The sequence below is a fragment of the Heterodontus francisci genome, chromosome 31, assembly GCF_036365525.1.
Source record: "Heterodontus francisci isolate sHetFra1 chromosome 31, sHetFra1.hap1, whole genome shotgun sequence".
Classification (NCBI taxonomy): domain Eukaryota; kingdom Metazoa; phylum Chordata; class Chondrichthyes; order Heterodontiformes; family Heterodontidae; genus Heterodontus; species Heterodontus francisci.
The window spans coordinates 36,537,152-36,825,509 of record NC_090401.1 but is presented as its reverse complement, the minus strand read 5'-3'; the positions used below and the strand labels follow the sequence as shown (position 1 = coordinate 36,825,509).

Sequence of the window (288,358 nt, the reverse complement as noted above, 5' to 3'; positions counted from 1 at the left end):
AAAAAGAAAGCAAAAATGGAGCAGGAAAATATAAACTAAACCAAGAAACTCCATAACACCATGAAGCTGGTGGTGTCAGCTTCTACTGCACCTAGATTACAACTCCCGGACATACTTCTAAACAAAGAAAGAGTTTGTCACTTGATGCCGTGACAATATGTCTTGTCAAAAAAAGCACTGGACAGATTTCTGATCCATTAACGAGTAGTGTGGTACAGGCTTAGTACCAAGGCATAAAAGAGATTAAAAAAAAGACTAAGTGGGTCAAACGCACAGTTCTAAATGGCAAAGACGGTGGAACTGATGTTGCAAATGCCATTTAAATCTAAGCAAAAAAAGAAAAAACAACAATAAAAATAGCATTTTTGTCATAGTTTATGCACACCAATTCATTTTAGGAATGCTTTAGAGCTTTCTATAGAGGGAACATTGATCACATTTGTCTGAGCTGGATTGAAGCTCAGAGCGAAGGGAATGAGTGCAAGAGAGAGCAGGTTTTTATTTCCGCTGTCTAGACTGTGGCCAGCACAGCATAGCATTATTTTGAACTGCATGAAGGAGGCAGCTGACTCTCTGACTGGTATGATGGAAAAGGATGGAATGACGCTGTACAACTTTGTTAACAGCTTGGAGCATTTACACAAGTTTTCCTTATGTTGCTGCATCATTTCACCACAGGGTGAAAGCAATCATGGCAGTTAAGTGAAATTCACACTTGCACTTCAATGACTGTCATGGATACATTTCCAACCTCAAAGAGGAGAGAGAAATCCAGACATAGCGATCAGACACCAGTAGAAGAGACTATACCAACAGCAAAAAATAAGACTTTTAAATTCTTTGGTCCCGGCCACATAAATTTCATCTCCCTAAACAAACCGAAAGCAGAATGCAAACATCTTGTTGTTACAGCACGCCCAATATGGGCAAGTTGCCAGGGTATTAAATGAAGGACAGTGTGGTAGCAGAAGAGTCGATTTTCATAAAGACTGGATTAGAGGGAACAATCTAACCTCCATTATCTTTCAATTATCTGTTCTGAAGGTGCATCAACATCAGCAGTGCACAAGTTAATGGTTCAGATCCATTTACCTTCTCAGACAGAGGAGGAAATGCAACTGCGATAGTTATGGACCCAACCAAGAAAAAGGGGAGCGGGGTGGGCAGGAAGGCAACTGAAATCTTAATGATGTCACCTCTGTAAATGAGCACTCCTGTAACAGGGCAGGAGGAACAACTTCAGATTTTCTCCCTCCCCACCTCGAGTGGAATAACTGTTACTACTCTGCACCTTGTAGTCCAACTGAAAAATAACATAACTCGTTACACTTATGGTTAAACAAATGTTAATCTAAAAGTAGAAAATGGAATACTCACTCCAATCTACCAGCCATAGCTCTACATTACACTCAGACTGGGATAAATTATTGGGTCAGTGCAAAAAGAGATTTTATATACCTCCCATTGTAAGTAAATTTCTTCCTTTTTAGATCTCCTCTAATGCATGTGCCATTCTATTGTGAAGAAAGGCAGTGAAACAATATGGTCTGATCTCTGACAATGCCACTCTACAACATCCACTTAAGGAGCATGAAAACGGTCAGGGTAATTTCATCTCTGATTTTCTTTTCTTGGGAAAGTGACTAAATTCTATTGAGTTCTGATGACGGGTCACTGACCTGAAAGGTTAACTCTGCTTCTCTCTCCACTGATGCTGCCAGACTTGCTGAGCATTTCCAAAATTTCTTGTTTTTATTTCAGATTTCCAGCATCTGCAGTATTTTGCTTTTAGTTTAGCTTAAATTTTATTGTATCCTCTTGGTGGCATGATGTTTCTCTCTCTAGGCAAGCAGGCTTTTTAACTCAAAAGATTTACTTACAAAAATAATGACATAATTAAAGGCCCATGTAAGTTTCTTTGCTGCACTTAGCAAAGAATATTGTAGCATTGAAATAAGTTGTAGTTTCTTATCACTTTGGGTGTTTTGAAATATTTTTATTTACCCTGTTCAAAAAATAAGTGTCCAAGTTGTTAAGTTTCTGACTCCTAGGGCTAAATTTTACCGTGGGCTTCCTTCCTCCCCCCACATCGGAGGATCACCTTGCCATTAGCAAAATGCCAGCAGCTCCATAAAATGCCTTTTAAGTATGAAAATCAGCTGCCCACTCCAAGGAGATGGGCAGCTGATCCACCTCACAGTTCACCGCTGGGAAAATTCCTTGGCAGCGGGACTGCGTCGGAAAGCTGTCCCAATGAAGCTATCCGCTATTTTACCAGCCCCCACCTCCCGTTGCCGCCACCCGAGGGCCAGTATAATTCTGATCCCAGTTACAGGATCAATACAAAAAAACTGTTTGCTTTAATTGGTTCCATTTTGGTAATTCTCTTCCGGGCTGGTGGATGGAACACTAAGTTTGAAGCAAACTGCTTGGTTAAGAAGGGATAAAGAGGATGGAAAGCAGACTCATCATCATGTCCTCATGCTAGACAATCACATAACAGGATGAATGGTGGTCATGGAATAATTCATGGGACAGACTGTCCCATCATACTAGATACAGAATGAAGCCCTGGTGGGGTGAGCCATCTTGCATGGAGGGAAAAAAACAAGTTGCAAATTTTACTTTTTTACAAAACATAGGGAGGAAGTAATTAAAAACCAAACCCTTTAAACAGTTACACTACATTGGTTTACATTTTAATTGTTTTAATTACAGGTTGTAGATAAGGGATGCTAAAATGTGCATGGTCTCATTAAAAATTATACAGAGCACTCATCTGCAAATTACTTATGATTTCCCAAAGCAATTATAGAAATTCCTTCTTTTCACCTGAATGTAATCCTTTGGGGACAATGATTACTGCACCAAAATAAAAATAAGACCCATTAACCAACAATATTCTGCTATAGCCAACGGTCCTGATGGTGTAGGCTATACTATAAAACTGAGATCTATTAGAGATAGAATTCCATCATGAGGTAGAAAGCTGGGAGACTAAGCTATCAAAATAGAGGGAATGATCTTGCAAAAGTGTAAAAGTAGCAAGTGAGTCTTCACTAGTTTTACAGTGGATTTTATATAAGGCATGAATGGAATTCACATTTATAGATATTAAGGGAGCATCATTTTCATGCACAAATTGTTGGCAAACATCTTTTGATTTGTTTCCAAAACCTGATGCACTGACGAGAGTAATGTTGAAAAATGTCATCATTAAGTCATTGTAACAAAATGATAATTGACTTTTCTGTCTCTCTCTCCCCAAAAATAAGATTTGTGAAACACTGGCTGGAATTTTACGCCATACCAACGAGCTGGATGCTGGCGGGGAGGGCAGCGTAAAATGGAGCGGGAGGCTCTGGGAGGCCTTCCTGACCCGCTCCCGCCTCTGCCTCACTTTACCAAGGGCAGGAAGGGGGGCGAAAAATGGGTTGTCCGCCCCAGGCCAATCAAGGCCCTTAAGTTGCCAATTAACGGCACTTAAGGACTTTTCCCACCTCCACGCGGATTTTACGCATGGCAAGCGGGCGTCTTGGAGCTGGGAAAGGCTGTCCGGTAAAAGCTGGCGACCTCTCAGCGCCCGGGGGTGAGCCATGACAATTGGGCACAGGGTGCCCGATTGAGGGCTGCCCGGCTTCCACAACCACCCCAGGACCCAAGACACCCCCCCCCCCTTTCCTCCCAAACAACAACCCTTGCCTCATTGGGGCCCGACCGATTACCCTCGGCAAGGCATCTGAAACTTACCTTGACTCCTGGCTCCATGTCCTAGGCTGGGCTGCAGTCCCAGCAGTGGCCACCGCTTCTGCTGGGACTAAGAGCTGCCGGCCTGCTGATTGACCGGCAGCTCAATGGGGCGGGAATTCCTCCCTCAAGCGGGTGGAAGTCCCGCCTTGGAACAATTAAAGCCTGGGGATCCGTAAGATGCGGGACGGATCCCCAGGCTAGGCGGAAGCAGGATCGCCAACAACTTTTACATTAGTGGCCAGCTCCTGTTCGCCCAACGTAAAATCCAGCCCACTATTTTAAAGAATACGATTCCCCTTTAAAAGTGAAGCAATCATGTAGTTAATAAATCTTTTTTAGATTTGTTTTCACAACATCTTGCAATTTCCCTTGTAATGCGGGGTCCCTGCTAAATATCAATAAAACATATTATAACATTTCCAATAAATGTTATACTTGTATTATGATGGGACAATAACATGTATAGAATGGGAGGCAATATATCAGAAGTGGATCAGATATACATTCATATATTTATACAGATATACATTTATTCACATTCCACAGTGTAGCTAGTACACACCTCAATAATGGCAACTGATGGCATTGTAAAACCTGCCAGAACAAAGCCCATGAAAAATGTGCCGTTAATGGGGAAGTCCCACCACCATGGCCAAAAGCAGGAGGTGACACTACTTCAGCCGGCAGCGGGACCCAGGGTGGCATATTGCCAGTGATAGGCAATTAAGAGAGCACGGGTGGGGCAACCTGCCCCAAAGAGCTGCCAGCCCAATTAGAAAGTCAACAGCGCCACTGCTAGCCATTGCTGAAGCTGCAGCTCCAGGGGGAGGGTGCCTCAGTGGCTGGGTGTCCTCGAAGACAGGTAAGTTGGGTTGGGTGGGTGACAGGGCTAGGCAGGCAGGCCCTGCCAATCGGGGATGGGGGGGGTAGGGGGGTGGGGGGGTCGCTGAGTGCCGGTGGCATCATCGCTGCGAGGGCCGACATTGCTCCTGGTGGACCCTCCACAGGCTATGGAGTGCCCATAAAGGAAGGCCTCCCCGAATCTGCTAGGAAGCTGCCAGGTTTCATCCGATGGTCTCCCCAAGAGGTGGTAGGCCCTCCCAACATGCTCACGGAAGTGGGAAGTGCCATTAATTGGCCACTTAATTGGCTCAAATGGCCTCCTGGCCATCCAAACCGCCAACATTCCTGCCACTGACAATATGGCATGGCAGCTGGATGACATCAGTCTCTCCTCCCACACCCCTTCCCCCACCATTCTGCCAGCCCTCCTACCTCCCAGCCCATCCCCAAAGGGCCCTGAAAATTCTGGTTCATTTATCATTATGAGCACAGAGAAAATAGAATCCAACAACCTTATTGAATGGAAAATGGGTAAATTCATAAAGCATTTCTGGTGTTTAAATGGTTGTTTGGCATGTTGACATTTTCACACAGCAACTGTATACTGAAGAGCGACAAACAAAAGTATTATTTTCCATTTTAGAATGACTAACTGCAACAACATTTCCCCATTAAAAGGCAGAATAATTCGAGGTGAGATGTTATCAGTTTCTAAGTAGAGGAGTGAACAACCTAAAACACTATCCTTTCACCTCCTGGTACTAGCTCTCTCTCTCTTCTTCCTCCTTATTGCCGAGGGTGGACATAGATTTGCAAGTACAAAAATAAATCTGGCATATTTGGGATAAAACGTAAGTTGCAAAATATTATTCGGACATTTTAGAATATATGGCCATAGACAAACAAAATATAGAAGAGGTTGTGATGGGAGTAGTGCAACTGCAATCAGATCCTGAGAAAAGCAGGAACAGTCTGCATTGAAGCACTACTATATTGACTGGTTAAGGAAATTTGTTCTATATCAGCTGTCGTATCAGCTGCAGCTGAAGTTTTCATAGAGCATTTGTATAACCACCTGACGCCCCTTATTTACGCTCACAAAAAGTTCAGTTGCTATGGGGAAAACCGCTCTTCCTATGATCCAAAAGTTATACCCTTATGTGCACTGTAAAATGGATGTAATGTTCCATAGGATTAAAACTTACTTTTATGCTGCAACAATTCATGGCTTGCAGTCTTGCCCATTTTGAAAGGCATAAAACATTGTGTTGTCATTCAGGCTAAAAGAGGTTGTCACATTTATTTACAAGATTTATAATTACACAGAAGGCACACAAACAATAATCAGCAGTGTAATCCGTGACTTACACAATACTTTAAGCAATATGGTATCCAAAGTTTTAGAGTTCCTTTAGTCTTTTAATTAAGACGTCAGTGAACAAAACTGCAACAAAATTTTGTCCAAAAGGCATTTTTATTCTTTTTGTTATGGTACCTTTGGTAAAACCAGGTTTGATTAAGGAAATATTCAATGTGGGACCTGTACACTTCATTATGCTGATGTATCCATTCCCAGAGACAAACTGGCTGCAAAGAGACCAATATTGTAAAGCTATTTGGATTGATATCACCAAAAGCATATACTGATCGCTGTGTGTTTTCTTCTGCAAATTGTCCGTTAGACAAATGAATTTGGATCTTATACCTTGTGGATGAGCCAGAGAATAGTCCATGGAACTGCAGGCATTTTGTCTTTAAGCAAATGTGTGATAGCTGTTTTTTTTGACTTTGAAAGATCCACTTTGATTTCCACAGATCCTAGTTAAAACTTAAAGGGTGTCGAACTCAGGGATTATCTCTCCATTTTATCTGTTATTTTGTGACAAACCAAGAAAAAAGCTCAAATAAAATGATTTTGAAGGAATGCTATCTCAAGTCCAGTATTAATAGAAATACTGGTGAAAGATTGCACCTGTTTATCATTTTCTGTATTCAAGGAAGAATAGATATATAAACTGGTATCTTCATGTTCCTTATCTGTTACTTTTAATACATCTGTTTGGTAGTTTATGAGCTGAACCATGATCCACCATTTCCCAAAATCTGAGAGAACATGCATGCATTCAGGACATGTCCAGTAAACTAAATATAGATCTGGGTTTCTGTTCAATCCAAGGATATGTTATATTAGCAGAGTGTATTTATAAAGACACACTCTGGTACAAATTGTAAGGAATAAGGGCTGCAGGGATCAAGGAAATGGTCTTTGATATTGAGCATTAAATGTACTTAGAAAAAAAGTGCAGTAATAAAGTAGGCATTTCTTCACTCCATGGTGTCCAGTCTCACCACCATGGTATAGAAGCACATGATTGAAGCAGAGGAACTTACAGAATTGGGAAACATAGAAACATAGAAAATAGGAGCAGGAGTAGGCCATTCAGCCCTTCGAGCCTGCTCCGCCATTCATTATGATCATGGCTGATCATCCAACTCAGTAACCTGTTCCTGCTTTCGCCCCATATCCTTTGATCCTTTTAAACCCAAGAGCTATATCTAACTCCTTCCTGAAAACGTACAATATTTTGGCCTCAACTGCTTTCTGTGGTAGCGAATTCCACAGGCTCACCACTCTCTGGGTGAAGAAATTTCTCCTTGTCTCAGTCCTGAAAGGTTTACTCCATATCTTTAGACTATGACCTCTGGTTCTGAACTCCCCCACCATCGGGGACATCTTTCCTGCATCTACCCTGTCAAATCATGTTAGAATTTTATAGGTTTCTATGAGATTCCCCGCTCCCCCCCCCGACTGTTCTGAACTCCAGCGAATATAATCCTAACTGATTCAGTCTCTCCTCATACGTCAGTCCTGCCATCCCGGGAATCAGTCTGGTAAACCTTCGCTGCACTCCCTCTATAGCAAGAACATCCTTCCTCAGATAAGGAGAACAAACTGCACACAATATTCCAGGTGTGGCCTCACCAAGGCCCTGTATAATTGCAGCAAGACATCCCTGCTCCTGTATGCGAATCCTCTCACTATGAAGGCCAACATACCATTTGCCTTTTTTACCGCCTGTTGGACCTGCATGCTTACCTTCAGTGACTGGTGTAAGAGAACACCCAAGTCTCGCTGCATATTCCCCTCTCTCAGTTTATAGCCATTCAGATAATAATCTGCCTTTTTGTTTTTGCTACCGAAGTGGATAACCTCACATTTATCCACATTATACTGCATCTGCCATGCAGTAGCCCACTCACTCAACTTGTTCAAATCACCCTGAAGCCTCTTTGCATCCTCCTCACAACTCACCCTCCCACCCAGTTTTGTGTCATCTGCAAATTTGGAGATATTACATTTAGTTCCCTCATCTAAATCATTAATATATATTGTGAATAGCTGGGGTCCCAGCACCGATCCATGCGGTACCCCACTAGTCACTGCCTGCCATTCGGAAAAAGATCCATTTATCCCTACTCTTTGTTTCCTGTCTGCCAACCAATTTTCTATCCATCGTAATACACTACCCCAATCCCACGCGCTTTAATTTTACACGCTAATCTCTTATGTGGGACTTTGTCGAAAGCCTTCTGAAAGTCCAAATAAACCACATCCACTGGCTCCCCCTCATCAACTCGACTAGTTACATTCTCGAAGAATTCTAGTAGATTTGTCAAGCATGATTTCCCTTTCATAAATCCATGCTGACTCTGCCCAATTCGACCACTGTTCTCTAAGTGCTCCGCTATAAAATCTTTGATAATGGACTAAAATTTTCCCCACTACCGACGTCAGGCTGACTGGTCTACTTTCTCTCTACCTCCCTTTTTAAATAGTGGGGTTACATTAGCTACCCTTCAATCTGTAGAAACTGTTCCAGAGTCTATAGAATCTTGGAAGATGACCACCAATGCATCCACTATTTCTAGGGCCACTTCCTTAAGTACTCTGGGATGCAGACCATCAGGCCCTGGGATTTATTGGCCTTCAATCTCATCAATTTCCCCAATATCATTTCTCTACTAATACTGTTTCCTTCAGTTCCTCTCTATCACTAAGCCCTGTGTTCCCCAACATTTCTGGTATGATATTTGTGTCCTCCTTTGTGAAGACAGAACCAAAGTATGCATTTAGTTGGTCAGCCATTTTTGTTCCCCATAATAAATTCCCCTGTTTCTGACTGTAAGGGACCTACATTTCTCTTCACCAATCTTTTTCTTTTCACACACCTATAGAAACTTTTACAGTCAATTTTTATGTTCCCTGCAAGCTTGCTCTCCTACTCTATTTTCCCCTTCTTAATCAATCCCTTGGTCCTCCATTGCTGAATTCTAAACTGCTCCCAATCCTCAGGTCTGTTGTTTTTTCTGGCAGATTTATATGCCTGTTCCTTGGATCTAATGCTATCTCCAATTTCCCTTGTAAGCCATGGTTTGGCTATCTTCCCTATTTTACTTTTGCGCCAGACAGGGATAAACAATTCCAGCAGCACTTATGCAACTCTAATTAGGCTTTTGACATTCTAAATCAAAGCAGTTCTTTCCTACTAAGCAGGCAATCATATTATTAATCAAACCTTCCATTCAGATAGGTCTTAGACTTTGGAAATTTTGATTGGTTTTGATACCTGACTTGCATACCAAATAGCTTGGCTATCTACAAACAGATAGTGTTCTACTGATATGATGACTGCAAGCTTGCATGCATTGCCATCTCAAAAACGTGACAGAATTGCTGATGCAAGCAACATGTAAATATAGGCCATCAGCAGCAGTGCAGGGAATCGTCTGGCCACTTCCCCTGAAACCCATACCTACCTGTAGACACATTTGCATATTGTCTCACTGCCCCACACCAAAGCAAATCGATAATTTTCATCAGGTAACTAAAAGGATCCCAATCACAATATTTGCTCCTTTCTAATATGAAAATAATATTAACATAAATGTTGGAATATAAAGAATGGGAACCATCTTCCATTGAAATTTGTATTTTTGGCATTTCAAATGTGCCCTTTACAACTTTCACAGGACCAAATATTATATTTTATATTAAAATGTATGATCATGTTTACAAAAAAGGATGGGCGAGTTCAAGAATGTTTTGTAAGAAAAGACACCCGCTTAAAATGAGAAGATGTATTGAGCGGAGTACTCCAGGGATCCGTTTCCCTATTGTTTCTGATTGATGTATATTACCTGGATTCAGAAATGCAATGTAAATTGGTCAAATTTACAGATGATACTAATTTCAGGAAAAGGGGAGAGACTGATGAAGCAACCAAGGAATTACAGAAAGATCTAGACAATATATAGGAGTGGGAAGATCAATGCCAGATGAAACTCAATAGACAGATTACAAGAAAAAAATGGGGGACGCATTTAAATGAATTGCTTTGAATGAGCTGGGAGCAAGGCTGAGAGAGCCCTGGGAGTGATAATGGATTCAACACTGAACAAGACCAGTCATTGCACCGCAGAAATTAACAAAGCAAATATAATGCTGAGCTACAATGCCACATCATTGAGTTTAAGTCTGAGGTTGCCGCACTCATGCGATATAATGCTCTGCTGATGTTGCACCTTGAATATTGCATTCAGTTCTGGTCACCAAGCCACAAGGGAAACATCCAAGCCATGGGAATGGTGCATAAAGGACAACTAGCCTGATCCTTATTGTCAATGGGGACATCTTGCTTGGAAGAAATCCTGTCTCCATCGTGTCAACTACAACCTCAATCAAAAAGCTGTAATGGCAACATCCATATAAATGACTGTGAGTTTGAATTTCCCAGCATCTCGATACCCTACCATTTGTCCATCCTGATCTGCTGGCTGAGAGTGAAAGCATTGATAGGTTAAATTAAAACACAGTTGGGACTGCACAATCAGTACATTAGCTTACATTTAGTACATTTAGTAGTGTATCCATGAATGAGTTCGCCCTCCATTCTGTATGCTCCTCCGATTCTTCTCACAGGTTTGTACATTATTTTTACAGGTGCCACAGGACTAACAATATATTCCTCTCTCGACAGTCACAATATGCATTCAGCATTGAAAGGGTTACTGAGCAAAGGGGGAAAAAAAAACAAGCTGTGAAAAATTCCCAGACAATTCTCCAAAAAAAGAGAAAAAATTTGGAAAAGCTGTCTAGTTGCAGCGGCTCAGACATCGCTGTGACTGGCAGGCTCCCTGGGGAGACGTCTGTGCATTTTACTAATTAACATCATGTTGTCTGTGAGGCTGAGGGGGCCTGCTCTCAGGGCAGAGAGACCCCCACGTCCGAGGAAGTGCTCATTTGCAGGCGGAATTGTCAGGAAGAAAACGCAAAGGGGAATGAGAGGGAAGTTTCGTTCTGAGGTCCTGAAACATATTTTTTGAATTAGAGAAGAATTAGAGAAGAGGATGTTGGCAGTTCCTGTGTAAAGATAATAACGTCTGTTATTAGTGGAGAGCTTAACTCATGCAGGGAAAGAAAAATGTTTTTTTTTAATAGCTTGGAAGTCTAAGGGTGGGGGAAGGAGGGAAGGGGTAACACAGTGTATTACAACACTCTCCTTTCACCTTTGGGATCTAGGTTTGTATGTAGTCCAAGGGACTGGGTGGTGCAGTTAGTTACAAATCTAACCATTATCCCCTGGGGGCCTAGATTTGAATCCTGAGAGCTAAGGTCCATTCTCTTGTGTATCAGTGTGATTTACAGCATGTGGTTCATTTCATTTTCATTGCACCACATTCTATAGCGTGCGACTGTGGGTTGACATTGTGTGTGTAGGTAATGAACCCTTTCAGTGCATTACAAGCCAAACTTATAATTCCATTCAGAACTATTAAAGTGAATGGCAATTTTGTGTTCCACAATGAATATTCTTTTCAGGCAGTGCAAAGAATGGCTGCATTAATATTGTAATGAGGGGCAGGTTTTAATGATGAGCTATGTACAGTGAATGCAGTCTTTTCAAACCAGACATGCCTCATCTGCTGAAACCAAATACATTAATATGCATAAAAATTGTTGGCTTGTTAGAATAGGATTATTGCTTTGTCTAGAAAAATTGCACCGTATGTTGGCCAAACCCCCACTCTGCTCCGGTCCCCAGAGGCCGACTTTGCTCCACTCCCGATCTTCACGGTACTCTGATTTACAAGCCTTTATGACTGTCCCCAGATCTTGAATCTTCTGTCTTCCAGCCTATGCCATACAGCAGTCACTGAAACAAAACTCTGCTGAACCAACTAACTCATTCATGTTGTGGTAGAGTGAGTCATCACTCAGGATTTACAGCTGTTGCGCTTACTTTATAGATTGGTCTGACACGCACTTTTTGGTGATTTACAGCCATTCCTTCAATAACCCATCTGAAACATTGAGAGGATTTGGAATGTCAGATCTAAGGAAATGATAGATTATCATTGCCAGTGAAGTTAATGCCCACATTTAATTTCCATGGCACTAGCACCTTTCAGAGGAGAAATGTTTGGTCACAATCATTTTTCAATCATTTGTAAAGTGACCAATACTTTGCCGAGGAGGATCACTCACTGTACCAGTTGCACAAAACACTTGCCTCTCCAATCGCAATACAGAATAAAACCAGTTCCCTTTGCCATTCCCAGGTGATTTGTGATTCAGAAATATTATCATGGTCCAATGACATTTATTCTTGGTAGAACACTTCTGGAAGGAATTCTCTCACCTTGTTGATGAAACACTAACCTGTGGAATTCTGAATCTGTATTCTGTTTATTTATATTGATATTTTCCCTTTCTCATGTAACAGAGGTAAGTTGTGAAGATGTGTTATGATCACAGTGCCGAATAACCAACCAACAATGATAAGAATGGCCAAAGAACATGGCTGGGCTTTCACACTTCAGTATTCCTTGTGCACATTGGGAACACACATTTGAACATTGTCCAATTCAAGGCAGTGCTGGAATAAGCATTTTTCAGGTCCTAGGCACTAAGAACATTCGGGGTCCCTCTGAAGCCCCTCCGCCACACAACCACTCATTAAAATAGTAAAATACATGATGAAATAGGCCTGCCAAATTTCACAAAATGATATAATAAAGCAAATCCTGTCACAATATATTACGTTTACCAGAGGAACATCAGAATAGGAGTCGGCCATTTAGCCCCTCGAGCCTGTTCTACCATTCAATGAGACAATGGCTGATCTGCGACCTAACTCAATATAATCACCTTTATTCCATATCCCTTAATACCATCGGATAACAAAAATCTAACCACCTCAGCTTTAAAATTTACAATTGATGCAGCATCAACTGCTGTTTGCAGAAGTGAGTTCCAAACTTCTACCTCCCTGTGGGCTGGATTTTATAGAGGCCTCGATGTCGTGATCTGTAACGGGGGGGCATGAAGATTCCCCCGGATGAGGCCCGCCACGGACCTCGACGCCGGCAGGGCCTGTCCCGATATTGCCGGCGGTAGGGATGCCTCATGGTGGCCACCCCCCCCACCCCCACCACTTGGTGATGGGACCATAATTTAAATATTCAAATAAATTTACTTACCTGCATTGATTACTTTCCCATCGCCTCTTGAAGTGTCGCCGCGATCTTCATCCCGGCAACCAGCACTGCCGTGCTTTCAGATCCCCAGTCCGGGGAAACGAGGCGCAAAACTGGTGGGGAGGGGTTAGGAGGTAAGTTTCTTAGTGCGGGGGCAGGCGATGTGGGGGGGGGACAGGGTCAAATGAACATCATGGGGGTAAAGGGTCTGTGGGAAGAGTCATAGTTGAAAGTTTGTACAGTTTGTGGGGGGAGGTCAGATTGTGAAGGTAAGTGGTTTGGGGGGGAGAGGGCAAATAATTAATTTAATTGATATTGGGGAGTGGGAGAGGGGCAAAAGAAATGTATTTATTTTCTTTCATTCAATGTTTCTTTAAATATTTAAATTTCCCAGTAGGGCTCACAGCCCTTTAAAAATGGAGTCAGTGCCTGCACAGGCAGCTGACGCCATTGCTGGGGACGGACAGTCTGCCCCCTCCACATGATGGGGGGAGCTACCCGCCCCGGCTGTTTAAGTGGGCTGCTGCGCTTGGAATCGCGGCGGCTCTTTGGCGTGCGGCCCGCGTGGGGGGTGGAGGTGGGGCCGCCATTATTTTTGGCTTATAGAATTCAGCCATTTATGTGTAGAAGTGTTTCCTATTTCACTCCTGAAAGGTCTGACTTTAATTTTTTGACTATGTCCCCTAATCCTAGATTCCCCAACCAGCAGAAATAGTTTCTCAATATGTCCCTTATCCATTCCCTTTAATATCTTGAAAACATTGATCAAGTCACTCTCTACCTTATAAATTGCAGGTAATGCAACCCTAGTTTGTGTAAATCTTCCTCATAATTTAACCTTTGGATTCCAGGTTTCATTCTGGTAAACCTATGCTGTACTTCCAAGGCCAATATATTCCTAAGGTTTGGGCCCCAAACTATAGTACTTCAGGTGTAGTCTAACCAGGGCTTTGTATAGCTGAAGCATGACTTCTCCCCCTTGTATGAAACTGATCCTGTGGTTGTATGCAGTTTTTCTGTATTATAATTAGTTTCACTGGGGCCCCCATATTTGATTGAGGCCCCTCACCATAGGATCGGTAGGCCTGTGCATTAATCCGGCCCTGCACACAGCTTCTGATTTTCTGTCCATTGGTCAGAAAGCATTAGGCTGGGGGTGCACAATTTCCTGGCAGAGGAAATGGAAAATCGCAGCCCAAATATTTTCCATTGAAAAGGATTTGATACAGACGGTTAGATTCGACAATACGGGTTTGTGAAAAGTTTGTTGCTTGCTCTATTTTGCACATCATAACGAGAAGTGAGTTAGAGCACTTCCTTCACTTGATGAATCCAGGTTTAATCCAGCTCATAAGAAAGCAGTGCAGGAATGGCCAAATGTGGATCCTGCAGGTTGTATGATGTTTATATCTGTTGAAGTCTATCTTGCACTGCTAAGTGAAAAGGTATCGTATATTACAGTTAGTACAGTAACTTATTGAGCAGGTAATGTAAATCACTTGTGAGTGCAATTTTCTCTTTTTTGGGAAAAGGGCCATAAAGTTTATTTTTCATGGAATTTAACAACTGTCAATCAAAGTGGTGGCTGCGTAGAATGTTTTTGCAGGTAATTTTGTGAGACACAATTTCAATAGTGAGAACAACAGAAAACTGTCTGATCACAACAAATCTCAGATAGACACTAAACTGGTCAATGAAAGGTTTGGTGACCCAGCTTTGCTCTGCATAGAAACTGTATAATGGTTCTGGATGTGTGTTGATTTACCCACAAAGCCCCGCATTTAGTAAGGATTCCGGTTTTGAGAATGGACCTACTTTTAAATGGCAAATCTGCCACTTTGGGAAACTTTTATCAAAAATAAACACAGCTCAATGTAATCTGACATTTCACATACTTTTAAATTGACAATCAATGGCGCTGGATTTCTCAAAGATATTTTTATTCGCTCTTGGGATGTGAATGCTAGTATTTATTGCCCATCCCTCTCTGCACTTGACAAGGTGATAGTGGTCTGCCTTCCTGAAGCACTTCTGATAGCAGTTTAATAAAACTGCATGGCTTACTAGACCACTTCAGACAGCAGATAAGAGTCAACCCTGTTGTTGTGGGACTTTAGTCACAGGTAGGCCAGACTGGGTAAGGATGGCAACTTTTCTTTCCTAAAGGACATTAATGAAGTAGTTGAGGTTTTTTTTAACAACAATTCGACAGCTCCATTGTCACATTTACTGATACTATCTTTTGATGTCCTTTTTTTGTAAATTGAATTTAAGTTCTCAAACTGCCATGGTGCAATTTGAACTGAAATTCTCTGGATTATTTGTCCAGACCTCTGGATTGCTAGTCCAGTAACATAGCCACTGCATCACTTACCCAGTAAACTTTATGTTAAAGTTATAGGCTTTGGCTTCCAGTATAGATGCACTCTCTACTTTGACATACAGCTCAGTAAATAAACTAAATTAAGTACATTGTTATGTATCAAAGTAACGATTATAATATCAAAATCTCTGGAAATGTTTCTGAATGTAAGATGTGGTATATCACACAACAGCAGCTACTAAAATAATGGGGTGTCCTTTTAGGTACTTAGAACTGAAGTATGTTTGTTTAACCTTATGGGTAAAATGAGTATAAGGTCAGAAGTGGATTTTCCTTGTGTAGACTTAGTTAATTGTTTCAAAACAAATTACTGTCTTACCGTGTAACTACTGCTGTGACTGCACACTGCACACATTGTCACTAAAGTGCAGTTAGAAATGGAAGAAACACACATGGATTTCTATTAAATATGCATTGATGCACTAACAGTACTGCCTGCACCTTTAGCAAGCTAATGAGGGAAAATATCCCTAAAATAGATTGGAAAGAGTCCAAGAATGATATTTCTTTCTTCAGTTAACCAATTATTGTGTGCTGTTTCTCACAATCCCAGTGCGCAAAGTTAAGAGCAGGAAAGAGAATAGAAAAACCTTATTTGTTAATTGATTCTGAGTCATGGCTGTTCAGAAAATGTACAATTTTTAAACAGTTTAAATGTACATTTTTATTTGCTCGTTCTGGGCTGAATTTTGCAAATTTGATGGCAGGCAGGTCGGAATATTGGGTCCCTACCTCACACACCCAATTTTTTGAGGGAAAATTTTGAGGCAAGCAAAGTGGACATTATGCGTGGAATATTTATGTAGATAAGGTCCCACAGAGAATTTAATCATTTTGCTCAAGGTTCTGCCTCCAGAGCATGCCACACCCATGTTAAATGCGCACTAGCGGCTGGACTTAACGTAGAGGCAGTGGCCCCACCCACTGGCTGGAATGTCAGGGGCGAGCCTGCTTCCACTGGCCCGGGAAGCCACAGCGCAATTTTACATGGCCCAGTCAATTAGTTGCCTGAGGTCATGGCTTCCACCCCCATGAGGCAGGATGTCTTTCCTCCAAGAGCTGCCGGCCAATCAAAGGTCCAGCAGCAGTTCAGGACCAGCAGTGCCACCAGCGATGGAGGCCCGGTGTTCAGGTAAGTGGGGTGGGCTCACCGGGGCCAGTCAGGCAGTGGGGGTGGACGGTGATTGGGAGGCCAGAGGGGAGGAAAATCAAGTCTTTTCCACTGGGGGGAGGGGGGGGGCTCCATGGGGCAGAGGGTACATGAGCAGAAGGTCCCCCCCACCCGCTCCCACCGAGCCAGCAGTTAGGCCGCCATACTATACCTGGTGGCCTCGCAATGTGATGTGGCTACCCCCGGCCACTGGTAAAATGGAAAGAGGCCCTTAAGTGGCCATTAATTAGCTACTTTAGCGCTCAATTGACCCTGCTGCTGGTTAAATGCCAGCAGAGGTGGGTAGATGATGGGCACGGCACCCCCTGCCATCCCACCTGATTTTACAACTCCCCACCCACATCCATCCTGCTTGTGGGGTGGGGTGGGGGGGGGAGGGGTAGGCATAAAATTCCGGCCTAGGTTGCTCAATAGGTTTGGCCTGATTTGAAGAGTTTCTTCAAGAAAGACAGGTGTTATTTTGGTTGCTATTGACGTCAAGTTTTTTTAACAGCAAGCATCTTCTGCTTGAATATTTAACACCTTGCTTAATTTATTTCCCTCCAGGTTTGGCAATACCTCAAACATTAAGTCCCATCAATGCCCAGCTGTTATAGTTCATGTCGCCTCGGATACTTCTGAGGAAACCTGTATTTGCTGAGTGTGCAACACTACAGCGACTGATCTATGCCATCTTCTGCTTACTCACACACTGGGCTGGATTTTATAGAGACCTCGATGTCAGGATCCGTGGCAGGGCGACCCACCCCTCGGTGACGGGGCCATAATTTAAATATTTAAATAAGTTTATTTACCTGCATTAATAACTTCCCCGTCACCTCCTGAAGTGCCACCGCGATATTCATCCTGGCTGCCAGAACTGCCGCGCCTTCAGATTCCCATCCGGGGAAACGAGGTGCAACACTGTTGGGGAAGGTGGAGGAGGTAAATTTCACAGTGCGGTGGTGGGGGTGGGGAGAAATGAGGTCAAATGAATGTCACTGGTGTAGGGAATGGTGGGAAGGGTTATAGTTGAAAGTGTGTACAATTTGCGAGATTGTGAAGGTAAGTGTTTTTGGAGGGGAAAGGGCGAATAATTAATTTAATTGGAATTGGGGGGTGGGAAAGGGGCAAAAGAAATGTATTTATTTTCTTTCATTCTATGTTTCTTTAAATATTTAAATTTACCAGTAGGGCTAACAGCCCTTTAAAAATGGCGTCAGCGCCTGCGCAAAGGCAGCTGACTCGATTGCCGGGCACAGACGGACAGCCCGCCCACTCCAAGTGATTGGGTGGGGGCCCACCTGGCTATTTAAATGAGCCTTGGCGTGCAGCCTGTATGGGTGGGCCGCCATTGTTTTCGCCCGCCACCAATTTCTGACAGCTTTTCCTGTAGCCATGAAGGTCACAAAGACATTAAGCTTCTATGCAATGGGATCTTTCTTGAGTACAAAAGGAGATATCTGCCAGTGAAGCTAAACTGCATTTCATAACTTGTATAAAAACAAGTAATTGGCGCCATGTTTGCCAGGGGAAACATCTTTATCATTTTCCTTGTAGAAAGGAGGCAAAACTGGAGAGCCTTTACTATCTGGCAGGTTTCCTAAGAAGTAGAATGCATGTGGACATCAGCCCAAATGCATACAATGACTGAAAGTGGTTACATTCCATTTAAGTTCTGGTGGTTTTTGTAATGAGTTCTTTATGTTGTCTGATGCAACATAAATGAGATGCAATTTGTTGAAGATCTCTAACAGGTTTATTAACAGCTGAACTATTACAGTACAGAGCAAACTATTTACAGAACCTTCTTCTGGCTGTTACAGTTACAGAGCGATGCTGGCTTGTAGTCACATGACTGCATCCTGGTACTTAGCTCATTAGCATACTGAGATCTTAAAGGGACATCACTCTTAAAGAGATTACACAACATTTTTAGACCAAGAAACATGAGGAAGCAGGCATGTTGCGTTATTCTTCAGCATAATCGGAACTGCATTATTTGAAGTTGTGAGGGAAGGATGACCTCGTGGCTGATAATTCCGATTAGAAGCTTTCACACAGCAGCAGAGAGCTGATCCAATGAGGCCTCATTGTATCGAGCACACAATAGGGATGCAGATCAATGATTTCTACTACTCTACATTATGCTATTGATGACATGGTGCACAATCTTGCCATTTCAAAGAAACGGAAGCATGGATAAGGACAAGGTCTGCCACCTGTCACCAGCCCATGACTTACAAAATGTAGTTGTGTATGTGCAGAAGGAATCTTACAAGCTGACTCCTGAAAATGTGTACTACAATTTTACTAATGGATAGTCAGTTCTAAACTCTTAAATTCTCTTGAATTGAGGCAGCGTTTTTGAACTTATTTTGATAGCTAGGTACTATTCCAATGTTTGTTGTGCTGGCTGATTGAATGGGTGCAATCAATCTTTTGTGCTGTACCCGAGTCATTTTCTAAGTTGAAACAGTTGCTATGCAAGGACCCTTTAAGACTTTACTCTAGTCTCAGGAATGCTGCCTTGGGTTATATGTGACCCGTTCCAGTACACCAGCAATTCAGTCAATTCTTTCTCAGCCTTTTATTAGACCTTTCTGGTTCTTTCTCAGTTTTTCATTAATATTCATTAAACTCACCACGGATTACTCTAATGCATAATTAGTTTCTTTAGAAAACAATAAAGACACTAGTGTCATGTCTTTGCATTCAAAGATTTAAGAAGAGAAACTATTACATGCCACACACGTGTAATATTTGGTCAAAATTTAATGACATTGCATCTGTCTTTGATGCAAACCCCAGTAATGACACTTGAAAACAAAATCCCCCTTCACACTTTTATGTTAAAAAGTTACCTTCACACCTGGCTCGAGGCTGCCTGTTAACAGCTCTAGTGGATACAGTTTGCTATTTATGAGCTTAACCCTTTGACTCCATAAAAAGAGCCTTCCTGTTGTGTAGTACGCCACACTTCTAACTTCTAACAACATTGTTATCATCATTATAAAAGGTTGTTTTCTGATGACTGTGTTTGAACATTCTACTTTCATCCTAGGACATGCGTTCAACTCAATGGCAGCCAAACTGGTACACGACTCCATTAAGTAATGGAGTGCTCAGTGCAAGGATTGCTGGAAATAATGTGGGGTAAATTTCCTTGCCATTTTCAGCATGCATACTATGTTGGAACAACACAGGAAATTTCTAAGCAAGGAAATTTGGGTGGAACTGGTTTCTGCCACTTGTGCATTTTAAAAATTCTTTACTGAGTTTCCTGGTGCTCTGCCTTCCAAGGTCCCAATGGCCTCATATCTAAAGTGAGAGCCAATGGCTCAAATAAGGGGTGGAATGGGTACATAATATTCCTGGCTACGATGTATTAAGGAAGATAGGGAAGGGAAAGTAAGAAGGGGGAGGGTGAACAGTATTGATCCAAGACATTGTTACAGCATGAGAAAGGGATGATGAACTTGAGGGTTCAAAGGCTGAATATATTTGGTTAGAATTAAGGAACAATAGAGGGGCTATTATGTTGATGAGTGTGTGCTCAGGGCCACCAAATAGTAGGAAGGAGATAGAGGAGCATATTCGCAGAAAAATTTCAGAAAGATGCAAGAACTTTAGGGTGGTGATAATGGGGGACTTCAATTATCCTAATATATTCTGGGAAAATAATAGTGTGAAGGGCAAAGAGGGTGAGGAATTCCTGAGATATTTACAAAAGACCACTCTTGATCAGCATGTTTCCAACCCAACAAGGCAGGAAACGGTGCTGGATCTAGTTCTAGAGAATGAAGTGGGGCAAGTGGAGCATGTTTCAGTGGGAGAACATTTGGGAAATTCTTCTTCTTTCTTTCTTTTGGGCCTCCTTATCTCGAGAGACAATGGATACGCGCCTGGAGGTGGTCAGTGGAGTGACCTCTCCATGGCGCTTGCCTGGGCAAATTTATGGAGGTTGAGAGTTGCCCAGTCGTCAAAACCCCCCTCTCGGCCTTTCTGGTGGGGTCCAAAGGAGTGCAGGACACGACGTTTGGCACCAGTATGGCTGCAGGAACTGCCGGAAACATGCCAAAGGTGACACATGACCGCCTACGGGAAATAGTGATCACAATATCATTAGGTTTAGAGCAGTTATGGAAAAGAACAAGGAAAAATCAAATGTGAAAATATTCAACTGAAGGAGAACTAATTTCAGTCAGTTGAAAAGGGCTCTGGCCCAGGTGGACTGGAATCAAAGACTGACAGGTAAAACAGTAAATGAGCAATGGGAAGCTCTCAAGGAGGGGAGAGTTTGAGTACAGGCTCGACACATTCTCATGAGGGGGAAATGAAGAGCATCCAAAGCTAGAGCTTCCTGGATGACGAATGATTTAGAGATTAAAATGAAACAGTAAAAGGAGACTTATGATAAATGTGGAGTTCATAATTCAGTAGAAGACCAAACTGAATACGAAAAGTACAGGGGAGATTGGAAAAAGGAAATAAGAGGGGTAAAGAGAGTATATGAGAATAGATTCGCAGGTAACATAAAGTCTTCTATAAACATACATAGATCATCTCCTGTCCAAGAAGAAATATGACCCTTGCTATGTAATATGCATCTATATATCTTTTAAACTAATAATTTATATTTGGCAGAAACTCGGAGTGCTTCCAAATGCCATTTTGCCTCATGCAGTCGAGTATATGGTTCACAATTCAAGTGTTTACATTTATTATTAATTTACATGCAAGTTTCTTTTCTACTTTTTCTTCGTGCTAATTTTCTCCTTTTTCCAACATTTGGGTGAGTCGGTGGAAGGGGAGAAGATTGTGGGGGGCGGGGTGGTGGTGGTTCTCATTTACATATAGGTAGACCAAGCATGCATTCAGCTGGGTTTTAAAGACTGATTATAGATCTTGTGGTCTCCAAAGCTGGTATCTGGAGTGGCTGAATCTGGACCCATAACCAGAGTATATGAGGAGCCTTTTGGGTTGAAACGCCTCCGATATCATCTGGTATGCAAGGGTGAAATTTGTGGAGATTGTGTGGGGTGCAGTGTGTGTGATGTATGATTGTGGCCATTATGTGCTTTGTTGCAGGTGGTAGAAACCTGAATGTTGCAATGCACCTTTCCCTCAATCAAATTATACAATTGTTTCATGAAATGCTTATGGGGAAATACATTCTTCAGAATTCAAATTTAAAAAATTGGTGCATATTACAATTTTGAAAATGCTTAGAGAATGCTGTCCAAGACTGGGAGGCAAAATTATTCGGAATTGATTTGTCAAAGCAAACTGTTAACGTTTGAAAAGTATAGTGTGTCATGTAATAATCTGAGGCATGTGGTGACGGGTATTTGAAAAGATGTTCAGCCCCTCAACGGAATGTAAGACTAGGGAATATTTTAATGGAATTGATAACCAGCCCTTAGGACTACAGGAGAATTCCTACATTCTTGCTAAATATTACATGTTTAGCATTTTTTAGGCTATTGACAAAATATCGTTAACCTTCCAAATGCTGAAGGGGTTTCTCATATCCTTAATACACAATTCAAAGTGGTAGGCATTATACTATTGCAGACATGTCGCCTGGCAACTGCACCTGATACTCTGGAACAGAGGTGTTCACATTTTTTTTTCCCTTCAATGTTCTGGTAGAATAAACACAATGGGGAAGATTTTCCTCTTCTGCATTTCAGCAGGGCAGTTGATACAGAGGCAATTGGGGGTGGAAGGGATAATGGTGCCTGCCTGACTTCTCTCTATGCAATTCGCCCAGGTGAGTATTTACAACCAAGCTGAAAAAGAGGAAAATCTGCTCCAATATTTTGTGATAATAGTAAGTTTTTGCCCTTTCAATCATGTAAAAGACAGTTGTAACTCAGTTACATCTGTAACCCTCATGAGTTGCAGGTGGTTCATACAGTCAAAAAAGCCCCAACAATGTCTTGGTGGGTGCATGCTGAAGGTTATTGAGTTATATAGACCAGGTTCAATCTCCAGTGCTGAGTTAGATGATCCCAGCTTGGGAAGTGGAACGGCTGCGCCAAGCAGCTGGGCTACAGAAGAGAGAAATCAACCAGGGTTCTGTTTGTTGATCACAAGACAGTATGGACATTAGGTGAGGACAAGATCAGCTTTTGTTGTGATGGCGTCCGTGGTTCAATAGCCTATCAATTTTCACTGTCCAGGTTTACATATGAAGAATGACTAATTAGTCAAGGTACTTAAGGGCCCGCGGAATCTTATCCCAGGAGGGGACAACATCATGAGGAGATGAAAAGAAAACAGGAAATCTGCCCCTTAAAGGTAAATTGGCTTTCCAATGACTCAGTGGATACTCAATCATATAGAGCAATGAGGCCTCATGTTCACTCTCTCATCTGTGTAGAGTGGGCTAATTTCTGCTCAGGTGGTGGTAAGGTTGCTACAAAAACCTTGAGAGCCCGTGAATTAGGAAAGGTCAGAAATCAAACAAGGCTTGTGCCCTTGACCTGGTGATCCCGGTGAAAAGTGCTTGTGTCTGGATATCATTTATGTCTCTGGACAGCGGAAGATTAAACCCTACATTAGGCCATGCAGTTGAGGCTATAAACTACAAAACAGTTTGATTAAAAATACAAATGCAACAACAGCAGAAGGTCCATACTGAAGATTTCATTTAAAAAAAGAACTTACTTCTTCTGGGTAACAAATAAAAAATGCACAATATTTTGCTAATGCAAATCCTGTGCCAGCATCTGTAATGTGAATTTTCATGAAGTGGGAGGACATGAATGATCAGAATTGCCAAAAAGCTAGCAGCACCCTGCTTGAGATGTTGGTTGCAATTGGACAGGGGCCGAAAACGGGCGTGAGGATTTCGATGTGGGATTACTCTGCACCCATTGCTTCTGACGCAGGCAGCATGCAAACTTTGAGCTGCCTGCTAGTTAAATGATTGTAGTGTGTAGCCAGCACTAAATGTGCCGTTGAGTGGCTGCATGCCTGAGCAGCGAGAGAAATATTATGTAAGGCTAACAAGAGTTAAAGCTAGACTGCACTACTTAAAACTAACCTTCATCTCTTCAAGGGAAGCTGCATTGTGGCTGAAGCAGGTGCTGAAAGCCATTCTACAATTGATCCTGGCTTGGGCAAGACGCAAGAATGGCACAATATGGCAGAGAATAGACTCCAAGATTCTTCAATGATGCACTGGAGGTTTTGATGAAAGAGGTGGAAAGAAGGAGTGATTGTCATCTATCCACAGGGGATCAGGAGGCTCTCCAGACAAACTTTACAAATGTAGTGGGACCAGATAGTCATGGTAATCAGTGTTAGGAGTCGAGCCCCGACGACCAGGATGCAAATCCCCGCAGGAAGTTCAGTGACCTCACGAGTAGTCAAGGTTAGTTATTGCATCTTCAAATGATATATCCCACCAACTGCACCACTAGCCTCAGACGCTGCACAATTCACCACACCCGCATCACTCGGCTATCAACAACCTCTATCAATCAGGACTCATACCTGGTATGCATATGCTTCACCGCAACCTCACACGCTTAGCCCTGTTGCAAGCCATGGCTGAGGCTGTGGCCAGCGGCTGAAACCATTGAAGATGATGTTTTCCTCATACCCAATCCTCCTTTTCACATCCCACTTCCTCCTCAGCCCACAATCTCCTGATTTACATGCTGCAGATGGTGTAAGCATGCACCTCTTGCTTTCCACCTCTCCCTCACCACAACCCTGCCCCAGTACCTTTCTCCTTTCAGATACCTGAAACTACAACCTGGCCAGGCAGTGGTGGAAGAGCAAGAAGACAGTGATGATGAAGACACACTGTCACTGTTTCTCACACTCATTGCCAGCAGCTTGCATATTTTAGAGGATAGCTTAGAGACAGGATCAGCACATGATGAAACACTGGGCATAACTGGGCTCCAATCATCACAGGGGGATAAAGCACAGTTGCCATCTTGCCCAAGGGCGAGGTCACACACAAGTTCTGTTGCAGAGGACTCAGATGAAGACTTTGATGGGATGGCCTACAGTAAATGCTACTGGATATGCACACTGAAATTCCTCATGCATTGGCCAGCCTGTCGGAAAGCCTGTAGTCAGTGTCAAGGAGTATGGAGGAGTCCGGCATCAACTTGGCAGAGGGCTTTGCACAGAGCTTGGAGCCCATCCTTTCCAGCATGGGATTGCCTCCCAACCATGACAGCCAATGCCTCAGCTTCCATTCTAGCATAAGCAGAAGGCCCCCAACATCTCGCTGAAGTTATGGAAGCTCAACTTTCTGCCATGGATCAGACTGCTTTCATGTGAGCTGAGCTTGCTCCCACACAAGCACAGATTGCTGCCATCATGGCTGTGGATAGCAGTGTTCAAAAGAGCTGGCAGGATGTCACAGCAGTCCAGCAACCCAACAGACTACTAGGAATGGTGAGGTGCCACCCCAGGGAGGTGGCTCCATGGAACATGAATCTTCTGTCCTCTCTCAGGATGACAGCATTCATACTCCCACCACTCTGCCAGTGTCCTTGCTGTGGCCTGTCAGCCAACCAACGCAGACTGCTGCTGTGCATGCAGAGATGGTGTAGTCTGAAGCTGGGCCTTCAGTACCCAGAGCTGCTTGAGGTCATCCTGCAAAATTATCTGCAGTCTCCCCCATTGGAGGTCAGCAGACTTCCAGCAGCCATAGTGCAGCCACTGGGGTAGCAGTTTGTAAGAGCACTAGGACAGGCATAGGCACAATGAAGTTAGGCACGAAATGAATATACAAGGATGATTAGTTGATGTTTATATGCAATATGGCATGGTTTGATTTATAAATTTAGATTGCAATGTTTATTTTGTGGTGGCTTTTATTTTTGCATTCGGACCAAGCGAACACTATGATGGTCAGTGACAGAGGGAAGGTATGATTTGGGACTGTTGGTGAATCAGGAATTATGGTTGTTTTTACTCTTATCACAGTCAAATGAGTGATCATAGGCAGCCCAGCTAGAAAGGGGCTGTTTTGGATGCCTCCTCCATTACTCCTCCTCCTCCTCTTCCTCCTCCTCCACAGTTAGTCGCTGAACTGCAGGTGGCAAACGTTGTGCCATCATGATGGCGAGATTGTACAGCATACAGCAGACCACCATGAATCTTGCCATGTGTTCTGCCCAGTACTGCAGGTCTAGGCAGCAGAAGCATTGCTCTATCATAACTCATGTGGCAGCATGGCTTTCATTATATTCCTGCTGCCCATATGTGTGTGGGTTGCGCACTAGAGTCATGAGCTATGTTGTCAAAGGATAGTAGCCCAGGAATTACCCTTTGATTTGTCATGGTGGCTCAAAAGCAGATGGCACAGTGGAGTGCTGCAGAATGAAGGCAACTATTTCAGGATATCAGGTATTGAAATACGAACATACGAATTAGGAGCAGAAGTAGGCCACTCAGCCCTTCGAGCTTGCTCCGTCATTCAATAAGTTCATGGCTTTAGAGGCCTACTACCTGACGACATGTGTCGGGTTCGGGTCGGGTCGGGCCCATCTTCAGGGTCCAGCTTTTGGGCTCGGGTCGGGCCGGGTCCAGCTGAGTCCAGGTCGAGTCGGGTCAGGTTGGGCCGGACACACACAGTAAGTGCTCTGCTGGTAGGTATTGAAATTAAAAAAACTTACCTGAGCTGGGAGTCCAGGAAGAAACTGAGTCTGCGCAATGAGCGAATGACGTCACTGTGATGTCATCACGCATGCGCTGCAGCTTCTTGCAGGTTCGGTGTCAGGAAGGTAAGTAAACTGATGGTCGGGTCGGGCTCGGGTAAGGTTGAGTGGGTGCGGGTTGGGTTGGGTCTGGGCTAAATCGGAGGGACTCAGGCCGGGTCGGGCTTGGGTCCGCTGTGGTTGGTCGGGTTGGGGTCGGGTTCCTTTTTCCCGACCTGAGCAGGCCTCTAAATGGCTTACTGATTACTCCACATTTCCACCTACCCCCGATAACCTTCCCCCCACTTGCTTATCAAGAATCTATCTACATCTGCCTTAAAAATATTCAAAGACTCTGCTCCGCCTTTTGAGGAAGAGAGTTCCAAAGACTCACGACCCTCTGAGAGAAAAAGTTTCTCCTCATCTCTGCCTTAAATAGGCAACCCCATATTTTTAAACAGTGACCCCTAGTTCCAGATTCTCCCACAAGGGGAAACATCATTTCCACATGCACCCTGTTAAGACCCCTCAGGATCTTATGTTTCAATCAAGTGGCCTCTTACTCTTCTAAATTCCAGCAGATACAAGCCTAGCCTGTCCTACCTTTCCTCGTAAAACAGCTCACCCATTCCAGGTATTAGTCTAGTAAACCTTCTCTGTACTGCCTCCAACACATTTATATCCTTCCTTAAATAAGAAGACCAGTACTTTTTTAAAAATTCATTCATGGGATGTGGGCATCACTGGCTAGGCCAGCATTTATTGCCCCATCCCTAATTGCCCTTTAGAAGGTGGTGGTGAGCTGCCTTCTTGAACCGCTGCAGTCCATGTGAGGTAGGTACACCAACAGTGCTGTTAGGAAGGGAGTTCCAGGATTTTGACCCAGCGACAGTGAAGGAATGGCAATATAGTTCCAAAGAACTACATTTGTTCTAAAGAACAAAGAACAGTACATTCGGCCCTCCAAGCCTGCGCCGATCTTGATGCCTGCCTAAACTAAAACCTTCTGCACTTCCGGGGCCCATATCCCTCTATTCCCATCCTATTCATGTATTTGTCAAGATGCCTCTTAAACGTTGCTATCGTACCTGCTTCCACCACCTCCCCCGGCAGCAAGTTCCAGGCACTCACCACCCTCTGTGTAAAGAATTTGCCTCGCACATCCCCTCTAAACTTTGCCCCTCGCACCTTCAACCTATGCCCCCTAGTAACTGACTCTTCCACCCTGGGAAAAAGCTTCTGACCATCAACTCTGTCCATGCCACTTATAACTTTGTAAACCTCTATCATATCTCCCCTCCACCTCGGTTGTTCCAGCGAAAACAATCCGAGTTTATCCAACCTCTCCTCATAGCTAATGCCCTCCAGACCAGGCAACATCCTGGTAAACCTCTTCTGTACCCTCTCCAAAGCCTCCACGTCCTTCTGGTAGTGTGGCGACCAGAATTGCACGCAATATTCTAAGTGTGGCCTAACTAAATTTCTGTACAGCTGCAGCATGATTTGCCAATTTTTATACTCTATGCCCCGACCGATGAAGGCAAGCATGCCGTATGCCTTCTTGACTACCTTATCCACCTGCGTTGCCACTTTCAGTGACCTGTGGACCGGTACGCCCAGATCGCTCTGCCTGTCAATACTCCTAAGGGTTCTGCCATTTACTGTATACTTCGCTGCATTAGACCTTCCAAAATGCATTACCTCACATTTGTCTGGATTAAACTCCATCTGCCATTTCTTCGCCCAACTCTCCAACCGATCTATATCCTGCTGGATCCTCTGACAATCGTCATTACTATCCGCAACTCCACCAACCGTTGTGTCGTCCGCAAACTTACTAATCAGACCAGCTAGATTTTCCTCCAAATCATTTATATGTACTACAAACAGCAAAGGTCCCAGCACTGATCCCTGCGGAGCACCACTAGTCACATCCCTCCATTCAGAAAAGCACCCTTCCACTGTTACCCTCTGTCTTCCATGACTGAGCCAGTTCTGTATCCATCTTGCCAGCCCACCTCTGATCCCGTGTGTCTTCATCTTTTGTATCAGTCTGCCATGAGGGACCTTGTCAAAGGCTTTACTGAAGTCAATATAGATAACATCCACTGCCCTTCCTTCATCAATCATCTTTGTCACTTCCTCAAAAAACTCAATCAAATTAGTGAGACACGACCTCCCCTTCACAAAACCATGCTGCCTCTTGCTGATAAGCTCGTTTGTTTCCAAATGGGAGTAAATCCTGTCCCGAAGAATCCTCTCTAATAATTTCCCTCTTACTGACGTAAGGCTCACCGGCCTATAATTTCCTGGATTATCCTTGCTACCCTTCTTAAACAAAGGAACAACGTTCACTATTCTCCAAGCCTCTGGGACCTCACCTGTAGCCAATGAGGATGCAAAGATTTCTGTCAAGGCCCCAGCAATTTCTTCCCTTGCCTCCCTCAGTATTCAGGGGTAGATCCCATCAGGCCCTGGGGACTTATCTACTTTAATGCTTTGCAAGACACCCAACACCTCCTCCTTTTTGATAATGAGATGACTAAGACTATCTACACTCCCTTCCCTAGGCTCATCATCCACCAAGTCCTTCTCTTTGGTGAATACTGATGCAAAGTACTCATTTAGTACCTCGCCCATTTCTTCTGGCTCCACTCATAGATTCCCTTCTCTGTCCTTGAGTGGGCCAACCCTTTCCCTAGTTACCCTCTTGCTCTTTATATACGTATAAAAAGCCTTGGGATTTTCCTTAATCCTGTTTGCCAATGACTTTTCATGACCCCTTTTAGCCCTCCTGACTCCTTGCTTAAGTTCCTTCCTACTGTCTTTATATTCCTCAAGGGATTCGTCTGTTCCTAGCCTTGCAGCCCTTACGAATGCTTCCTTTTTCTTTTTGACTAGGCTCACAACATCCCGCGTTATCCAAGGTTCCCGAAACTTGCAAACTTATCCTTCTTCCTCACAGGAACGTGCTGGTCCTGGATTCTAATCAACAGACGTTTGAAAGACTCCCACATGTCAGATGTTGATTTACCCTCAAACAGCCGCCCCCAATCTAAATTCTTCAGTTCCTGCCTAATATTGTTATAATTAGCCTTCCCCCAATTTAGCACCTTCACCCGAGGACTACTCTTCTCCTTATCCACAAGTACCTTAAAACTTATGGAATTATGGTCACTATTCTCGAAATTCTCCCCGACCGAAACTTTGACCACCTGGCTGGGCTCATTCCCCAATACCAGGTCCAGTATGGCCCCATCCCTGGTTGGACTATCTACATATTGTTTCAAGAAGCCCTCCTGGATGCTCCTTACAAATTCTGCCCCATCCGAGCCCCTAGCACTAAGTGAGTCCATGTCAATATAGGGGAAGTTAAAATCACCCACCACTACAACCCTGTTACCTTTACATCTTTCCAAAATCTGTCTACATATCAGCTCCTCTACCTCCCGCTGGCTGTTGGGAGGCCTGTAGAAAACCCCCAACATCGTGACTGCACCCTTCCTATTCCTGAGCTCCACCCATATTGCCTCGCTGCACGACCCCTCCGAGGTGTCGTCCCGCAGTACAGCTGTGATATTCTCCTTAACCAGTAATGCAACTCCTCCACCCCTTTTACATACCCCTCTATCCCGCCTGAAGCTTCTAAATCCTGGAACATTTAGCTGCCAATCCTGTCCTTCCCTCAACCAAGTCTCTGTAACAGCCACAACATCATATTTCCAAGTACTAATCCAAGCTCTAAGTTCATCTGCCTGACCTGTTATACTTCTCGCATTGAAACAAATGCACTTCAGAACACCAGTCCCGTTGTGCTCTGCAACATCTCCCTGCTTGCTCTTCCTCTTAGTCTTACTGGCCTTATTTACTAGTTCCCCCTCATTTATTTCACTTGCTGTCCTACTGCTCTGGTTCCCACCCCCCTGCCATACTAGTTTAAACCCTCCCAAGTGACGCTAGCAAACTTCGCAGCCAAGATATTTGTGCCCCTCCAGTTTAGATGCAACCCGTCCTTCTTGTACAGGTCCCATCTGTCCCTGAAGACATCCCAATGGTCCAGATATCTGAAACCCTCCCTTCTACACCAGCTGTTCATCCACGCGTTTAGCTGCACTATCTTCCTATTTCTCGCCTCACTGGCACGTGGCACGGGGAGTAATCCCGAGATTACAACCCTAGAGGTCCTGTCTTTTAACTTTCGACCTAACTCCCTAAACTCCCCCTGCAGGACCTTGTCACTCTTCCTGCCTATGTCATTGGTACCAATGTGTACCACAACCTCTGGCTGTTCACCCTCCCCCTTCAGAATGCCCTCTGTCCGTTCAGAGACATCCTTGACCCTGGCACCAGGGAGGCAACATACTATTCTGGAGTCTCTTTCACGTCCACAGAAGCGCCTATCTGTGCCCCTGACTATAGAGTCCCCTATAACTACTGCTCTTCTGCGCTTTGTCCCTCCCTGCTGAACAACAGTGCCAGCCATGGTGCCACTGCTCTGGCTGCTGCTGTTTTCCCCTGAGAGGCCATCTCCCCCAACAGTATCCAAAACGGTATACTTGTTAGAGAGGGGGATAGCCACAGGGGATTCCTGCACTGACTGCCTGCCCCTTCTAGCGGTCTCCCATCTATCTGCCTGCACCTTGGGTGTAACCACTTCTCTAAAACTCCTGTCTATGACGCTTTCTGCCACCTGCATGCTCCTAAGTGCATCCAGTTGCCGCTGCAACCGATCCATGCGGTCTGTGAGGAGCTGCAACTGGGTGCACTTCCTGCAGATGCAGTCGTCCGGAACGCTGGAAGCGTCATGGACCTCCCACATCTCACAGGTGAAGCACTCCACCCCTCTAACTGACATTTCTAGCACTAATTAATAAATTAATTTAAATTAAATAAATATTTATTAAATCCTTACTAAATTGTTATAATTAACTATATGGTCTCTAGTGCTAGATTCCTACTATAAATATTAAATGCTAACGAAATACAGTAATATCCTCCCTCTGGTTTTGTTACTCTACTTATTAATTAGTTAATTAGAGTTTTAATCAATTTTTATCAATGTTTTATCTTCAAATTCAGTAAAAAAAATTCCCTACCAGCCAATCAGGTCACAGCTTTCCTGTGACGTCACTTTCAGCTTTTTTACCAGAGGTAAGTTTTTTAAACTTACCAGTCCGGAACTCCGCCCTCCGAGTCTTCTCCCAGTCAGCTGTGCTCTTTGGAAGCTCTTGGCTCCCCTCACTCTGAGGACAGGTAGGAAATGAAAGGAACTCCTCGCTCCCTCCTTACTGAACTTCCTCAGTTACCAAACTTCCACTGTAGCACTCTAATGCAACCCAAGTCAGCACTCTAGTACAAACAAAGTCAGCACTGTAAGATGGCTCACTTTTATACTGACTGACTCTAGCCCCCTGAAAACTGGTTTAAGACAGTTCTCTAATTAACAAGGTGCAGCTGCAAGCAGAGCCTGAGTGAACCCTGTTTAAAGCTGGTCTAAAACTCATCTTCTCCAACCCTAACAGCAACTGTTAAGTTAATCTGCGAAATAAAAGACATTAGATTTCAGATAAAATTAACCCTTAATTATCCTCAGTTACCAAACTTCCACTGTAGCACTCTAATGCAACCCAAGTCAGCACTCCAGTGCAAACAACAACTACAACCATCTTCCTTTGCATTAGGTATGACTCCAACCAGTGGAGCGTTTTCCTCCTGATTCCCATTGACTCTAGTTTTGCTAGGATGCCTTGATGCCATATTTGGTCAAATGCTGCCTTGATGGCAAGGTCAGTCACTCTCACCTGACCTCTTGAGTTCAGCTCTTTTGTCCATTTTTGAACCAAGGCTGTAATGAGAACAGGAGCTGTGGCCCTGGCGGCAGCCAAACTGAGCGTCACTGAGCAGGTTATTGCTAAGCAAGTGCTGCTTGATGGCACCGTTGAAGACACCTTTCATCACTTTACTGATGATTGAGAGTAGACTGATGGGGTGGTAATTTGCCGGATTGGACTTGTCCTACTTTTTGTGTACAGGACATAGCTGGGCAATGTTCCACATTGCAGGGTAGATGCCAGTGTGGTAGCTGTACTAGAACAACTTGGCTAGGGGCGCGGCAAGTTCTGGAGCACAGGTCTTCTGTACTATTGCTGGAATATTGTCAGGGCCCATAGCCTTTGCAGTATCCAGTGCCTTCAGTCGTTTCTTGCTATCATACAGAGTGAATCGAATTGGCTGAAGTCTGGCATCTGTGATGCTGGGGACTTCAGGAGGAGGCCAAGATGGATCATCAACTCAGCACTTCCGGCTGAAGATTGTTGCAAATGCTTCAGCCTTATCTTTTGCACTGATGTGCTGCGCTCCCCCATCATTGAGGATGGGGATATTTGTGGAGCCACCTCCTCCAGTTAGTTGTTTAATTGTACACAGTACTCCAGATGTGGTCTCACCAATGCCCTGTATAACTGAAGCATAACCTCCCTACTTTTGCATTCAATTCCCCTTGCGATAACAATAACATTCTATTAGCTTTCCTAATTACATGTTGTACCTGCATACTAACCTTTTTGTGATTCATGCACTATAAACCCAGATCTCTCTGCATCTCAGAGCTCTGCAAGCTCTCACCATTTAGATAATATGCTTTTTTAAAATTCTTCCTGCCAAAGTGGACAATTTCCCTCTTTCCCACGTTCTACTCCATTTGCCATGTCTTTGCCCACTCACTTAACCTATTGATATCTGTTTGTAGCTCCCTTATGTCCTCTTCACAAGTTACTTTCCTACCTATCTTTGTGTCATCAGCAAATTTAGCAACCATACCTTCGGTCCCTTCATCTAAGACATTTATATAAATTGTAAGAAGTTGAGGCCCCTGCACAGATCCCTGTGGCACACCACTTGTTACATCTTGCCAACCAGAAAATGACCCGTGTATGCCTACTCTCTGTTTCCTGTTAGCTAGCCAATCTTCTATCCATGCCAATATGTTAACCCCTACACCATGAGCTTTTATTTTCTGCAATAAGCTTTGATGTGGCACCTTATCAAATGCCTTCTGGAAATCTAAGTACAATACATCCACTGGTTCCCCTTTATCCACAGCACATGTAACTCCCTCAAAGAACGCCAATAAATTGGTTAAGCATGATTTCCCTTTCACAAAACCATGTTGACTCTGCCTGATTACCTTGAATTTTTCTAAATGCCCTGCTATACTGTTTTTAATAATAGCTTCCAACATTTTCCCTAAGACAGATGTAAAGCTAACTGGACTGCTGTTTCCTGCTTTCTGTCTCCCTCCCTTTTTGAATAAAGGAGTTACATTCACTATTTTCCAATCTAATGGAACCTTCCCTGAATCCAGCGACCCGGGTTCAATTCTGGGTACTGCCTGTGTGGAGTTTGCAAGTTCTCCCTGTGTCTGCGTGGGTTTACTCCAGGTGCTCCGGTTTCCTCCCACATGCCAAAGACTTGCAGGTTGATAGGTTAATTGGCCATTATAAATTGTCCCTAGTATAGTTAGGTGGTAGGGAAATATAGGGACAGGTGGGGATGTGGTAGGAATATGGAATTAGTGTAGGGTTAGTATGGATGGGTGGTTGATGGTCGGCACAGACTCGGTGGCCTGTTTCAGTTCTGTATCTCTAAACTAAACTTTGGAAAATTAAAACTAATGCATCAACTATCTCACTAGCTACTTCTTTTAACACCCTAGGATGAAGTCCATCAGGACTCAGGGACTTGTCATCCCACAGCTCCAACAATTTGCTCAGTACCACTTCACTGGTGATTGTAATTTTCTTGAGTTCCTCCCTTCCTTCCATTTCCTGACTTATAGCTAATACTGGGATGTTACTTGTATCCTCTGTAGTGAAGACTGACGCAAAATATCTGTTCAATTTATCTACCGTCTCCTTATTATCCATTATTAATTCCCCAGACTCACTTTCCATAGGAAAAATGCTCACTTTGTTAACTCTTTTTTTTAAATATCCATAGAAACTCTTACTTATCTGTCTTTATATTTCTAGATAGCTTCCTCTTGTACTCTAATTTTACCTTCCTTATCAACTTTTTCGTCATTCTTTGCTGTTTTTTATATTCTGTCTAATCTTCTGACCTGACTCCCATCTTTGTGCAATTACAGGCTTTTTCTTTAAATTTGATACTATCTTTAACTGTTTTAGTTAACCACGGATGGTGAGTCCCACCCTTGGAATTTTTCTTTCTTGTTGAAATGTATCTATACTGTGTATTCTGAAGTATCCCCTTAAATGTCTGCCACTGCATCTCTGTTGACCGATCCCTTAACCTGATTTGCCAGCTCACTTTAGCCAGCTCTGTTTTCATGCCCTCATAACTGCCCTTATTTAAGTTTAAAATACTAGTCTTGGACCCACTCTTCTCTCCCTCTAACTGAATGTAAAATCTAATCATATTATGATCACTGCTACCTAGGGGCGCCTATGAGGTCATTAATTAATCCTATCTCGTTGCACAATACCATGTCTAGTATAGCCTGCTCTCTGGTTGGCTCCAGAATGTATTGTTCCAAGAAAACATTTTAATTACTCCTCATCTAGGCTACCTCTGCCCATCTGATTTTTCCAGTCGAGATGTAGGTTAAATTCTCTCATTATTGCTGTACCTTTCTGACAAGCTGCCATTATTTCTTCCTTTATACCCCGTCTTACAGTGTGGTTAATGTTAGGTGGCCTGTACACCACCCCTACAAGTGACTTCTAGCCTTTATGATTTCTCATCTCTACCCAAACTGCTTCTACATCCTGGTCTCCTGAACTTAGATCATCCCTCTCTATTGCTCCAATACCATCATTAATTAACAGCTACCCATCCACCTTTCCTAGCTTCTTGTTCTTCCTAAATGCCATATACCCTTCAATATTCAGGTCCCAATCTATGTCGTCCTGCACCATGTCTCTGTAATGGCTATCAGATCGTACTTATTTATTTCTATTTGTGCTCTCAGTTCATCTGTTTTGTTTCGAATGCTGCATGCATTCACATACAGAGCCTTTAGTTTTGTCCTTTTATTATTATTGTAACCTATAGCCTTATCTGGTGATTTACTCTTAGATTTGTACGCTCTGTCCCTTCCTGTCACAGTCTGTTTATCATTTCCCATATTAATACCTTTCTCTTTTGCCTTGTCTCTACTCCTTGATTTACCATATCTTCCCAATTTGACCCCTTGCCCCCATTATTCAGTTTTAAACCATCTCTACTTCCCTAGTTATGTGGCTCGCTAGATCACCGGCCCCAGCACGGTTCAGGAGTAGACCGTCCCAACGGTACAGCCACCACTTTCCCCAGTACTGGTGCCAGTGCCCCACGAACCGGAATCTACTTCTACCACACCAGTCTTTGAGCCATGCATTAATTTCTCTAATCTTATTTGCCCTATGCCAATTTGCACGTGGCTCAGGTAATAATCCAGAGATTATTACCTTTGAGGTTCTGCTTCTTAATTTGGTGCCTAGTTCCTCATACTGACTATGCAGAACCTCTTTCCTTGTCCTGCCTATGTCATTGATCCCTACATGGACCATGATGACTGGACCCTCCCCCTCCCACTGTAGGTTCCTCTCCAGCCCTGAGCTTATGGCCCGATCCCTGGCATCGGGTAGGCAACACAGCCATCTGGACTCTTGCTCTTTGCTACAGAGAACAGTGTCAATCTCCCTAACTATACTGTCCCCTTCTACCACTACGTTCCTTTTTTCTCCCTCCACTTGAATGGTTTCCTGTACCATGGTGCCATGGTCAGGTTGCTCATCCACCCTGCAGCCCCCACTCTAATCCAAACAAGCTGAAAGAACCTCAAACCTGTTGGAAAATCACAAAGGCTGAAGCTCCTGCACTCCTGCCCTCTGGGTCCCCTTACCTGCCTCAGCTGCGGCCACACTCTCCTGTCCCTGACCACTGACCAAATCAGAAGACCCTCTCCTAAGAGGTGTGACTGCCTCCTGGTACAAAATGTCCAGGTAACTTTCCCCCTCCCTGATGTGTCCCAGTGTCTGCAGCTCGGACTCCAGTTCAATGACTCTGAGCCGAAGCTCTTTGAGTCACAAACACTTACTGCAGACATGTTTGCCCTGGATCACACTGGCATCCAGGAGCTCCCACATGCTGCAGCCATGACACATCACCTGTCCTGCCATCCTTAATGTGTTTTAATTAACTACTTAATTATTTTATTCAGTTATTTATTTTATTTTCCTTTCATTAAGCTTACCACTAGTTCCTTTACTATTTTAAAAGTTCGGATTAGAATGGACCTTAATCGCTTTCCAGATACTCACCAAAGAGGTATCTTCTTCCCAAACTAATTGCGTACCTGTTTGCCTGTGATGTTTGATGCTATATTTGATTTAAATTAAATTAAAATCTTATCTGTGTACTCACCCTGGTGGCTGTCTGTTTCCCTGCTCTCACTGTTGATTGTGACGTTCATCTGATGTCACTTTTCGATTTTTCCCTGCTCCACTCCCATCGTGCTCCTCTCTCTCTCCACTCCCACCGTGCTCCTCTCTCTCTCTCCACTCCCACCGTGCTCCTCTCTCTCTCTCCACTCCTACCGTGCTCCTCTCTCTCTCCACTCCCACCGTGCTCCTCTCTCTCTCTCCACTCCCACCGTGCTCCTCTCTCTCTCTCCACTCCCATCGTGCTCCTCTCTCTCTCGCCACTCCCATCGTGCTCCTCTCTCTCTCTCCACTCTCATTGTGCTCCTCTCTCTCTCCACTCCCATTGTGCTCCTCTCTCTCTCTCCACTCCCACCGTGCTCCTCTCTCTCTCCACTCCCATCGTGCTCCTCTCTCTCTCTCCACTCCCACCGTGCTCTCTCTCTCTCTCCACTCCCATCGTGCTCCTTTCTCTCTCTCCACTCCCATCGTGCTCCTCTCTCTCCCTCCACTCCCACCGTGCTCCTCTCTCTCTCTCCACTCCCATCGTGCTCCTCTCTCTCTCTCCACTCCCATCGTGCTCCTCTCTCTCTCCACTCCCATCGTGCTCCTCTCTCTCTCGCCACTCCCACCGTGCTCCTCTCTCTCTCTCCACTCCCACCATGCTCCTCTCTTTCTCTCCACTCCCACCGTGCTCCTCTCTCTCTCTCCACTCCCACCGTGCTCCTCTCTCTCTCTCCACTCCCACCGTGCTCCTCTCTCTCTCTCCACTCCCATCGTGCTCCTCTCTCCACTCCCATCGTGCTCCTCTCTCTCTCTCCACTCCCATCGTGCTCCTGTCTCTCTCTCCACTCCCACCATGCTCCTCTCTCTCTCTCCACTCCCACCGTGCTCCTCTCTCTCTCTGCACTCCCACCGTGCTCCTCTCTCTCCACTCCCACCATGCTCCTCTCTCTCTCTCCACTCCCACCGTGCTTCTCTCTCCACTCCCATCGTGCTCCTCTCTCTCTCTCCACTGCCACCGTGCTCCTCTCTCTCTCTCCACTCTCATTGTGCTCCTCTCTCTCTCCACTCCCATCGTGCTCCTCTCTCTCTCCACTCCCATCATGCTCCTCTCTCTCTCTCCACTCCCATCGTGCTCCTCTCTCTCTCTCCACTCCCACCGTGCTCCTCTCTCTCTCTCCACTCCCATCGTGCTCCTCTCTCTCTCTCCACTCCCATCGTGCTCCTCTCTCACTCCACTCCCACCGTGCTCCTCTCTCTCTCTCCACACCCATCGTGCTCCTCTCTCTCTCTCCACTCCCACCGTGCTCCTCTCTCTCTCTCCACTCTCATTGTGCTCCTCTCTCTCTCTCTCCACTCCCACCGTACTCCTCTCTCTCTCTCCACTCCCACCGTGCTCCTCCCTCTCTCTCCACCCATCGTGCTCCTCTCTCTCTCCACTCCCATCGTGCTCCTCTCTCTCTCCACTCCCATCATGCTCCTCTCTCTCTCCACTCCCACTGTGCTCCTCTCTCTCTCTCCACTCCCATCGTGCTCCTCTCTCTCTCTCCACTCCCATCGTGCCCCTCTCTCTCTCTCCACTCCCACCGTGCTCCTCTCTCTCTCTCCACTCCCATCGTGCTCCGCTCTCTCTCCACTCCCATCATGCTCCTCTCTCTCTCTCCACTCCCATCGTGCTCCTCTCTCTCTCTCCACTCCCATCATGCTCCTCTCTCTCTCCACTCCCATCATGCTCCTCTCTCTCTCTCCACTCCCACCGTGCTCCTCTCTCTCTCTACACTCCCATCGTGTTCCTCTCTCTCTCTCTACTCCCATCGTGCTCCTCTCTCTCTCTCCACTCCCATCGTGCTCCTCTCTCTCTCTCCACTCCCACTATGCTCCTCTCTCTCACTCCACTCCCAACGTGCTCCTCTCTCTCTCTCTGCACTCCCACCGTGCTCCTCTCTCTCCACTCCCACCGTGCTCCTCTCTCTCTCACCACTCCCACCGTGCTTCTCTCTCTCTCTCCACTCCCATCGTGCTCCTCGCTCTCTCTCCACTCCCACCGTGCTCCTCTCTCTCTCTCCACTCTCATTGTGCTCCTCTCTCTCTCTTTCCACTCCCACCGTGCTCCTCCCTCTCTCTCCACTCCCATCATGCTCCTCTCTCTCTCCACTCCCATCGTGCTCCTCTCTCTCTCCACTCCCATCATGCTCCTCTCTCTCTCTCCACTCCCACCGTGCTCCTCTCTCTCACTCCACTCCCATCGTGCTCCTCTCTCTCTCTCCAGTCCCATCGTGCTCCTGTCTCTCTCTCTCCACTCCCACCGTGCCCCTCTCTCTCTCTCCACTCCCACCGTGCTCCTCTCTCTCTCTATCTACTCCCACCGTGCTCCTCTCTCTCTCTCCACTCCCATCGTGCTCCTCTCTCTCTCACTCCACTCCCACCCTGCTCCTCTCTCTCTCTCTCCACTCCCACCGTGCTCCTCTCTCTCTCTCTCCACTCCCACCGTGCTCCTCTCTCTCTCTCCACTCCCATCGTGCTCCTCTCGCTCTCTCCACTCCCACCGTGCTCCTCTCTCTCTCTCCACTCTCATTGTGCTCCTCTCTCTCTCTCCACTCCCACCGTACTCCTCTCTCTCTCTCCACTCCCATCATGCTCCTCTCTCTCTCTCCACTCCCACCGTGCTCCTCTCTCTCTCACCACTCCCGCCGTGCTCCTCTCTCTCTCTCCACTCTCATTGTGCTCCTCTCTCTCTCTCTCCACTCCCACAGTACTCCTCTCTCTCTCCACTCCCACCGTGCTCCTCCCTCTCTCTCCACTCCCATCGTGCACCTCTCTCTCTCCACTCCCATCGTGCTCCTCTCTCTCTCCACTCCCATCATGCTCCTCTCTCTCTCCACTCCCACTGTGCTCCTCTCTCTCTCTCCACTGCCATCGTGCTCCTCTCTCTCTCTCCACTCCCACCGTGCTCCTCTCTCTCTCCACTCCCATCGTGCTCCTCTCTCTCTCTCCACTCCCATCGTGCTCCTCTCTCTCTCTCCACTGCCATCGTGCTCCTCTCTCTCTCTCCACTCCCATCATGCTCCTCTCTCTCTCTCCACTCCCATCATGCTCCTCTCTCTCTCTCCACTCCCATCGTGCTCCTCTCTCTCTCTCCACTCCCACCGTGCTCCTCTCTCTCTCTCTCCACTGCCATCGTGCTCCTCTCTCTCCACTCCCATCGTGCTCCTCTCTGTCTCTCCACTCCCACCGTGCTCCTTTCTCTCTCTCCACTCCCACCGTGCTCCTCTCTCTCTCTCCACTCCCACCGTGCTCCTCTCTCTCTCCGCTCTGTGTCTGGTCTCCGACTCTGGGCTTTTAGTATGGTTTTTAAACCTCTGCCCCCACCGTGCTCCTCTCGCTCGCTCTCCACTGCCATTGTGCTCCTCTCTCTCCACTCCCATCGTGCTCCTCTCTGTCTCTCCACTCCCACCGTGCTCCTTTCTCTCTCTCCACTCCCACCGTGCTCCTCTCTCTCTCTCCACTCCCACCGTGCTCCTCTCTCTCTCCGCTCTGTGTCTGGTCTCCGACTCTGGGCTTTTAGCATGGTTTTTAAACCTCTGCCCCCACCGTGCTCCTCTCGCTCTCTCTGTTTCCGTTATGTTGTGTATTGTCGCCCATGAGGTGGGCATTGAGAAAGTGGAGTCCCTTTTAGTTCTGGACACCTCAGAGTTAATATGCAGCATCCACAAAGCAACCTCCATGCAGTAAATGGCACCATGTACCATGGGGAATTCTGCAATCCTTGCCTGCTTCTCCCTGTTAAAAGAGAATGAAATCTATTCAGCTCTCTTGGAATACTGAGCCTCAGTTACCTCTCTTATGCTAACTGGGAGATGTTGCAAATATCTTCTGGAAGGATGCTGATGCATAAAAGTTCATGGCCACACTTACCTTCTCTGGCAATGTTGTCCACGCCCTGCTCAGAAGCTGTACTTGTGGCTGCAGCAGGTAGTAGATTTCAATAGGGATGTCCTTAGTGAAGCAGAGACATCTGACATAGTGTTCCTCACTGAGTTTCAGGTGGGAGAATTATTCTCTGAAGACTCTGGGCGGAACTAGCCTCCTGCTGAGGACCCTTCTCCCCCTCCTCCCCCTCACTTTTCCAGCAACTTGCCCTGCTCTGTGTCACCTCTGCTCATTCTCCATGTCATACTGTTGTCCAAAGGGGATGCATAATATTGCACCCATTTGTGGGAACAACTGGTTTGTGCAGAATCCTTGAAGTCAGGACAAAGTTCTTCACCTCGTGCCACACCAGTCCCTGTAGATCATAGAAACTTCAAACAACTCTAGAAACAATCACAGCAAGAGCCAATAGAAATCAATCAGCAACTAACCTGTAAATAGTTGATGACCCCCTTTAAATAATGCCGGTGGAGAGTCCTTCCTGCTGCTCAACGCATGTTCAGCTATGCGAGGTTAAGAGATAGCGTTAGCTGGAGCTTTGATTTCAAAAACTGTAGCACAATTAGACACTGATTTGATGATCTGCCTTCTCTGCATACTTCCAGCAAATGCCCCCTGCGCATGAGCCAATGCCCTCCCCAAAATGCCATCTGATATGGTTAGCATCAGAAGTGTGCACGCCACTGCAGATGCCATTTTGGAGCCAAAACAGCATTTGTTGCACTGAGAAAACGCACACTAAGGAGCCAAATTTCACGGCCAATACCTCTTGCACCTTTCAGCTACAACCTTTCAATGACGGGAAATCAAACAGCGTTGTCTGCAGTTAAACAGAACTTGTCAAATTGAAGTGATGGTTTCTTGAACCTCAACTATATGTTGGACACAACTCCGCTTGTACTTATTGCCAAGTTTGTCACTTTAAATTAAGAGCAAAATACTGCGGATGCTGGAACTCTGAAACGAGAGCAGAAAGTGCCAGAAATACTCAACATGTATGGCGGCATCTGTGTAAAGAGAAACAGAGTTAACGTTTCAGGTCTGTGACCCTACATCAGAACTGGCAAAAATTAGAAATCTAACAGTCTTTGAGCAAGTGAAAGGGAGGAGGGAGGAAGAAGAACAAGAAGGAAGGTCTGTGATAGGACGGAGGGGGGAGAGATTAAATGACAGATGTCTTGGAACAGAATGCAGATGGAATGCTAAATAGTTGTAGTAAAAGACAAAGCACGAGTCCAGAAAGAGTACTTATGGCAAAATAATGAACAACTGTGTACAAAAGCAAAAACATGAAAAGTGAGTTTAAGACTAGCACAGTTCATGTTTTTGCTTTCGTACAGAGCTGTTCATTATTCTACCATTAACATTCTCTCTGCACTCGTGCTTTGTCTTTTACTACAACTATTTAGCACTCCATTTGCATTTTGTTTCATGACAACTGTCATTTAATCTCTCCCTCCTCTGTGCTATCACAGTCCTTCCTTCTTGTTTTCTTGTTCTTTTTCACCCCTCCCCCTTTCACATGCTCAAAGATTGTTACATTTCTAATTTTTGCCAGTTCTGATGAAGGATCACAGACCTGAAATGTTAACTGTTCCTCTCTACAAAGATGCTACCAGACCTGCTGAGCATTTCTGGCACTTTCTGTCTTCCCTTTAAATTGATGGTTTTCAGGAAAGAGCAGTTGTAAAATGGTTCAATATTCTCTTTCAATGGAGACATATTAACATATTATCTCCTGAGTGAATACGAAAGGACTTGGGATATCATCTGGAGGCCGCAAGAGCATTTCTGCTCAACTATCTGTTGTAATAATAAAAATCTGAAGGTACCAGCTATATCTCATAAATATATCTTAAAATTATAGAGTTTTGTATGACTTGAAATATGACAGAATTCTTTATCTCTTAGAGATATCAGGAGGTCAAAATGTAAGGCCTTTTGTGGGCAGATTTGGAGTGGTCAGGACTTCCATCCACACCATGAATGTACCCCTGACCTTGTCCCAAATATCTGGGTCTCGAGCGTCTGCACTGTTTTTGGTGATAGAATGGGGAAGGATTTTCTTGTGGCACCTTGTCACAGTGTAGACTGATTCACAATTTGTGGTTGCATAATAACAACATTCTGAAACTGGGCATTTCTAGTTTTGCCAGGTTCAGAAATGCAAATGATCATTTTACCATCAATTGCTCTGTAAAAACTAACTTTAAAAATTTTAAATACCCTCCCCCACTCACTTTTCCTTAGCAACGCTCGATGGTAGAGATGTACAAACATCCCTTGATCACTGCATGACTCAGGTGCAAACAAATGAAATCGAATCAAATTATGGACTTCCTTTACTTGCAACGCACCTTAACATGCCCATCCATTTGTGGACAGTTATGTTATGCATTCATCCCCACCATGGTCAGGACTTTCCAATAGATGCAAAAAGAGGCAGGAATTTGACACAATTGGCGTCTAGCCCACCCTACCCAGAAAGTAATCCCATTATGGTCCTGTGGTCTTTGATGTCGCCTCAAATTACCATTACTAAATCATAATGTTTTTGCAACATGTGGACATCAGCCAATGTACAGTTATCTATTTTGATTGTATTTAGTAACAATGAGGCATTCTGCCCTTTAAATGCCTCCTTAAATTTGTGATGCCTGACGACCGCACTGGTTCAGTCTGTGGCTGAGTGATACAGATCAGGCAGGGCTAACCCCTGGTGAGTTAGCGCAGAAGCATGACAAGGGTGTTATAACTGGCCACAGGGCCCCTGAGTTAGGAAGGGGAAAACTTGGCCACGGTCTCCAACTTCTGATAGCTATCCAGCTGAAAGGATGCATGAGTGAATGTCAGGTAAGGACAGAATTGAGCTTGACTATGATGTCCCACCCCATGATATCTGACACTGTCTAGACCTGTGAAGAATTGACAATTTAGTCATTTACAGGAGGCAGCTAATTGGTAGAAACAAAATGCAGCACCTTCAGCAGAAATGAAAATTAGCACCAAAAATGTAAAACATATTTAACTCTTTGTGTCACCAAATATTTATTAAATAACCCTTTCAGAATTGAAACAGCATTTCTGTAATCCATTTGCTATTTGAGTTATTGCAACTTTTGTTGGTATGCTACATGACTGGTGTTTCAACACACTGATACATTAACGTCTTCTACAATGTATTTTATTTCAATTCAGAGCAATGAGCATAATTCTAGTCAAACTGTCTCCCAGATGAGCTGTGGGTGCTGATAATTACAGTTGCAGTTGGTTGACTCCATGAGGTTATCCTCGGAAAATTACATCCAGATCTGTTAGTACATTATTGATAAGGTCTTTGGGGCTTCTTGGGTCAAAGGGCTTATTAAGGTCATAAAGACCTGAAGGGTGACCTTGGGTGATTAAGGGTCACTCATTTGGTCTAGGAGGAATTTGGGACCAAAGGAACAAAGAACAAAGGAGCAAAAGGTACACTTGAATATTAATCCACAGATTAATGTGTCAAGGAATGTATTTCACAGATTCCGCACATTGGGGAGCAACTAATTAAATGTAGTTTTTTTTTTTTTAGTGTTTTTTTCAGAAGTGAAAATCTTTAAATAGATCTCCTTTGTTTGATGTCAAGGTTTTACTGCTAAACAATACAAATTAGCAGAGCATTGGCTTAGATACAGATACAGGCCGAAAGCACTGGGGCCACCAAGAGCAAGCACCATAGAAGCTGTGGAGACAATGGAAGCACTTGGAGCACTTCCAATTCCACACGTTCCTTCTCCTTGCTTCCAACACCTTACAAGACAAATAATTATTCCTCTCCCTTGCCCAGGCCCCTTTTACTCTCAGGGATCTACACTTTGATTCCATGGTCTGATTTACAGTTTGGCAGAGAAGAATAAGCAGATTGTTCTGTTGCGACACTTCTGGAATCAGCTGACACAAGTGGCTCAGGAGGCCACCTCCTGGATGGCGTACATCCATTTACGCATGTGTTCAGGAGAACGGCTCAGTTCTTTTTTTTTGTCCAGTTTCCTCCCTTTTCTCACCCATCTGGAAGGTGCTGATTTATACTAAGTACAGTCAGGAAACTAGCAGGTTTCCTGAAACTCCTCTTTTTTCAAGTGTGAGTTTTGACAGTTAGTGCAGGCATAATATTTGACTATGTTGTATAGTACATCTCAATGAAATTCTGTCCTCATTCAATCTCCGTCTTTCAGCACAGGTAAATGGTTAGTAATCAGGAGGAGGAAACCTGGTGATTTTTTTACTTTCACAGCCTGGAGATTTTGAGCCCAGTTGTAGAATCCCTAGTGCCATCATGTTGGTTAATCAGGACAGGGCATTGAACTTAGCATATTGTTACGACCGGGTGGGGAAGAGGTCTAGGATTCCCTTTCAGCCTTCACCTGGTCTTACCGTAACAAGGTTTTATTTTTAAATACATGGTTTTTAGCTCCCCCTTGGTGAATGCTTGTTCACCACTTTCCAATTATAAGGCAAAGAATCCAGCACAAATAGGCTTTCTTCGGTTTAAAGAAGAAAAATTGAAATTTATTAAACTTAAACTCTAATTTAGTTAACACCTACAGATACACGCTGCGCCCCATGCTAGTGTGCATATGCGATACACATACAAATAGAGACAGAAAACAGCAGAAGAAAAATAAAGTGGAAAGATTTGAGGCAAAATCGGAAGGGTTTTGTTACGGTTCTTCGAACTCACTGTAGAGTCCTTGATTGTCGGTAGATCTTGCTTTTCATTGGGGCCCTGTATTCTTCTTTAAACCTTAAACACAAACAAGAAATGCTGGAAATACTCAGCAGGTCTGGCAGCCTCTGTGGAGAGAGAAGCAGAGTTAACGTTTCGGGTCAGTGACCCTTCATTGGAAGTGGCAGATATTAGAAATGTAAAAGGTTTTAAGCAAGTAAAGCAGGGGTGGGGCAAAAGAGAACAAAAGAGAAGGTGTTGATAGGACAAAGGGTCACAGAGAATAACTGACCAGAAGGTCATGGAGCAAAGGCAAACGGTATGTTAATGGTGTGCTGAAAGACAAAGCATTAGTACAGAGAGGGTGTTAATGGACAGAAAACCGAGCAGCCTGGCCCCAAGCACAAACATGAAAAAAACAGTGGGTAGGCACAGTAGAAACAAACTAAAGAAACTAAAATAAAATAAACACATAAAAAAGAAAAAAATAACGAAAAATAAAAATAAAAAGAGGGGCCTGTCATGCTCTGAACTTATTGAACTCAATGTTCAGTCCGGCAGGCTGTAGCGTGCTTAATCAGTAAATGAGGTGCTGTTCCTCGAGATTGCGTTGATGTTCACTGGATCTTTTCTTTAAACCTTGTTCGCTGTAGGTGACTTTTCGCTCTTGAGGTTCATGTGTCTTCAATGGATTCAGAGGCTTGTGAGAAAGAGATGGGAGCAGTCAGGAAAGATCTTCTCAGTCCAGGAGCAAACAGACTCTCTCAGTTCAAACTGTACAATTCAGAAAACCCCAGGCTGCCAAGCAGGTTAGTCATGTAACTGGTCTGACCACATCTTGGATTGTATCACTTTAGCAGTCTCTGGAATGTTCCTCTTACACACAATACCTGGTGATCAAGGTCCATTGTGGGTTGAATGTGTCAGGGAATGGTCTGTTGTCCTTCCAAGCACCGTCTGTTAATATGCAAATGTCTTTTCCAGCCACGGCTGATCCGTTTAACAAGTCCTTTCTTCACTCCAGTAACAGTTTAAAATCAATGTTCATGACAAAATTAATGTGCCTCGTTCTTGGCAGGTGTGGGCCTAGCATGACACTCCATACCCAGTGGAATGAAATGCGATTTGAGAAAAGGCGCATTTTATTAAAAGGGTCGAGAGAAAATGTAAGATGCAGAAAAAAACATGCATTTCTCTCATTCATTCACAAATCCTAAAACTTATTAAAATGGCCCCTTTTTTGGCATCCCAATAAACATATGGTTCTTTTTTGGGGATGTTTCTCTTCTGTTTTCCCATTTCCATGGCTGCCTAGGGTCTTTGCTCTTGCTGAGGTAATTTTCTTTTCCCCAGGAGAGTCAGTCGTGGGCGAGTCTAACCTGAACTCTTCTTCACTGCTTTGCTGAGTCATGCAAAGGCTTTTGACTTTAGGGGGATGGGTGTTTTTTTTCTGACTGTGGGGGAGATTATTTGCTAATCTCTCCTTTGTCCCAGAAGACTCCTGCCTGCAGGTATTTGTGCAGACTCTACTGCACTCCCCTGTGGCACTTTGACTAGGTGAGGCATCACCCTAACAGTTTGTCTGCCCCCTAGAGGTCTTTTTTGTCTCTGCAGGTTCCTCTAAATGCTGTTAGCAACTCTTGAGGTGCTTCTAGTGTCTGCATTTACATAGGAGGATGTGGGGTCTAACTTTTCACATTTTCCAGGGTTGGCTGACCGGACAGCAGGGGTTTTCACCTGGGATTCCTCCCGGACTTCCTTTAACCTGCCCTCTTGCTCGCTTTTCCCCTTCTCTTTCTAAACTTTTGCCAGCCTTGTGCCTGCTTGTCCCCTTTTGTTCTCGGTGGGGGTCCCTTACAGTTCACCAGCCCTCTGAACACAGTGTGCAGGTTTCACTGTAGGTTGGGGTTTCCCCTCAACCTGGCACATGTGGCAACTTCTGCAGTACTCATTTCCCGGCGGAGCAGCAGGAGAAGGTAGCGACTCTTCGGTGGGTGAGTGAAGGCATCAGGAGCTGTGTTTTGAAAGTAAGTACTTACTGTTTTACTTACTGTTTTCCTTGTCTTTGAGTTTCTTTTGGCGCCGGAGGAACCGGAAGCTGGTCGGCAGCGAGGACTCCTGGGTAGGTATTTTCCTTAAAGGTGCGGAGCTCCGTGGACTCGGCCTCATTTCCCGGCGGAGCAGCAGGAGAAGGTAGCGACTCTTCGGTGGGTGAGTGAAGGCATCAGGAGCTGTGTTTTGAAAGTAAGTACTTACTGTTTTACTTACTGTTTTCCTTGTCTTTGAGTTTCTTTTGGCGCCGGAGGAACCGGAAGCTGGTCGGCAGCGAGGACTCCTGGGTAGGTATTTTCCTTAAAGGTGCGGAGCTGAGTAAACCCGAGCCACTACACATGTAGTGTCTCCCACCCATCCTCCTACTCTAACCTAATAATAAGACCCTTTTTACCCTCCTCCTCTAACCAAAAAGGACTGAGCAGGTAAGCTATTTACTGTTTTTGTTAATATCTATAGTTGTACTTAACTAAGGGGTAATTGAATAAAAGAAATGGCAGCCAGTGTAGTGTATTGCTCCTCCTGCAGTATGTTCGAGGTGAGGGGAACCTCCGGTGACCCTGCCGACTTCACCTGCTGGAAGTGCATCCGTCTCCAGCTCCTATCAGACCGTGTTAGGGAATTGGAGCTGGAGCTGGATGAACTGAGGATCATTCGGGAAGCTGAGGGGTTGATAGATAGAAGCTACACGGAGGTCGTTACTCCACAAATCAAAGGCAGCTGGGTAACAGTTAGAGGTGGGAAGAGGTCAGTGCAGGGATCTCCTGTGGTCGTTCCCCTCAACAACAAGTATACAGTTTTAGATACTGTTGGGGGGGACGGCCTATCGGGGGCAGGCTGCAGTGACCGGGCCTCTGGCACGGGGTCCTGCACTGTGGCTCAGAAGGGAAGGAGGGAGAATGGGAGAGCACTAGTCATCGGGGACTCGATGGTGAGGAGTACGGACAGGCGGTTCTGTGGGCGCAGGCGAGACGCACGGATGGTTTGTTGCCTCCCTGGTGCCAGGGTCCGTGATGTTTGTGATCGCGTCTTCAGGATCCTTAAAGGGGAGGGGGAGCAGCCAGAGGTCGTGGTGCACATTGGCACCAACGACGTAGGAAGGAAGGGTGGCACAGATGTTAGAAGTGAGTTTAGGGAGTTAGGCTGGAAGCTGAAAGCTCGGACGGACAGAGTTGTTATCTCTGGTTTGTTGCCGGCGCCACGTGATAGTGAGGCTAGGAATAGGGAGAGAGCACAGCTGAACACGTGGCTGCAGGAATGGTGTAGGAGGGAGGGCTTCCAGTTCTTGGATAATTGGACTGCATTCTGGGGAAGATGGGACCTGTTCAAACAGGACGGGCTGCATCTGAACCAGAGGGGCACCAATATCCTGGGAGGGAGGTTTGCTAGTACTGTTCGGGAGGGTTTAAACTAGTTTGGGAGGGGGATGGGAACCGGACTTGTAATCCAGGGACCAGTGGGTCCACTCAGAAAGACAAAGAGTGTAGTGAGGTATTGGGGAAGGTAGCACTGTCACAGAGGACAGATGGGCACGGAGAAGGGTTAAAGTGCGTATACTTCAACGCAAGAAGCATCAGGAATAAGGTGAGTGAATTGAAGGCGTGGATGGGCACTTGGGACTACGATGTTGTGGCCATCACTGAAACGTGGATAGGTGAGGGGGAGGAATGGTTTTTGGAGGTACCTGGTTATAGATGTTTTCATAAGATTAGGAATGGTGGTAAAAGAGGTGGGGGGGTGGCATTGTTAGTTAGAAATAGTGTAACAACTGCTGAAAGAATTTTCGAGGAGGATCTGCCGACTGAGGCACTGTGGGTTGAGGTCAGGAACAGGAAAGGAGCAGTCACCTTGATGGGAGTTTTCTATAGGCCCCCCAATAGCAGCAGGGAGGTGGAAGAGCAGATTGGGAAACAGATTTTGGAAAGGAGCAGAAGTCACAGGGTAGTAATTATGGGGGATTTCAACTTCCCAAATATTGATTGGCAACTCTTTAGATCGAATAGTTTGGATGGGGTAGTGTTTGTGCAGTATGTCCAGGAAGCTTTTCTGACGCAGTATGTAGACTGCCCGACCAGAGGGGAGGCAATATTGGATTTGGTACTAGGTAATGAACCAGGGCAAGTGATAGAGCTGTTGGTGGGCGAGCACTTTGGAGATAGTGATCACAATTCTGTAGCATTCACTGTGGTAATGGAGAGGGATAGGTATGTGCAACAGGGCAAGGTTTACAATTGGGGGAAGGGTAGATATGATGCTGTCAGGCAGGAACTGAGGAGCATAAGTTGGGAGCATATGCTGGCAGGGAAGGGCACGGTCGAAATGTGGAACTTTTTCAAGGAGCAGATAGTAGGGGCCATTGATAAGCATGTCCCTGTCAGACAGGGAAGGGATGGTCATGTGAGGGAACCGTGGTTGACAAGAGAGGTTGAGAGTCTTGTTAGGAAGAAGAAGGATGCGTATATAAAGTTGAGGAAAAAGGGCACAGGCATAGCTCTGGAGGGATACAAGATGGCCAGGAAGGATCTGAAGAAAGGGATTAGGAGAGCTAAGAGAGGGCATGAAAAATGCTTGGCGGGTAGGATAAAAGAAAACCCCAAGGCCTTTTACGCGTATGTCAGAAATATGAGGATGACTAGGGGGACCGTAGGTCCGGTCAAGGACAATAGCGGGAGACTGTGTGTTGAGCCGGAAGAGATAAGTGAGGTTTTGAATGAGTACTTCTCTTCGGTATTTACGAATGAGAAGGGGTGTATTACTGAAGAGGACGGTGTGAAACAGACTGGTAAGCTCGAGGAAGTGCTCGTTAGGAGGGAAGACGTGTTGGGGTTTTTGAATAACTTGAAGATAGACAAGTCTCCCGGGCCTGACGGGGTATATCCAAGGATGTTATGGGAAGCAAGGGATGAAATTGCAGAGCCGCTGGCAATGATCTTTTCATCTTCTCTGCTGACGGGGGTGGTACCAGGTGATTGGAGGGTGGCAAATGTTGTGCCCCTGTTCAAGAAAGGGAATAGGAACAACCCTGGGAATTACAGGCCAGTTAGTCTTACTTCGGTGGTAGGCAAGTTGATGGAAAAGGTGCTGAGGGATAGGATTTCTGAGCATCTGGAAAGACACTGCTTGATTCGGGACAGTCAGCACGGTTTTGTGAGGGGTAGGTCTTGCCTCACAAGCCTGATTGAATTCTTTGAGCAGGTGACCAAGCAAGTGGATGAGGGTAAACCAGTGGATGTGGTGTACATGGATTTTAGTAAGGCATTTGATAAGGTCCCCCATGGTAGACTTATGGAGAAAGTCAGGAGGCATGGGATAGTGGGGAATGTGGCCAGTTGGATTAAGAATTGGCTAACTGATAGAAGGCAGAGAGTGGTCTTAGATGGTAAATACTCAGCCTGGAGCCCAGTTACCAGTGGCGTGCCGCAGGGATCAGTTCTGGGTCCTCTCCTGTTTGTGATTTTTATTAACGACTTGGATGAGGAAGTCGAAGGGTGGGTCAGTAAATTTGCAGATGATACAAAGGTTGGTGGAGTTGTGGATACCGAGGAGGGCTATTGTCGTCTGCAAAGGGACTTGGATAGGTTGCAGTGCTGGGCTGAAAAGTGGCAGATGGAGTTTAACCCTGAAAAGTGTGAGGTCGTCCATTTTGGAAGGACAAACATGAATGCAAAATACTGGGTTAACGATAGGGTTCTTGGGCATGTGGAGGAGCAGAGAGACCTTGGGGTCTATGTGCATAGATCATTGAAAGTTGCAACTCAAGTGGATAGGGCTGTGAAGAAGGCATATGGGGTGTTAGCGTTCATTAGCAGAGGGATTGAATTTAAGAGCCGTGAGGTGATGATGCAGCTGTACAGGACCTTGGTAAGGCCTCATTTGGAGTACTGTGTGCAGTTCTGGTCGCCTCATTTTAGGAAGGATGTGGAAGCCTTGGAGAGGGTGCAGAGGAGATTTACCAGGATGTTGCCTGGAATGGAGAATAAGTCTTACGAGGAAAGGCTGAACATTCTAGGCCTCTTCTCATTAGAAAGGAGAAGGATGAGGGGTGACATGATAGAGGTTTATAAGATGATCAGGGGAATAGATAGGGTAGACAGTCAGAAACTTTTTCCCCGGGTGGAGCAAAGCGTTACAAGGGGTCATAAATTTAAGGTGAAGGGTGGGAGATATAAGGGGGATGTCAGGGGAAGGTTCTTTACCCAGAGAGTGGTCGAGGCATGGAATGCCTTGCCCGGGGAAGTTGTTGAGTCAGAAACTTTAGGGACTTTCAAAAGGCTTTTGGATAGGTATATGGATAAAGGAGAATGATGGGGTATAGATTAAATTGTCCTTGACAGAGGACAAAGGATCGGCACAACATTGTGGGCCGAGGGGCCTGTTCTGTGCTGTATGTTCTATGTTCTATGTTCTATGTACTCCACCACATCTTTGTGGCGTTTTGGCCAGTCAAACTGCTGTCTCATTCAGGCTTTGGTCTTTCGTATACCGGCATGCACAGCCACTGTAGTCTCGTGGGCCCTTCTTAATATTTCTTTCTGGTACCTCTGTGGCACCACTATCTGGTGAACTATTGCCCATTCCTTGCACTCAGGTCTATGAGGAGAACTCCATTTCCTCATCAGTACCACATTCTTTAAATAGTAGCAGTCAGGGACTCCCTCTTCTTCACTTTCAGACTGGGCAGCCTGTGCTAACTCTCGCAATACTGGGTCGGCTCACTGAGCCTCAGCTCGGGAAAATCCATTTAATTCATTCCCTGGGTCTCCTAACTTTCCAAAGAAAGTCTCGGATAGGCAGACCTCATGGTCATCTACCTGCAGTGCCAATGCAGTCTCCTCTGGGGGAGCTGGTTTGATCTTGGCCTGATTCACTACACATTCAGGGAAACTGCAGAGGACCGTCTCCTGCCACTGCCCTGTTTCTCTGACCTCCTGCGGTCTTTCTTTCACTACTGGGGGGCTTCATCCCTGCCAAATCATTACCTTGGAGCAGGTCAACTCCATCCACAGGCAAACTAGGGACAATTCCGACAGTCCCCGGTCCCGAAGCTAGGTCGTACTCTAGGTGTACCCGGTGTACAAGTACAGGCATACACTGCCCTCCAGTACCATTCACCACCATTCTGGTGTTCACCGTACTCTATGGGGGAAAGGTCAGGCCTTTTCCCAGTGAAAGGGATCTAGTGGCCTCAGTGTCCCTGAGAATTACTATGGGCTTGCTTGCCCCACTTGAGGGGTATGGGGTTACTTTCCCTTCCAAGACAAAACCTTGATAACCCTCAGGAATCCTATTGAATTTTCCTGCACTTGCAGCTGTAAGTTTCCTGAGACTCACTCTTAATGCGGTTAAAGGCACAGATTGCTCTGCTGTGCTTTCCATCAGGTTCACTTCTTCACTGAACGGTTGTGCCCTGATTAACCCTACCAGTTTTCCCTTTAGTTGCCAGTAGTCAGCTTTTAAATGCCCTGCTTTATTACAATGGAAGCACACAGGTCTCCAGGTCTCGCTCCTGCTCATAGCACCTTCCTTTTTGGCTAGAGAAGGGCCCCCTGTGTGTTCTGCTTTTCTTTCTCTCCCTGGACTGCTTGAGCTCCTATCACCTTCTCACCCTTGGTCCTTTTCAGATTTGTGGGGGTGACTAGGAAAGGTTCTCCCCTGGGAGACCGACTTATAAATTAAAGCAAACTCATCAGCCAGCATGGCCACTTGCCGGGCTTTCTGAACCCGCTGCTCCTCTACATGGGTCTTTATGAAGAGTGGGAGAGAGTTTTTAAATTCCTCTAACAGAACTGCTTCCCTGAGATTCTCATAGCTGAGCTGTACTTTAAGGGCCCTCAGCCACTGGTCAAAAGCCAGCTGCTTACTTCTTCCAACTCCAAAAAGTTCTAAACTTTTGGCGATAGGCTTCGGGTACTAATTTGTATGCCCCGAGGATAGCATTTTTTGTCAGTTCATAATTTGATGCACTCTCATCTGGCAACAGGGAATAAACCTCATGGGTTTTTCCAGTTAGCTTGCTTTGTAGCAAGAGAGGCCAGGTCTTAGCTGGCCATTTTAGCTGCATTGCCAGTTTCTCAAAGGACACACAAAATGTTTCTACATCCTCATCATTGAATTTTGGAATTAGTTGAGCTAGTTTTAACAATTCTGTACCCAGCCCTGAATTATGCTCCTCCATATTGGCCATGCTTTCACTGAGCTTACTCTGTCATTCCCTAGTTAACTCAAGCCGCTTCAGCTCTCTTTCTTTGCATTCTTTCTGGAATATTTTTTTCTCTTTCTCTCTCCTCTCTCTCTATCATTCCTTCTCCTGTCTTTCTCTCTCTCTCTCTCTCTCTCTCTCATTCTTTCTCTTCACGTTCCTTCTGGAAGGCTCTCTCTTTCCTCAAATTTAAGTTTCCTCCATTCCAATTGTATCGTTGCTAGCAATACCCTGTTGGAGTCTGCTTCTAACTCTGTTTCTGTTTCTTCAGATTCAAGGGAAAAATGGTTGGCCACTAGCCTTAGGAGTTCAGATCTCCTAGCCTTGCCATGTACAGTGATCCCACACTGCCCAGTCATTTTCTTCAACTCCTCCATAGACAATGCTTTTAATTTATCCCAAGTTACTTCACCCTGGGTAAGGGAGCTATTAGCTTCAGTCACAGAGATGTTAGTATTCAATCACATACAACCACAAGAAAACATATATTAATCTTGCTCTTATTAATTGGGAACACTTTGGTTTCCCACTTCCAATTTCTCTCATTTGTCTGTGGGTCAATTGTGGACTTGAGCACCCAAATTTCTCTTATGACCTGGTGAGAAAGAGGTCTAGGGTTCCCTTTCAGCCTTCACCTGATCTTACTGTGTAAGGGTTTTATTTTAAAACACATTGTGTTTTTAGCTCCCCCATGGTGAATCCTTGTTCACTGCTTTCCAATTATTTTAGCAAATTATAATTATACAGGCTGGTGAGCCTTACATCAGTGGTGGGAAAATTATTGGAAGGGATTCTGAGAGACAGGATTTATATGCATTTGGAAAGGCAAGGTCTGATTAGGGATAGTCAGCATGGCTTTGTGCATGGGAAATCATGCCTCACGAATTTGATTGAATTTTTTGAGGAGGTGACCAAGAGGATTGATGAGGGCAGGGCGATGGACGTTGTCTACATGGATTTTAGCAAGGCCTTTGACAAGGTCCCGCATGGTAGGCTGGTCCGGAAGGTTCAAACACAGGGGATCCTGGGTGAGCTAGCCAATTGGATACAAAGTTGGCTTGGTGATAGGAGGCAGAGGGTCGTTTTTCCGATTGGAGACCGGTGACCAGTGGTGTGCCGCAGGGATCGGTGCTGGGCCCTCTGCTGTTTTTCATATATATTAATAACTTGGATGTGAATGTAGGGGGCATGATTAGTAAGTTTGCAGATGACACCAAAGTTGGTGGTATAGTGGACAGTGAAGAAGATTGTCTAAGGTTACAACAGGATATAGATCAACTGGGAAAATGGGCAAGGGATTGGCAAATGGAATTTAACGCAGACAAGTGCGAAGTGATGCATTTTGGGAAGTTAAACCAGGGCAGGACATATACAGTGAATGGCGGGGCCCTGGGGAGTGTTGTTGAGCAGAGAGACCTTGGGGTGCAAGTACATAGTTCCCTGAAAGTGGCAACACAGGTAGACAGGGTGGTGAAGAAGGCACATGGCATGCTTGCCTTCATCGGCCGAGGCATTGAGTACAAGAGTTGGGACGTCATGTTACAGTTGTACATAACGTTGGTTAGGCCGCATTTGGAGTTCTGTGTGCAGTTCTGGTCGCCACACTACAGGAAAGATGTGATTAAGCTAGAGAAGGTGTAGAAAAGATTCACAAGGATGTTGCCTGGTTTGGAGGGCTTGAGTTATAAAGAGAGATTGGATAGGCTGGGTCTGTTTTCCCTGGAGCGAAAGAGGCTGAGAGGGGACATGATAGAGGTATATAAAATTATGAGAGGCATAGATAGGGCAGATAGCCAGAATCTGTTTCCCATGGTAGGAGCGAATAAAACTAGAGGGCATAGATTTAAGGTGAGAGGGAGGAGGTTTAAAGGGGATCAAAGAGGTAAATATTTCACACAAAGAATAGTGGGTATCTGGAATGAGCTGCCAGAGGACATGGTGGAGGTAGGAACAGTAGCAACATTTAAGAGGCATCTGGACAGGTACTTGAATGAGCAAGGCATAGAGGGATATGGAATTAATGCAGGCAGGTGGGATTAGTATAGATAGGCATTATGGTCAGCATGGACGCAGTGGGCCGAAGGGCCTGTTTCTATGCTGTACGACTCTCTATGACTCTATAAACCAGCACAAACAGGCTTTCTTAGGTTTAAAGAAGAAAAGTTGAAATTTATTAAACTTAAACTCTAATTCAGTTGACACCTATGGATACACAACGTGCCCACGCTAACATACAATACACACCTTCAAAAAGAGACAGAAAAGAACAGCAGAAAAATAAAGTGGAAAAGTTTGAGGCAATATCTGAAGAGTTGTTAAGGTTCTTCAAGCTCAATGTAGAGTCCTTGATTTTAGGTCGATCTTGCTTTTCGTTGGGGCCCAGTATTCTTCTTAAACCTTAAAATAAAAGCAAAATATAGCAGATGCTGGAAATCTGAAATAAAAACAAAAAAATGCTGGAAATACTCAGCAGGTCTGGCAGCATCTGTGGAGAGGGAAGCAGAGTTAACGTTTCAGGTCAGTGACCTTCCGTCAGAACCGACAAAGATTAGAAATGTAATAGGTTTTAAGCAAATAAAGCGGGAGTGGGGCAAAAAATAACAAAAGGGAAGGTGTTGATCGGACAAAGAGTCACAGAGAATAACTGACAAGAAGGTCATGGAGCAAAGACAAAGGGTGTGTTAATGGCGTGGTGAAAGACAAAGCGTTAGTGCTGAGAGGGTGCTAAATGACAGAATAATGAACAGCCCTGGCCAAAAGTACAAACATAAAAAAAAACAGTGGGCAGGCACATGGTAAAAAAAATGATGAAACAAGCTAAAATAAAATAAAAAGATAAAAGAAAAATACAAGATTGTACACAGACAAAAAGGTCATTAACCCACTTCCCTCGCCTTATTCAGAACCCAATTTAACTATTTTCATCAGCCTTCTAATGAAACACTTCTACCGAAGAAGTTGTCAATCCCTCTGGCTGAGAAGTAGCTAAGTATTTCATACTTGTTATATCTTTCTCTTACTCTTGCTTGAGATGAATTAGGGTGGGAGGAGGCTCATGTAGAGCATCGGCACCAGCATAGACCATTTGGGCTGAGCAGCCTGTTTCTGTGCTGTCGACTCTATGTAACAGTTCCAGGTTTGGAGGATATTTCAAAATATAGGAGTATTACGCCAGGGTGGCAGTTTTCATAGTGCACATCCCATTGTGTTGTTTAATGAGGTGACACATACAGGTTTATGCTAATCTGTGATATATTTGACAGTGAGTTTCTGAACCACAGTCCTTTCTTTCTGGGGGAGGGCATTGAATCATCTGTTGCCCCCACCAAACATCAGACAATGCTACTTTTGATTCAGCTGCTTGGAGAGGAGGGTGAAACTCTGATGAGTTTCTTCAGGTGAAGAACATAACCGCTTAGTGGCTTCTTTGAGCTGTTATATGAGGAATCATGGATGGGATTAGGTGTCCTACCATGGTATTCCCATGCCGTGATTTTTTTCTTTTATTAATATTTGTCATTTTCAGTTTATCTTCTCCAAACATCTTTGAATTATTTTTCCTTATGGGAGAGCAATCTGTTAACCTGGAGTTCATAGTAAGCAGCCTTGTGTGTACTATAAGGTATAATCTTCAGGTACAATGGAAATGCTGACACTCTGAAATGTAAAAGCATTTTCAGGCATCATACGATCAGTGTTTCATAATTATCTTTCAACTCAGCACAAATGTCACTGCTTGGTGATGCATATAATGGAGAGAAAAGAGTATGTCCTGTAACATTTTTACTTTACAAGACAGTCCAATATATTGAAATAAATGACCCTCTAAGTGGTTGTTAATAGGTCTCAAAAGTTCCATGAATACACCTGAAAATTCATGAAAGTTGTTGATGGGTTTGTGGAATTTAGATCTAGATTCCCCTGGAATTACACATGACAGCTGGCCAAGGACCTTTTAAACTAAGAGTTAACAAAGAATTGTACAGAATAAAGAAACATACAAAATACAGATTTCGCCAAGACATGTATCAAATGTAGTTATCCAAGAGCTTCCGCTCTTCACCCTCCTCTCTCCCTCTCCTCGCTTCCCTCTCTCTCCCCCTCTCTCCCCCTCCCCGCCCACCCTTCCTCCTGCTAGAACCTAGCCAATACCCATTAAAAATATAAAGCTAGCCAAGAACTAAATGGAATTGATGTTAAGCAGAGGTTGGAGAATCGGGGGTACAATCGGGGCCTGTTTCCAATCCTTACTTCCTGCAAGCAAGGCTCCCCAACTGCATAAAGTATACACAAAGCTGTTTACTATGAACTTCAATAACCCAGGTTCACTGAAAAAAAATGTAAATATTTTTTAAATGGTAAATATTAAAAAGTCTAGAGCCATACTGAATACAGAGCTGACCAGGAACCATGTAGAAAGCAGAGTTAGCCAAGGATTGCATAAAATACACTGTTAGCTAAGAATTATACAAATACAGAGCTAGCCAGAATATATAACATACAGCAACACAAATGTAGCTCATAGTGCACCTGGCAGAAGATACTCCAGTTTTCATCAGGTAGAATCATCAGCGGTGTCTTCCTTTTTAGTTTTGTGAGCATGGATCATTTGAATTAATTTCACCCTCATGTACCATTCACCGATAATAAGACCCCAGTGTAAATACCTATGCTACAGCTGCAGTAATAACAGCCTTACTCAAAGTCACAAATGATACTTTCTGTGGCAGTAACCACTTAAGTATTATCTCTTGTTCTCCTCCTCACCCTCTCTGCTGTCTATGACATAGTATCAATGCGTCTCTCCCGTTTTTCAGCTCAGTCGGACTGCCTCTCACTAGAATGTCCACCAATGGCTTCTCTTCTCATATACGTGCCGTCACTTTGGGTGTCCCCCAAGGATCCATCCTTCTTCCTCATCTCCACATTGTTCCTTGGAATAGCACTCAGGAGTCAGCTTCCAGTTATATGCCAATGGCAACAAACTCTCTAACTGTTATCACTGCTCTGTGCTGTCAGACTGCTTGTTTGACATCCAGTCCTGGTTAAGCTACATATTTCTTCAGCTAAACATTGGGAAGACAGAAGCCATCACCTTGTGTCTCTACCACAACTTTCTAACTCTGCCACTGACACCATCCCTCTCGCTGACCGCTGACTCAGGTTGAACCAAAATGTTTTTCACCTTGGCATGCTACTTAACACCGAGCTGAACTTCCAACCCCATATGGTCTCCAACACAAAGAGTGCCTACTCTATAACAGTACCATAACCACTCCAATATCATATTGTACTGTATTTGCAAGTGACTTATGGTAAAATCCGACTGCTAGGCAGAGCACAAACATAAGCCTCAAATCAAAACAAACACAAGGTGGGATGATTTGGATTAGTGTTTAGTTTGCACTCATACTGGATAAATTTTCATCCATTGTCATTGGTGCTAACCACTCTGTGAATAGAGAAGTCCAAGAAGGTGGTTATTGCATCAAAATAGCGTGATGGGCATTGTACTGCATCTTGCAGTGGTGTTAATGGCAATGAATAAGAAAGATAAGTTAACAACATATCATTTATTAGGAAGCCCCATTAGAGTAGCACCTGTGTACAGTGTTCTAGCAGTTCAGCAGACTTTCTGTAAGTGAGTATCTGTTCAAATCAGACCTGTCTTTTTTCTTTGAGGCAATTATATCTAGTCATTGGAACTATCTGTGGTCCATCATATTATGCAGAGTTAAGCAATAAAGGGAAGACAATGGTGAAAAATGCAGTCCAGAAAGATGGAACAGAGAAGAAGAATGATTGAAATGGAAATAGATGACAGAAATAGTTCATTTTTCATTTTAATTTCCCTTTTGCATTTTTGATGCCATACCAAATCATTTTTAATACTACCTTCATCTTAGAACAAGCCAATGTTGAGCTGACTTGATCAATTTACCACAAATCTTTTTTTCTCCCCTCAATGTAGAACTAGCGTTAGCTCAATCAAAATAGTGACATACTGCAGAAACCTAACTCCAAGTGAGTTGAGAGTACTGTACAGCGTGAGTCAAGTTTAAATTTGAGTTTGTTACTGTTTTTGCGATATGGAGAGGAAGAGCTACCCTTTTTAAAAATTCATTCATGGAATGTGAGCAAGGCCAGCATTTATTGCCCATCCCTAATTGCACTTGAGAAGGTGGTGGTGAGCACCCACTTGAACCGTTGCAGTCCATGTGGTAAAGGTACTCCCACGGTGCTGATAGGGAGGGAGGTCCAAGATTTTGACCGAACGATGATAAAGGAACAATGATATAGTTCCAGTTCAGGATGGTGTGCGAGTTGGAGGGAAACTTGCAGGGGGTGGTGTTCCCATGTGTCTGCTGCCCTTGTTCTTCTAGATGGTAGAGGTGGCGGGTTTGAAAGGTGCTGTCAAAGAAGCCTTGACAAGTTGCTGCAGTGCATCTTGTAGAAGTCACTATGCACTGGTGGTGGAGGAAGTGAATTTTTAAGGTAGCAGATGGGGTGCCAGTCAAATGGGCTGCTTTGTCTTGGATGGTGTCAAGCTCCTTGAGTGTTGCCGGAGCTGCATTCATCCAGGCAAGTGGCGTATATACCATCACATCTCTGATTTGTGTCTTGTAGATGATAGAAAAGCTTTGGGGAGTCAGGAGGCAAGTTACTTGTCATGGAATACCCAATCTCTGATGTGCTCTTGTAGTCACATTATTTATGTCTCTGGTCCAGTTAAGTTTCTGGTCAATGATGAGCCCCCCAGCATGTTGATGGTGGGGGATTAAGCAATGGCAATGCTGTTGAATGTCAAGGCAAGGTGGTTAGACTCTCTTGTTGAAGGTAATTAAGGGATTTATGTTAAAAGCTGACCCTCCTACCTTCAGATACCCATAGTTTAGAGACTACTTCTTATAATCTTCAAAGACTGGGTGCAAACAGGCAGTAGGCCAAGAATGCAGAGTTGAGGTAGACCATCAACAGATAGGCTACCATCCCAATGGTGCTAAATTAAAATTGCAAGGTTGTTCTAATGACTTTCCTCTGTTCCACAGTGCTCTTTGAGATAAAGACACAAGCAGCCCCAGATAATGTTAGACCTTGAAAACACTGATATTGGCATCCTAAGTTGATAGGGAAAAAACACGATCATACAATATTATATTCAGATTCTAAAACAGAAATACTGACTTGAAAAGAAGGCTGCAGCTACTTTAAATGAATATTAGTTGTAAGGCACTCAGATGGTAAGACATTCCTAAGGTGATCATGTGTGGCATCAAGTAACTTGCATGATGGACAACCAGTGAGTTCCTCTCTTCCACATATCGTGAAACCTTGTTGCCTGCTGTGAGAATCTGCCAAATACCTTTACTAGGAGTTCAAGCTTGATTCAATCATTTTCATTAGTCCTTGACCAGTTTGCTAAATGGTGCTCAGATGTCAGCTTGGGGGAGAAAGAGAAAACACCAGAATGGATTGCTGTGCTAATCAGTAGCCATCATGGTTCCTTATGGGTGAAAGAAAGGCAGCATTCAGCACAGGAAATATGGAGAATTATGCATTCTCATTCATAACATTTTTAGGCCAATGACTTTTCTCTAACTTTATCGATGTTCCTCTCTAGGAAATTGTTAGTGGGCGGCACAGTGGCGCAGTGGTTAGCACCGCAGCCTCACAGCTACAAGGACCCGGGTTCGATTCTGGGTACTGCCTGTGCGGAGTTTGCAAGTTCTCCCTGTGACTGTGTGGGTTTTCGCCGGGTGCTCCGGTTTCCTCCCACAGCCAAAGACTTGCAGGTGATAGGTAAATTGGCCGTTGTAAATTGCCCCTAGTGTAGGTAGGTGGTAGGGAATATGGGATTACTGTAGGGTTAGTATAAATGGGTGGTTGTTGGTCAGCACAGACTCGGTGGGCTGAAGGGCCTGTTTCAGTGCTGTATCTCTAAATAAAATAAATAAAATTAGAAAATTCCAAGAGGTTGCATTTATATTCTAAAAGGGTGGGAAGTAACATTACTTCGTACCCTTTTCCAGATATTTTTAGAAACATGGGAAGTCCATCCTTTGCAACAACAATCATCTGTAATTTCACTTGGGTGAAAACATAGCAGTGTTGGAAGAACAGAAGGTGGACTAGTCTGTGGCTTTATCCATCCCATTCTCTTGGCTGATGGATAGAGGAAAGAAATCTTCATTATTACTGAAAATATAGATCAAAAAAAGATGTAGGCACTATTTCTCCTTGTGGGAGAAAATGTCATTTATGTGTAAAAACAACAAACATTATTATATTGTAATAAATGGTTGGAAGCAGATTGCAAGGTTGTCTTTACTCCCCATCACTAGATTAAAGGCAAGGTTCTGCGTTTATATAGCACTTTTCATGACCTTAGGACATTGCAGAGCACTTACAGCCAAAGAAGTACTTTTGAAGTGTAGTAATTAATGTAATGTAGGGAAAAGCAGTAGCTAATTTGTGCACAGCAAATCTATCACATAGATTGTATATAGTGGGGATTCTTTTCTAATTAATTCATAGGATGAGGGCATCACTGGCAAGGTCAGCATTTATTGCCCGTCCCTAATTACCCTTGAGCTGGTGGTGAGGTGGTGAGCCACCTTCTTGATCTGCTGCAGCCCCTCTGGTGTAGGTACTCCCACTGTGCTCTTAGGTAGGGAGTTCCTAGATTTTGACCCAGCAGTGATCAAGGAATGGTGATATATTTACAAGTTAGGATGACGTGTGACTTGGAGGGGAACTTGCAGGTAGTGGCGTTCCTATGTGCCTGCTTCCCTTGTTCTTCTAGGTGGTAGAGGTCAGGGGTTTGGGAGATGCTGTTGAAGAAATGCGACCTGTCGTAAAAAGTTCATTTGCGAACGAAATTGGGAAAAAGTTCCAGACATTGTGTGATTAGGATGCATAGCCTCCAGGGCACACTTGTAAGGTTGAATGATTCTTTATTTACTTTGCAAATTTAATTTCATTGATGCAACTTTACTGAGAAAGATGAACAGATGGGAATAGGTGTAAGAAATCCATTGTGCTGACATTGATGTGCCAGAAGCTGTCGTGTGTGACTGTGGCTGGGGAAGGAGAGGAGCGAGACGTCACTTGTGATAGAAGGGATGGCAGTTGTTGTGCCATTAATTTAGTTCAGGCTAATGTCTGCTTGAAATTAATACAAATAAAAATTACATCCTTGTTTACTTTGAATGCACATCATCCACCCCAATGACATTTATTGACAGTGTGATGAGCTGAATAGAACTTTAATGCATTTACTCTGGGAAATTCCCCAGTGTGACTCTGGTCCAAGGTCTTTAATAATTTAACAATATACTGCATAAGCTAAAGCCTGACTTTTGATGGCCCTTACCTTAAGGGGACTATTCTGTACTTTGTTGACTTAGATGAATTCATCAAAATCTCAGAGCTGGCGTGGTTCCTTAGTATTTAGCAGCAAGGCTGATGATGTCTGCTGTGTAATCCCCTACCCTACCCATCTTACAGTTTAAATATGGCAAATGCTATTTTGACTTAAAACAGTGCAATTTATCCACTATCCTTTCTTGGCAGCCCTTCTGAAGAGCACCTGCTCTTCTAACCCCATTCAAAATATACTACACTGTTGTTTATGGTTGGCAGATTCCTTTTGGTATTGTTTCACCTACAATTTCATCAGGCATGTATAATGTCATAATGGTCATACACCTTCTTTATCTATATTTTTATTAAATGTATTCAATGATAAGGTTTAATTAAAGAAACAAATCTGTTCTGTCAGAAAAACCTTATGCAAGCCGATTTGTTTTATTGAGATTTAGAAGCCATAGGAAGGGTAAAGATTTCTATTATCCCATGATACACAATCTATGAACTCTGACCTTTTCGCTGGGTACAAGGTCAAAGTATTAGCATGCTCATTATTGACTTTGACACACTTGCCTTTGAATAATGCCAAGTACAGAAATAGTCTAGAAATAGCTTATTGTATTGGGGCAGATAAAGGGCCCAGCATGTTTAGTATCTGAGACACATGATAATGAAAAAGTCACATGTGTATCCTGTGACTGTTTGCCATAAACCTGGGAATGCAGTGTAAGCAGTTAGGAATCCGGTAGCATTAGTGCCGCTTAAAGATGAATAAGTTTGCTCTATTTGTAAATATTTGTGCAGTTGCTGAATTACAACAGTATATCTATTAATACTACACTGTCCAAGTGACTGGTTTCATTATTTACATGGCGCTATTTATGCTGCTTAAGATCAAGCATGTGGTCTTCCAGAGTTTTGAGCCAAACAAACATAAAAGCTCCATGGTGTCTCGATGTCTTCTACATGTACCTAACCTTAACTAAGAAGACATTATAGACAAATTTTCCTGGCGGTATTCACATGATGCTGCTAAACTATCATAGCTTAGGTCTCCATGCAGATAATTTGCACTGAGGTCCTTGTAAAGTTCTGAAATATCTGACCCTATCCTGAAATTGACTGTATCATTGAACTAACTGTGGAATTTTATTTCAGCGGCTCCTACTTGCAATTTTGTTCATTGAGTCAGCTAAAGCCTTTAGAAATTCTATAGATACAAATAGTCATGTGGAATTTTGGGTTGCCAGAGAATGGTTATCTTTTGTTGAATTTATCAACATGCTTCATAACGATGAACAAACCGCTCTGTAAGTCCCATACAGCAGTTGTACTGGGGAAGATGCTATATACAAATTAAAGTGTCTGTTCAAATAGTGGACAAATGACTGTTATTCAAAGACATTAAGTATTTGTACTGTTACGATCAGGTGAGGAGGGGTCAAAAGGTCCCCCTCTTTTCCCTCTCCTTGTTTGAACACAACAGGTTTATTATTTTATAAAAAGTGGATATACTTGACAATTCAGTGAGTATTTATCTATTTACGTGCTATGATCATAAAAAGAACCAATCAGAGAGATTTTCTTGAGTTTAACAAAGAAAACGGTTAGCTTTATTGTACTTAAACCAATCTAAGTAAAATAATAAACTACACTCCAACTTTCACACATACATACACTCGAGGTTTGTGCACACACAGACACAAATAGGTTACAGAATGGTGAAGAATAGATTGGTTGGATTAGAGCCCGTAGCAATAAAAGGGATATGCAGTCTGTGGAGGCTGGTGACTCTGTTGGCTTCAGGCTGAATTTTGTGGTCCTGAAGCTTCCGGTTTGCAGATGTGGACATTTGATTCAGTGGTTCGCCTGGAAACAGCCATGCAGATGATTTCCTTCACTGGGTCTCTGTCTGCAGCAGTGATAGGCCTAGGTGGTTACCGCCAGGAGGCAGGGTTCAAAGCTTGTAAGGTAGACTGGAGAGAGAGGGAGGGGCGACGCCACTTGAGTCTTCTCTTGTCAGTCTCTAGCTGCTTGTCTGGCTACTGCAGAGAAAACACCAGTTTAAGCACACAGATAGTGAGCCTATCACATGACCATCACTCAGTGATTCAATAGGATGGCTATCAATGTGTATTTCCTCTTGCAACTTAATCAGCCCATGTCTCGGAATTCCCTTCTCTCAACCAGAGCCCCATTGTTCAAATGATTAGGTTCGAGTGGTCCATCTCCACCAACTTAATGTCCAGGTGATAGCCTTAATGTCCTGCTAATGGGAGCAGGATAGGTAGTTCAATCAGATTCCCCAGGTCACTGTTCTTGCTGGGACTGGGCAGACAGTTCATCTCCACCTCGATGCATTGGAATGTGGAGTATAGTGATGCAAATTGTGGTGGCCATCTTAGTTGCGAGTAAAGTTATCTTTTATCTGTTTCTTGTTCTTTTAAGTTTAATTCAGGTTTCCAGACGGTGGATTAAAAATTATCATTCAACATAGCATGCTTTTGTGACAGTACACTTTATTGAAAACAGTAATTTCTAGATTATAGAGAAATATATAACAGGGGGCAGGTTGTTCAACCTTGCCCGTCTAAGAGCGAAGTCCAAAGTACGGAAAGTCCTCATCAGGGAACTCCTCTTTGCTGACGATGCTGCTTTAACATCTCACACTGAAGAGTGCCTGCAGAGTCTCATCGACAGGTTTGCAGCTGCCTGCAATGAATTTGGCCTAAACATCAGCCTCAAGAAAACGAACATCATGGGGCAGGACGTCAGTAATGCTCCATCCATCAATATTGGCGACCACGCTCTGGAAGTGGTTCAAGAGTTCACCTACCTAGGCTCAACTATCACCAGTAACCTGTCTCTAGATGCAGAAATCAACAAGCGCATGGGTAAGGCTTCCACTGCTATGTCCAGACTGGCCAAGAGAGTGTGGGAAAATGGCGCACTGACACGGAACACAAAAGTCCGAGTGTATCAGGCCTGTGTCCTCAGTACCTTGCTCTATGGCAGCGAAGCCTGGACAACGTATGCCAGCCAAGAACGACGTCTCAATTCATTCCATCTTCGCTGCCTCCGGAGAATACTTGGCATCAGGTGGCAGGACCGTATCTCCAACACAGAAGTCCTCGAGGCGGCCAATATCCCCAGCTTGTACACACTACTGAGTCAGCGGCGCTTGAGATGGCTTGGCCATGTGAGCCGCATGGAAGATGGCAGGATCCCCAAAGACACATTGTACAGCGAGCTCGCCACTGGTATCAGACCCACCAGCCGTCCACGTCTCCGCTTTAAAGACGTCAGCAAACGCGACATGAAATCGTGTGACATTGATCACAAGTTGTGGGAGTCAGTTGCCAGCATTCGCCAGAGCTGGTGGGCAGCCATAAAGACAGGGCTAAAATGTGGCAAGTCGAAGAGACTTAGTAGTTGGCAGGAAAAAAGACAGAGGCGCAAGGGGAGAGCCAACTGTGCAACAGCCCCGACAAACAAATTTCTCTGCAGCACCTGTGGAAGAGCCTGTCACTCTAGAATTGACCTTTATAGCCACTCCAGGCGCTGCTTCACAAACCACTGACCACCTCCAGGCGCGTATCCATTGTCTCTCGAGATAAGGAGGCCCAAAAGAAAAAAAGAATATAACAATGTATTGACATTAGAGGGATTGCGTTCTGATGTAATGGCCCACACAGTTGAATAGCTGAAGCCTACAGTCAAGGTTCATACATTAAGAAACGCTAATTGGATGAAGTACAGGAGGGTAACACTGCCTGTTGAATCATACCCCAGCAAGGAGTCAACATGTTAAAGAGAGGAAAAGAGAAACTTACTGCAGGGGTAAAAAAGAGATTGGGAGAATAACTTAGAAGATGGGGTTAGGAAGTTAAAAAGAGCCATAATCACTATTCTACACTTGTGGGATTTTTGAATGGCGTTTAGAGAAATAGTCACTACTGTACTATTTTTGTCAGACTATTTTTTGTAAAAAGTGGTGACTGGTTCACATATGTTGCCAATATATTTCAACATCTGACTGAATTTCTAATGGGTTTGATCAGCAACTTTTTCAATTATTTGCTGTACTGTTTAATGTTCCCAATGGCAAAAATGCTTGTATGTGTTTCTATTGAGCTTCATGAATTTCATTTAAATCAGTTAGTTTTCATTAGTCTTGTAGTTCTTATCAGAAAAGTTAACTAGCTGCTTATATTGATGCAGAATTAATTTAAATTTTAATCATTAACATTTGCAACCCAATGGTTACATACATCTAACATTATGGACACTGTGGGGTAGAGATTCATCTGAGGCGGTGGTGCAAAACAGATGGTATTGGATCAGCTGCCTGTTATACACGTGAATATCGGGCACTGCGTTGACTGGGCGTCTGATTCAATATCACCCATTTTGCACCAGCACCTGAGACAAATTTCTACCATTTTGATTCTCTTCAGTTTTTCTATATTTCATGATCCTTCAGTCCATTTCTTTTCAGTAATGCTAATTTTTCCTTTATTTTCGTTATGTTTTCTCTTTGATCTTCTTCTTGCTTCGTTTCTCAACTTGTATTGCTGGCTAATTTTTCCTGCAACCCCTGTGCCCACTTCCCCAGGTCTATGGTAAGTATTGAGTGAAGATGAGTTTGTTTTTTTGTGACCTTTCTGTCTTCTAATACTCTTTCACCTTGCTTAAAAATGATCAATTTGTGATAACATATTTCAATCCTAGTGTGCCGTTTGCCTGACCAGTGCTTCATATTTCACTGGTTAATGTGTGCTGCCAATACTTGTGTTCATATCCCATGTCCCTGCACCTGTGAATGGACAACGTGCCCTAATGCAGATGAACTCCTTTCGATTTTACAGTACATAGTGTGTTCCACCCACTTACACTGAAACTGGGAATGCAGGCTAGGTGCAACCTGATTTGAAAGAATGACTGTCTTTCAGTCATGGGTCAAAAACCACCAGTTGGATCATCAACTTAAATTTTGAAGAGAAACTGTGTAATGTGAATGCTGTTGTCTTCAGATCAAAGGCTTAGGTGGGACTGGGAAATTTACCTCAACAGCAAACCATATATCAGAAGAGGTTTTATTAACAGTATTGTATGTTATAACACCTTTTTGTTTGATCAGTAAATTTGATCTGCTCACATTAAAACTATTGCCTGGGTGCAATGAGGTGAAGGAGACTCGATGTTTACAATTCCCAATAGGAATTAAGTTTTGATTGCAACCCTGCATTTATTATTGGTCCAGTTCTACCTTGGTTACTGGTGACCATTGTCATGATGACCACGGAGACATTCCAATGTTGACAGTGTAAGGGAAACCCCTCCTGAAAACTTTACAAAGTGGCTCCACCCATATTAAGGAGCAAGTGACATAAACATACAAATGGTGCTTCTCAGTCTTGGCGAAACCACTTCATACATTTGATAGAGGAAACAACAAAAGAGGAAACAAAATAAATGGGATGGAATGTAAGTACGCAGGTTGTCAGATAAGCTTTAGATAAAGAGAAATACACCAGAAAAAAAGAGGTTAAGGAAAATAATGGATGAAAGAATAATTGTTTGGATTTGAGAAGAGGAAACTGAGTGGAGAGCAGGTATTTTACATTATCAATCTTCAGGAACCATGTTGGACAGTATTTGCTGCCTCCACCAGTATCATTGGTTCCACAGAAATGCAGTGAGCAATATGATAGAAGCCTTTCCATTTAGCTAATGATCAGCTGGTCTTCTCTAGTTTATTTATTAAAGGCATTTATACTGGACTTTCCAGCTAACTTTGAAGGATTGTTTACAATAGTTTCCTTCCTGGCCTGGGGCTGCCTATAGATGCACCACAGTACAGCACAGCAAATGGCTACAACACAAATTAGAGTGTTGTATATGAAGCCTTGCCATTGTTTTGTTTATTTCCGCTAGCAAAACAAAGTTTATCTTTGGCCTGATATGGTTAGACATGAGCTAGATTTAGTGACTGAATCTGGGACAACTAGAAACATTTGTAAATTTAAATCGCAAGATGCATTTAACTAAGGAATTCATTTCAAAGTACAATGCTTTGAAGCCCTCAGTTACCTGTAGGAGTTTCAGTACTATCCTGTGTGTGAGTACAGTGCAGCACATTCAGAAATTGTATTTCTGAATAGAGTGGCCTATGGAGAGAAGTGCTCAAAAAAAGTGGAACAGTGTAAATTCTTCATTAATAACAGCAGTGATGGACTGATTGGGCAATCTGTAAATCTGCCGGAATTTCTTATCCACTCTTCCCTCACAGTATGATAATGTCACTTTACCTGGAAGAAACAAAGGGCTGAATTTTGTGGCTGACAGCGAAGTCCAGCCGCTGGGACTGAAAAAGGGAGCGGACCCGACTTTGGCCAGCAGCAGGTCCCGAGGCGGCATATTGCCACCAGCAGCTAATTAAGATGCTGCTGCCGGAGCTGCCATCCAATTAAGAGAAAGGGCGTCTCAACGGCAGGATGCTCTCGAAGAGGGGTAAGTGTGGTTGGGGCAGTTGGGGCCACGCAGTTAGGCCCCGGCGATTGGGAGGATGGAGGCGGGGCTGGGGGTCGTTGAGCACTGGTGGCGCCATTGCCACAAGGGTGGCCACTGGCGCCGGGGAGCCCCTCTGTGGGCCATGCAGTGCTCATAAAGAAGGGCACCTCCCCCACTAGTACCCACTGGGAGGCGGCCAGGTTTCACCAGTGGTCTCCCCATGCGGTGTCCGGCCCTCCCAACTTGGGGGAAAATGCCCATTTAAGTGTTGCAATTGGGGCTGAGCCATCAACTTTCCTGCCATTGGCAAAATGGCATGGTGGCGGGCAGAGATCAGGCTCTCCTGACGCCTGCCCCCTGCCATTTTGCCAGCCCTCCTGTCTCGCAGCCTGTCCCCAATGGGCCAGGAAAATAGTTTGGAAAATCACCTGTTTAGGCAGTAAAGATAAAAAGGTTAATTAATTAGATGAGTGACACTTTGTTATGATATGCTGCATCGCTGCATATGATTTGTACAATAATAAATCAGAAGTAAACCAGGTCAGATAAATCTCTCAATAAAGTGTGTTAGAGACATCCAGCTAATCTGCTCAAGGTGTTTAATGTATATTGACAACCTGCCAATAGTCATTACAATACACATGTGGCCTTTACTTACTGTGTGAAGGTGTGAATTATACTGGACTGTGAAAGACCCAGGGCCTGATTTTGAAAGGGCCGTGGGGTTGGGAGTCCCAGTGTGAGCACAATTTAAAAATTGCGGTCCCAGAGTTCGTCTCCGGAACCCACACCTCCGGGACAGACCGCAATGTTTAATGTGAGGGCGGGGGAGGGGGAGGGGAAGGGAATGGGGAAGCTGCTCACCTCTAATTAAGGGGCCATTAAGGAGCTCATTACGTGGCTGGCGGGAATGTCCACACCACAATTTTCAAAGAGGAATCCGATGAGCCTGACCACTCAGGTGGATGATAGTGTACTGTTATCGGGCTTGCAGCGGTCAGGAGACTAACGTTATTGTTTGAAGAAGAAATGTTTTCGGCCCACGGGGATCTGGTGTTGGGCCCAGTGGAGGGCTTTCTTTTATTATGGAACTGCTGCCTCACCTGCTCATCTTGCTGTCCCTCTGAGGAACTGCTGCTGTCCTCGGCAAGGCAGTAGCAGGCCACATCATGGCTGTCACTTGCCTGTGGTGCCAGGCAGACAGCTCTCACCTCCTGAAGGCACTCGGCTTCACAAATTGGGCATCGAGCTCGCCTCCTGCCCAATTAGGGCATTACCATTTGAAGACTGAGCACGTTGGCAACGCAGCCGAGGCACGGGGTCGGGACATGGAAATCATCCGGGTGTCGGGTTCCCCACCCCGTTGTGAAAATCCAGCCCCTGGTTTGCATTGCAGAATATAATTATTCCATATTTTGCTTTAGTGGCTTAAACTGGGATCATTTTGCAAAGCTTGTCCGGATGATATCTCAGCTCTAGTTTATGTCACTGAAATTTAGAAACTCCATGTAATGTATACTTGAGTGGACAAGGGGAAAATATAACTGATTCTTAATGCTTTTGAGAGTTGGCAAACATATTACTGCCATTTTAAGACTTTGGAAGTATTTCTGCAGCCCCCTCCTCATGCTAGGGTACTGGGTATCTTTAATATCCTATATACCAAAAAAGAGGTGCCTTTTTTCCTTGCCCCCACTCTCTACACCTTTCAAAGAAGTCATTGTCTTTAAAAGAATACTCCAGGGAATGTCCACAAAACTCATGACTGTGAGTCTAACCCAATTACTATAAACTTTTATATAACTCTTTAAGTTTACACTTCCTTCTCTTTCTAATTCGCGTTTTAATTGCTTAAATGTGCTGCCCTTAAGGCCGATGGTTTGGATACACTTTTCAAAAGTGAAACACTGAATGGTTTGAATAACATGTTTTTTTTATAAATTAATAATAATTTCAAGCCAGTATCAGACCTATTTCTGTGACAGGGCTACAACTTAAAAATGGGCAGGCTTTAACAACCTGCAGCTGCTTGTTCTAGTTCAATGATATCCTGACCCCATTTTGCACCTTTCACTGTACAGTGGCAGGTGCAAAGGGACAACTACTGTGTCCTTCAATCCAGCTGATTGGGGCAGAGCTGGGAGTAACAGGGTTAGAATTACATTAGGTCATAGCAAAGATCAAGTAAAATAAAATTCAAATACCATCTGAAGGCGACACTATTCGTATTTTGTAAATGCAGCCACACTGGACCTTCATTGAAAAGCAGAATGAAAACAGATAAAATTACATAGAACCCACAACAGAAAAACAGGCTGTTCGGCCCATGCAGTCCATGTTGGTGCCTATCCTCCACAAATACAGTAGTCACTTCAGCTAGTTCAAAGAAAAGAATCCAAAAATAGGATAGCTGGGCTGAAGGTTTATTTCTCCATGAGATAATATAATATGCAAGAACCATATCAGCAAGAAAATCTGCAGAACCCAATATCAATTTAACACCGTAGTCCGTAATTGACTCAAAAACAAGAAATGCTGGATTCACTCAGCAGGTCTGGCAGCATCTGTGGAAAGAGAAGCAGAGTTAACGTTTCGGGTCAGTGACCCTTCTTCGGAACTCCGTAATTGACTGTTTCTTCCTCTTGCTAGTCTGTGTTCAAACTCTTTTCCTTCTTAGTTTTCTGCTGTTGGAAGTCCACGTGAGCTTGACTTGTAACTGAATACTGCTCCTTTTAAAAAAGTAAAGGTTAGTTTGTGAAGGTCAGTAAATGGCGTTGCCTAGATGTAATAATGCTGCGTCACATTCTACGATGTGCGGATATCGGATTGTCCAATATCCTTGTGCATTTATTATGCATCACGCGAAGATGTGCTGTTCTGAAGTAAAGCGGGTCCGGTTTCTTAAATCTGTTACAGGTGAGAATAATACTTAGCCCTATATAGGCTTCTGATCCACACAGTACAATATGTGTGTCCTGGTTTGTGACAGCACATATTCGTCTGACCTGCCCCTGCTCTATGTATTACAATGATGTGAGTATCGGGAACAGAAGGGGGCACTCTTGCTTAACACAGAGGAGCAAGGGAGAAGAAAGCCATTCCAGGCACCAGCTGCTTTGCTTCAGACAATTCCATTCCGACGCAGAATGTGAGTGCAAGAGAAACTTGAAACCTGCGTAGAGCAGCTTGTTGTATCAGGGTCAAAGATCACCACCTGAACTCCTTTGTCACAAACTACAGGTCGACATCCAGTGGAGAAAGTGATCTGTAGTGTGTGCCACTGTTGAATGAAGTCACCAACAACTGCTACTGAATCAGAAACACCACAATCAAGATGGAACTACTACTTATAATGCACAAAATAATGAATAGCAGGCAGTGATTACAAAGCTATAATCAAATCAATGGTTTCATATCATGTCAAAAAGCATGAGAATGAAGATTGAATGTTTTATATCCAACCTCTGAACCCAGAGATTAGATTGCTGTCCTGAAATTACCCCCTTCTTGTTTGTCATTAAGTTTGCTAGACTTACTGTGTTTGGCTCTCGTGTTCTCATGTCTGAAAGCTGTGTGAGGTACGGAAGCTGTGGGCATTTCTCATACCAGTGGTCGTCAGGGCTTTTCCTTCTTTATTTTAATCTGTTGTCAACATGAGAACACCATACTTCAGTACCGAGCTTAGAAAATAACACTAGGATAGCTGCTCTGATTCGCAGTCCAACCATCACAAGCTCCAGCCACTTTCATCATATTTCCTTGGATATGTGGGCCCCTCTAATTGTTTCACATGTAGTCTACTGGTGCTAGGGCGGCTACAGGAATAACTACAGGCTGTATCCTCACATTGGCACTCTACCTCCCTAGTAATGTGTCAACAAAATGGTTTTGCCGTAGACTGGACACTGTACCTTCACTTCAGTGATTGGGGTTGTGCAGCCTGATGGGATGGCAGCACATTCTGTCAGCTGCCCGTAGGAGCTTTATGTGAAATAACTTTGGGGAACGTCAATGCAGATCGCAATAGGTATGGCTCTATAGCAAAAGACTGGCTCTCATTTGGTAGTAATTGGCGGTCTTAGTGAGGGCACTAAGGGTGGCTTCTATTGTAAATGGAAAAGTGTGACTTGCAGGAGGGGGCTGCTAATCCAAAGTTGGACTGTGGTGCTCCATTGCTGTCGAGTAGAGGGAGCTTTACTTGACATTTAATTCTTCTGTACCTTGTTTTAGGAATGCTTGCAATGGACACCTAAAGAAGAAAGTGTCCTATTTCTCAGCACGAACATCCTTGATATAAGCACAGAATGCAATAACAAAAAACCCTCAGAAAATTATTTTTAACCTAACCAATTCAGCTCTAATCTTTATTTTAGAATAATTTTTAGATCTTTAAGTACATCCAAATGTTCAAGCGTTCTGTCATAAAATAAGCAAGCCAGGTTTGCTGTTAATTAGTAATGCTGAACATTGTATAGTTTGACTGAGCACATTTTCCACATAGTGAACTTCCAGTCTCAGCACAGACATTCGGAGATGCAGCATCGAGAAATACTTCCTGACAAGGAGAGAGAAAGAGAGAACAAGAACAGATGAACCTGCACCACTCTTGTAGACTTCCTACTGGCTGACACATGTACGGCATTGAGAAGGCCTGGAAACAGATTACCTCTACACTGTTGGTTAGATAATGGTATATAGGGGGCGTACAAAATAGAATCATAGAAAGTTTAAGGCACAGAAAGAGGCCATTTGGCCCATCGTGTCTGTGCTGGCCAAAAAAAATCCACCTATTCTAATCCCACCTTCCAGCATTTGGTCCGTAGCCCTGCAGATTATGACACTTGAGGTGTATATCCAGACTCCTTTTGAATAAGTTGAGGGTCTCTGCATCAACGACCCTTTCAGGCAGTGAGTTCCAGTCTATCACCACTCTCTGGGTGAAAATGTTTTTCCTCATCTCCCCTCTAATTTTTCTACCAATCACTTTAAATCTATGCCCCCTCGTCACTGACCTCTCTGCTAAGGTGAATAGATCCTTCACGTCCACTCTATCCAAGCCCCTCAAAATTTTGTACATTTCAATCAGATCTCCCCTCAGCCTTCTCTGTTCCAAGGAGAACAACCCCAGCCTGTCCAATCTTTCCTCATAACTGCATTTTTCTAGTCCTGGCAACATCCTCATAAATCTCTTCTGTACCCTCTCTAGTGCAATTACATCATTCTGTAATGAGGTGACCAGAACTGCACACAGTACTCAAGTTGTGGCCTAACCAATGAGTTATACAGTTCCAGCATAACCTCCCTGCTTTTATATTCTATACCTTGGCTAATAAAGGAAAGGATTCCATATGCCTTCTTAACCACCTTATCGACCTGTCCTGCTACCTTCAGGGATCTGTGGACATTCACTCCAAGGTCCCTTACTTCCTCTACACTTCTCAGTATTTTCCCATTAATCATGTATTCCTTTGCCTTGTTTGACCTCCCCAAATGCATTACCTCACACCTCTCCAAGTTGAATTCCATTTGCTACTTTTCTGCCCATCTGACCAGACCATCAATGTCTTCCTGCAGCCTACAGCTATCCTCCTCGCTATCTACCACAAGGCCAATCTTTGTGTGGTCCGCAAACTTCTTGATCATGCCCCCCTACATTTACGTCCAACTCGGTAATATACACCACAAAAAGCAGGGGACCCAGTAATGAGCTCTGCGGAACGCCACTGGAAACAGCCCTCCAATCGCTGAAACAGCCGTCAACAATTACCCTTTGTTTCCTGCCACTGAGCCAATTTTGTCTCCATCTTGTTATATTTCCCTGGATCCCATGGGATTTTTTTTTAACCAGTCTGCCATGTGGGACCTTGTCAAAAGCCTTGCTAAAATCCATGTAGACCACATCAACTGCACTACCCTCATCTATCTTCCTTGTTACTTCTTCAAAAAATTCGATCAAGTTAGTCAAACAAGATCTTCCCTTAACAAATCCATGCTGACTATCCTTGATTAGCCTGTGCTTTTCTAAGTGACAGTTTATCCTGTCTCTCAGAATAGATTCCAATAATTTGCATACTACTGAGGTTACAAGAAACATAGCCGTCTAAATGGAATTAAAGATGCACAGCTCCAATCTCCAGAATTCGCATCAAGTTTGAAGTCATTATTTACTCAGAATTTCCAACCTGCTAGCTATTCCAGTTAGCTTCACTATTTGAAATCCTTGCCATGTAATTTTGCAAACACAAAAATCCATTGTAAAGCTACAATTATATGTTTTGTAGTCCTGGGAATAAAAATAGCAATTATCCATTGACTAAATTGCCACAATTTTTCTTCGTTATATGGTTATCTGCTTAATAGTTATTTCTTTAAAACTGGTTGATGTGATGGACAAGATGGTCAGAAAGTTAGGCCCCATCAGAGGTCATATTTCAACATCTATAATAATACCTTCGCTTTGCAAGCTGGAACGTCAGAACTATGTGTCCTGGCCTGTCGGAAGACCTTACACAAATCAACGATTCTCGGAAGACCGCCATCATTAACAACGAGCTCAGTAGATTCAATGTGGACATTGCAGCACTTCAGGAGACTCGCCTCCCCGCGAGTGGCTCTCTAGCAGAGCAAGACTACACCTTCTTCTGGCAGGGCAGGGATCCTGAAGAACCAAGACAGCATGGAGTGGGCTTCGCCATCAGAAACTCCTTGCTCAGCATGATAGAGCCTCCCTCAAATGGCTCGGAACGCATACTGTCCATCCGACTGCTCACCACCTCTGGTCCAGTACACCTACTCAGCATCTATGCTCCAACACTCTGCTCCGCACCTGAAGCTAAAGACCAGTTCTATGAACAACTCCATAACATCATTAGCAGCATCCCCAACACCGAACACCTATTCCTGCTGGGGGACTTTAATGCCAGGGTTGGGGCCGACCATGACTCATGGCCCTCCTGCCTTGGGCGCTATGGCGTTGGAAGGATGAATGAGAACGGGCAGAGACTGCTTGAGTTGTGTACCTATCATAACCTCTGCATCACCAACTCGTTCTTTCACACTAAACCCTGTCACCAGGTTTCATGGAGGCACCCAAGATCACGTCGTTGGCACCAGCTAGACCTCATTGTCACAAGGCGAGCCGCCTTAAACAGTGTTCAAATCACACGCAGCTTCCACAGTGCGGACTGCGACACCGACCACTCCCTGGTGTGCAGCAAGGTTAGACTCAGACCAAAGAAGTTGCATCATTCCAAGCAGAAGGGCCATCCGCGCATCAACACGAGCAGAATTTCTCACCCACAGCTGTTACAAAAATTTCTAAATTCACTTGTAACAGCCCTTCAAAACACTCCCACAGGGGATGCTGAGACCAAGTGGGCCCACATCAGAGACGCCATCTATGAGTCAGCTTTGACCACCTACGGCAAAAGTGCGAAGAGAAATGCAGACTGGTTTCAATCTCATAATGAAGAGCTGGAACCTGTCATAGCCGCTAAGCGCATTGCACTTTTGAACTACAAGAAAGCCCCCAGCGATTTAACATCCGCAGCACTTAAAGCAGCCAGAAGTACTGCACAAAGAACAGCTAGGCGTTGCGCAAACGACTACTGGCAACACCTATGCAGTCATATTCAGCTGGCCTCAGACACCGGAAACATCAGAGGAATGTATGATGGCATGAAGAGAGCTCTTGGGCCAACCATCAAGAAGATCACCCCCCTCAAATCTAAATCGGGGGACATAATCACTGACCAACGCAAACAGATGGACCGCTGGGTTGAGCACTACCTAGAACTGTACTCCAGGGAGAATGCTGTCACTGAGACTGCCCTCAATGCAGCCCAGCCTCTACCAGTCATGGATGAGCTGGACATACAGCCAACCAAATCGGAACTCAGTGATGCCATTGATTCCCTAGCCAGCGGAAAAGCCCCTGGGAAGGACAGCATTACCCCTGAAATAATCAAGAGTGCCAAGCCTGCTATACTCTCAGCACTACATGAACTGCTATGCCTGTGCTGGGACGAGGGAGCAGTACCCCAGGACATGCGCGATGCCAACATCATCACCCTCTATAAAAACAAAGGTGACCGCGGTGACTGCAACAACTACCGTGGAATCTCCCTGCTCAGCATAGTGGGGAAAGTCTTTGCTCGAGTCGCTCTGAACAGGCTCCAGAAGCTGGCCGAGCGCGTCTACCCTGAGGCACAGTGTGGCTTTCGTGCAGAGAGATCGACTATTGACATGCTGTTCTCCCTTCGTCAGATACAGGAGAAATGCCGTGAACAACAGATGCCCCTCTACATTGCTTTCATTGATCTCACCAAAGCCTTTGACCTCGTCAGCAGACGTGGTCTCTTCAGACTACTAGAAAAGATCGGATGTCCACCAAAGCTACTAAGTATCATCACCTCATTCCATGACAATATGAAAGGCACAATTCAACATGGTGGCTCCTCATCAGAGCCCTTTCCTATCCTGAGTGGTGTGAAACAGGGCTGTGTTCTCGCACCCACTCTTTTTGGGATTTTCTTCTCCCTGCTGCTTTCACATGCGTTCAAATCCTCTGAAGAAGGAATTTTCCTCCACACAAGATCAGGGGGCAGGTTGTTCAACCTTGCCCGTCTAAGAGCGAAGTCCAAAGTACGGAAAGTCCTCATCAGAGAACTCCTCTTTGCTGACGATGCTGCTTTAACATCTCACACTGAAGAATGCCTGCAGAGTCTCGACAGGTTTGCGTCTGCCTGCAATGAATTTGGCCTAACCATCAGCCTCAAGAAAACGAACATCATGGGGCAGGATGTCAGAAATGCTCCATCCATCAATATTGGCGACCACGCTCTGGAAGTGGTTCAAGAGTTCACCTACCTAGGCTCAACTATCACCAGTAACCTGTCTCTAGATGCAGAAATCAACAAGCGCATGGGTAAGGCTTCCACTGCTATGTCCAGACTGGCCAAGAGAGTGTGGGAAAATGGCGCACTGACACGGAACACAAAAGTCCGAGTGTACCAGGCCTGTGTCCTCAGTACCTTGCTCTACGGCAGCGAGGCCTGGACAACGTATGCCAGCCAAGAGCGACGTCTCAATTCATTCCATCTTCGCTGCCTTCGGAGAATACTTGGCATCAGGTGGCAGGACTATATCTCCAACACAGAAGTCCTTGAAGCGGCCAACACCCCCAGCTTATACACACTACTGAGTCAGCGGCGCTTGAGATGGCTTGGCCATGTGAGCCGCATGGAAGATGGCAGGATCCCCAAAGACACATTGTACAGCGAGCTCGCCACTGGTATCAGACCCACCGGCCGTCCATGTCTCCGTTATAAAGACGTCTGCAAACGCGACATGAAATCGTGTGACATTGATCACAAGTCGTGGGAGTCAGTTGCCAGCATTCGCCAGAGCTGGCGGGCAGCCATAAAGACAGGGCTAAATTGCGGCGAGTCGAAGAGACTTAGTAGTTGGCAGGAAAAAAGACAGAGGCGCAAGGGGAGAGCCAACTGTGCAACAGCCCCAACAAACAAATTTCTCTGCAGCACCTGTGGAAGAGCCTGTCACTCCAGAATTGGCCTTTATAGCCACTCCAGGCGCTGCTTCACAAACCACTGACCACCTCCAGGCGCGTATCCATTGTCTCTCGAGATAAGGAGGCCCAAAAGAAAAGAATAATAATAATTGGTTTGTGTCTGTCCGGACTGTTATGATTGGTCAGTTTAAGGGGTGTGTCTGTTGGTGGGTTTATTTGATGGACAGTGCATGGCGCACGCGGAGGCATGTGGGGTGCTTGGAGGACTGGAGTGCGTGATGCACATGCGGCTGCCAAAGGTTGGTGGCAGCGGGGTGGGTGGGGTTGGTGGAAAAAAAAACAGCGGAAGGTAAGGGGAGCCCATCAAGAAAGGTACCCTGGCTGGAGAGATTGTTTCCGTGTGGCATGGGATGGGATTGATGGGAGGGGTGGGAATGGAATGAGAGGGATGGAAGGAATGGGATGGGGATGACATGAGAGGGATGGCATGGGAAGGATGAAATGGCACGGGATGGGGATAGAATGGGAAGGGTGGGTGAGATGATGGTAGTTTTACCTTAATCCCTTGAAATGTTAGTGCAGGTAATCAATGGGGGTGCCAATAATATTTTCAACCTTTTCAAACTGACTCCTTTTGTTACAATTATAACTACCAGTAACCTGTCTCTCGATGCAGAAATCAACAAGCGCATGGGAAAGGCGTCTGCTGCTATGTCCAGACTGGCCAAGAGGGTGTGGGAAAATGGCGCACTGACACGGAACACAAAAGTCCGTGTGTATCAAGCCTGTGTCCTCAGTACCTTGCTCTATGGCAGCGAGGCTTGGACAACGTATGTCAGCCAAGAGCGACGTCTCATTTCATTCCATCTTCGCTGCCTCCGGAGAATTCTTGGCATCAGGGGTGGTAGGACCGTATCTCCAACGCAGAAGTCCTCGAGGCAGCCAACATTCCCAGCATATACACCCTACTGAGCCAGTGGTGCTTGAGATGGCTTTGTCATGTGAGCCGCATGGAAGATGGCAGGATCCCCAAAGACGCATTGTACAGCGAGCTCGTCACTGGTATCAGACCCACCAGCCGTCCATGTCTCCGCTTTAAAGACATTTGCAAAGGCGACATGAAGTCCTGTGACATTGACCACAAGTCGTGGGAGTCAGTTGCCAGTGATCACCAGAGCTGGCGGACAGCAATAAAGGCGGGGCTAAAGAGTGGCGAGTCGAAGAGACTTGGCAGTTGGCAGGAAAAAAGACAGAAGTGCAAGGAGAGATCCAACTGTGTAACAGCCCCGACAAACAATTTTATCTGCAGCGCCTGTGGAAGAGTCTGTCACTTTAGAATTGGCCTTTATAGCCACTCCAGGTGCTGCTTCACAAACCACTGATCACCTAGGCACTTCCCCACTGTCTCTCGAGACAAGGAGGCCAAAGAGAAAGAAAGAAGGAAATTACATACCCATTAACAGTTGGCTGTTCATTCCCCTTCTACTCTGTCCCATCATCATTTCCAAGCCTCTGCAATACCACTTTTAAGATGGCTGCCAGAAGATCCAACAACATGGTTCATGTAAACTCACTCTCCGATTTTATCTCCTTTCTTGTACCTATTATCCCATCTTGGTACCTTTTGATGATAAGGAATTTGCAGCCCTTTCAATGTGATACTTTGAATTACGATTAGGAATGCAGCATAAGAAAAAAAAAAGGCCTTTATCATGTCTCTCAGAAATGTTCCAAAGCACTTTATATGAATAACACTGAAATGCAGTCACTGTTATATAGCCAAATACAACAGGCATCTTGTGCACAGCAAGATTCTACAATGAGATGAATAACCAATTAATCTGTTTCTTTGACCATCATGATTGAGCAGAATGCCGGGCGATCTCTCTGCTATTCCTTGAAAGAGTGTTATGGGATTATTCATGTCCACCTGATCAGGGAAATGGGGCCTTGATTTAATACATCTTTTGAAGAACGACATCGCAGGCTCCGCAGCATTCCCTTACACTGGAGTGTCAGACCAGATTGTGCAATCAAATCCTGGAATGGAATGGGGTGGGTTTACATCCACACCCTTCTGACTCAGAGGTGCAGGGTACCAACTGAGTACACTCGACAGGGAATTACAGATGAACTCCTGTACCCTAACATGAAATGCACCAAAACATGCTACCGCAGCCATCAGCTGGTCTGAGACTGTCTCTTTTTCCCCGCTGGCTGTAGATCCTATTTATTTTTTTGACATTTAATCAATATTTGCAATCAACTCGTATTTTTTGAAGAGTTTACTATGATGATCTATTGATTCAGGTGGAAATATTAATTAATGATATATGGAGTTATATTCCAATGAAATCATGAGATTGGTAAGTAGGAGCCATGCAGAGAATCATGGTAAAGCATACTGTCTGGGGTCTATTAAAGTTTTGCTTTTCCTATCTTAGTTGCTTAAGGTTTATGCCACAAAGTTCCTACATGGACAAATAAATGATTTCCCAACTTAAATTATGTTTATTGAAAGGGACAATGGCAATTTCAAATCACAGACTAAACGTAGAGTGCTTGAGGTGGAAAATTCAGATTCTTCTCATTTTAGAATTAATCAGCGTTCCTTTTGAATGTATCCTCACATTACACATAAGGAACCTGCCAAGAGAGATGCCCCACATTAACAGTAACAACTCCAGCACAATAAACAGTGGTCCTCTCCCCAGCCCACCCCACATACACACACACAGACATTAATTTATTTGGAAGGTGTTATTTTGGTACGATGATTTGCAAGCCATTTTAACAAGTTTGCAAGCAAACCAGTTTTCTCAGCCTCTGGAAATTTATTTAATGATTGAAATTATCTAAAAGTTAAAATCTTTGAGAAAATTACATGACATAATGTGGACTCTGCCAAGCTGCCGAGATGAAGTGAGTGTTTTGGAGCAGATTAGTTTCAACAATTTAAGCAAACACCCAGACCTGAACATGGCCCCATGAAATGGCAACGCCCCCTTGAAGACAGATATTTTAACAAAGTATAACTTTCCATTAATTAGAATATTATTAGCTGTAAAATCATGGTCTTATTGGTGTTCCATCAATGCTGCATTCTGCCAGGACTGTTATTCTTGTCACCCCTTTAAATAATTCAGATGTGTGATTAATACTAGCTAGTATTAGTGAATAATGAGGTGTTAGTTATCCCTATATATTGGATAAATAATTAAGAGACTAGAATTTGCACAGGTGAAAATAGGGCATTAATTAGCTCTTTTCAAGTCTAACACATGAGGATTTATCAGTCCTGCACAACTTTCGGCACACACAACCCTCCTGCAATATCTGCTTCACACCATAATTCATTTTGTCCCTTCCTCTTTACAGTGTAAACAAGTTAGAAGTGAACATTTTCCATTAACTTGACAGCAGCTTTGCAGAGAGTGTCAGATGTCACAGGATGATGTCAGGGCCGCAGTTTGTAGCTGGCTGAAATATACCAGAAGCTGAAAAATGTGTTTGGGGAGTTTTACTCCTGGACATGGGCACCCTGGTTTTAACAGGTAAGTGAGTTTCCACATGGTCATAAATGCTATAAGAAGATATCTGTGCAAAACTGGAAATGCACAGTGGTTAATTGGCACCTGAGAGACAAGCTCTGTTTCTGAGTTAGTTAATTCTGGGTTGTGTTCTGACCAAAGATCATTGAGCTGAAATGTTAACTCTGTTTCTCTTCACAGATGCTGCCTGACCTGCTGAGTATTTTCAGCATTTTCTGTTTTTGTTTCAGATTTCCAGCATCCGCAATATTTCGCTTTTGCTTTAGATTAACGTTTCAGATGGGAATCTTTCTTGATTCTGTACGTGGCCACAAGGAGCGACAGTGGAAGGGCACCTTGTTCAGGAAAGAGTGTCCAGTAAGACTGGGAGATAGCCTTAGGAGCATTTGGGAGGACTCAGCAGTTAAGACCTCGCTCTTTGCTGCACAGCTCTTCATTGCTCTGTTGCTCAACAAATTTATTCAGTGAATAGCTGAACCATACAGACTTGAAAGGCCCCAGGTTCATTTCTGAGTATGTGCTGCGTTAGCTGATATCAGTTGGGTTGATAGTCGGAGTGCTATAATTAAGGAGGGGATAAATCAGGATTAATTTTCCAACTTGCCTATCCAGTGACTCCTGCAAGAAATATATTGTCTGAAGGAATGGGCTGAGTTGTGATGCTCCTGTAATAAACAGACCGATGATATTGACTGTCTAGGCTTACACATGAAGAACGGCCAGTTGGCTGAGGTACTGGTGTCCTGGCCAACATTAATTCCTCAAACAACCCCACCTAAAACAGATTGCCTAGTCATTTACTTCATTACTGTTTGTGGGAGCTTGCTGTGTGCAAATTGGTTGCTGGGTTTCTGACATTACAACAGCGACTACACTTCAAACGTACTTCATTGACTGTGAAGGTATCTAGGGTGGGGCTTCATAATGGAGGGTCAACTAGTGGGTTTCACGGTGCCTGCCAAAAATAACCAGAGAATATATAGAAAAAAATGATTGGTTGAGTATCATGTCAAGCAAACTCAGTCAGGACAAGCAGCAGCTGAGATGCCTTGTCAATCAAGGGATGCCGTCCAATGAGAGTGAATTGGAACTGGGGGCTGGAAATTTACGTCACCTCCCACAAAAAGTGGACTGGTGGCGGGGGGATGGGGGAGTGTGCGTAAAATGGAGTGGGAGGCTCGGGGACCCTTCCCGGCCTGCTCCCTTCTCCGCCACCATTTTATGCCAGTTGACAGCCACTTAAGGGCCTCTGCCCACCACCACAGAGACTTTACCGTTGGCAGGCAGGCGGCCCAGGCCTGAGAAAAGCTGCCTGTAAAAAGTAGGCAGCCTTCTGATGGCCTAGGGGGGGACGGGAGGGGAGGGGATGGGAGGGGAGGAGGGGCCCTCCTGATCGGGTACCATGTGCCCGATGAAGGGCCACCCCGATGCCCCAACCACCCCCAGTGCCCTACATGCCCCCCGCTCCTCCATTCGACCCCCCCCTTGCCTCACCGGGGCCGAACTGATCACCTCCGGCGAGGCCCCAAAATCTTACTTCTTTTCCGTCCTCTCTGTCATCTTGATCACGAAGCTGGGTTGCAGTCCCAGCAGTGGCCACCACTCCCGGTGGCGCTGCTGGGGCTAAGAGTTGCCAGTCCGCTGATTGGCCGGCAGCTCCATAGGCGGGACCTCCTGCCTCAATGTGGTGGAAGTCCCGCCTAAGACCAATTAAGGGCCTGGGGACCATAAAATCTGGTCTGGATCCCCAGGCCTGGCGGAGGCGGGATCGCCACCGACTTTTTGGTCGGTGGACGGCTCCTGTCTGACAAGCACAAAATTCCAGCTGGAATCTCTCTGTGTTTGCACATGTCTTAGTTGAAGTGTGGAGAGAGAGAGAGAAAGAAAGCAATAGATCCATGCACGAGGTAGAAGGTGGTGTTTGGACGGTGCACATAGAGGGACACCCCAGAGGGGGATAGGGCAAGGAGATAAGATGCTGAGTCTCTGCCCAGCGAACAACACTGAGCAGAGAAAGAGAGAACGGCCGTGACTGAAAGCTTCATATCCTGTTTCCCCAGTGACGTAATTATGTGCATCAAATCAGTTGGCAAAATGCTTCATGTGTCCATGTTTCTTCATGCCTCTAAAATCTCCTTAGTTCCACCCCGTGTGTGATTTCACTCTCCCTCACCACTCACCTCCCCGCACCACGCCTCTCAATTGAATTAGTTTGCTGCACAATTGGGAATTAAAATTGTGCCCTGTACCATATTTCTACAGTATATGCATTAACAAAAATCCTTGTTTACGGTACTTCCAAATCGGAAGGATAATTATGTGGATTGTCTCTGGTCAGTCAGAGTGTGGAGAAAAGAGAGAATCTCCGCCTACAAAAGGGCAAAGATTGGATGATAGTGGCTAAATTGTAAGTAAAACAGAAATAATTAATATATAACTAATTTTTATGTAAAGAAAATACTTGCCTCATGTTACAGGAGGTCTGCGGAATCTTTATAACATGAGAGGGGGATCCTAAAATCAAAAAGGTTGAGAACTCCTGCTCCAGGATATCCTGGGTCATGGCGGGTGCTATATGAATGTAGGTTCTTTCTTGTTACTGAAGAGCTTGTGATGCACATGATACTGTACCCCGGCAAGGAATCAGGAAAAGAGTGGAGAGAATTGGTGAGGAAAGAAATTATTTAAACATGCACACCTGCGTATGCTATTTAATTTTGAACTTTTTTTTTTGTAATTGCCGCTTCTAATCTCATATTGCTCAACATCCACATTTCTGTGGCAGTGACTGGTGGCTTTCCATTGTTTGTGCTCCTTTTTGTTTTCACAAGATTTCAAAAATATAACCACACAATTTTGTAAAAAAAATAGGTCCCCTGTCTCCCAATTGGAGTCGCAAATTATTAATAGTGCCATCTTAACATTCCAACTAGCTCAAAAAATATAATTGGGAAAGATTTTCGTCAACAAATCATTCCTTTCTGTAGCAGAGGTATTGAACATTGGTCCCGTCTATAAGTATGTTTGTTATAAGCAATTCACTTCTGTTAACCAGTTTTGTGCTTGGTCCTGTGATCTATTCAGAGCCTGTGAATGAGAATCTAATGGATTCTCTCCAAACACTATAAAATAGTCTGTGATTATCCTGAGTAGAAAAACCTCACACTGGGATATTGTCTGAGCTTCTCCAAATACTATGAGCAGCAAGCAGTAAAAAGGATTGGGCAAACAGTGTTGCTTTTCCAACATTTGTGGCTCTTTAAGAGGAGGCTGAGGGTTCTTTAATTTGATTCTTATTAGAGTATCACTTTGCAGAACAGTAAGATGTTGTGACAGCACAGTACACTCATTTACAAGTCCATGTCTCCATCTGAATGCTTAATAATGGTACCCAGCAAAACTCACAACCCCCTGCATTCCTTTAAATGCCTCAAGAGTGCCTGGCTCACCGTCAGTATCTCCATTTAGAAATTAAACAACTGCTACTAATTTTATCATTAATTTTAATTACCCGTTTCTTTTTTTCAGCTGCTTTCCAATGACTTAATGAATAATTGCTTAAAATCAATTCTGAGAATGCTACTGGGAAAGCAGCTGGACTGAATTACTGAACTGGACAATGTTGGGGAACTGAACTGAAGTGCGCGGGAGAAATGTGAGGATAGTTTAAGCGTTTTCGGTTGAGAATCATTTGTATTGCTGCTAACCCAGAATCTTTCATACTGTCAGGTTCAGTAACTTCACCCAGGCAATTCCACAGATTACATTATCAGCTGTCATTGTTTAATGAGGTGACTTTCACCGAATACTTTAGGTGTTAAAGAGGGAAAGAAGTGACCAGGGTGGGTTTTTAAAATGGGACTGCTGGTTTAGCCCACATTTAATGCAAGATGCCATCTTGGTAAAGGAGTTGAAGCCAGTGCTGGGAGTGGCTGCCCCAGAGGCTCGTTAAATAGCTGACCACCACTGAAAATGCAAGTTAGCTCTCATTAAAGAGGCAGCATGGCATATTGGTGGTGAGCACTTCAACTAATGCCCTCTCCTAACAGTGACCAGCTGTTTGGGAGTAAATATGCCATTGATGTCGATTTTAAGCACTTCTTAATGGGCTTACCACTTACTGATACTCACCATTTCATGATCATTGCTGCTGGCGCTGTGAAAAGAACCTCTGAAACACATCAAGAGACTTTCTGGGACATTATGTCAAGACTTCACCACAACACTCAAGCAACATTTATTCTGGAAATTCTCTGAGGATTTCATCTAAAACAAGTCAGTGTTGTGTTACTCCTCCTTTATAGGAGTCACCAGGAGGAAGGGAGTGCTTGGCCATGGGAATCTTGCTGGGGACCCCCTTGGTCTGGACGAGGAATGTGAGGAGGACATGAGGCCAGCTACATCAGCAGCTGCTGCAGGAGAGAGGGACAGAAGGGAGAAGAGGGCCTGGCATCATCCTTTCCCACTGTGGGTACAGGACATCCCTTCCCCTCCCCCACCAGGACCTCCAGTGCCACATTCAAGAACCTGTGTATCGTCTCTCTCGGTTCCTGAGCTATCCTGCAACATGCTGCTGTGTACCAGCCACAGCGCTCCACACCTTGTCACTGTGACCTTGAACAACTTCGCTTCTGGATCCTTCCAAGGATCAGCTGTGACCACAACAAGAGCTTCCACAATGTGTGCGCTCACTTACCCGGAAGCTGCTATGAACTTCATCCTTCCCCAATAAACACTGCAGTAGCCCTTCACTCCAACCACCGCCCACCCCCCCATCCCCCAAAGTGCGTGGATGGATCCTAGGGAACAAGGGTTATCCCTTGAAGTCATAGCTACTCACCCCTCTGTTGGAGCCTCAGACAGAGCTACAGAGGCAATACACCCAATGCCACCTGCTCAGCAGGACATCCATTGAGGTGGCTATCAGGCTTCTGAAGATGCAATTCCAGTGCCTCGCCAGGTTGGGTGGAGCCCTCCTGTCCCTCACGGCTCCAGCATTAAATCTAGGTTGGCATCGATGAAGCGAGGAGCTCCTTGCCCTGGGTTCCAGGCTTCTGGCTCTCCTGTTACATCTCACTTCTCTCTGATGCAGTGGAAGGCGTTGGCACAAACTGCAGATCTCTCCTTCTGGACAACCAGCAGCCTCAGTGATGGCTGCCTTGGTAGTCTAAATGATTCCCACACTTCATCTGACCCACCTCCATTCCCGCCCCCACTGGCTCTAAGTGGACAGTAAACCTGTCTCCATACAATTAAGGGCTTGCCCATGTGAAAATCTTCATTTTAAAATCAGATCTCCCCCCCTCCACCCCTCCCAGGAGGTGGGTTTCTGATCCAAAAACAGACCTGGCTCCTGTTTCCTGTGGCAAAAGTTTAGTCCATGCTTGTTGACACAATTCTCTATAATCCCATTTATAGCTGTTAAAAATCATTTTTGAGAAAAAAATTTCCATTATTTATTACATTTATCAGCGTATAGTAGCATGGTTTGAATCACCAACTTAGATAGAAAATGACACTTCCATCATTGAAAAGGGTATTACATCTGTAGGTGGATCTGTCATGGTGACAGGAGGAGAGAAGGGGAGAGAAGGGTTATGTTGTGACATCCTACACGGTCTGAGATTCTTCACAGGGATTGTGATCACAGTCCTATCAGAGCTGTCTCTCTTCGCCCTGTCATGGCCTATTTCTGCATGGGTGTATGTCTTTTTAAAAAATTGTGCATTGTGCTTCCTTTTTCAGTCTTACAAATAATTATTCATTATAATTGAAAGTGAAAATGTAGTTGGAATCACTTATTTGGGGTGCCATGCTGGCAATGAAATTCAGTTATCAGACTGCCAACCCAAAACTGTGTTGGTCACAATCCACAAGGAAGTGACCTTAAACTCAAGAAGCTTGCCAGTAATTTGTTGTAACACACTAAATGGCAGACACTGTTTAATGTGGTGAATTTTTTTTTTAGAACAATAATTCATTAATGATGCATTCTTTTCTGGGGAAAAGATTCCTTTCCTGTAGATCACAAGATACTTCTGGATGAGGAAGGCAATTTGGCCCATCTTAATTCACCCATCATAAATAACCCTACAGACCTACCATTGCTGCACCCTGATATTTTATGAATGACGAACGGGTTTTTGTCTCTGCTACTCCCCTGGAAACCCATTCCAATTGCTGATTGCTCCCTGTGTTAAGATGAACTTCAGGTATTTGCCCTAAATTATCATTAACTACTATGAACCTGTGCCCACATTTCCTACTCTTAAGGCAGGATTTTCCTTCCGGGGGTAGGAAACAGATGTCGGGACATTTCTCGTTTGGCGGCCAGCAGCTGTGGGGGTTGGGAATGTTTGCTGGACTGTGCATGTGTGGGCCTCATTTAAGCAGAGAACTGCAACCATTACTGTAGCTGCTGTTTCATTTCATTGCCTGCTGTTGGAAAGATGTCTCAGGAGAGGCAGAGGCCTGGCTGCCTTCCTTGTGCTCAGGTGGATCCCCAGTTGTGCCTGTCAGCCTTGACCGCTCCTCTTATGGCCCTGCGATGCCAGCAAGGTGATCAGCCCTTGCACTGCCCGAGCGCTTACTCTCCCCGCACTGACCCGATGATACCTGTGTGCCAATGGTGGAATCTCCCCCTGCACCGTTCACCCTTTCATGGGACCACTGAATTCCCCGGTCCGCCATGACTGCCTCCATCTGCCTGGTCTGTCCCAGACAACACGCGCAGCCCATGCGCCCCTGTCAAAATCTGAACATGGCCATCAACATGCTCTCGATAAGCTCTTTAACAATATTTAATTGCCCTGGTTAATGGATTGGGTGGGATCGTGGGGCTGCCCTCCAACCGCACCCCCCCCCCCCCCCCCCACCTCTCAGTGAAATTCACTGGTGCCGGGAACAGTGTCGAGAAACAGGCACCCCAGCCAGCGTCGGTATTTTTTGTTCCCCCGCCTGCCTCCATTCCCACTGCTGGCAGGACCTGAAAATTCAGCCCTTACAGATCAATTTAAAGCAGCATTAGCATTTTCCACACTATTTACTATTTTGTATGCCTCCATTAAAATCACCTCTTAGGTCAGCTCCTTTCCAAGCCGAAAATCCCAAGTCTCCAATTTCTCCTCATAACTCAGACCGCTGACCAATGTTTTCTGTAAGCTGAGACCTGAAAGTCCTCGCGCCAGTCGCACACAAGTTGGCCCCTTTAAGTTACCGTGCATGTGCGGTCACGCAAAAAATTCTAAAGGGGCCACACACTTAAATAAATCTCCCGTGCACTCCCAAAAGAATTAGATGGTATGTTGCCTCTGATGCTTAGAACCAGCTTCGTGGCTTTTGTCTGCACTGATTCCAGCACTCGAATGCCTCCCTTCAACTTGCATCTAATTAATAAGGAAAGGCAGCAACTTGCATTCATAATAGTGCCATTAATGTAGCAAATCGTCAGTCTGAGACCTGTAGTTACAGTGCAGGTTGCAGCCCAGCAGAGCCAAGTGCCCGCTGAAGGGCACCCACCTGAAATATCATCATCTATTGTCTTTGTTTTCTGTTTTTATTTCAGATTTCCAGTATTTGCAGTTTTTTTTTTGTCGTAGACCCAGTTTAAATCAGCTCTAACTGCTCAGCAGATTCACTCTGCAGTAGCTGCACGAAACACTCTGACATTTGCATTGAAACAACAATGAGATTAGTTCTTTCTTTGAAATCTTCCACCGGAAATGTTAAGCAGAAAGCATGGTTTGTGTCAATAGAATTGATTCAGTTTGATACTTTTTATGAAGGTGTTATCGGAGACGATAGTCAGTCCTTCGGTATGGTTCCGGCTGCAGTACATCTGGCTATGGCTGAAGTAATTACAGTTTCATTTTCCTCATTATTTTGAGGGCAGGGGTCTGTGAAATACGTTGCAGTTAAATATCTGGCATCTTTGGCAGTTACTCGTTCCCTCATCGAACTCTCTACCGAGCAGCACTGTGGGGGACAACATTTACCACAGGGACTGTGGCAGTTCAAAAAAGAAGGCCCAACACCACCTTCTCATAGGCAGCCGGGGGTGGGTAGTAAATGCTGCCCTTGCTTGCGACACCCACATCCCCAGAATGAATTTAAAAAAATACAGGTTTCTAAAGTTCTTTAATGCAGTATCATAGAACAAACAGCAGCTGAGGTTATAGAACAGCACTAGCAACGGCTGGGATAGCAGATCACTTGCCTGAACGACGACCCATCACTGATGTGTGATAGGTGGAGATACAAAAAAATATAAAACTTGCATAAAAATTTAAAAGTGTACAAAAATGGGGTAAAAGTAATTTTAAAAGGCATCCAAAAGAATTGCCCTTTGAAGAAAATGATCTTATCAGGGCTCTATAATATAGCAAAAGGCACCACTTTGTGTAACCATCAGTCCTCCAGTCAGTCTGAAAGTGTCTTGTTAGTGAAGGTGTGAATGTACAGCTTTAGTGTTTCTTTCTGGGTGTGAATGACAATTGGCAACAGATGCTTGCTGATTGAGGGCATGCAGATGATAACATTGTATCTCTGTTACAATGCACCTGCTGTGTGCAGCATCTGTTTCCTCATTGCCTTGCCAAATCCAAACATGACCCCCAAAACACAAAACCTTAAAAAAAATTGTAGCACAAAAGACAGTCTTTTTACCAGAAAGCCATAATAGGATCCACTCATCTTTTATCTTGAGTTTCAGGACTTCCTTGTCTTCTAACTTTGAACAACCTCCTTCTAGTTTTATTTTGGTGGGAGAAGGGATGGGAGGCAGGAAACAGGCACCATAGCTTCTCAGCGACTGAGGAGCCGTATCCGACTCCAGCTCAGAGTTATATCTGCTTCCATCTTGATATTTTTATGTTTTAGAATTATTAACCAAAACCTTTAGCATGTTGCTATTTTGAAGGTATAACCATATATAAATAAGGGAGCAAAAGATCAATATTAGGACAAAATGCAAAGAAACAAATTGATACAAAGGAACATCTCAGGGACTTTGAAGAATAAAAACAATGGATTCTTGCTTGTACACTGTGCATGCTTTATATACAAATACTTTTTGTGATGTGGTTCAGCTTGATATGGAGAAAAGCTGCTAATAACAGTGACTATCTTTTCAATAGCCAAATCATTGGGATGCTTTCATCTGGTTATCTGTTATCTATTGCATCTGCTCCTAGAAACTTTTAAAGGAAAGGATACCTATTGTACTGCAGAGGATATCCAGCCTGCTGGAGTGCAGACTTTCCCCAAGTATTCATCATTACAGAATTTGAACTACATTTTTAGAACTTAGCATGTCTGGGCAATAAGATTTATTTTAATTAAACTGTTCCTATATCACTCATTTATGAATCCACTATGATTATTGTTGTAGTCCTCTATAGTTAAAGATTCACATTTAGTAAAAGCTCAAAAATGTTCGAGTACAATAGATGCAGGAGCAATCCTATCCTAGCTGTTCTTAGCATCTGGCTTCAGAGTTCCATGACAATCAAGTCCATTAGCCTTGGCTGGAATGAGCTTTGTCACTACTTGGTTGGACCTTCAGGTCAGGTGGCTCACCACAATGGAATGCTCCACTTCAAGGAGGAAAGAAAACTGAAGTGTTCCACCTTATCCCATTTCAAACATTCCTCCACTCCCCCCATCTGTCAATCACAGCTAAGTGTTATGGCTTTTGTGGAGAAGGGCTAATATTGCATTGAATGGAAAAATAGGAACAAATCTGAAGAACAATATAAACTGGACATGCAATCATATTTTGCCATGTCACTGAGTCAAAATCCTGGAACTCCCTTCCGAACAACACTGTGGGTGTACCTGCACCACATGGTCTCCAGTGGTTCAAGAAGGCAGCTCACCACCACCTTCTCAAAGGCTGTTAGGGATGGGCAACAAATGCTGGGCGATGCTCACATCCCATGAATAAAAAAAAAGTCCTACTCAAAAGGAGACCACAGTGGTTCTGTCAGAATGGAGTGTCTACTGTCACCTATAGACCATATTTTAGACTACTGGAGAATTACATATTACATAGAATTAGATAGAACCTACAGCACGTAAACAAGCCATTTGTACCGTCTGCTCCGTGCTGGTGATTATGCTCCAGACATGCCTCCTCCCATCCATCTTGATCTGATCCAATCAGCATAACTTTCTATCTTTTTCTGCGAAGCACCCTGAAAACTTTGGCATAATAAAGAATATATGAATAATTATTTTACATTACAGGCACTGTTGATTTCATCTTTTGAACAACATAATTTCTTTAAACTCACCTGTAAATAATATTTAAATCCAAAAGTTTGGTAATATTTTAAAAATCCATTATCACTAAAAAGCAAAGAAGTCCAGAAATTTGGTTTCACAAGCTAATTTGTATTGTAACGTGGATATGACAGGGAGAACAATTCACTGCATCATGGTTAAATTTTTTTTATTATTCATTCATGGGATGTGGGCATCACCGGCTAGGTCAGCATTTATTGCCCATCCCTAACTGCCCTTGAGAAGGTGGTGGTGAGCTGCTTTCTTGAACCGCTGAAGTCCATGTGGGATAGGTACATCTACAGTACTGTTAGGAAGGGAATTCCAGGATTTTGACCCAGCGACAGTGAAGGAATGGCAATATAGTTCCAAGTCAGGATGGTGTGTGACTTGGAGGGGAACTTTTTCCCACGCATCTGCTGCCCTTGTCCTTCTAGGTGGTGAAGGTTGCGGGTTTGGAAGGTACTGTCGAAGGAGCCTTGGTGCATTCAGTTCTATTGCCAGAATGTTGTCATTATCTGACTGAAAACTATGTACCATGAGGCCAGTTGTTTGTCATTTAGGTATTCCACATAAATAATTCATATTAAAATGCTGAAATTAGAACCAAAATTCTAAACCTCAGACCCGTTGCATATTAGGGCTCCAATGGCATTTACATTGACATTGAGTCCATTTGGCTCAACTCAAATCTCCATTCATTATTCTTATAAAAAGAGATAGTTGTAACCAGTACACTCAGACATGGACAACAGAATGTACTCCACTTCTAAAATAGGATTAAATCCAACACAAACAATTATGATGCCTTCCCTTGTAATTGAGACAAGCTGTAGGGTACATTAGAACACAATCTATTTGTCCTGTAAGAACTGGTATAAATTCAGCCTGCACAGTGCAAATGATGGTCACTGTTATGAATTAAGACTGTACTGTGCTAGAATACTGCTCTTTCAGATTGTGGCCCAGGACGAGATCTCTTTTTGAGGGAAATTGGTTCTATAAAATACGAGAACAGTATCCTTTCACTTTAATGTCCTGATTTGAGCATAGTGCTAAGTAAGAGGGAAAAAAAACCAACCAGTCTTTGATGGATAAATGCTTGAAGTGAAGTGAATCTAAGCAGAAAATCCAAAGGCATTCCCAGCTCGTACCGCACATCTGCATGGATGGTCTAATTGCACATTTGAGGAATTGTGCCTCTCTAACCAAACCAATTTGTCTGGGGAGGTGAAGGTATCACTGACACACAGGAAAATAACTGATAAACACACAGTTATATGCAGCTAATTAAAGCACAGGAAATGTAAATAATATTTGCTATGTTGCACTGAATATGCATCAGGATAAGTGAGTAAATTACCAGCAGCAAAAAGCAGCCTTTTAATAAAAAAAAACCCATTACTAATGAATATGTTAGCAGCACACACAAAAAAAACCTGTTTTATCTGCTTCCTTCCACATCTGGTTAAAGCTGCTCCCCTCATTTACTGGCCAGTCAGCTCACATTCACAACTGTTAGTTTTGCAATGAGAAAGATGAATCTGAATGGTTTGACAATCTCTACATTTATAATATCACTTCACACCTCTCTTCTCTGTGCCATCATAAGGATTTTTAAGAGTTGCCTGTCCCTAGTTGCCCTTAGTGGCTTGTGAGATCATTTCAGAAGACAGATAAGAGTCAACCACATTGGTGTGGGAATGGCATCACAACTACGCTCGACTGAGAGAGGACAGCAGGGCTCCTTCCCTGAAAGACATTTGGGTTTTTACCACAATCCAGTGGCTTCGCTTTTTTACTGATATTTTTTACTGATATATATTTCTAGATTTTTTAAAAAACTGAATACAAATTCTTAAACTGCCATGGTGGGATTTGAACTCCCATTCTCTGGATTATGAGTCCAGGCCTCTGGATTACTCATCCAGTAGCATAACTTGATGTATGAGACGGACCCACAAAACCCAGTATCAGATGCAACTCTAACTGGGAGTTATTTCAGTCCTATTGCTGTAAATTAGTTACTGTTAGGGTATTGGCATTCTATGTAATCCAGCAGCAAACTTCTCAAATTTCTGCCTTTTATTTGTGGAGCATCATCTGTATTCAATGTGATTAACTCTTCTCTATCCTCTGAAATGATCTCGCAAACCACTAAGGGCATCGAGGGTCAGGCAACCCTTAAAAATCCTTATTTGTATTCTGGATGAGGTGTTTAAACCCAGGCCTGTATGCTCTCTGAGGTGGACGTAAAAGATCCCATGGCTCTATTTTGAAGAACAGCAGAGAGTTTCCCTGGTGTCTTGGTCAATATTTCTGTCATTAACATCACAAAAAAGAAATTATCTGGTCATTATCACATTGCTGTTTGTGAGAGCTTGCTGTGTGCAAATTGGCTGCCACATTTCCTATAACAGTGACTACACTTCAAAAGTACTTCATTGGCTGTGAAGTGGGGTCGTGAGGCAGTGAAAGGGAAAATATAAATACAAGTCTTTCTCTCTTTCTTTCTTTCTTTCTTTCTTTCTTTCTTTCTTTCTTTCTCCTTTCTCTTTTTTTCTCTCTCTCTCTTTCTCTCTTTCTTTCTTTTTCTCTCTCTTTCTTTCTATGTCCCAGTAGGAGGGAAAATGCTGTTTTCTGAACAGATTTGAGTGAGGATAAATCATTTGATGCTCCTTTTGACATCAAGGGGGTGAAATCCAGCTTAGATAATAGCATAAAATGGGCAACAGCGAATCGGATGAGTTTTTTCCTGTTGAATGTAAGCAGGCTGCCGAAATTGAAATCATCCATTTTGTGATGCAGCCCAAGTCAAATTTCGCCCCCAAATCTTTTCTAGAGACTGTCCCTAAATGAACTCATTTTGGATGTTATGTGCTTATGTATTTTTGGAATGATTTTTGAATGGTGCCAACACAATACATGTAAGACGGAAAACAAAATCATAGGGCTGAATTTTTAGCCCCTGAAAGGGACAGGCATGGAGTCGGGAAGGTGTTGAATTTTGCGCCGCAGGCTGGCGTGCTGGTTCCCAGCTCCATCTGGCCCCTGGGCCATTTTCCTCAAGGCGGGAGGAGCCAATTAACCGCCTATTAAGGCCTATTTTCAGTCTTGGGTGGCAGTCTTGGGGGGCCAATGCTCCAGGCAGGCCTTGAGGTCCTCCTGCCTGCTTGGGTTCAGCTGCAGCCGCAGGCCAGCCTGTGAAGCTGTTCCCCTCCAGAGTGGTGGCATAGCTGCCAAGACCTTTTTTTATTTAAGATTTAAAGAAGTTGGAGAAAGGGCACCTCCATCTTGGCGTGCCCTTTCCCTCACTTACCTGTCATGAAATCCTGCTGCTGCTTCCAAGCTGGAGGGGCTCCTATTGGCTCCTCCAGCTTCAAGAGCCTGCCTGCCGTCCTTAATTGGCTGATGATCCTGCCCTCTGGCCACTAATTGTCTAATTCAGGGAAAATCACAAGTGAGTGCTATTTCCCACACGGAGTGGGTTTCAGACCCCCATTTGAGTCTGATAACAGGGTTCTGAAGCCTGCAGGGAAAATCCTGCCCATGGTTTCAAACTGCTCTAATTTAGACTGCGCCAAATTGTTTTTGTAAAAGAAAGAATTAGTACTGTTAACCTTGATATTACAGAAACAAGAAAACCCTGATTTTAACTGTTGACTTCAACTTAGAGTAAAATTGCATGTAAAATGGGCTCCAGACGTATGTCTGCCTTCTTCATGATGGGTGAGTTAAGTTAAAATTCGGGCTATAATCTGTGTTGATAACAGCATTTATCTATAATACCTCAGGGCTAAGTAGACAATTCATTGATACAGTGGCATACTGCCTTAGTAGTTTAATATTGCTAAAAATCTGACAAAGGCAAATGTTGATTGGTTTGTTTAAGGCCTGGACTAATAATCTGGAGATAAAAACAAAAAATGTTGGAAATACTGTGTGGAGAGAGAAACAGAGTTAACGTCTCAGGTCGATGACCTTTCATTAGAACTCATCAGTATGTGAATTTGAATTTGGAATGAAAAACTAGTCTCAGTAATGGTGACCATGAAGCTATTGGATTGTCATAAAAACCCATCTGGTTCATTAATGTCCTTTAGGGAAGGAAATCTGCCATTCTCACCTGGTTTGGCCTATGTGACTTCCGGCCCATAGCAAACTTTTAACAGCCCTCTAAAATGGCCTAGCAAGCCACTTAGTTGCATCAAACTGCTACAGTAAAGTTTTTCTTTGGCCTCCTTGTCTCAAGAGACAATGGGTAAGCGCCTAGAGGTGGTCAGTGGTTTGTGGAGCAGCGCCTGGAGTGGCTAGAAAGGCCAATTCTAGAATGACAGACTCTTGCACAGGTGCTGCAGATAAAATTGGTTGTCGGGGCTGTTACACAGTTGGCTCACTCCTTGAACTTCTGTCTTCTTTCCTGCCAACTGCTAAGTCTCTTCGACTCGCCACTCTTTAGCCCCACTTTTATGGCTGTCCGCCAACTCTGGCGATCACTGGCAACTGACTCCCATGACTTGTGGTCAATGTCAGAGGACTTCATGTCGCGTTTGCAGACGTCTTTAAAACGGAGACATGGACGGCCGGTGGGTCTGATGCCAGTGACGAGCTCGCTGTACAATGCGTCCTTGGGGACAAGAAGAATAAAACTGGGAAGATCACCTAGCATCATCCTAGGCATTGGATTTGGACATGACAAAGTCACACCCAGCCCTGTTGCAGCCCGCAAAGTCCTCCTTGCTAACACCTCGGGACTTGTGCCAAAATTGTCCCACAGACCAGTCAAACAATAGCCTGACATAGTCATAGTCACAATCATATCTATCGACCAACATTCGAGACTCCTTGATCACCATCCTTGGGTATATCCTGTCCCACTGGCAGGACAACCCCACCAGAGGTCCACAGCATTGACTCTGGACCCTATGGTGTTTCATGGCATCAAGCCAAACATGGACAAGGCAACATCCTGCTGATTAACACCTACTGTCCTCCCTCAGATGATGAATCTTTTCTCCTCCATGTTGAACACCACTTGGAAGAACCACTAATGGTAGCAAGGGCACAGAATGTACTTTAGGTGGGGGACTTCAATGTTCATCACCAAGAGTAGCTCAGTAGCAACACTACTGATCAAGCTGGCTGAGGGCTAAAGGATGTATTTGCCAAACAGGGCTTGCAGTAGGGAAAAATCCACTTGACCTTGTCCTCACCAATCTACCTGGCATAAATGCAACAGTCCATGACTGCACACCTCTCGTGGGACAAGGTCCCATCTTCACACTGAGGACATGTGGGGCACGAATACGGTGCTAAATTGGATAGATTCAGAACAGATCTAGCTGCTCAAAACTGGGCATAAAGGAAGATGGCTGTGGTTGTTGAAGGCCGGTTGTCTCAGCCCCAGAACATCACTGTAGGAGTTTCTCAGGGCAGTGTCCTAGGCCCAACCCTCTTCAGCTGCTTCATAAATGGCCTTCCCTCCATCATAAGGTCAGAAGTGGGGATGTTCACTGATGATTGCATAATGTTCAGGTCCATTCACACTTCCTCAGATAATGAAGCAGTCTGTGCCTACATGCAGCAAAACCTGGACAATGTCCAGGTTTGGACTGATATGTAGCAAGTAACATTTATGCCAGGCATTGACCAAGAGGGAGTGTAATCATCTCTCCTTGACATTCAACAGCATTACCATCGCCAAATCCCCCATCATCAATATCCTAGGAGTTACTATTGACCAGAAACTTAATTGGACCAGCCATATAAATACTGTGACTACAAGAGCAGGTAAAAGGCTGAATATTCTGCATTGAGTGACTCACCTCCTGACCGTCTAAAGCCATCCACCATCTGCAAGGCACAAGTCAGGAGTGCGATGGAATGCTCTTCACTTGCCTGGATGAGTGCAGCTCCAACGACACTCAAGAAGCTTGACACCATTCAGGTCAAAGCAGCTCACTTGATCGGCACCCCATCCACTACCCTAAACATTCATTCCCTCCACCACTGGTGCACTGGTGCACCATGGCTGTATAAGATGTACTGCAGAAGCTCACCAAGGCTTCTTCTACAACACCTCCGAAACCCATGACCCCTACCATCTAGAAGAACAAGGGAAGCAGGTTCATGGGAATGCTACCACTTCCAGGTTCCCCTCCAAGTCACATGGTCTCCTGGCTTGCAAATATTTTGCTGTTCCTTCATTGTTGCTGGGCCATAATCCTGGAGCTCCCTGCCCAACAGCACTGTAGGAATATCTTCTTCATATTGACTGCAGCGGTTCAAGATGGTGGCTCACCACCACCTTCTCCAGGGCAGTTAGGGATAGGCAATAAATGGAGACCTTGCATATTTATCAGTTATTCATTACTTTGTATAAATTACAAAACATTGTTGGCTTATAAGATATTTTTAGAAGCAAATATGGATTTGGATTTTATCACTAAGCTCAACATGGCTCATGAACCATCCAACTACCATATCAACATATTCTTGGAAGTCTACAATGTCTGCTCTCCTCCATATCTGAGTTATTGTAACTTTGTTCTAGCATGTTCTTGTCACATGATATATTTAAAAAAGTGTTCATTCAATTAGACAAAAAAAAGGTTCTGTGTAACTTTACAGAATCATCGACTGAAATACAACCACATAGTAACTGGGGAAAGGAAAATGGGTGATTCTAGAAACTGTTTGAAGTTTGCGTTATGATGGCACCCAGATCCTTGCCTGGAACACAGTTTTGCGAAACAAACTCCTCCAACTGCGATTCAAAATACATATTCAAAACAAAGTAGTATGCAGGACAAAACCTAAACATTAATCATCTCGATGCAGAGAAAGAAGCTAAGTTTAACTAACCCGAATCAGATGAATCTCTGAAATAAACAAGGAATTAGGCTGGAAATTGGGGTGGAAGAAATCACTTTTGTTTTGACATGGGTGAATTTCTGAAACAACACTTCTGAACAGTTTCTGATTTCTTTTCAAACTATATTTTTGTGCAGTTCTATCCACAGGACAGCAAGGGTTGGCAGTGGTATGGAGGGTGCAGGTGGGGCAGACACTTTGTGCTGCAATGCATTGTTGTTCCATTATTTCAGATAGCCAGAGTTTAAGATTTGTCTCACTGAAGTCAAGGGGTATTGACTGCATGTCCTGATTAAAGCACAGCCTGTATTGTTATCAGTACAACAATGTGGATAAGGTTCGGTTCTGACAGGAAATTGGAAGCAAATCAATATCAATCCATTTGGAATGTGAGTCTGCAAACTAACTATATATTGTTACATTTTACAATACTATATGGAGGAATGACAATCTGTTACAGGTGCAGGCATGGCAATAATTGTGTGCTTGTCCATTGTGAAGCTAGGAATGATGAAGTATTATATTTGGAATGTTTGCTAGGTGTACATCTCTCCTTTTCCATTGTGTAATGCAGCCATTCTATATCCTTCAATTGTTATTGAGGGTCTGGTTATAATTGAATAGTAAATCATTGTGAATAAAAATCTACAGTTGTCCTTCCATTTATTCTCAGGGGTATGTTGCCTTCATTCACAATAGAAGCCCAGATAGGCCCTATGCTATTCATTGCTACTGAAACATTAAATAGTAACTAATAGTTGCATTATCTACTACTGCTTTAATCCGATTGGATTTTGACAGATGAATTCTAATCAAGATTGGCTGCTACATTACAAGAATATGTTGTGTCAGAGAAGAGCCCCTGCAGATCTGGATACTATTCTAAGTGATGACTGAACTGGTTGCCACTTGTAAATATTGTTGTCAAGTTTACACTTGGAGATAATTGAAAATCCATTAACTCTGCTAACACCAGCAGTCACCCAATGACAAGTTGTTCTTACTTGATTCCAATCTTTGCTCATCTCGTATCTGCATGCATCTAGGGAAACAATAAGCGAGCAGTTTTCTCAACACGTTCACAATCTATAGTGTGGTATGGAAACAATTAATGATTTAGACAGATGGAGGAAATATGAGAAAGGAGCCTGTATATTTTGTATTATGACAATGGCAGAGGTGCTCACATTAGTATATGCTCTGTGCCAACAGTCGGGAAAGTATCGGAAGATGGCATTGGTTGAAGAATATAGCCTTGGGCAGATCTGACATCTCCGGGTTACCTTGGCAACTGGCTGCAGATGTTCTCTTTATAATGAATGATTGAACAATATGTATGATTCTGGATTTTATTGCTGTTGTCCTTTTTTATTTTTAAGTAAAATGCAAGCTTATTTCCTGTCAGAATTCATAAAAAAAACAACAGATGTCCAACACAAGGTTCAAATAAAGTTTGAACCACAACCGGAAAACAGTCTGTAACCCTCCATGTCCTGAAGGAGTGCTTTTGCACTGCAACACACTGCAGGGGTAAGGTCAGAAGCAGTTTCATTGTCCTTTCACCTCTGGGACCTGGGATTGAATCTGATCCAGATTGAAGAAAAAGAGCCCTGACATTCCCAAGACATGAATCCAGATAGTATTCCAAGCTCACCAGAAGAATAGGTATTCCCACAGGGCCAATGTTCTTCATTTTTTCTTGCCCTTGAGTGACGAGTTCCAAATCTGCAAAGGTCACCTCTTAACAATATAGTTAAAAATGGAGGCAAATTATCACATTTGTGGTCCAGCACTGAATCTTGAAATTATCTGTATCACAGACTGCTCTCGCCCAATTTCTAATCAGTGTATCACTGCTCGGCCTAGCCACAAAATTGGGCTCAGTAGTGTCACTGGTGCTGACGCGAGGGAAGCCCCAAAGGCATAACATGGCGTGGACTGCGAGCCCAGCCACTTCCAACAGGGCCCATGCAACACGCTATGCTATGAAGGGTGCTAGCGCGGGGGTGACATGCATGTACCGGAAGCATCAGAAGAGGTCGGATTGTGATGTCAATCACCCATTCCAGCTGATTTGATGCATGTTTCTGAAACTTAGACCATGAAGGTGCAATGAATGCCAGTGCTAATCACTAACAGCTGAATGAGATCAGCTGCATGTCGGAACTCCCCAACCCCCCCCACAACTTTATTTAAAGGGCTAGCTATCCAACTTGCAGGTTTAACTTGCTCCTGCTATTGCAAAGTTTGTGAAAGTACTGTGGCATATTTTTGGAGGTCTGTTGGTGAGACTGTACATCCATACAGGGAGGCCAGAGGATTCGGTCACCCAAGTCAGAAAGAGGTATGGGGCTGTGGTTGCACTGTCTCTGGGTCTGCAATACGATCAACAAATGAAGCCGAGGCTGCCGAGAGGGGAAACTGTACAAAGAGGTAGGAGGAGGAGGGTTCTCTACAGAAGGCCCTTATCCACCATGGGTTTTCCAAGAGCACTTCTCATACTTCCATCTGAGCTAGGAGCAATGCCTGAGGTGATTCAGATTCAACAAGGAGGTGGTCACAGAATTTTGCCAATTCCTTGAACCTGACCCCGAGCCTCACAGCAGAGCAAGGATGGTGCTGCCAGTGGCTGTAAAGGTCACTGTGGCATTAAACTGCTACGTGACAGGATTATTCTAGGTGGGAATGGGTGACCTATTCAGCATCTCCCAGTGCGTAGTCCACTGATTCATCCAGGAGGTGACGGAGGCCATATGTGCCAAGTGAGGATATTACATCATGTTCTCTCTAAGCAGCATGAGAGGGCACATGGATTTGCAATGACAGTGAGATTCCCAATGGCGCAGGGTGCAATCAACTGCATGCACATGGCTCTGTGGGCCAAGCATGTCAACAGGGAGAAGTATAGGAACCACAAGGACGACCATTCCATCAATGTGCAGGGGGTGTGCAACCATGCACAGCACATCAATTTGGTGAATTCCCACCATCCTTGCAGCAGTCACGATGCCCTCATTCTGAGGCAATCTGCCATTCCCACAATCTTTGGGGCTCCATGAAGAACAAAAGGCTGATTGCTCGGAGACAAGGGATACCGCCTGTACACGTGGCTGATGACCACCCCCCCCTCCCCACCCCGCCATCCAATACACAAGGACAGTGGGCATATAGTGAAAACTGTGGAGCCACCAGGAACACCATGGAGGAGATCATTGATGTGCTAAAGTAATGCTTTGGCTGCCTGGACCACTTAGGAGCCCTCTAGTACATGCCAGCATGTGTCTCCAAGCTTGTGATGGTCTGTTGTGTCCTCCACAACATTGCCATCACAAGGGCACAGCCATTACCACCAGGAGTCCGGAGGCCACCTTGGGAAGAGGCACAGAAGGAGTAGGAGGATGAAGAGGAAGAGGTGGTAAAGAGGAGGCATCAAGGACATGTTCGCTCAGGATGGACTGTCCAAGAACACCTGCTCAAACTCTGCTTCCCATAGGACAACTTCCCTGCACCACCATGGATCCACTATTCCCCACCTTCTCATCCATCTGTTACGCTTCCCCATGGCCAATATCCTACAATAAAAGCCACCAACAATAACCTTTCCATAACATCTTTATCTAAAAGCACATCCACTTATACAAACAGAAGTGAACTATTCACCCTTGTGCTTTCCCTTGGTGCCTATCTTGGAGGTGCCTGAACTGGTGCTGCAAAGCAGTGCTATCCCAGTGGCTGCAGCATGACCGGTGGAAGCCTGCTGACTCTCACTGGAGGAGACCTTGCAGGAAGCCCTCGAGTTGCTCTGGGTCTTAAGGGCTCGACTTCAGACTGCATCACCTTGGAATGGGCAGCACTGGAATGGGCAGCAGCAGTCTGGGGCAGCTGGCTGAGAGGCAACAGCAATGGCACTACCGGAGTGGCACTGGTGACAGCATGAAAGCTGTCATCCTGAGAGAAGATAGCAGGTTCGTGCTCCATGGAGCCACAGCCACTTTGACAGGGCGACACCTCCGTAACCCTAGTAATCTGTTGGAGGTCAATTGCTGGACTGCCGCGAGAGCCTGCATACCCTTTGAGCACAGATATGCACAGCCATGGTGGCAGCTGTCGGTACCTGCAGAGCAGCAAGCATCGATCTCATGACCTCAGTCTCAGCTTCCACCGCAGCACTGAATCATTGAGTGGCTTCTGCCTGTGCAGCAGTGGAAACTGAGAGGTCACCAGACACTGCATCATGACTGGGTCTGTAAGTGCTGTCATGGATTTGGTCACCATTTGTATGCCAGAAAGATTGGGCTCCAAGCTCTGCACGATGCCCTCTGCCATGTTGGAGCCAGTCTCCTCCATGCTCCTTGACAGTAACAGGCAGCTGTCTGGTAGGCCAGCCAAGGCACTCAGCATCTCAATGTACATCCTGTTCAGTGTTCTCCTGTATACTGCCCCATCGAAGTCCTCATCTGGTTCTTCTGGAGCAGACCTCATGTGTGAGCTTTCCCTGTGGGGTGTTGGCACAAACATTATCCGTTCCCCCTAGCCTGGCTGCAGCCCACTTGTGCCTGGTATCTCACCATGTGCTGATCCCGTCTCTACACTAGCCTCGAAAGCTCAGGCAGTGCCAATATCTGATCCGGTAGCTGTGACTGTCAGATCAATTGACAGTGTTTCTTCATCAATGGTATGAATTGAATGGTGTTGCGCTCTCTCTCTTCCTCCTGAGGCTGCTGTGGCTGGGCAGACTGCACTTCTTGGGTATTTGGAAGCAGAAAATCAGAAGGGGAGGAGGGGAGGGTTGGGGTGAGAGGTCAGGGGTGGTGGGGCGAGGTGTTAGTGGTGTGGAAAACAAGAGGTCCACGGTCACACCATCTGCAGCTTGCACATCATGCCAGATCGCAGGATGTGATTGATGTGGGAGTTACAAAGAGGCATAAGGCAGAAACATACTGTCATCTTGAATGTTCTCAGATGCCGAATGCTACGAGCGCTGTTGCAGTGGGCCCATTACGAGGAGCACCATCTCCTTTGTGGGCTAGGGGGATGCAGGCATGCTTGTCCCCTGCTGGTTCTATTTTGCTCCCTTCTATTGTGGGAAGCCTTGGCTTGCAAGAGAGAGGGAAGAATGTCAGTGATTGTGTTGCTCTGTTTGATCATCCTGCCATAGCTGAATAGCTGGAGGTCTGTGGAGAAAATGAGCGGTCGGTGTGAGACTGTCATTAGTGGAAAGTGTGTGAGGGTGAGGTGGAGCATGTGAACTTCCAGGAAAAGTTTGGACATAAAATTGGAAACTTGATCCGACTGAATCTCAATCAGTAATCCATATCTATTGAAGAACTGTGTTAACTTATCTACCACTACCTTAGCAGAAATTGTTCTCAAGGGAATGGGCTCTGGAAACCGAATAGTCATAGCCATGATAATGAGTACATATTGGTGTCCCGCTTTTGTTTTCGGTAAAGGTCCTACACAGTCTAACAACACCCTACTAAGTGGTTCCCCAAAAACTGGTATGGGAATTAGAGGTACTGGTTTTATGGCAGGTTGCGGTTTTCCCACAATCTGACACATATGGCACGTTTTACGAAACTGCACCACATCCTTGGAAAGACCCGGCCAGTAAAAATGTTGACTTATACGTGATTGGGTCTTCCAGATCCCCAAATGTCCCGCCATAGAAATTTCATGGGCTATCCTTAATATTTCCTGGCGATACTTGGGCGGTTCCACTATCTGGTGATCAACCATCCATTCTTGATCTGCAGGTCTGTGAGGAGGTCTCCACTTCCTCATTGAAATCCCATTTTTAATATAGTAGCCTTCTGGCACTCTGCTTCAGCTTCAGTTAGAGCCGATTGTGCCACTTTATTTAACTCCAGATCAGTTTGCTGAGCCTTGATCACAGAAGACTTACTGAACATTTCCTTCGGATTATCCAAATCCCCAAAGAAAGTTTCAGATATGTGGCTATCTGGAGGAGCTACTACCTTCGCTCCGGCCAAATCATGCCCCAGGAGTAGGTCAACTCCGTCTACAGGCAAACTCTGGACAACTCCTACAGTTACCGTTCCAAACATTAGTTTATAGTCCAGTTGCAACTGACACAAAGGTATATAGTCCCCACTGATATCATTCACTAAAACCTTGGCATTGAGTGCACTCGCTCGAGGAAGAAATATGCCTTTCTACAACAAAAGAAGTTGGGTGGCTCCTATATCCCTAAGTATAACTGTAGGTTTATCTGCCTCACTTGAGGGATAAGGAGTTACTTTTCCTTTTTGACAAGAATTCCCTTTTAACTCTAAGGTTCATGTTCCCCGCACTTTCAACAGTTTTTGTACTGGCTTTACAGCTGCAGTCAGAGTTACAAGGAAAAAAAAGAAACCGCCCAGCTCACCTCCTCCTCTACCTCTTTGAAGAAATCCTGCAAAGATCCAGTGTGGGAGAGCTAAAATCCCTGGTGCTGCATAGCTCCTGAGAACTTGAAAAAAAATCCTGCCATTCAAGTGTGCGCTGGCTGAAAACCCTGATGTCACATTTCTACTAGAAAGCCTACCAGAATAATTTTCGACATCTCCAGAACGAACTGCTTCTGAGACGACCTCAGTGACCCGTCTCCATATACCCAGATGCCAGACCAAAAAAGGGACAACTGGCATCCTTCCACATTTTCTCTTTTTTTTCATCAAGAATTAGCAAGTATTTAGCCAAAGTAGTCTTTTTTGTTTAACAGACCCCTGCAGGGAGAACTTCTGTATTTTTTTCCAGTGTGTGTGAGTGTAACTGGGGAAATTTAAAAAAAAAAAAGAACAAAGGATGCAAGATTGCGACGGCACGGGGCCCTTGCATGGCAGCTGCCATTTTATGCACCCGCTGCTGCTTCCGGCGGCAGGAGAACAAGATCCAGCTCACTGTTTCCAATATCTGCTTTCCCTTGTACTGGAATGTTGGCCTGAAGCTTTCCCTTGACTTTCAGTTCAATCCCTCCTGGACCGTGTAACTGAGTTTCTGTTTGTTGAAGATAATGCGTTGATAATCACAATTTGTTGTCTGATAAAACTGTTAAGCTTGCTCCAGTGTCTAGTTTAAAGTTGGTGATGCGCCCATTGACATATATATCTACAGTTCAGAATGCATGATTAGGGTCATTGATCTCACCAAGGAAGTGTTCTGATTTTTCTTCTGATGGAAATTTGTCGATTTCATTAATAGCTCTATGCGTGAAGACTTTTCCTTTAGAACCTGTGAAAGTAGAGGTTTTACTTCGGAACATCTTCCCAAAATGGCCAATTGTCTTGCAGTGAAAGCATTCTGTTTTCTTTGCAGGACACTGTTTGCGGCTGTGGGTCTTTTTGGCACCACAGTGAAAAGGCTGAGGCGGGGCTCCCCCTGCCGTTTCAGCCCGGCACCAGGAGCCCTACTCCTCCACAAAATCCAGCCCGTAATGATGAATGTTGCTTTTCCTTTATTAGAATGCAAGAAAATCTAAAGTGAGCAAAGGCCATTCATCCTGCCAAGACTGCACCATTTGAAGTTTGTGCATGATTATTTTATCATGAGTTCCCCTCTCCCACTATCACCTGCTGATCATCTAACTTAAGAAAACAAGCATTTCCTTTTCCAACATCCCATAAACGGTAAGAAAACAAAAGCCATGTTAAATAAAAACATGGCAATGAAAATTGGAAAGATGTCTCTGTTAAGCCTTGTTGCAGCCTAGGCTAGATGGACAGTGGATTGGTGCCCTAATATTTAATGGCATGGACAACCTCAGTTGGATCAGTCTTCTGGGGAGGTCTGAAGCAGACGTGACTCCCTAAAGTTGATGAAAGAGGGAAAAAAAATACCAAAAGACAAGTCAGACCAGATTCCCTCATGAACATTCAGGCAGCTAATTATAATGCAGCATTAGCACAGTTAGTGTTTCCACTCTTTTGGATGAGGAAACAGTGTGTAAAATGATCACCCTAAAAATGAGAAATGATTAAAAAAAACTTCAGATAACTATATTGAAGCATTATTGGCAATATTAATGTATGTTGGATAGTGAGTCTCTATAATTCACCATCCAACTAAAGTGGGTTCCTTGCACGGCCCTACATTAGGTATAATTAATTTTACTATCTACCCTAATATACCCACCATCAACTCAACACCGATAAAATCCACCACTGTCATGCAGACCCCGACCTGCCAAGAATGAGGCATATTAATTTTGTCATATGAACATTGATTTTTAAACTGTTGATGGAGTGAAGAAATGACTTGTTTGACGATCACCAGACACTGGGCTGGAAGGACATTTGCACACTAAGAGACGCTGCTCGTGGAGACAAAGGGCTAGTCCCTACTCCAATTAACCCAAATGGGTTTTGATCACCAGACATTGAAGGTGTAAGGAAGTGTATTCCGGGCCTTGCTAAGATGATACAATCCACAGAGCCAGGACTGGTTAAACCAGCTGGTCACATGACTAACAGGCTGGTCTTGGTTTTTGAACTAGCTACAGGACAGTTTGAATTCAGAAGGCAGTGTGCAACTGAAGGTGAAACAATAAAGTCTCTTGCCTGGCTGTCTCTCTCTCTCTCGCTTTCTCCCCAAGCCAGCGGACCCACGGAGGACAGGTAAACCTCGAGGGAGAAAAGACTCCTACATCGGAACAAGTTGAAGTATGAACTGGGCCCCAATGAATTGCAAGACTTAGCGGCAACCAAAGACTCCACATTGAAATTAAAGGACTGTAACTACCAGATATTGCCTCAAACTTTTCCCCTTTATTCCTTCTACTTTTTCTGTCTCTATCTGCGTGTGTGTTAATCCAGTACGCTTGCTAGTGTGGTCATGTTGCATATTCGTAGTTGTTAACTGGATTAGAGTTTAAGCTTAATAAACTTCTATCTTTCTTGTTTAAATCTAAGGAAACCTGTTTGATTTATTTGCCTTACAATTGGAGCAGTGAATAAAGATTCACTAAGGGGGAGCTAAAAACAGTGTTTTCAAATTAAACCCTGTTATGGTTAAACCAGCAAAGGCTGAGAGGGAACCCCGAGACCCCCTTCTCACCTGGTCGTAACAACCACCATTAAAATATCTCATATTTCACAATAAATATCTATTCTAGTTTTTACTTTAATTATATTTTAGGTTCATTTTGTGAACCTTTAAAAGATTTTTGTAATATTGATATAAGCATTTAATTTGCCATCTTTAGAACTGCTTTTGTGGATGAACATATTGAATATTTTGAGAAATTAAAGGAATTTAAAAGTGCCTCCTTGTACTACTCATTGTTCCCAACCAAGGCAATGGGTAGATAATTAGTTCTTGGACATGTTGAGCCCCAAGAGGCACACTAGGGAAGCTTGGGGTGATTCATTGGACAATATTCCCTTCCTGGGGAGACTTCATGTTGTGTTTCCTTGGTGGAAGAAACAATGAAGTTTCATGGCTTTATCATCTTGGAAGTTGTCTTTACCACTATCAATGCCCTCAAGAGATTTATTAAATTGGGGATAGTGTATAATGAAAATAAAAGAAAAATGAATTTTTTTAGGCTTTTTAAGACCTCTGGATGTCCCAAACCACTTTAAAGCCAAGTAAGTACTTTTGAAGGATATCCACCATTTTGCTTCAAGAAAGATAGTTTATGTTCTATTGGGCCGATGGAAAAAGTTGATTAGGAAATAGGGACATAGGAAATAGGAACAGGAGTAGGCCATCCAGCTCCCCTGCTCCGCCATTCAACCAGATCATGGCCAATCTTCTACCTCAACGCCACTTTCCTGCACTATCCCCATATCCCTTGATATCTTTTATACCTAGAAACCTATCAATCTCTTCCTTGAACATACTCAATGACTGAGCCTCCACAGCCATCTGCGGTAGAGAATTCCAAAGATTCGCCACCCTCTGAGTGAAGAAATTCATCTTCATTTCAGTCCTAAATGATCTACCTCTTATTCTGAGACTGTGGGAGTCTTTACCACTATCAATGCCCCCAAGAGATTTATTAAATTGGGGATAGTGTAGAATGAAAATAAAAGAAAAACAAATTTTTTAAGGCTTTTTAAGACCTCTGGTTGAATGGGACAGATGACCTCTTCCCATTTCATACATTCTTATATTATTATTATTATTAATAATAAAGAAGGTAGAAATATATATCTACCAACTTATCCCCGAGGGACCTCTGACTTTAACTCTGGAGCCGATCCTATTATCTCTTCTCTGTTCTCCATTTACTAGCAGGATGTATGCACCATAATAATTGCTACCTAACCAGGCCAATGTAATTTGAGTTTCCCTGTGTCCATTCACATGCAAATTTTGGCTGCCGCTCCAAACCCATGCCCATCACTTCCATTCCCACTTTTTTCATTCTCTTTGTTCCTTTTTATAACCCCTCCTAGACCCCTCTCCTGTCATTGTGCATCCTTTTATCTCTCCCCTGTCAGAGCTCATCTTGTCTCTGAGACCCACCTCCTACTCTCTCGACCCTACTCCCACTAACTGCTGACCACACAACTTACCTTCCTAGTCCCCATGTTAGCTTATCCTGTTTTCTCTCATTAGGTACTGTCCTCCTTTCCTTCAGATCTACCATTATCACCCTCAAAAAACAAATCCTTGACTCCATTATCCTTGCAAACTACCCCATCTCCAACCTCCCTTTACTCTCCAAAGCCCTTGAACATCTTGACATTTCCAAAATCTGCCTAGCTTTCCTGGAGTTCCATATTTGAAATTCTCCAATTGGGTTTCCACCCCTGCCACAGTACTGAAACAGCATTTAGCCAAGTCACAAATGACCTGCTATGTGATTGTGTCAAAGGTATTCTCCTTGTTCTTCTCAACTTGCCTGCAGCCTTTGACATGGTTGACCACTTCATCCTCCTCCAATGCCTCTCCATAGTTGTCCAGCTGGGTGGGACTGCAGTCACCTAGATCCATTCTTCTCGATCTAGCCAGATTGCACCTGCAATGGTTTCTCTTCCCACCCCTGCACAGTTATCTCTGGTGTCCCCCAAGGATCAATCCTTGGCCCCTTCTTATTTCTCATCTGCATGCTGCCCCTCGGTGACATCACCCAAAAATACAGCATTGTTTTCACATATATGCTGACAACATGCAGCTCTACCCCACAACCACCTCTCTCAACTCCTCCACTGTTGCTAAATTATCAGACTGCTTGCCTGACATCCAGTACTGGATGAGCAGAAATTTCCTCCAATTAAATATTGTGAAGACTGAGGTCATTGTCTTTGGTCCCCACCACCAACTCTGTTCCCTAGCCATCAACCGCACCCCTCTCCTTGGCAACTATCTGAAGCTGAATCAGACTGTTCAAAACCGTATGGTCATATGAAATGAGCTTCCGACCACATATCTGCACCATCAGAAAGACCGCTGATTTCCACCTCCGTTACATCACATAACATTATCCCTGCCTCAGCACATCATCTGCTGATCCATGTCTTTATAACCTCCTAGATTGTTAATTGTCTTTAATCATATGCAGGTGGAGGGTTTTAATTAGGATCTTACTTGAATATATATAAGGAGACACTTACTGAAACTGGTTGAAGGTTTGAGTGAGGAGCTATATGTTTGTAATCTTTTTACTTTGTGAACTAAATGCAAGACGGAGTAAAAATTGATTCCAGTATAACCCTTCAACAATAAGCTTTCTGGAATATAATATGGTGGCAGAGGATGATTGCCTAAAGGTGAAGGTTGGAAACTAATAACATTTTTTCACATAGAAAACTAAAATCTCACAGGCTATCGTGGAAAATAGCAAAAAGCAAGTGTAAATTGTCAACATATGATTATCCGCCAATGTTCTGAGTCTGAACCATTTGACCAGTGGATAGATGAAGTGGATATATGGTCACAGGTTACGTCCCACCAAAGAGGAAACAAGGTTTGGCCTTGGCATTGTCACTTGCTACCAAAAATAATATCAGAAGTAAAATCTTTTGTAAACTGGATGCTTGTCAGTTGGATACTAATGAAGACTTGGATCTTCTGGTAGAATTCTTGGATGAGATTTACAAGAAAGATGATCTATTAAATGCCTGTGAGGCATGGTCAGACTTTGATAGATTTCGAAAAACAGATGGTTATTCAATGGAGGAATATATCATGGACTTTAACAGACTGTATAGAAGATTGAGGAAATTTAATTTGGAGATCCCTTGTTCAGTGTGAGTATTTAAATTGCTAGATTGTGATCGGGTGTCTCATATGGACAGGTTGCTGGTTCTAACTGGGGTTCGGTTCTCGGAAAAAGACTCCCTCTTGGATCAGATGTCTGCTGCCTTAAAAATTTCCTGGGGAACAGTCATTTCCTGCAGCTTTAGTAGAAAAAATGGGGCATTCTGCAGTGACATAAAGAATGGAAGACTCAATGATTGCTGGATTTCAAAATGGTCCAGATACTGGACAATTGCACCAGTACAATGGAAAAGTTAATTACTGGAGGAATGATATAGCAATAGTTTTTAGAAAGTAAGTGAATTTGCAGTTTACCCAGTCAGGGCATTATTGTATCCCCTAACAAAACCTGATGTTTCTAGTCAGTGTTGGGCAAGTATTAATAGCATCAGGTGATCAGAATCAAAGGGGAAAAAAAGTAAATTGTCTTAAATTTACACAAACAATTTGCTCACCCTTCTTGTCAAAGATTAAATATTCTGCTAAAGGATGATTGATGAGCATACAAGGAAAATAGAGGTTAGTGAAAAGTGTGAAATCTTTAAAAAGTATCGGAGAATGCGCCACGTCCTATTCTAAGCCTTCTATTGGCTTGTGACTTTAATGAGGTAGTTGTCATGGATTTAAAGGTAAGGGACAAAGACTGAAATATTTTCATTCTACATTTTATCAACCTGGCAACCAGTTCTAGTCTTTCTATAATAATACATAGTAAGGACAAAAGGATGATTCTGTATAAAATCATGGAGAAATGGATAGGGACCAGACTTGGGGCACCAGCTAAGTTTCTGACTGATAATGGAGGGGAATTTGTCAATGATGCATTCAGTGACATGTGAAAATATGAACATTAGGGTTATGAATACACAGCTAAGTCCTTTCAGCAATGGTCTCTGTGAAAGGAATCAGGGGTGATTGATGAAATGCTGCATAAACTCTTATCTGGCCAACCAAACTGCAAGTTGATAACTGCCCTGGCATGGGCAGGTCATGCAAAGAATTTGCTTCAGATGGTTGGAGGGTGTAGTCCCTAACAATTCGTTTGTGGGCAAAATCCCAAATTGCCTTCAGTGCTGTGCAACAGTCCTCCTGCTTTAGAAGGTACTTCAATTAGTTCCATTTTTTTTCTGCACATTTGAATGCTTTACATGTAGGGAGATGGGCTTTCATCGAGGCTGAGGTCTCGGTGAAAATTAAAAGAGGTGTGAGGCATCGTATAAGGCCACCTGATGTGGAATTTAATTCTGGAGATTTGATGTAGAGGGTCATGGGAATGAAAGGGTGTGATGGTAAGACAATAGTTATCAAACATGGAAATAAAACACTTAAGGTTCATTCCACATGATTAATCGGGATTGATTACAAAATCTCAGAATCTGAGCAGCTGATAAAAGGAAACGAGACACCTTGTACCTCAAATGCTCATGTGTTTTGTGATGAAGGTCCTGAGGAACAGAATACGGTAGATCAAGGATTGGACATGGTAATGTGAACGATCATGACACAAAGGACAGTGCTATCACATCCAAAGGCCAGTTGCCTCAAGTAGGTACTCGGGTGATGTATATTCCAGAGGGTTCTAGGGAGTGGATGGATTGACAATTGTGGGATGTGCAGGAAAAGCTACTGGCAAGTTTAAATATTGGCTGAATGTCCAGGATGATGGCCAAGAAGTGAGGTCCATGGACTGGCAGAATGGGGTGAAAGAGTAGAGAGTAAGAAAGTACTGTGCAAGTTCTAATAATGGGTCTGGAAGTGATTCTTGCATCAGGAAATGATCATGTACTGGAGAAAGAGCCTCCAATTGTACGAGAGGGAGATCTTACAGTAGTAGACCCGAAAGACATCAAAGCACGAATAAAGGCTGCAGTTTGAACAGATTACACAATGAAATGAATGCTGAAGAACAGTCTTGCAATAATATTAGAAGCAGAAGTCCTCATGACCGTGAAGTTTTGGTGGCTGCCAATAAACTTGAAGATAAACTACTAGGAAAGGCAAAACAAAAGGAATTAGAGAGTTGGAGAGAGTTTGGTGTTTATTCTGAGGTATCAGATAAGGGACAGCCAGCCTTGTCACATAGATGGATTTGTACTGAAAAGTCCTTGCAGATGGGACTTATAAAGCTAAACAGAGGCTAGTTGCGAGGGGCTTTGAAGAGCGACTGGGTGATACCGATGTTAGAATGGACTCGCCCACAGCTAGAAAAGTAATCTTGAAAATGTTTTTAGCTCTTTTTGGCTACATATTCAAGGGAGTGTAGATCCAGTGACATAAAAGCCGCATTTCTGCAGGGTGATACTTTTCAGAGAGAAGTGTTTCTGAAACCACCCAAAGAGGCGGCAGATACAGAAGGAAAACTATGGAAAGTAAACAAATGCGTCTATGGCATTAATGATGCTTCCAGGGTGTGATATTTCTCAGTGAGATCTGTTTTGTTGAAAATTGGTTGTGTTCAATTAAAAGCAGATCCTGCGATGTTTTATTGGCATCATAAAGGGAAACTTTCAGGCACCTTCATGATGCATGTTGATGATTTCTTATGGGGTAATACTGCAACATTTGAGAAAAGTGTTATTAATAAGATCAGAGTAGAATTTACTCAGCTTGTGGGGCTTTAAAATATGTTGGTTTAGATATTAAGCAGAGTAGGTCTGGAATAACTTTAAATCAACAATCCTATTTAGAGAGTGTTACTCCCATTCTGGTTAATCGTGCTAGGACATCACAGAAAGATGATCGGCTAGATTTTACCCAGCTCACGACGTCGAGATTCATGGCGGGGTTGGGCGGAAGATTGTTCTGGCAGAGGCCCGCCATGGAGGCCAACGCCAGGAGGTCCCAGCCTGATCCTCCTGGCTGCGGCAAGGCTCTGTGATGGCCCCTCCGCCGCTGGGCGACGGGAACTGAACTATAATATTTAAATGAATGGGATGAATAAATTTAAATAAACTTACCTTTAATCTTCTGGGCCCACCGCGATCCTCCATGTGGTGGCCGGCACTCCCATGCCTTCAATTCCCCATCTGGGGAAAGCCGGTGTGACACTAGTGGGGAAGGGGAAGGAGTTAAGATTTCCAGTGTGGTTGTGGGGGATGGAATGGGGTCAAATAAATATAGTGGGTGTAGGGGATGGTTGGGAAGGGGTGAACTTTAAACTTTGTGCAGTCTCTATGGGGGGAAGGTCAGATTTAAAAGGTAAGTGTTTTGGGGAGGGAAGGGCAAATAGTAATGTAATTGTTATTGGGGGGTGGGAAGGGGATGTCAGAAATTTATTTGATAAATCTTGGTGGGATGGGGGGGCGGTGTATCTTTAAAAATTTAAATATGCTGGCAGAGCTGGTTGCCCTTTAACAATTCGCCAGCGCCTGCGTACAGGCAGCTGACGCCATTGCTGGCGATGGACAGCCCACCCCATCCACCTAATTTGGGGGGGGCAGGCCACCCCAGCTATTTAAATGAGCCACCACGCAGGGGATCACAGCTCTTTGGCGTGTGGCATGCGCGTGCGGGCCACCATTTTTGAACTATTGTCGGCGGGCTCTTAAAATCCAGCCCGATATATCTAAAGAAGAGACAAAGTTTGGCCAATTAAACTGGTTGTGCACTCAGACCAGACCTGATGCTAGTTTTGATGTGTTGGAGTTAAGTACTACCATGAAACACCCAATGTTTTAAGGGCAAATAAAACATTAAAAATCTGGAAAAATGTGTAGTTAAGTTCCCATCCTTGGGTGATCCAAAGAATATGAAACTTTTTTAGTGATGCTTCACATTCACATGCTAATCTTGCTGATGGGTATTCGAGTGCAGCTGGATTCATAATATTTTTGATGGGTGAAAATGGGAAATGTTGTTCTATAGTTGGGAAGCTAAGAAAATAAAAAGGGTTGTTAAAAGTACTTTAGCTGTGGAAACACTGGGTCTTGTGAAGGTAGTGGATATGGAATTCTATCTGCCAAATATTCTGGGCTGGATTTTGTGTAGAAGGCGGGCCTCCTGGCACTGGGCTGAAAAGGTGGGAAAACCCCCGCCACTGCCTTTTCCCTGCACAGCCGCACCCCCCGCCCCCACACCCCACCCCCTGCCCCGGAATGATCCTCCGATCTTTTTCCATCAAAGGTTCACAAGCCGGGATCCCCGTCCTTTAAAGATGGGGAATCCACCTCCATGAGCTGCCAGCCAATCAGAGGGCCAGCACCTCAGCAGTATTGGCAGCGCCACTGGGAGCAGTGGCTACTGCCGGTACTGAAGGGATCTTGGATCCAGGCCCGGCACTGGAACCCTGGACCAGAGGTAGGTGTGGCAGGGTCGCCAGGGCCAGTGCAGAAGGCCCCAGCGAGGGGGGAGTGGGGGGGCAAAGGGTGGTTGTGTAGTCTGGGGCAGGCGATTCCTGGGAGAGTAAAGTGGTTCCCGACGGAAGTTCTGTGTGGGCTACAGATTGCCCATGGAGGAGGGAACCCCCTCCCCCCCCCGCCCAAGCCTGCAGGGAGGACACCTCCTATTACAAGGCGCCCTCCCCGCATGGCGCACGCCCCCCCACCACGTTGCTGGTAATATCCCAGCAGTGGCAGGAAGAGATGCTTAATTGGTCGTTAATAGGCCTTAAATGACCTCTGGGTGGGAAGGCCACCGGCCCCGGTAAGATTGCTTAGCAATGGGGAGGCAATAGGCTTCTGCCCACCCTCCTCCCCCCCCCCCCCCCCACCTGTCACAAATCTCTGTGTCCCCTGCCTCTGGCCCCACCTCAGTGGAGCTCATAAAATCCAACCTTTTAGGTGAGATTCTGTACAAGGTGCATACTAAAGGTAAGATACCCTTTGAATGTTATGTAGATCATCGTTTCTTGTGGGATAATGTACGCTCTACAAAGTGTGAGCGAAAATAGGTTATGGATCCACCTTGTTGGATTGAAACAAATGCTGGAGAGAAAGGAAATCTCTAAACTTAAATGTGTACATGCTAGTCATCAACTATCTGATTGTTTTTCCGAAAAGAAATGCTTGTGCAAAGAAATTGTTAGGGGTCCTAGAGAAGGGGCATTTCACAATGTAATGCTTTCTACAGAATACAGAATTTATATTGATTTTGTTTTGAAATGTTTTTGCATGCTAAACTCTTAAGATTTATTTAAAGAAAAAGAAGGGAATCAGTAATTGTGTTTAATCATATGCAGGTGGAGGGTGTTCATTAAGGTCTTATTTGAGTATATATAAGGAGAGACTTACTGAAACTGGCTGAAGGTTTGAGTGAGGAGCTGCATGTTTGTAATCATTTTACTTTGTAAAATAAATGCAAGACTGAGTAAAGACTGGCTCCAGCATAATCCTTCAACAACAAGCTTTCTGAAGTATTACATAGACTTGATTATTCCAATACACTCCTGGCTGGTCTCCCACATTCTATCTTCCGTAAAGTTGATGCCATCCTAAACTCTGCTGCCCGTATCCTTACTTGCACCAAATCCCGTTACCCATCATCCCTATGCTCGCTGACCTGCATTGGCTTTCGATTAAGAAATGCCTCGATTTGTAGAACGCTCATCCTTCTTTTCAGATCACTTGATGGCCTCGCCCCTCCCTACTTCGGTAATCTGCTCCAGCCCACAAACCTGTGAGATGTATGCTCTCCTCTAATTCTGGCCTTTTGAGCATCCCTGATTTTTAATTGCTCCACCTTTGGTTGCCATGTCTTTGGCTGCCTGGGCCCGAAGCTTTTGAATTCCCTCCCTAAACCTTTCTGCCGCTGTATCTTTCTTTCCTCCTTTAAGACACTCCTTAAAACCTATGTTTTTGACCAAGCTTTTGGTCTTCTGCCCTAATATCTCCTTAAGTGGTTCAGTGTGATATTTTGTTTTATAATGCTCCTGTGCAGTGCCTTGGACTGTTTTATTACATTAAAGGCACTATATAACTACATGTTGTTTAAAAACTAAAGACTTGAAGGCTTCCTATTGTATTATATTATGATACATTGATCGTCATTGAACAGATCATGTTTGTTTTTCTGTGATTTGTGGTTTAAATAAACAGGAAAATACAAAATGCAAACATACAGATGTGAAAATGATGTGAGATGGATGCCAAGAACATAGGCAGTTAAGTACAGAATGAGATTAATTGTTCAATAAATAACTATCTACTTGTCTCTTAAAACACTAGAAAGAACTGTCAGATACAGAACCCACAAAAGATTGACATTTATATTAAGTTTCTTATCGCATTTGTTATATTTTCTGCTCTTTGAACTTGCTTCTAGCCTAGCCTCTGTTTTGGCAGATTAACTCCTTGAGAACTGTGAAACATGCTGGTTTCTTTGATTCTAAAAGTAATATGATAATCAGATTACAGTGTGGTGGTTTATTCCAAGACTATAATTATCTGGGACTTCCTCTGCCTGTACTTAGTAACGTTTTACAACAGAAAAAGGTAGAGGATCTGTTGTAATGATGATGCCTAAAATGACGAACATATTTCAAAAGCTGTGAAAGTCTCTCGGTATTCAAAGGATTAAACCTGCAGTAAATGGCTAGTAAGCCTGGAGCCTTCAAACATTTCACAAGCTCTTGTGTCGCTGTACATTTTCCACTACTTTAATCGAGACAGGCTGGTGCAGATGAAAGGAAGGTCAGTGAAACATCCTGTTTTTCACCAAAATATAACTGGAAGAGTGAAAAAAACCAGCATTGACAACAAATTCCAAATCACAATTGTGATGCTACATTGTGTATTAATTGAAAATATCAACTCAGAACTAACTACAGAAAGAATTCCTATGTTTATAGATATATTCTCTATGAAATATGTATTAGGGTGGAGAGGATGTTCTTCCAGGAAATCTTGACTCATTGCCTCAAGCTTTCCACAACTGAATTGGGTAAGATTTAAATCGATAAAGTGATATAAGGCAATGAGTCATAATGTTGTGGAAGGGTTACTTATAACACTGAAGAACATAATATGGTGAAAATCCAAATTGCATCAAGCAAGCAACTATTTTCTGTCAGTGGGTAACAGAGCAGAGACACTGAAGTGCATGTGCTGGTGGATCAACCAAGGTGAGACATCCACATGTCCATGAATAAAATCATACTTTGTGCTCTCTTGCCCAATGAAGAAGGAAAGATATATGTAGGAGTTTAACTTTGGTGAAAGGAGGTAAATTTACAAATGAGTTAATAAATCTGTGTCTCTTTTACACTTAATTCTTACACATGGATGAGAAATGATTTTGACTTGAAGAGTATGCATTGCTGCTGGGGAACATAACTATGATTAGCCATTTCAACAGTAACACATGAGCAGATGTATTGTACCAGGGGAATTTAACATAAGCTAGCCAATTGAAGGACACGATTTTAGCCTGAGTCCTTCAAATGACCAGCCAGCCCTCAGTTCCCTTTTACCTTGCTGCTATTTAGTCATGCATTTAATGCAAAAAAAGCATATTAAAATTTAAATGGCTCAAAATTCAGTGATGGAGGATTATAGAAATGTCCACTTCCTCTTAAAACCTAAATAACTTTTATGTAGTTCTCAATAGACAGAGGTCCATAACATAAAAACTGTCCAGCATTTGGCACTGATTAGGCAAATTCATTCATCCAAATATTATTGGAAATGGAAATGTCATATTGTTGAACTAAGGAGTGGTTTTCTGAGGTTAAGGATTGATCTACTGCTTGCTGACCTTGCCTGAGGATTCTTGAAATGTATTGAGGAAAATATTCTGTTTAGCATTGTCATCCCTAACTATGATGAGTGCATCATCATTACCTTGTGTAAAGAAGCTTCAACTATAAAAAGAAAATCAACTAGAATAATAACAGTGCCATATTTCAGCTAAATGTGGGATATTAATTAAACTATGAAGTTTTGTCGACTTGTGTAACAAAAGTGCATTACAATAGGCAAAATGGAAATAGTGTAGGGAACCTTATTCCAATTCCTGTAAAGAAAGAAAGACTTGCATTTATATAGTGCCTTTCATGCACACAGGATGTCTCAAACCCCTTCACACGCAATGAAATACTTTTGAAGTGTAGTCACTGTTGTAATGTAGGAAACGCATACAACTGTTTTTTTTCCCAATATTTGGTTTCAGGTCATCTTTTTCCAAGTCCCTTCTGTAATTCCTATTGCTCCGCTTCTACATCTACACAATCATCCTTAGTCAAGAGAGCTTGCGAATAGTTAAATAGGTGTGATTAGAAGCAGTTCTTCATCATCCCACTACAAGCTGGACTAAGCATCAGTGGAGGTAAAGGATAGTTTGTTGAAGAAAACAATCCCTCGTGTAACCTGGCTGAAAATTTAAAAAAAATCTTGAGCTGTGAGCTTTGAGTCTCAGTCCAAGTGCCAGTTAAGAGCCAGATTCCAACTCAATGATCCAACAGTGTAATGTTGCAGCTACTGAGCTGTCTTGTCAGGAGGCAGTTACTGGTTTAAAAGTAGGCACACTTCTAACTTTCAGTTAATAACATTTTATTTCCCACAACAAACCTTTATTCCTAAACAGAAATTGGATCGCTGAAGTGAGCAATAAAAGTCCCTTTCCTTTGGCACTCATTGTACAGTAAGATATTGAAGACTTTAATTGGCTTTGAAAATACAATGCTTGCATGAATGTGTTTTTTTAGTCACAATTTCTTTATTTATATCATCTGTGTTTGGAACTGAATTTTGGTCCAGATGAATCCAATTATTCTTCGTATAATGTCCAGTAGATGTAACAGTGGCCCTGGGGTTGTCTTTGTATCCTGGAAGATGAATGAAAAATCTCACTAAAATCTAAATCTAAATCCCAGAGCAACTATGAATGTCACATAAGATGTGGACTATTAATGTTTTTCACAAATCAGGCTACAAAAGAAGGTGCTATCATACCTTTTTATTTTTCCTACCTGCAAATAAATATCACCATTACCTTTTTAAGATGTTGTATGATCAAACATTAATGGTGGAAATCTGCTCAGAAAACATTTCTAGCCATTTTTATTGTAAAAATGTGTTGAATCAAAATGCCTTATGTCCTCTTAAAGTGAATGAAACAAAATGGATTTTGTTTTGTTTTTCCAAGAGCCAAGGGTTTGGGTGTAATGCTGCAAGCTCCTTTTCCTGATGCTATGTTCCATTATGCCACTGTCTGATACAGCTGATTCCCATGAATTCAAATGATTTACAGACTGTGTTTACACTTATAAGAAATACAAAACTAGATGCGACTGAATGACACTGTTTTGAACTCAGATGGTAAGCAGTCAAGGTCAGAGGTTAAATGTCTGTTTACTTTAATTCCTCGGAGCTTTGGTTCATTCCGGGTTCATTAAAATCAGATGACGAGCCGGAACAAGTGATTTCTGAGGTCGGATGTGGTTCAGATACTTGAATGACGGACGGCAGCCAATTGACAGAAATTGCTCATGGATGCTGGGTCACATGACTCGTTTGAACTGGTCGGTTTAAAGAATATAAAAGAGAAGATCCCTTCTTGAAATCTGATTGGCTATTTTTATATTTGGTTGCGTTTCCTGTAAAGCTATTGTCCCAGTTTACATTGAGGTCCTTGATGGAAGTCATATCAACAGTGATGTGTTTATTAATGTAAATGGGATGGATTATATGTCACAGTAAACTTAGAAAAATGGACATGTATGTACTGGCTTAGCAAATTGGGGATCATTGGAGTGATTAAAAGCTCAAGAACAAAAGTCTCGGTCAATTTAGCTTGTTTTCAGTTTGACATATATAACTCTTTTATTGCTGAATTGTATCTTGGAGCAGCATTTACATGCAAACAGGTGACCAGCTGGGACTATTAATGTTTTTGATATCTATCAGTGATTTGGAAGAAGAGATTTTAATAATATTCTCCAATTTTGCTGATCATACCAAATTGGGAAGGGTTGTAAATAACACAGAACAAGTGGATGAGAAATCTGGACCGGTTGAAGACTGAGCCAAAATGTGGGAAATATTATTTATTGTAGAGAGTACAAAGTCATAAGCCACAGAAAGGACACGACCAGTGGCATGAAAGTTAAGGGATAGGGCAGTAAAATAAAAGCAAAATACTGCGGATGCTGGAAATTGGAAATGAAAACAGAAAGTGCTGGAAATACTCAGCAGGTCAGGCAGCATCTGCAGAGAGAGAAACAGATTTAACAAGGTGAATTTTGTTCTCCCCAAGGCGTCGGGTTCCGTGGTGGGCGGGGCCTGACTGGCTTCAGATGTGGCTCGCCACGGACCTCGATGCCAGGAGGGCCCGGCCCGATCCTCCCGGCAGCAGCGAGGCTCCGTAGCGGCACCCACCACCGCCCCCCCCCCCCCCCCCCCCCACTGCCGCTGGGCGACGGGACCACAATTTAAATATTCAAATGAATAAAATTAATGAATTTACTTGGACTTAACTGCGATCTTGAGGGCCCGCCGTGATCTTTGGCACGGCAGCTGGCAGTCCTGCGCCTTCAGATCCCTGTCCGGGGAAATGCAGCGCCACACAGGTGGGGAGGGGGGTGGGAGGTGGTAAATTTGTCAGTGCCGCGGGGGTAGGGGGGAAATGGGGTCAAATACATGGAATGGGTGCTGGGGATGGTGGGAAGGGTTGACCATTAAACTTTGTACAGTTTACAGGGGGACGGTCAGATGTCAAAGGTAAGTGTTTTGGGGGAGGGGCAAGTAATTAATGTAATTATTGTTGGTGGAAAAGGGGCGTTAGAAATGTATTTATTTAATATTGGGGGGTAGGACTTCAAAAATGTAAATTGGGCGGCAGGGCTACCTGCCTTTTAAAAAATGGTGCCAGCGCCTGCGCATAGGCAGCTGACGCCATTGCAGGTGATGGACAGCCCGCCACCTCCATGAGATTGGGGGGTGAGTGGGGTGCGGACTGCCCGGCTATTTATATGAGCTGCTTGAGACTGCGGCAGCTCTTTGGCGGGTGAGCTGCCATTTTCTCTAAAAATTCAGCCCAACATTTCAGGGCTGTGACCTTTCAACAGAACTGAAACTTAAACTCTGTTTCTCTCTCCACACATGCTGCCAGACCTGCCATGTATTTCCAGCACTTTCTGTTTTTATTTCAAAGGGTAGGGCACATGTCTGATTCAACAATTATTAGTGTAAAGCAATCATCTGGTCTCCCCTTGAGTATTGCATAGACTTCTGGAAAGCATAAGACAGGGAAAGCATCTTTGTCTCAGAGGGAGTACAAAAGGAAACTAAATTGATAAGTGGAATCATGAGTAAAGACTACTATAGATGTTTACATTGGATTTTTTTCTATATTCATTCACAGAATGTGGGAGTCATTGGTAAAGCCAGCATTTATGACCCATTCCTTTACAACTGTGTGGCTTGCTAGGCCATTTCAGAGGGCAGTTAAGAGTCTGCTGTAGATCTGGAGTCAAATATAGGCCAGACTGAGTAAGGACCAATGCTCCCCAGAAGCTCCGTGTGCACAGCCATGCAGCAACCCGGAAGGTACTGCACAGTTCTCTCACAAGTTGTCCCCTTACAGATACCACACTTGCACAGCCGAGCAAAAAAATTTAAAAGGTACCACGCATTCAAATGAACAGGGCAGATCACCATTACTGATACTAACTTTTTATTCCATACTTATTTAAATAACTGAATTAAAATTCCCAGGTGCCGTGCTGAGATCTGAACTTATGCCTCTGCATCATTTGTCCAGACCTCTGGATCACTAGTCCAATACCATAACCACTATGCTACTGTACCCCCAATGGAAGTTTAGCTGTGATTTTATTAAGGTATTTAAGACCATCAAAGGTTATTTAAACTGGATCCAAGTATTATATTCAATATTATCCAAGTATCCAATCTGTCTTTTCTAATAAAGGACCTGGATTCAAATTTAGACAGAAATGATGAATACGCAGCTAAGATGTAACTTTGTCATGCAGATGGGTGGCGTACAGGTAGAACAGCCAACCCAGAGAGGCAGTGGTACTGAAGAATGTTATGCATTTTAAGATGATAAGAGATACATTTTTGGACAAGCACATCTATTGTAGGGTATCAGAAGTGAACTGGGGTATGAAGTCTGCATCTTTGGGCGCAGCCCAATGGACAGTTGTTTCCAGACCTGCTTCTGTTGGGGACAGGTAAATTAAGCAGGAGAAATACAATTTGTGACCCTCTGTTTTGTGCCTGAGAAACTGGTAGCCATTGAAAATCGTGTCTTTTCTCATATCTGTGTGAAATGTACCATAATCTTCAGAGTACTTTAACATATTTACAAAACTATTTATACAGCTCTTAACTTCCTCTGGGTCACTGGTGACATGACAATGACCATTATTGCAATATTCTTTCAGCCCACTTGCATTCTGTTATTTAAATCGGTCTCATTAGGTTCATTCCACAACTTAGTCTAATGATGGCCATGAAACTATTGTCGATTGTTGTAAAAACCTATCTGGTTCACTAATGTCCTTTAGGGAAGGAAATCAGCTGTCTTTACCTGTCTGGCCTACATGTGACTCCAGACCCACAGCAATGTGGTTAACTCTTACATGCCCTCTGAAATGGCCTACCAATCCACTCAGTTGTATCTAACCACCCCAAAGTCAATAAAAAAGAATGAGACCAAACGGACCACCCAGCATCGACCTCGGCACCGCAAACGACAACGGCAAACCAGCCCTGTCGACCCTGCAAAGTCCTCCTTACTAACATCTGGGGGCTTGTGCCAAAGTTGGGAGAGCTGTCCCACAGACTAGCCAAACAACAGCCTGACACAGTCATATTCACGGAATCATACCTGACAATGTCCCAGACACTGCCATTACCATCCCCGGGTATGTCCTGTCCCACCAGCAGGACAGACCCAGCAGAGGTGGCAGCACAGTGGTATACAGTCGGGAAGGAGTTGCCCGGGCAGTCCTCAATAGCGACTCCGGACCCCATGAAGTCTCATGGCATCAGGTCAAACATGGACACAGAAACCTCCTGCTGATTACCACCTACCGCCCTCCCGCAGCTGATGAGTCAGTACTCCTCCATGTTGAACAGCACTTGGAGGAAGCACATTCACCAAGAATGGCTCGGTAGCACCAGTACTGACTGAGCTAAAGGACAGAGCTGCTAGACTGGGTATATGGCAGGTGATGAGGGAACCAACAAGAGGGAAAAACATACTTGACCTCGCCCTCATAAATCTGCTTGCCGCAGATGCATCTGTCCATGACAGTATTGGTAGGAATGACAACCGCACAGTCCTTGTGAAGACGAAGTGCTGCCTTCACATTGAGGATACCGTCCATCATGTTGTGTAGATTTTGAACGGATCTAGCAATGCAAAACTGGACATCCATGAGGCGCTGTGGGCCATCAGCAGCAGCAGAATTGTACTCAACCACAATCTGTAACCTCATGGCCCAGCATATCCCCTACTCTACCATTACCATTAAGCCAGGAGACCAACTCTGGTTCAATGAAGAGTGCAGGAGGGCATGCCAGGAGCAGCACCAGGCATACCTCAAAATAAGGTGTCAACCTGTTAAACCTACAACACAGGACTATCTGCGTGCCAAACTGTGTAAGCAGCATGCGATAGACAGAGCTAAGCGATCCCATAACCAACGGATCAGATCTAAGCGCTGCAGTCCTGCCACATCCAGCCGTGAATGGTGGTGGACAATTAAACAACTAACTGGAGGAGGTGGCTCCACAAATATCCCCATCCTCAATGATGGGGGAGCCCAGCACATCAGTGCGAAAGATAAGGCAGAAGCATTTGCAACAATCTTCAGCCAAAAGTGCCGAGTTGATGAGCTAATTACTGCCCCATCAGCCTGCTCTCAATAATCAGTAAAGTGATGGAAGGTGTCATCAACAGTGCCATCAAGCGGCACTTGCTTTGCAATAACCTGCTCAGTGATGCTCAGTTTGGGTTCCACCAGGGCCACTCAGCTCCTGACCTCATTGCAGCCTTGGTTCAAACATGGACAAAAGAGCTGAACTCCAGAAGTGAGGTGAGAGTGACTGCCCTTGACATCAAGGCAGCATTTGACCATCAAGGAGCTTTAGGAAAACTGAAGTCAATGGGAATCAGGGGGATACTCTCCGCTGGTTGGGGTCATACCTAGCACAAAGGAAGATGGTTGTGGTTGTTGGAGGTCAATCATCTGAGCTCCAGGACATCACTGCAGGAGTTCCTCAGGGTAGTGCCCTAGGCCCAACCATCTTCAGCTGCTTTATCAATGACCTTCCTTCAATCACAAGGTCAGAAGAGGGGATGTTCGCTGATGATTGCACAATGTTCACCATTCGCAACTTCTCAGATACTGAAGCAGTCTGTGTAGAAATGCAGCAAGACTTGGACAATATCCAGGCTTGGGCTGACAAGTGGCAAGTAACATTCACGCCACACAAGTGCCAGGCAATGACTATCTCCAACAAGAGAGAATCTAACCATCTCCCCTTGACATTCAATGGTATTATCATCGCTGAATCCTCCACTATCAACATCCTAGGGGCTACCATTGACCAGAAACTGAACTGGAGTAGCGACATAAATACCGTGGCTACAAGAGCAGGTCAGAGACTAGGAATCCTGTGGCGAGTAACTCGCCTCCTGACTCCCCAAAGTCTGTCCACCTTCTACAAGGCACAAGTCAAGAGTGTGATGGAATACTCTCCACTTGCCTGGATGGGTGCAGCTCCAATAACACTCAAGAAGCTCGACACCATCCAGGACAAAGCAGCCCGCTTGATTGGCACCCCATCCACAAACATTCACTCCCTCCACCACCGACGCACAGTGGCAGCAGTGTGCACCATCTACAAGATGCACTGCAACAATGCACCAAGGCTCCTTAGACAGCACCTTCCAAACCCGCGACCTCTACCAACTAAAAGGACAAGGACAGCAAATGCACGGGAACATCATCACCTGCAATTCCCCTCCAAGTCACACACCATCCTGACTTGGAACTATATCGCCGTTCCTTCACTGTCGCTGGGTCAAAATCCTGGAACTCCCTTCCTAACAGCACTGTGGGTGTACCTACCCCACATGGACTGCAGCAGTTCAAGAAGGCAGCCCACCACCACCTTCTCAAGGGCAATTAGGGATGGGAAATAAATGCTGGCTTAGCCAGCGACGCCCACATCCCATGAATGAATTTTAAAAAATTAAGTTGAGACAAATTGATTCCAAACTTGCACTGTACAATGTACAAATGCGGACCTGATGGTTTCAGATATGGAGCTGTTTTTCTGTGCATGAAGCATTGCCGTCCCACAGTTTCTGTTTATGAGAAGACACAATATAAGGAGGATAATTTGGGGATTTAGTAGCAGAAAGTAGTGGACTAGAGGGATTATTTTTAATTTTGCATTAAAGGTGTGGTGGGGGTTGGGGGTGTGGGGTTAGACATGAGCCTTTGGAACCTGGGTTCAAAGCCAGTCTAGACTGAACAGATGACAGTATCCACTGGCCATAAGGGTCCTATGTGAAATAGGTTAGGGAAGTCTCAATCCAGTTTCTAATAGGCATGGCACAAAACTGTCTCTACTTTGGCACTAATCATCAGTGTTCCTTATTCGGACAGATCCAAGGATAGGATAATTGATGTATTGGAAACAATTACCACACTGGTATAATAATGGTGCTTTCCTAGGTTTGGTCAGAGAGGGAGCTTTACTCCGTATCCACACTGAACTTGTGCGATGCTGACCTGGGTGCCTGAAATGGAAAGTGACCCATTCCTTCGTACTAAAACTTACCTTCCCTTGATGAGCATGAAAAAAACAGCACAGATGGTAATTCAAAACAAAATACAAATACTTAGAGAGGAAAAAAACAGCTACTGAACAGGCTGGTAATATCACGAATAAAACAAGCTTGTTTGAATCAATTTCCTGACAGTAAAGAACAGCAGCTCAGACAAACATATCTTTGAAGTTTACTTTTGTTTACTATTTTCTATACAGGAATAGTTCAGATCGATGGGCTTTTATGTAGCAGCTTTGATCTGTTCTTCTGGAATTTATCAAACCACCAGTATTGCTATTTGCACTAAAGCACCACTCCTGTGCAGCATTTTAATTGGATTTTGTTGGTTTCTTTACCTGAGGCTGACTTACCTTCTTGTAAAGAAATGAAAAATCTAACAATAATATTGTTGAGTTCTGCTCTTTTATAAACAAGGGGTTGAATTTTCCAAGTTACTGGGAGGCATGTAGTGTGTGCGGGCAGTTAAATCTCTGAAAATTGGCGTTGAGTTGGGATCCCACCCTTTTCTGGGTTTCTGCAGGCAGGATTGAAGTTGATCAGGGAAACCCGTTGGAACTGTCGGGTCAGTTATTTCGGGAATCATAAAAGCCAATTAAGAACTGTTTTAACTGTCATCTCTGGATTTCCCAATCAGGGGAAGTGTTTTCCGAATTGTCAGCCACTCACTAGGGTCACTGAGGCGCGTGCACTGTGGGAAGAGCTTGTACAGTGAAACTGACAAGCTGGGAAGACTTTGATCAATTACAGTGAAGAGCACCAGCCACTGTCATTGAGTGGCTGCTGTTCAAAGCACTTCTCTGAGAGTGCTATCAGTGATTGACAGGTGATTGCCAACTTCTTGGAAGGCACTTCACCTGCCTATCACTTCATTCACCTTCAGTTGCACTGCTGCCACCCTTCACCATGGCATGGGAGCAGCTTATATAGGTCTATCCTGCACTTCTGATGAGGGGCAAGAGCAGAAGCCACATCATGGCCAACATATCCAGCAGCAGCAACACCAGCTGCCTTCTCCTCAGCCGCATGCCCCTCTAAAGGAGGCGAGACCCCTACACAGGGTCGACAGGCAGAAGGTCAGCTCTTTCGACATGTGAGCATCAGTGCTTCAGGAGGCTCAGGCTCTCATGGCAGATCACTAGTGACAGCTGCAGCCTCCAGGAACAAGACCTCCTTCCCAGTGGAGCAGGTGGGCTTGCACTGCCAGTAGCCGACAAGGCGCCTCTCACTGGAGGGCCACCTCCCTCCCTGTCTTTATCTTTTGTTGAGTTGTGCACTTTCTTCTCCTTCAAGGAGAGAAAGCAGAGAGGTGTGAGCGCTTGCATGGAGAGGAGGGAAGGACACCATTTGTGGAGGTTGACTGTGAGGCATGGGTGCGAGCGGGCAGTAAGATGAGGATGACTGTGAGTGTTGGCTGTTTAAATGGAGATGCGAGGTGCCTGGAGAGAGAGGAATGGGTGGAGCTGCAAGGTGTCGTGTCCTGAGGGGTGTTGTGCAGGTTAATATTAGGCAAGTCACAGTGTGGGGCTTGGTAACTGAAAGTGTTATGCCACTCACCTGTCATACCCTCTTGAGGTCCTGGATCATCTTCTGCATTGCCCCCAGGGTGGAGAGCCCACACCTCTGCTGCTGAATTCCTGGGCCACTTCCTTCCATTCCTGCTTGATTGGAGAGGTTGTCCTCTTCCTCCTATCCTTGGTAGAGGTCACCTCACTACAGCCCATCAGATCCCACAGCAGGACGTCCAGGCAAGAGTGAGACACAGGGACAAACTTTCCCAGGTAGTTGCTACATGCCTGTGGATGCTGCATGTCTCGAAAATACATGTGCCGGTAAGGCATTATAACCCAAACTGTGGTTCCTTAATTAGAAATCCTTCCTTTGACAGAATGAACACGTCATTCTGCCCCCCCCCCCTCCCTAATTGGGCAGGTAACTCAGAGGCAGGATGCTAATGCCATGTCTGAGTTAGAGTCACGGCTAAGTCCACCATTTAGTAAATCGGGTTTCCGAACCAAAAGTGGTCCTGCCATTCTGGCAGGGACTGTGTCCAGAAGATTCTGCCCATGGCATTAATAGCTCAGAAAATTGAACACTTGCTGAGAGTTTAGGTTCAAGTACAGGACTACCTATATTTGAGCTGATCCTTCTGACATTGGCAAATTTTAACTACCTGTTGAAAGAGCTCAGGTCATTTGATGGAGCTTTTAGTTGAGCTGATGTAAGAAGTGATGAGGAACTATCATACAAAAGTGAAATACTGCAGATGCTGGAAATCTGAAATAAAAACTGAAAATGCTGTAAATATTCGGCAGGCCAGGCAGCATCTGTGGAGAGAGAAACAGAGTTAATGTTTCAGGTCAATGACGTTTTGTCAGAACAGGAAAAGGTTTATTGCAAGGGAGATGGAGTAAAACGTAGTTGAGTCTTGCTACAAACTGTACATGGCATTAGTGAAACCACACTAAGAGTACTGCATACAGTTTTGGTCTCCTTATTTAAGGAAGGATATACGTGCATTGGAGGCAGTTCAGAGAAGGTTCACAAGGTTCATTCCTGGAATAAAAGGGTTGCCTTATGAGGAAAGGTTGAGCAGGTTGGGTCTGTACTCATTGAAGTTTAGAAGAATAAGAGGTGATCTTTTGAGGCATTATAAGGTTCTGAGGGGGCTTGACAGGGTAGATGCTGAAAAGATGTTTCTCCTCATAGGAATCTAGAACTAGAGGGCACAGATTCAAAAGAAGGGCTCTCCCATTTAAGACAGAGATGACGAGGAATTTTTTCTTTGGAACTTTCTACCCCAGGGAGCAGTGGAGGCTGAGTCATTGAATATATTCAAGGCTGAGCTAGACAGAATTTTGATCTACAAGGGAGGAAAGGATTATGGGGGGGGGGGGGGGTGGGGGTGGTGGGGCAGGCAGGAAAGTGGAGTTGAAGCCACAATAATGTTCTATTGAATGGTGGAACAGGCTCAGGGGCCAAATGCCTACTCCTGCTCCTATTTCTTAATTTTTTTATGTTCTCCACAGATGCCACCTGACCTGGTGAGGACTATCATGGTTGGGCTCTTACACAATAAGTGAACTACTTTTCAGCCTAGTGATATTGATAATGGCTGTGAGGAAAATAAATACCTTCTAGAAAATATGGAAGAGGGGGTGAAACATAGATGTCAATGTAAATAAAAATGAAAATCCCAAACTTTACAAATGTGATTTTCCTATTTCCCAATTGTGGCTTCCCTGCCACGATTCTAAAATCTGAGTTGCATTTGCAGGAGATCTAGTACTGTAGCTACTGGGTTGAAAGACCCTGCATTCATTTGACTCCAGCTCCTTAATGGTTCAGAGATACAGGACAGATTCAATCCATCAGTCTAGGTCTGAGAATTCAAAAGATGATGCTCCAACAAAGTTTGCTTATTTGGAGGAAAATGGGCCTTCATCTCACCTGCTTGGTCCAGATTTGAATCCAAGTTGCAAAAGTGAATGAAGAACCTTGTGACCCGAGGCCCAGCTTACTGTCTGACTCGATCTAACTTTGTTTCAATAACCAAATACACAGTGGCTAATACAAAACTTGTAATTGGTCACTACATTTTAGCTGCTGTGTAATTATGTAAATGTAGCTATGATTATTGTTTACAAACAGTTTCTATTTTACAACAAAGTATATTCCACTATAATGCAATCCTATCTGGCGATAATCAAGTGGTATTGATGATTACTGTAGTGTCATCTGCATCCTAGACTGCTCCACCAAGCTTTTAAATGAAGCACATGCTCTAGAAAATGTCCAAAGTCATCTTTATCATGAAACCTGTGGTGAACTTGCATTTCTACAACCAGTTTTGATTTTACTCGGGTAATAATGTCACAGCTATAATTGCTTAAGCTGTTATCAACATTATCCAACTTTCCGCTCCCTGTCTTCTTATCCCTGTGGAATGTAATTGCTCCTTTTAAATGTGTTCAAAATATTGACCATTTGGTTTTGAAATTCAGAAGATGGGGAAAGGTGGCAAGGTGATAGATATTTAAAAGTAACATCTGCAATATATTTGAACGGCCTTTCAAAATCAAACCATGAAGGTTTGAACCTGATGACAAGCAACCATTTTGATAATTCATTTATCGAACAAAAATTATACATTCCTCAAAACAAGGATGTTAATATATTATTATTTATTGAATTGTTTATTAAACTTAATATGTAATGTCCATTCTACATACCCTTTTACAGACAATAAATTGTATTGCAGTATTGAGGGAGGTTTCTACTGTTTGGTGCTGTGGAAGTACTAGTATGGAATGTGTATAAATCGCTCACACTGATAGTGCAGTCACAACAGTCCCTTTGTCTGGACATGGCCTCAGGCACTAAATTTCTATTAACCCTGACACATCGAACGACTTATCTCGTTCCCTGGGTGACAGATGCTTGCCATCAGGGGTCTGTGCTCCTGACTCAGCCCTGCCTGTAGGACCCACACCAGTTTTAATAAGAAAGTAATTGGTTTTAAAGCCTGAATTGAAAGCAGTGACAGAGTGGCCGTCCATCTCGGGCCGGAAAGGCCATTCAGATGATAGAGTGCGATAGCCACACAGGACAGAAAGGTTCATAAATACAAAGGGCTCCTTTAGAGGGCTGCTATTGATAGAATGTGAGAGTCAATAAAAACTAATGGTGGCAACTGGAATAAAGAAGAGAAACTGTGATCGATTGTTCAGCCATTACAGGGCTTGCTGCTGCCTCCCTGTCTCAGCAATGAAGTGCCGAGAGTACATATCAACTCACTTAAAACTAGGGAGTATGCATAGAATGGGAGCCATAGTTCATAAAAAGAGGAAACGGAGCAAGGTACCTTATGAGTACGACATGCAAAGCATCACCTGAAATTAGAAATGGTTTATTTTATATAAGTGCGATTCCTCATTGTGCATTGTATTTAATCATTGCTATTATTTTTTTCCAATGGGACATTCTGTTCAAGATTCCCAGCACAAGAGAATGTAAAACAGCAGCATAATTTAGTTATGGCCATTATCTGGATCAGTGACATCTTTATACTGAACTTGGTCTGATTGAAGAAAACCTTGTTGGAGTCTTTATAGCATTTGACATATTTTACACCAAGGCTATGTATGTGGCAAATTCCTTTTGTCTCTGAAGTTTAGTGCTGGTATTTATTAACTAGTTCCCTATATATTTCATAATACTCATCCTAGCTACTCCTAGTTGATCTACTTGCATTTACAGTGAATGTTGCTTTTGCCATCAAGAATTATTTGCTCCAGTCAATGTGTTAGTCATTAGCAGACCACTGATTGCAATAAGTGCCCGCACCATCCACAGGTGCTGTGTAGATTTTATCAACATCCTCATCCAAATGGTTTGCACACGCACACTAAATTGGGTTCATGGAATGTTGAAAATGGAATTGACAGCAATTGGCAGTGCTGGAAATGCTACATTGTGGGAGCTTCTGATCAGTGGCAGTGAGTTGAATGCCTGTCATAAGGGATACAATCATTTTTGCTTTCTGCAATTCCATTCATTAAGCAATACATCATCTATTTAGAGGCACCACAAAAGCACTGGAATCTTAAATTGTAAAGAAATAACATTATATGGCATCTAAGAATTATAGAAATCATCATAGTTTTTTTTACTGTTGATCCCTAACCAATGAGCAGATTGTTAGCTCAAAGTATGGCAGAGGATTGGAAGAATTAGAGACAAGCAGATGCAAGGGATTCGTCTTATTTGTTCATGGGATGTGGGCGTCACTGGCTAGGCCAGCATTTGTTGCACATCCCTAATTGCCCTTGAGAAGGTGGTGGTGAACTGCTTTCTTAAACCGCTGCAGTCCTTGGGATGTAGGTACACCCACAGTGCTGTTAGGAAGGGAGTTCCAGCATTTTAATCCAGCGACAGTGAAGGAGCGGCGATATAGGTCCAAGTCAGGATGGTGTGTGGCTTGGGGAGGGGGGTGGGATCTTGCAGGCGGTGGTGTTCCCATGCATCTGCTGCCCTTCTCATTCTAGGTGGTAGAGGTCGCAGGTTTGGAGGGTGCTGTCGAAGAAGCCTTGGTGCATTGCTGCATTGCTGCAGTGCATCTTGTAGATGGCACACACTGCTGACACTGTGTGTTGGTGGTGAAGGAAGTGAATGTTGAAGGTGGTGGATTGGGTGCCAATCAAGTGGGCTGCGTTGGCCTGGATGGTGTTGAGCTTCTTGAGTGTTGTTGGAGCTGCACACATCCAGGCAAGTGGAGAGTATTCCATCACACTCCTGACTTGTGCCTTGTAGATGATGGACAGGCATTGGGGAGACAGGAGGTGAGTTACCTGTCTCAAAATTCCCAGCCTTTGACCTGCTCTTGTAGCCACAGCATTTATGTGGCTGGTCCAGTTCAGTTTCTGGTCAATGGTAACCCTCAGGATGTTGATAGTGGGGGGATTCAGCGATGGTAATGCCTTGAACATCAAGGGGAGATGGCTAGATTCTCTCTTGTTTAAGATGGTCATTGCCTGGCACTTGCGTTGTGTGAATGTTACTTGCCACTTATCAGCCCATGCCTGGATGTTGTCCAGATCTTGCTGCATCTGGATGCAAACTGCTTCAGTATCTGGAGTCGCGAATGGTGCTGAACATTGTGCAATCTTCAGCGAACATCCACACTTCTGATCTTATGATGGATGGAAGGTCATTGATGAAGCAGCTGAAGATGGTTGGGCCTACGACACTGCCCTTAGGAACTCCTGCAGTGATGTCCTGGGACAGAGATGATTGACCTCCAACAACCACAACCAACTTCCTTTCTACTAGGTAGAACCAGCAGAGAGTTTCCCCCGATTCCTTTTGACTCCAGTTTTGCTACCTTTGGTTCCTTCATGCCATGTTCGGTTAAATGCTGCCTTGCTGTCAAGGGAAGTCACTCTCGCCTCGCCTCTGGAGTTCAGCTCTTTTGTCAATATTTGGACCAAGGCTGAAATGAAGTCAGAAGCTGAACTGCCTTGGCAGAACCCAAACTGAGTGTCAGTGAGCAGGTTATTGCTGAGCAAGTGTCACTTCATGGTACTTTGCTGATGATCAAGAGTAGACTGACAGGGCAGTAATTGGCCGGATTGGATTTGTCCTGCTTTTTTATGGACAGGACATATCTGGGCAATTTTCCACATTGCAGGGTAGATGCCAGTGTTGCAGCTGTGCTGGAAAAGCTTGGCTAGGGGCACAGCTAGTTCTGGAGCACATGTCTTCAGTACTATTGCTGGTATGTTGTCAAGGCTCATAGCCTTTGCAGTATCTAGTGCCTTCAGCCATTTCTTGATATTACCTGGAGTGAATTGGATTGTCAGAAGACTGGCATCTGTGATGCTGGGGACCTTAGGAGGAGGCCGAGATGGATCATCCACTCAGCACGTCTGGCTAAAGATGGATGCAAATGCTTTAGACTTAACTTTTGCACTGAGGTACTGGGCTCCCCCATCATTGAGGATATTTGTGTAGCTTCTTTCTCCTGTTGGTTGTTTAATTGTCCACCACCATTCATGACTGGATGTGGCAGGACTGCAGAGCTCAGATCTGGTCCATTGGTTGTGGGATTGCTTAGCGCTGTCCATCGCGTGCTGCTTCTGCTGTATGACATGCAAGTAGTCCTGTGTTATAGCTTCACCAGGCTTTTTAGGTATGCCTGGTGCTGCTCCTGGCATGCCCTCCTGCACTCTCTGTTGAACCAGGGTTGATCCCCAGTCTTGATGGTAGTGGTAGAGTGGGGGATAACTGGGCCATTAGGTTACAGATTGTGATTGAATACAATTCTGCTGCTGCTACTGATGGCCCACAGTGCCTCTTGAATGCCCAGTTTTGAGTTACTAGATGTGTTCAAAATCTATCCCATTTAGGATGGTGGTAGTGCCACACACGATGTTGGGTATCGTCAATGTGAAGGTGGGACTTCGTCTCCACAAGGACTGTGAGATGGTCACTCCTACCAATACTGTCATGGACAGATGCGTCTGCGACAGGTAGCTTGGGGAGGATGAGGTCAAATAGGTATTTCTCTCTCTCTTGTTGGTTCCCTCACCAACTGCTGCAGACCCAGTCTAGCAGCTATGTTCTTTAGGACTCGGTCAGTAGTGGTGCTACTGAGCCACTCTTAGTGATGGACATTGAAGTCCCCCACCCAGAGTACATTCTGTGCCCTTGCTACCCTCAGTGCTTCTTCAAATTGGTGTTCAACATGGAGAAACACTAATTCATCAGCCGAGGTGGGGGCGGTAAGTGGTAATCAGCAGGAGGTTTTCTTGCCCATGTTTGACCTGATGCCATGAGACTTCATGGGGTCTGGAGTCAATGTTGAGGACTTGCAGGGCAACTCCCTCCTGACTGTATACCACTGTGCCGCCACCTCTGGTGGGTCAGTCCTGCCAGTGGGACAGGACATATCCAGGGATGGTGATGGTGGTGGTGGCATCTGGGACATTGTCTGCAAGGTATGATTCCATGAGTATGACTATGTCAGGCTGTTGCTTGACTAGCCTGTGGGACAGCTCTCCCAATTTTGGCACAAGCCCCCAGACCTTAGTAAGGAGGACTTTGCAGGGTCAACAGGGCTGGGTTTGCTGTTGTCACTTCCAGTGCCTAGGTCAGTGCTGGATGGTCTGTCTGGTTTCATTCCTTTTCTTCCACTTCGTAGCAGTTTGATACAACTGAGTGGCTTGCTAGGCCATTTCAGAGGCCATTTAAGAGTCAAACACATTGCAGTGGGTCTGGAGTCACATGTAGGCCAGACCAGGTAAGGACAGCAGATTTCCTTCCTAAAAGACATTAGTGAACGAGATGGTTTCTAACAATAATCAACAATGTTTTTTTTTACAACAATCGACAATGGTTTCACGGTCATCATTGGACTAGGTTTTAATTCCACATTTATTAATTGAATTTAAATTGCACCAACTGCCGTGGTGGGATTCGAACCCGTGTCCGCAGAGCATTAGCCTGGGCCTCTGGATTACTTGTTCAGTGACAGTACCACTACATCATTGCCTCCTCCCCCCCTCCCCCCGCTCCCCCACTACCTGCTGCAACAGAGATAAAGGACAAATGAAAGAAGGAAGGGGAAGGGAGAGTAGGTAATGCATTTGGGGAGGGCAAACAAAGCAGGGGAATACACAATAAATAGTAGGATACTGAGGTGTAGATAAACAGAGGGACCTTGGGGTGCACGTCCACAGATTCCTGAAGGTAGCAGGACGGATGGGTTGATAAGATGGTTAAGAAGGCACTTGGGATACTTTCCTTTGTTGGCGAGGCATCAAATATAAGAGCAGGGAAGTTATGTTAGAACTGTATGAAATACTAGTTAGGCCACAGCTAGAGTACAGCATACAGTCCTAGTCACCACATTACATGAAAGATGTGATCACACTAAGAGAGGGTACAGAGGAGATTTCTGAGCATGTTGCCAGGAATGGAGAATTTCAGCTATGAGGATAGGTTTGATAGGCTCAGGCTGTTTTCTTTGGAACAGAGGAGGCAGAGGGGAAATTAAGTTGAGGTGTATAAAATTATGAGGGGTCCAGATAGAGTGAATAGGAAGGACCTATTTCCCTTGGCAGAGAAGTCAATAACTAGAGGAGATAGATTTAAAGTAATTGATAGAAGGATTAGAGGGGAGTTGAGGAGAAATGTTTTCACCCAGCACGTAGTGGGGGGTCTGATACTCACCACCTGAAAGGGTGGTTGAGGCATAAACTGTCAACACATTTAAAATATATTTGGATATGCACTTGGAGTGCCATAACCTAGAAGGCTGTGGACCAAGAGCTGGAATGTGGGATTAGGCTAGATAGCTCTTTTTCAGCTGGCACAAACATGATGTGCTGAATGATCTCTTTCTGTACTGTGAATTTCTTTGATTCTATGAGAAATTGGGGTAATGATTGATCTCGGGGCGGGTGGGGGCGAGCTTGGGAAGTTATCATCCTTGTGTCCTGCTCTCCTGCCTGGATTTTCTTGTAAGATGACTGGTTACACCTCATAGCAATACAGACTAGGAAAGTTTGTGGGAAGACCTTAAAAGGGGCCAACTTAAGAGAGGAACATCAAGATCTGCAAGTGACGGTCACCAGAGGAAGTGATGTCGCAACACATGACCAGGGAGTTGCGGGTGTAGCCCAACAGAGTAAGATCTGTTTAGATATGGCTCATGCAGTAACTGTTTGTGTATATATGTTCTAGTTAAGTTATAATAAAACCCACATTTTCTTTGGTTAATACTTGGAGTCCTGTGAATCTTACAATAGTTCACACACCGAAGGAACAAGGAAATGACCAGTGAAGAAGCACAAAGCTATGCTACACAGGTTCAGCTTATGTGGACAGGTCTTTCCAAAGCTGGTGATGGCTGACATAAGCTGGGCATACTGGTTCATTAAAGCAAATGAACAAGGCCTGAATGGATGATTGTGCAATTGTTCTCATCAGTACAATGGGTTATGGGACCCCCTAACCCCATTCACCTCATAGGGCAAACCATCCAATCGACTGGTATAAATGGTTTGGAAATTACCCATAGAAATCAATCCAGAGAGATCGTTATAGATGCACAACCCCATGGTGTGGATCTGTGATGCAAAATTGGATATGAATAGGCATATGGAATACTCATATGCTCTATCAGATCCTTTCTTTGTGGGAACAGATATGTCTCAAAGTCAGTATAGACTAGGTGAACTAGGCAGGGCTCCACAGAGTGGATGAGTTCACTCAAGCAGGTGAGATGGACAACATCTCCACTAGAGAGTCAAAGGGCTTGTCAGTTGGAAAGAATGCCTTATTATAGCTTGTTTTGTCCATAAATATGTGCGTTTATCAGCAATAGCATTATATGCAGGCTCCAATGATAAAGACAAGTTCTATAGATGGCTCCCAGTTTCCTTCACATTAGTGCCCCAGTGGGATCTATTGTTCCTTTAATGCTAAAGTAGAAGCAGCCAGATCAAATTAAACTAAGCTTATTGGAGCATAGGCCACAGACAATGGAATGCGACAGTGAGCAACTTGTTAACATTTGTGCTGCCCATGGTCTCAAGGTATGGAACACATTCTTTTTCCCAAGAAGGATAGCCACAGATGCACATGGTACACCAATGGTGGATCTACCAAAAAGGACATTCCCCACATTATTAAAAACACTCTTGCATATTGTTCATAATATTGAGGCTTCAGAAGCAGAGTGTAGCAACTCAGACGCTTGGCTTCTTGTATCTCATCTAGGTCTGGCATTGAAGAATAATTCTGATCTCACCAGAGACTCGGCCTTCAAATGGTTTGATGTTGAGAAGCTCAAGTCACCATCAGTAAAATATAGTTTCAAACTTGAACTGTCCAAATGCTTTCAGATACTGATGGTGATAGACGAGGTCGACTTTAGAGGATTTTAGTGGTACTTCAAAAGATGCTCTAGGAGGTGCATGCTCTAGTCACTCCAAGTGGATCACTGATGAGATGCTGCATCTGGAAAGATGAACAGGAATCCACAACTCAGGGAGCTAAGATGACAAGAAAAGCCAGCCATCAAGAGAAATAAGGAGGCCTACCTGACACAACTAGCAGAAGAGGAAGAAAAAGCATCAGAAGGGCACCCAAGGAACATACGCAAAAATGAAGAAGCCACAGAGAAAAGATGCCCATTTCTCAGGTGGCCCCATCGCATAGACTGATTAGTAATCATCAGCTAGAACGATGACGGGAATACTCAAAGTTATGGGCCAAGTGCTGGCAAATGGGATTCGGTAGACAGATCAGGTGTCTTTAATGCATCGGTGCAGACTCGATGGACCGAAAGGCCTCTTCTGCGCTGTATAATTCTTTGATTCTATGAATACCGTACTAAGTTGCACACATCCACATCCAGATTTCCACCTCCAGGAGTTCATCAATAGAGTCAAAAATGCAAGAACTGACACATCAATATCTAGTGAGTCTTCCATCCTCGGAGATTAAAGAAGCCGCCACAAAACTGAAGAATTGAATAATGCCTGGCATATGTGGCATCACTCCAGAAATTCTGAAACACTCCTAATGAAGGCATTATCAATCAATTGCAGTAGCTATTTACACAAATATTGGCCAGGACACTGGATGAACCATAATCTCCTCCAGCGTAATATTGGCAAAACTGAAGCCATCTCGTCAACCCTAATCAGTAGTTATGTGTCTTCAGCCATCCCTTGATCAATCTCCCAGCCGCTATGAGAGCTGTGGAACCTTGAAGCATTGCTGAACACCAAGTATCCATGCAATTCAATTGATTTTTAAACCACCTTCTCTTCATCTGGTCTGTTATGAAGAGCAATTTCCTTTGTGCTGAAAAAATGGCCCGTACCTCTCCCTTACTGAAAGCCTAATGCATACTTTGATCACCTTGAGGCTCTCCAATGCGTTCCTTCCTAGCCTCCCCCACTTTGCAAGCTACATCTCAATCAGAACACTTAGTTTGCTTCATCTGTGCAAAGTCCAACACTCCCAGTAACCCATTATTGTCAAATCCTACATCAGCAAATTGACTTCCAGATCTTGTCTTTGTCTTGAACTTTTTCTATGTCCTTACCCCGATATGTCTCACTGATCTCCTCCAACAGTAAATTAGCCTCTAGTCCTCCAATTTAGTTTCATTCTTTATCTGTTCTGTTCATTCCATTTTCGGCATCTGTGCTTTCAGCTGCATTCGGGAAATCCCTCCTAAATCTCTGTCGTTCCACCTCCTTCCCTGTTTTCAAAAGCTTCTTAACACAGAAGTACATAAATGATTAAAGCATAAAAATGTAAAAGGATATGGGGGAAAACTACAGAAAAACTGGAACAGGTGCGATGAGCCAAATGTGTACCTTCTGTGTTGTAAAATTCTTTGATTCAAGGTTTTTGTGCTCCTCCAAGTTTCTGTTCCCCATTTTCCGCCTGCCCTGGACTCCTTTTTGCCTTCATCCTTTGATAATTTGAGATGTCTTCCAGGATGTATGGAACACTGCAGGAATGTAAGTTGATGCGCATGTGCCACAGACCTATATCCGGTGCTCCAGTAGTGGTAGTGCATGGTGTTCCCCAGTGCGTTGCTGTGCAGGAGGCAGGCAACAATTAGCACCAATGTAATTTGCTTTTGGTTGGCATGAGTGAGGGGAAGGACGGGAGGGTAGCACGTGCCTCAGATAATCCTAATAATATTCCGTTTAGAAAAAGTACATAGTATATTTGCATTGTTTTCACCTGTTAGATGCTTGAGTAATATGTTCTCAATAGTGAACTATGCCGAATAAAATCACAGTTGAGATATCAATTTATGTTGCAGTTTCTGATTGAAATATTCAAACATATTAAGACAATAAACTTTTTTTCTCATTTCAGATAATTATTATAGCTACATCAAAAATAAAGTTGCATTGCGCAATTATCCCAGAAGGGGTTGTGGGTGTAATGCAGTGCCCATTTTTTTTAGGCCGATCAATAGTATCCGAGATGCACATGCGCACTTCTGCCTGGAGTTCTGCAGAACACATCTTGGTAAAAGGGTTTATGTGTGTATGTCTAATGACTGCTGGCAGCATGCAAAGCAGCAAGATGATGACGCAAATCAGTGCACAATGCTGATTTGAAGGCATCGCTGCCATTTTGCAACTCCACACTCCAGCCAATAGACTGTCTTAACTATACACACTTGAACACGCCGCTCAACAGAATGAAGACTTCCATCCCACTAGAACTACTTAAAGGGATCATGAAGCACTTACAAGTTAGTTGCTGGTGCAATTTTGTGCATTTTTGGAGGTTTCCTATACTTGGCTCACTCACATGTTCAGCCATTTTTTAATGTATTACAGCACAGATTCAGTTCACAAGGGGCTCCCACCACTCTTACAGCCACAATGCATCCCCCACCCCCAACGTTAAGAGGTCCAGACTTCCTTTAAGTGGCACTAGTCACTTGCGATATTGGGTGACCGGCTGATGCAGGCAGCCAATGAACAATGCATGTAGTGCTGGCTGCACACAGCAATTGTGAAAAGCAGTAGGCAGTACGAATTTAACATGCTGCCTGCAATGCAATGAACGGGCGAACGATCCCCACGTCTGTTTAACCCTCCCGCCCCCACCCCACAAGAATGTGCAGGGCAGGCTTGATGGACCAGATGGTATTTGCTGGCTCGTCCTCTTCATATGTTTGCATGTTCAACCTCACAATGCCTTTCTGGGAGAGATTTAAAATTAGTGCTCTGCCACCATTTGGCAAAGAAAAAAAATCATGCCACTTTTTAAATATTAATTACAGACACCTTATTCTGACAGGCAGGAATTATTCACAGCCTTCCTGTTCGAGGAAATGACCCTCTTACGCCTTGTGTTTTAGATGAGGCCATTTCCTCCATTTTGCATGGATATAATTCTGGCACCTGATCTAACAGGATAGTGGAAACACATTTAAATTCAGCTGTTAATAGGCAGCCTGTGCTGTGAAAATGTTTTTCACATTGCAGAATGAAATCTCTGCGTCTATCATACTGGACAGAGATGTGCTTACTTTGGCCTGATGATGCAAACAGCACAAATTAAATGTATCCTGGAAATACATTCTCCCTGCGATAAACTGCAGATTCTTTCTCTGTAAAGCCCTTTAATCCTCTCCCATGAACATCATGCTGCACTGCTCTTAGCTGTCAGTTTACTACAGAAATCTGTAAGGGATTCAGATACAAACTTTAAAATATGCAGCAGGAAAAAAACAAAATTTCACCAACCTTTTATTAGAAAAAAAAACATCAGCATTACTGACTGGCATAATGAGATTGTTATCGATTGTTAAAAGGAAGAAATATTTGCATTTATATAGTGCCTTTTATGATCACAGGACATCCCTGTTATGTTTATGCTGGGTTGCTGGATATTCTATATCTGATTTATCTCAGAGCAATGGAAATATCACACTTGTATTAAATCACCAACTGGTTTATTTACAGTATTTTAAAATATCTCAGCACTTGCAAGATCTCAGTACAATGTCTTCTCAGTACAATCTCTGTTTAGTAGAACATTCTAGCCCTGTCTTTTACTTTTAGTTTCAACTAGGCTTAAACAATCAAACCCAGATCAAACACTACATTTTTCCCCATTTTAACTAAAGACACTACTTTTGAATTAAAGTATTCTAAACAACAAACATATATACATCAAGTTATTTTTTAGTGTTCAGCTTGTCTGTTTTCTCTAAGTACAAAAATAGTCTTTGAGATAGGAAGGTCTCTTAGGTCTGCGATTAGATTTACGAATTTGAGGTTGTGGATCTATTTGATCAGCTTGATGAGGCGGCTGATCAATATCACTCATAGGAAAAGGAAATGTATCTTCATAATCATTATCCTCAAAATATCCTGGTCTGCTCCCTATCAAATGTCTCGCATTCCATTTGGTGTTATCATCCAACAGATAAGCATTGGTTGAGTTCTGAAGAAGGGTCATTGACCTGAAACGTTAACTCTGCTTCTCGCTCCATAGATGCTGCCAGACCTGCTGAATATTTTCAGTATTTCTTGTTTTTATTTCAGATTTCCAGCATCTGCAGTATTTTGCTTTTATTTTAGATGAGCATTGGTACCTAGTAAACGTTTAATCTGCTTTGTGGTCACGATTTGGCCTTTTGATATGAACCCAATCTCCAGCTTTAAATTGTGGTTTCCTTCTGCCTGTATGTTTGTCAAAGTATGCTTTTGCTTTACCTTGTTGCTTTGCAATTTCATCTGCTTTCGCTCTGACATTCTCGCTAACTGGTAGTGATGGCTTAAGAAAGGTCGTAACTTTTGCATGCACTGACCAATCATAAGTTCTGCTAGTGTCTTTCTAGTCAGAAAGTGTTTAGGCTTTACTCCAGCCACTGTCACTCTGTAACCCAGAAAGTCAATTTCAGGTGCTGCAAATGTGCATTTGTCCTTGTTGAGTGTCAAATTGTGTTTTGCAAGTCAAGTGAACACTGCTGATAATCGTTGATCATGTTCAGCTTTGTCCCTTCTGTGGATAACGACATCATCAAGTAGGTTGAGCGCCCCTCAACATCCAACAAGACTGAAGGAACTATCTTCTGGAATGCATTAGGTGCTGAACTTAGTTCATATGGCATTCTGTGGCATTGAAATTCACCTTCATGGGTAACAAAAGCTGTAAGATATCGGCTTTGTTCTTCCAGAGATATCTGAAGATAACTCCATTGCATATCAAGCTTTGTGAAGACTGTGGAGTCATGAAATGATGACAGTTCTTGAATTGTAGTAAGTGGATACCTGTCTGGTATGATTGCATTGACCTAAAGGCAATCAACAAAGCTTAGTCTAAGTTTGTCATTTTTTTGTTATGACTAGATTTGATATCCATGGCGATGAGTCGACTCCCTCAATGATACTGTCTGCTTCTAGTCATTTTAGTTCCTGTGAAACTTTGGCACGAATTGCAAATGGCAACTGTCTCAAATTTTGTGAAACTGGTCGAATTGATGTGTCAATGCGAGGAGCGTGACAGTACCGCTTAATCTCCCCAAATCCAGTAAATAAGGAAGGATACTGGCATGTATAATCTGCATTATCAATCCTATTAATGTGTGCTCTGGTGGGGTCAGCGAGTCTGAATCTAAGTCGATCGAAAAGGTTTACCCCTATAAGGCTTCGGTCGTTAGCTACGTAGAAAGTGAACCTGTCTAGGGTAACATTTTTTGTAGCGTACTGGAACTGTGATTGTCCACAAGACTGGAATGATAGTGTCATCATAAGCTTGAAGAGTGTCTGTTGCAGGAGTGAGAAAGAATTGCCAAAAATACCGATGGTAGAGTTTGTCACTCAAAATAGATACTTTCGTGCCAACATCGATAAGAAGTGACACTGAGATGCCTGCGATCTCAACTGAGCATTCCTTAAAGTGACCTGGTGACCTTCAACAAGCTGAAAATGGTCAAACTTAGAGATAAACAAAAATGTCCAAGATGAATTCATTCTCTAACAGTTCCTATTTATAATTTAAGGCCATAATCTCATCTCATGCTTTGCTCTTTTATGGTCTATGATATCATCTGAACCCCTCAATTAGATTACAGCATTGGCATCGCTTTCTGTTGGCTGTTATTCAACAATATTTTATTCCTGGAAATATCCTACACTTAGTCAACCTCAATACAAGACTCTATCGGCTGAATTTTATGAGCCCTCCGGTGTCGGGGGAGCCCGGAAAATTCTTCCGGAAGAGGCCCGCCATGATCCCTGATGCCGAGAAGGCCCCGCCGCATTTTCCTGGCGGTGGCGTGGCCTCGGTGCGGCGGGACATTTAATATTAAAATTAATTTAAAATCATTCAAATTAACCTACCTTGCCCAGGCGGCCGTTCCACGTCGATATTCCGGCCGCCAGCCGGAACTCCCGCGCCTTTGGAATTCCGTTCGGAGTTCTGAGGCGTGACATTGGTGGGGAGGGGGAAGGAGTGAAATCTTCAGGTCGGGAGGGGTGTGGGAGCGAAGCAAACCGCTCTGATTGGTTGTGGGGATGGTGGGAATGTGCTGAGGGTCAAATGTTCTAAAGGTGGGGGCGGGGGGGAGGGTGAAAGTTTGGCATTTTCAAAAGTGTATTTTTGGGAGGGGGATATATCAATTTATTAAATGAGAACTAAGTTGGGGGGGGGAGAGGGGAATCAAAGATAAATTAAAATTTTTCTGCACATTGTACGAAAATGGCACCTTTAAACATGTAAATGAAGTGAAGGGCCTGAATGGCGCCAGCGCCTGCACGGTGGCACCAGAAGCTGATGCCTGGGACGGAGCGGCCACCCCCTTTATGTCATCGGGGGCGGCTGCTCCACCCCCTCCATTTAAATGAGGCCCCACCCGAAATATTACAGGGGCTCAGTGGCGGCCGCTCCACATGGACAGACCGCCGATTTCAAAGCGTGCCGCCGTGATTTGCGGCGCGTTATTAAAATCCAGCCCTATGCCAAGCAATGGCAACACTTACAACATGCCAACTACAAACTCATACTTTTTCATGGATAGATGTGACTAACTAGGTTGTTTAATCATCCCGAAGGCCTTCAACCAACTGTTGTAAAAAAAACCAATGCCTGTTATTAGGAATTATTAAAGTGCAGAAAAATGTTCAGTTGATCAGAGATGTAAACTAATTAAGTTCTTCTATAGACTACTCATTGTGGCCATGCTGTGAACTCAGCGTAACATCTGTACAGCAACATATTCTAGGTAATAACCCTGAACCACAGAACCATGAAAACAAGAGCTCTGCCTACTGAACAATCTATAAGTGTATGTTTTGATTACATGAACCATTTGCTTGTTTGGATCTTTACACGCTAGTCACTAACTTTCCTGCCTCTCGGCCAAAGTTCCAAATAGAATACTGGCACAAATATGGAACAGACCCTCTCCCTGGGCTTGCAGCTGCCTGGATTGCATTCTCTGTTTGTGCTAACATTTCAAACTGCCATCTTCTGCCAAGCGCAGCTCGCCTGAACAGACAGCCCAGGGATTTAAATGGGAATTCTTCATCAGCCTTTGATAGGACTGACCACACAGCATTGTTTATTTTTCACTTTCCTTTGTGTTTTATTTTTAATCTTGACTGTTTAACACAGACCACAGGGTGTAATTGTTCTGCCACAAACTAATTCAAACAGTCAGGGTGAGGTATACAGTAAAGAGGCAGACATTTACCAATTTTGTGGACAACAGTTTTTACGTGTGGGACAATTCAAATCCAATTGACTTTGAATTAGCAGTCAAATTAGATTAACCCTTGAACAGCTGTGGTGACATTCCATTCCTAAATAAAGCAACATCTACCAAAAGCCTTGAGATATACTAAGAAACACAGGCTTGTAAGGTGTCAGGTTTGGTCCTTGGTTTGAGCTGACCTCGGAGTGGGAGGTGGTAAAATGGTAGAATTGGGTTAGGGAAAGGAATACTTAAAAAATAGTGAAATATCTCCCTCCTTATTAATGAACAGCTATCTACTACTGGAATGGTGGCAATGTATGGGAACAGGATCAGACTCAGTTGTGATGCTCCCCACGACTGGATAGCCTCTGATGCACTCCACCCAGACTATTTGAGTCAGGTACTGAATGGTGCCCTTGGAACTGAAAATGCAGTCAAAATTATCATTTATAATGATTTTCTTTGCATCAGCTATGTATGTGCAGATTGCTGAGCTGTCAGTCAGTTTTCTTTTCTCTCATTGGTTGAATGTTTAATTTTCTACAGTCTTTCTGCATTGTAATTGGCCATTTTTGACATTATTTTCTTTCATTATTCTCCAGTGATATCACTCAAAAGGATAGATCTTCTGTGGGGCTACTGGGACTGATGAGGCTTTCACATGCCAACACTCGCTGTATTCGAGTAGAGCTGATCCCATGCTGTTCCATGAGCTCAGCTCAATGAAATAAAAAGTCAGGGTTCCCTGCAAGGGTCACATCTTGTACAGGGTGTTTGATTAATAGGAAGGAGGTGGCTAAATCTCTCTTGAGTCTGAAGTCCTTAAACAGCTAAAGATGAAAGTTAAAGAGAAATATCTACTTTACAGGATTCAATTTGTGGGATTCAATATTCACCCTGTCCATCCCCAGCACATTGTGCATTGTGTATATATTATCTATTGCATGCACTGGAGCAACTCGCCATACTTACGTCCCCCAGCTACACAACCTCCATTGCGAGAAGAGCAAGAGCTGCAGTATTATGGGGCACTATCACCTTCAAGATCCCCTCTAAGTCAAACACCACGTGGACTTATATCAACATTTATTGCAATTCCTTCACTGGGTCAATACACTGTAATGCTGCCTAACACCATTGTGGGAGCACGATCATCACAAGGACTGCAACATGGGCAGCACAGTGGTTTGCACCGCAGCCTCACAGCTCCAGCGACCCGGGTTCAATTCTGGGTACTGCCTGTGTGGAGTTTGCAAGTTCTCCCTGTGTCTGCGTGGGTTTCCTCTGGGTGCTCCGGTTTCCTCCCACATGCCAAAGACTTGCTGGTTGATAGGTTAATTGGCCATTATAAATTGTCCCTAGTGTAGGTAGGTGGTAGGGAAATATAGGGACAGGTGGGGATGTGGTAGGAATATGGAATTAGTGTAGGATTAGTATAAAATGGGTGGTTGATGGTCGGCACAGACTCAGTGGGCCGAAGGGCCTGTTTCAGTGCTGTATCTCTAAACTAAAACATTTCAAGAGCAAAGCCCATCATGTTTGAAGCCAACCGGGGATGGGCAACGAATGCTGCTTTACAAACATCACCCAAATTCCATGAATAAAAAGTAAGAAAAACCTTTAAACCTTTTTAAAGTTCATACATTTTTAACAGCAAAAAGCCTGGAGGGGGGAAGGGAAGAACTGTTCACTATAAATGAAGTGAAATCATAGGTGAAAGCACAAAAGGGAACCTGTGGGCAAATAACAGAGTGGCACAATACCCTTTCTGATGGCTGATCAAATTAACATTCTGTAGTTCTGATGAAAGGTCACTGACCTGAAATGTTAACTCTGCTTCTATCTCCACAGATGCTGCCAGACCTGCTGAGTATTTCCAGCACTTTTTGTTTTTAATTCTGTTGACTGAGGCAGCTGCAAGGAACATTGCTGCATTAGGCACTCCAGGATGGGAGGTGGTGGCCAGGCTGAGCTCTATGTTTGCTACCTGCAGGGCCAGAATACCGATGTGAGAGAAGATTATATCCTTTAAGGGATCTGCACAAGTTAAGATTTCCCAACACACTATCAGGTAGCTGGCCCAAGATTGTGTCACACAAAGTGTTGCCTGTCAACTTGTTCCACATTTACAGCTCACCCTGGCCAAGCCATCTCACAATCTTGCAGCGCTGCAGGCTGCCAGAGTGGGCAGAGAATTGGGAGCAGAGAGCACATACCAATTTCTATCAGAGGTTTTTTATTATTATAGAGCTGATGTGCTACTGCCAATTTAATGACGAATTTGATACAAAAACATTGAAATGAACACCGTTCAAAATTCCCCTGGGATTTGTGCCAGCTTTACAGCGCTTTGCTTTGTGTGCAAGGGAAGCTCCAGTGGTTTCATAAAGGCAAAATACTGCAGATGCTGGAAATCTGAAATAAAAACAAGAAATGCTGGAAATACTCAGCAGGTCTGGCAGCATCTGTGGAGAGAGAAGCAGAGTTAACATTTCCGGTCAGTGACCTTTCATCAGAATTGGCAGAGGCTAGAAATGTAATAGTTTTAAGCAAAAAAGGCGGGGGTGGGACAAGATATAACAAAAGAGAAGGTGTTGATAGGACAAGGTCACAGACAATAACTGACCAGAAGGTCATGGAGCAAAGGCAAACAGTATGTTAATGGTGTGCTGAAAGACAAAACGTTAGTACAGAGAAGGTGTTAATTGACAGAAAACCGAACAGCCTGGCCCCAAGCACAAACATGAAAAAAACAGTGGGTAGGCACAGTAGAAAAAACTAAATAAACTAAAATAAAATAAACACATAAAAAAGAAAAAAGAAATAAAAATAAAAAGGTGGGCCCGTCATGCTCTGAAATTATTGAACTCCATGTTCAGTCTGGCAGGCTGTAGCATGCCTAATCAATAAATGAGGTGCTGTTGAGCTTGCGTTGATGTTCACTGGAACACTGCAGCAATCCCAGGACAGAGATATGGGCATGAGAGCAGGGGGGAGTGTTGAAATGGCCAGGAACCGGAAGCTTGGGGCCATGCTTTCGGACTGAGCGGAGGTGTTCCGCAAAGCGGTCACCCAGTCTGCGTTTGGTCTCCCCAATGTAGAGGAGACCACATTGTGAGCAGCGAATACAGTATACTGCATTGAAAGAAGTACAGATAAATCACTGCTTCACCTGGAAGGAGTGTTTGGGGTCTTGGATAGTGAGGAGATAAAAGGGCAGGTGTTACACCTCCTGCGATTGCAGGGGAAGGTGCCTTGGGAAGGGGACGAGGTGGTGAGGGTAATGGAGGAGTGGACCAGGGTGTCGCAGAGGGAACGATCCCTTCGGAATGCTGACAGGTGAGTGGAGGGGAAGATGCGTTTGGTAGTGGCATGACGCTGGAGGTGGCGGAAAAGGCGGACGATGATCCTTTGGATGTGGAGGCTGGTGAGGTGGAAAATGAGGACCCTGTTGCGATTCTGGAAGGGAGGGGAAGAGGTGAGGGTAGAGGTGTGGGAAATGGGCCAGACACAGTTGAGGGCCCTGTCAACCACAGTGGGTGGGGTGGGGGGGGGGAATCCTCGGTTGAGGAAAAAGGAAGACAGTGGTCTTCATCTGATTTGCACTGCCTTTAAAATTGCATCATTTAGCTCATATTGCCTCCCCCCACTTTTCCTATCACCATTTTCTGCGTTAAATTGCATCTGCCATGTGTTTGGCCATCTCACCAGTCTTTTTATGTCCTCCTGAATTCTGTTACTATTCTCCACATTATTTACTACACTTCTGAGTTTCATGCCATCTGCAAACTTTGCAATTATTCCCTGTATGCCCAAGTCCAAGTTATTAATATATATCAAAAAAGTGGTCCTAATAGTGATCCCATCACTGTATTTATGAGGTTCCAAACCAATTATTTAGAAATCGTTGAGTTCAGTGTTTGTTTGCCTAATATGGAGGGCACACATTTTCCTTGTCAGGACATACCCCACTTACCTAGCCTCACAAAATGTTGGTGCAGGTTGGCAAAAGTCAAGGCTCCGGGATTGCAAAGAGTCCATTCTGGTACCACTGGAATTGGACTGGCAAACACAACCGAGAGCATTGGCAAACTCCCTGTTACTGTCAATTAGGACCACCTAATCCATTAGGACATTAGCTTGGAGGGTTGTCGAGAACAAAGCAGGTCTATCCCACTTGATTATTATATGCTATAACACCAGGGTCAGATTTTCTTGTAGTTTCTAGGGTGGAAAAGAGCAGATATACATTTTTTTAAAAAAACCAATGTTGATGAAGGTGACGAATGAGGTGCAAGGGACAATAGACCAGGCAACATTCTGCACATGTCTGATCTTGTGTTTTAATAGTCCTCAGCATTCTTCTAATGTGGAGTTTGCAATATCTGATCCACTGCAGCCTGAGTTTTATTCACAAAAAGGAAACAACTGATCAGAATAGTTTGGATCTTTTCCTAGTGACTCCCTTTTTCCAATTTGGGTAGATCTCTAGATGGAGATGCCTGCTGACCATCTCAGCCAGGGCTGGTGGGTGACATGAGAAGGCAACAGAAGGCAAAGGATAGATAGAAAATAGTCAATGCCTTCTATAGATTTTATTGAAAACTGCTGATTTCTTTCTCTCATGGCTATCCCAGAAGTATTTTTCTCCTTTGACTATCTCTCATTATTCCTGTAGTGATAATCATGGATATCTGTGCTTTAATGAGGTGTCCAGGAAGTTGCCTGAATCTGAATGCTTAACATTCTCCAGGGAGACACATTACAGAATTTCATTGACAAGCTCCGAAGAACATGTAGAGCCAAATTACAGACGTAGTGTTAAAATACCATCGTGAAATATGCTGTTTGAAATTGTCTGCACAGTAATGATAGACACCATTAGCTGCAAGCTCCTTAATTAGTGAGGTCTGTTTTCAGATAATGTAATTATTACAATAAGGTGATAAGCAGGCCTCTTTCTAATGATCATTATTCACGTTTTAAAAAGACAAGGCTTGAACAGATTAAAATTTGACTTCCAGAACTATGGTGAGGCCAATATGATGTGCACTTCATTTTGCAAAAGTTCAGGAACCCAGAAGTTGTGATGTTGGCGTGATCCTTTACTGATGTTTAATAAAAGCAATAATATTAACATTAATTACAGATTTAACTAATTTTCATCACTATCATTACTGGTTTGATTGCTACCCAATTTGTATTTATCACACTTAGTTATTGCCAGATATTTTATCTTTATTAAAAAAAAAATTAAAGCTGCAGGTTTAAGTTTATTTATTCATAAATACAGCATTGAAACAGGCCCTTCGGCCCACTGAGCCTGTGCCGACCAACAACCACACTGTGGTAGCTAGTCAAAGTATTAACTTTATTACCACCATTAGCGTTGGTTGGTTTCATGGCTATGGTTACAGGTCTGAGTGTCAGCCAACATTTCATCTATATTTTATTTTATTTATTTTATTTAGAGATACAACACTGAAACAGGCCCTTCGGCCCACCGAGTCTGTGCCAACCAACAACCACCCATTTATACTAACCCTACAGTAATCCCATATTCCCTACCACCTACCTACACTAGGAGCAATTTACAATGGCTAATTTACCTATCACCTGCAAGTCTTTGGCTGTGGGAGGAAATCGGAGCACACGGCGAAAACCCACACGGTCACAGGGAGAACTTGCAAACTCCGCACAGGCAGTACCCAGAATCAAACCCGGGTCGCTGGAGCTGTGAGGCTGCGGTGCTAACCACTGCGCCACATCTTGTTATCATTAACATTTTGAATTTTAGTAAGCTTGTTTCATCACAATGTTTACCAGTTATTAGTGTTGGTTAACTCATTGCCCATCACTATGGCGATTGATCTCATTACTGGCTGCCTTCTTTTCTGTTGCATTTGAGCATTGATTCCATGTTGTTATGAAAGTGCTTCTATTTTTGGGGAGCTTGTGTCAAAATTGAAAAGATTGCGTGGATGTGTTTTTTTTACCAAGTTCATTGAAAGGACACTTCAGATGTTTGAAAATAACCTATGCTGGAAATCATGTTCTTTAAGCTCAATAAACAACAGAAACCTTGGTGACCTGGGAAAAATGTTTACAGAGAAGCCACATGTCAAGGTTTATGGAGGTCAGGAGGTTGACTTTCTGTTTGAGGTTTGGATATTGTTTTCAGTTCAGGTGGAGTGTGAACTGTTTTGAAGACAGTTGCTGTTTTGCTTGCCAAGGAAAAAAAAACACCCAGCACACCTATTTCTCTACCGCTTTGAAAAAATCCTGCAAAGATCCAGTGTGGGAGAGCTAAAATCCCTGGTGCTGTATCTCTGATGAGATGCTGGAAAAACCTGCTAGGTTAATTCTCAATGCCACGTGAAAAGAACGGCTTAAAAAAAAAGATCCTCGTGACCCGTCTCTGTATACCTGGACACCAAACCAAAAGGGACAACTGACTTCCTTCCATATCTTCTCTTTTTTCTTCAAGAATTAGCCAGCATTTGGCAAAAGTTTTTTTTTTGTCTTCTTTTGTAGCAGACCTCTGCAGAGGGAATTTTTCTGTCTTTTTTCAGTGTGTGTGTGTGTGAGTAACTGCATGTGGGGAATTTAAAAAGGGAACTTTCATATTTCAATCTGTGTGTTAATGCTTTACTTCATTACTGGATAAGTTTTGTTTGATAATCTGATAATTTTGTTTATTAAAGACACCTGGTTGGTGTATTTTATTCTGGGATAAAGAGTATATGATTGACCGCATTGGTAACTGGGTAAACATTTAAATATATGTTGTGGAGAAGTGCAACTAGAAAAGACAGTGCACTCCTCCCACCTCAGTCGTAACATATAACTGGGGGCTCTGTGTGGGATAACAACGCCAACGACGTGCAATTGTAAGTGGAGTAATAATAATTGAAAAGAGGAAAATAAAAATAAAAACAGGTTTCTTGTGCATTCGAGTAATGTTTACATGACCAGAATGTCTTTGTCAGTTGTTACAAACTTTCTGGGGAAGGAGGATGTATCCCTGAGTGATTTGAGAAACTTAACCAAGGTTAGACTAAAGGAATTGGCAGAAAAGTTTGTTGTTAGAGTTAAAGTCAGGAGCTAAGAAGGCAGATATAATTGAAGTTGGAAGAAGCAAATGGCAAACCAGATGGTAGTGCAGTTGAATTAGCTAGGATTCAGTTGCAATTGAAAATGAAAAAAATGAGCAGGAAAAGGAATTGGAAAAACTTTAGCTTGAACAGGAAAGAGAATTGACAATGAAAAACTTGAACTTGAGAGAGAGGAAAGGGCAAAAGAGAGAACATTTCAAAGAGAAAGAGAAGAAAGGGAATTTGAAGTTAAAAAACTGGAACTAAGTTAAAAGAGTGGCCTTGGCTCCAAGGAAAATTCTGGTGAGGAAAGAACTGACTCCAGCCCAGGACCCAGCAGAGATCTGTTTAAATTTGTACAAGCCCTCCTGAAGTTTTAGGGAAGGAATGCAAGGCATTTTTCATTTCTTTTGCAAAGATAGCTGGACAGATGAAGAAGCCAAAGAAAAGCTGGACACTGCTTATGCAAAGCAGGTTGATGGGCAGAGCTCATGCAGTTTATGCCATGTGGTACTGCCCAAGTATCGCTGCGAAATATTAAGAGTAGCCCATGAAATTCCTATGGTGGGACATGTGGGGATCTGGAAGACCTAATCATGTATCGGTCAACATTTTTACTGGTTAGATCTTTCCAAGGACGTGGTGCAGTTTTGTAAAATGTGCCATACGTGCCAAATTGTGGGATAACTGGAACCTGCCATAAAACCAGCATCTCTAATTCCCATACCAGTTTTTGGGGAACCATTTAGTAGGGTGTTGGTAGACTGTGTAGGACCTTTACCGAAAACAAAAGCAGTACACCATTATATACTCACTATCATGGATATGGCTACTTTGTTCCCAGAGGACATTCCCTTGAGAACAATTTCTGCTTAGGTAGTGGTAGAGAAATTAACCCAGTCCTTCAGTAGATATGGATTACTGATTGAGATTCAGTCAGATCAAGGTTCCAATTTTATGTCTAAAATTTTCCAGGAAGGTATGAATAATTTGGGTATAACATAGTTAAAGTTTTCAGCATACCACCCACAGAGACAAGGGGCTTTAGAAAGGTACCATCAGACTCTCAAAATGATGAACAGGGCATACTGTCATGAATTTTATCCCTATGATTGGGATAAAGGGCTAGATTTTCTTTTGTTTGCCACTAGGGATTCACCTAATGAATCTACCGGTTTTAGTCCTTTTGATTTAGTTTATGGACATGAGATAAGAGGTCCTCTAAAACTAATCAAAGAAAAGTTTTTAGAACATAGGCATGAATTGTCTATGCTAGATTATGTGTCCCTGTTCCGGGAGCGGCTCATGAGAGCCTGAAAAGTGGCTCAGGAACACGTTAAAGCTTCCCAAACAACCGTGAAGAAATGGGCAGACAAGCATGCCAAGACCAGAACATATCAACCAGGGGATGAAGGATTAGTATTATTGCCTTTACAGAGTGAACCGCTGAAAGCACGATTCAGTGGTCCATATAAAGTGGTCAAAATAATCGGTTACGTAAGTTATTTGATTGACACCCCAGATTGCCAGAAAAAGAATCAGCTGTGTCATATCAATATGCTGAAACAATATCCTCGCTGGGAGGAGGATAAGCAAGTACAGTTATGTCAGGTAGTAGGGACTGTGAAGGATGAAAAGGATAGTGAGGATGAAGCAGAAGGAGACCTAGACAATTCTCAAATTGAACCTCCTACTATCCGGTTAGTTAATACTGAATTTTTAGGGAGATTGGACACTATGCTTTCATACTTAGATGCAGAACAACGAGAAGACCTAACAAGGCATTTAAAGGAGTCTGTAGGGACAAGCCAGGATGTACAACCTTAGCCACACATGATGTGGATGTAAGGAAATCCTTTCCTATAAAACAGCATCCTTATCTCTTTGCTCCAGAGAAACAGGCCCAGGTAAAAGCAGAAATCAAATACATGTTGGAAAACCACCTAATTGAACCCAGTCAAAGCAGCTGGAGTTCCCTGGTGGTGTTAAGGCCTAAACCTGATGGTTCAACTAGATTCTGCATAGACTACAGAAAGGTTAATGCAGTAACAAAGGCAGATTCCTACCCAATCCCTCACTTGGAAGACTGTATTGACAGAGTTGGCAGTGCCATGTTCTTACAAAAATAGATTTGTTAAAGGGATATTGGCAGGTTCCTTTAACACCCCGAGCTAAAGAAATATCGGCCTTTGTCACACCAGACAGTCTTTTCCAATGCCGAGTGATGCCATTTGGGATAAGAAATGCCCAGCAACCTTTCAGAGACTAATGAATCATGTGGTAGCCAGTGTTCCTAACTGTGTGGTTTATCTTGATGATGTCACATAAGTGTCACATTGGAAGGACCGCTTGGAACAACGAGAAGCTCTGTTTAGAAAATTATAATCGGCTGATTTGTGATAAACCTTGCCAAAAGTGTATTTGCAGAAGTGAGAGTAACCTACCTTGGGCATATAGTAGGGCAAGGACAAGTGTTGTCAAGAACAGCAAAAGTACAAGCATCGGTGGAGTTCCCTAAGACTAAACATGAAATCATGAGGTTTTTGGGGATGTTTGGTTTCTACCGCAAGTTTGTACCACATTTTAGCAGTATGGCTGCTCCACTGACAGACTTGCTACAAAAAAAGAAAACCAAGGTAGTGTGGTCAGGAACGTGCCAAGCATCTTTTGGGAGGGTGAAAGCAATTTTGATCAATGAACCAGTGTTGGCTGCTCTAAATTTCACTAAGCCCTTCAAGGTCGCAATTGATGCTAGTGACCTGGGAGTCGGTGTAGTCCTGTCACAAGACGATGAATCGGGCACAGAAAGGCCAGTGGGATATTTTTCCAAAAAGATAAATCGAAACCAAAAAAGATATTTAACAGTGGAAAAAGAAACCCTGGGCTTATTACTAACTCTTAAGCATTTTGAAGTCTATATCCGTCACGACTACCGAGTGACACTGGGATATAGTGATCATAACCTCCTAGTCTTTGTGGAAATTTTTAAAAACCAGAATGCCAGACTATTCTGATGGAATTTACTATTGCAACTTTATCACTTAAAGATTATCCAAATTGCAGGAAAAAATAATGTAATTGCGGATGCTTTGTCTAGAATCTAACTTTGCTTTGAGTTATCTGAATGCAAAGATGATACAAAGCTTAACTATATTAGCGACAGGTGAAGAGTGAATGAGAATGAATGTATAAATATGTTTAATATTTTTCATTTTCAGTTTTTTTCACTCTTTGTAATTAAACACATTTAAAAACAACATTTCTTTCCTCCAAGGGTGGAGGTGTTATGAAAGTGCTTCTATTTTTGTTGAATTTTTTTTGAGGACTTATGTTAAAACTGAAAAGATTCCATGGATGTGTTCTTTTTTTAATCAAGTTCACTGAAATGACACTTGAGATGTCGTTTGAAAACAACCTGTGCTGGAAATCGTGCTTTAAGCTCAATAAACAATAGAAACCTTGATGACCTGGGAAAGATGTTTACAGAGAAGCCACATGTCAAGGTTTATGGAGGTCAGGAGGTTGACTTTCTGTTTGGGGTTTGGATATTGTTTTCAGTTCAGTTGGGGTGTGAAGTGTTTTGAAGACTGTTGGTATTTAGCCTGCCAAGGAAAAAGAAACCACCCAGCTCACCTCTTTCTCTACAGCTTTGAAAAAACCCTGCAAAGATCCAGGGTGAGAAAGCTAACATCCCTGGTGCTGCATCTCTCCTGAGAAGCTGGAAAAACCTGCTAGGTTACTTCTCAATGGCACGTGAAAAGAACTGCTTTAGAAAAGATTCCAGTGACCCCTCTCTGTATACCCAGACACCAGACCAAAAGGGACAACTGACTTCCTTCCATATCTTTTTTTTCTTCAAGAATTAGCAAGTATGTGTCCAAAGTATTTTTTTATTGTCTTTTTTTGTAACAGACCTGTGCAGAGAGAAATTCTGTATTTTTCTTTCAGTGTGTGTGTGTGTATGTGGGGAATTTAAAAAGGGAAACTTTCATATTTCAATCTGTGTGTTACTGCTTTACTTTGTTACTGCTTAAGTCTTGATTGATAATAAATTGATCATTTTGTTGTTTATTAAATAACCTGGTTGTCGTATTTTATTCTGGGATAAAGAGTAGAGTATATGATTGACCACATTGGTAACTGGGTAAACATTTAAATATATGTTGTGACCTGTGGAGAAGTGGAACTAGAAAAGACAGTGCACTCCTCCCATCTCAGTCACAACAATGTTGCTACAGTTTTGTGATCCAGGCCTATTAATTGTAAGTGGCGGTGTTGTTAGACACTTCATAACTTTTGCGCGAGACCTGTAAGTACCTTTATTGAGAAAAGAGGTGATATGTACGTTGATACAAGGTTTAATTTTTGAGAACTGAAGTTGTTTGCTTATACCTTCTAATACATGGTACTGGGTGGTGTACATGGGAATAAAAATTAAGAGTTCATAGCAGCTTTTTATCCCATATGCTAGCAGAAGTGCAGATTATTTATTGTCGTATTGAATTCTTCCTTTTAAAAGCAATATCTGTTGGTTTTAGGGTTGAGTTTGGATCAAATATTCTATGGACTGCAACACTATGAACCTTGTTTAGACCATAGGAACATTATCCATGCATTCAGGAGGTGACACTGAATAATATAGTTTGTAACATTTCGTTTCCAGGTACCCTGGAAGTTACACTCGATCATCTTTGGGACAGAGAAATGTCATGGAATTTTCTCTTCTCAGAAGCATTTGGTTGTTATAGTTATCTTCTACAGGACAAGAATTAAGTTGGGTAGAGTACATTGCAGTACAGAAGTCCCAAAATTGCCAACCTCTCACCCTGATCTTGGCACTGAGTCTCACTCAACAGCAATGTAGATTGGAGAATCTAATACTGAGGCTAGCCTATCTGACTCTCAGTGCTCCAGATTTTGTACCTATTGATTTTCAAGGCCTAAAAGTCAGGAGTGCCTCGTTCAATCTAACATCAGCGTCTAGTTCTCTGAAATAAAAACAAGAAATGCTGGAAATACTCAGCAGGTCTGGCAGCATCTGTGGAGAGAGAAGCAGAGTTAATGTTTCAGGTCAGTGACCCTTCATTAGAACTGGCAACGGTTAGAAATGTAATTGGTTTTAAGTAAATAAAGCAGGGGTGGGGCAAGAGATAACAAAAGTGAAGGTGTTGATAGGACAGGGTCACAGAGAATAAATGACCAGAAGGTCATGGAACAAAAGCAAACAGTATGTTAATGGTATGTTGAAAGACAAAGTGTTAGTGCAGAGAGGGTGTTAATGGACAGAAAAATGAACAGCCCTGGCCCAAAGTACAAACATGAAAAAAACAGTGGGCAGGCATATGGTAAGAAAAATGAATGATGAAACAAACTAAAGTAAAATAAAAAGAAAAAAGAAAAAAAATGAAAATAAAAAGGTGGGCCCGTAATGCTCTGAAATTATTGAACTCAATGTTCAGTCCGGCAGGCTATAGCGTGCCTAATCACTAAATGAGATGCTGTTTCCTCGAACTTGTATTGATGTTCACTGGAACACTGCAGCAAGCCCAGGATAGATATGTTGGCATGAAAGCAGGGTGGGGGTGTTGAAATGGCAAGCAACCAGAAGCTCAGGGTCATGGTTTTGGACTGAGCGGAGGTGTTCCACAAAGCGGTCACCCAATCTGCATTTGGTGTCCCCAATGTAGAGGAGACCATATTGTGAGCAGCGAATACAGTATAATAAATTGAAAGAAGTACAAGTAAATCGCTGCTTCACCTGAAAGGAGTGTTTGAGACCTTGGATAGTGAGGAGAGAGGAGGTAACTGGGCAGGTATTACACTTCCTGCGATTGCATAGGAAGGTGCCGTAGGAAGGGGACGAGATGTTGGGGGTAATGGAGGAGTGGACCAGGGTGTCACGGAAGGAACGGTCCCTTCGAAATGCTGACAGCGGAGGGGAGGGGAAGATGCGTTTAGTTCTCTGATCTGCGCTGTTTTGAGCTGACTCCATATTGGGAGCACAGTCTCACAGTTCTGTGGTTAAATTGTTCATGCTCTTTGGAAGCGATGAGCTTGATAGGTCAAATGTCTTTTTCTGTTTCATAAAATAATTTATTTCTTTCATTCATTGTACAGTGCTTCACATTCCAACCATACATCTCAATATGGAAGCAATATCCTCAGCTGGGATGTTTCAACTAGTTGACCACCCTAACAAAACACTTACAGAACTTACAGTGCAATTAAAATCATCGAAGGGAGCACCAACAAAACATTGGTAGGAACACTGGTTGACCACCCAAACACATGCCTCAACTACATACAATTGAAGCCAACTTTAATTTTAACGATAAATTTGAATGAAATTGTCTGATTCATTCGTTCTCAAAATGTTTTGATCCAGAGTCCACCGAGAAGTTGTCAGCCTCTCTCACCCCTTTAGTTAAATATGTTGGCAGGGATGTTTCACTCTTCTGCTTTAATTTTAATTCTCTTTCTCACTGCATTGCTTTTCCTCTACTCTTTCATTTCTATTTATCTCCTCTTTCTCCACCATGTTGTTTCTTGCACTCTGTCCATCACTTACATCTCTCTAATTCTCTCTCATTTTCATCTTTCTTGTCCTTACTTTTCTCCTCTTTCTGCATCTTCTTTTCATTTTTACCTTCCTTACCTCTTTTTCCCTCTTAAATTTTTGTTTCACGTTACGTCCTGCATTATTATGTTGCAGCTGGGGAAACAGCACAGTGAGATAAGGAAACTGAATGAATTTCAGTAATTGCCAGGACTTTAAAAAGAGCAAAGGACATTGTGGTTTTAAAACAGTTTAATCTATGTGATAGTAAGATGCAGGTTAACACATCACAACTCACTAGAAGGGAATCTAATGATCATTTGTGGAGAAGTCCTGAATAGAAGCCAGACAATAAGAGCCATTCTTAAAATTGTTACATGTAGAATGAGCATTAGGCCAGTGCATGTCAACACTGTCAACATGTCCAGATCATGCTATAAAGGTCAAAGATTTTATGGCGTGCAAATATCATCTAAATTCTGTGCTTTTGTTACCACCTATACGTTACTCTAACAAAACCTTTATAAGATATATAATACATTGTGGCTCACTTATTTTTATACTTACCAGTGGTTATGGTACTGCACCATTCTTCAAGGTTGTGGATTCTGTAATTGTCCACAAGTGTTCACCATGCCAGCCGTCTGAAGACAGCAGTGTTTGCTATCTCTGAGAAAGATCTAGGGACTAAAGAGGAAACTGTGCATCTTGGAGACAGTTTTAGTTATGGAGAAAATGTGTAAGTTCCAATTGAGGTCAAAGGTGATAGTAAGGTTAAGAATGTTGTTAAATTCAGAAGGACTAAAGGTGAAACCACCAAAGGTAAGAGCTGGTAGCTATTGGTTAGACCTGTTGAAGACATAAAGAAACTGGGGTAGAAATTGGACTTTGTTATACCTATTTTCCAGACAGAAATAAGGTCAAAAATGACCATTGTTAGATGATGCCCTGTGTCCCATGGACGTCTAAAAAGCATCCAAGGCTACATTGGCCTCCAGGATGGACACCTAAAATAGGCCCCTTACATATGCTAATAGGGGATTAGCACCATTTTTAGGATCCCTCTGAGAAATTGGGCTGCCCTGAACGAAGTAGGGATTGGTTGCGGCCTAACAAGTGGACCCCACCAAAAAGGTAAATTAATTTTGCTTTATCTCAGTGAGGTAAGGGGCTTGAAATTGATCAATTGAAAATGGGTGAGCTGCCTATGGAGGCACGACAAGCGACAACAGTTCACTCAATTTATTAAAATGAGGCCCGAGGCCCAATTTTGGTGAGCCTTGAGCTTCCTGGTTACAGCATGCCATTGGTCATTTGCTCAAAAAGAGCCCAATTTCAGCCCCATTATTTCTTGAAGAATTGAAAGGTTACTGTTAGCCTATTTCCGAAAAGATGAAGGTGTTGAAGGTGTAATGACCTGACCATTGTGCTCAAGAAGTGTATGAACAATAAGGGCGTGCAACCTAATGAAAAATTGAAAAAGATATATTGTATTGTATGGCTACATATGTAAGCAGGTTAAGATGAATTTTGTAATATCAATTCACAGACAGGGTGTATTTTCCACAAAATGTAATACTAATGGGCTATTACAATATTATTGTATATATCTTTGTATTTCAAATAGTTTGAAATATGAGTTTGGGGTCTGTAAAAATACCAATGTCTGTACAACAAATGGACCCTGAAATATAGGGTACTTTGTATCATTACAGTAAATAAGCTCCTTAGGCCACTGGTGGTTTATTTTTAGGTAGCTCACTAATCACTGTCATTTACACCATATATAAACTAACCCCAGTGACTGCACTCAACAGTTACCTGAATTAACATTATTTTGCTGTTAAGTATACAGTACAATGTCTATTGCTGGTGTTCAGAAACCAGTTTAAGTTCTTGCTGTGTTTTATATACAGGAGTGAAGAATAAAGGTAAATAATCACTTTAGTACTTGTACACTAAGGATGAGTGACCCAGAGGCTGAATAATAGTGAAGATGTCTCCAAGGGAAAACAATAATTTAAGTGAGGATTCTCAGTGTTGAGAAGGGGCAGAGGCATGTGTCATTTCTGAGACAGCCATTTTGTTTCATATTCTTCTTTCTTCTTTCTTTTATGCAGCATGATATTGTGGTGTTTTCATGATGTGAATGATGCTGTTGTGTTATATCCCTATAAGCTTTCTGACCAGATTTACAGGTGGAACAACTAAAATTTTAAGTTGCTTTATTTGGGAAAACTTTGGAGGAGATAGACTTTCCTCCTTCTATTTTTGGTGAAAAACAGGACTTGAGTATTAAGTAATGTTTCCCATGTTAGACTCATCTCCACTGTTTTGCTATCAATAATGAACAAAGATAAATATACTACTTGGGAAGGTTTGCTATTCTCTATGGTTATGCTTTAACACAGACAATATCTATTTAAGGGAAGTTGAGTAATCTTTCTTAGGTTGTACATTTGCTCACTGTGGGTTCTTGTATCCTAATTTGCACTAATTTGGGTTAAATAGGTTCAGTTGTTCTCTCTCCCTCTCTCTCGCACACATTTTCTCTCTCCTATATATTTCAAAATGAACTTTTACACACTGAATTAGTTCCATCAGTTGGAAAGTTCCTCTCAAGTTAAAAATTAACATTACATTTGATGTCTCTCTTTAGTGAGGCCAGTATGGGGGTTGGGGGGGGGGGGGGGGGGCAACCATGACAACAGGCCTGTAACTGAGATTTGACAACACCTATATTTCACGTACACAAATGACTTGGTGAATCATTACCTGAATAAACATTGAAAATCACTTTTAAATTCTGGATAATTTGGACTTTGGGAACAGTCCAAATCAACCTTTATATTTGTAGTTGTTTACTTCACACTGCTTCTCTGCTTATTATTACACAACTGGCGAAAGTCGAGGTATATTTATAAGGGAATTTATGTGTGCCTCTGAGGAATACACCCTGGGTAAGTAGGAAAAAAAGGGGAAATCAGTTGTCACTTTGGGATTGTACACATTACACCAAATGTCTGTCTAGAGTAATATCAACAAATATTACACACTCCAGACAGAGATATGCATGACAGGTCTGATCTGCTGCTGGAGAAACTATAGCTGAAAAAATGCATTTATTTATTTTGCCAAAGTGAATTTTTAAATTTTTCTCAAAACGTTCCTGCTAAAGTTGGTTGCAAACATTGAAAGCACAAATGCCTTCAGTACCATTTTAATAAAATATTCAGATACCTGAGTGCTCCAGTTACTGAGCAGTGATTTTTATTTTATTAGCTGTTCCATGGTTCAGTATAGAAGGATGAACTCCTTTTTTTTACACTTGAAATGTTACATTTTTCAAAGCTGCTATCTACTAGATTTGCGAGCCTGAGGGTTTGAATAAATGACTGCTCACAAATCAGGTAAAAAGCTGGTAAAAGGACACATTGGAGGGTCCTGACAGGGAGATGCAATCCCTCTCTCTCGCTGTAAGTGGTTTTCAATGATGTTTGGTCACTTTAGGCCTTTTATTAATGAGCCCTATGGGGATAGTGACAGAACTTCTTTTTTCTCTAACAAGACATCAGATGACTCTCGTTACCATGGAAATGCACTGTGGAATCTATTTTTTGCCTCATCTGGTAGAGGAGTCTGAGCAGGGTACATTCTTTCAAGACACTGCTCTAGTTAGATCAATTAGCATCAGTCTGTGATTCTGTGTGATGTATAATGATTACAGCACATTTCTAACACCCACAATTACAATAATTCACTGAAAATGAGGGCAACCGATATGATCCGACATTAATAAGGCTTCAGTCTTAAAGGGCAGGCTTGTGAGAAATGTGGGGAGAGGCACGAGGCCACATTCTCCTGGAGCCTCCTGGCGCCCATTGACCTATGAGTAAAAGACACTGACTTTTTATTCTGATACTTTGTGCTGATTTGAATTTGGGCGTCATTAGTAATGTTGAAAAATTATGAAACATTTAAGAGCATGGCCTTTGACTCCCACAAGTAGAAAGAAAGAGGAAGACAGAGAGACCAAATAGGGGAAACTTGTGAAATATTTTCCGTCACAGAACTAATGAGAATGGCAGTATCCTGTGAAACCAGGGCATTCTGTTAAGTGTAGAACTGATTTTCCTCATTTCTGTTGCTGCGGGAGATATCTGCTCAACAGGAGTGCATCAAAATGGCAGCACAGTACAAAAATCTATTTGAAAAAAAGTTTGTCTGATAGTTATCATAATAGGACAATCTTGGGAAAACTTGAAACGCTTCAAAGAACAGTCCCAGAGCAATTACTGACCTGTTGGAAAAAGAAAGACTTGCATTTATATAGCGCTTTTCACAACCACTGGATGTCTCAAGGTGCTTTACAGCCAATGAAGTGTAATCACTGTTGTAACATAATGTTGTAACGTGGCTGATTGGCTTACAAAATGAGTGTCCCTCAACATTGACCAGAATCGGATTTACTAAGGTGAGAATTGGGTCAGTGTTCACAGTTCCATGAGTATGGACAAGATTCTTTGTTCCCCAGTTTTTACTGGTTCGCAGAAATAAATTCCCAGGTTTTATTGGAAATCAGTATTTCTGTTTTTCAAACTGTTATTTCCTGAAATAAACACAAACCATTTAATTTATATCCCACAAGTGAAATTGCAACAACATGCTTTTGAAATGTGTCTTTCCCAGGAAAGTGATTCATTAGAGGGAACATTTATTAGGAGCCAAACATGGCACACCTGTATTAATCACCCCCTGATGCTTCTCAAGCAGCTAACAAGGTATTTCACTGATACAAATGTTTAAAAGGTTCATTAATCCAGCAGTGAAGTTTTGTTGAGAATGGCACAAGAGAATGTGAACAAACCTCAGTTTTGAGACCAGGACCCTGGCTACACTAGTAGAAGGGTCTTTAAATATACAATGGTGGCACATGTCAGTCATAGCCTCTCTGGTGGCTCTGAGCCTCTTTGTGTACCACTCCTTTGCTATGCTCAAGCAGCTCTGTTGTGATCAATCCACAATCTGGGATGGCAGTCAGAGTCCTGCATCTGCTACCAACTTTGTGCTCCAAGCATGCCTTCTCCTGCTGCACTATGATATACCTGCCAAAAGCTCACTGAAAAGAAAATGTTCCATTTACTTCTGCCACTTAAATGAATATACAACATATAAAAAGGCCATTTGACCCAACCTGCGATCTAACGGTCGGGCCGCAATCTTCAGAGCGGCAACCCACACTCCTGCATCTTCACTTTCCCATCTGGGGAAAGAAGGCGCTGCAGTGGTGGAGAAGGGGGTAACGTGAGATTTTTTTAGTGCTGGGGTCAATCTTTTGTCATTAGTGTAGGGCATGGTGAGAAGAGGTGACCTGTAAACTTTGTACAGTTCGGGGGGGGGAAGGTCATATTTGTAAGGTAAGTGTTTTGGTGGGGAGGGGGTGGGGGCGGGGGGGGGAAGGGCAGAAACTTAATTTTATGTTTATTGTGGGGTGGGAAAGGGGCAATAGAATTTTGATTTGAGCAGTGGGTGGGGGGGGGGTGCGGTTTCCCTTTAAAAATTTAAATTAGCTGGCAGGGTTGGCTGCCATTTAAAAATGGCTCCAGGCAGCTGATGCCATTGCCGGTGTCGGAGAGCACCCCCACCCCCCACCCGGCGACATGTGGGCCGACATTTTTTTCGCCCGCCGCCACTCTCGGCGGCAGGCACTTAAAATCCAGCCTTATGTGTCTACTCTATCAAAAGATCATAATTTTAAAGACCTCTATTAGGTCACCCCTTAGCCTTCTCTTTTCAGGAGAAAAGAGACTAGCCTGTTCATCCTTTCCTGAGATGTATAACCTCGCAGTTCTTGTGTCATCCTTGGAAATCTTTTTGCATCCTTTGCTCTGTCTCTATGTCCTTTTTATAATTTGGTGACCAGAACTGTACATAATACTTCAAGTGTGGTCTAACCAAAGTTTGATACAGATTTAGAATAACTTCTGTACTTTTGAATCCTATTCTTCTAGAAATAAGTCCCGAGTCCTTGGTTTGCTTTCCTGATAGCCTTATTAGTCTGCATTGCTAATTTTAAGTGATCTGTGTATTTGTACTTCCAGATCCTTTTTCTCCTCTACTCCATTTAGATTCTTATTTTCCAAGTAATATGCAGTCTCCTTATTTTCGTTGCCAAAATGTAATACTTACTGTTACAATCAGGTGAGGAGGGGTCAAAGGGGTCCCCTCTTTTCCCTCTCCTTGAATATACTTGCTAATTCAGTGAACGTTTCACTATTTGCGTGCTATGATCATAAAAGAACCAATCGGACAGGTTTTCTTGAGTTCAACAAAAATAGAGGTTGGCCAGAATTTTATGTCCCCCCCCAAAGAGCGGAAAGGTGGTGGAGGGTGTGCGTAAAATGGAGCGGGAGGATTGGGGGCCCTTCCCGAACCACTCCCACCTCCACTGCTACTTTATGCAGGGTGGTGGTGTCTAATAACGGCCTGCCAGCACCAGGCCATGCCTCCACAGGGATTTTCCCTGTTGTTATTCAGGCGGCCAGGCCCGAGAAAAGCCACGTGTTAAAAGCAGGCGGCTCTTTGACGTCCTGGGGGCAGCCCTCATGATTGGGCACCCTGTGTCCCTGCACCCCTGATGCTCCAACCACCCCCAACACCCAACAAACCACACCCCCCCCACCTCCCTCCCCGTCCTCCCAATTGACAACCCTTGCCTCACTGGGACCCATCTAATCACCCCGGCGAGGCAACAAAAACTTAACTGTGTTCCAGAATTCCCCGACTACTTGGCGATGCTGGCTGCAGTCCCAGCAGTGGCCACCACTCCCGGTGGCGCTGCTGGGACAGAGAGCTGCCGGCCCGCTGATTGGCTGGCAGGTCTATTAGGCAGAACTTCCTACCTCAAGCAGGTAGAAGTCCCGCCTCAGACCAATTTGAGCCCGGGGACCCGCAAAATACGGGTCGGAACCCCAGGCCAGGCGAAAGCGGGTTTGTCACCGACTTTTCAGTTGATGGAAGGCTCCCGTCACCTAGGGTAAAATTTCGGCTGTTATCTTTATTGTACCTAAACCAATCTAAGTAAAATAATAAACTACACTCCAACTTTCACACACACACACACTCAAGAGTAACACATGCATACAAATAGGTTACAGAGTGAGGAAGGATAGATTGGTTGGATTAGAGTCCAGAACAATAAAAAGAGGTTTACAGTCTGTGGAGCTTGGTGACTGGGTTGTCTTCCAGTGGTCTTGAGGCTTCTGGCTTATAGATGTGGCCAGCAGATTCGGTGATCCTCCTGAAAAACAACAATGCAGATGAGTTGTTTCATGGGGTCTCTGACTGCCGCAGTGATGGGCTTAGGTGGTTACGGCCAGCAGGCAGGGTTAAAAACTTGCCAGGTGGACTGGGGAGAGAGAGAGAGAGAGACTCCCACTTGGGTCTCTTCTGATCAGTGTCAGTTGCTTGTCTGCTGCAGGGAGAAAAAACCCCAGCTTAAAACACATAGGTGATGGGCCTGTCACATAATGGCTCAATGTGTATTTCCTATTGCAACTTAATTAGTTCATGTCTAGAACTTTCCTTCTTTGCATCAGGGTCCCATTGTTCAAATGATTACCTTTGAGTGGTCCATCTCCACCAGTTTAATGTCCCAAGATTGCCTTTAAAATGTCTTGTTAATGGATACTGGCCAGGTGAGGCACTGCAAACGTCTCAAGTCATTGTTCTGGAGGGGTCAAGCCAGACATCCCGTCACCCTCTCAATGCAAGGGATTTTGATGCAAATTTCAGTGGCCACTTTAGATGCTAGCAGTCACCTTTTGTCTGTTCCTTTTTCCTTTTTTCAAAATTTAATTCAGGTTTCCAGCTGATGGATTAAAAAATCATCATTCAGCATGGCACGTGTTTGTGACACTTACCTATGTTAAAATTCATTATATGCCCATTCCTTCCTGTTATTTGTGCCATCCTCCTCTGTATTGACTATCCCCCTCAATGCGGTGTCGTCTGAAAATTTAGAAATTGATTCTGAAGTCTAAATCATTAATATTAATTGTCGTCCCAGCAATGGTCCTTATGGGACCCCACTTACCACCTTCTGCCACTCTGAATGGCTCCCCTTTACCCCTACTCTCTGATTTCTGTCTTACAGCCAACTAGCTGTCCATTCTACTACTTGTCCCTGACTCTGATCTTATTCATTAATCTATTACGTGGTACCTTTTCGAAGGCCATTTGGTAATCTAGATATAATACATCTTCTACATTACTACTCTCTCTGTTACCGCTTCAAAGAATTTAATGAGGTTGCTCAAGTAAGACTTTCCCTTTTTAATCCATGCTGACTATTCATTACTTTTTTTTGGTTTTGAGATGTATTTCTATTTTCATCTTTAGTAGGAATTCCACTATCTTTCCTATCATCGATATTAAACTGATTGGTCTATAGTTTCCTGGACATGTTCACTCTTCCTTCTGAAATATAGATATAACGTTAGCTATCCACCAGTCATCTGGCACTACACCTTTTTCTAACAAATTGTTAAGAGAGTCCTGAATTGCATTAATATCCTTCATCCAATTTCTTGGAATTCTCATCAGTTATCACTGATGCATCTATTTGACCATATAAAATAAACATCCAGGTTGCTTTTGAAGAGCCTTATCTGAATCCACAAGTAGAACTTAAGTCTGATTTATGCTTTTGTATTTCTTTGCATCTGTGATATAGCTCTGTAGCAATCTTTGTGCCATTGTCGTTTTTTTCCCCCAAACTCACTAAAAGTTGACTGATGGGACTTGCGCTGTGCCATGAGTTTTGGGGAAAGGAGAGGGCCAAATAAAATGAAAAGCAGATCTGACTGCACCCGACTTGTTCTGCATCACCTGCCAGAACCCTCACACCTCCACTTACAAAACAAGGTGCATATATCTCCATATGTCAAAGGAATAGTTCTCTAACAGGCTGCAGTTCACAAAGGAGGCAATGACTGATTTCTGTTGCATACTGCCAAGTGTCTTGTAATTAAACTCTTCCACAAGTACAGTACTGGCAGTGGCTGTGAAGGTCATCACTGATCATTCTAAGCTATCACCCAAATTCATCCTATGTTACAACAGTGACTAAACTTGAAAAGTGCTTCATTGTCTGTAAAGGACTTTGGATCATCCTGAGGTCATGAAAGGTGCAAATATAAATGCAGGTATTTTTCTCTGTGTCAATTTGCAGTACTTCAATGTTCTGTTACGACCGAGGTGGGAGGAGTGCATTGTATTTTCTAGTCCCCCTTCTCTGCAGGTCACAACATATATTTTAAAAATGTTTACCCAGTTACCGAGTCAGTCAATCATATACTCTACTCATTTTGCCAGGTTATGAGCCCACACTGTTTGGAAACTGAATATGCACTACTACAGGAGCAGAAGGTGATTCCACATCCATTGAGGCTATCCGGAGTGGCGTGTAACAGGTGGCAGAGAATGTGCAACTGTTATAGAGTCATAACAGCACAGAAGGAGTCCATGCTGGCTTTCTGTAGAGCAATCCAGTCAGTCCCATTCCCCCGCTCTATCTCCGTAGCCTTGCAAGTTTATTTCCCTCAGGTGTCCATCCAATTTCCACTTCCACCACCCTCAAAGGCAGCAAGTACCAGGTCATTACCACTCACTGTGTTGTTCACCTCCAACATCACTGATGTCAACTGGAGAACACCAAGGAAAAGTGGTCTCTTTACAGCTCTCTGCAGGGGAACCCCAAAGCAATGAGGAAACAAGGCAAGGAAAACATTCTGTCACGAGCATTGCAGCTGGTACCATTGAGATCTTGGACACCAGCTTGCAGGAGCCTGTCACTGCTGAATTTAACTAACAGTTAGATGGTTTGGAAAGAGCAATGATGGCAAGCTTTACCCTAGAGACTGCTTACATGCAGATCCAGCTGGATTCCCAAACAGTTGGGTCATGGCCTTTCAAGGTAGCTGCACATTTTCATACACCAGCCATCATCTTTGAAGAGTTGAGGAAGTGCCAGAGAATGGGAAAGGACCGGTAGTAACCTGAATTTTGCAATCACTCCAATTGTTGTCATGACTCTGCATCCAGCGATATGGACACAGCCATCTCAACAGAAATATCCAACAACAACCTGTCACCACAATTGCTGCCCCCAAACAGGGAGCACTTTAACAGTTTTAGGTTGGAAAGTAAGATAAACATAACTCACAGGAGCATCCAGGGGACATAGAGCTTAGATCACATCATGTCAAAAACACTCAATAAATGGTGAACTTTTTTTCTCCTTTGAGTGAACAATGGAAAGGGAATCAGTGTTGGAAGGAAAGAGGAGGGCAGCTTGAATGAAAAAAGTGACACCAAGTGTTCACATGGAAGCGTACACCCTCTTTATTTCAATTTTCCATCATTTTCTCATCTTTTCCTGAGGATGGATCTATCATTAAATTAGCTATTCACACATTATACTGGGCTGGTTTTCAACAGCCGGCAGAAAGATCAAAAAATGGTGGCCCGCACATGCGGGCCGCATGCTGAAGAGCCACCGTGATCTTCCATGCGGTGGCTCATTAGCATGCCCGGGTCGGCCTGACCCCCCAAATCATGTGGATGGGCTAGGCTGTGCGACACCGGGAACGGCATCAGCTGACAAGTATGCAGGTGCTGGCACCATATTTAAACAGCAGTCAGCCCTGTATACAACCTCTTGCAGATTTAAACCTGTGCTGCTGGAACTGACCAGCCAGCAGTGACATCTGAAGAGCCCCATCTGCCAAGGGACTACCCCTGCAAAGCAATGGAGATGTCGAAGGTGTGGGGAAGGATGGTCCCATGGTTCAGTGATGCCTCCCTGCTCACTGTCCACCTTTTCCCCAGTGATGGGAAGAAGAGGTCCTCCCGCCTGACCAAGCAAACCTTGACGGAGATCGCAGAGGAGGTAAGCTGCCGCCGGGTCAAGGGTCCAGTGCCGCAAGAGGGTGAACAATCTCAAACGCTTGGCAAAGGTAAGTGGCACCTTGTTGTACGGCTCCATTTGACCTGCGTGTCCCCAGAGTGGCACATGGGTGCCACTGCAATATCAAAGACAAGGAGATCGGGCAGGGAAGATTGATGCCACATCAGTGGCTGCATGTGTGAGAGAACTCACCCTCGTTTGCTGCTCAGAGCAAAGCACCTACATGACAGGCTGAGTCTGTATTACAGACTGAGCTTCCCCCACCTTTTGTTTTAGCGCTCCTGGTGTGATTGGCGTCATGTTGTAGTTTGGCAATGGTCATTATCTGCATCCTGCGAAGAGGGCCCACAATGTGAGGGAGGCCTCCAGGACCAGTGGAGGGGTGCCGGAGATTAGACCGCTAACACAGGCTGAGGAGGAGGCCCTCAAGCTAGCTGGCAGCCAGGGAGGCATGCCGTCTCGGAGGTGGAGCTTGGGTTCCTGGGTGAACATAGAGCTCTTTGACAAACACAATGGTTACTCATAACATTTTATTTTTGAAGATAATGACGTCATAATCGTGACATGTGCACCATAAAAACTAAGACTATGCTCTTCACATTGTATCTTGCCGGGCAACGCTCCAAGTCAGCATTGGAAGCCCTGGAGACTTCCAGCACCTCTGAGGAAGAGACAACCTCAGAGGACACAGCGTTCCACACAGCGGGGCGGCACAGTGGCGCAGTGGTTAGCACCGCAGCCTCACAGCTCCAGGGACCCGGGTTCAATTCTGGGTACTGTCTGTGTGGAGTTTGCAAGTTCTCCCTGTGTCTACGTGGGTTTCCTCCGGGTGCTCCGGTTTCCTCCCACCGCCAAAAGACTTGTAGGTGATAGGTAAATTGGCTGTTATAAATTGACCCTAGTGCAGATAGGTGGTAGGGCATATGGGATTACTGTAGGGTTAGTATAAATGAGTGGTTGTTGGTCAGCACAGACTCGGTGGGCCGAAGGGCCTGTTTCAGTGCTGTATCTCTAAATAAAAAAAAAATAAATAAAAGGTTGCCGAGACCAACAGAGAATAAAAAAAAAACTCCCGCACCCTCCACCAGCGCAGATGCACTCACTTTGGTGGAAATACGTTCGGCTTTAGAGTCTGGTTCACAAGCTGGTGAGAGCACCATACAAATGCCCGAACAGCTGACTGAGGCTGAGAAAGTCAACGCCGCTAACAGTCGGAGGACTGTGGGTGGCCAGGCCCATGCTGAGCTCCAGGCTGATGATGATACTCTAGTGTCGACAGCACAGGGTATGCTGGAGTTGCAAGGAGAGGTAAGACAACATCTGGTGGAGATGTCACAGGCCATGAGCAGCCTTGAGCAGATGATGGGGGAGTCCATCCAGGTCATGACAATTGCCATGTCCCATGGCATGGCTTCCTCCTTTGAGAGGTTGGCAACCCTCTTGGAAAGGCAGATTCCAATGATCTGTGCTGACCTGCAAACCCTCTCCTCAGCCATGAGCTTGACGCAGCAGTGGCAAGGCAAGAGAGGGACCAGGGGCCTGGAGAGTGTCTCTGCTCCTGGTCCTTCCCGGGACAGCAGCGAGGTTCCTACGAGCTTTGAGAGGGAGGAGGTGAGCCTGCACGCCACATCTGGGGTCCCCCCTCAGGATGATTCCAATATGGATACCAGCTCCTCAGCCCCTCTGCCAATGAGTCAGCTCCAGCAGCCATGATGTCTGAGGACAGTCCTGCACTGATGTAGGAGGCCATCAGGCAGCCGGGGCTCTCAGGCCTCAGGTGCCCAGAGGACAACCGCCGAAGTCATCCAAAGCCAAAGGGCGTCCTGATCAGCAGCCTGCCTCCAGTCAAGCTGCTATTCCGGAAGTGGCACTATGAAGGGGCACCACAAATGTTTCAAAAAGACACCATGAAAGGATTCCTATTATCATCTGTTATTTCACGCAGATTGCTCACTGTTTGCCTATTAACTAACCCTTCTGTGAATGCTGTATTTGTTGTCTATTTAAGTTTTCTTCCCCCCCATTTCCCATTCCCCTTTTGTCTGATTAGATCAAAATATTTGTATCTCTTTCATTTTTTAATTCTGAAGATGAACATTACCCAAAAAGTTAACCTCTCTTTTTACTTTCTCTAGATACTAACTAACCTGCTATCTGTTTCTAACAGTTTTTATTTTTGTTTTATGTAGACAAGTGAATTTTTGTACTTATCTAAAGAGGCATTTCACATGACATAGACGAAGATATCTGAGCATCAAGGTCTCCCTGTTCAGATAAAGCATGACCAGATTCAATACTTTGGCTTTGCGACAATGATGTGCCGTAATGTAAAATTCCGAAGGGCACCTTTTACTACACTGAGTAGAATTATTTAATTTCCCGCAGATATCCTGGCTAGCATCTCTGAGTCTCAGTGCCAACTTATGGATGCTTTTGCGCTGTTGAACCACAAGCATCAAGACTTGGTTGTGACTTCTCAAAATCATTTCACAAAGGACACTTAAAGTTGCTAGAGAAAGGAAACTTTCATCCCATCCGTTCAGGGTGGATTTAAACCTGGGACACATTCCAACTTCCTTTTTATATACTGATGACACAGTCTTAATGAATCTTCAAAAAGCTGATCAAACTGTTGAAATAGCATTAACTGAGCATTGCCAAGATTTTCTCAGGGGTGGATCAGTAACAACCATTTCACTCACAATATAAACTAAAGCAAATTAATTTGATTTGGGAATCATTGCACTCTCTTTCCAAAGAAAGCCATTCTGTAACTGAAATGAATAAATGACATTTTGAAAATACCAATCCTGTAAAATATCCAAATATTTAACCCATCCTCTTTTAGGGAGTACATTACCAAACTGAGCAGTAAATCTATCAACATGCCATCTACAAAACGTAACCACAGCAGCACACAATGCACAAATTCTACTTCACCATGAATGTAGTGACATAATCTGGCAGCTGGTCAAATGATTGTCAGCTTCAAATATTGATAAATAAACAAACATGATTAAATTAAGTAGAAACTTGAATATTTGTCAAATTCAAGTGACTGTCAGTCCAGCAAAAAGAATATGCACATTGCCATTGCTGTACAGATGTTCCATAAATCTAGCTTTTACTTAATGTTAATCATAGAATCAGTTTAGCTTCATAGCAGACAGGGAAAGAAGAAGAAAACTAGCATTTACAGAGCTCATTCAGCTTCTCAAGCCATCCCACAATGTTTCACAGCCAACTAATTACATTTGAAGTGTAGTCACTGTTGTTGTGTAGGCAGACGCGACAGGTCATTTGCATACAGCAAAGTCACACGAGCACAATGAGCCAAATCAGCAATAAATCAATTTTGATGCTGTTGGTTGGAGGATAAATGTTGGCCAGGGCACCTTGCTCTTCTTTGAATAGTGCCATTGGTGCTTTTATGGGCCACCAGAACAGGCAGATGGGGTCTTTGTTTGAACTCTCAACCAAAAATTAGCAGCCTAGAATTTTCTGAAAACTTTAACGGCTGCAAGTTTTCGTTGGGCGGGAGTCGTGTGAAAAGTCAGTGGCGAGCCCGCCTCTGCTGGGCCTGGGGAGCCATGCTGGGACTTTCCACTCCCCAGGCCCTTAATTGGCCGTGGGCGTGACTTCCACCTAATGGAGCTCCCGGCCAACCAGCAAGCCGGCAGCTCTTAGTCCCAGCAGTGCCACAGGGAGAGCTGGCCACAGCTGGGACTACACCCATCCCTCGCAATCAAGAAGGGACGATGGCACCCAAAAGATGGTAAGTTTTTGGGGCCTCACCGGGGACAATCGACTAGGGGGGGTAGTGTTCCGTCGTGGGGGCGGTTCGAGCTTCGGGGTGGCCCTCCATGGGGCACAGTGTGCCCAATCAGGAAGCCCCCCCCCCACCCCCAGCTCTCAAGAAGGCTGCCAGATTTTACCTGGTGGTGTTTTTGGGCCCTTTGCCATCCAGCCGCGCGGGTAAAATACCAGCAGCGGTGGGAGAACCAGTTAATTGGCCACATAAAGGCTTTGATTGGCCTGGGGCAGTTGGGCAGTTTCTCACCGCTGCCCCACATAATATTGCAGTGGGGTGGGAAGGCATCGGGATCAGTCCCCTCCACCTCCCACTCACATTTACAGCCCGCCCGCCACCAGCCTACTTGTTGGGGGGCCGTATAATTCCGGCCAATGTCCCAAGTGTGGCAAAATGCCAATTTTTGTTATGTTGAGAAAATTGGGGATTGGGTAATAACGGATGTAAGCCACTTATGCCTGAATTTATTTCAATATTGTGTTGTTTCCATGCAAACCCCGACAAAATTCTCTGCAACTCACTAAGACACCTCTGCCCTCATGCAAAAGTGCAGCTCACACAAATTTGCTGAATTTATGCCAATTTGGAATGGGCTGTAAATTTATGCCTAAACTTTTAAATACAGCAGGACCCAAAGTCATATTTCAAGTATTCTGTGCAGATTTTTTTTTTTGAAGTGAATTTTTAAAAAAGTTCTCCTCAATGAGACCTACAATGTCAAACATTTTGGTCAAACTCCTCTGACGGTTCAGGGAATTTATTAAATGAACAGTTGAGCCATACAAACCATGAAAGTCCAGGTTTGACTTGTGGTTTATGCCAAGTGCCAAGATAGTAGTGGGAGCATTACAATGAGTGGCAGTTGTGAACTGGAAATGAGAAAATTAGCCAGGCTTCCTCCTCCTGATTGAAATTCGGTGATCACTGCTCAAAGTGCACATGTGTATAAAGTGGATGAGAACAAACTATAATGCCCATTGAAATAGAATAGTTTGTTGGCAGTCAAGCCTGAATTTTCTAATCCGCTGTTATCATAATACTTTAACCATTCATTCTAAATGCTGATCAGAAATTCTGTGCTTCACCGTCTAGGCTCCCACATGGATAAAATGAGATACTGGAGCATGACTCATAGAGTCATACAGCACCGAAACAGGCCCTTTGGCCCAACGAGTCCATACCGATCATCAATCACCCATTTATACTAATCCCACATTAATCCCATTTTCCCTCTTACATTCCCACCTTCCCTCAATTTGCCTACCACCTACCTAAACTAAGAACAATTTTTTTTTAAGAATGGCTAATTTACCTATCAACCCACAAGTCTTTGGCATGTGGGAGGATACTGGAGCACCCAGAGGAAACCCACGCGGTCACAGGGAGAACTTGCAAACTCTGCACAGGCAGTACCCAGAACTGAACCCAGGTCGCTGGAGCTGTGAGGCTGCAGTGCTAACCACTGCGCAGTTAACACTTTTATGAGAGAAAGGAAGAAAGTTAGCAGGATAAAGAATTTCTTGTTGCCTTCTCAAACCATAGATATGCTGTTGCCAAGCTATCTCATCAGGAAATATCTGGTCTGTTGACAAGCTAAATCATCCAATAATATGCCTTCTCTATTTACGAAGATCGGGTTAAAGATTAACAGTGATCTTTAGATCACTTCACTCAGCCTCAATTAATTCACAATTGCACAATATCTAAAAAAGAACTGTAATCATAAGCCCATTATCAATGTGATTCACAGATGTAAACCCTCAAAAATATTGTCAAAACTATATTCACAACTATGTTTTTTAAATTAAAAGAGATCAATACAATATACAATTTAGTAAATGGGTGGTTACCTGCTATAATTCAAAAATTTAAGTTTACCTCAAAGTGTCAGTTTTGGCTCAGTGGGAACTTTCTTGCCTCAGAAGGTTGTGAATTCAAGTTCCACCAGAGAAATGAGCGCAGAATCTAAGCTGTTACTTGAATGCCTACAGAGGGAGCACTGCACTGTCAGAGGTGCTGTCTTTTGGATGAGACATTAAATCAAGGCCCTATCTGCTCACTTACTTGGACATTAAAGAATCCATGACACTATTTTGAAGAAAACCAGAAGTATTTTCACCAGTGTCCTGGCCAATCCTTATCCCTCTACCAAAATCACTGAAACAGATTATCTTATTGTTGTTTGTGGGAGCTTGCTGTGCATAAGTTTACTGCCACAATTCCCTACAATATAACAGTGACTACACTTAAAAACTACTTCATTGGCTGTAAAGCACTTTGGGAATTGCTGAGGTCATGAATGTTGCTATATAAATGCAATTCATTCTTTTAACAGTTTAGGATGTCCTCGGTATCTGCTGAATTGCTGCTGTTAATCCAATCCCACTCAGTATTCTCCAACTTCACAAAAATGAAAAATTGCTGCATTGAACTGGCATGTGCACCACAAACAAGTAAAAATGCTGTGTCCGCTTCATACTGCTTCATGTACAATCACTGGATGTTACTACTCCTAAACCCCATAAAAATGAAAGTGTGAAATTTTATTTTCGGAGAGAACTAAATCCTATGCAGTTCTGTAGGGTAGAATTAACAGCCTGGCAGAAACCTCCCCAAGATCAATCCATGGGCAGCTTTGATCTCAGAATGAGCTCCTTTTGATTGCATCTCTCAAAGTGTCTGCTTTGTCTCCTGAGAGTTCCAGAATCAAGCTTTTACTTTTATCTCTCCATCATTAGTGCTGCTTACACAGGAAGTTGACACTTCCCAAAGACCTCTGGGACTTTTGCTCTCAGGGTGAATTCTAAGGTTTGAACATCCACTGAAATTTCTAACAATTTTCTTCTTTCTTTGGCTGTTACGTAAAAACATTCTGCACCCTGTGTCCTAGAACTAATTCTATTTTAACCTAAACATCTTTTATATTTAAATAGTATTTGCTAACCCATGCTTCATTTTGCTGTCTTACACCTAACAATTTGTAATATATTAATGGAATCAAATATTTCCTTCTGAGGAAAGAAAAAGCGATGAAATGAAAGGCATTTAGATTCTGTGCATCAGTAGAAATCTCATATGGCTTTTATTGATGCATTTATTTATTCATATTTTCTTTCTTTGTTTTTCATTTCTGCTGCTCTGTGTGGAATGTGGGAACTGTCTTTAAACCAAATGATATATTCTGTGGCATTTTATAAGCACTGGTAGAAATAACCAGGTAAATGACTTCATTTGAAACAGCGTGCCTAGGAATTTGACACAAGCAAGTTAAGCAAAGCACTAAAATTAGTGTAGAGGAATATCAGTCCCCTGACAAGTTAGTGAACTCCTTGATAATTGCATGGAAGGATACTGCAAATTACCTTGTGATACAGTGAAGAGAAATTCAAAATTTGGCAGGAATTGTTGTCAGTGGTCCAGAACTCTCAAGAATCGATCTGAAGTACTCTGGTGGAATAAAGAATTCTACACAGTATGGAAGTTGTAAGGAAGGTTATTGGCAAGAAAAAGCAGCTTCTGTATAAAATAGGAAGAACAGTCCCATCATCACATAGGAAAGGAATGACAACTGCACTCTTTGATTGTTCAAGTCAATGAGGATATTACATCTGAGCTTGCTTGAGTCTAGCACTGCAGTTACATAATCTGTGCTGACGCTCTGAGTGAGGTAGGAGCTGAGTGCGATTACAAGTCACAAGGCCTCCTATTACATTATTTGACTCTGTACCTCTCCTCCATTCTTCACTGATGGCACACTCTTCAGCTGCCATGCGCCTGCCTTGTGGAAGTGTTCTGTGAAATTTCTTCACCTCATTAACCTCTCTCATCACTTTCAAAATCATTGTTAAAATCAACCTCTATACCATGCTTGCAGTGACTTTCCCCAATCTACTTCCTTCTTGGTGTCCACCACTTCTCCTGTAAAGCATCTTGGAACATTTCAATACTTGAAAAATGTTATATAAACGTTAGTTGTTACGTCCAGCATAGCAAAATGGGGCGGCACAGTGGCGCAGTGGTTAGCACCGCAGCCTCACAGCTCCAGCGACCTGGGTTCAATTCTGGGTACTGCCTGTGTGCAGTTTGCAAGTTCTCCCTGTGTCTGCGTGGGTTTCCTCCGGGTGCTCCGGTTTCCTCCCACATGCCAAAGACTTGCAGGTTGATAGGTAAATTGGCCATTATAAATTTCCCCTAGTATAGGTAGGTGGTAGGGAAATATAGGGACAGGTGGGGATGTGGTAGGAATATGGAATTAGTGTAGGATTAGTATAATTGGGTGGTTGATGGTCAGCACAGACTCGGTAGGCCGAAGGGCCTGTTTTAGTGCTGTATCTCTAAATAAATAAATTTTAAAAAATAAAATGCTTGCAGGACTTAAAATTATTGAACGTTGTCAGTTTCCTTGAAGTAAATAAGCAGCTATCATCTGATGATGAAAGGAATGGTCATTTTTGGAGATAGCCTATGTTCCAGTATCTGGAATGCAAGGTGCGTCTTTTATTCTTCAGTATGTGTGGATTATATGGTTATTTAGAGTGAAATATCAAACTAAGTTAAGATTGAAATTTCTCTGAATCAAGTCTGTCATAAAATCCAAATTGTAGATTTAAACAGAACAATAATTTTTGAAACAAAGAATTGAGCATCGAGTATTGCACAAAGGTGGAGGAGATTAAAACCCTGCAATTGAATAGCTCTCAGTAGACTCATGTTCAGGCAGGTGAGTATACATCACTATGAGGCAGTGAGGCGTTAAACTCTGCATTAATTTGATCAGTATATAGCCACAATATTGCTTCATACAGACAACTGTATTCTACTAATTTTAAATTCTCTGTCTTAAAGTGTCATTATGTTTGTTCACAAGTTATTGTGCACTCTTATTGTGTTAGTGAGCACTCTTAATATAGAAACTACATGGAGTAATGCAATTTAACGTGGTGCACACTGCTCTCCAAAGGGATATCTTCATTCATAGCAATGCAGATGAAGTAATCCAGGATGCAAAAAAAGTGCCAGGTCTTAAACTGAATTTTAACAAATATAGTTCATTTCCATCTTGAATTGCACAGCCCACTTCTAATCAGATGAGGTTAATTATTATGCGCAAGTATTAGTGACAGGACATAAACACGCACAAGAAGGAAATAAATGAAAGCCAGTGACTTCAATGTGGTTATATGTGAAAATATTTCCATGAAGGCTAGTACTGATTGTCTGAAATTCCAATGATAGCTAGACACAGCTGATAATTCATGTGATGCGCTATTCTGAATCAAAAAATGTTATGGTATGTTTGATGTCTTTTGATGTTTAAACGATAGGACATTTTCAGACATATATTAGAAAAAGACCCATTGATGCTTGATGAAAAGACAGTTAACCAGCTTGTTTATTGTTTTATTGGCCACATTTTCAGATGATTAGAGTGACTAGGTGATATAATCACAAGATTGTAATGGTGAACAGGACTGTTGAGTATCAAATGAGGTTTATTTTTGAGAGCTTGCTCTTCACAAGAGAGAAATAAACTGTGAAATAATTCAACTATAATGTCTTATTTTCATGACAGAGGTATATAAAATTATGAGAGGCATAGATAGGGTAGATAGCCAGAGTCTGTTTCCCATGGTAGGGGTGACTAAAACTAGAGGGCATAGATTTAAGGTGAGAGGGAGGAGGTTTAAAGGGGATCAAAGGGGTAAATTTTTCACACAAAGAATAGTAGGTATCTGGAATGAGCTGCCTAAGGAGGTGGTGGAGGCAGGAACAGTAGCGACATTTAAGAGGACAGGTACTTGAATGAGCAAGGCATAGAGGGATATGGAATTAATGCAGGCAGGTGGGATTAGTATAGATAGGCATTATGGTCGGCATGGACACGGTGGGCCGAAGGGCCTGTTTCTATGCTGTACGACTCTATTGACTCTATGATTCTAAAGGATGATTTTCCCTTCACTTTTACATTCTTGTTCACTGATTTCCAAAACGACCTAACTGAAACACATATCTCTTACATGGTGTAACTCATAACCGGTTTCTATAGCTCTAGCTAATTAATAGGGAGCAGTGTCTATCAGCTGTAAAAACAAAGCCCTAGAAGTTGGATTGTGCCTTACCCATCTTATAGACGGGAAACAGGAGCCTAAGGCAGTTAATGTGTAGTTAGCAGTCCTGTGCCAGAGGTGTGTTGACCCACTATATTCATTTAGGTGCTCTGAAGACCAGGGCATGCGCTGGAAGTATTGATCCACCTCATTATAATTTTAAAATAAGGGTCTTATGCTGATTACTTTGTGCTGTGCTTCATGCTGCATAATTTTGCAATACAGGAGGATCAATCTATATCTTCACCTGGGCAGGAAGCAGTGGAAGAGGAGGAGGAGGAGGAAAAGTAGGAGCAGCATTGAACACCAGTCCTCCTAGCTTCCCGAGCTCTCAGAAAACAACTCACACTAGAGTACTTTAGCTGAACCATTTCTCACCTCCCCAATATAACAATAGTCCTGCTATCTTAAGTACCAGCGTCCTCATAACATCTGATTGCTTTCCTGCAGTCCAGATTCATGGATCTTGTCCTCACTTTACTACAACAATAAACACCAACACCAAATCTAGAAAAAAATGAATACTACAAGAGTTCACTTCATGATTGGATAACAGTCAACTGCAGAATTAAGTACCATGCTTGTACCAACCCCTATTACCAGTCTTCTCTGCTTGTTTATCTATCTCGGTGCTTTTACAAAGAGGCGACAGCATGGAAGATGGAAGGCCACTGATCTTTCATTGAAAGCTTCAAATAGTTGTGTTAGACAATCTTGAGTACCTCTGGGGCTTGGGGGCTTAGTGCTGTCCAGAGCACTCTGTCCCAACAGGCTGTATGGTGTGGGTGGTGGGTGGTGGAGGAGCACGCATGCTATCACACTGAGAAAGGACATTAAGTGCCTCTCCCATGGAGCCATTGCCATTCTTCTGGGACTGCGCCTCTGAACTTGTACAGGTGTGCTGAAGAACAAGAGTGAGGAGGTGCAGTTGAAGCCCCTGTCAGTGCAGGACCCCACAACCAAGCAACCCTCTAGCCTAACCTCCAAAGTATGTAGGTGTCAGTCTCTTGAGCTAGTGCTTGCTAGGTTCAGATTGAATGAGGGTGTGTCTTCAGAAGGGCTGCCCTTCTCTTCCTCAAGTGCCACAACAACCTCGACATTTTCTGCACCGCAGATGAAAGAGTTACAAGGGTTACCTTTAAGTACTAAAGGTAAACAGAGAGAGATAGCTGGCTGCTGAAAGCAGCTGCAGTTTGTAATAAAGAGTGTGTAGAATGAGATCGAAGTGAAAAGAGAAAAAGAGGGTAAAACGCGAAGAAACCTTTTGGAACATCTCCTCCAGCCTCTCAACTCACTCTAACTATGACTTGCTTCATCAAGTTGAGGAGCTGCTCTAGCAGTCCGGAAAGGATGTGTAGGCAGCTTCACCCTCCTCCAGTCACTGCTGGAGCCTTACTGCCTCATGTTGTGTGCCACCATCTGCAAGAAAGAAGAGATTGTGTTAGTGGTAACCTTGTGAACTGTTTTAAGAATGCGGATGTTGTGTGCAGGATGTGAGGTGTGGGGAAGTGATGGTGTTAATAGGGCCAAGAGTAAAAAGTGCAGAATGTGTGAGTAGGAGCAGGAATTGATGTGTGGTGCTGTGATTGCTGGAGAGTGAAGGGAAGCGAGGGAAGGGAGTGTTTGTGAGTTGTGTTGCTGCAGGTGGTGCAAGAGTGAGGAAAGAGCAATTCAGCTGAGAGTTAGAATTCTTACCTTGATAACCCTGACAAGGTCATTGAAATTCTTTCGGCATTGCAGCCGGGTCCTGGTGTTAATTGTGTATCAACTGTTTAATTATATGCAGGTAGAGGATGTTAACTGGGGTCTTACTTGAGCACTTATTAGGAGACTGTTACTGAGACTGGTGGAGGGTTCTGAGTGAGGAGTTACATGGTTATATTCCTTTTACTCTGCACAATAAATACAAAACTGAGTAAAGATAGGCTCCAGCAGTATCCTTCCACAATAAGCTTTCTGGAATTTAACATCTGGGAGCATTCACCTTCAGCCATCTCCTCCAGCTATCTTCTCAGGAGTAGTTGGAAGTATTTCCTGCTCCAGGGGATGGGGGTAAATCAGGATCTCCCTCCTTTTGCCAACCATCTGCAAAAGGGCCTCCAAAGCCACATCAAAGAATCTGGGCACCCTTTAAGAGGTGTAGGCTGTCTTTAAGTGGCATTAGTGCCCCCGATTTCTCACCCCCCCACCCCACACCCAGACAGGTGCACAGCTAATAAGTAATGTGAGTAGTGCTGGCCACTCGCTAATCGAACTAAAATGAGCTCCCAGCAGAAATATCAGGTGGTCCCTGCAATCACATGAACGGGCATTTGCAGCCCAATGTGCACCTGTTTTTGGGCATAATTGAATTTCTAGGCCAAAGAGTCTGACTCTCAAAGTTTAAGGTGCAAGTGGGGAAGCAGGATCCCAACATAGAATGAAAACTGGTAAAATTACAAAACAAAGTTGAAATAAAGTGTGAAGGAATATTAGATTTTTTTTTTGCAATTCCAAATTGTCCTGTCAGACAACCAATTATTGTTGCTAACCCTTTCATGCTTATCATTTCTTTGAGTAACTCGTTCTCATTCCAGTCTTTGAACAGATATAAAGATGACAGATAAGAAGAATAATTTGGGAAGGTGCTTTCAGTGAAATAAATGAATAAAGGAGTGTGTGACCGCTTGCCAAGACCAGTAATTTGTAGCTAGTAATGGCCTTGGAGCAGTAATCCTATCTTTCAAAAAAAATCATTCTCAGGAGTTGGACGTTGCTAGCAAGGCCAGTAGTTATTGCCAATTCTTAGTTGCCTTTAAGAAGGTGATGCTGACCTGCATTCTTGAACCACTGCAACCTATATGTTGAAAGTACTCGCACAGTGTTATTAGATAGAGAGTTCCAGAAATTTGACTCTGCGGTGTCCTACCCTTCTGTGCCAATGGTAACTCACAAGTTGATAACTACTTGAGGTGGCTGAGGGCTGGTCATGTGCAGATTGATGTAACTGGAATCAGTAGTAGAGATTGTTAGAGATGGTATATGCAAGCTCAATATTGCTAAGGCAAGTAAACAAAAGCCTAAAATGAAGGCCAAGGGAAAGCAAAGATGCAGGAACATTGTAATTGAAAATGTTTGAGATAAGAAAAAAAGACTTCCCTGGATCTCTACCAGCAAATCTTTATCAGAATGAAAAGTACTTACTGGAACTGGGCACAAAAGTGAAAAAAATTACATTTGCCAGTGCTGACATCCTTTTATGAGCACAAATGAAGTCGGAGGCCCAAGAAACCTGGTCAATTCTGGTTAAAAGTGGAAACTTTTTTGAAGTGAAGACAAGAATGACTGAGCCCCCTCTTGGGAGCAGATTGGTCACCCACTCTTCGTCTCACCTCCGTTAAAATGAGAACTGGTTGGGTTTGAGGCAGGCTGAGTTTCTGTTTCAGATGTTTAGCATTTTAACTGCCCAGCCAACCCAAACCTCTGCGTTTGGGGGCTAGAATTACACCCTTAGCCTTTCTTCCATTAGGCTTTGTTGTCCTGTTCGGATGAAACAATAAGTGACAGTTGGCCAATGGGCTATAGCAATGCCAACCCAAGTTTTAACAGCTTGTGAAGCAATTTCACACTGCCTAGTACATGGCTACAGTTTTCTCCTGTCCCTTTGCTTTAGCACAATACAACCTATTACAGAAACTTGAGCATACACATACAGATTCATTGGTAATCTATGATCCAGAATTTCCTGGACTTTTTCAGCATAACTACTGCATAACATTTTTATTCAAGGAGATTCCTGCAAAATGGATTTATGCTGGGTTTCACACCAAAATATTGCTATGTATAACTTTCCTCGATCATCTGTGCTGCTTCCAAGATCAGGCCAGTGAAATGTTTGGCTGCAAATTTACACAGTTCCACCCAGTACAAAAAAAACACATGAACAGTAATTTCTTGCATTTACATCAACTCTGAATGGCGTCACGCTCATGAAGGGAATGGTGATGAAATATGAAATGAACTGGAGGAATTATGAAATAAAAGTCAACTGTTGAATTGAACTACATAAATGAACACATTTGTGCCACAGACAAAATGGAGTAGAGGTCAGGTGACCCCTCCTGTACTGTCAATAAACATGTTTGTCTGTTGAAGACGAAACCCATTATCCACGTCTGGATGAGCTTTGGGGAAAACACATTGAAATGGAAAACATCCCTTTCCATGCTAACAACTCCAGGAATGAAGCTAACAAAGACTTTTGCAGACAGACTGACTTTGAAGCCAAGGCGAAAATAATAGGTGTGAAATAACACCAACTTATCAAAATGGACCACATTCCGATGTCATAGTGCAACAATGGTTCCCGTATCCTGGAACCTTGTATGAATCACTTCAGGGGAGACAGCCCTCAGTCACCTGATCAACATTCCAACCTGACAGGTTTCTACCTTTAAAAATATACCTATGGAGAGAGAGGGGGAGAACAGCCAGAGAAGGCCTTTTCCAACAGATCAGCTATGAGGCAGTTCAGCTAAGCATGTGCCCTGCTGATAACATCTTTTAACTATTGCAGCCAGAGAAATTGCAAGGTGGTTTTGGAACTCCCCATCTGTGAAAATGAACCAGGATTTCCACCCTTGACTTCAGATTGAAGCTTAACCTCAAGGAGCCTGCGACACTTCATCTTTTTCAAGACAATGAACATACAGGCCTGCACCATTAAAAGTTTTCCTCCCAAAAAGCTCCTAAAAGTTTTTTACAACAACAAACTCTTTCACAACAATCGTACTCTAATTGCATGCTACCCTCTACTCTCTGGGAGGAATTTTATCCTGGTTTTGACATCCGGAGAAACTGACACTGAGATCCCCGCTTTGTGTCTTCTCCGGAAGGCCCACCGAATTTAGTGGCAGTCAGGCACTTAAGTAGACAGCGGTGGGCCTTCCACAGGATCTAGGACCCTGTTGCCGGAAGTCCCGCCCTTGCAGAGCTGCTGGCCAATCAGAGGCTGGCAACTGCCGCAGAGGCTGCTGTTGCAGGTGCAGCTACTGGAGGCCGAGGAGTGTCTCATGAACCAGGCCTCAGATAATTCAGGGCGGAAGGGGCCTCATGGGGTGGGTGTCGTGGGGGGGAGGGGTCTAGCCCTCTGCAGGGACCCACTTCCCAATGCCGGGTCCCTCATTCAGGTACTGTGCCTTTTAAAAAAGGACACCCCGCCACACTAGCCCCCCCCCCCCACCCTCTCCCGCCCGCCGCACAGCTAATTGCAGCTGTGGAGGGAAAGGCCCTTAACTGGGGATTAATTGTCCAGCAAAGGGCCTCAATTGGCGAAGGGCCGGGAAGGGCATTCATAGGCCTTCCTGCTCCAGACTAAATTTTGGCAGAGGCGGGATGGTGGCGAGAACACCCACCCCCCCACCCCCCCACCCCACCACCATCATCCCACCCGATTTTATGCTCTTCCCACCTCCAAACCACTGCGGGGGAGGGCATAAAATGCATAAAATGCATAAAATTCCCCCTCTGTCTTTTCTTGTGTGTGTGTGTGCGTGTGTGTGTGTGAGAGAGCATGTGTGAAGTCACGAACATTTTTCAGTTATTGTGTAAAAAAATAAATATTTATCTTTTTTAACCTACGAGAAAACCTATTGTTTGTCTGTTTATTTGGCCCTCAAACACTCAGGGACTAAAACTTTATCTTTAAAGCACTATCTGTGGTGAGTTGAGGGGTGATAAGTGGAAGTCACCCACACCATTTCCCATCTGTCCGTAACAATGGGCATAAATGTACAGCCGGGATTGTAGGTGCAGTAGGGCCCAAAGTCACTATTTCAGGTATTTCCAGTGATTTTTTTTTAATATGAGGCTACAGAGGAGGTTTACCAGAATGTTACCAGGGATGAGGGACTTTGTTCTCCTTGGAATAGAGAATGTTAAGAGGTCATCTCACAGGAGGTTTTCAAAATGATGAAAGACTTTGATAGAGTAGATACAGAAAATATACTCCCTCTGGTGAGTGGGTCGAAGTCATTGACAAAAGATCTAGAGGGGAAATGAGGAGAAATGCCTTCACACAGGGAGTTGTCAGGATCGGTAATGCTCTATCTGAAAAGGTGGTGGAAGTGTAAGACTCTTAAACAGGGGGTTTCACTTCCCTCTAAGCTCCTGCCCCCATACTGAGTATCAATGATATGAAACAAACTCTGGATACAACCTTATGTGGAAAACCTTTATTAACTCACTGAGCAATAGTATATACTTACTATACCAGTTGCTTAGTTAGACCCGAGTATAGGAGCTCATTCCCGGGGTGGACAATCTGCTGCATGTCTTCCTGTGCCTGACCAAGTCCCACTTTCCGGGCTGCAGCAAAAATATTCTTGTGGGCTGTGGCTTTATACCCCTTACTGAGCTTGGTCCTTCGACATATAAGGTAATGTCTTGAAATGAGTCATCCAATTGGGTTTCAGTGCCTTATCAATCCCACCATGGCTATGCAAGACCACCTGCATGTGGTCATATCCTTCTCTCAGCAGGGGGGATCTTAGGTGCATACCAGCAATGGATGTCATTACGGCCAGGTGAGGAAGGGGTCACAGGCTCCCCTCTTGTCCTTCCTCTTTTTTGACCGCAACATGGTTTATTCCTTTTTTAAACAGTGGATGTGCTTACCACCTCACACCTTTGTTGTGATCATAAAAGAAGCAATTGGACAGGTTTTCTTGAGTTTAAACAATAAAGAGATGTGTTTATTATACTTAAAAATCTAAACCTGATCTAAGTAAAACAATAAAAAATATACTACACATTTACGCAAACATTCACACACACAAATAGATTACAGAGTGAGGAAGGGTAGAATTATGGTTGGATTAGAATCCAGAACAAATTTTTAAAAAATACACAGTCTGTGAGGTCTGTTGTCTTCCAGCTGAAGTTGTGTTTTTGGAGTAATTGGCTGGTAGAGGTGCACTTTTTAGCTGGCCCACCTGGTTCAGGGTTTTCTTGGAGACAGACTTGTAGGTGGATTTCTTCCCCTGGTGCCTTTGTCTTGGATCCAGAAACCAGCAGCTGGGCTTCGCATGCCCTAACAGGCCCCACCAGGCCTTCTGGAGAGAGAGAGAGAGAGAGAGAGAGACCTTCTGGCTTTTGCACAGTTTGAGTCACTAGCTTGTCTGCCTTGTCCAAGAGAAAACTCCCAGCTTTCACAGAGATGGACAGACAGTCACATGACTGCCTCAGTGTATTCTCTGGTACCTTCTAATGAGATTTAAGTTTATGAATTTCATTCTTTCAGGTCTCAGGATAGCAAATATTTACACTTGGAGGGGTTTACCCTTTCATGTTACTGTTCTAGGACGGCTTTGAATGTCATGCTAATAAAAGCAATCTCAGGTAGTTCAATCAATAGAGCAAGCCATTATTTTGGGTACAGGCGCATCAGACAGGTGTCTCCTCTTGGATGCCTTAGAATGTACAAAGTGTTTCAGGTGCAAATTGTGGTGGCCATCTTGGCTGTCAGTCTTTAAAAAGTTAACTGTAGAATTTTTTCATTAACATTTTAATGTAAGTTTCCAATCGATAAATTAAAATTCCTCATTTGGCATAGCAGGTTTTCTTGACAATGTGATATCTGCATCTTAATAGGTAAGAAGGAAACCATAGCACTGCAGCCTCACAGCTCCAGAGACCTGGGTTCAGTTCTGGGTACTGCCTGTGCGGAGTTTGCAAGTTCTCCCCTTGACCGTGTGGGTTTCCGCCGGGTGCTCCGGTTTCCTCCCACAGCCAAAGACTTGCAGGTTGATAGGTAAATTGGCCATTGTAAATTGCCCCTAGTGTAGGTAGGTGGTAGGAGAAAGGTGTGGATGTGGTAGGGAATATGGGGTTAATGTAAGATTAGTATAAATGGGTGGTTGTTGGTCAGCACAGACTCGGCAGGCCGAAGGGCCTGTTTCAGTGCTGTATCTCTAAATAAATAAATAAAATAAAATAAATATTCCAAGAGGCCATTGTCTATGAAAGTAATTGTAGACAGAGTGTCTGATGTTGTAATAGTCTGGGGCTACCACCTTAGTGGCATGTCCTGACACGTCTGTATGTGTGTTTGTGTGTGTGGGCCCTTGTAAAGTTAAACTGTCTTTTACAAAAAAGTCCAATATGAGCCCAACAATGATGTCTTCAGTCAGAATTCTTCTCCCTTCACCCCGATGTCCTCCACACTCCATGTTCATACCACCTGGTGAGCCCCATATGCTGGTCCACAGCACAACTGGTTACATTTTACTTATAAACAGAAATGCATGAGGTGTTAAACATGTCTTACAGCATAACAGAAATACAAGAGATAGCCAAATGCCTTACAGAAGCTGATCCCACAAATAATTTTGAAAGGAAATTGCACAGGTACCTGAGGAACTTACAGGGTTATGGACAAAAAGTGGGGTGTGGGACTAAGCATGTCTGCTCTTTCAAAGAGCTAGCACAGGTACAATGAGCTGAATTGCTGCCTCTGATGTTGTAAGTTTCTGCAGTTCTATGGTTTCATCTTGCTGAGACCTGCACTTTAGTTTTTACATCTTTGAATGTTTCCTCCTGGCATCAGAACCTGTTATATTAAAGAGAGAAAATCTTCCACAATTGCATTTTCTTAAACACGCTGTTTCTAATGTGCATAAATAATCTTTTGATGGTTTCAAACATCAATTTCCATAAAATCCATAAGATAGAGACTGAAAGAAAGAAGCTAACAAATGTTCCACGCTTTCCTCAAGGCCCGGATTGTTGATTTGCATTTGTTTTATGCTGGTTGTTGCATTCCAGAATGTATTCATGAGATTGTCAGGAAATTTTGGTGTAAGTTGCCGTCAACGTAAATCATAAATCATAACCATAAATCGGATTGGTAAAATTTTGTCCCACAAATAGGTCATGATAATTTCCAGGTTTATTTCATGTACAGTTTCTGTTGAGTTGGCTGCTATAGGAAAGAAGTAGAAATAGTCCTCGTCATTTTTATCAGGTCAGCTTCAAAACAAAATTCATTTGAAAATTATGAAAATTCTATACAGATCTACAATACTTGAAAGTCAATGACTGGCTGTAATTATTTATTTTAATTCATGTTCCAGAATGTTTTTATTTGATAATATTTTGTTACACATGATATAAAAATCAGTCTAGGTTCTATACACTTTTGAAATTCGCTGTTGTATTTTTGGAAAAAAAAAATGACGTGGATAGCTGAAAAGCAACTTGTTTTTGCCCTCCACTGATGTGATTGGAACAGCACTCTGTGTTAGATGATACTAGTTTGATCTGATGGGGATTAACTCTGTCATTTGAAAATTGGTAACATATTGGCCATACTCCAGTCCTCTGGCACACGTCCTTTCTCTGTAAAACCCTGCAATATACTTCCTAGGACCTCTGCTATTTCTTCCCCCGCAATTCCCTGAGGATCCTTGCATGTATCCCGTCAGATGCTGGCACCTTGTCCTCCTTTAGATTCATCAACTTATCCAATATTCTCCTTTTTTATATAATATTTTTCATTTCATTATTAAACAATTCAACAGTTGCCTCCTTCCGCAATATTCTTTCTCGTAAACATCAAAACTAAGTTCTTGGTAAGTATCCCTGGCCATTTTCCACTTCTCTCCTCTCAAGGATCTCACCTTCAATTTGCGATCCTCTTTTTACTGATACAGTAAAGTATTCTAAAAATATAATAGGGGTTCGGGTCGGGTAGCAGGCCTTTACTGTTCATTACTCTCTTCAGACTGGAACTGTTGTATTACTATTTAAAAATGTGAGCACATAAAACAGTCTTACAACACAATCTGTCTGTATGATGTGTGGTCAGTTATTCACATACTAGCTGCAATGCAGAATCTATGGGCTGAATTTTACTGGCCCCTCGATGCAGCGGGATGTAGTGCGGGGGCTAAAATTCTGCGGGGAGAGGCCCGCCTCAGCCTGCGACATCGAGAAGGGGTCGCTGCATATTACCGGCGGCGGGGGGACTTCAGTGCGCCCCCCCCCCCCCCCCCCACCATCGCCTGGCGGCAGGCCCTTCATCTCCATATGCAAATTAACATTAATGAGATGTAAATATACTTACCTGCAGGCGGCAGCCAACCCATGCCGATTTTACGGCCACCAGACATGCCCCGTGCATCTTCGGAACTTCACAGGGAGTTCTGATGCAAGAATGTGGTGGGAAGGGGGAGGAATAAGATTTTCAGGACAGGTGAAGGGGCGGGGCAATCAATTTTTATTGGATGTGGTGATAGTGGGAAGGGGTTATAGGAAAAAATGTTAGCAGTTTGGGGGGTAAAGTTCGGGTCAAGGAAAAGGCATGTTTTGGTTATTTTGGGGAATTGAAATGATCATGGTGGGGGGGGGGGCCTCCATATCTTTATTACCTGTTTAATAAAAATGGCGATTACTTTGCTTTTAAAAATTAAAACTTCATCTAAGGGCTTAAAGCCTTTATAAATGGCGCTGGTGCCTGTGCAGTGGCGTGAACGTCGTTGCCGGGGACGTGGTGGCCACCCCTGATGATGTCATCGGGTACGGCCACTCCACCCCTCCACTTAAATGACCCCCCCGTGTAATATCGCGGAGGCTCCACGGCGGCATTTCCGTGTCGGAAGGCCGCCAAGTTGAAAGCGCGCCGCCTCTAAAATTCAGGCCTATATTTGGTTGTCTCTCCATGTACATGTCAACATTTTGCTTCAGCAAGGCAGTGCGTAACAGAACATAACAGAAGGGAGACAACCCAAACAGGAAGAGGTCCCCTAACTTTAGAACATTGATATAAAAGCAAAATACTGCGGATGCTGGAAATCTGAAATAAAAGCAGAAAATGCTGGAAATACTCAGGTTAGGCAGCATCTGTGATGAAGGGTCGTAGACCTGAAACATTAAGTCTTTTTCTCTATCCACAAATGCTGGCTGACTTGCTGAGCATTTCCAGCATTTTCTGCTTTTGTTTTAGGACATTGAGTCAATTTAAACAGGCAATCAAGGCTAGTCGCATTTTCTCTTATTCTTCATCTATTTACTCACTCAGATACATTTCAACACATCACCATGCCTCACTGCTAGCTCTGCCATCTCTGTTTGGAGGGGTAATTTACAGCTAGCATTCCAACATAGGCTTCCCCTTCATTTCTCTAATTAAACCCTAAGGACCAGCCACAGGCACCATCTTTTATTTACTCCTTTGACAGCAAACACCAGCACAGGTATGTCAATGCTGGAGTACTTCCATGATCAGTTTTAGGTGGGTGCACTAAGTGACATACAGAGTATAAGGAGCTTGAGCAGAAGCAGCTTTGTAGTGGCAGAAGAGGAGCAGGAAGCAGCTGACTAGAGGACCATCTAACATCCTTCTTCAGTTTCAGGCCAATAAAATTCAGATCTCACCAGGTCTGCATTTAAAAGAAGAAATTTGAGTACTGAATTTGAACACTTATGTTCATTGATATCATTAGGGTCTGTAAAATGCCCTGTGAGTTCTGGCAATAACCATGTTAGAGTTCATTCCTCATTTACGTACAGTCGTGTTTGACTCCTTAACAAAACTGCAGTCTACATTGTTACAACCAAGGCGGGAGGAGTACACTGTTTATTTTAGTTCCACTTCTCCACGGGTCACAACATATATTTAAATTTTTTCCCACTTACCGATATAGTCAATCATAGACTCTATTTTTTATCCCAGAATAAAACACACCAACCAGATTTCTTTAATAAACAACAAAATTATCAGTTTATTATAAAACAAGACATAACCAGTAATGAAGTAAACACACAGATTGAATTATTAAAGTTCCCTTTCTATCTTAGCCCCTCACACTCACACACAAATACATAACTGAAAAAAAAGGATTTATTGTTTTTAGAGCTCTACTACAGACAAAAAAGATGGGCTGATAACTTGCTCATTCTTGAAGAAGCAGCAGGTGAGATATGTTGTGATCTAAAACTGGCATACAGTCAGGCATCCGGGTACACATAGACAGGTCACTGGGGTCTTTTACAGCAGTTCTTTTCAGGCAGCATTGAGAATTAATTTAACAGGCTTTTCGTCAAAGACAGGAGACATGATGAGTTGACACAGTGGACTTCTCAGGATCTTTTAGAGAGATGCTGGAAAGCTGAAATGAGTTGTGGTCTTTTCTCCTTCCTTGAGAGTTCTCTTCTCTCCTTGGAAGTTATTTTCCCTCCTTGGAAGTTCTCTCCCTTTTTATACAGTTCAACCCTAACTCAAAACAATTCAAAAGTGAAACCGATAGCAGGAGGTCAACCTTTTGACCTCTATCAATCTTGATCTGTCACTTCTTTGTTAACAACTTCTCCGGATGTCCAAAGTTCTCTGTTTTTTTATTGAGCTGGAAGTCAGGTGGTTTCCTGGAAAGGCTTGTTTTCCTCACAAGAACTCTCAGTGCCCCTTTTAAAAATATTTCCAGGGACTGTTTTTCAAAGTCAAGTGGCCTTTACATGACCCCCTTTTAAAACCCTCAAGTTTAACATTACTTCGATCTTTCAAAAATGAATCCTCAAAAAATATATTTAACAAAACACAGAAGTACTTTCGTAACAACATGGAAATGTGGCAACTCCGACCAACTGCTGCAAAACTCCCAATGGCTGAGATTCTAAACCCAGTAACTTTCATGAATACCTGGACTGCTGCTATAGATTCATTTAGCTCCAATCTTGAGCTGTTTGTTTTGTTTATTTAAACATGCTAGGATCAGGTGGAAATATTATGGAGATCTGCACTATCCTTACAGTTGCCCAGAAGCTTAGCCCCATATAGATCAGTAGGCATACTCAGGGAGCACCCAGCAGCAAGTGCATGATTGAATAAGCATGAGTTAAGCTGCTGCATTTCAGAGCAACACTGCATGTAACCCAAACACCCCACCCCCTCCAATAGATAATAGGTGCACCAGAAGGCAGGCTAGAATGGCCAGCCAATTCAGCACTGGAGGGAAACAGCTGCCAGGCATCTCATGATCCAGCACAAGAAGGTATAGGGTTACCTCAAACCTAAGATTGACACCTAGCTCAGCCACCTCGCTTGCTGCTGCCGTGGGCAAAGCACCAAGGTCAAAAGTTAGCTACTGACAGTAGTCACTTTTAATGAACTACATTTGTTTCCACTTTATTTCTTTTGATGGTGTAGGATAAACAACTATAAGATCAAAGGATTGGCATCTATTATTGAGTTGGTACAGACCTTAATGCCGATTGTTGGGTATTGCGAAGAGAACTACTGATGCATTGGGTGGATGTGGCACTTGGCTGAAGGCATTATGAGACCCAGCCATGTGAATCTTGCTGCCTTTAGCAGTGTTTCAGCATGACTATCCTTGAAATATAGTCTACCTATTGTGGCGAGTGGCACCACTTGCTCGATAGTTAGAATTTTTGGATGATAAATTTTGGAACATGCAGCAAACTACAAGATCTATCCAGGGCTTTGTATAGCACAAAATATCCTCGCTTTTACATTCTGGTTATAAAGGCTAAACTTTTTCATTTAAATTTTTAAATTTTTTATACCTGATTACAACATTTTAGTGGTCTGTGTACGTGAACGCTTAAATCTGTTCCTAGCTTTTCACAATTTAAATAATACTGGGATCCATCTTTTTATGCTCCAGAATAGATAACCCCACACTGAGCTGTGGTGAAATCCATTGGCCACTGTTTTGCCCATTCACTTAATTTATCAATGTCTCTTTGTAATTGGAATGTAAACAAGCTCTTTAATCACCCAACTGGTCCGTTTCCAACCTAAAACTGCTCAAACGAAATGAAAAAAAAATGTCCCAATGATTTTTCTCCTGGGTTACTAGCAGCAGAGTCTGGAGATTAATCTTTAATTCCCGGAGACTAGGACAATCCTGGAGAGTTGGCATCTGGTAGGTAGCTCCCCCTGCCCTGTATTAGCTCTGGCTGATGAATGAAGGATCCTGTGTAGGACTGAGTGGCTAATGCACCAATGGTCCCGGTGTTATATAGTGGAGGCTTTCGGTATAGGCTCCGAGTGACAGAGTTAGCGCTGTGTAGCGGCTCATACATGTTGCACTGCCACTGGTGAGGTTGATGTGTGATGTATTTCCGCTCTTGGAACTGATCAAAGCTGCGATCCGACCTGAGCAGAAAGCGATAAACAGCGACACACCTTTCTGGACGGTAGGCCAGTCATGTCAGTGTATAAAGCCGGAGTAATATCAATACTCGAGATAACAATGCGGGTTTAGAACGGGGCTTCATGTATCTGTGGATGGGGAGAGTTTAATCTGCGGAGGGAACCATTCACTATTGCGGCGAAGCCCAGCTCTGATTTAGAAATCACAGATGGAAGGTATTTAGAACATGTGCGGATTTTATTGCGGAGATGGAGGACCGGAATTGTGGATTTTGTTTAAAATCCTCCTCATATTGTTTTTTTTTTGACGAGTCTTCAGCGTTAAAATGATGAAAGACACCCCTTCCTTCTCCAAAGGGTGGGTTGGTAGTCAGGTGCCTGGTGTGTTTTGTTTTCTAGGGCTGTTATTTTAAACCTGTCACCCAGCAGCTTGTGGCGGAGCTGAGCGTTTGGGAGCTGGAGGAGGGGGAAGAGGATGTAGCTGACTGGAGCCAGGAATGTTAAAGGGGCATGTAACTGTAACAGTGAGGGGAGGGAGGGTGTGCTACGGTGAGGAGGAGGAGGGAGGGCGAGTTCTGGTGAGGAGGAGGAAGAGGGGCAGTGTGTTACAAAAATAATAAAAGGACAAAAGTAAAGGCTCTGTATCTGAATGCACGTAGCAAAACAGATGAACTGCCAACGTAAATAGAAATAAATACGATCTGATAACCCTTGCAGAGACATGGCTGCAGGATGATATAGATTGGGACCTGAATATTGAAGGTTACATGACATTTAGGAAGGGCAGGAAGCTAGGAAAAGTTGGAGCGGTGACTCTGTTAATTAATGATGGTATTAGCACAGTAGAAAGGGATGACCTAAGTTCAGGAAACCAGGATATAGAAGTGGTTTGGGCAGAGATGAGAAAAGGCAGGAAGTCTCTGGCAGGAGTGACGTACTGACCCCCTAACTGTAACCACACGGTAGGATAGGGTATAAAGAAAGAAATAATGGGAGTGTGTCAGAAAGGTACGGTGATAATCATGGGGAATTTTAATCTACATATAGACTGGAAGAATCAGATGGGCAAAGGCAGCCTAGATGAAGAGTTCATAGAATGTTTTCGGGATAGTTTCTTAGAACAGCACATTCTGGAACCAACCAGAGAGCAGGCAATACTAGAATAAGAGCAAAATACTGCAGATGCTGGAACTCTGAAATGAGAACAGAAAGTGCCAGAAAAACCCAACAGGTCTGGTAGCAACTTTGGAGAGAGAAACAGAGTTAACGTTTCAGGTCTGTGACCCTTCAACAGAACTGGCAAAAGTTAGAAATGTGCAAGTTTAAGGAGATATTTCAGATACACAGAATAGATACATTCCAATGAGAAAGGAAAAAATCCAAGGGTAGTACTCACCATCTGTGGTTAATTTAAAAAGTTAAAGATAGTATCAAATTTAAAGAAAAAGCATATCATTGCACAAAGATGGGTGGCAGGTCAGAAGATAGTACAGAATATAAAAAACAGCAAAGAATGACTAAAAGATTAATAAGGAGGGGAAAATTAGAGTATGAGAGAAAGCTAGCTAGAAATATAAAATCAGTAGGAGTTTCTACAAATAGTTAAAGAAAAGAGGTAACAAAGTGAGTGTTGGTCCTACAGAAAGTGAGTCTGGGGAATTAATAATGGAAAATATGGAGATGGCAGATGAATTCAACAGATATTTTGCATCGGTCTTCACTATAGAGAATACAAGTAACATCCCAGAAATAGCTGTAAATCAGGAAATGGAAGGAAGGGAGGAACTCGAGAAAATTACAATCACCAGGGAAGTGGTACTGAGCAAATTGTTGGAGCTGTGGGCTGACAAGTCCCCGGTTCCTGATGGACTTCATCCTAGCGTGTTAAATGATGTAGCTAGTGAGATAATTGATACGTTGGTTTTAATTTTCCAAATTTTCTAGATTCGGGGAAGGTTCCATTTGATTGGAAAATAATGAATGTAACTCCTTTATTCAAAAAGGGAGGGAGACAGAAAGCAGGAAATTACAGGCTAGTCACCTTAACATCTATCATAGGGAAAATGTTAGCTATTCTTAATGATGATATAGTAGAGCAGAAAAACATGTTTAACCAATTTATTGGAGTTCTCAGAAGATGGAACATGTGCTGTGGATAAAGAGGAATCAGTGGATGTATTGTACTTAGATTTCCAGAAAGCATTTGATAAGGTGCCACTTCAAAGGTTATTGCAGAAAATAAAAGCTCATGGTGTAAGGAGTAACATATTGGCATGGATAGAAAATTGGTTAATTAACAGGAAAAAGAGTAGGCATGACTGGGTCATTTTCTGGTTGGCAAGATGTAACAAGTGTTGTGCCACAGGGATCAGGGCTGGGGCCTCAACTTTTTACAATTTATATAAATGACTTGGATGAAGAGACCGAAGGTATGGTTGCTAAATTCGCTGATGCCACAAAGATAGGTAGGAAAGTAAGTTGTGAAGAGGACATAAGGAGGCTACAAAAGGATATAGATAGGTTAAGTGAGTGGGAAAATGGAGTATAATGAGGGAAAATGTGAAATTGTCCATTTTATTCTTCCTGCCAAAAAAGAAGCATATTCTCTAAATGGTGAGAGATTGCAGAGCTCTGAGATGCAGAGGGATCTGGGTGTCCTAGTGCACGAATCGCAAAAGGTTAGTATGCAGGTATAGCAAGTAATTAGGAAAGCTAATAGAATGTTATCGCTTATTGCGAGGGTAATTGAATACAAAAGTAGGGAGGTTCTACTTTAGTTATACAGGGAATTGGTAAGACCACATCTGGAGTACAGCGTACCGTATTGGACTCCTTAATTAAGGAAGGATGTAAATGCGTTGGAAGCAGTTGTTACGACCAGGTAAGAGGTCTAGGGTTCCTTTTTAGGCTTCACCTGGTCTTACTGTAACAGGATTTTATTTTTAAATGCATTGTGTTTTGAGCTTCCCCTTGGTGAATCCTTGTTCACCGCTTTCCAATTATAAGGCAAAGAAACCAGCACATACAGGCTTTCTTAGGTTTAAAGAAGAAAGACTGAAATTTATTAAAACTTTAACTTTAACTCTAATTTGGTTGATGCCTACAGATACATGATGCCCCCACGCTCACGTGCATATGCGATACGCACATGCAAATAGAGACAGGAAAGGGCAGAAGAACGATAAAGTGGAAAGGTTTGAGGCAATATCTGAAGAGTTTGTTACGGTTCTTTGAGCTCACTGTAGAGTCCTTGCTTGTAGGTAATTCTTGCTTTTCGTTGAGGCCCAGTATTCTTCTTAAACCTTGTTCACTGTAGGAGACTTTTCTGCCAATGGGAACAGTTTCACTCTATTTAATCTGTCTAGACCCCTCATGATTCTGAACACCTCTGTCAAATCTCTTCTCAACCAGCTTCTCCAATCCATCCTCATAACTGAAGTTCCTTCATCCCTGGAAGCGTTCTTGTAAATCTTTTCTGCATTCTATCTAAAGTCTTCACATCTTTCCTGCAGTGCGGTTCTCAGAATTGAACACAATACCCCAGTTGAGGCCAGACCGAATCAGCATTTTATAAAGGTTCATCATAACTTCCTTACTTTTGTTCTCTATGCCCCTATTTATAACGCCCAGGATTTGATATGCCTTTTTAACCACTTTCTCAAATTACCCTGCCACCTTCAATGATTTGTGTACATATACCCCCAGGTCTTTCTTTTCCTGTACCCCATTTAAAATTGTGCCCTTTAGTTTATATTGCCTCTCCTCATTCTCCCTACCAAAATGTATCACTTCACACTTCTCTGCATTAGGTTTCATTTGTTATGTATCTGCCCATTCCATCAGCCTGTCTATGTCCTCTTGAAGTCTATCACCATCCTCCTCACTGTTCACAATACTTCCAAGTTTGAGTCATCTGCACATTTTGAAATTGTGCTCTGTACACTCTCAAGTCTAGATCATTTACTATATATCAAGAAAAGCAGTGGTCCTCGTACTGATCCCTGGGGAACCCCTTGCATACCTCCTTCCAGTCCAAAAAACAATTGTTCACCAATACTCCCTGTTTCCTATCACTCGGCCAACTTCGTATCCATGTTGCCAGTGTCCTTTTATTCCATGGGCTTCAGCTTTGTCAAATGCCTTTTGGAAGTCCATATACACCAGATCAACCACATTACCCTCAACAAAAACTTCAATCAGGTTAGTAAAACACGATTTGCCTCTAACAAATCTATGCTGACTTTCCTTAACTAATCCACACTTGTCCTAGTGACTGTTAATTTTGCCCCGGATTATTGTTTCTAAAAGATTTGGCACCAATGATGCTAAACTGACTGTCTGTAGTTCCTGGGCTAATCTTTGCACCCTTTTTTGAACAAGTGTGTAACATTTGCAATTCTCCAGTCCTCTGGCACCATCACTATATCTAAGGAGGATTGAAGATTATGGCCAGTGCCTCTGCAATTTCCTCCCTTACTTGCCTCAGCATTTTTGGATACATCTCATCTAGCACTGGTGACTTACCAACAGTGTGTACAGCCAGCCTATCTAATACCTCCTCTTCATCAATTTTTAGCTTGTTCAGTGTCTCAACTACCTTTGGCAGGATCTTCTTCCTTGGTAAAGACAGACGCAATGTATTCACTTAATACCTCAGCCGTGCCATCCGGCTTCATGCGCAAATCCCCTTTTTGATCCCTAATCGGCCTCCCCTCTCCTTTTACTATTTATATGCTGATGGAAGACTTTTGGATTCTCTTTTATGTTAGCTACCAGTCTATTCTCATACTCTCTCTTTGCCTCTCACGTCCTTTTTTAACTTCCTTTCTGAACTTTCTATATTCAGCCTGGTTCTCACTTGTATTGCTAACCCATTGTCTTATTCTCTATCTCTTATCCATGAAGCTTTTGCTTTGCTTGCCCTACCTTTTTCCCATCCTGGAAATCCCGACTGTACCCAAACCATCTTCTCTTTAAAGGCATCTCATTGTTCCATTAAAGCATTGCCTGCCAATCTTTGATTTCAATTACCTGGGAGAGATCCATCCTCACCCCACTGAAATTGGCCTTCCTCCAATTAAGTATTTTTACTCTAGATTGCTCCTTGTCCTTTTCCATAGTTAACCTAAACCTGAGGATACTATGATCACTGTTCCCTAAATGTTCCCCTATTGACACCTCATTCCCCAGAACCAGATCCAGCAATGCCTCCTTCCTTAGTACGTCTGGACTACTATGTACAATTTTGGTCTCCTTACCTAAGGAAGGATATACATGCCTTAGAGGGGATGCAAAGGATCACTCGGTTAATTCCTGGGATGACAGGACTGTCTTATTAGGAAAGGCTGAGTGGTATGAGCATATATTCTTTGGAATTTAGAAGAACAAGAGGTGATCAATTTGAAAAGTGTAAATTTCTTCAAGGGCTTGACAGGATAGATGCTGAGACATTGTTCCCCTTGGCTGGAGAGTCTAAAACTAGGTTTGATAGTCTCAGGATAAGGAGTTGGCAATTTAGTACTGAGGTGAGAAGAAACTTCTTCATACACAGGGTTGTGAATCCTTGGAATGCTCTACCCCAGAGGGCTTTATATGCTCCGCCACTGAGTATATTCAAGTCTGAGATTGATAGATTTTTGGGTACTGAGGGAATCAAGGGATATGGATCACTAACGTCCTTTAGAGAAGGAAATCTGCCTAATCCTCACCTGGTCTGGCCTACATGTGACTCCAGACCCACAGCAATGTGGTTGACTCTTAAATGTCTTCTGAAATGGCCACTCAGTTCAAGGGCAAATGGGGATGGGCAATAAATGCTAGCTTAGCCAGCGACGCCCACATCCCATGAATGAATCTTAAAAAAATCATGGAGAGATGCCGCAAGGGTGGCTCGTGTGGGAAATGAACATAATTCGCACTGCAACTAAGTGGTTAAAGTACATTGCTGGGAAAATTATTTCTCTCTGTGGTTCACCTTTGCTGTTTAACACTGAAACTGGAACAGGGATTTTCAGCTCCTGTGTGCACCCCATCCTGCCACTAGCCCATGATTTTACTCCCATTCATTTTAATCGGCTTTCATTTGCTTATTACTATTATTAAGGGGAAGCGCATGAGAGGGAAATCCCATCTGGGTGTCTAAAGTAGGAAGGTTGCTCCGTTCCATCCCCATCACTAACTTTTCTCAGATCTTTGGGTACAAAACAGCCTATAAAAAGTATGAATTTAGGTCAAAAGAAAAATGGCATTTGGGACAACAAATGTGTCTGTGAATATGTTGACCACAGTGTTTGAGAAAGTGTCGCTGTCCAACATTTCAGCAGTTACTGTAAATGTCAAATATCTGAGTGCTGACCTTAGGGAGTAAGGAGAAGGTTAGAATCATACAATCATCCAAAGAAAGGAAATGTGGTGATGTCACAGCTTTTTTACCTTGAATTATTTTAGTTTTGTGTACCAGGATTTTCCTACAGGGAGTATTGTTTCTGGTCTATTTTGCATTGGTTTCAATTGGCCACATGACTTGACATGGAAAATTGATGGGAATAAATTTTCTTCCTCCTCTCCCTTTATGGTGAACAGCCTTATGGATGCCAGCTGCCTTTTGGTACCTTGCCCAATAGGACATTGTTCATGTATGACCCTTCACAGTTAGGCATCACTACCAAGTTTGGTCCTATTTTTAAATACCCCATGGTCCATATTGGAACTCCATGTATACTTTTCAGCCTGAACTATGATGCTCTTCACAGTTGAATAGTCATGACAATAGTCAATAGACACATCATGTTTCACCCAAAAAGAATGGGCTCTCAAACAAGGTTACTAGAGGGTGCCTGATGTGACTGAAACAGTAACCTTGCAATGAGTCTGTATCTCAGGAGGAAGGGATGGGAAATTGACAAAAATAAGAAAATCAGATGTAGTGGTAAGGCCACAAGCCTCTCCCAATTATCTGATTCTAACAGTAAGCTGTCACCACCAATGTGAGCACCAAGGAGAAAATGCTTTTACCTGTCTGAGGCTTGCTAAACCCCTTTCAAAATTTGGGCGGTATCCTTACCAATCATCCAAAAATCAGACCATAGGATGTAACTGCAAAGTCACTATAAAGGTTGTGAAGCATATTTGATTTCATCCTCATCTCTTTACTTCATAAAAATCATTCTGATATTTTTAGAACAAACCCTCAGATTCTAAAGCTAATATGTAAGAATGCAACCAGCTCATTAGAACTAAAACAAAAGCAGTAAATTCTGGAAATACTCAGCATTCTGATCAGAAATAAAGTTTATTGAAACTTTTCTTTAAAAATTAACAAATTATCTTTCATTTTTGAGCTGTGCCTATTTTTTCATTGAGTTCAGCAGTAGAAAATGATCTCTCTCTGAAACAGTTTTAATTTATTTTCCTGTGCTGAAATCTCTTAAATATTGATAATCATGACCACAAGCCAATTGTGGTTTTGATGAAGAAATGGAAGATATCCCATGAAATGATGATCATGAGGCATAATTTTCATACAACTGGTTTTGTTCTGTCTGTAGGTATAATACAACTTACTAACTGTTTAAACTTCAAAAACAGCAGCAGAAAAATAAATCAAAATTAAAATGTGGGTGAGTATATATTAGCATCTTCTCTTCTTCTTTGGCCTCCTTATCTCGAGAGACAATGGATAAGCGCCTGGAGGTGGTCAGTGGTTTGTGAAGCAGCGCCTGGAGTGGCTATAAAGGCCAATTCTAGAGTGACAGGCTCTTCCACAGGTGCTGCAGAGAAATTTGTTTGTCGGGGCTGTTACACAGTTGGCTCTCCCCTTGCACCTCTGTCTTTTTTCCTGCCAACTACTAAGTCTCTTCGACTCGCCACACTTTAGCCCCGCCTTTATGGCTGCCCACCAGCTCTGGCGAACGCTGGCAACTGACTCTCACGACTTGTGATCAATGTCACAGGATTTCATGTCGCGTTTGCAGACGTCTTTAAAGCGGAGACATGGACGGCCGGTGGGTCTGATACCAGTGGCGTGCTCACTGTACAATGTGTCTTTGGGGATCCTGCCATCTTCCATGTGGCTCACATGGCCAAGCCATCTTAAGCGCTGCTGACTCAGTAGTGTGTATAAGCTGGGGATGTTGGCCGCCTCGAGGACTTCTGTGTTGGAGATACGGTCCTGCCACCTGATGCCAAGTATTCTCCGGAGGCAGCGAAGATGGAATGAATTGAGACATCGTTCTTGGCTGACATACGTTGTCCAGGCCTCACTGCCATAGAGCAAGGTACTGAGGACACAGGCCTGATACACTCGGACTTTTGTGTTCCGTGTCAGTGCGCCATTTTCCCACCCTCTCTTGGCCAGTCTGGACATAGCAGTGGAAGCATACTTTATTTATATATATATATATATATATATATATACTAAAAACACAGGGATTGGTACAAATGTTTTATAAATGAAAATTTAAAAAGCAGCAACTGGTGATACAATGGATCAGAACAGTGCTGGTGCAAAAATGGAAGTGTTTTCCATTTCCCAGTTATCTCATTCCTCGCCTTGATCAGCACAAAACATTTATGACTGGAAACATTTTTAGTAAACAAACATATAATATTTGAACAGAGAAAAGGAGCTTTATCTTGCTGGGCAACATGCCAACATCTAAGGTTCACTATACTATGCATTACATAGTTTTAGGATCAGAACTGACCACACTAATGCTTCATGTTTTGACTAATTCAGAACAAAACCAGCAGTTTCTACACTGTTTTGCTGACTTGTGATGGCATTGTATCTTCTGTGGCATCTAATCACTGACCCTGATACTGGGAATCATTCACAGAGATCCTGATATCAATAATCAATTTGTGGTAAGCCTGCCACACTTCATAATCTATCACCATTTTGAAATTATTTCTGGTGTGCTGGTAACATTAACTAAAAACATATTGGATTGAGTGGAAACAATATTTATCTATTTAGTGCATCTGCCTTCATATTGTCCAGTTGACTTTGCCACTTAATGTGCCATTTGGTTGCGACTGGAATGTATCCTCTATTTAAAAACATTGCCATTGTACTGCTCTAATAAAAACTCTTGGAAGAGAAGCTTTCATTGATTTGAGCAAAAGTGGTGTGCACAGAATTTTGAAGAATTGGAAGAGCTGAGACAGATTAACTGAATGTTGTTAGCTCAGAGGGAGCTCACTATTAATCCTGTGCCTAGGCAAGATTTTAAAACACTATTCTGCCCAGTGCTCTTGTGATTAATAGTCATTGAAGGTGTAAATCCACAAAAAGCACTGTATTGCTGTTGCTGCATCTGGTGCAACTTGGTGCTCCAGTGCATTGTGCTACAGAGAAGTAGGATGTGTGTTTGTGCCTTCAGTTTTTCCAACCAAACTGATTGGAGATGCTTCCCCACAGGAAGTAAGAGGAAAAATCAGCAGGTTGGTTACTGTAGTGTGCAGTCGTACACCACCTGTTGTCCGGTTGCTTCAAGTTCAGCATTGGAAGAAATCTAAGTGCAATTGGTAACCTGCCCTCTTATTTGTCAAATGATGAATGGCAGTACAGTGATCCAAAGAGAGAGAAAGTACATTCAAAGTAGGAAGTGACAAAAACAATTGGATTGGTGGTAAATAAGCCTCTATTCTTAATGAGATTTAATGGAATTTTGAATAGAAACATATATTTTATTGAGGTATTTGCAGTGCTAGCCATAGTTTTAACATTTGGCTTCAAATGCCAAAGATTTTACTGTTGGGTATAACTGAACCCCACATTTATACTTGCCTTTTAGATCATTAAAATGAACAGTATCAGAAGAAATAAATGTACTAACGAGAAACTCAATTCTACCTTCCCTGAACTTGATATCAATGTGAAGTCATTGAAATGGCTGTACTGTTCCATGTTTGAATTTCAACAATTGAATAGATAATGGTTGTGTAATCCACGTACAACTGCCCCATTGGAATGAAAGGACAAGAAGTATAGATCTTGCCTTAAAATAGACTAAGGATTCCATCGCTTACATTATAAGAATACATGATTGAACATAAAGACACTAGAAATCTTCAACATTGTTCTTGTAACTTGAGTTAGATGAAGATGCAGAGGCACATCACTGTGAGGTAGCATGCGTAGAAATATGCTGGTATATAACATGACATGTTATTCCTCTCCCAATGTATTGTCTGCCTTTTTAGCCCTTAACACTGCAAATAAATTACTGCTGTGAAAAAAAAAAATGCTAGGATTTTCAAGCAGTTATTACCCACAGTCAGTTTACCGAGCTGCTAGTCACTTCCCTCTTTACTTTTTTTTTAGTGTTCACATTAAAAATAGGTTTGTTTTTGAGAAGGTGATGTCCAGTCATTTTAATTTAAACTTTAGTTTTTTTTTCCTCGCAGTATTTCCTCATGTTACAACAGCTTCTCCATATATTGATGCCAGAAGATAGTAAATGGAAATGTGGTTAATCAAGCCAAATAAATTTGCTTTGTTTCACAATGTTGTGATACTGTTTGCTTTCCTGGAAGGGTAGTACTCGGCTCTGAATTTGACGGAGTTCACAATTAATTCTGTTGGCATATCTGAAATGACCGGGGGCGATGTTTTACTTTGTGCATTAATATTTGAAATGTTTCTGAAAGCAGTTTATACCACAACTTTGAGGAGTGCTTCCATCTGAAAAATTAGCAAGTAGCAAAAAAAAAAAGCTTTTTACCTCCATAAGGCCTTGTCAAATGTCATTCCAAAGAAACTCTTAAGAGATTTAACTGGGGCCAGGTGAAAAATGGAAAGTTGAGTGTTCAACTCTAAATCAGGTTTGGCATTAGTCAGCTGAAAGGAGTTTTCTGGTACAGAGCCTGGGTTCTGTGACCATATCTTATAGTGCAGGTTATGGAGCTTGGCAGGGACACAGGGGTCATAAGGAGTGCACCATTCATAACACAAACTTCCCCAGGCAGTGATGTATAGCAAGAAAATTAACTGCCCTGGCAACTCCAACTTTCTTTAATTTCCATATCCATCCTGTAGTAGTACTACTTTACAATATTGTTGCCTTACCTTGTTGCTCTTTCTTGCACTATAGAACTTCTTACGGATTTCCTTCCAGGATCTCTCAGTAACTAACACAGAGGCCACATTGTCTGTGTTGTATTGCCATACAAGCTGCCTCTTGAGCATGTTTATGGACCTTTTCTTCTAGGTCAAATGAGTCACGTCATGCCTTTTCTTGATAACATCTACAGGGATCTGCAGTGAAATCAACTTTGCATGACATTGCCCAATGTAAAATTTCGAACGCTGACCAATTTGCTGATTGTAAAGTTGAATAAGGTGCATTTAACCCATTTTTTTGTAAAAAGAGGAAAATGTGAGTAAAAGTTACCACAAAGTAATTGCCAGCGACTTTTATCTAAACTATATAGTACAGTTGGTTCAATGAGACAAATTAATAAAAATTGAAGACAAATAAAATATTTGACTGCTCTGGGCTGCTTGAAGCCTGGAAATGTTCCATAAACGAAGTCATTACCTGGCATCGTTGGAGAATGTTCCTTCATTGAGAATTGTTACAAGAATATAAATATATTGATTTTAACAAAGCTGATATTTGCATTAAATTCTGTGGTTTCAAAAGAAATAGCTTTACATAAAGTACAAGTTAAATAACCCATTTCTGGCTGAGTCATCAAAATAGTCAAAACTCAGCATGAAAATGTTAAGCGCTTAGTGCTTCATATTCAGTCACTGCTATTTTATCATATCTTTTTGTCCTCTAATTGGTGTTGATAGCAATGCTCAGGAAAATAATGGACAATTGAGCAGCTCACATACCCAATGAACAACAAAGGGTATTGTTCAGTATCCCACAAATGTGTGGTATTTGCTTTATAGCCTTGGACAATTTGTTTCAATTTTTGTAAACTACTTGCAGGTGATATTCTAATTTCAGAAAGCGGTATGTGTTCATGCCTGGTGAAGTCGTCGGACACATCCTGTTACTATGGTGCCTCACTGGGCCCCAAGTAAAACAAGCACTGTTACATGGCACATCAGCAGGTTGCAAGGAGCCCGATGTGATGTTGTACTCAATGGATCTTATTTAACATTATGTTATTTTCCTTTGTCTGTTGGAGGCAGAAAATAAGTCAGTGGATGGATCAGTGAAAGCTCGTTCTATGCTACACTCAGAGCTAAAAGCATTGGCTTGAGTTACCTGAGAGACAGGTCGTATCTTCAGGCAATAATTTGGTCGTCATTGTGTGCAGGTGCGTGCAGGCAATCCTTGTACAAGGAATTAAATGACACTTCTATTAAGATATTTTCTGACACTTAAAATAATGGGAATACTGTTTCATAATAAATTCCCTAACTGAATTGTTTGTTTTTTTAAAAAGTCTTTTCCAATGCCTTTATTTATGTAACTTGCTTGGTTTTAATTTCATGGGTAGAGTTCTTATGAGCTGAATTCTGCATCTTCATTCTATACCTTATTTGGGTCCAAGGAAGCTGGGTCTAATAAATAGCCCCGATTAAGTTAATCGTGTGAACCACATGTTGGGATGGATTTTAAAAGCCCGGCAGCGAGCTCAAAAAATGGCGGCCTGCCTGTGCGGGCTGCATGCCAAAGAGCTGCCCCAATCTCGAGCACAGTGTCTCACTTAGATAGCCGGGGTGGCCTGTCCCTCCCCAATTTCGTGGAGGGGGCAGGCTGTCTGTCCCCAGCAATGGTGTCAGCTGCCTGTGCGTAGGTGCTGGTGCCCTTTTTAAAGGGCAACCAGCCCTGCCGCCCAACTTAAATTTTTAAAGTCCTACCCTCCAAAATTAAATACATTTCTAATGCCCCTTTCCCATCTCCCAGTAACATTTATAACAACTATTTGCCCTTTATCCCTCCCAAAAACACCTTTTACATCTGACCTCCGCCCCCTCCCCACCACCAACTGCACAACGTTTAAGGTTCAACCTTTCCCACCATCCCCTACACCCATTACGTATACATGGCCCCGACCCTGTCCCCGTTTTCCCCCACCCCCCACCAGTGTGGCACCACGTTTCCCCAGACGGGGATCTGAAGGTGTGGGCGTGCTGGCTGCTGCGTCAAAGACCACGGCAGTCCCTCAAGATCGCAGGTAAGTCTATTTAAATTTAATAATTTATTCATTTGAATATGTTAATTGTGGTCCTGTCATCCAGTGGCGGGGAGGCCGCCATGGAGCCTCGCCGCCATTGGGAGGATCGGGCTGGGCCCTCATGGGGTCGAGGTCTGTGGCGGGCCTCATCCTGAGCCATCTTCAGGTCCCCCCCCCCCCCTCCACCACGGAACCCGACGCCTGGGGGAGAACAAAACCCAACCAATTGTCTCCTATTGCCTTGGAAGAAGGGAATGTATCATTACTTTGTACAGAAGCTAAACTACAATTGAAAGAAAAGAAAGAACTTTCATTTATAAAGTGCCTTTCAAAACCTCAGGATGTCTGATGTTGCTTCAAAGCCAATGAAATACTTTCAAAGTGCAGTTACCATTATAATGTAAGGAAAACACAGCAGCCAGTTTTCACACAGCATAGTCCTGCCAACAGTAAATAAGAAAAATGACCTGGAAATATGTTTATTGTGAAGTTTAAGAGGTTATCGTGTTGGCCAGGACACCTAGAAAACGCCCCTGCTTTCCTCAGACAATTGCCTTGGGATGCTTTGTTCATCTGAGAGAACAGGCAAGGTCTCAGCTTAACGTTTCATCCTAAATGGATTCTAGATTACAATGACCCACAGAAGAGATCACAGCAAGCTACTTGTATGAGAAAACTGAATCAGCCCACGAAGGTGTTAATATACTCTCTTCTGAAAGCTGCCATTTTACATCTACTCAGAGTAATAGTTCCTTTGGACAAATCAGCCACACAGTTGCAGTCTTTCAAGATATGAATTTATATGTAGAATATGTGAGCCACATGTGCCCGTGGAGTTTATACCCAGAACTGAAGACTCGCAGCCAGAACTGGGATAGTTATCTTGTGGCACATCTTTAATGTAAAGCCATTTCTTTTGAAGTATCCAAGCAAACAAAAAGTGGACAGTCTTTGCACGAGGCAGGTAATGGTTGGTAGCTGTTGCTTTCTTTTTCAGAATATACTGCTGGGTTATGACACCTTTTTCAGAAATTACATTTTAAATTGACAACATACTACATTCACTAACTTTTTAAGCATCTTGCCCCCAGCATCCAAATAGCTTTATCTAAACGTTTCCTTCTCTCACAGTCTGTCTTCCATTTTTGATCCTAGCTATTTGTAATCATATAAACCAAAAGACAAAAGTTCCTGTTCTTGCCCCAGATAACCTGACTGGAGCACAGGTGGTGCTAGCAAACTCACTCTTAAAGGAGAGACATGAAAATAAGGAAATTATACTCCAGTTAGTCTAAAGGAGTAATGTGGAGATCCTCCAGTATTTGATGATGGAATTGACATTCATTTAAGGTTTTGAAGCCTGCCTTCTTTTCCTTTCTCCTGAGATAACCAAATTAGTGGCTGAGGTCATGAAGAGAATATATATGGATTTTCTAAGGTTATTTGATAAAGGTCTGTATCGAAGAGATTAAGGTGCATGTAACAAATTACAAATGAACTGGCTGGATTGAACTTTGGCCTGGCAATAGACAGACGGTGCTTCGAGCACTGATTCTGGAGTTTTGTAACCATCTTCTTTGTTTCCCTTACTGATTATCCTACTAACAATAAGTTGGAGGGCAATAATAACACAAATTTGCTGATGACATCAAACTGCAGCTTGGTGACCAGTGCAGGTAATATTAATGACATTCAACAAGATCAAGACAAATTGAATTGGCAGGTTTAAGAATAGTAAATGGAATGTATTGTAGATAATGCCAATTTCAGCAAGTTTGAAACCTACATAGTGGATGGGCATTGTTGGCAGGGTAGGAACATTTGGATGTAATTAGTGATCATTCACAGTAATGATGAACAGTCATTGTGAGGCTGTTGAAGATAATCCAGTACTGGGATGAGTTTTGAGCACATATAAGCTGAAAGATCAAGAGAAGTTTTTTAATCCGGAACAATTCTGTGCCAAGACCATATTTGGACTATTATATGCAATTTCAAGACTGCCTACGAAAGTAGGACATTAGTAGGAAAGTAGGAATGTCAGAAGGACATTAATGTATTTGGTGAAAGCTGAAAGAATAGATTAATTACTTTTTACTGTTCGAAGAAGTTTCTCCTGATCTCTGGCCTTACTTAAGGCTTAAAGATTTTGTCTGTGTTCTCTAGGCCTTGTGATCACAATTCAAATTGATAGATGCAAGAATAGACATCCAGGCTTTCTTAGCTCATCCCTCCAAAAAGACCTTTCAGTTCCTTCTCTCCTCCCTCCAACCCGCTCACCATCTGAATCCAAAGACCTACCTGGAAGTCTGTTCTATGTGTTGACCATTATTTGTGTAAAGAACAAATATCTAACATCAATCCTAAATTTGCATTCTACTAGTTTGAACCTTTGTCCTACTATCAGTTTGGTTTCAAGTAGTGTTTTGGATCTACCTTTTTCTATACTATTTGCAACTTAACATATCAGTTTAAGATCACTTCCCAGTCACCATCTTTCATGGCTGCAAAGCCTAAATTTCTCCCGTCTTTCTTAAAACCTTGATCCACTGACACTTCAGATCAGTTACATGACTCTTCTGAACAGCCTCCAGGGCATGAATTTGGGTTTCCATAATTGGAAACAGCGTGGTTTGACCAGAATATTATACAATTTCAGTATGAATTTCTTCTGACTTTTACTGTATTGTTTTGGTCATAGATCAGCATTCTATTTGTGTTGATGCTCGTTGACCAACGATGATTTGACATTGAATGTTGAGATGTCTAAAACTTCATGCAACTTCACCCTTTGCAATTTCAACACTCTCCATGCAGTATTTGTTTTTTTTCCTGATGTGTAGTACTTTAAACTTATGTATATTAAATTGCAATTGGCATTATTCCACCCAGTTCAAGAAAGCAGCTCACCACCAACTTCTCCAGGGCAATTAGGGAGGGGCAATAAATGCTGGCCTAGCCAGTGATGCCCACATCCCATGAATGAATTTTAAAAAAACACTTACATATTTGCTTGGCTCATTTTGTAGTTCCTGAGCTATCTCCTTAGATGAATATTGGCTGTGAATTTGACCAATGTGCTTTGATCTGAATCCAACTTGTTGAGGTAAGTAGCCAAAACAGTGGAGTCAAAGAAAGTCATGCTCAAACTGAATAGTGCTCTAGTCAGGCCACAATGTGTCCAGTAAGGGTCTCAACATTGAACCTTGGTGCACTCCCTTGCCCACCCCTTCCCCACCTTCCTGTAACATATACCTGCTGCTTCCTGTCCCTTTTCCTATCCGTTCCCAAAACATACTCTAAATTTCAATAGCTTTGAGCTGAAATAGTCTTTTGTGCTGAATTTTTTTCAAATATCTTTTGAGAATCAAGATAACATCACAGGGCTTCCTACAGTCTGCTTCAATGCCAAAAATTGTTGCTGTCCTCCTAACATACATTGGTACACTACTCAACATCACAAACCAAAAAATAAAGGCTCTTTGCTGCAGTAGGCCACACTGAATTATACCGTGCCTGGGAACTGCAGAGTTTATTTTGCCTCTGCATTTTTGGATTGGAACATTAATTTGTTCCCAAGCATGTGGTCTAAATAGAATATGTCATGGACAGCAATGAGCTCTGATAACTATCAGCACCTATTAAGCTGACCTAACTTGTGAGTGAAAATATGACATCTTAAACACCATGATTTCCTACATTGAAACAGTGACTGCACTCCATAGGTACTTCATTGGTTGTAAAGTGCTTTGGGACCTCTCAAAAGACCATATATTACACTACATAAATGCAAGTCTTTTCTTTCATTATGTCCTCTTTTTGTTAACAGTCTTAACATTTCAAAGGTGTGCTATGTTATAAAATGTTAACATAGATTGTAGTAAGTTTATGAAATATGTTTCTAGTAATTTTTTTCTGCAATTACCCTTTTTTTAACTTTTCTAAAGCAATCAGAATGTTTGCAGTTGAGCAGTTGAAGCCCCATGAAATTTCTTCAAACCCTCTGTTTTGCAATGGGACATGTGACCCTCAAATCAGAAATCAAACCATTGGTACTACAGAAGTCAAACAGGACAAGAATTTTAACATTATGGGAGAGTTGTATGACAAGAATGAAAACTATGGTCAGCTTCACTTGGATGGGACAACTTTCAGAAACAGTCTGAGCCTGCATGGTGAACCAGATTTACAAGTGGAGAAAGAGACAGGCAATTGTTTCCTTGTGAAAGGATCTCCAACTTTGGAATCGGGCAGAATCAGACCACTATCTGTAGAGAATGTCCGAATCCCACCAGAAGGAGCTGAGATGAGCCACAACAGCAAGCCTGGCACAGTTAAGGAATGTGAAGAAGTTGCTGTTTCTCCTTCAGATGACAATGGCTATTCCAGCAGCTGCCTGAGTATTGAAAGCCCAGACAGCATCGAAGGAAGCATCTGGGAGGCAACTGGAACTATAAGCAGCAATAATCTTGATCTGTGGCAGCGAGCTGCAGGAATCGAGATTGAAAACATTCCAGGGACTCCACCAGCTGCAGACTCCTTACTGCCTTCAATACTTGATGCAGTCCAGAGTCTTCAGGAGAAGCAAAGATTCAAAGAGCAAGAGAAGGAAAAGCACCAAACCCAGGTGATCATGTACCGGCGATTGGCCTTGCTGCGTTGGATCCGAAATCTCCAGCAGAAAGTGATGGACCATCAAAGCCGGCTGCAAGAGAGCTATGATACCATCTTGAACAACCGCAAAGTGCTGCTCAAATTCATCAAGCAAGGCGTCTAGCAATAACGCAAGACAACCAATGTGTCAAAACACAAATTTTTGGGAAAGCCAAAAATTTGGAAAGGAGCAAATCAAATTTATAAGTATATCAGAAAATACCATTACCACCTTCACTGTAGCTACACCGAATGTTGATCAGATTTAATAGCATGTCAGACTGTGATGGTTGTGTGCTTCAAGGCACAGGTATTGATTCATTTTAAATACCCACTTTTCAAAGATAGAAACTGTAAGCAAGTTTAATGTTTTTTTTTGGATGGGAAGGAGTGGATTTTTTTTTCTTTGACACTTTTTAAACTGCCAGCCCCTGTTTTTGAGCATGGAATTAAACAAAGGAAATTACTTTAGGACAGTTGTGAAAGGGTTAATTTTATAACTTTCCAGACCAGTCAAACAGTAAATGTTATGGTCACCACTTGATCTGTACTGAAACCTGCGATTAACACCAAGAAAATCCTGATTTTTTTTTCCTGTATGATCTGGGAAGACTATCTCCAGTTAAGAAGGTTATATTAGAATATCATACTACAGCGTTAAAAAGTTGCTACATTGTATTAAGTAGTACATTATTTTTATCATTTTACATCTTAAACCAAATCTACAGGTGTTGGTGTCCTTTTTTTAAATGTGACAGAATACTTTTAACAACTTCAAACGGTTTAAAAAAACAAATTATGGTGATAATACTTTGCAGAATTGCTGATAAGGAACTTTTATAAAATTTGTAACTGCTCTGATAGAAAACTGGAGAATCGTACAAGGAGTCAAGGATGTTGGCTGGTGACTGATGACGGCATGTGAGACACTGCTGCGGATGTTGACATCAGCCAGTTTCTGTTGTCTTTATTAACCAGAATCTTTTGGGTTTAGATACAATTCACATTTACCGAACCATATGTACGCTCAATATCTTTTGTGTTTGTAGCATATAGACACTTCATTAGTGAAACGTTACTTGGTGAATTTTTAAAAATAAAGACAATGCCATTAAATGAAATTAGAGAAATGTACTGATGCATGAAATGTTCCTTTATTCATATTCTTTGCTGAAGCAGAGACAAATTAAAATCTTATTTTTGTCATTTTGATGTAATACCTTTTACTGGAGTTCTTTAGCATTTATCGTCATTGCAAACAAATTGCTTTGGATGTGTTCAAATTATTGTACCCGGGTTTCTATGAAAAACTGTGTTCACTGTAACAGATTCAATTTTTAACAAAATTATTAACACTATATGGAATAAATAACATAGGAAGGATTATCTCATGAGGTCAATGTGCATTGGGGATATTTGTAAACTGCACACCAGAAAATGCATTGGCTGGCTCATTACACAGGACAGCTAAACTGAACAATACATTAGTGTTGATCGTTATAGGAGCGCTTTGTGTGCTGAAACTGCACCACACATGATGATCTACTGGTTGAATATTGCATTGCTGAGATTGTATAAAGCTGCTTCTGTACTGAACAGTATTGCACTAAGGAGTAAATGGGGTACTCTGGCCCTCTGCAGTCTTGGAACATGATGAGCTTTCTCTTTTTGGCTTGTTTAAAACATTTATACAAGTCTTAAAGACATGATTGCTCTATTGTGAAATAGCTAACACCATGTTTAAAATCAGTTTGAGATTTAAAAATTAAGTATTCTGTCTGTACTGCAGACTTGCTTTGATCTGAGACTTTTGTTAAACATTTGCAGAAATGTAATTGAATTTTTTTTCCTTTATACTATCAAGATTTGTGTGATTACTAGAAATTTTTGATCAATTAGCAATGTAATAAAAAGCAAACTTCCATTTTTATGTACTCATCACATATATATCTGTGTGTGTGTTTTAAGATCCATTCCCTCACACTCATCAAAAAAATTCAATGCTGAGCTCCAGCATATGTGAAGTTTTGCTCAAAATTCGTCCAAGAATTTCAAATAAATTAGTTATTTATTAACATTGGTCTCCTGTTTTTTTTAATGAAACTAGAAAGGACCTGTTGATCTCTGAGAAACCTTTAACATATGTGGGTGAGATGTCGTAAAATTAGGGGGAATTTTATGCTCTTCTCCGCACTGGGTTTGTAGACAGGGAGGGCATATATTCGGGAGGGATGGTGGCAGGGGGGGGGACCCTGTCACTTTCCTGCCTCGACCCAAATTAAGTCCAGGGCAGGAGGGCCTGTGAACGGCCTTCCTGCCCCATTGCCAACTGAGGCCCTTAAGTGGGAAATTAATTCCCCATTAAAAACCTCACCCAGCTACTGCTGGAGTTAGCCCAGTGGGACGGGAGTGCCTATTGCCACATGTGGAGCATGTCAAGCAAACCCATGCAGGTTGCTTTCCAGCTCCAGGTGCGGGAGTGGGGGGTAGTCCTCGTTCAAAGGCACTTTGTGGCCGCCAGCCCCTGCCCTTGCTGCCGACCCCACTACCCCACAAAACCCTTCCTGCTGACACTTGCCTGTGGCTGGGGACCAGGGCCTTGGTTGAGTGCTCCATCTGCAGCAGCCACTGCCTCTGTGGTGGCGCTGTTCACTTAAAGAGCTGCCGGCCTCTAATTGGTCAGCAGCTCTCAGCAGGTAGGTCTTCCGCCACCGGGGTCCTTCATTCTGGGGAAGGCCCACCACTGTCTACTAAGTGCCGAGTTAGCACTTGAGCCGGCAGGCCTTCCCCAGAGGAGGCAACACGTGGCTCTTGCCGGAGATCGAGACTCTGTCAGGCAGATAAAATCCCAGCCATTGTAGTTCAATTGCCCAAGTTATTTTAGTAAGTTTGATACATCATGAACCTTAAACATTGAAAGAGAAGTCTTGGATCCACAACATCTTTTGGAAATATTAAGCAATTATGACAAGTAATATTTCTGCTGTGTTTGTGTCACACTGGATATATTTAAAACTGTTACAAACTAATCTGTAAAATAATTTGAAAAAAATGAAACTGTTCTTTTATCAGAGAAAATGTTGCTTGTAAAATTAGTCTTAAATGTGGGTGGTTGCCAAAAGGAAAAGGACTGAGTTCACAGTTAAGGAGGAAGCTATTAATGATGTACCAATTTTTAATATTTAATATGCCCCTTCTGTTTTATATCACCCATCCTTACCATGAGCTTTCATGCTGCACCCTTCAATGTTGGACAGGATAACCAACAGAATCAATGCACAATCATCACCGTCCATCCACACATCAATTAAAGGTGCACCTCTGTAGGTTTGGCCTGGCCTTGGCAACTATTTCTCTCTCCTTCAAAGCTAATTTGTCCATTCATTGGGAAGCAGTCCAGACAAAAGGCTTGTCCAGTAAGGGTTTCCAAATAATAAATAATTGTCAAAGTTTGTATTTGACCTCAGTCTCTCTGTTTGATAATGCAGCATGCTAGAACTGCCAGGCTGTCTTGCTATTGGTTGCTATTTATTCATTTGTTAAAACTGATGGCTATCTTACTACCCCCAGTTACAGCTATTTTACTGGTGAGAGGTTTAAAATACAGCTAATTTGGTCAGTGCCCTAACCCAGCTGTTGACACAAATTTTTTATTTTTTTTATTTAGAGATACAGCTCTGAAACAGGCCCTTCGGCCCACCGAGTCTGTGCCGACCATCAACCACCCAGTTATGCTAATCCTACACTAATCCCATATTCTTACTACGTCCCCACCTGTCCCTATATTCCCCTACCTATACTAGGGGTAATTTATAATGGCCAATTTACCTATCAACCTGCAAGTCTTTGGCTCTGTGGGAGGAAACCGGAGCACCCGACAAAAACCCATGCAGACACAGGGAGAACTTGCAAACTGCACACAGGCAGTACCCAGAATTGAACCCGGGTTGCTGGAGCTGTGAGGCTGCAGTGCTAACCACTGCGCCACTGTGCCACCCATACTACAGCTAATGACTTTTTTCAAAAGCTGGCCTCTGAAATTACCTGTTCAAACCTGTCGATGGTGGAATCTATTTAATATTAACTTTTCTAAGTTTGAATTGTTTCAAAAGGACTGATCTATTACATTACAACAACTTGGTCAAATTTATTCAGCAAATTATAAAAACTATTACGTGAACTATATGATATTGGTTTTAATTTTCCAAAATTCCCTAGATTCAGGGAAGGTTCCATTTGATTGGACAATAGCGAATGTAACTCCTTTATTCAAAAAGGGACGGAGACAGAAAGCAGGAAACTACAGGCCAGTTAGCTTAACATCTGTCATAGGGAAAATGTTAGAAGCTATTATTAAGACAAAAGAGAAGGGCACTTAGAAAAATTAAAGGTAATCAGGCAGAGTCAACATGGTGTTGTGAAAGTGAAATCACGTTTCCCTTGGAACTCTCTTCCTCAAAAAGTAGTGGAAGCAGAGTCTTTGAATATTTTTAAGGCAGAGGCAGATAGATTCTGATAAGCAAGGGGGTGAAAGATTATTGGGTGTAGGCGGGAATGTGGAGTTGAGGTTACAATCAGATAAGCTATGATCTTGTTGAATGGCGGAGCAGGGTGGAGGGGCCGAGTGGCCTACTCCTGCTCCTAATTCGTATGTTCGTACAAATTTTCCTAGAAAAGGAGTTAAATGCTAGGCATTCGGATAAAGGTACTTTATATGTGCTTTGCATGTTATCATTTACCTGTAAATACCAGAATTACTGGTTTAGAGGTACTGAATGCAAACAGCATTCAGTGTCAGAATACCAATCTATGTCATAAAACTTTCAGCTGTCTAGGCCCGAAGTTCTGGAATTCCCTCCTTAAACTTCTCCACCTCTCTTTTTCACTTTCGTCCTTTGAGTCTCTCCTTAACATAAGCAATAGGAGAAAGAGTAGGCCATTCAGTATGATCATGGCTGATCATCGACATCAACTTCACCTTCCCACCCTATCCCCTATATTCCTTTAGTATCCAAAAATCAATCTCTCTGTCTCTTCCTCTGGAATATGACTGTGTCCACCACTCTCTGGGGAAGAGAATTCTAAAGCTCCATAATCCTTTCGAGTGAAGAAATTTCTCTGCATCTCAGTCCTAAATGGCTGACCCCTTATTCTGAGACTGTGACCCCTAGTTCTAACATCCCAGTCAGGAGAAACATCCTTCCAGCATCTACCCTATCAAGCCCCTTAAGAACAAAGAACAGTACAGCACAGGAACAGGCCATTCGGCCCTCCAAGCCTGTGCCGATCTTGATGCCTGCTGAAACTAACACCTTCTGCACTTCCGGGGCCCATATCCCTCTATTCCCTTCCTATTCATATATTTGTCAAGATGTCTCTTAAACGTCGCTATCGTATCTGCTTCCACCACCTCCCCTGGCAGCAAGTTCCAGACACTCACCACCCTCTGTGTAAAAAGCTTGCCTCGCACATCCCCTCTAAACTTTGCCCCTCGCACCTTAAACCTATGTCCCCTAGTAACTGACTCTTCCACCCTGGGAAAAAGCTTCTGACTATCCACTCTGTCCATGCCACTCATAACTTTGTAAACCTCTATCATGTCGCCCCTCCACCTCCGTCATTCCAGTGAAAACAATCCGAGTTTATCCAGCCTCTCCTCATAGCTAATGCCCTCCAGACCAGGCAACATCCTGGTAAACCTCCTCTGTACCCTCTCCAAAGCCTCCACGTCGTTCTGGTAGTGTGGCGACCAGAATTGCACGCAATATTCTAAGTGTGGCCTAACTAAGGTTCTGTACAGCTGCAACATGACTTGCCAATTTTTATACTCTATACCCCGACCGATGAAGGCAAGCATGCCGAATGGTTTCTTGACTACCTTATCCACCTGCGTTGCCACTTTCAGTGACCTGTGGACCTGTACGCCCAGATCTCTCTGCCTGTCAATACTCCTAAGGGTTCTGCCATTTACTGTATACCTCCCACCTGCATTAGACCTTCCAAAATGCATTACCTCACATTTGTCCGGATTAAACTCCCTCTGCCATTTCTCCGCCCAAGTCTCCAACCGATCTATATCCTGCTGTATCCTCTAACAATCCTCATCATTATCCGCAACTCCACCAACCTTTGTGTCGTCCGCAAACTTACTAATCAGACCAGCTACATCCTCCATTCAGAAAAACACCCATCCACTGTTAACTTCTGTGACCGAGCCAGTTCTGTATCCATCTTGCCAGCTCACCTCTGATCCCATGTGACTTCACCTTTTGCACCAGTCTGCCATGCGGGACCTTGTCAAAGGCTTTACTAAAGTCCATATAGACAACATCCACTGCCCTTCCCTCATCAATCATCTTCGTCACTTCCTCAAAAAACTCAAGCAAATTAGTAAGACACGACCTCCCCTTCACAAAACTATGCTGTCTCTCGCTAATCAGTTCGTTTGTTTCCAAATGGGAGTAAATCCTGTCCCGAAGAATCCTCTCTAATAGTTTCCCTACCACTGACGTAAGGCTCACCGGCCTATAATTTCCTTAAGAATTTTATGTTTCAATAAGATCACTTATCATTCCTCTAAATTCGATGGAATGTAGGCCTACTCAATCTCTCCTCACAGGACAATTCCCTCACGCTAGGAATCAGTCTCATGAACCTTCATTGCAATTCCTGTGAGGCAAGTATATCTTTCCCTAGGTAAGGAGACTAAAACTGCAACAGGTACTCCAGCTATGGTCTCACCAAGGCCCTATACAATTGGCAGCAAAACATCTTCACTTTTTATCCTCCAATTCCTTTGTAATATATGCTAACATAACATTTGCTTTCTTAATTGCTTACTGTAACTGTTAACTTTCTGTAATTTGTGTACAAGGAGATTCAGATCCCTCTGAATACCACATTTCCCAGTCTCTCATAATTAACAAAATATTCTGCTTTCCTATTTTTCCTTCCAAAGTGGATAACTTCACACTTCCCCACATTATAGTCCATCTGCTATGTTCTTGCCCACTCACTTAACCTGCCTGTATCCCTTTGCAGCTTTTGTTTCCTCCTGACAGTTTACTTTCCCACCTAATGTTGTATCATTAGCAAACTTGGATATGTTGCACTCTGTCCCCTCATTTAATTCATTACTGTATCTTTGATTTTAGTAACCGGTCCTTATATCTTTGATTTTTTTCTGCCAGCCCTCCTGTGAAATGGCTTGGGAGGTTCTTACTATTGTAAGGTTTGATATAAACGCAAGTTGTTATTGAAGAAATGTAAGCATAGGTTAAACAATTCAGATTATTATGGAGGGGAAGGTCATTGAGAAGTTTTTTTGAATGGAGGTGAGCTTCTGCTTCTGCTGCCTCTTTGATACCAACCATATTGCCCAGATTTAGTATACGTGAAGTTCAGAATTGCAAGGTGGAGTTTCCTGATGACATTGGGCTGAATTTTACCAGCCCCCACGATGTTGGGGGTCATGGCAGGGGGAGCATGGAAAATACTTCCAGGAGAGGCTCGCCATGCTTCCTGACGCCGAGAAGGCTTCGCCTCATTTTACTGGCAGCGGCGGAACCTCGGAGCAGCTCCCCGCCACTCGAAAGTGGCACCGGCATCCAATTTAAATATTCAAAGCCCTACTTACCTTGCCTCATTATGCATCCCGCTGCCACTATCTTCTCCATGCAGCATCTTCCAGAATGGGCGTCTCTCACATTTCGTCTTGTTCACGACTTATAAAAGTTGGCAGGACAGCCGTTGCGGTCATCGGAGCCTTTGCAGGTAACGGGTCTTGCAAGACAGGTCTCAACTCTGCAAGCATTTTCACGGAGGTGGTGGGGGGGGGGGGGGGGATAGTAGTACTGGGACCACAACTCTGCAGGCATCAAGAGAAGTAGGAGGGGATGGTATTACTGTGGGCACAATGCTGCAGACGTGTAGGGAGGTACTGTGTACCCACCGTCCGTAAAGGTTGTCCATTCTGCGCCATTGATTGTGTGAGTCCAGTCACCCTGTGTATGGGGAGAGGGCCAGACACAGTAGGCATGTAAAGGTTATCTGGCTGGTGGGCCAAACGATGCAGCTGTTACAATCTGGATGTGGTCATGTGGGAGCTAAGACGGGAAATACCATGCCACGCCACATAGTTCCTGCATGAAAGCACCTGTTGTATGAGCCAACATCAATCTCTGGCCTGTCAGGTAACCTCGAGGAAGTGAAGGAACTGAGTGTAATTGCAATTTGGAGATGGGGATGGTACACCCTATATTCATCTGCTTGTCGTGAGGATCCATATGCGGTGCAGGCAAAACCAGCAGGCAACTGCAACCCACGTAGAAGCTCCCAGTCGTGAGCAGCAGCAACCCCCAAGGACAGCTCACCACTATAGAACACCGTGCATCTACATGTCCCGCATGATACAACTGCAGATGTCAGAGCACCAGTGTCAGAGGTGACTACGGATGTTGAGAGAGGCGGTGACACATCTCTGTGCCCTGCTCAATGATGACCTGCAGCCGATGGGTTTCGATGGACATCTTATGCCTATGGCCCTCAAAGTGATAGCAGCTCTTAACTTCTATGCCTCTGCATCATTTCAGGGGCCCACTGGACACCTTTGTGGTGTCACACAGTCAGCAGTGCACCGCTACATCAGGGAGGTCACCGATGCCCTGTACTGGAGGGCCGGTGACTATGTCCGCTTCACGATGGACCCTGAGAGCCAGGCCCAGAGGGCCATTGATTTTGGCTCCATCACGGGATTCCCATAGGTGCAAGGGGTCATAGATTGCACCCACGTGGGCCATCAAGGCTCCCGCCAGGCGACCAACTGAATATGCCAACCGTAAGGGATTCTATTCTGTTAACGTACAGCTAGTATGTGATCACTGGAAGTGCTTCATGCAGATCTGTTCTCACTTTCCAGGCAGCTGCCATGACTTTTTCATCCTGCGCCAGTCCCAGCTGCCGTTGCTGTCACTGAACTGACTCAAATGGAGGGGTGGCTTCTTGGAGACAAGGGATACCTCTTGCAGACATGGCTCCTGACACCAGTGAGACACCCCAGCACTGCTGCAGAGGAGAGATATAACGCCAGCCACGGAGCTCCAGGAGCCACCATTGAGCAGGCAATCAGCATGCTGAAAATACGATTCCACTGCCTGGATAGATTGGGTGGTGCCCTGCAGTACGAGCCGGAAAGGGTAGCTCGTATTGTTGCTATTTGCTGTGCTCTGCCCAACTATGCATTCAATAGTGGGAAGGCCTCGCAGGATGAGGAGAGACATGAGCACGACTCCTCCTCGAACAATGAGGATGCTGAGGGCTTACAGCAGTAAAGGCACATGGGAGGACAGAAAGAATCCAGGCACCACATTCAGGTCGAGCAGCGAGCTAGGGATGCACGGCAGCGCCTCATTGATCAAAAGTTCTCCACGTCATAAAAACCACCATGTGTTCTGCAAACCACACAGCACCCTCGTTCACCTGTTGTACAGCAGTCCGCATCTGCAACATCTTTGTCTCAACCATTACAGGCAGCAGCAGACTGAGCCATTGTCCATGTTACTGCATCCGTGGAAATGCACATGAGTGATACTGGCATGGCAATGATGTCATTCCATACATAGGCAGTTATGAAAGGCCAATGATGTAAAGGGATGAGACGAGTGGTACACACATCATTCACACAGTAAAAACAACACACATGTTCGTGAAGAACATCTAGTGATAAACATTTTTACATTGTTGTGACACCTGTGCAATCCCATTTGTGACTTTTTTTTAAATGCTTGAGGGTGCTCCTTTGCGTTGTCACCTCTGTGCTAGCAGCGTGACTGGAGTGAGGCTGCTGATCTGATTGCCTTTTGGCTGTGGATGACTTTGGTGGTCTTCCTCTATGCGCACAGGGCATGGAGGGCTCTGGCTGGCTGGGGGAATCCTGCATCAGCGCAGAACTCTCCTCAGGCATCGTGGCTGCTGGAGCTTGACTCACTGGTGGAGGGGACAGCGTCCACATTGGAATCACCTTGAGGGGGAGCCCCAGATATGGCGTGCTGGCTTGCTTCCTCCATCTCAGGGGTCATTAGAGCCCCTCTGCTCTCCTGGGAAGGACCAGGGACCAAGGCACTCTCCATACCCCTGGTCCCTCTCTCGCCTTGCCACTGCTGATTGGATGTCATGGCCACGGCGAGGGATTGCAGGTCAACGCATATTAATTGATTCTGGCTCACCAAGAGGGCCGCTGCCGTCTCAATGGATGATACCAGGTGCTTATATGCCTGGGACATGACAGCTGTCATGGCCTGGATGGACTCCCCCAGCCCTCAAGGCTGCACACAGCTTGTGCCATCTCTGCCTGATGTTGCCAGGACTGATGCTGCAGCTCCAGCATGCCCTGTATTGTTAGCAGCAGAGGGTTATCAGTAGCCTGGGGCTCATCATGGGCCTGGCCACTCAGAGCCCTCTGACTGTCAGGGACCTTGGCTCTCTCAGCCTCATTCAGCTGCTCGGTTGCATTTGCAGTGCTCTCACCAGTTTGTGACCCAGACTCTAAGGCTGAACAAATACCCACTAATGTGACAGTATCTGTGCTGCTGGGACGTGTGGGAGGTGTTGTGGGCCACCGGGGTCAATTCAGAACGCTGCCCTGGGAGATACAATGGAAAGAGAATACTGTCAGTCTTGATGTTGCACATGTCATGATTATAACAGCATTGTATCACACTGCAACAATTTCACAATAATCATTGTTTATATCAAATGGTCGTATGTTCACCCATGGACCCCGAGGTCTACGTCACTGAATGAGTATTCCACATGGATCGCCGAGATCTCCAGGGCCTCCTCCTCAGCATCTGTGAGCCTTCTAATGTCTGGCACTCCTCCACCCGCACAACTGGCCTCCCTTGCATTGTGTGCCTTCTTCACCTGGGGAAGCAAGGAGGCAGATATTAGCATGGCTGATCAACCGCACAACCAATGTAACGACGGGCGCTGGGCACAAAGGTGGGAGATGCTCGGTGTGCATTACTGAGTGAGTCACCCATGTAGGTGCCATGCTGAGGAGCAGACAAGGGTAAGTTCCATCATACATTCTTCCATTCCCATCACCTCTTTCCTCCCTGCCCATCCTCCATGTCTTTGGCATAGCAGTGGCACACATGTGCCACTGTGTGGGCACAACCAGGTTCAGTGGAGCCCTGATCTAAAGTGCCACTTACCTTTGCGGAGCGCGCAGATCGTTCATTCTCTTCCGGCACTGGACCCAATCGCGTCAGATGGCCCCACGACAACTGACCTCCTCTGCCACCTCCAGCCAGGCTGCCTTGGTCAGGCAGCAGGGCCTCTTCTCGCCATCGCTGGGGAAGTGGACCTCCCGCCTTGCCCGCAGAGCCTGGAGGAGAGTGAGCAGGGAGGCATCACTGAACCATGGGGCCACTCTGGAACGCTCCTCTGATGCCATCTTCCAAATTTTTGGGGCGTTCAGACAGAGATCAGTCCCATGCAGATGAGGAGTTCTTTTGCTTCTCTCAGCAGCTCTGTACTTGCAGTGGAGGCATTACTGATGTGCTGGCTGCCCTTTAAATAGGGCCCAACACCTGATGCTCACCTGACCCGATGCCGATACCAGCGCTGGAAATCCTCCCCCTCTACGTCATTTGAGGGGGGAGTGGGGGGCAGCGCGCCACGCCTATTATAATGAGCCGCTGCACTAAATATCGTGGTAGCTCCGTGACAGACGGCCCAAAGCGTGCCGCTGATAAGATTCAGCCCATTGTCTCTTCATGTGTGACAGATTCTGTCAGCTTCCAGCCACACCTGCATTATGGATTAAAAAGAATCTTACATTAAAGTGCTCAGAACCTTAGAGCAGTCAGCCACTTACTTACATTCAGTAATGCACCAAAAGCACTGGAATAAAAGGGTCAGCAGTGAAAAACAGTAGCAAGTAGGGCAATGGCTGCCATGGATACGTTAGAGGCACTTCGTGTACTAACTGCATGGGTTATGTTCAACAAAAACAAAAGTCATAAGACATCTTATGACAAACAAACAGCACATCAGCTACCACAATGGAAACATTGTAAACACTACAAAGATTAAATATTTATAACCCATTTCCAATAACTACCACTTCCTTGGAACATGGCCGTCATGAATCAGACATGTAACGGGGTGAATAATGAATGATTTAAGTATTTTGCTTAAGGTTCTCAACAAACAGTTAGTGAATCAAACAGGGAACATACGAGAAGTACATACCAAATCAATCAGTAAAGAGAAAAGAAAAAATTGATGCTTTGGGCGTAACCCTGATTGTGAACTAAAAATTGAAAGATAAGCAATCATTTTAATGAGGTTGGGAATTTAAAAAAAAAAAGACCACAGACACTGCTCACAAATAGGAAGGTAAAGAACTGGATGGCTGCAAACTTATTAGAAAACTGATGGGGATCTAAAACAGGAAATGGAAAGGCAGTTAAGGTGACTCCTCTATAAATGATGACGGGTCACTGACCTGAAATGTTAACTCTGCTTCTCTCTCCACAAATGCTGAGCATTTCCAGCATTTCTTGTTTTTATTTCAGATTTCAAGCATCTGTAGTATTTTGCTTTTATTATTAAGGTGACTCCTCATTGTGCTGCCCTTGCTAATACTGCAGTTCAATTAGCACCAGTTATCCAAGACTTTTATGCTTGGATCGGTGTGTGTAGATCAGGATTTTTGTTACTTGCAGACAGGAGTGACCAATTTGCTAAAGATGTGTAGCAAAGGCCAGTTAAATCGATCATTCTGCAACTTAACCTCTTTGCAAAAAGACTGCAAACAATCTCAAATTAAAATACAGATTTCGCACAAAAGGAAACTGGCGGTGAAAATGCCCCTCTCAAGCTGCGTGAAATCTCACAATGAAATGACATGAATTGGTGCCCTCCTCAGGGATGGGTTGAGGGTTCCTATTTTCAGAAGGATTTATTGGATGGCATCAAAGGATTTTTTTCCTACCTTTTGGAGGTTCATTGATGTCATGTGGAAAGTGACATCCCGTTGTTTTGAAAGGTTTGGCCTCGTGTTGTTGTGAGTGAGCTGCAGAGCTCCACTTCAGACTGTCAAGATCAGTTACATCATGGATGATGAATTATTATCATTGTAAACAAAATTCATGTGTATCAACAATAACAACTTGCAATTATATAGTGCCTTTAAGGTAATAACACATCTCAAAGTGCTACACGGGTGTTATAAAACAAGATATTACACCAAGCAACATAGAATCATAGAAAGGTAACAGCACAGAAGGAGGCCATTTGGCCTGTTGAGTCTGAGCCAGCTCTCTGCAAGAGTAATCTAGCTAGTCCCACTCCCTTGCCCTTTATCCATAGCCATGCAACATTTTTTCTCTTCAGGTGCTTATCCAAATTCCTCCTGAAAGCCTCGATTGAATCTGCCTCCGCCACCCCTTCAGGCAGTGCATTCCAGATCCGGACCACTCACTGCATTAATGGGTTTTTCTTAATGTTACCTTTGGTTCTTTTTCACATTATATCAGTATCCTCTGGTTCAAAACTCTTTGGCCAAAAGGAACAGTTTCTCTCTATGTACTCTGTCTAGACTCGTCATGATTTTGAACACATCTAACACATCTCTGCTCAACCTTCTCGTCTCTAAGGAGAAGAACCCCAGCATCTCCAGTCTATCCATGTAACTGAAGTCCCTCTTCCCTGAAAACCATTCTTATAAATCATTTCTGCACCCTCTTGAAAGCCTTTACATTCTTTCTAAAGTGCTGTGACCAGAATTGGACACAATTCTCCATTTGAGATTGAACCAGAGTTTTTACAGAAATATCATAACTTCCTTGCTTTTGTACTCTGTGCCTCTATTTATAAAGCCCAGGAATCCGTATGTCTTTTTAACCAATTTCTCAACCTGCCCAGCTACCTTCAACAATTTCTGCACGTAGACCCACTGGTCTCTCAGTTCCTGCACCCTCTTTGGAATTGTACCCTTTATTTTATATTGTCTCTCCTTGTTGTTCTTACCAAAATGTACTTCGCACTTCTCTGCGTTAAATTTATGTGCCACGAGTCTGCCCATTCCACCAGCCTGTCCGTGTCCTCTTGAAATCTGTCACTGTCCTCCTCACAGTTCACAATACTTCCAAGTTTTCTGTTATCTGAAAATTTTGAAACTGCCCTGTACACCCAAATCCAAGTCATAAATGTATATCAAGAAAAGCAGTGGTCCTAGTACCAGTCCCTGGGGTACACCTTCCTCCAGTCTGAAAAACAACTGTTCACCATTACTCAATTTCCTATCACTTAGCCAATTTTGTATCCACGCTGCCACTGTCCCTTTTATTCCACGGGCTTCAATCTTGCTGGTAAGCGTATTATGTGGCACTTTATCAAAAATCTTTTGGAAATCCGGAGGCACCACATCAACCCTCTCTGTTATCTCATCAAAGAAGTGCTGGCTTTCCTTAATAAATCCACATAAAGGTGGTAATAAGGCTGATGACCAAAAGCTTGGCCAAAGAGGTAGGTTTTAAGGAGTATTTTAAAGGAGGGAAGTCAGGCAGAGAGGTGGAGAGGTTTAGGGAGGAAATTCCAGAGTTTAGGGTCTAGGCAGCTGAAGGCACAACCACCAGTGGTGGAGAGATTAAAATCAGGGATGATCAAAAGGCCAGAATCAGAGGAGTGCAAATATCTCAAAGCGTTGTGGGACTGGAGGAGATTACAGAGATAGGAGGGACGAAACCATGGAGGGATTTGAAAACAAGAATGGGAATTCTAAAATTGAGGTGATGCTTAACCGGGAGCCAATGTAGGTCAGCGAGCACAGGGGTGATGAGTGAACAGGACTTGGTGTGAGTTAGGACACGGGCAGCAGAGGTTTGGATGACGTCAAGTTTATGAAGGGTAGAGTGTGGGAGGCCGACCAGGAGTGTGTTAGAACAGGCAAGCCTAGAGGGAATAAAGGCATTGATGAAGGTTGCAAAAGCAATGGTGGAGTGGGGTGATGTTACAGAGGTGGAAATAAGCAGTTTTAGTGATGGTGCAGATATGTGGTTGGAAGCTCATCTCAGGGTCAAATATGATACCAAGGTTGTGAACAGTTTGGTTCAGCCTTGGACAGTTGCCAGGGAGGGATGGAGTAAGTGGCGAGTGAGCGAAGTTTGTGCTGGGGACCCAAGACAATGGTTTCAGTCATCCCAATATTTAATTGGAGGAAATCTCTTTTTCATCCCGTATTGGATGTCGGACAAACAGTCTGACAATTTGGAAACAGTGGAGGAATTGAGAGAGGTGCTGGTGAGGTAGAGCGGAGTGTCATCAGCTTACACGTGGAAATGGACATTGTGTTGAATGATGATGAGAAATAGAAAGGACAAGGATAGATCCTTGGGGGTCAACAGAGATAACAGTGCAGGAGCAGGAAGAGAAGCCATTGCAGATTCTCTGGCTACAATGAGATAGAAAAGAATGGAACCAAGCGAGTGCAGTCCCACCCAGCTGGACGACGGAGGAAAGACATTGGAGGAGGATGGTGTAATCAACTGTGTTAAAGGCTGCAATAGGTTGAGAAGGCTGAGGAAGCTTACCTTTGTCACAGTCACATGGGATGTAATTTGTGACTTTGATAAGAGCCATTTCAGTACCGTGGCAGGGACAGAAATCTGATTGGAGGAATTCAAACATGGAGCTCCGGAAAAGATCGTCATGAATTTGGGAGGCAGCAACATATTCAGGGACTTTGGAGAAGAAAGGGAGGTTGGAGATGGCGCAGTAGTTTGCAAGAAGTGAGAAATCAAGAGTTTTTTTTGAGGAGAGGGATGATGATGGCAAATTTGAAGGAGACAGGGCCAACACATGAAGGGAGAGAATCATTAACAATATCAGCTAACATGGGAGCCAGAAAGGGAAGTTGAGTGGTCAGTAATTAAGTGGGAATAGGGTCAAGAGAGCGGGAGGTGGGTTTCATGGGCAAGATAAGCTCAGAGAGGGCATGAGGGGAGATAGGAGAGAAACTAGAGAAAGATACAATTTTTGGGCAAGGGCGGGGTTGGGGGGGGCCTTAAAGGTTTGTCTGGGTGGGCTAGGAGGGGTGGAAGAGGCAGCTGATTGTACTAAGATTGAGACCATTCAAAGAAATCCATGAGCTCCTTGCACTTATTGTTGGAAGTGAGGGTGGAGGAGACAGAACACTGAGGTTTAAGAAGATGGTTTGCAGTAGAGAAAAGAAGCCGGGATGATCCTGGAATAGTGAGAAGTTTTCGTAGGCAACAGCAGGACCCAATAGTCGACAGGACAAAGTACTAGGAAGGTATTAAGTGTTAGAATTGCAAGAATGGATTTCCAATGCAACTAACACTTCCCATTCACTCCAGTGTATAGAATTCCCAACCAAGGCTCAATGCAACTGAAGCATAACTTGCTCCCCTTTGTAATCCAGCCCCATTACGATAAAGGCCAACATTCCATGAGTCTTTTTGATTGTTATTTTTACCTTGCTATTAGCTTGAAATTATTTGTGTACTTGAGCTCCCAAATCTCTTTGCTACTCTACAGGTCCTAATTTCTCACCAGTTAGAAAATATTCCAATTTGTCTTTCTTAGGACCAAAATGGATAATCTCATACTTGCCCACATTAAACACCCTGTGCCATAGATTTGCCCACTTACTTGGAGCAAGTCGGATGAAGCAAGTGAGGCCCTAAAATGTTGTATCTTCTCTTGTGAGCAAATGACATGAAAGAGTTTTGGGTCCAGCTGTGGTTTCAGTTTAGTCAATTTGCTTTTTAAAATAATTTTCTCAACTATTTAGGTTCCCATGATTCCCATGACACAGACAACTTTCTGAAGTTAATGAACAGCTGAATCACTTCTTGGTCTCCACCACAGCTTTGCTGTAACAACTTGTTCGGAAGTGCCTGGTAATCAGCGGTGGTGACTCGACACGGTGACTAGTCATTGTGCTATGTCACCAGGTCACGTTAAAGCATTCAGTTCTGCAGAGTCCAGCATCTTCTTATGTTTAGATTTCAGGAAGATGCCAGATAATGTAATTTCAGCAAAAAGTGACTACTAGCTGTATGTATCTAGGAGCATTGTGAGGAAAATCAAACTGAGATGGCCCAATTTGTACTGAAATTGTGGGGAAAAAGACACCAAGACAATTCAGATAATTGCACAGATCACATATGATATACATTTTACAAGCAATGTAAGATTATTAATGCTACATTTGATTTGCGCCTGAAACTTCTACTATAAACAGAAATTGAATATAAAGTTAAAAACAAAGGACAAATAATAAGCATGCATTTGAAAATAAAATCCTTTCACAGCATTTAAATTCTACAATAGGTAAATTTTGAATCTTCCTGTGATAATGAGACATCAGTTAATGGTGCCAATGATAATCAACAGTCATCTTTAAATTGTAAATGCCTTGCATGGAAAAACAAATTATGTGTGCATCTGCATAACAATAGCCATTGTTAATACATTGAAGTGACAAGAAGTTTTGTAAATGCATATTTCTTTTTATGCTTTCTGCATATTTTGTAAATTTTCAGTGCAGGATATTAAAAGCTTGAAAGCCACAAAGATAAGCAATGTTCAAATGGTTATGCAAACAAGCATAATAGCTGTGACTTTGATTCAAAACCAATATAAATCAATTCTCCATGAACTTAGTTTCAATCACCCATGGTCTATAAAGTTTACACAAAATGTTTGACTATGGTACAAGGTTCTGGCCGCTGTCAAAATTCAGCCAATTGATAAAGGCCATTAAGATGTAGCAGACAAGATAATTAAAGTTTACCAGACGGAATAGGTGCTGTGACCACAAAACTCCATAGAGAGAATTCACCAGCAAAGCTCTTCTTTTCCTAAAAGATAAAAAAAAAAATGCTGCAACACGTAAAAATAAATCAAGGAATAGGTAACATGGCAGATACAAAGTACTGCATTTGGGAACCCTGTCATTTTGTGTTGATTGGAAACCCAAGGAAGCCTTTATGGCCCAGTGATCACCATCTCACTGTGACACCTGCCCTGGTGTTTGGCAAATTCATGTTAATAGCCTTTCCTCAAAAGTGATTTTTTATTTCAATTGGTAATTGAGTACCACCAGAACTCAGATAGAAGATGAACAAGTGGAAGAGGAGTTCAAGTAGAGACCCAGATGAAAGAGGAAAAAGAAAGAACTTGCATTTATATAATGCCTTTCATGAGTTGAGGACATCCCAAAGCACTTTCAGTCGATGAGGTATTTTTTGAAGTGTATTCACTATTCTAATGTAGGAAACGCGGCAGTCAATTTGCGCACCTGTCCACAAACAGCAAGGTAATAATGATCAGATTATCAGTTTTCGTGGTGTTGGTTGAGAGATAAATATTGGCCATAAATTCATAATCATATCAACATTCATAACCATTGTAAAAATTTGATAAGAGGTTCATTGTGGGTGGTTGTACATGTCCCACATAATGTCTTAAATTCCGCTCGTGCCTTGTAGTGAATATCTAGATCACTAATACACACTGCACACCTCAATGTGGCAGATGTGTCCACATATTTGTCTGAAGTAAATATGGACTCTTGGAGCTGACATATGAAAGTTATTACAGTTTGGCAAAAAGCCATAGCTGCCATTCGTCAGCTCCATGTACTGTAACCCTGATGCTGCCAAGTTTCTTTGAGCTGCATTCAGTGTTTCCAGGGTGTCCTGAGGCTAAATTAACCAGTTTTCTGCACCCAGAATTCAAAAGTAATTAAATCTCTCTCTTGTGCGTAAAGTAAATGAGTTTCTCCCACAAATCTATGAGGAGGAAAGCTCAGTAATAACAATCTGTGCCGATCAAAATAATTACACTCAGTGTACAGTCATCTGAGGATGCCAATCCCTCTCTAATTGCTAATATTAAGAGTTGGTTCAATGGAGGTGTTATGCACTAGGTGCAGGGGTGGGGTCATTTACTGCCACAACCTGTAAGTGTTTTACCTCCTAGGAAAGCCAGGTTTTCCAATTTTGAAATATTAATTCTTACAATAATTTTGTTTTCCAGTACAGTATACAGAAACAAGTCAGTTGTAGATCAAACACGATCATCCAACCTAGTTAAAACTCTGGTGCAATTTACACTCCTCTGAAAATTAAAATTGCTTCTAAAAATTGTAAGCAAGAGTAACATCTTAAATTTGTTACTTTCTGATCCTTACAAGAAGCGCTTTCCTCTAGTTATAAGTTGAAATTCTTGTGTTTTCTTCTGTAACTTTTAATAAGTAATATGAACATCTGCTATTGAGTCCTCCCAGCACTGGTGGTGCTGTGGCCAAGTTACTCACTCTGCCCAACACTTCAAAATGAATCTACTTTGGGAAAGAAGAAGACAGAACAAAATTTTACATTTAATCTTATGTGTAATTCTATGAAAAGAAATTGTTTCATTTCACAGGCTTTGTTTCATTCTCATTGCCTTTTTTTCCTGGGTCTCATTCCTTTTCTTTCCCATCACCTCTCGCTTTTTTCCTCTTCTCCTTTTCTCTCTTTCAAATTCCTACTTTGCTTCACCCAAAAAAACCTTAAGTCTCCAGCCCTCCAACAAAATGATAAAAGAGGATGTGGATTGCAGAAGAACATTGGATGATGTTCGTAGAACGGGAGATGAGAACAGAGTGGTGAGCTGGCAAAGAGGAAACACAGCATCAAGCACAAATGGAATGTATAATGTTTAAAGTGACATTGTGAAGGGAAACAGATAGGCAACACAATGGCCTTGTGGAAAGGCAACTGTTTATTGCAGAAGGGCTCACGTAGATGGGAAACTGAGGCAAGTGGACATAGAAAGGTTGTATCGTGGAAGCAGGAGGGACACGGTGAATCAACCCACCAGTCCCTACAAGCTGTATTTCTCTACACCCACAGTCACAAAGTGCGACCTCCAATACTCAATTCTCTGCCACATGGTCAACATGTCCTGCAGAAAAGTAATGTAAAAAGAAGAGACTAAATAAAAGCAGAACGCCAAAGAGGGAGAGAGTAACAAAAGACAAAGACAGAGATTGTTGCGTGTTGTTGTAGCATAGATAGGGTGGTGTAAAGTCTAGGAGTCTATAGTAAGTTAACAAAAGAACTATTATATATACACATTGCTATTTACACTCTCCTTAAGCCTCCTTATTTAGCATCCTTCATGCTGCCAACTCTTCTTCCCCAAGCCTATTACCATGTGACTATTACATCATCGCCCTTACAGTGGGGTTGCTCTCACTGGTTCCAACATTAACCCTTACATGTCCTGATACTACGTTACCCCCCACCCCACCCCCGCACTCCCAAGTCTTTATCCAACATTTTCTCAAACAAAGCCTTCATTCAGTTTTGGAAAGTCTCTGGCACAAAGTCTTTTGTTGTAACTTTGAGTTTGTTGCCTTCTGTAAGAGTTTTCCCTGGTCTCTTACTCTCTCATAGTCCTGGACATCCAATCCTGGAAGCAATTTCTTAGGTAACACAGGAAGCTGTGATCTTATCTTTCTGCCTATCAGTAACTCTGCAGGTGATAGTCCACACATGGACGGTGTAGATTGATAAATTAGAAGTGAAGTTGGAAGATCTTCATTCTTCTTCAGAAATGACTTTAATGGTTCTTACACCTCTTTCGGCGTCACCATTCGACTGTGAATACTGTGGTGAACTTGTAAGATGTTGAAATCCCATTCTTGTCACAAACTGTGTGAAACATTCATTTGCAAACTGTGATCCGTTGTCTGACAATATTTCATCAGGGATACCGTGTGTCGCAAAGATGTCTTGTTGGACTCTTATAACTGCTTTGGTTGTAGTTGAATATAACCTTCTCACTTCTATTCACCTTGAGAAGTCATCAATGATGATTATGTAGGATTTTCTGTTGAACATGAATAAATCCATACCCAGACGTTGCCAAGGTCTGGTCGGAAATTGAGTAGTTAACAGAGGTTCACGCTGTTCTGGTCTTTGTATTGCACAGATCTGACAGTACTGGATCAAATTTTCGATGTCTTTGGATATTCCTGGCCACCACACTGATGATTGTGCCCTTGCTCTGCACTTCATTATTCCCATATGGCCTTGATGTAAACGATCGGTGAACTAGGAATGACTAGCCTGTCATTATAAACTAGCACTTTGTTGATAATTATGAAGTATTTCCTATACTTGTAGAAGGTTTTCATAGTTTTCCCACAAGGATGTTCTTGTGGCCACCCTTGTGTGCAATACTGCCTTACGCAAATACATTCTTCATTGCTTTTTTGAGCCTGACAAATTTCTGTATGCTTGCTGGCCAATTTTGTGCAGTCGGCTGTGAATAGGACTCTATTTCATGCACAAAATTCACATTGTGTTGCGTTGGATGGTCTACCATCGCTCTTGATAGCACATCAGCAGATGCATCTGTCCCTGGACATATACTGTCTTATACTTATATCTCATAAATCTTGAACAAAATCTTTGGATTCTTAGAGGCATTTTTGCGAACTACTTTTCATTCAACAACAGATAGGAGCAGATAGGCGCTACTGTGGCCGTCAGCGTGACTCCAGGATGGTGTGTTGCCTCCCTGGTGCCAGGGTCCAGGATGTCACTGAACGGCTGCAGGGCATCCTGAAGGGGAAGGGTGATAAGGCAGAGGTCATGGTACAAAAACAAGAAATGCTGGATTCACTCAGCAGGTCTGGCAGCATCTGTGGAAAGAGAAGCAGAGTTAACTTTTCGGGTCAGTGACCCTTCAGGGCAGAGGTCATGGTACATGTTGGTACCAATGACATAGGTAGAAAGAGGGATGAGGTCTTGCATCAAGAATTCAGGGAGTTAAGCAGTAGACTAAAAAGCAGGACCTCTCAGGTGGTAATCTCTGGATTACTCCCAGTGCCACGTGCTAGTGAGTATAGAAATAGGAGAATAGCACAGATGAATGCGTGGCTTAAGAGTTGGTGCAGGATAGAGGGTTTTAGATTCCTGGACCACTGGGACCGTTGCTGGGGAAGGTGGGACCTGTACAAGCGGGACGGTCTACATCTGAACCAGAGGGAGACTAACATCCTTGCTGGCGGGTTTGCTAGTGCTGTTGGGAGGAGTTTAAACTAATTTGGCAGGGGGAGGGGATGCAGACTCCTCGCAGAATAGGGACACAGCTAAACTCAGGAAAGCGAACAAGTCAGAGGGAATACAGCGGAAGTAAGTTTCAAGGGAGTAAGACCAAGATGGAAGGCCTCTACTTTAATACCAGGAGTATTGCAGGTAAAACGGATGAGTTAAGGGCAATGATTGACACGTGGAATTGTGATGTAGTAGCCATCACGGAGACATGGTTGAGGGAGGGGCAGGATTGGCAGCTCAATATCCCGGGATATAGAATCTTCAGGCGAGACAGAGGAGGGGGTAAAAGAGGAGGGGGCATTGCAATATTAGTTAAGGAGTCAGTTACTGCAGTAAGGAGAGATGATTTCTTGGAGGGGGCATCAAATGAAGCTTTATGGGTAGAGTTTAGGAATAAAAAAGGGACAGACACCTTGCTAGGTGTTTATTATAGACCCCCAGATAGTCAGCGGGAAATTGAGGAGCAAATATGTGCGCAATTTGCAGAGGTGTGTAAAAATAATAGGGTTTTTATATTAGGTGATTTCAACTTTCCCAACATTAATTGGGATAGTCATCGTGTTAAGGGCTTAGATGGAGTGGAGTTCTTAAAATGTATACAGGAGAACTTTTTAGTTCAATATGTAGAGGATCCAACAAGGGAGGATGCAGTGCTGGACCTAATTCTGGGGAATGAAGCCAGACAGGTGGTTGATGTGTTGGTGGGGGAGCATTTTGGTGATAGCGACCACAACATGGTACAATTTAAGCTTGTTATGGAGAAAGAAATAGACAAGTTGCAAAAAAAAGGTTTTGGATTGGAGGAGAGCGAATTTTAGTAAAATAAGGCAGGATCTGGCCAAGATAGACTGGAAAGAGTTACTTGTCGGGAAATCTACAGAAGAGCAGTGGGGGACATTCAAAAGGAAATGGGGAGGGTACAGGCCCAACATGTTCCCTCTAGGGTAATAGGTAGAAGCAACATAGATGACCAGAAACATTCAGGGTACGATGAGAAGGAAAAGAGAGGCTTTTAGCAAATACAAGGAGAGCAAATCAATGGAAGCATTAGTGGAGTACAGAAAGTGTAGGATGGAGCTTAAGAAAGCAATTAGGAGAGCAAAGAGGGGATATGAGAAAGCTCTGGCTGGTAAAAGTAGGGAAAATCCCAAGATATTCTATAAGTATATCAATGGGAAGAGGATAACCAGGGAAAGAGTAGGACCCATTAGGGACCAAGGGGGAAATTTGTGGGTGGAGCCAGAGGACATTGGTAGGGTGTTGAACGAATACTTCAAATCTGTCTTCACCCAAGAGAAAGAGGATGTAGATATGGAACTTAGAAAGAGAGACTGTGAGGTTCTTGAGCAAATTGTCATAGGGAGTGACAAGGTATTGGAGGTCTTAGAAGGCTTAAAAGTGGACAAATCTCCAGATCCGGACGATTTGTGTCCCAGGATGCAGTGGGAGGCGAGAGTGGAGATTGCAGGGGCTCTGAACCTAATTTTTAATTCCTGTCTGGCCACGGGGGAGGTGCCAGAGGACTGGAGAACAGCTAATGTGGTCCCACTATTTAAGAAAGGTTGTAGAGATAAGCCAGGGAACTACAGACCAGTTTGAGTCTCACGTCAGTGGTAGGGAAACTATTGGAGAAAATTCTGAAGGAGAGAATCTATCACCACTTGGAGAGGCAAAATTTGATTAGGAATAGTCAGCATGGCTTTGTCAGAGGCAGGTCATGCCTAACAAATTTGATTGAATTTTTTGAGCATGTGACCAGGTGTGTTGATGAGGGCAGTGCAGTTGATGTAGTTTACATGGATTTCAGCAAAGTTCCACATGGGAGACTTATCAAGAAAGAAAATGCACATGGGATACAAGGTAACTTGATAAGGTGGATTCAAAATGAGCTTAGCTGTAGGAGACAGAGAGTGATGACAGCCGGCTGTTTTAGTGACTGGAAGCCAGTGTCCAGTGGCGTACCACAGGGATCTGTGCTGGGTCCCCTATTGTTTGTCATTTATATAAACGACATAAATGACTATGTCGGGGGTAGGATCAGTAAGTTTGCGGATGACAGAAAGATTGGCTGAGTGGTTAACAGTGAGGTGGAGTGTCTTAGGTTACAGGAAGATATAGACAGGATTGTCAAATGGGCAGAAAAGTGGCAGATGGAATTTAACGCTGAAAAGTGTGCGGTGATACACTTTGGAAGGAGTAATGTGACACGGAAGTATTCAATGAATGGCCTGACACTGGGAAGTTCCGAGGAACAAAGGGACCTTGGCATGTTTGTCCATAGATCTCTGAAGGCAGAAGGGCAGGTTAATAGGGTGGTGAAAAATGCTATTGGGACACTTGCCTTTATCAATCGAGGCATAGATTACAAAAGCAGGGAGGTCATGTTGGAGTTGTACAGAACTTTGGTAAGGCCACAGCTGGAGTACTGTGTGTAATTCTGGTCGCCACATTATAGGAAGGATGTGATTGCATTGGAGGGGGAGCAGAGGCGATTCACCACGATGTTGCCTGGGATGGAACATTTAAGCTATGAAGAGAGGTTGGATAGGCTTGGGTTGTTTTCACTGGAGCAGAGAAGACTGAGGGGTGACCTGACCGAGGTGTACAAGATTATGAGGGGCAGGGATAGGGTGGATAGGGAGCCGCTGTTCCCCTTAGTTGAAGTGTCAGTTACAAGGGGTCACAAGTTTAAGGTGAGGGGCGGGAGGTTTAAGGGGGATTTGAGGAAGAATCTTTTTACCAAGAAGGTGGTGACGGTCTGGAATGCCCTGCCTGGGAGGGTGGTAGAGGAAGGTTGCCTCACATCCTTTAAAAAGTACCTGGATGAGCACTTGGCACATCATAACATTCAAGGCTATGGGCAAAGTGCTGGCAAATGGGATTAGGTAGACAGGTCAGGTGTTTTAATGCATCGGTGCAGACTCGATGGGCCGAAGGGCCTCTTCTGTACTGTATTATTCTGTGATTCTGTGATTCAACAAAGTACCAAAGGTTTATGGTCTGTCTCTATGATGATTCTCAATCCGACAATATAATCAGAAAATTTCTCACATGCCCATGTGACGGCAAGTGCTTCTTTTTCAATTACCGCATACCTTGTCTTTGTGTTGGACAAAGCTCTAGATGCGTAGCATCTTGGCCTATGAGAACCATCAGGTTGCTCCTGGAAAAGAACTGCCCCTAACCTAGTTGAGGAGGCATCTGCTGCTGTTGTATAGGGTTACAGTGTACCAAGATGTCCGGTGTTATGAGCATATCTTTAATCTTCTGGAATGCTTGTTCTTGGTGTGAACTCCAACACCACACTTGCTCTGTTCTAAGTGGTTGTCCTAGTGGATTCCTGGGAAAGGTGAATCAATTAGCAAAATTTTTACCTCATCGAGTGTAGGTAACAGAACTGCTAAGACAACCCCTCAGAAAAGAGCAAGTGTAGTGTTGGAGTTCACACCAAGAACAAGCATTCAAGAAGATTAAAAATATGCTTTGGAGTTGCTGAACGGAAGTAGGAGTAGGGAATTGTGTAATGGTCCATATCTTCTATGGATCTGCCATTATACCTTTACTGCTCACTATGTGTCCCAAGAAATGGATTGAAGTCTTGGAAAATTTGCACTTCTCGTTCAGTGTTCGCCCTGCTTCTTGAAATCTCTGTAGAACTGCTTGAACTCTTTGGTCAGGTTCCTCTACTGTCTGCCCACATGCAAAAGGATGTCACCCCTGGGAAAAATAATTCCTTTGAGCCCCTCTAAGATGTTAGACATAGATCTTTGGAAGATCTCTGGTGCGGAAGTTATTTCAAACAGTAATTGATTGAACCAAAACCTCGTGAAAGGTGTTATAAATATGGTTCGTAATCTTGAGGTCTCATCTTAGGGTACCTGCCAAAACCCAGTATTAGCGTCAAGATTGGTAATGATGGTGCTCTGAGACAGTTTCGCTAAGCTGTCATCTACTGTGGACATTGGTTGAATTTCACACGCCACTGCCTTGTTAAGCTGCGTTAAATCCATACAAATAAGTAGAGTTCCATTTTGTTTTGGGACAAGAACCATGGCCGAGCACCACTCCATTGGTTGTGTAACCAGAGAAATTACTCATTTCTTCCAACTGGTCTTAAACTTGGTTCATCAATGGGTGAGGTATCTTTCTGGGTGTGAAGATACACACTGGCCTGGCATTTTCTTTTAAGTGTGATTCTAAACTCTGTCTTGAGTCTTCCGAGACTTGTGAAAAGTTTCGGGTAGTCTGCTTGGAAGCGACTGTTTACCTGTGGCTGTTTGACGTCATCCATCTTCTTGATCAGATGCAGGTTTAAGCACACGTTTCTACTTAGCAAGGAAAATTCTTGGTTTTGCAAGCCGCATAAGGTCTCCCTCTATATTGGAGAGTTGCTTGAAGCTTACTCTTCACTTTCAGTTAGGTCCTGCCTGGACCATTCAACTGTGTGTCCAGTAGTTGTAGGCAATGTCTCATCAACCATGGCTCTTGGTCTGACAGGGCTGTGACACTAGCACCTGTGTCCAGTTTAAAATTAGTTAGGTGTCCGTTTACATAGATATCCACCATCCAAAAGCCTTGATTTAGGTCATTAACTTCTCCTAGGAAATCTCCTGGTTTCTTTTCTTCTAGATGCATTTCATTCACCTCTCTCTGCGTGAAGGTGTTCTGCTTAACAACATTGCGCGAAGAGGTCTAGCTCTGGCACATTTTCCCATAATGTCCAGTCTTTTTACAATTGAAGCATTCTGCTCTACTCGCAGGATATTACTCCCGTCTGTGGATCTTCCTGGCTCCACAGCACTAGCACGGTTTCCTGGTGTCGTGCACCTTCTCACCTGTGTGTGTCTTCTTCTCGACAAATTGTCTCTCAGTCTTTGGCTTCACAAACTGTACAGACATTGGATTCCTTCTAATCCAAGGCTGCTCTTCAGCCCTCAAAACTGCTGTGTTTTGTCTACATACTTCCGCTTGTCGTACCATTTGAATTGCCTTCTCGAGTGTAAGCTCATCTTTGGACTGCAAGAAATCTGACAGAGATTCATCAACTATGCTGACAACTATTCGGTCCCTTATCAGTTCCGCTTTTAATTCTGCATATTCGCGTCCCTCTGCCAATCTATACAGATCATTTATAAAGGAATCTACGGATTCGCCTCTTCTTTTGTTAAATTTCACTCTCTCCAGAATTTTATTACAGCGTTGCTTAAAATATTTGTCAAAGACTTGAAGTACATCTTCAAATTTATCAGAAGCCTCGTTTATCCCTTGCCTCACAATCAATTGTCTGCAATTGACCCCATAGAATATAAACGGCTATTCACTTGTTCTGTTTCAGATTTGGTACGGAGTTGGGAAGCAATCCTAAATCGTAGGAATCTTTTCCTGCATGAGCCCAATTTTGTACCTAAGTGGGTCCTTCCTGATCGTGGAAGCTTTCAGGGACTCCCAATTTTGAATCCATTCTGTTTCCTTGTTAGGCTTTGTAGGGTGCTTCCCCTTTCTTTTTAGATTGTACAGGCTTCAATGGAGGTGTTTGCACTCTTTCTGGGGTTTCCCGTGTTTTCCGACTGTTTCCATGCTTTCTCTCCGTGGTTTGGCTGAGTAATGGCTGCCGAAACCACCCGACTCTCAAATCGCCTTTTCACCCAATCGACCTCTCCCTGCTTTTTTCAACACAGTGCACCGTTAGCCAAGAATGGCCCCTTTGAAATTCTCTCACCCAATCCTGGATCGTTGCCTGGTGCTGAGACTCGGAACCTGATCATTGGAGCTGGATGTCTGGTTGCAGACCACCACGCTTCTATGGTGCAGTCTGAAAGCCTGCACTGCTGACTCACTGTCTACTGTCCACACCTTCTTTGGCTGTGGAGCAGCTCTGGAGCTCGTAGCAGTCCCTTACAAGATCTGCAGTTCTCCTTGTGCTACTGCATGCGGTAAGGTGATCTTCAAAACTTGCTGGTTATTTTAACCGGTGCCACCATGTTGCGTGTTGTTGTTGTTCTAGCATAGCTAGGGTGTTGTAGATAAAGTCCAGGAGTCTATAGTAGGTCAACTAATAACTCTTTATTATATATACACATTACTATTTACGCTTTCCTTAAGCCTCCTTAGCTAGCATCCTTCATGCTGCAACCTCTTTTTCCCAAGCCTGTTACTATGTGCCTATTACATCATCACCCTTAGAATGGGAGGCGTTGCTCTCACTGTTTCCAACATTAACCCTTACATGTCCTTATACTACTGAGATGAACAGAACAGGACAAAAAGAGACATGCGGAAATGAAAGAAGAAAGTAAGAGAGAAAAGAAGCAACACAATCAAAAGACAAGGGTAGGGGAGACCCTGACTTACTCTGAGCAATATCATGAGTGATCCACTGGTGTTTTATATTATTTAAATCCCTTTGTGTTTTGTACTGCCTTGAGGCTATTTCATCAGTCTCTTTTATTTATTTTTATTTAGAGATACAGCACTGAAACAGGCCCTTTGGCCCAACAAGTCTGTGCCGACCAACAACCACCCATTTATACTAACCCTACAGTAATCCCATATTCCCTACCACCTACCTACACTAGGGGCAATTTACAACAGCCAATTTACCTATCACCTGCAAGTCTTTGGCTGTGGGAGGAAACCGGAGCACCCGGCGAAAACCCACGCGGTCACAGGGAGAACCTGCAAACTCCGCACAGGCAGTACCCAGAATCGAACCCGGATCCCTGGAGCTGTGAGGCTGCGGTGCTAACCACTGCGCCACTGTGCGCCCCATACTTACTGCATAGTTTTTCATCAACAAAAATGTTAATGTCCTCCTTGAGTTATAATAAATGACACCATTTAGCACACAAAGGGTTAAATATAAACTCATGGCTGAAATCATCTTCAGGCTCAAAGTCCCTGCATTGTTCAGATTGGTTAAACAGATTGTGAGGTTATCAAAGTCAGGATTCCAATTGGCAGCTGAAACTCATGGAAGACATCTTGGAAATCATTGGAAATGTATATAGACAGAGGACCCAGGAGCAAGTGGGGAAGCTAGGTTAGTGGGAGTTTTGGGGTGGAGGTGAATAGAGGCTGGTTGGCTGGCCTAGTTTATTCATATTTAAACTCAACACACTTTATATTTCTGAAATTGGTGTTGTAAAGTTAAGGATGTTCGTTTATAGGAATTAATTTAAAGACTGTAGATTAGTCTGATTATTTAACAAGGCAATTAACTTGGCTTTGAAGTGTACCTATGGCCATGCTACAAATGCACTTACAAATCTTGAAGATGGACAACACCAACTAAAATGGTGCTGTTGAGTTGTTCTTTAAAAGCTTAAATGCATAATTGTCTGGCTATAGTGGGATATCTGTTATGTACCAATTCTATTATTTGAAAGCTGATTTGCTCCCATGTAAAAGAAGTTCACTAATTGATATTATTAAAGAAGATAGATAAATCCCAATACCTTCCTTTTAATGAAAAGAAGTATTAAATATAATGCTGTAATCAAGTTAGTGATTTTAATTTTCCTTGGAGGAATAATGCTACAGTAAAGGAAAAGAAGCAGCCCACTGACTTTTAAGTTCCATCAGATTTAGTATCTTTTCTGATTATGGTCATTGCATTATTCAATTAAGCCTTTATGGTAAAATGGCAACAATGGAAATATGCTTCACAAAAAGAGGAAGGGGAGGAATCTGCTGAGGTCTGGTTTCATTCAGTTTAAAATCAACCACCATAACTTGGATTGTTTGAACACTGCAATAACCTGCATTAATATAGCATCTGTTGCTGTAGAAGATGTCCCATGGGGCTTTAGAGGTGCAATAGATGAAAATCAATACTGAGTCAAAGGAAATAATAGGTGGATATCTTGATCAAAGAGGTGAGTTTTTAAAGTGGGCCTTAAAGCAGAATAGAGAGTGGAGAGGTTTAGAGAGAAGATTGTGGAGTTTGAAACTTTTGATAGCTGAAGGTGCGGTTGCTAAATTGTGGGTGGGAGGGAGATGCACAAGAGGTCAGAGCAAAGCATTTTTTCTGGTGGGATGGGATTGTTGCAGGGTTGAAGGTGGCGACAGCAATAGAGTGAAGCTATGAAGGGATTTGAACGTGAGAATGTATATTTTAAATTGGATGTGACTGGGAGCAAATGTAAATCAGAAAGGCCAGGAGTGATGGGTAACTGACCCTTTTGGAATAGTTGAATATTTATATTTATATAAACAGGTTTATTCTAGTTGAATCTTTTCAATTAGAAATTCATGGCATCATGTGACTTATTAGCATCTGCTGGAAATACAAAATGGAGGAGTCAGCCACACCCCCACCTCACCTCCTTCAGTTACCATGGAGGCAGAATCCTGTTTGTTTCCGCAGTAACAGGGCTCAGATGGTGCTGATATTTAAACACTATTGCAGTTCCAAGGAATTGCCATGCATGTGGCAGTTGATCTGAAATTATCAATCAGCATAGACTTGTTTGGAACTTTCATTGCTTTGCAAACTTTCCTCTGATCTATTCTGCCAGTATTAAAATTGAAAGCATATTTGAGAAGCTGTTTTATGTCTGACCTTGTCTCTGCTTCTCTAAACACTTGCAACTCTGCAGGGATATTTACAAAATCTTTTCTATTCATGAAATGGTCTTGTAGAGTCCCCCATGGTTGCAATTTGTTATAAACAATGGGGGCTGTGGCTAGTGGTGGATTACTTTTCAAAATGTATGGGAAAGAGTATCTTTATTGGCTGAAAGTTATTTAAGCCCTTTTATAGGGCAGTTCTGCAATTATCACTGCAATTGCAACAGTGAATCAAACATTTGATGTTGGGTGTGGAACCTTTTATTGGTTTGCTTCACAACGTCTTACTCCCAAAGAGACTATGTGATGTAAACATGTCAGTAAATATCCAGCATAAGAAGAATAGTGGAAATCCATACATCTTACCAGATACTACTAAAATGGCACTGTTCTGGATTTCAACAGAGAGCCTGTGGCTGGAAATTTACAGGTCCCCTCCCCCTCCCCCTCCCCGAACAAACGGGCTGGTGAGGGGGGATATAAAATTTGAGTGGGAGGCAATGGGGCGATTGTTTCTGACCCCCTCCCGCCCCTGCTGCAACTTTATGTGGGGCAGAAATGGCCCACGCACCCCAGGACAGTCAAGGTCCTTAAGAGGCCAGTTAACTGCCATTTAAGGGCTTCCTCTTGCTGCTGTGGGTATTTTACCCTTGGCGGATGTCAAAGGCCCCAAGAACACCACCAGGTAAAATTTGGCAGGCTGGGGGGGGGTGGGTGCACCCTGTGCCCCACAGAAGGCTGCCCCCAAAGTCCCAACCATCCCCATCTCTCTCTTTTTTTTTTCTCCCACCACACCCCCGTCCAACCAACCTAATGCCCCTTGCCTTGCTGGAGCGAGGCCCCTAAACTTACCTTTGTTCCGGGGTCGTCCTTCGCCTTGCCTGCGATGGCTGGGTGTAGTCCCAGCAGTGGCCACCACTGCCGGTGGCACTGCGGGACTAAGCTACCAGCCTGCCTATTGGCCAGCAGCTCCATTAGGCGGGACTTCCTGCTTCAGGAGGTGGAAGTCCCGCCCAAGGCCAGTTTAAGGGCCTGGGTAGTGAAAAATCCTGGCCTGACTTTTCAGTCGGTGGGTGGGGCCTCCTGCCCAACGTGAAATTCCAGTCTGTGTGTAAAGCCTGTTCAGTTTAGGACGGTTTTTTCTTTTTGTTAGTGCAAACTCACTTTTCTTGTCTATTGTTCCATATCTTGTGCTTATCTGTATAAAAAAAAAATTTAAACAGTGGGACAAAAGAGTAACAACAATGTTGGTATTGTGGTTCTCTAACGTCCACTCTTATGGGGGTAAATTATAGGTTTTTATTGAGGTGATCCAGACATGTACAGTGGCAGGTGGTCTGATTTCACCAATCGTGATGAGAGTCAAGGTGCTACACATTCTCTCAACAGGACTAAAATACACCAGGACTTTATTTGAAACTTCTGCTCTGACTGATTTAAAAAGGAAGTTACTTATTTTAATTATAAAAGTCAAATATTTCAGAAAAACCTAAATTGCAAGTGACCCTCAACAGCTATTGGCAGAACAGGAATAATATCTAGGTGGAGAGATGAATATTATTGTCTGGAAGTTGGAACTAGGATATTGTTCAACAACTAATTAAAGTTGTGTGTGGAGTCGAGTGCTCTTGCTCGAGTCTGCAGCGTTGACCACATACTGAGAGCAGACCCTGGATTATTTGTGGGACCTGTAGATGCTCCAGCCATTCTACTTGAAGGGACGGTAAAAAAGGAAGTCAAATCGGGAAATGATCTGGTTTTAAGAATCACGTGCCCAGAGTCACGTTTAGCATGTGGTGTTTTGGGGAAAGAGTTTGCTGTTAGATTGTGCCAAGACATTCTTTTTCCAGCTGCCTGTGTTTGATATGATTCCTTCATTTCTGAAGTATTTCCATCCTGTACTTTGACAGAGCCAGTCTCCTTAATCTTTTCATATCCGCAATAGTCTAGGGAATTCGCCATTCAAAATATAGTCTGAAGATGAGTCGGCCTCTGTTAGATTCTTTATCTAAATGGTGGCACAGTTGGCAAGTTCTGCATCAGATGGATTCCAGAGACTGGGCCCCTGTTGGTGGAAAAGGGGGGAAATATTAACCCTTTGAGGGCTATTGTTCCACGAAAGCAACATGAATGTATCTCTCAAGCATTTGTTTAAAAAGTTCATTCTAAGCTTTCACTGATTTCCTTGATCACGCTTCTGTGTGTGATACTAAGTCATAGGAACAAGGTTTGATCTCAGACTTTTGGTGATTTAAGTGATTTTCAAACAGGATGGTTTTTCGAAAACTCCATGTTTATGCATTCATTGGGGTAGGGAAGGAGGAAATGCAGTCAGGGTTCAGGGCTCTGGCTATGCCGTGCCCCCAGTGCTCTATGTAAAATGTATGTAACTGGATGTTGGGTGTGACAGCTTTCACTGGAAAATAGCTGACTAAGATTTATTGTCTATTCAGGAGAGGTGTAGAGAATATTTGGGGAAAGAAAGTTAATCTGGAGTATATTGCAAAATTACATGTGGTAAAACTAAATTGTCTTCCAGTTAATAAACTCAAGTTCCATCTATAAACATTCTCAAGTACCCAACCAGATTATTCCTCCCACGTCTAGGTTTGCCTGAACAAGGTCTTGTATAGAACTCTTATCAGCAAAACTCTCCTCATATCTTTAACTGTTGAGTAACTGGCAGTATTCAATGGTGGAAAGAGTAAGGCTCACATTACATAAACCAAATACTTGCCGGGTGTGGGAAATTTGCTGTCAAGATAATGGTGAGGCTAATAGTGCTCACCATTATTTATCTGCAATTGTTACAGCAACTTCTGGCAAGGGGCAGATGTCCAGAAATCCAAACGTTGTTGAGAAATGTGCCACCCCTTCATTCACTTCGCAAAAATGCCATCTTGTTGTCTGGCTTACCATTGAAATGAATTGAACGGCGTGAAGTTGCTGTATTTCTGTGGTAGATACGAACTAAATTCAACACCGTAAGTTAGAGCTGGTGTGAACTGATGTTTGATGCCTGTTTTGGACCTGTTTTAAGGTCCATGCATATTTAATTAAGCCTGCATGCTGTCAGGATTTTCCGTGTTAATTCCTGTCAATGATCTGTTACGAGAGTACTTCCTTTTATTTTGTTAAATTTTGAGGGCTTGTATTTGAAAACTGAAAAGGAGTCCAAGGATGATTTTTTAAAAAAGTTATTGAGAGGTTGTTTGAAAACTACATTTACTGCAAGTCATGTGCTTTGAGCAGTAAACAACCCTTACTGGAAGTCACCTTTTTCAACTAAGTACCCAGTGGGGACTTTTTGATCTGGGGAAGATGTTTATAGAGAAGTAACAGGTCAAGATTTATAGGGGTCAGGAGGCGTGACTCTTGAGATATTGTTTTGGTTCCACTTTGGACAGGCAGGTGGGCTATGGACAGTGTTTTGAAAAGGAGTTTAAAGAATCAACCTGCCAAGGACAAACCCCAACTCAGCCTCTTCCAGCTCTTTGAAAAGCCTGCCAGTTTTTCCATCTTAGAAATGAGTGTAAGAAATAGAGAAATTTGTGCTGCATTCCTCCTGAAAGGCCTGCTTGAAACCCCTGCTGCTGCATTTCTGCTGAGATGCTGGAAAAACCTACCGGATAAATCCTCAAGGCCTCCTGAACGAATTGTTCCAGAAAAGGATCCCCGTGATCTGTCAGACAAAATTAAAAGGATATCGGACATCTTTCCATATCTTTTTTTTTTCTTCAAGTATTTGGCCAAAGTATTCTCTTCTGTTATTTTGTAACAGTGCTCTAAAGAAGCCTGGTTGATGTATTTTATTTAGGGATCAAAAGTAGAGTATATGATTACCCAGATACCAATGCAGTCAAACATTTAAATATATGTTGTGACCTGTGAAGAAGTGGAACTAGAAATGACAGTGCACACTCCCACTTCAGTCATAACATATAATTGGGGGCTTTGTGCAGGATAACCCAACGCTGACAACGTACTATTGTAAGTGGGGTAATAATAATTGAAAAGAGGAAAAGTAAAAAAAAAAACAGGTTTCTTGTGCAATAGAGTAAAGTCTTCACGAACGGAATGTCTTTGTTAGTTGCTATAACTTTTCTGGGGAAGGAGAATGTGTTCCTGAATGATTTGAGAAACTTAACCACGGTTAGACTAAAGGATTAGGCAGAACTGTTCGTATTAGAGTTAAAACCAGGTGCTAAGAAAGCAGGCATAACTGAAGTAATAGCGCAGCATTTAAAATTGGAAGAAAAATGCGAACCAAATAGTAGTACAGTTGTATTAGCTAGGATTCAGTTGAAATTGGAAATTAAAATGTTTGAGCAAGAAAAAGAATTAGAAAAACTTAAGCTTGAACAGGAAAGAGAATTGACAGTGAAAAAACTTGAATTTGACAGAGAGAAAAGGGCAAAAGAGAGAGCTGTTCAAAGAGAAAGAAAAGAAAGGGAATTCCAAGTTTAAAAAGTTGGAACTAAGTCAAAGGAGTGGCCTTAGCTCCAAGGAAAGTTCTCGTAAGGAATGATCTGATTCCAGCCCAGGACCCAGTGGAGAGCTGTTTAAATCCCCAAATTTGAGGAAAGGGACATAGAGGCATTTTTCATTTCTTTTGAAAAGATAGCCAGACAGATGAAGTGGCCAAAGGGAAGCTGGGCACTGCTTATGTAAAGTAGGTTGATAAGCAGAGCTCATGAAGTTTATGCCATGCATTCTGAAGAGGCTTCTGTAAACTGAGATAGCAAAAAAGAGTATGAGTTAGTCCCTGAAGCTTTCCAGCAGAAATTTCGGAACCTCCAGAGACAGTCTGGACAGAATTGAAGAGGGTAAAGCAAACTAACTTTGATTGGATGTGGGCACTAAAGGTAGGGGCCACGTATGAGAACCTTGGGGAACTAATTCTCCTGGAAGAATTTTTAAAAAAAAATTCACTCCCTCCATTAGTAAGAACCCATGTAGAGAACCTGAAAATTTCAACAGCCAGACAGGCAGCATAAATCACTGATGATTTTTAGCTTATTTACAAGCCCTTTCTGTCACCCCCACAAATCCGAGAAGGATAGAAGGTGGGAGGGTGAAAGGAAGACAAGTAACTGGAGACAAGAAGGGACAGCTGGGAACCCCTCCTTAGGCCAGAAAGGAAGATGCTGAAGGTGGAAGTGAGGTCCACAAACTGACGTGTTTACTATTGTCACAAGATGGGACATCAGTGCATTAAAAGGGTATAGGTCAGAACTGCTCAGGTAGTGGCTGAGTGTGTACAAAGGTCTCATGGGGTAGCTCTGTAGACACTGGAGCAATTGTGGGGGAGTGACCTTGCAGGGGCATAGCAGGTAGGTCCAGGCAGTCATGACATTGCTTCTAGAGGCAAGGGAGGCCAAACATGGAGATGGGGCTGAGCTACTCTGGTTTGGAGATGAGCAGTGATGAACAGCTGCACACAGCAAGAGCAAGCCATTGCTCCTGAGGTGTGTAAAGGTGTTGGGTGAGGGGTGGGGAGGGAATGAAGGCAATACTCTCCACATAGGGTGTACTGACAATGAATTAGATTCCTGAATCTATCAGAAGATCAGTGTCACCGAAGGATGTGTCTATCAAGACAGATGGTAGCAGAGTTGTGTGCACTGGTGGAGGGCTACCTCACTCCTCAAGGGGCGCACTGACATGCCCTGCCAGTAATCATCAAAATGACCATGGCACTGAACTTCTTTGTCTCTGGGTCCTTCCAAGAGGTGGCAGCTTGCCCAGCTGCCCATCACAGAATACAGGAGGTAATAGATGCGTTGTTTGAGAGGGCATCAGATTGCACTGAGTTCACCACTGATTGGACCACGCAGACACAGTGGGCAGTGGGATTTGCCTCCATCACTGGACTCCCATAGGTGCAGGGGCTTATTGACTGCCCAGCTGCTCTGCCAGTTCCTTGATGGCCACATGGGTGCATTCATGAACAGGAAGGGATTCCACACTCTCAGCTTTCAACTGGTGTGCAACCACCAGAAGCAATTCCTACCGGTCTGTGCACAGTATCCTGGCAGCTGACATGACTCCTTCGTCCGTAGGCAACCACAGGTGCCACAGCTATTCTTGCCACCAAAGGGACTGTGTGGATGGTTGCTAGGGGACAAGGGCTATCTGTGGCAGAGATGGCTGCTGACACCTAATAAATAACTCTTAGATGGAGGCGCAGAGGCGCTACAACCGCTGGCATAGAAGCGCAAGGGTCACTGTAGAGCAGGCTGTTGGACTGCTCAATATGCAGTTCTGGTGCCTTGACCAGTAGAGGAGTGCCCTCCAGTGTACTCCATTGAGTGTCCCGGATTGTAGTGGTCTGCACTCTTCACAGCATTGCCTTCCAGAGACTTCAATGAAGGAGAAGCGGAGGAGTTAAATGACCTTTTCAAGCATTTCACCAAGGCGTGGCATTCGAAGGCGCGGCAAGAATGAAGATGGCAACGTGATGGCAGAATTGCTGCGGGCTGAATGGTAGGTAGGCATTTACATATTTTAATGCGGGTCCCACCGAGGCCTCGCCACTGGGATCGGTATGGGGCCTGCAGTTGTTTTTTTTCATTGCCCACCCCCCCCCGCCACCACCCCCCCCCCCCCCAACCACCGTTCCCGACGGTGAAGGGGCTTTAAAATCTAGCCCTATATGTTTTAATCAAGTTGCCTCTTACTCTTCTAACCTTTCCTCCATAAGACCACCTGCCCATTCCAGGTATTAGTCCAGTAAACCTTCTCTGAACTGCTTCCAATGCATTTACATCGTCCCTTAAATAAGGAGACCAATACTATACACTTTTAGAATTGGGTAAGGAAGGGATCTCAGGCTCCCCTCGCGGCCCTTTCCTGGTTTGGCCATAACAGGGTTTAATTTTTTTAAACTGTGTTTTTAGCCTCATCTTGATTCCTTGCTGACTGCTCTCTAATTGTAATTCTAAAGGAATCAATCATACAGGCTTTCTCCGGTTTAAACAAGAAAGATGTAAGTTTATTCACCATTCCATAAGATCATGGCTGATCTGATTGTGGCCTCAACTCCACTTTCCTGTCTGCCCCCCATAACGCTTAGAACTGCAGAACCATAGAATAATTACAGCACAGAAAGAGGCCATTCATCCCGTCATGTCCGTGCCGGCCAAAAAAACTGAATTCCATCTCTTACTTCAAACCTTCTCCCTTTTAATTATTTCTCCTTCTCGGTATCTATTTGTGCATGTGTTTATGGCATATGCATGCTAGTATGGTTACGTTGCATATTTTTAGCAGATTTAACTTAGAGTGTTAAGGTGAATAAACTTACATCTCTTTTGTTATCTCTTGCCCCACCCCCGCTTTACTTAAAACCTTTTTCATTTCTAATATTTGCCTGTTCTGATGAAGGGTCACTGACCTGAAACGTTAACTCTGCTTCTCTCTCCACAGATGCTGCCAGATCTGCTGAGTATTTCCAGCATTTCTTGTTTTTATTTCAGATTTCCAGCATCTGCAGTATTTTGCTTTTATTCAATTGACAGGCTTGTTTGTCAGTCTTCCACAGACTAATGACCATCTGGAAAAAAAATTCTGCTCATTACTCTTAAATGGGAGACCCCTAAACTTTTTTAAACTGTTCTTCCAGTTCTAGATTCCCCCACAAGGGGAAACATCCTCTCAGCATCCACCCTGTCAAGTTCCCGTCAGCATCTTGTGTTTCAATAAGATCACCTCTCATTCTTCAAAGCTGCAATGGGTATAGGCTCAACCTTTCCTGATAAGATAACCCCTTCATCCAAGGAATCAGTCGAGTGAACCTTCTCTGAACTGCTTCTAATACAATTATATCCTTTCTTAAGTAAGGAGACCAAAACCGTACACAGTACTTCAGATGCTGTCTAACTATGGCCCTGTATAACTGTAGCAACATTTCCCTACTTTTATACTCTATTCCCCTTCCAATAAACACTAACATTCCATTTGCCTTCCTAATCATTTGTTGTACCTGCATACTATCTTTTTGTGATTCATGTACCAGGAGACCCAGATCCCTCTGTACTGTAGCGTTCTGCAGATGTACATCCTGGTTCCTGCTATTTCAGAGAAGCCAGGCCAGAAAGGTTGGTGGGGATTGGGTGTATGAGAAGGAGCTGGGTGGCTTTCATTTTCTTGTACTTTGACCCTTTGACGTCTGCCAGGCAGCTGCTAAATGCAAAATATTTTATTTATTCATAAGTGTTATCAATGCTGCAACAACGTTACATAGATTCTTTCAAATATTGACATGCAGACACTTTTCATAATGTCCACAATCTATTAACATTGTGAAGGATTTTTTGATGACACTACATTCACTCAGTTATGTCTTATATACTTAGCAGGTGTACTGGGATTCAAAGAGGAGACCTCATCAGTCCCAGTTTTAGAGTGGAACCCTTGTCACACACCAACCACTCACACAGATTCCTTCTGCCTGAAAGAGATGGTTGGGCTGCTACTTTTAGATTAGGTGAAATGATATTTTGAAGGTTGCGTTTACTGTGTGTATTCAGAAAAGAATTTTTTTTTAGTGAGAATATGAATGCAGGATTCCTCTTGAATCAATCTAAAAATGGTTACAGTCTTTTCCTTTTTCAATTTTGTTTTTCCAATTCTGATTTCTACACTGTATCATTCTGAACTCCTGGGGTCCACTGTTTTTCCTGTAAACCCTGTGGGCTTCAACTATTTCACCAAGATGCTAGATTCGGGTAACTGCAAGTCTGTTAATTAATTTGCCATAGAATTGTACAATGCTACAGCACAGAAGCAGGCCATTCAGTCCATCAGGTCTGTGCCAGCTCTTTGAAAGAGCTGTCTAATTAATCCCATTCCCTGCTGTTTCCCCATAGCCCTGCAAATTTTTCTTCAAATATTTATCCTATTTCCTTTTGACTGTTATTATTGAAGCTATTTCCACTGCCCTTTCAGACAGTGTATTCCAGATAACAACTCGTTGTGCAAAAGTATATTTCTTCACATGACCATATAGCCATTCGAATTAGGAGCAGAAGTGGACCATTCGGCCCCTCGAGCCTGCTCCGCCATTCAATAAGATCATGGCTGATCTGTTTCTGACTCTAATTCCACACTCCCATCTACCCCCGATAATCTTAGATTCTTGTTAGGCAAGGGAATCAATCTACCTCCACCTTAAAAATATTCAATGACCCTGACTTCACCGCAGTATTCCCTAGTTCTGGACTCGCCCACAAGAGGAAACATCCTCTCCACATCCACCTTGTCAAGACTGTTCTTATAAACTTCAAGCAAGTCTTCCCTCACTCTCCTAAACCCCAGTGAAAACAAGCCTAGTCTGTCCAACCTTTCCTCATAAGACAACCGTTCATTCCAGGTATCAACCTAGTAAACCTCCAATACATTTACATCCTTCCTTAAATAAGGAGAGCAAAACTGCATACAGTATTCAAGATGTGGTCTCACCAATGCCCTGTATAACTGAAGCATTGTGCCACAATGTAATCGCACGTACTTATCTAATGTACAAAATGACTAATGAAAAAATAAAATTACAGTGTAAAATAAAATCTGCAGAACTCTACCAGTGGAGGACGATTCCACATACTTTTATTTTCAATTCCTCTCATAATAAAGGATAGCATTCCATTAGTCTTCTTTATTACTTGCTGTACCTGCATGCTAACTTATTGTGACTCCTGCACTAGAACACCTAGATCCCTCTGCACCTTGGAATTCTGCAGTCGTTCTCTAAGTAATACTCTGCTTTTTCATTCTTCCTGCCTACGTGAAAAACTTCACATTTTCCCACATTATACTCCATCTGCCAGATTTTTGCCCACTCACTCAACCTAGCTGTATCAGTCTACAGCCTGCTTATGTCCTCTTCACAACATACTTTCCTACCTACTTTGTGTCATCTGCAAATTTAGCTGCCATGTTCTTTTGCTAATTACTTTAAATCTATATTCCCTGGTTATTGACTGTTCTGTCACTGGAAACAGTTTTTCCTTATTTACTCAATCAAAACCCTTCAACATTTAGAACATCGTGATCAAATCTCCCCCTTAACTTTCTCTACTTTAAGGTTCTCTAGTCTCTCACGTAACTGAAGTCTTTCCTCCCTGGTACCATTCTAGTAAGTTTCCTCTGCACCCTCTCCAAAGGCCTTGACATCTTCCCACAATGTGGTGCCCAGAATTGGTCACAATACTCCAGCTGGGGCCTAACAAGTGTCCCATAAAAGTTTAGCATAACTTCCTTGCTTTTGCACTTTATGCCTTTATAAAGCTAACAATTCATATCCCATTTCAACAGCCTTCTCAGCTTGTCTTGCTACCTTCAAAAATTTATTTAATTTTATCATTCAGTTTATATTTCCTCTCCTCATTCTTCTTACCAAAATGCAACTTTCATATTTCTCTGCATTTAAATTTAATTTGCCACATGTCTGCCCATTTCACCAATCTGTCCCTGTTTTCCTGAAGTCTGTCATTATCCTCCTCACTGTTTACTATATTGAGTTTCACGTCACTTGCAAACTTTTGAAATGATTCTCAGTATATCCAAGTCCAGGTTATTAATATTTAGCAAAAAGAGCAATCAACACAATGCCACAGCTACATTGTAGAAATGTAAGGGCAGAATTTTAACAGACCCGAGGTGGTGGGCTGGTAAAATAGTGGAAAGCCACAGCGGGACAGCTCCCCAATGCTGCCAGGCGTGTTCCCCAGCACTGCGGTGTGAGATGATCAGCTGCCTGCTCCAAGGCCCTATTAAGGGCCATTTTATGGGGCCGCCAGCATTTTGTTGCTGGCGGGTTAGCTTGGGATTCATGGAGGCGGCCTCCCTGCAACAGTCTGGGGGCCATCAGAACCTCTCTATGTCCCACCAGAGGGAGCCGTGGACAGGAAAGGCAACTCCCACAGCCCCAGCGATTTGTTTTTTATAATTTTTTTTTTCCCCAGGAGGAATTTGCCTCGAATTCAGCAGAGCCTTCTTCCTAGACTATCCTGAATTTTTTAATTTGTACTTATCTCTACGAGGGCACCTCCATTTTGAGGTGCTCCAGAGGTCTCTGACCTTCTTCAGCAGCAATCACCTCTCCTCTCCCGGTGGGGCTGCTGAGGCTTCAGAGCTGCCAACCCTCTGGGCTGGCAGCCTCCGGAGCCTGCCTGCCATCCTTAATTGGACAGTGAGCCCACAGACGGCCAAATAGGAGCCGCCTCCGGTAAAATCGGCAAGTCGATCTTGCTGTCGGCATGCGCGGGCTTGGGACCTGCTGTTCGGCCTGATATCGGGTCCCGAAGCCTGTGGTAAAATTCTGCTCTAAGAGGTATCTGGTGGAAAATTGCAGACTGGCAATACTGGAGGAGTCAAGACACTAGCACCACCCTTCCTAATGAGTAGATGAGAAGTGGTCAGACCTGCGGGCACCGACTATGGGCAGGGACATTTCCAAGCAACTGAAAGCTCTGCTTTCCCTACGATCAGACACATTTGTCAGTTGTTCTCAAATAAGGACCCACATAGGGTTGTGCATGCATTTAGATCGAATGTGCAATGGGAAAAATTTTGCCCTTGAGCGTTAACAAGTGTTCATTGCTGTTGATACTGAAAAAAACTGACTGACTGGGAGTGTTTCTTGAGGCAGTAGCGCCACTAGGTGGTGCAGGAGACACAGCCTTAGGGTTTATATCCACAGGCCTTGGCTATATTTCTTGACCTATCATTCTGAATATTGGTTTGAAACTCCGGTCCCAGAAATATAGTTTCTCTGTTCTAATGCGCACCAACCAATCCCACAAGAGTTCAGTCACCTTTTTCAGAGTCAAATGTGAATGTACTTTTTATTACAATGAAGTTTTAGACAATGTCTAGAATCCTTAAAAATATTTGATGAAGCTCTGAGTGTTTTTAAGAATTCACACACACTGGCTCATAAAGTCCACATAACCTCAGATTCCTGATGCTAGGTAGGATGAGGTTGACTGGGAAAGGGCTTGCGTACATTCACTGAAAACAGTGGTGCGTGAATCTTTATCTCCAATTGTAGCAATTATCTATCATTGCCTATTATTGGTCCCAAGAGATGTAAATCTCCACAACATGCAGTGCTCTGTAACACACTGAACACTTTCAACGGGACACTTTTTCTTTTAAAAAAAAACAATAACCCTGGTACCTTTTTGAGAATAGAGGTTTGATCTGAAGCAAATGCATCTTTGTGTCAGCTTAAAGAATGAGACGAGATCTGGGGCCATGGAATATCAAGTTGACAATCAGCTCATTTGAAAAAGTAGCCAGTGTTTTGGACGCAATCCTCAGAGTTAAAAGGATACATTACAGTGCCTCTCTGAGTAATGTAGCCTACTTCGCTAAGCACAGTAAATATCTGTGTATATATAGCACTTTGATTTGAAGGTGTAATAACTAAAGACTCCTCAGAGGGTCTTGTGTCGGCACTGAAGTATGATTTAGTTGTGCAGTCAGAATAATAGCCATTTGTCCTCAGTTAGAACACTCCCTTAGTTGCCTTCCCACAATCCCCTGTGGGCATTGGGAAATAAGAGTGGGTTGAGCCCTTGATTTAGGCAGATGGGGCATTGGGGACAGACACCTGAGCACTGACCCAAAGGTGACTTTGCCTTAGGTCAGAGAAAGATTAACTGAGCGCATTTGAAATCTGTCAATGTTCAAAAAAAATGGATCCTTCTCCTTTTTACTGTGGAGAAGAGAGAATGACATTAAGACCTGGGCCTGCATTAGTAAAGATGCTGATTATACAGAGAATGGCAACACATCACGTTGACACTGAGAAACTACAGTCAGGTGCGAAAAAAAACATGATCTTGAACCAGTGAAAATAGGCAGGGTGTACAAGCAGGACATCAGATAGGGGCTTTATCTTATTCAGTGAATCAATATTTAGTTAGCTTTTTGAGGGGACTGCATTTTAGCTACGAATTTTTCTGTAGTGCACCCTGGGTAGAGTTACATTACTGTGGACTATTTGTATTCTAGAACTGAACAATTTGGCTAAATTAATTAAATATTCCTTGAGACGCTATAATTCCTATTTCTTTAATAGTTTTTTTTTCTTCCCCCAGCATATCAAACTGTCAAAGAATGACAATGAGTGCACAGAAAATGTCTGAGGCAGGCAAGATGGCTCCCTGGAGCAATAAGGGGGATTTCTGAGGTTAAGGCTCCCCCAAGCAAACTTATCCACTTCCCAGTGGTTAGCTGAGTGATACAGACAGACATCTGGGAGTTTGGACAAAAAAGTGTGGTGGTATCAGTTTTCTGGTATTCCTTTCTTAACTGTGGCTCTAAAAAGAGCACTGGCTCGCCAATACCTCATCCAACTGGCATTTGGTGCTATGAGTGGTGGCAAGCTATTGAGCCAAGAAAGCCTTTGTAGATGAACTGATTCTTTTTGTGGTGAAGATTTTTCCAGAAAGGATCACTGGATATTAATCAGGGACATGAGCCCCGAGTGTGTTTTCGTCTGTTGTCCGAGCCCAAGAAAACAATCATTGGCAGTTCTGATGAAATGTCATCAGTCTGAAACGTTAACTCTGCTTTTCTCTTCACAGATGCTGCCTGGCCTGCTGGTTATTTCCAGCATTTTCTATTTTTCACCATCTTTAAATGAGTATGAATTATATGAAAAGGTACTGACAGTTGCTTCACATTGTTTCGGATTCTCATTTGAAATTTATTTTACGTCAATTTATAGTCATATTTACAGTCTGGATGGGCTGTGGCATAAGGACATAAATATGTCATGGGGAAAGATTGATCAGCATATCAAGCTGGTTCCTTTTTAATGTGTACATCCCAAACTTTTTAAATTCCCATTTAGGAACACATTGCTGAGACAACCGTTTGTCTCATTAACATTATACTCAATACTCCATACAAATGCATAGCTAATGTTTATTTGCATATGTGAACCAGTACATCAGCCTGAATTGGAGACCAAACTTTGTTCTCAGTGGCATACTTGGAAGTGTGGTCAACTTTAATGAGGAATAAAGCTGGCCAGTTCAGGATGCAGGAAAATTGGGCAAAATTCAGGGGAGGTTGGGATCTCTTTGCTGCCACCAACTTTTAGTATCAATGACTTGATTTGTCAGCTGCAAAATCACCATGGAACTGTTTTATCAACAGGAATTTCTGGCTTGCGAGTGCAAAATTCCTAATCTCATGCAGGGCCTGTAAGTGAGATAATAGATAATTGCATCAAACCAGTCATTAGGAGTTCCCTTCGAGAAGCTGATCTTTATACTCATTGTACAGTTATGGAGGTAATTTTCAGTGCACAGGAGAAATGCTGCCAGGATTGAGCCTGGCTTTTTGGTTGTAAACCCTGAGGCTGTTCCTCCTACACCACCTAGTGGCATTGCTGCCTCAGGCAATGGTTGGAGAAAATGGTTTGCTTTCCAACAGTTTGATCAATGGCAATTAGTACTTTGCTGCCTCAACAGCTATTTACTACTTGCAAGGAAGCAATTCCAGTTGACTGAGAATATACAGTTCCAACTGCGGATAAGCGATAATGATAGTGCTGGGGGAGATCAAAAGCAGTTCAAAAACTTACACTAAACAGTTATTTGAACAATTGCAATTGTTAAACATTTTAATCATAGAAATCTGCGCTGCAGTAAAGCATTCCTACTGTGGAGTCAGAATGTAATATAAACTATCTTTTCCTCTCGCTTTAACACCTACTCCAGGTCATTGCTCATGTTTGAAAAACACTATCATTGCGTGCCCTGAACCGTGAAGTTGAGAAGGGCTTTTGCTGTCTTTGTTCATTAAGTGCGACATAGTGCAATTTTGCTGTTTTTTTTCCCTACCAGATTGTAAATCACAAAAATAATTATCTTTTTAAGTTGTTGATATAGAAACACCCATTCTTGAAAGGAATAGTCAGGGGAGGGAATGAAGAAACAACTAAAGCATATATCGAATGTCAGGAGAATGGCAAAATGGCATCACACCTGCAGCTTTGAATGGTTCATACTGCTTCTGCTTGTTTTATTTTATGATTTAATATTAGTATTGGTGTCAACCAATGTAAGAAATTAGAAAATGAGGCCAGTCAATGTTGGCACAGCAGTGGTCCTACGGAGTTTTTTTAAAAATACTAAAAAGAGGATTCTGTTTTCCTGGTGACTTCTCTTCTCTTCTGTTTATCATTACATTACCAAGGCAGCAACCATTGTGTCCCAGCCATCACAACAGACCATGGAAAGATTCTGAATATTTCCAAATGTGCTGTGAATCATTAGATAAACACCAACAGAAAAACGTAAACACATTCATGCTTTTTATCAAAGACATAATCAACGCCACCAGCTTTTCTGTCACTTTCCCTACTGAGCCCAGTTTGGGACTCCTGAAGGTTGAAACATGTGCCTAAATAATCAAAAATCCTAAAGTCTACAGTGCTACTTTCACTGCCTACCATCCATTACTATCAACAGCATTCATTGAATAACAAATGCAACCTCTTGCACAAATCAAATCTCTACTCACCCTACATAATCTCCACACTCAAATATTCATTGAATATAAAATGACATTTACATAGTACCTCATTCTTAGTTAGTGATATGCTGATGAAAACATAATTATCATCTCAGAATTAATCTCTGCTGTCCAAATTGAAGATAAACTGAAGACTTTGATTTAAGACTTGATTCGAATGTAATGTTTCAATTTTTCTCCTAAGCTTTTCAGTCCTCTACCTACTGTTAAACGTGTTCCTGGTCTCACTTGTTGGGCGGCACAGTGGCGCAATGGTTAGCACCGCAGCCTCACAGCTCCAGCGACCAGGATTCAATTCTGGGTACTGCCTGTGTGGAGTTTGCAAGTTCTTCCTGTAACCGCATGGGTTTTCGCCGGGTGCTCCAGTTTCCTCCCACAGCCAAAGACTTGCAAGTTGATAGGTAAATTGGCCATTATAAATTGCCCCTAGTATAGGTAGGTGGTAGGGGAATATAGGGAAGGTGGGGATATGGTAGGAATTTGGGATTAGTGTAGGATTAGTATAAATGGGTGGTTGATGGTCAGCACAGACTCGGTGGGCCGAAGGGCCTGTTTCAGTGCTGTATCTCTAAATATAAAAATATTTTAAAATATAATATAAATCTCCTACTGTACCATCTCTCATGCTCTCAGTACCTATCTCTGACTTTCATTTTCTACTGTCTACCATCTCGTCTTGACTTTGATGTGGTGGCATTGTTCAGGACCCCTCGTGTTATCATCTAAATCCGAAGAGCCTATGGAAAAGGCCATTTAGCCCATCAAGCACATCCCTGTAATATTACAACTCACAGCATAGCATCCAGTCATAGTCTGAACTTCCAATTTGTCTTTGCACCACCTGGGAGATTATTTCAAAAATTAAATTGACCCAGATTTTGCTGTATTAATAACATCAATGCTTGCCATTATTACTGGGTCAAACTGACAGCAACTTCTGGCATCCACATATGTACAGTTAAATATATAAATCTGTAAGTTTCTGTCAGTGATGCCCTGTTCCTCCCACAAGCTGTGCTGTTGCAGTCTTCGCCAATAGAATCTGCACAGAAATCAATGTTATGGCATGAACTTGGGCTAATTGCCCACTTTATTGCTCTAAAAACACATGGAAATGTTAGAGTTTGAGCAATCAGGAGTAACTGAGTTTACTGCTAAACAACCTCTCAGGCTCTGAAACATTGTTTCCTTTTGTTACCTTTTTTTATTCTTGGGATGTGGGGAGGCGGTGGTGTATTGGTAATGTCACTAGGCTAGCACTCCAGAGCCCAGGCTAATGCTCTGGGGACATGGGTTCAAATCCCACCGTGGCAAATAGTGAAATTTGAATTCAATTAATAAATCTGGAATTTAAACTCTCATGGTGACCATGAAACCATTGTCGACGGTTGTAAAAAACCCATCTGGTTCACTAATGTCCTTTTAAGGAAGGAAATCTGCCATCCTTACCTGGTCTGGCCTACATGTGACTCCAGACCCACAGCAATGTGATTGACTCTGACTCTTAATATGCCCTCTGAAATGGCCTAACAGGCTACTCAAGGGCAATTAGGGATGGGCAATAAATGCTGGCCTCGCCAGTGATGCCCCATCCCACAACCGAATTAAAAATAAATAAATAAATAAAAATCCCTGGCAAGGCCAGCATTTATTGCCCATCCCTAATTGCACTTGAGAAGGTTATGGTGTGCTGCCGCCTTCAACTGCTGTTGCCCGTGTGGTATTGGTGCTCCCACAGTGCTGTTAGCTAAGGAATTCCATCAATTTGACCCAGCAACAATGAAAGAACAAAAAGCATCTCCAAATCAGGATGGTGTGTGACTTGGAGGGGAATTTGCAGGTTGTGGTGTTCCCATGCCCCTACGGCTCTTGTCCTTCTAGGCAGCAGAGGCTGTGGGTTTGAAAGGTGCTGTCAAAGAAGCCTTGGTAAGTTGCTGCAGATGTAGATGGTACACACCCAGCCATGGTATGCCAGTAGTGGAGGGAGCAAATGTTGAAGCTGGTGGATGGGGTGCCAAAATTGTTGATGGAAAGTATTTCACCTATCATTTAGTTTCCTGTCCTTGGGTTTCCTGATTCCATTTCTATCCTGTAACCAACTTTCAGGGTCTTGCTGATAAACATTTTTAAACATCTACCTTTAGAGATTTATCCTTTGAAATAGACTTGGCTCCATGGCCTCATTTGTTTGTTCAAGGGGGACTTAAAGAAAGAGTAGGGATTTGGCCAACATTTCTCTCTCAACTGCCAAGAACAGATGAACTAGTACTTGATATCATCGATGCTTCTTATTTATATGCGAAATGGCTACTGCATTTACTTACATACCAATGGTCACTACACTTTCAAATGTTCATATATGTGGCACTTTCAGAAGACTCTGTATAAATGCAAGTACTCCTATGTAGCAGTTCAATGTGTCCTCCTCGCCAATATTTTCTATCCTCCATTGACTTGAACTGCCTTTCCTCCTCATAGGTATTTCTCTGCCAGACCTCCAGGCAGCTGGATCAGAAAAGCTTTGATAGAAGCCTGGGAACAAGATATACGGTTGTTTTTATTTCTGGGAATGCCGTGTGGCACAGGAAGTTTAATAAAGAGAGGAAAATTGAAATTTGTTTTAAAAAAAGAACAGGGTGAAGGATGTTTAAAATCAGAAATGTTTTCATTATCATTTTCAGAAGCCCCATAAAGCATTGGGAAAAATCACTAAGTGGCGTTAAATAGTCAACTTGTAAACTTTGTGCTGCACAAATCCTCCTGCAGTCAGTTTCAAATTATCACATTAAAGTAATGTTGGTTTGTTGTGTTCTAATGGAATCCTAGAATGTTATAGCACAGAAACAGAGCCTATTAAGTCTGCACTGGTGTTTTTTCTCCAAGAGCCATCTAGTCTAACTCCATTTACCTGCTTGCTCCCCATACCATTTAATATCCCTCTTGTCAATCAACTATATATTTCCCTTTTGAAAGATTTTAATGGGCTTTGTTTCAACAATGGTTTGTGGCAGAGAAATCCAAATTCAAACCATCCTCCTGGGTAAGGAAACATTTTCTAACTTCCCCTTGAATTATGTTGGTGGTTACCTGCAATGTTTGCACTCTCCATATTGACTTATTTACGAGTGGAAACCATTTTTTATTACTTACCTTATCAGAACCTTTCATAATCTTAAAAACATCCTTTATAGTGACATGCCACCAGTAGTGGACTTTCAACAGGTAACTCATTCATATCTTGGTCTAACTGCAGACAGGTTCCCCTTAGGGGCCACGTTGCTAGTCTGAAGATCTATGCAGCAGAATGCCTTCTGTCCACTGTATCCAGTGTACCATTAATGCAGTAGTCACTGGCCTGGAGAGGGAAAGGGGCAAATCAGAAGAGGACTTTATAATGGTGCCTTGTATAATCTGACTTATTCAAGTTGTTTATTCCACATCAGCCCTTCCTTCTCAGCTCCCACCCTCTGCCAATCCTACACTACCTCAATCATAGTATAGGGGACCGAGCTTCATCACTGGCACCTTTTTGTAGGGAAGATGTATGTAAATACTGAAGAGGCCAGACTTGGGTTGAGATGAATAGAACTGAATTAAATCTGATATGCTATGTAACTACAACCAGCTATAAGTTTGGTTTCTCTTTTAAAACTAAGTGCTCCGTGAAGTTGGCTCAGCGCCCAGTTAACTGCAACTCAGTTCTAGTTATCTACAAAATTAATAGTCAGGAGGGGAAAAAAGGCCTGCTTTTTATTTTTAAAATTCACAAAGAGAAATAAAGAAACTGCTTTGCTGAAGGGGATGTTAGTATGTTTGGTGTTGATACCGAGGAGAGTTAATCTGGTTGGTCTGAGCTGTGGTTTGGGCAAAGGGAGATCCCAAAAGAGCATGCACAAGCTGCTCTGAGGCATAAAAGCTGGGTTTGATAACCTTCTCGGGAGGATTGTGCATGAGTTACCTCAGGCCCTCCAGTCTGCATCAGACCTGCTGATAGCAGCCAAGCCAAAGCTACACGCCTTGGAGGCAGAAACAGCTAATACCATCCCTCACAGTACCAAGGACCTTGGAGACGGAAGAGCCAGGAAAATGAGGATAATAACTTATTATGGAATTGAAAGAAGATTTTGTTTTAATGGTTCTGCATGCTAACATTCTTACTGATATATTTTTTAAGCAGCTTAAAGAACAAAACCAAACGACAAGGTTTATTAACAAGAATAGAATGTTTCTGTTTTTAAAACTTTGTTCATACAATTTTAAACCACACAGGGTTACAGTACAATTCGTGTAATAAAATAAAATGTAAAGTTATGGTTGGTTGGGGAAAGTAACTTCTTTTGAAGGATTAAAGTGACAACACAAACTATAAGAATGATGGAAGCTTAAGTGATTTATGAACATAACCTGAACCCTAAAAATAAATTACAGCCTTTCATTCATTCCTTTGACTTCTATAATAATTTTTTTTATAAATGTATTTTAATAAAATGAAAACCATGCAAATGGCAGGTATAGAAGTACAGCTGAGCAGCACAGTCAGTGAAAGGCTATTGTGATAACATTACAGAAAATCCTACTGCATGATGCATAGGAGAGACTAAAAAGGGAATTGAGTTGTAATTTTTAAGGGAAATTTGGGGGGAATTCAGAACCTCACAAAAATTGTGGACTAATAGCGAGGAAAATGGAACATCTTACCAGGCACTTTGTTGTATGCATGAACAGTGCTGTGTGGAAAGGACAAAGATACAGCAAACAATACATTCTTTTCAAGACTGGCAATGTTATGCGATTATACACATATCCCTGTAGAACAGGCCACTCCCTCGAATATATTTAAATATTATAATATTCAGAATTTCGTGAGTGTTGGAAGAGAATGCTTTGTATACAAAAAAATATTTTCTATTCCGTTCTCCAATTGTGCAAGCATAATCAGCAGTTCACAAAATCCATTTTAAAAAAAAATAAAGTAATGGGAAATGGTAGCTTAGTATTCAATTCAGTTGTTGAGCTCCACAGCATGTATTAACAGAATACTTGAGTGAGTCAGCATGGCTTTCTTGGAGCTCCATATAATGCTTCAGTGGTAATTTGCAGCCTTGAGACAACAATTCTCGTCATAGCATGTTCCCCATGTCATATGCTCTGTGAAAGAAAGCCAACTGATCATTATTTTTTTTTTCATATGGAAGTAGAAAGAATATGGGCCGGCTTTGCAAATCTTTAATTACTAAACAACTTTGATAGTACAGGGTTCTGTCATGTAGTCACTGAGTCATAGTCCTGGAGCTCCTGAACTAACAGCAATGTGGGAGTACCTTCACCACATGGACTGCAATGGTTCAGGATGGTAGCTCATCACCACCTTCTCAAAGGAACTTAGATATGGGTAATACATGTTGGCCTTGACAATGACACTCATATCCCGTCAATTAATAAATTTAAAAAAATAATTACCTGCCCCCTTGTTTGGCATACAGTGCGTGGTTTGGGGAAACCACAAAAAAAAGATGGGAAGAAATAAATGTAAACAAATGAGAAAGTTTGCTTTGTTTAACTGCACCACATATAAGATTCATAAAGAATAATTGAGTAGGAATAAGTAACAAAGTATTAACACTGAGTTAAGAAGCTGAAGCAGTTAGTACATAATATATGAACTCTGCGGCTGTATAATTGTCTCCAGTACACAAATATAATTATAAATAAAAATTTATATTTGACAGTACAACATCAATTTTAGGATTTCCTTGACCCAAGAAAACCACAAAAATGTAGATGTATTTATCTTAGCTGAAAACAAATTACAATTAATGTTAAATATTGACTTCATGAAGCTCATTAGAAACCCTTTTGTCTTTGAAGAGTTAGCTTAATTTGCTGATCATGATATATTATCTATTTGTGTCTGTCCTATTTGTTATCTGAAGTTGTTGTGTATGTTAAACTGGGAGGGAACAGAACCATTTCTCTTTCCATCATAACGATTTTCATGTCAAAAGATACCTTTTAAATGCTCATTTATATTTTCTTATAAATGAAGGCCAAACACTTCTTTATGAAGATAATATCCTCTTCAAATCTAGGCAGAAATAAAATAGTTTCAAACCAGACACTTGCGTCCAACTTCTAAGCCTCACTTCGATGAATGGTATATTTCCACGTTTTTAGGTGCCCTGCCCAGGGTTCTTCACACCACTATTAGTTGTGCTGAATATGCATATTTGCACTCTAGCATCAACACATAAGCAGGAAATTTGCAGGTAAATTTCCATTGGTGCCAATGGTATAGGAAATGGCATAAATATCAATGGCATTTTGACGTAAATAATATCAAGGGAATTCCAGGCCATTGTCTTTTAGCTTTTGTTTAAATGTAAGTTAGACTTTGGAGTGAAAATCTGTTCTCCCTACCAACTGGTGATGGTTCAGCAGTTTTGAAGCAGCTCCTAATAGACGTGAAACCAAAGGCCAAAAGTGGACATAAATTGCACATAATTAGCATTGTCACTCAAATCACTGGTGTGGGGAAGAGGAAATGTCACATTTGTGAAGTACAGGGTTACCTACTGAGATAGGGATTAACTTTGCCAATAAGTGAGGCAGATTAAAGTGAATTTACCCTATATATAACATGTAATATGACCTCAACTGACAGACCTTTGTTTGTCCATTTTAGCATTGTATTAGTATCAATATTCCATTGCTTCATACCGACAATTCACACCTGATGAATACAAGGCAACCTCCCATTACTCTAACCTGGGGCTATTTTACTAGCCCTCTGGTGATGGGGGGAGGTGGGACGCATCATTAATATCATGACAATAGGAGGGAAGCCCGATATCTTTACGCCACAACCTGACATTCCGAAGGGCGGCCGGGCTGGTGGGAGGACCTCGTGCTGAAACGTGATGGGAAGGTAATTATGCCTGTTTTACAGGCAAAATTCCTATTTTATTAGGGATTTCTAAGTTTACAATGTGTACGGGAACAATGGGACTTCGGAGCCCTGCCAGATATAAGGAGGATAAGCTGGAGGTCCGTGCTGGGTCCAGACAGTAGCCATTGTGAACAGTATCATGGCTTGGCAGAGAGGGTGGAACAGCTTGGGTAGTGGCAATAGGGAACAGGGACAAAGTTGCCAGCACAGTGGGGGCATACCGCTTGAGTGCCATCTTGGAAGTGGTACCTGCATGTACAGAGCAGGGGGACATGAGAGGCCCTGAAAACTGAGTGCAGCTATCTGCCATGGCCCTCGTAAAACAGGCTTTGAGACCTCCAGAGGGTAATCAAAGAGGTAGAGAGCTGCAGCCACCAGGAGCTTCAGCCTTGGAGGGGGCACAGAGGAGGAGTGCACAGTGGGGTACAAAACCAGCCTCTTCCCAGAAGAGGTTACCCACCAAAGAGGGTCTACTATCAGAGGCTCTGTTTCCTGCAAATGTTGAAGCAGCAGTGTCGCCGAAGACTGGGCCTCCCCATGGAGGTGATCACAGAGCTGTGCACCATGATAGAGGACAAGCTAAGACCTATGGGAAGTGGTGGCCACCCAAAGCCTGCATCACTGAAAGTCACCGTGGTGCTGAATTTCAGCACCTCAGGATGATTCCAGGGATATTCTGGAGATTTGTGTGGGATCTCCCAGTCTGCAGTTCATCAGTAAATCAAGATGGTCACAAATGCCACCTTCAAGAGGCCCAGCCAGTACATCCATTTTCATATTGATTCAGAAAGTCAAGCTGAGAGGCCATAAGGTTCGGGGTCGGTGCAGGGTGTCATTGACTGCCCGCATATGGCCATCATGGCTCCCATAGGGCAGACAGCAACCTTCATCAACAGGAAGGGTTCCACTCGCTCAATGTAAAACTGGTCTTCAACCACCACCAACAGATCCTTCAGGTCTGTGCATGGTTCCTGGGAAGCTGCCATGACACCTTCATGCTAAGACAGTCCCAGATGTTAGACATTTTCAGGCCTCCTGTGCAACTTCAATGATGAATATTGGATGCTAAGGATCACCCTCTGAAGAAGTGGCTACCGATGCCTGTACAGCTCCCGTGGAAAGATACAACATCTGCCATGGGACAACCCAAGCAACTGTCGAGCAAGCCATAGGGCTTCTGAAGATGTGATTCAGGTGCCTGAATAGATCCAGTGGAGCCCTTCAGTATGCCCCAGCAAGGGTCTTGTGTATTATGGTGGTGTGTTGTGCTCTGCAGAACCTGGTGCTACAAAAGGGAGATACTTTGAACACTGAGGATATCCTGAAGCACAATGGCTCCTCTGAGGATGAGGCTATGGAGGAAGATGCCGACCAGGTGCTGGATGAAGAAGAACCCCAGGGACCACAAGCAAGGCGCAATTAAATATGCACAAGAGAGGCTTGTGATGTGCTAGTTGGGGCATGCTTCAGATAATCTTACCAACAGATGCATTCAATCTAATAAAGCTACAGCCTTCTGCAGCCCTATTGGTGTTTCCTTGATTTGCCCTTACCATTTACCTGCACCCATTGCTCCATGGAGCTGATGGAGGTGGTGGTAGCATGCAGGTCTGTGCAAGTTTCTGGCATCCACTGGGTGGTATGCTGGATGTGGCTGTCCAAGAGGGCACCACTGTCTCCATAGAGGAAGCCAAGAGCACATATGCCAGAGACATGGCGGCACTCATGGCCTGGATGGACATCTCCATTGTCTGCGTTTGGGTGCGCATGGCCTCTGGAAGCTCTGCCAGCTGTTCGCACACCCCACACTGCAGATCCAGCATCTGCTGCCTTGTTGGCGACTCCAGAGCCTGAAGCTCAGCATCGCCCAGGCCTCCCACAGTCATCTGAGTTTGAGTGGCTTTGGCTGTCACAGCCTCTGTCAACTGCTCAAGCCCGTCTGTGCTGTGATCACCAGGTTGTGATCCCGAGACTACATGCGCACTGATACCCACAAACGTGAGAGTATCTGCTTATGGAATGTGTGGGGGAATGATGTGATGGTGCACCCTCTGAAGTCCCCTCCTCCTCCTCCTCCAAAGGTGGACGGCTGTCCCCGGGTCACTGATCTTGTCTTTGACCCACGTGAGAGAGGAGTGATTTACAGGGTAATGTGCATTCCATCCTGTCCTTCACAGTACCCCTGGGGCTGAATTTTGTGTGGTCATTGAGGACTGGAATGGGGTCATGGGGGATGGAGAATCACGATGCTGCCATTCGCCTGGAAATCCAACGTCGTGACATCAGTTCCGGATTTTGTCAGTGGCGGGAAAGCACAATGGTGGCACTGTCGCCACAATGTGATGGGAACCTATTTTAAATTGCTGAAATGCTGATTAACATGTATGCAAATATCATTAAAAGCAATTTAATGATAGGTGACCAATTCTTGAATGGTGGGCGGCACTGGCATGCCTTCAAATTCACGACAAGTGAAACCTGGTGACACAGAGAAGAGGGCACATTGCCATAATGGGTAGGCAGCCTTCAGCATTGCTGTATTAGGGAAGAGTGGGGGGTTGTAGGCCGTTTTGGGACTGTGTTGATGTGTGCTCTACAAGGGGTTCTGGGGTAACTAGGGTTCTGCAAGGGGGCAAAATGTGCATTTGTGGGAGTGGGGGAGGTGGTGGGGATGGGGGTCAGTATAGAAGCAGAGCATGGTTACAGCACACAAGGAGGCCATTTGGCAGGGTTGGCAAACTGCTGTGTGATGGGTCTGTTTGCTCACACTGCTGGAACAGAGTGTGGGGCATTATCAAGGTTGGTCTCTGAGGTCCAGCAATGACTCTGCCAATAGAATTGACACATCCTCAGGTACCAAGGCAAGAGGCCAGACACATAGAGCAACGCATGGAGGAAGCAAGAGACAACCTCACAATGACTCGTTCACAGCCATCCTGGTGTCCATTCACAGAGTGAAATTAAGACTCGGCTTAATGCCTGAACTATGTCGCATCCTTCCCATTTGGTCCCTGTCTTACAAATGGATGCAATGTCCGCTAGTGCCTATAGGAGAGCATATGTTAATGAGGGCTGTGGCTACACTGGCATAGCCCTAAGGGAGAAGGGTGAGGTTAACATCTCACAATTAAGGCATAATGTTACATGACTTTCAGGCAATGAAGCAGAAAGATTTGAACAAAGGAGCTTTTATTTATTTAACACAAAACGTATAAGGTACACCTGTGAAACCCAAAGTATTGCTATATATCCTTTTTTAATCCATTTGCGGTGCTCCTACGTGGTGTGATTCTAGCGGCAGCAGCTGAGCTGGAGGAAGGTTGCTGATCAGGCTGCCCTTGGCCTGTGATGACTTTTTGGCAGGTGTCCTCTGGCTGCCTGAGGCCTGGAAGGCCCCGGCTGCCTAGGAGGTGTCCTGGACTGGTGCAGGACTCTCCTCCGGCATCAGGGCTGCTGGAGCTGGCTCATTGGCGGAGGGGCTGAGGAGACAGTTGCGGAGCGCCCTGAGGAGAGCCCTCAGATGTGGCTGTCTAACCTCTCCTCTTCCTTTTGAAGGCTCTCTTGAACCTCCCTGCTCACCAAAGAAGGACCAGGAGTTGCAGAAGCATCCGGGCTCCTGTTCCTTCTCTCTTCTTGCCACTGCTGCATCAAGCCCATGGCCAAGGCAATGGTATGCAGGTCAGTGTGGATCTGTGGGATGAGGCTCTCCAGGAAGGTCGCCAACCTCTCAATGGAGGAAGCCATGTGTTCACAGGCCTGAGACATGGCAGCTGTCATGGCGTCCTTTACCAGGCACACTGCTGGGATCATATTACATTCAGCCCCTAGTGTGCACCTCCCATGTGACCAGCAGTGGACGCATGAGCAATTTGCCTCATGTTCACAAGTGACACTTTTGTGCACTTACGTCACAGCACACACTCTCCCAGGGGTCTGCTCCCATCTTACCATCAGCAATGGACTGGGCCACCTTCAGGCCTCTCAGCTCCATCCTGTCCCTCTATTGGCAACCAGAATAGCTAGGTAAGGGTTGCCATTGCCCATTTTGGTCCTTTTCCTTTGCGTTATGTGCTATCTTCTCGGAGGCACATAAATGTCCGTTGTTAGTCGCCCGCCAAAGACACGTACAATGCCTACGCTGGTGGCAACCTAACTATCCATGATGGTGCTACAGGAATGCCTCCTGCATGCAGCCACTTAGTAGTTGACCATTCTGACAGCCTGTTGATGTCTGCCCATTGTCAGTGACTGGGTGGGCATGCCCTTTCTACCAATCTTACATTCATGCCTAGTCACCTGTTAAGGCTGTAGGGTAAGCAATGTGTGGTGCACTCACCTTGGCAGATTGCATGAGGCCATTAACGCTCTTACGGCACTTACGCCAAGCTCGAGGGACAACCCCACAGCTGCTGACTTCCTCTGCAATCTCCTTGATCTGCCGGGCAGGTGTCCTCCTCCCATCCTGGGGAAGAAGGACTTCCCTCCATGCCCGAGCAGCCTGGAGGAGAACATACAGGGAGGCATCACAGAACCATGGGGCCACCCTGGATCATCCTTCAGCCATTGCACGTGTTGCCTTGTTCTTCAACACTCTCTCTCTGCTGCCTCCGTGGGTGGATCGATTTGACAGAGTGCTGGCAGTCCTTTAAATATGGCTCCAATGGTTACAGCGATGTGAGCTTGTACTAACTGAGTGGACGGCTCCTGCACCTTCCAGCAGTTAATTGTCCAGCTGCCATATAATCGGAAACTTTGTCCTGCCACCGATGCCACCCCCCCCCCCCCCCCCACCCCCTTGTGAGCCCCTGCGGCAACGGCTGCCACTTCTGGGCCTGGTGGCAGAAACTTGGGCCTTTCTGTAAAATTCAGCCCCTTAGTTTTTTTGCAGAGTCTCAACATGAAACTACTACTTCCTTGATTTTGTTACTTCCTCCAACAATTTACAGGTTTGTAAAACCAATGGTTAGTCATTATTTCTTGATTTACCTCGCCTTCTATTCTCTTTAGTTCGTCCTTGGTGCCTTCCTGCACTGTCTTAGTTTTTTTTGTTTGAAGCTTTTGTAATTGAAAAACACATCTGTTTTAATGTATGGTCATCTTTTCCAGAATGTCCCATATCTTTGAGATGCATTTGTTTTATTTTAATGGGAATTTTTTTTTGGATTTCACAAATAGGAGTATAGCAATGCAAGTAGAAAATAGACTAAAGACATCGAAGTGGCTTTCTTTTCGAACTTCCATTGATAACCTCTTCGCCAGAAGAGATGTATTAATAGTTTCCAAATCCCTCCTGCATATTATTCAGCCATCCTTGAAATGCTTGCAGCATTTCTTGGAATTGAAGACTCCAGGGCTGCAGCAGGCCCAAGATTTATTCTGATGCTCATCTGCTTTCATTTCTCACAGGAGCTATAAAAACAGAACCAGAGTGAGATATCAATAAAATTCTGTTTAAAAACATCAGATTCTGCATGATCAAAGTCTGTGGCACTGTAACGTTTTTTGTTTAGGGATACAAATTTCAAGCTGCTGAATTGATTTTGAGACAGCAGTTGTATCTGTTCATGAACTTTTGGTGAAGTTCCCATTGATTTAAATATTATGTAGTCTGTATTCCTCTTCACACAAGATACCTCAAAGAGAATTTATAAAAAAAGTTTGAAAGTAAAGTGTTCTTTCTGAATATTGCATTGTTTTCTGGTTTGAGTAAAATCAGTTGTCAAAGATAAGCAGAAAAGCCACACTAAGGTAGGATTATCTGTACAATTTGGTGGTATTTAGCCCATCCTTACTTTAAAACTGATAGAGCAAATTTGCATTTTGTTCAGATTTTCTACTTTGGGAATGATCACTTTGATCATTCCAAGAATCAATTCAGCATGTGCCATTTCTATTCACCACCAGAATGATTCCATGTAACCTGCATCATGGTCACGAGGTTTTGCATTACATCACTGCACTCAGGAAAATTTCACATCTGTATATTATTACGACCGCGGCTGGAGCAACACACTGTTAATTCAGTCCTGTCACTCCACAGGTCGCAGCATATTTATTCATTTTTACCAAAATCAGAAAAACAGCCAAATTAAAAACTCTAGTATCGCCAGAATGAAACAGACCAAAACCAGGTATCTTTAGACAACAACAAATTAACTATTTATTTAAAAAAAACTAAATCTTAAACACTATTAAGATAAACCTGTCTAAACACCTTATAACTATTTAATTTAATATAACTCCCACATTCATGCACATACATTCAAAAATAATTAATTTGTTTTCAAAAAGGTCGTTTTTAAGATTAGTTGTCTGTTACGAATAAATAAAAGTGAGAAAGTCTTTGTGTTTTACGTTCCTGGTGATTGAAGTCGTCTAAGGTGAAGATAATCAAAGTTCACCGTGAAGTCTCTCTCTGTATTTGATGAAGATACTCTGTTCTTGATAGGCAAACAGTTAGGCTGCAGTAGCATTAAACAGTTCCTTCAATGATGAGCATAGCAATACAAATCAGTTGTTGAAAAAGAAAAGCTTTTCTCCCTTACTCAGGGAATTAACTTAGCTTGTAGCCTTGTAGAATTTTTCTTGACCATTTCTCTTCAATTCCTCACTGGCAAGTCTCTCTGAACCAACTGCTTCAAACCGGTTTCTGCCAGCTCCACACATAGGCAAAATGGACACATCATACCATGTGACCAGCTGTGCTCAGGGTAACCAAAAATGCAGCTGTGGTACACTGTTTCCAGATTTCTAGAATCTTCTCTTCCTTAAAGGTGCACCGCCTCCAACAGTCTTAAAGGCACACACAGAGTTTTTTAAATTCAAGGAGAAAAAATAATACAAGTCAGTGACAATATTGCTATGAAAGTGATTCTCTGTTGCTTAAAAATTTTTTTTAAAGGAATTTATGGCTGAGCTGAAAATGTTCGATCAGAGTGTTTTTTTTTAAAAAAGGAAGTCATCAAGAGGACTGAGGGACCTGGATTGGCAACAGTGTTGCTGGTTGTCACATGTTTCAGGTTAAGCTTTGAACAGAAACCCTGGTAATGGGCAGAAAAGTGACAACTGCTCCTTTGATTGGACAAGCCCGGTAGTAACAGAGAGTACCTGGGATAGGCAGAAAAAAACTCACAAGCTTTTTGGTTGTTAGTGAGTGAGTGCATTTTCCCTTCTGGAAGGAGATAAAGTCAAGTCTGAAGAAAAGTCAAGAAAGAACAGAAGACCACAACCCACCTTGCTTTCCAGCAATTCCCTAAAAGATTCTGTGAGGTTCATTGTGTTGATTCATGTTGCTTCCTGTATTTCAAGAAAGCCTGCTAAAAAATAATTCTCAACGCCGCCTGAAGAGAACAGTTCCAAAGATCGGTGACCTCTCTGTGTGTGCTTGGTGGTTGGACTGTGTGCCAGTTTGGTGCAGCATGTCTCATCCGCTTTTTATTCCCAGAGGTGGGCACGTGCTCTGCCTGGGTGTGTTTTGTCTGTAATAGAGCTCTGATCGAAATATTCTTTTTTCGATTTGTGTGTGTGTGTGTGTGTGTGTGTGTGTGTGTGTGTGTGTGTGTGTGTGTGTGTGTGTGTGTGTGTGTGTGTGTGTGTGTGTGTGTGTGTGTGTGTGTGTGTGTGTGTGTGTGTGTGTGTGTGTCACTGTGAAGTCGGCGGCCTTCCGACCCGGAAGCACCACCGCAGAGCCCCCATGTTATTACACGTGGGGGTTCATTTAAACGGAGGGGGTGGAGCATCCACCCCTGATGATGCAGAGGATACGGCCGCCACACCCTGGCAACAGTGTCCGGTGCCACAGCGCAGGCGCCGGTGCCATTTTTAAAGGGCTTGAAGCCCTTCAGTGACGTTTGAAACTTTTAAAGTGACACAGTTTCAATTCAATTAAAATAAAATTTTATTAAAACTTCAAATCCCCTCCCCCACAAAAAAGTCAGTCCTCCCTCACAACCTTTTCCCCCCCCCCCGAATTGTATTCCCTTTGACCCTAAACCCCTTCCCACCATCCCCACATCCAATAAGGATTGTTTTTCCTGCTTCCCCCCCGCCCCCAGCCCTGATAATTTTATTCCTCCCCCCTCCCCACCAGTGTCTCGCCTTGGAACTCCATATGGAATTCCAAAGGCACGCGAGTTGCTGCCGGTGGCCGTAAAATTGGCGTGGGATGGCAGTCGGCAGCAGGTATGTTCATTTGCATTTGAAGTAACCTCATTTCCATATTTTAATGAAGGCCCCGCCGCCAAGCGGCTGCGGCTCAGTTGCCTGCCAAATGGAGGTGGGCAGCCAATTTGAATACTTAAAGGCCCAATTAAGGGTGATTTCCACCCTCGCCCCTGAGGCTGCCAGCATTTTGCCAGTGGCAGAGGGGCCACACCAGGCTTAAAAGCACCAAACTAGATGCAGGGCTTCTCTATAAAGCCTTAACTGAGATCATCAAACTCTGTTCAAACCAAGAATTACCTCTCCCTAGTTTGCTTAGCTCAGTACTATACCAGGCTGTACAATTATCATAGATATTAGGGAAGTTCAGCTCATCCTTTCTCTGTAGTCCTTTACTTAAATTACAAAAGAGATTAATTTGATTTTGTTTCTGCTTGGGTTCTCTTAAGAATGTGTTTTAGTCTATGAGCAAGATTAGTAATTTTACCATCCTCAGTATTTAAAGATATGAAAACAAACCACATTAAGGTTATGAATTATCAATTCAGAGTTGACAGGAGCATCATCATTTAAAACTGGTGTAAGAAAACACTCTGGGTAGAGCATATCTTAAGATGGAAAAGCAGAATGGCTGATAAACCTGTGTTTTTCTGATCTTCATTTAAACAGAATAAGTTTTCCACAGCTCGCAACAGAATTGTCATAATTGCAATAGTGGAATATTGGTACAAATGTGTATATAGTAACTGAATAAGAAATCAAAAGAACATCTTTAATGTGAGCTGTAAAGAAAATGATAACTCATTTAAATAATGCCTTTAATGTGCAGAAACATGTTTCACAGAGGAAGAGAGGAATGATTGTTGAGACTTTATCGGAGAGTTTAGAGGAGTGGAGAGGTTGCGGGGAGGGGAGGGGAGAGCAGTGTTCCAGTCAATATAGGTGGACTCGCTGAAGGCTTTTCCACCAGTGATGGAGTGAAGGGAACATGAGAATCTGTGAAATTGGAGAAGGTTGTTAATGTAGGATGGGATGAGGGAATGCCATGAAGAGACTTGTAAATGAGAATGAGGGTTTTTAATTCAATGTTGTCAAAAGCAAAGGGTCAATAAAGGCCAATGAGGATGCAAGTGAGACCTCAGTGCAGGACCATTTTCAGGCAGCTGAGTTTTGAACATGTCAGAGTTTGTGATGGAGGGGAGGCTTGGAGAATCTGGAACTGACAACTGCTTGAATGAGGATTTTAGTAGCAATAGGAGTGGCATGATGATAAAGTTGTAACTGAAAGGTTGTGGTGATGAATAGGATATGGGAAATAAAACTCATCTCTGGGTCAAACAGGACACCAAAGTTTTACTCAGCCTGAATGAACTGCCAGAGAGGGAGTTGGAATCAATGGTAAGAGAACCGAGGTACTGGCAGGGACCAAAAATAATGATAACTTTCTGCTTAGCCACACTCTGAAGGCTAAAACCATGGTTCTATATTTGACTAAATTGCTTCCAATGCTTGACAAGTTGAGGGAAATTAATGCCTTTGAAAATGATGAGGGAGGCCAATTTTTTTTATTCACTGTAATTTATGGAAAGCACACTCCAAATAGAACTATGGTCCAAACATATTCTAACAGCTTGATATAACCAAATGGTTTGCCACGTCACTTCAGAGTCAATCACATTCAGTCCAGACTGGCTATGGATGGCAGATGTTCTTTACTAAAGAACGTCAGTGAACCATTTGAGTTTTAATGACAATATGACTGCTTTGTGATCACTTTTACTGATGTTTTTTATTTAATTTGCAGATTTTTTAAAAACTTGAATTCAAACTGCTATGCTGGGATTTGACCTCATATTCCCTGGATTATTGATCCTGATCTGTGGACATCGTACCACAAGCTTTGTTCATCAAATGAAACTAAGGAGATGGTAACTTTTCTGTTTTTATTTGGTGATGAAGATTACTAACATGGAGCACTAGTATAAAAATAAGAGGACAACAGATGTGGACAACACCACAAGCCAATTATAATTGTAACTGTCACAATGTGAAATAAGATTCTCTAAGTACACGCAATTCAGCAACCCCTACTCTTCCAAAGCCAGCTCTGTTTCCTGTTTAAATCTAGCCAAAGTCTCGAACATACACAAACTTTGACATAGGAAGCACTCCTTCATAGACACAGCAGCAAAGATTACTGGTGCCTTACTCTAAATGAATTATGGCTTGTCATGTTTGAATAGCCACATCTGAACCTGTGGATAATTGTTCAAAATAGCCACCAGATTTGTGTGCCACCTGTCCTATTTATGAAACAGGTGTCCCTGTAAGTAGCTCAGACCTCGTAATCTCACTTTTGTTTTGTCAAAGTTAATCATGGAGCTTCACCAATGCCTTAGCAAATTTATCCTGAATGTAGGAAAATTATACAAACTGGGAAGGTCCCAGACTCAATCCATGGTTTGTGCTGAGTTAGCCCAGTTATGGACAATTGGCCTCTGTGCTCCAATTATAGAGCAGAAACATCCAGTTTCTCCATTCTCTTTGGATATCTAGCAGTCTGCCAATGAGGTTTGTGTTCAACTGTGATGCTCCTTGCGAACAAGTAGTCCAGCAACACTTACTTTTCAGGGTCTAACCTGAATAATGGCGACTTGGACAAGGTATTGCAGTGTGATTGCAGCCTGTGGAACTGTACACTGGCAAAGGATCAATGCCTTTGGGACAGAGGGTAGGAAGAAAATTGGCAAGCAAAAGGAGGGATAAAACTTAATTTAAAATAGAATTGACCTAAATATAATGTTGATCTGAGTAAAGAATGCTGTTGTACCAAAGCACTTTCCAGCTACAACTTGTTCACTTACCTGAATATAGCACCTTTTTAATGTAATAAAACATCCCAAGGTACTTCACAGGAGTGTTATGAAACAAAATTTGACACCTAGCCATACAAGAAGTTATTAGGGCAGATGACCAAAAACTTGGTCAAAGAATGGGTTTTAAAGAGCATCTTAAAGGAGGAAAGTGAAGAGATTTTTCCATTGGCTCCCATAAAAGATTCCCCAATTATCCAGCTAGTAAGGATTAGCAGAGCAACACAAACTATTCTGCAGTCAACACATCAACAACTGCCTGAAAGAGACAATGACATGCATTAAGAAAGAAAGAACTTGCATTTATATAGCACCTTTCACAACCATAAGATATGTCAAAGCACTTCACAGCCAATTAAGTACTTTTGAATGATCGTAACTGTTGTAGGAAATGCAACAGGCAATTTGCATCCAGGAAGGTCCTACTAAGCAATGAGTTAAATGATTAGATGATCGATTTTAATTATATTGGTTGAGAGATAAATACTGGCTGGAGCACCAGGAGAACTCCTCCGCTCTTCAAATAGTACCATGGGATCTTTAACACCGCCCCCCTCACCCCACCTCGAGAGGACTAATGGGGCCTTGCAGAGCAGCACTTCCTCAGTACTGTGGGCTGGATTATAAAAGCCCGCCACTGATCTCGGTGGTGAGCTCTAAAAATGGTGGCCCACCCGTGTGGGTCACATGCCAAAGAGCCGCCGCAATCTTAAGCACGGCAGCTCATTTAAATACCTGGGGCAGCCTGCACCCCCCCCCCCCCCCCCCACCTCCTCCAATCACGTGGAGGGAGCAGACTGGCTGTCCCTGGCAATGGTGTCAGTTGCCCCCCATTTTTTAAAGGGCAACCAACCCTGTAGCCCAATTTAAATTTTTAAAGACAGACCCCCCAAAATTAAATAAATTAATTTCTAACGCCCCTTTCCCAGCCCCCCCAATAACAGTTACATTAATTATTTGCCCTTCCCCCACAAAAAAACACTTGCCTTTAACATCTGACCTTTACCCTCCCAAACTACACAAAGTTTACAGTTCAACCCTTCCCACCATCCCCTAGACCCATTGTGTATTTGATCCCGTTCCTTCACCCATTTCCTCCCCTGCCCCCCCTGCACTGGCAAACTTACCTCCTCCCTCTTCCCCATCAGTGTGGCACCTCATTTCCTCAGACGGGGATCTGAAGGTGCGGGATTGCTGGCCGCCACGTCAAAGATTGCCTTGGGCCCTCTTGATTTCAGGTAAGTATATTTAAATTTATTAATTTGAATATTTAAATTATGGTCCCGTCACCCAGCGGCGGAGAGGCCGCCACAGAGCCTCACTGCCGTTGCTGGGAGGATTGGGCAGGCCTCATCCTGAGCCATCTTCAGGCCCCCCCCGCCAGCCCACCCGCCACAGAACCCGATGCCTGGGGGAGAACAAGATACAGCCCTATACTTCTATGAAGTCTCTGGAGTGGGGTTTGGGCCCACAACTTAATAACTCAGTAATGTTACCTTTTCCAGACTATTTAGTTTCCTGATAACTTTCAAAAGACCCACATTTATTGCCTCTGTGAAGCAAATGCAAATTCAGGTGTATTTAAGTATCATTCTACCTGATTATCATTTCAAGCATCAAAATTAAAGGTAGAGTTGAATTTCATCTCAGTCTGCCCCCAAGAACATCTATTTGAATAAGGTAATAGGCACATGGCAGGATTCCTATATTTTAGTGGCAGTATTGTGGAATTGTGTGCTGTGTTTTAACACTGCTGGTCCACCAAAAACAGAACTGTATATTTTTCAAATTCATATGCATCCCCCCCCCAGACACCATATTAAAAAAAATTTAATTTTGCTTTGTCTAAACACTGGAAGAAAAGCACACTAGATCACTGTAAAAGCTTAATCTTTTAGTGTAAAATATGTGAAATGTTTTTGGCTTTCTTTTGAATTGCTGACACTTTAAATCTGAGAACTTTAGTTAAAACCAGCTCTGAACAGTTTTATTGTGTGTTGGTTGCTTACATAAAGAAAAGATACTGTTTAAAAATCTATCTCTTCTGAACACTGCTGGCCGTTCCTACTGCCACTCCTATCAGACAGCAGAAACTGGACCTATTTCTCAATAATATATTTCCTGCACTGTTACCAAAGGAACAATATTTAAGTGCCATGTAACCAATATGGGAACCAGCACATCCCATCAGGGATCCTGAAGGTCCGAGTTCCTATATGGCACCCATAACTGAATAATCTGTGAATTTTAATTGTTGAACACCATGATTTGGAATGGAAAAAAAGCCACTGAATATTTCTTTTGAAGAGCATTGACTGAATACCCCCAATCAATGTGTTTTTTTCCCGGTTTTTTTTCAATTAAGTAGATTGCTGTAAAAGCTTAATCTTTTAGTGTAAAGTATCTCTGAAATGTTTTCTGTTTTCCTTTTTGAATTGCTGACTGAACATATAAACTGGCTCTAATACCAAGATATCCAAATTGGCTATTTTCATTACCTGCTGTTTATGGAAATCTTGACTTAAGTGTTATCAAGATTTCTTGACAATCTAGTTCCTCATTTATCAGGATACAACACTATTTTCTGCATCATCGTGCATACTAGATGAAAGGCTTGATAATGCCTCTCTAGTTATCGTGTGTAATTCACTAATGTTCAATGCGACAGGGTTATTGGCTGTATTCGAATGCTGTCAACCATTAGCTTCTATATTTTTGTTCATAAATCTCCTGCCTAATAATGCCTGGAGGCACAGCTGCATTGAGCTTTTGTTCCGGTGAGTATCTGGGATGTGATCTTCCTGCCAGATAATATTTTCTGTATCACGGAGCATTTGTAATATCGGTTGTATGGAATGGTACAGGGCTTTGTAATCAGCACACAGTTGGATAATTCACCAAGTACCTTAACACTTTCACTGCTAGCGATGAAACTATTCAAAAGCCAAAAACTTAACAAAATGGAATTGTAATATAGGAGTCTCTTCATCAGGACTAATTACAGCACAAACTTTACCATAGCTCATTTCAACTTTTGCAATCTTTTTTGTTCTATTAATTTCTGTTGATTTTAAAATTTGATTAAATAATTAAGTACTGCTGAAATTACCTGGAAGGAGAAGCCATTTGAAGGAGCTCCTGAGCCCCAGGGCGAAATAGTAGAATCGGCATCAATAGATGCTGAATTAACAGCACAAGATATAAAGGTGTCATTTTTCTGGTTTAGTGACCAAACAGTGCCATAAAAATGGATACTATGCACAGGAAAAATGTTGCTAGTTTTTTGCTATCAATCTGCGCCTGAACAGCACTGCCTCTAAATTTCCTGTAACATGTTTCGGGTATTTGCACCTTCCGAAGATACAGCAATGTAAATCTGCGTGTCGATGCGTGTCAGAGACCCGAGCACTTGGATTTCCTGCTCTGTGACTCTAGTTCAGGGGCAAACTGCCCCCAAAAACAAAGCAGCACAATAGGGTTGCCATTAGTTTCTATTTGTCTCCAGGGGATAGATCGTTCCTGTCAAGAAAAGTCTTTTGAATAAAAAAGGCAAAAAATAAATGGGTTTTCAGCTGCAGAGATTGTTACAAGCACTGTAACTCTTTATTCACTCACTGACAGATGCTGTGTTTGGTCCAGTTATCCCCTCCCCCTTCCCTCCCACACAGAACATTACACCTTTTCAAGGTGCTTATTTGGAGGCAAATAAAGAGCAGCAACTACAAGCTCCCTTTAAAGCTGATGACGATTCATTTGCAAAGGGAAGTAATCCTCCTTCCACTTTCCCATACAATAGCTCCATCTCACAAACAATACAAAGAAAATCCCTTCAGTCAAACCTTTGCTTGACTCCTATTCTAAAATCTTCAGTGTACACATCAATGCTTCTTTACCTTGTTCATTCACAGTAAAAAGACAAAAATAACAAAGATCGAGTTCCAGCAATGATATTTTAATAAATGGTGGGTGCATGCTTACACTTTATTACAATGCTTCTAACTCACTTTTCCCTCAGTACCTTGCTCTATGGCAGCGAGGCCTGGACAAAGTATGTCAGCCAAGAGTGACGTCTCAATTCATTCCATCTTCGCTGCCTCTGGAGAATACTTGGCATCAGATGACAGGACCGTATCTCCAACACAGAAGTCCTCGAGGCGGCCAACATCCCTAGCTTATACACACTACTGAGTCGGTGGCGCTTAAGATGGCTTGGCCATGTGAGCCGCATGGAAGATGGCAGGATCCCCAAAGACACATTGTACAGCGAGCTCGCCACTGGTATCAGACCCACCAGCCATCCATGTCTCCGCTTTAAAGACGTCTGCAAACGCGACATGAAGTCCTGTGACATTGATCACAAGTCGTGGGAGTCAGTTGCTAGCGTTCGCCAGAGCTGGTGGGCAGCCATAAAGGCGGGGCTAAAGTGTGGCGAGTCGAAGAAACTTAGCAGTTGGCAGGAAAAAAAGACAAAAGTGCAAGTGGAGAGCCAACTGTGCAACAGCCCCAACAAACACATTTTTCTGCAGCACCTGTGGAAGAGCCTGTCACTCTAGAATTGGCCTTTATAGCCACTCCAGGTGCTGCTCCACACACCACTGACCACCTCCAGGCGCTTACCTATTGTCTCTCGAGATAAGGAGGCCAAAGAAGTCTAACTCACTTTTCCACAGTAGTGTTGAGTGTATTGCTACCTATTTGGTGTCCTTTTCTAAGTTAACTCCCACTGACAGGCCCACTCTCCCAGGTTTCCTCAGGTGTATCTCTGGAACATGGTGCTGGGAAAGTGGTCACACCCGATCTCCTCAAGCATGGACCCCAGATGGTCCTGCCACAAGCTGATGTAGGACATCCTGACCCCGCCTGTCTTCTTGCTCTTGGACTGTCAGGGAAGATGAGCATGGGGAGTAGTCTGGAAGTATGACAATTCAGAGAGTGAGAGAAAGAAAATTATCTTCCACAACCACATCTGACCTGACCCTACTTGGAGATTCCATGTCATCTTTCGCTCTGGGCTGTGGTGCACAGCCTCAATGGCCTGAATGGCATTAGACAAGCCCCCTGATGTGGTGAAGGTGTAACTCATGGCCTGGATGTCATGTTTGGTGAGGGTGGCTTCTGCAGTTAACCCTTGAATTGCCATATCTATCAAAGGACGTCTGCAGAATCAGTAAGCCAATGTCCCGTACCCAACTCGGACAATTGCTGGACTCATTTGGTGCCATTTGTTGGAAGCTTCTAGGCATTTGGCTTCTAGCCAAAGACTTGCAGATTGATAGGTAAATTGGCCATTAGCAATTGCCCCTAGTATAGGTACGTGGTAGGGAAATATAGGGACAGGTGGGGATGTGGTAGGAATATGGAATTAGTGTAGGATTAGTATAAATGGGTGGTTGATAGTCGGCACAGACTCGGTGGGCCGAAGGGCCTGTTTCAGTGCTGTATCTCTAAATATTCACCAAAGTTGCACCTATCTCACTAAAAGCTGGATCATAGAGATCTGGTTCATTGTCTTCCAATGAGACATTCCCTCTCCTCTTCCTTCACTTGCCCCTGCTTAGTCCAGCTGTTCTCAATAACTCCCCACTGGTGCTGCCCTCCTGCTGTCTATCTAAATATACCAAAGTGGATGTTTCTGAACTGGTAGGCGGGCAGGGTAAGCACAGTACTAGGGATGCTGCTATTTCTATAGGATCTTTTAGGATGGGCATACTAAGGTGGCATTTTCAAGCATTTCATCGGTTCTGTGACAGTCCTTCAGGTATGATGCTATATTGTATTATCTGAATATACCCTTGGGATTTTAACCCAGTTCTGGGATTTGCACTCCCACTCCTCTAGCTCCCACCAATTCCAGGATTCAGTGTCCTCAAAGGGGATGAGGTCTCTTTATGCAGGCTTCCCGTCCCTCTGTTGCCAGATACTTCCTTTTGTTGTTACCTACTTTCTCCTGGAAGGAATGAAATCAGGATGAGGATTCTAAAATGCTGGGAAGTGACATTGAAAAAGTTCATGTCAACAAGAGGCTGGTAAGAGAAAACAATGGCTGGAATTTTATGCTGCCAAACAAGTGGGCTGGAGGCTGCGGGGGGTGGGCATAAAATGGAGTGGGAGGCGGGGGGAGCCATTCCTGACCCCCTCCCGCCCCCATTGCTGATTTACGCAGGGCAGCGGCAGCGAGAAACAACCTGCCCACCCTAGGTCATTCAAGGCCCTTAAGTGGCCAATTAGCTGGCACTTAAGGGCCTCCGCCCACCACCACAGGTATTTTACCCTTGGCTGGCGGGCGGCTGAGGCCTCAAAAAGCCCACCTGATGAAAGCAGGCGGCTTTCTTGCAGGCTGGGGGGGCTCCTCCTGATCAGGCACCTATGCCCCACGGAGGGCTGCCTCCAAAGTTCCAACCACCCCCAATGCCCATCACCCCCCCCCCCCCCACTCCGTACCCCCCCCCCCCCTAACCGACCCTCCTTGCCTCACCAAGGCCCAACTGATTGTCCCCAGTCAGGCCCTAAAAACGTACCTTTTTAGCCGGGGCCGTCATTCATCATCTTCCGATGGCTGGGTGCAGTCCCAGCAGTGGCCACGGCTCCCGGTGGCGCTGCTGGGACTAAGAGTGCCAGGCCGCTGATTGGCTGGCAGCTCCATTAGGCAGGACTTCCTGCCTCAAGGAGGTGTAAGTCCCACCCAAGACCAATTAAGGGCCGGGGGAGCATAAAATCCAGTCTGGCTCCCCAGGCCCAGTGGAGGTGGGGCCTCCCACCCAAGGAAAAATTCCGGCCAATGTTTCATGTGGATGAGAAGGCACAGTTGCTTGGCACCTTCTAGCTTAGCGGGCATTCTTCTGCTGTGAGAATGAATGATAATGAGAGAAGATTAAGGAGTGAAGACGGGAGGCTTTCAGCACATGTGCAAAAGAAGATTTATTTAAAAAGGCAGAATGTATTAAGTAACATAGAAAAATGACCTCCATGGTAAGAAGTATGGCCAGCCAGTGCCCTTCTGATGTGGGTAGTGAACTTTTTTCCAGCACTGCATCACTATGTATTGTACAAAGGAAGAAAGGTTATAAAGGAAGAATAAAAGACTTGCATTTCTACAGAGCCTTTCATGACTTTGGGATATCCCAAAGTACTTTACAGCCAAATAAGGACTTTTGAAGTGTAGTCACTGTTGCAATGTAGGAACACATGATAGCCAATTTGTGCAAAATCCCACCAATAGCAATATGATAAATAACCAGATAATTTGTTTGCGATGTTGTTTGTTAGTGAACAGGGCACCAAGGAGAATTCTATTCTTAAATAGTACCATGGGATCTTTGACATGCCCAAGAGGGCAGACGGGACCTTGGTTTGTCTTATCCTAAAGATGGCAGCTCCAACAGTGCTACACTCCCTCAGTACCTGGGTGAAGTACCAGCTTGGCTTATGTGCTCAGGTTTATGAAGTGGGTCTTGAACATAACATTCTGACTTAGAGGCAAGAGTGCTGCCATTGGCCCACTGCTGACACCATCTGCTGCCATGATTTTTGTCCAGCTGTTTTTGTGACTTTTGTCTGTCTGATGTGGGGTACTGCTGACCCAGCTTCAGGATTGGCTAAACAATCATCATCTTAAAGAACCTTGGGGTCAATGAATAATAATTCTGCAGCAGTTCTTAAAGTTTTACGTCCTCTTAAAAAACCTTTAAGGCATGAGATGTGTCTTTATTTACTGATACCTGTACGTTATTTATCTTTTTGTGCCTCCATGTGCGTGCAAAATCCATCATCTCTATTGTAATGAGGTGCACAGCCTGATACAGCCCACCCAGAACAATACCAAAGACCTAGTTGTTTTAAAAGTGTAGTTTAATAAGGCTATCTGAGTAAGTCCTCAATATTTACTGTGTTTTTATAACAAAAAGCACATAAAGAAAAGGATAAACAAAATTTGGTGCACTAGTTCTCCATGATTGTGTTGCTGAAACTGGTTCTCTTATCCCAACAGTAGATTCATAAAAAGAGGTTGCACTCCAATCATCCAAAATGGAGAGGTTTCAAACTGCCTTGAGAGAAGGAAAGAAAAGAAGTTCATTTTAGGCAATGTGTAATCACCAATAACACTTCAAAAATATCAAATGATCACAAAGGAGTATCAGGAAGTCTAATGTCTTTTTATGAGGCGCCTAGCTAGAGTAGACAGGAAGGACTTGTTTCCCCTAGGGGAGAGATCAATTACCAGGGGGCACAGATTTAAGATGATTGGTAGAAGGATTAGAGGGGACATGAAAAACTTTTTCACCCATAGGGTGGTGAGTATCTGGAATTCACTGCCAGAAACAGTGGTGGAGGCAGAAACCCTCAATTCTTTTAAAAGGTACCTGGACATGCACCTGAAGTGCTGTAACCTGCAAGGCTATGGACCAGGTGCTGGAAGGTGGGATTAGATTGGGCAGCTAGTTTCAATTTTTTTTTCTTCTCAGCTGGCACGGAGATGATGGGCTGAATGGCCTCCTTCTGTGCCGTAATTTTTCTATGGTTCTATGGTTTCCTATGATATTTCTCTCTTTTAAATGTCATTCCTCCCAACCAGTCCACCCAGTGATGTCACAATACTTGCTATTATATATTGAAAAAGTATCAAATATAATAAATGACAGTGAACAAAATTACTTGTGATTCCTGATGACCCTTTGTAAAGCTTTGGTTTTTAAAATCCTGATCATAGTACTTCATCTGCTTGTAAAAGTAGAATATATTTCACAGTGCAAACATGCAAGTTTGGACATCATAATTATTTGATTCTACACAACAATGAAGACTCTTTTTTTTAATTTTAAGAGGATGTGAACAAGCATTTAGCAGTTTCACGCTGTAGATACAATGTAAGAAATGGGAATTGTGTAACATTCAGTTGCTCTGTTACGGTCTGGAATAAAAGTCGTAAAAGTTTTTCAGTCATCTTTGAAATGTTCAACATCTGTCAACAGTATTCTAATAAGTGTGTAACAATATTGTAAAAATATATTTACCATGTAATGAAATGTTTGTTAAAGAGCTGTTGCATGCTTGTTGGTAGTTCCTTTTGAAGAAAGAGTTCCCAAATAGTGAAGCTGTTAAATGAGAAGTGTTCTTACTCGGATGTTATCCATAGGGAATCCAGCACTGAAAGATTGCATTTCTTTTTAATTGAGGAGCAGCAATATGAGGTCAGGGTCCAGAGTGCAGTACACAACTAATATTATGTTACGCCAATGTGTTTTGTTGAATGATAATTTTCTTTAGTCCACTGATTGCAGATCTGAATTTATATTTTTTAAAGACATTTTAAAAAGACAAGCTGCCAGCAAAGTCATCCTTTCAGCTGAAGATGATCATCTAATTTGCACCACTGTATCCTACACAGCAATGCTTGTGGAGAGAGAGATGAAATGTCTGCTAATATCCCAGCAAGAATCAAGACCCAGGAAGTTTAAAGGAACTACCTGTTCTCTCAGCAAGCTGCGAACTGCTAGGTTTGAATGACTGACAGACTGAGTGACTGTCATATGACAAGCCCCTCTCCATCAGTGGTTTTTTAAGTTGGTGTTTTTCTCTGCAGCAGAAGAGAAGCAACTGGCAGACCCTAAGTGGGGGTCCCTCTCCTGCACTTTCTGTCCCTCTCCTGCACTTTCTGTCCCTCTCCTGCACTTTCTGTCTCTCTTCTAGCGCTCTCTGTCTCTCTCAGTCTCTCTGTCCCTGTCTCTGTCCCTGTCCTTGTCCTCCAGCTTGAAAGCATTCAACTCCTGCTGTTGACTGACCACCTTTGCATACTCTGGCTACAATCAGAAACCCCATTGGAGGAAATCATCTGCATCGTTATTTCCAAGACATTCAACAAACCAGTTCAAACTAAAAGCCTCAGGACCACTGAATTCAGCTCGAAGCCAGCCCAATCACCAAACTCCACAGGCTGTATACATTTTTTAATGGAGTCTAACTCAACCAGTCTACCTTTCCCTATGCTGTAACTTATTTGTGTGTGTGTGTGTGTGAAGGTTGGCATGTTGTTTATTATTTCATTAGTTCAGTTTAGGTACAATAAAGTTAACCTCTTTCTTAACCCAAGAAAATGAATGATTAATTGGTTCTTGTTATGATCGTAGCAAGTAAGTAACCAAACACCTACTGAATTGGCCAGTACACCTACTTTAAAAAATGAATGAAACCTGTTGTGGTCAAACAAGGCGAAGGAAAAGAAGGAAACCTTTTAACCATTACTTAAAGGGATGACGGTGGATAGGCAATGGCAAACATTTAAAGAGCGCATGGATGAACTGCAACAATTGTTTATCCCTGTCTGGCACAAAAGTAAAACGGGAAAGATAGCCAAACCATGGCTTATAAGGGAAATTAGAGATAGCATTAGATCCAAGGAAGAAGCATATAAATTTGCCAGGAAAAACACCAGACCTGAGGATTGGGAGCAGTTTAGAATTCAGCAAAGGAGGACCAAGGGATTGATTAAGAAGGGGAAAATAGAGTACGAGAGCAAGCTTGCGGGGACCATAAAAACTGACTGTAAAAGTTTCTATATGTGAAGAGAAAAAGATTGGTGAACGCAAATAAAAACAAGAAATGCTGGAAATACACAGCAGGGCTGGCAGCATCTGTGGAACGAGAAGCAGAGTTAACCCTTAAAGGATCACTGACCTGAAACGTCAACTCTGCTTCTCTCTCCACATATGCTGCCAGACCTGCTGAGTATTTCCAGCATTTCTTGTTTTTATTTCAGATTTCCAGCATCCACAGTATTTTGGTGAAGACAAATGTAGGTCCCTTACAGTCAGAAACAGGGGAATTTATTATGGGGAAGAAAGAAATGACTGACCAACTAAATGCATACTTTGGTTCTATCTTCACAAAAGAGGACACAAATATCATACCTGAAATGTTGGGGAACACAGGGCTTAATGAGAGAGAGGAACTGAAAGAAATCCGTATTAGTAGAGAAATGGTGTTGGGGAAATTGATGGGATTGAAGGCCGATAAATCCCCTGGGCCTGATAGTATGCATCCCAGTGTACTTAAGGAAGTGGCCCTAGAAATAATGGATGCATTGGTGGTCACCTTCCAAGATTCCACAGACTCTGGACCAGTTCCTACAGATTGGAG

General features: G+C 43.2%; 1 protein-coding gene across 5 annotated transcripts; it reads left to right on the top strand.

Moving 5' to 3' along the window:
• The first annotated feature begins 85,213 nt into the window (after positions 1-85,213).
• Positions 85,214-214,949, top strand: LOC137346968 (UPF0500 protein C1orf216 homolog). Of its 5 annotated transcripts, none has more exons than XM_068010932.1 (3): positions 85,214-85,277; positions 207,327-207,458; positions 212,270-214,949. In XM_068010932.1, the coding sequence occupies exon 3, from the start codon at positions 212,278-212,280 to the stop codon at positions 213,097-213,099; it is 822 nt and encodes a 273-aa protein (XP_067867033.1). In that variant the 5' UTR covers positions 85,214-85,277; positions 207,327-207,458; positions 212,270-212,277; the 3' UTR covers positions 213,100-214,949. The 5 variants fall into 5 exon arrangements, with proteins under 5 accessions (XP_067867033.1, XP_067867032.1, XP_067867030.1 ...); XM_068010931.1 differs by lacking the exon at positions 85,214-85,277 and adding an exon at positions 195,094-195,223 and having other exon boundaries at positions 207,331-207,458; XM_068010929.1 differs by lacking the exon at positions 85,214-85,277 and adding an exon at positions 195,094-195,223.
• Positions 214,950-288,358: the final 73,409 nt, after the last annotated feature.

What these genes read in the sequence shown, in the direction of transcription:
- LOC137346968 (XM_068010932.1), top strand. Translation starts at nt 212,278, where the DNA reads ATGTTTGCAGTTGAGCAGTTGAAGCCCCATGAAATTTCTTCAAACCCT.